The sequence below is a fragment of the Panthera pardus genome, unplaced genomic scaffold (assembly GCF_024362965.1).
Source record: "Panthera pardus isolate Hobbes unplaced genomic scaffold, ASM2436296v1 HiC_scaffold_9, whole genome shotgun sequence".
In the NCBI taxonomy this organism is placed as follows: domain Eukaryota; kingdom Metazoa; phylum Chordata; class Mammalia; order Carnivora; family Felidae; genus Panthera; species Panthera pardus.
Window position 1 is genome coordinate 3370737 of NW_026527024.1, and position 287100 is coordinate 3657836.

The 287100-nt window shown below is 48.2% G+C and overlaps 1 protein-coding gene, 2 long non-coding RNA genes and 1 pseudogene across 8 annotated transcripts; 3 read left to right on the forward strand and 1 right to left on the reverse strand.

Annotated features, from left to right (window-relative positions):
* Nucleotides 1–4580: 4580 nt before the first annotated feature.
* On the reverse strand, nucleotides 4581–5720 carry LOC128775865 (uncharacterized). The gene is made up of 2 exons (XR_008420801.1): nucleotides 5641–5720; nucleotides 4581–4756 (listed from the first exon to the last, which is right to left on the reverse strand). It is a non-coding gene; the product is annotated as an uncharacterized LOC128775865 (long non-coding RNA).
* Nucleotides 5721–48032: 42312 nt separating this feature from the next.
* On the forward strand, nucleotides 48033–138971 carry ACTR3B (actin related protein 3B). 6 transcript variants are annotated; one of them, XM_019424874.2, is made up of 12 exons: nucleotides 48054–48209; nucleotides 67857–67912; nucleotides 81911–82035; nucleotides 82905–83015; nucleotides 93879–93974; nucleotides 95688–95795; nucleotides 98441–98584; nucleotides 101370–101543; nucleotides 103105–103197; nucleotides 136505–136630; nucleotides 137530–137613; nucleotides 138114–138971. In XM_019424874.2, exons 1-12 carry the CDS (start codon nucleotides 48166–48168, stop codon nucleotides 138207–138209), a joined length of 1257 nt encoding a protein of 418 aa, XP_019280419.2. In that variant the 5' UTR covers nucleotides 48054–48165; the 3' UTR covers nucleotides 138210–138971. The 6 variants fall into 6 exon arrangements, with proteins under 6 accessions (XP_019280424.2, XP_019280419.2, XP_019280420.2 ...); XM_019424875.2 differs by lacking the exon at nucleotides 48054–48209 and adding an exon at nucleotides 49119–49725; XM_019424879.2 differs by lacking the exon at nucleotides 67857–67912 and having other exon boundaries at nucleotides 48033–48209.
* LOC128775879 (U6 spliceosomal RNA) lies at nucleotides 86264–86364 on the forward strand (annotated as a pseudogene).
* A 21720-nt stretch (nucleotides 138972–160691) lies between the features above and the next one.
* LOC109252410 (uncharacterized) lies at nucleotides 160692–164334 on the forward strand. Its single transcript, XR_002073985.2, has 2 exons — nucleotides 160692–161075; nucleotides 163781–164334. It is a non-coding gene; the product is annotated as an uncharacterized LOC109252410 (long non-coding RNA).
* The last annotated feature ends 122766 nt before the right edge of the window (nucleotides 164335–287100 follow it).

The window sequence follows — 287100 nt, forward strand, 5'->3', positions numbered from 1 at the left end:
CAAGGACGTTGAGGCTCGGAGAAGTTTAACCATCATACAGTCCTCCGGTCAGTAAACCCAGGTTTACCTGACTATAAAGCCTACAGTCTTCCTAACGCACTAAGTGGCTTCAGAAGATGCAAAAGCTTTGAGGCCTTTCACAACTCCATATTCTGTGATTCTCTACAATTAAGGGAATCAACATGTCCACCAAAGTGCTAATAGTTCATAACCTCAGCATTCATTCCTTTCTCCCTGGGAATTAGCCAGCAGTCAACCGAGTATCATGTTCACTTACCCTAAAGTCATCGTCACCTCGACCTCTTCTTGCCTTGCGTACCTCAAGGTAGTTCATTGTCCTTGCTTCTTCCTCTTTATCTCACCCCTGCCTAGGCAGTTACTCCGTGCTCTATCCGTGTACTTGAGTTTGTAGGCTCCTTACCGGATAAGTGGTTTTGTTGGAGCGTGGATGTACTTGTAATTCACATAGATCACTGTGCTCATTCTTTGTCCTGGCTGGGATCTGAGATTCTCAAATCCATCTCTGTTCTTTCCCCGCTCTGTTTTGCAAAGCAAAAGCACCGGGGGGAGATAGGAGGATGGAAGAGGGGAGAAGGGAGAAGCTGGTGGTGCGCCTTCTCTGTCTTTTTTAGGATCTCCTACAGCAAGCGTGTCTTCTCCAGAGCTCCAGTCTCCGCTGAACAACCCTGCCGTAGTTCCGGCTTCTGCAGAGTGACCTCAGCCCCTGGACTTAGGTCACATCACTTTCTCCCCTTGTCCCTCTCACCTCCCTGGGTGGAGACGACTTCCTGCCATTAGAAAGCCTGAGCCTCACCTATCCCGTTTGGTTTCTTAACTGTTTCATCGCCTGTGTAACGAATTCCTCATGTTAAATTCTCTCGGGGGGTCTGGGGGGCCCAGCTGGTAAAGCATCCAACTCTTGGCTTTGGCTCAGGTCATGATCCCACGGTCATGGGATTGAGCCCGGAGCTGGGCTCCGCTCTAACAGCGTGGAGCCCGCTTAAGACTCTCTCTCCCTCTGCCTCTCTCCCCTATTCGTGCTCTTTCTCTCTAAAATAAATTTTTAAAAAATCTCTCTGTTTTAAACTACTTAACGTGTTATCTCTTTTCCTAGTTAATTCTCAGCGGATACACTCAGTTTTTCCCTTTTTTAAACGTCTGTCTCTATTCCTATTTGTCTGTGTTACTGTCTAACTGCTGCAAGGTGGTCTACACTGTGTACCCAACACCTTGTGCTTGTCCGTGTCCTCCATAAGTGTCTCCAATTCTTGCCCCCACACACAGCACTTTGACGAATATTCTCTGTGTATGTCCCCTCATAGATCTTCTATGAGAGTTTTTCTGCAATATATCCTTGGAATGGGGTGACTGGGTCACGAACACATTAACTCGCCTAAATTCTGTTAGGTTGGTGGACAAAATTTCTTTCTCCATTTCCTCAACTCTTGACATCATTCAACTTTCCAATTTTTGCCTTACTTTATTAAATTTCACAATAGTATCATTCAACAGAAGGATTGACGAACAATTGTTGAATGTTATACTATATGCCAGCCACTTTACATAGTTTCTCCTTTAGTCCTTACTCCAGTTCTATGGGTAAGTGCCAGGTGAAGGAACAAAGGATCAGAGAGGTTAAGCAACTGGCCCAAGGCCACGTAGCTAAGAAATTGCAGGACTGGATCACAATCCAGGCCGATCTGCTCTAAAGCTTGTGTCTCTGACCCTTATGGCATATTGCTTTTACATCAATGGGGACGTCCCTGCTTTATACTTGAACAACTGAGACTGGAGAGATGAGATCAATTACATAATAGTGTTTGCATAGCTGGGAAGAATTGGGGATCATTTTGACCTTGGGTCTCACCTAAAGCCGGTGCTCTTGACTTTGCACAGCACCACCCAACAGACACCACGTCTGGGACAACAGAGAGCCCAGGGCGGTGACCTTGTGACTGCCAGTGACGTTTTTGAATTCTCTAAGCCACACCGACAGATAATCGGGTTCACCAGAAGACCTACGGAAATAAAATTGCCCTAAATTTAATTTAATTGCTTTAGGAGGTGAAAAGATTGAGGTCGGCATCCACGTTGGAATAAGCACTTTGAGGAGTCTGGCCATCTAAAGCCCAAGGTACTAGAACTCACCAGTTGACAACATTCATTTCCCAATTAAAAGACTTCCCGCAAATCAAACCATAATGAGATGCCACTTCACACCCACCAGGATGGCTAGAAAAATATAAACAAATAAATAACAAGCGTTGGTAAAGGCATAGAGAAATTGGATTATTCGTGTATAGCTGGAGGGAATGTAAAATGTCTCAGCCCCCGTGGAAAACATTCTGGCCACCCTCAAAATCTTAAATGGAGAGTTACCCTATGACCCAGCACACCCACTCCTGGGTCTATACCCCCGAGAGGTAAAAACCATCGTACACACAAAAGCTTGTACATAAACGTTCATAGCAACATTTTTCACGACAGCCGTGAAATAGAAACCACCCAAATACCCATCGACTGATGGACGAATAACTAAAATGTGGTATACCCACATAACGAAACGTTATTTGGCAAGAAAAAGAAATGAAGTGCTGACTTGTGCTATGACCTGTACGAACCTCAAAAACATTATGTTAAGTGGAAGGAGCCAGTCACGAAGGACACATGCTGTATGATTCCACGTGCATGAAACGTCCAGAATAGGAGAACGTAGAGACAGAAAGCAGATTCGTGGTCGCCTAGGGCTGGAGGGTGTGTGTGTGTGTGGGGGTGTTGGCTGGGGAGGGCTAATGGGTACAGGGTTTCTTTTAGGAGCAATGAAAATGCTCTAAAACCGATGGTGTGATGGACGCACAACTCGTGAATAAGCTAAAAGCTGTTTAACTGTCCACTTTAATAGGTGACCTGTATGCATGTTGAGTTTTTCAGGAAAGCTGTAGAAAAAGGCTATGAGGTTAAGACTTTTGGAGAAATGGATGCTGGGAATGGACAAGGATGACATTATCTTCTTTATTTTATTACTTTTACACACAGTTATAATTGTGTAATTATACACAATTACACTCAGCTTGTGCCAGAAGAAATTTTTACTTCTCAGAGACTGCTTTTTTTTTTTTTAGCCATCTGTATGTTTCTTTTGGGTCTTATGAGATAGGGTTTCCAATTCCTTTTTTCTTTTTCCTTTTTATTTATATTTATAGACATACATGAGGAGAGTTGTTAGAATAAAAACCTGTTATATAGTTGAGGATGGAAATAGTAGATAGAATTCTCCCACCATTAAAGGTAAAAAAAAAAAAAAAAAATTCAAAGGAAGTTCCAATAAAACTATGCAGACTGAATTTAAATAATCATTTTTGAGCAGCAACTCTCAGAATTTTGGGACTCGGGAGCACTTTCCACTCTTAAAAATTACTAAGGACCCCAAAGAACTTTTGTTTATGTAGGTTATATCGAATATTATTTACTATATTGCAAATTAAATTGAGGAATTAAAAACATATGTCTTTATTCAATCTATTACATGTCAACATATTTTAAAAAGGATTTTCTAAAATAAAAAGTTGGTGGGGTGCCTGGGTGGTGCAGTCAGTGGAGTATCTGATTCTTGATCTCAGCTCAGGTCATAATCTCACATTATGTTTGAGCCCTACATCACGCTCTATGCTGATGGTGTGAACCTACTTGGGATTCTGTCTCTTCTTCTCTCTGCCTCTTCCCTGCTTGTGCTCTCTCTCTCTCTCTCTCAAAATAAATGAATAAACTTAAAATATAAAAAAGATGGAACTGGAGGGTATTATGCTAAGTGAAATTAGTCAGAGAAAGACAATTATCATATGACTTCACTCATATGAGGACATTAAGAGACAAAACAGATGAACATAAGGGAAGGGAAACAAAAATAATATAAAAACAGGGAGGGGGACAAAGCATAAGAGACTCATAAATATGGAGAACAGAGGGTTTCTGGAGGGGTTGTGGGTGGGGGATGGGCTAAAGGGGTAAGGGGCATTAAGGAATCTACATCGTTGCACTATTTGCTAACTAATTTGGATGTAAATTAAAAATAAAATTTAAGAAAACTAAAATAAATAAAGAAAAAAGGAATAAAAGAAATAAAAGAAATAAAAAATTGGTGAGGGGCTCCTGGCTGGCTCAATTGGTAGAGCATGAGATTCTTAGCCTCAGAGTTCTGAGTTCAAACCCCAAGTTGGGTGTGGAGATTACTGAAAAAAATAAAATCTTTAATAAAATAAAATTAAATTAAAACTTGGTGAAAGGAATAGCATTGTTTTACATTTTTTCGCAAATTTCTTTTATGGTTGCTTTAATCAAACGACTGCTAGGATCTCCTATCCACTTCTGAATTTAATCTGTTGTAATGTGAGCACGGTGCGAATACCAACATAAAGAGAAAGGAAAATAACATCTTAGTATTTTTTATGAACATGGTTTTGATTTCATGAACCCCCCGAAAGGTCTTGGCAATCCCCAGGAGTCTTAGATCGTGGTGTGCCAACCACTGGTTTAGTGTTTGCTAAAATTCCTGATAAGAGTTCCGTTGACTACCTTTCACATTTCATTTTAATTCAATCATTATTGAATAATTACATTTCAAAATATGTGCACGTGGGGCACCTGGGTGGCTCAGTCGGTTAAGCGTCCGACTCTTAGCTGCGGCCTGGGTCATGAGCTCACGCTTCCGGAGATGAGCCCCCCTGTCAGAGGCGCCTGCTTCGGATTCTCTCTCTCTCTGAAAATAAATAAATAGAGACTTTAAACAACAACAGCAAAATATGTGCACAGATGTCTAGGTATATGTACAAAAACTCCATAATAAAGCGTGTGCCTCAACAACTAAACATTTACTTTTGCTCCATGAAAACATGGAAACCATCTTAACACCGGAAGAGGAATGGCAAGCAGTAAAAGGAAATCCCTCGCAGTGAAGTAACGGGGCTACGGTTGATGATGTCAAACGCAGAGTGTGTTGCTCTTCTCCTCAACTTTAGGTGCACTTTTTGGTAATCACAATTACTGGAAAGCCCAAAAGGAAGCTAAGAAGGTGTCACCAGTGGTTTTGAAGCCTTGTGTGAGGAACTGACAGGACAGCAGAAAAGAAGCAAGTTTCAGGCCGGCCCAGCTCAGATGTCGATAATACAGGAGCAAGAACATTGGTAACAGGGGTCCCAGTAATCGTGGGGGTGATACAACAGGGTCTGAACAAATCCGTTTTGCTACAATAGTTCCCATGGCCACGAACAGAGCCTGGGCACTAAACAAAGTGAACTCTGAAATGGGGGACATGGAGGTTGACCTTATCATAAAAGCCACTGAGAATCAGGGAAATAAAACTTGGGGTACGAATAAGGAAATACAGGCATACGCTCTGCTTCAAGGACCCACATACAGTAAAACCTTGGTTTGTAAGCATAAATCGTCCCCGAAACATGTTCGTAATCTAAAGCACTTGTATATCAAAGCCCGAATTTCCCCATAAGAAATAATGGAAATTCAGACGATTTGTTCCACAACCCCAAACATTCATATAAGAATGATCACAATCCTGTAATATAATATAAAATGAAAAGCAAATACAAAATATAAAGAACAATAAACAAATTAACCTGCACTTACCTTTGAAAGCCTTCGTGGCTAGTGTGAGGGAGACGAGAGAGGGGAGGGCTATTGTGTAGGACAACTTTCAGTATCACTAATGGAATTACTGCTATCTTTTGGCTCAATGGAATCTTTTTCTGCACGGGGACCATTTGTATATGCTCACACGGATGTTGACTACAGTAAAGTATTCATAAACTCTTGTCAGAGACTGTATTTAATGTAACTGGCAATAAGGCAGCAGAGGAAAGAGTCTATTATCTGCAGGCGGCCTGACCTAGAATGAAGCAAAGGACCGTCCATAGGTGCTTGGAAGTGACAAAAAATACTCTAGTGCCAGTTGTGGGCACCTTCCAACATTCTGAAAAATCACTCATTTCTGCCGAACACCACGGCCCGAGACTGAGCATCCGAGCATGGGAGACGATCACCCACAATCCTGCAGGGAGCGAGAACGAGAGCAAGAGCGACAGCAAGAGAGAGAGAGGGAGGGAGGGAGGGAGAGAAGAACCATTGGTTCAGTTGTGATCACGTGGCTTTTGGAATCACGTACTGCTCGTATTGCAAGACATCGCTCGTTTTATCAAGCTAAAATTTATTAGCAATGCTTGCTCGTCTTGCGGAACACTCGCAGAACAAGTCGCTTGCAATCCAAGGTTGTACTGCCTAAAAACAGAGAAGTGAACTGGAACTCTCTCCAAAACGTGCACGCCTACTGTGGAAATACCCACAGCAGCGGGGGGAAGACGGCGGGAAGCATTCGGCAAAGCAGAAACGGGGGCAGGGCGATGGAGGTTTGTTGGAGGGACGGCAGACCACAGACCGCCAGGCCACACTGAGAAAATGAGTCATGTTTTCCCAAAACGAGATGCAAACCCGCACAGGAAACATAGAGAGGTTTGGACTGTCTGTTCGCTGATGGAAGCCTCATTCTGTTGAAAGCCGAGCTTCAGATATGTCCTTTGCCTCCTTTGGTGGAGATTAAAGTGCTCAAATTTAGATATTTAATGAGAGCAGCTGCTGCATAAAATTTAACTCTGACCATGTGAAAAGGCAGTAGCAGAAAATGACCGCGTTATCTTAGAGGAAACATGGGTGCAGTCAGATATGTCTTAGACCTAAGAATAGCAGAATTTCAGAGCAGGAAAAAAAAAAAAAAAGATATAACCCTGTGGGTAGACAATTTAAAAGTGAACAGGGCTGAAGGAGGGTGTCTATAAAAATGAGTAAGTCTCTTAAAGCATGGAATTATCATAAATATGATACATATTTTTAAAAATTTATTTAATGTTTATTTTTGAGAGAGAGAGAGAAAGAAAGCGGGGGAGGGCCAGAAAGAGAGGGAAACAGACGATCTGCACAGAGCCCAACATGCGGCTTGAACTCAACAAACTGCAAGATCATGACCTGAGCTGAAGTTGGATGCTTAACCGGCTGAGCCACCCGGACGCCCCATAAATATGATATCTTTTGATTAAGCCAAGCGTTTAATAGTTTGTGAATAAGATGGGAAAACGAGTGGACAGATAAAACACTCACTACTGTGAAATCCTGATTTCTTAAAGGTCTAAAAGGGCACAGCCCATACCCTTGGACCCACCGATTCCCCTCTGAGGATCCATCCCTCGGAAATACCAGCCCAGGTACAGAAAGAAATATATGGCAAGATTAGGTACTGCAGCTTTGTTTGGAGAATAATACAAATGACTGGGATTGGCGTAATAATTACGGTACTCCTCGTCATGGGATATCTCACAGCACTCCTCGCAGGAGGGAGCTGCCTACAGGGTTATGGAGGAGAGGGGAGCCCAGCGTTGTTTGGGTGAAAAGCAAGAGGTGTGGTCAGAGGCAAGCACAGAGTGCCACGGGGAGGGCCCCGGGTGTGGAGCCCGAGGCAGAACCCGGCACCACTGAAGGCAGAGAGAGGAGGGTAAGAAAGCAAATGACAAATGGAAAACAAGAGGCGAGTGATAATATTGGCTAGTTAAGTGTAACAAATACACCATAGCAATGGAAGATGCTAATCGTTGCTAAACCTGGGGCCAGGTACGTTTAGCTTGTCAATTTTCCTGTAAATGTGACAGCATTTTCAAAAAAAATAAAGCCTATTTAAAACTGTACGCGCACAAGGATGAGACGTTTCCGGACAAAAAGATGGCAATTTAGTGTGTGTGTTTTTTTTTTAATCACCTTTTGTAGTAAAACCAAAATGAAGGGTAAAGGGTGACAAATATCACAATATGTTTACTAGTTACATCAGAAAAATCCCAGTAACTCGAAGACTGCAACATTTCGTGTAAATTACAAGTTCCTCAGAATTTACGAATTAATTTTTAACTACTGGCAACAAAGGAATATTCTTTGCCTTGTAGACAAAGCATAACTGAATCGGGAAACTCATTTTTACCCACTGTGGACTCAAAAGTGTTTTGTTCCTGCCGGTCTCCCAAAACCTCCTGTCAAGCTTGGGTACATAACTTTTCTTCATATTTGATCTTAGCATTTGTAAGGGATAAATAATTGATCAGCACAGGAATTCTGGGAATATATTCAGCTTACGCTCAGCACTAAACTCTTTCTAAATGTCCTTAGGCGGCAACCCAAAATGTGCATCACCGAGATGTCAGTCGGAACGGGAAGCGCAGTGACACCATGGATTAGAGTCAAGAAATGTGAAATGCAAACAGGGGACTAGGAGACGTCAGTCTCACTGCTAGTTAAGTAGTCGGTGGACCCGGCTACTTAAAAAAAAAAAAAAAAAAAGCCCTTTAATGTCTCTCGAGTAAGACTATAACCTCTTTGAGGGTAGAATCTCCCCCCTTCTAATTTTAATAAAAGATGGTTGCAAGTGGAAACTTCAAAGTGCGCCGAAGAAAAAGTATAATTTAAACGTTTTTTATCGTATTACGATAACACACCATGAGGTCTACTCTCTGAAATGGCTAAGTGTACAATGTTGTACAGCCTAGCTCTAGAATTTACTCATCTTGCATAACTGACCCCTGATGCCATTGATTAACAACTCACCTTTCCCCCCTCCCTCTAGCCTCTGGCAACCCCCGTTCTCTCTGTTTTTATGAGTTTGGCTATTTTAGGTACCTCCTATAAATGGAATCATGCAGTATTTGCTTTTCTGTGACTGGCTTTTTTCACTCAGCATAATATGTCCTCAAGTTTCACCCATGCCGTCACGTATGCAGAATTTCCTTCTTTTTTAAGGCGGAATAATAAAAATCCCGTTGTGTGGGGGCGCCTGGCTGGCTCAGTCAGTAGAGCATGTGACTCTTTTATTTTTTTAAGTTTATTTTTTTAGTAATCTCTATACCCAACATGGGGCTCGAACTCACAACCTCAAGACCAAGAGTCACATGCATGCAGCTCTTGATCCCACAGTTGTGAATTTGAGCCCCACTTGGGTGTAGAAATTACTTAAAAATAAAGTCCTAAAAAAAATATTCCACTGTGTGTACGTACCACATTTCTTTATCCATTCATCCATCTCTGGGCATTTAGGTTGTTTCCACATGTTGACTATTGTGAATAATGCTTCAGTGAACATTGGAGGCCTAATACCTGTTTGAATTCCTGATTTCATTTCTTTCATATAAATACCCAGAAGTGGGGGCACCTGGTGGCTCAGTCGGTTAAGCATCTGACTTGGGCTCAGGTCAGGATCTTGCAGTTTATGAGTTCGCGCCCTGCATTGAGCTCTGTTGACAGGTCAGAGACTGGAACCTGCTTTGGATTCTGTGTCTCCTTCTCTCTCTGCCCCTCCTCTGCTCATGCTCTGTCTGTCTCTTTCAAAAATAAATAAACATTAAAAACCATTAGATACCCAGAAGTGGGATTGCCAGATCAGGTGGTGGTTCCTTTTCTAATTTTTTTGAGGAATCTCCATGCTGTTTTCCATAGTGGCTGCACTGTTTTGCATTCCCACCACCAGTGTATAAGAGTTCCCTTTCCCCACATCCCTGCCAACATTTATTATCTTTTGGGTTTGGTTGTTGCTGTGCTTTTTTTTTTTTTTTTTTAAGTTTATTTATTTATTTTGAGAGAGAGCTTGAGCATGGGGGTGGGAAGGAGCAGAGAGAGCAGAGAGAGAGAATCCTAAGCTGACTCTGTGCTGTGAGTGCAGAGCCTGATGCCGGGGCTCAATCTCATGAACCGTGAGATCATGACCTGAGTGGAAATCAAGAGTGGGACGCTTAACCAACTGAGCCACCAAGGCACCCCTATTTTTTTTTTTTTTTTGATAATAGATGCTCTGACAGGTGTGAGGTAATGTCTCATTGTGATTTTGATTTGCATTTCCCTGATGATTAGTGATGCTGATCTTTTTGTGAACCTATTGGCCTTTTGTGTGTCTTCTTTGAAGAAATGTCTATTCAAGTCTTTAGCCCATTGTTTTAAAAGCTTCATGACATTGGTCTTGGCAGTGATTTCTTGGATATGACACCAAAAACATAGGAAACAAAACCAAAAATAGACAAGTAGGATTACCTCAAACTAAAAACTTTCTGCACAACAAAGAAAGCAATGAAATGAAAAGTCAACCTGAAGAATGGAAGAAAATATTTGCAAACCATCAAGCAACTGGTAAATTTCCAAAATATATTTTAAAAACTCATAAAAGCAAGAGCAAAAAAGTTAATAACCCAATTTAAAAGGGGTACTTTTTTTTTTTTTTTTAAACATTTATTTATTTTTGAGACAGAGAGAGACAGAGCATGAACGGGGGAGGGTCACAGAGAGAGGGAGACACAGAATCGGAAACAGGCTCCAGGCTCCGAGCCATCAGCCCAGAGCCTGACGCGGGGCTCGAACTCACGGACCGCGAGATCGTGACCTGGCTGAAGTCGGACGCTTAACCGACTGCGCCACCCAGGCGCCCCAAAGGGGTACTTTTTTTACACTTGATGTTGTATATGTGTGTAAAAGAGTAACCTTTGTCTGAAACATTTTCATTCCAAAAAATTATTATTTTTAATGTCGTGCCAAAGTTCCCAGGCTCCACTCAGGGTGTAACTGAGGAACACTATGAATGCCATAATAGGATGAGCTTCCATTTTCACATGCTCATAAAATCCCTGCCCCCCCCTTTACCCCTCCCCCCCCCCCCCACCGCTTTTCCCCAAGGCATTTCTGGGATCCACTGGTGTGTGTCATATCGTCAGAAATGGGTCCAGTTAGGCTCTTCCCGCCCAGATTTCTTGTGGAGGATCTTGCCCTGGCCTGCTACTTGTGCCCTCATTGCGTGACAACGTGACTGGATCCACCTGTCCTCTGCGGGGGCCACACTGAACCCTCGCAGGGCAACAGTGCAGACTGGTGGATGGGCCTCTCACCAGTATTGTGCTTTAGTCTCTCACCTGGCCCTCAGAGCCCCATAGCTGTCAGTCAGACTTCCACCAGCCAGAGCCTTTGGGGAGTACATCTCTGCCACGTTGAGACCTTACCCCTCAGTCAACAGCAGCTGGGAACGGATGCCTGGCCGTCCTCCTTCTGTGTCTCATTTCACCCATTCTCTCCAGGTATCCGTGCACGTTGTACCGTATCCCCCTACCAGCCCCAAGACCTCTGTTCATACCAATTCATGCCTATAGGGCATCTGGAGGAATTCTCCAGACGACCAGCCCCCATACTTTAAATTCTAGTTTGAGCTTATCGGAGGTCTGTTATGTACTCCTAAAACGAAGTCTTACTTTCCAGATGTGCTGGGGAAAGGGAAGCTTGACTAGCTCATATCATTGACCTGCATTCTTCCATTACTAAGAATATGCTAAGCCTACCATAGGCAGGATTTAATTGAAGGCATAGGAAAGAACATGAAAAAGACTATATTATTATTTTTATCCAATCATGTTTCTATTACCTGGCTTCATCTCTTGCCCCAAATGAATCATGTCATACATGAGTGTCTGTCTCAATCAGGAATTTTAGAAGTGGCATCTGTAAGACTGTCACTTAGTCCCTGTGTATGGTTGGACCACAAACCATACATTCAGGAACTAAGGGGCAGCCACAGTTGGCCTTGTTATTGGAAAAAAGAAATCCAGGCTTTAGAAGGATAGCTGAATGAATGAGGAATGTAGAGAGAAAAGAGGAGAGATAGTGAGTATTTTGTGAGTTTCTAATAATTTTCTTCATTCCATTTGGGTCCTTTACTGTGGTCTTATTGTCCTTAAGTTCCTTGATATATGCCTGTGTCTTTATAAAAATCCCGACTTTTTTTTGCTTAATTGACATAAATTTGGGTTCTGGCCCTTTTAATCAAATAGCCAACATTTATTAGACAGTTACTCAATATGCCAACCACTGTATGGTACTAAATGTTTTCCATATATTCCCTTTATCTTTACAGCAAGATTGTGAGACAGAGAGGGGTTATACAGTCTGATTTCAGAGATCACACTCCCTCTATTCTGCCTCCCAAAGAATATTAAACCATAAACACTGTATTGTAATTACTGATTTCTCTTGGCTGTCTCTCCCATTGACTACAAGCATCTTGAGGTCAAAAAATAGAGGACTTACTTATCTTTGTACTCATAGCACGACGTTAAACGAATGGGTAAGTTGATTGATTATGGCTTTACTATATTACAGTGCAGATGTTTGCACCTTGTCTCCCAATGCATCAGTAATTCTCGAGCCCTTCGGGGGATTAAGGGAGGGAGTATATCATTTGGGAGGTTCTTTTAAAATGACACACACCTTCAAGTTCTGATGTGTACCCTTGAATCCCACCTTCTTCAGGTTACTCCATAAGGAAACCACTCTTACTGATGGGAGTATGTCATACAGCTTGAGTCAGGTAGGCCTTTGAGTAAAGGGTTGAGTACCATTATTGATTTTCTTGAGGCGACCACTGTACCTTTACATTGCTGTACGCCCACAGTCTAACAGTGCCTGACACACAATCCATGCACAATACGAACCTGCTGAGTGAATTAATAAATGTTGATTTTTATCAGGTGGTTTCTAATTTTTTTTTTTTTTTTTTTTTTTACCACTTCAAAGGTCTTTCATGTCTTCTGGATTCCATTGTTTCTGTTGAGAATTCTGCTGCCAGGCTTAGTGCTGTCCTTTCGAAAGTTTTTTTCCTCTGACTGTGCTTAATATTTTTCCCTTTGGTTTTGGTTTCTAGATGTTCTACTGTGATGGACCTAAGCGGGAAGGTTTCTTTGTATTCATCTTGCTTGGGGCTCACGAGGATGGTTCTATCTGTAGCTTGATACCTTTCATCAGTTTTGGGAAATTCTCTACCATTATCTCTTCAAACATTGCTTCATCTTCATTCCCATTCTCTATTTTCTCTCCCTCATCCTCCAATTAACATATATTCTAGTCCTTCTGCCTCTACCTCTTACTTTCTCTTCTATGGTTTCTATCCTTTTGTCCTTCAGTGCTTCATGCTAGACATTTTTTCCTGACCTAACTTCTGATTTCTTAATTCTCTCATTAGCTGTGTCTAATATGAGGTTACACCTATATATTGGGTTATTAACTTTGGTTACTGATTTTTAAATGTTTATTTATTTATTTTGAGAGAGAGAGAGAGAGAGAGAGAGGAGAGTGAGAGAAAGCAGGGGGAGGGCAGAGAGAGAGAGAGAATCCCAAGCAGACTCCGTGTTGTCCGTGAAGAACCCGATGCAGGACTTGATCTCACAAACCGTGAGATTATGACCTGACCCGAAACCAAGAGTCAGATGCTCAACCAACTGAACCACCCAGGTGCCCCGGTTACTATTTTTTTAATCCTATAAGTTTCATTTGGTTCTGACTTACAGTTTCCAATTATCTTCTGAGCTGTCCCTTAATCAGAACGTATTCAGCATAGTTATGTTAACACCTTAGAGTAAGAAGAACTCCGTTGTTTTGATCCCTCATGGGTATCTTTCTATTGCCTTTGGTTTCTTTAGGTTTCAACTGACCTGACTCCTCCTAAACCTATTTACTTTTTATTGTGTGCAAGACACTGTATATTAATTATCACAGAAATTATTTGACTCTAACCTAACATTACCTTTTGATAGGGAAGATTTGTATTTGCTTTTGGCAGGTGGGTAGGGACACCAGCAACTGCAGATCAGATGAATCCAATAAAGGCCTTAGATAATTGGAGCTGAGCTTCAGTCCATCCTTACTCCTAGGGTCTAACCCTTGCATTTCCCAACGCAGAGTGTGTGTGTGTGTGTGTGTGTGTGCGTGGTGTTTTCTCTACAGGTCTCCCTCACAGTCTCAAAAAATACATGCTCAGCTTTTCAATCTTTCGGTTACTTTTCAAGGAATTGACAGGTGCCCTGGGAGAATAGTAGACCTGATGTTGGATGTCACTCGTTGCATTTAATTCTTCCCTAGATCCCAGCCCTGTACTTTTTTACTGTGCTGTTACTTCCTCTAGTGACTTCAAACAATTTTTTTTCTCCGTTTGAGCAGCTTTTCTAATAGCTCTCAGTGAAAGACTTGTTCCCCATTAGCCAGTCTGCCATTTTCAGAAGATACCTAATTCGATCTTTGTTCACATTTTATCCTTACCAGATTAGCTAATAGTAAAAACAAAACAAAAGCTTTTATTTTTTAAAACGTCATTTACTGCTTCTTTACTCATTGCTGTTAAAGCACTTTCTAAATAACTGGGAAACAAGGGAGGTGCGAAACAGGATAAAGGAAAAGATCTGGTTGATTCCCAAACTGTAGAGTCAGTCTAAACAATGCAGATAAAAGAAACATTCCCCAAATTAGGTTGAGCAGACATTCTCCTTCGTAAAAGGCAATCTCGTTCTCAGCATTTACGTGTCATGCGTTACCCGAAGCACACTTCTCTTTACGCAAAGCCTAAAGTGATCAGGTATTGCGTCAAATAAGACCAAACTTGTTTTTTCTTCCCCGATGACCTGGGGTTGTACACAACCATATGTCCCACCAGCGGTACAGGGAGCACTGGTTTAGAGGTGCAGGCAAGGTGGTGACCTCTCAAGTCAGGGATCAATACTAAATATGTCAGTGGAAGCCTGGGCCAGCATGAACGTCAGCAGAGGAGGCAAAATGGCGGTGGCCGTCAGTAGGCCACAGTGCCCCAGGGAGGTCAGCAGGACTGGATAGGCAGTGGCAGCTGGAAAGATCTGGGGAGACATCATAGCTGGGGCAATCTGCTTTCCTTTCCTTGTTGTTGAGAGCCAGACTCATTCTCAACGGGACTAGCCCAGAGGAATGCTGGGGAAGAGAATTTCACTCCGGTTTCTGCGGCAGAGGGAAGTGGAATGCTATACCTCTCCCGACAGAGGTAATTACGGCCTCTAGGAGCAAAGCCCAGGTGGTATTTCCCCAGAGTTGATTCTATTTCTCTCCTGGGTTGACAACTACCTCAGGACAGGGATAATGGTTGTTGATGCTATCTGCCACTGTGGTGATTTCAAACTAAAAGAGAGATTAAATATGCAAGCAGCAAAGCATGAGGAAAAGAAAAATCAAGACTGGGTTGCAAGCTTCCCTCTGCTTCTGATAACCACTGCCGGTTCTGCACTGCTGGGCACCTGAGAGGCCAGCACCCCTTCTATCCTGGAACCTGGAAGGGAAATGCAGTGGGATGAGGACCACCGCCCCATCCCCCCCCCCCCCCCCCCCCCCCGGCCCCACTTTCCCTGGCTCTCCTGCCTCATCTGCCTCTACCATACGAACCTGTTCCTACATCTCTAAGTCAGAAGGGAACTTGGGATTCTGTCGTGAACTGGTCTTCACCCAAAGCAGGAATTCTTTTTTAAAGCATTCTTGTCAACTGGTTGACAAGATTCTGCTGAGGCTCTATCGAGATGAGAAAAATGACTAAGGCGTTTCCCGTATTTTCATTGTGGTGTATATGAAAACACAAGCAGAACAAAAAAAGTATGCTGAGCGGGTTAATTCTCCATCCATTCAGTTCCCCTCCCTGTGACGACGGTTACGAAGTTTCTAGGTATTGTACCTGGAGGGTTTTGTATACATGTATATTTTCTAAGTTCATGCATTTATTTTGAGAGAAAGGGAGACAGAGTGGGGGAGGGGGCAGAGAGAGAGGCAAGGAGAGGATCCCAAGCAGGCTCAGCACTGTCAGTGCAGAGCCCAACACGGTGCTTGAACCCACAAACCTTGAGATGGTGATGAAACCAAGAGTCAGACGCTTCACCGCCGGAGCGACCGAAGGCGCCCCACGTACACATATTCATACGATTGTAGTACCCTTCCTTCAACCAGGACCAGACATGCTTTTTATTTAATACAAATGACAACATAATTTCAAATCCATTTTGAGCACTCTAATTGACAGGAAGTTGTACCTAAAATTGAACTGGAATTTCTGTCATTTCAGAAGTGGTTAAATCTTGGTTTTGGCTTCTAGAACTTCACAGAATGCGCGAAACTCTTCCCTGCAGGGACGGTTCTGTGAAGGTTTAAAACAGCGGTCTTTCTACTTATTTTCCTCCACCCTCTCTGTCCCCCACCACCCGCCCCTCTGCCCAAGGTGCATTCCCAGCCAAAATGTTTTGAGTTTCTTTATTCCTCCTGTGGTGTTGTAGAACCAAAAGAATTATACATATTTCTTGCCAAAGAAAAATATTCAGAGTCGTAAGCTTGCTTTGAGTTAAATAAAACGAGTTCATCACTGCTGGTGGAAGGTTGGTTGGTTTGCTCTTGCCCTCCTAGCATTATTATGCCATTATATGGCATATATTATTGCCATTATAGCATTAGCTTATACATGCTTAGCTCCTGAAGACTTTATGTATCTCGATTATCTGAATTTCACTTGCGTAAATAAGATCTTCGTGTGATTTTTTTTGTAGCTGCCAAAGTAAACTTTAAAAATCAAGATAGCTTTAAATATATATATATATATATGTATACGTATGTATATATATATATACATATATATATATAGACTGTGTCTCCCAAAGTGGAAAAAAATTTAAATACATTTTATTGTGTTGCATGTGTACAGATACTATCAAATTTACTTATTGAAATGAAAATAATGGGTTCAACTGAAAGGCAGTTGAAATCGCAGCTAAATAAAATCTTTTTAAAAATTTTTATTATAATTGTTTTAATGTTTATTCATTTTGAGAGAGAGAGAGAGAGAGAGAGTTAGGCAGAGGCAGAGGGAGAGGAGAGAGAGAATCCCAAGCAGGCAGCATTCTGTCAGCGGGGAGCCTGACGCAGGGCTCCGTCCCAGGAACCATGAGATCACGACCCGAGCCGCAACCAAGAGTCAGTCACTTAACCGCCTGAGCCACTCAGGTGCCCCTAAAATCTTTATTAATTGGAAACTGGTTAACTATTTTCATGACTCTGAAAACGGAGTTACTATATTTACGAACGAACTCGTGCTTTAACATAAAGTTCAAAATACAAGATTGCGGGAAATATTTTAGGACTTCAAATGTTTACAGGGTATGTGCAAGAGGGAAGAACCCCAGGTCGGAGCCAGGAGACCACGCGGCTCATTCAGATTGGCCCCGGGTTAGTTTTTGATCTGCGTGGCCTACCATTTCTTCACAACGCCCTCACCTTCACCAGGGACTGGTAAGTAGTTCGGCCCCCGTACAAGTGCCTTCGAGAGATGATCTGTGTAATCTGTATATTAACCCTGTGTTACGGATGAACAACGGGCTCCCCAGGGTTAACTAGCTGGTCCAAGGTCACACAGCCCAGAGCGAGGGAGGGGGAATTCACAGGCAAACAGCGCTTCGTCTTCTGTATTTCTGGGCAACTTTCTCACAAAGTGCTTCCTTGCTTCTATTTTGTTCATTCTCTTCTACAGACCTTCCCACAAGACACTTCTCAGTTCTTTTAGAAACATCGTGACTGGCTTGCCACCTGGCACGTTAACCTCCACATCTCGTAACCCACTCATCTTTCTAGACGCATCCTCTAGACACGTACCTACTGCTCTTGAGCCCGAACTGCACTTTTCTCTCCCTGTTCTGAGAAAGGCCTCTCCCAAGTGCCACCCTTTTGTGAAGCCAGATTGTCCCTGTCTGAAGGCATCTCTCCCTGCCCCAGCTGGAAAGCCTTTGTCATGGGCTGTCCTGTGCATATCATTTCCTCGAATACAGCATCACACATAGCTATTTCTGCACAGGAGTTCTCGTCTTCAAGAGCCTATAAGAAGAGAGAAACTAACAGAGCTCTAAGCCCATCCTGGGGACTCAATGAGCATTTCTAGAAGATTTGGGCTGTGGGCTTCTTCTGGAAGTCGGATTGGAGGGATCTGTAGCCTTGGAGAGGGTGGAATCGTCCAAGGCCTGTGTCAAGTGTCTGTGAACCGCTGGGCCATTGCTCGCTTCTGTGGTATCGCTTTGGACTTTGTTTTGCCAACCGAGGAAAGCTGGTGAGCCTCAGGCCGTAGGAATCAAATGGAAAATTCCCTCTGGTCAAAGCCAGTGCCTGGGGCTTTACTGCATAGCAAGCTTACCTGGAGAAAAACATCCGAGCTCCTCTCTAGTTGCAGGACGGTTATTCACGGTCATCTCTTTCAGATTCTCTCTCTTTCAGATTCTCGAAACCAGAATTTGACCCGGTGGGTTGACATTGAACGGTTTCTGTAACCCGGGTAAAAACGGCACCCTGCTGTGAAAACTACCTTTCCTTTTTTTCTTTTGCGGTCCCCCTCCCCCCCCCCCCAAAACTAATACATTTCAATTGCTGTGAAGGAGACAATTAAGGGCGTCCCTTCACTTCTGGAAGATAAAAGTTCAAAGTCCTCCGCAAGTGAACTGAGATAGGGGGAAAAAAAAAAAAGTCCTCGTATTGTGGCCTCACGAACAGCCAACTAGACAACGCTGCCTCCTAGTGGCGAGTATAGACACTGCTTAGCGTGTGGACACGCTGTCGGTCCTGGTCAGTTTGGAGAGGGGGCTTTCCGAGTAGGAGTGTGTGTTTACTGTTCAGCATACACATACACTGTGGATGTACAAGCTTAGTCACAAAACGGATCCCGAACAGGGACTTTTGGCTTTTCACGATCAGGATTCAAACCAAGTCCACAAACTCCCGCGCCGTCCTGAGCCCGGCAGGTAAGACTCATGATCACAGCAGCGGTGGCCAAGGCACGTCCCTTATAAAGGAATTCTCTGTCCTTGATTTTTAACACGTCGTGGGAGCCCCCGGACACTCCTGAGGACCCCTTCAGGCTCCAAGTCACCAGTTTGCATTTACAGGATTCTAACTGGGGCGTCCCTGGGACGTTGCCAGAGCTGTGAACTGAGCTACAAAGTCTGCAAATACGGGCCGCTTGTTTTCCCAGGGTGAGGGTACCAGGGTGCGAGGGTGCTAACCCGGCTGGCTCCACGGGTGGGTGACCTGGGCAAACAGGGCTCCGTGACGACGGTGGGCCCGCTCTCGGAGCGTCACTGCTGACACCCGCTTGACGTTCTTCATACATTTCCATTTTGCACAGGGACCTGCAAATTCTGTAGCTGGTCCTGCCTTTGAGAGAACTGACTGCCTTTGCCTCTTTTTCTCTTCCCCCCATTTCCTGCCCATGCTGTGCTCCTGGGGCCAGGCGGTGCCCCACAGCTTGCCCGAAAAACGGGGAAGGGTCTCTGGACCCATCTTTTGTCTCCCAGCCCCAGCCTCTGAGACCGGGAGCCTGCGTCTTCTGAGGAGGGTCTGTAGTGGTCACGACGGCCCAGGACCCGGATGGCAAGGCTCACGCATCACCGGGGTTCGTTTGATCACCACGAGCTGGATCCCGTCCAGCGACTATGTTTATTCTCGCTCCTCGGCTGTCTCTTGAGACAGTTACCCCCGCTGGCAAAGCGAGGCACCAGGTACAAAAGCACCTGTTTGCTGGTCACTCTTCGGACGGGGGAACTACTCTGCCCCATCTTCTTTGGATCCCAACGTTCCTCGTGCTCCTTGTCATTTCTTCTCTCCCTGCCCACGTCTGGCAGGTTTCTGCTCGCCCACGTGACCGCCTATCCGCCTGCCTATCATCCTACTGACCCACCGTCCAGTCGTCTTCCTACCGACCCGACTGCGGGATCCTACACTGAACACCAGCTACGTGCCAGATGCTCTTAGGAGACTCTTTACACACATGCCCTTTACTCTCCCAGATAAGCAGTTTTTTCCTTCATCTTCCACTCGAGAAAACTGAAGCTTTCAGAGATGCTAGGGGATGTGACTGAGCTGGAAACTGGTCTCATGTCTTTTTTTATTTTAATTTTTTTTTTAACGTTTATTTATTTTTGAGACAGAGAGAGACATGAACAGGGGAGGGGCAGAGAGAGAGGGAGACACAGAATCTGAAACAGGCTCCAGGCTCTGAGCTGTCAGCACAGAGCCCGACGCGGGGCTCGAACTCACGGACCATGAGATCATGACCTGAGCCGAAGTCGGACGCTTAACCGACCGAGCCACCCAGGCGCCCCCTTTTTTTTTTTTAATGTTTATTCATTTTTGAGAGAGAGAGAGTGTGTGTGCATGTGTGAGTGGTGGAGGGGCAGAGAGAGAGAGAGAGAGGGACAGAGGATCCGAAGCCGGCTCTGTGCTGACAGCAGTGAGCCCGACGTGGGGTTGGAACCCATGAGCTGTGAGATCACGACCTGAGCCAAAACTGGACTCTCAACAAACCGAGCCACCCAGGCAACCCTGGTCTCGTGTCTTTCTGGATCCAAAACCTACACTGCCTTCTATACACCAGTGGTTTTCAAAGTGTGGGCCCCAGGCCAGCACGTTAGAACCGATTAGAAGTGCAACTTTTAGGCCCGGGTCCAGACCCACGGAATCAGAGATTCTGAGGTGGAGCCCAGTCCTCTCTGAGGATCAGCCCTTCCCGGGACAAGCTCCTGCTTGGGTGAGACCTGCTGTTCCATACCACCATCACCCCATCCCGGGCCGCCTTCCCCGCTCTCTACATCCTGAAATTGGCAACCCAGACTTGGGACCCTCCCACGGTCCCTTGTTGAATCATGGGCTCTTTACTCCTCCCCCGTCGGGATGTGCCCAGTGGTCCAGGTCAAGGTGCCTTCTCTCTACCTGGGAACTGTGCCACTTCAGGGGGGCACATCCCAAACCCCAGTCATCTTTTCCCACCTCAGACATGCCCTTCTCCTCACTCCTTCATTTGGGCGAATTATTTCCCTTCTCTCCTGCACAAACTGGGAGCCAAAGTTTTAAGTCCCTTTGCTGTGCAGAAGCTCTCTTTCATCCATCCCTGCTCTCCCGGCTCCAACACCAGCCTTCTCAGATTCTCACCACTTCCAGCCCTCCCCCTTCCCTTCTCGGCTCCTTCGAGCTGCCCTCCAAGGGGCTGGAAGAGTCATCTTTCCAAAGGGCGGTTCCTTGAGCCCACCAATCAGGTATACAAAATGTCCTTTCGTCTTCCCTTCCCCCACAGCCCTTTATGCTCCTTTTATGGTCCCTTCTTTGAATTGTAATAATTCGTGTGCTTGTCTGACGTGATGGCCCAGTTAAGAGAAGGAGACTGGTTTCCAGAAGCCATTCAATACAATCAGCTTTAGTTTAGTTTTTTTTTTTTTATAGTCACATCAACCGGCCGAGCAGACACCTGCCATTGGAAGAGAATTTGATGGGCATTACCATCATGTTTGCAGACCAATAATGAACATTCCCAATGACCCAGAACACACTCTCAGTAACCCAGAAACCACTTTTCAGTGACTGCTATAAGAAGAGCTCTACAAGTTGAAAGCAGAAAGCCTTTTAATGACCATAGGATCACCTTTGGAAAAGTTGCCTTCGGGCCAACCTAAGAAGTAGACAGATTCTCAGTATTAAGGCCTTAATGACACAATTACCACCGCCCTCCTTGTTTAGTCTGATTCATTAAGACTTTGGTTTCCATTAACTAAATCCAGTCCCTTTGTTTCTGGTTGAGGTCATAAATAGTGAATGGCACCTTTCTCCAGCCACCCATTTGATTACTTACAATGACCTCATACTAGTTTTACATACTAGCATGACTCAGACTGATGTCATATAATCCCGCTAAATGACTGTTGATTCCCCACGGCAATCAGCACCTTCCCAAAAGCTTCCATGGAGAAGATTCTTAAAAGCCTGCTGTTCCGACTTTCTTTTTTGGATGTTGTAAATAGGCTTTAGCCTTGAGTTGATTGTCTCTGTTGACATATTAAGTCTCCAATTTATAGTGTCTTACGTGCAAACAACTTGTTGAGAATGAGCCACCCCTCCACTTCCAGTTTTAGTAAAAAGTATGGCCTCATACGAATACACGGAATAAAAACAAATTGCAAGAACCAATTTGCTCTCTGGTTAGGGAGTCTATAAGTCAGCGTTCCAGTTCGTGAATTATTAATAATAACACCTGTTGTTTCTATCGCCGTGCTCAATTCACCAGAGCACTTTCACGTCTGTTATCTCACCTGCCCTTCCAATAATCCTTTCAGGTGGAGAAGAGAGGCATTGCTAGCTAGCTGCCCCTGTTGACAGCGAGGATGTGTGAGTTGATCAGGGTCCATCAGCTAATGAGTGGCAGAAAAATTCCAGTCTTCGGGTCTGCTTAAGAAAGAAGTGGATGCTAAGAAGTCTTGCTAATTATCAGTATGTTTTAACACGTTAAAACCTTTTGTAAGTGGACTGGTGGAAACAGAAGAGGTAAGAGGAGGATGGGTGAGGGAAGGAGAGAAAGGAGAGGGGGAGAACAATTTCTATTAACAGGGATCAAATATCAGCTGTGCAAACCTGTGCAAAGCGAAATATATTAGTTTTACAAAAGCAATGGGCATCCGTGTTTCAAATTTATACCCTCCTCTTATGATAGTCAGCTTCTAGATTTTTTTGAATTTTATTAAAAAATTTTTTTCAGATATATTTATTTTGAGAGCGAGAGTGTGTGAGTGGGAGAGAGGGGCAGAGAGAGACAGAAAATCTTTTTTTTTTTTTTTTTTTTGAGAGCGAGAGACAGAGAGAGGGAACAAGTGAGCAATGGGTGGAGAGAGAGGGAGAGAGGGACAATCCCTTGAGAGGTAGAGAGGGAGAGAGAAGAGAAGCAGGGCTCACCCAAAGCAAGGCTCAAGTTCACCCCTTTGGGGCTCAAATTCATGAACCTTGAGATCATGACCTGAGCTGAAGTCCAGTGTTTAACCAACTAAGCCACCTAGGTGCCTGAGAGAGAGAGAAAGAGAGAGAGAGAGAGAGAGAGAGAGAGAGAGAGAATCTTAAGCAGACTCCATGCTCAGTGGAGGTCAGCGTGGATTCTGATGCAGGGCTAGATCCCGTGATCCTGGGATCATGTCCTCAGTTGAAATCAAGAGTCGGAAGCTTAACTGACTGAGCCACCCAGGTGCCCCTAAGATGTTTTAATTTTTAAGTAATCTCTGCACCCAACATGGGGCTTGAACTCACAACCCTGAAATCAAGAGTTGCATGCTCTTTCTTCACAGAGCTAGAACAAACAATCCTAAAATGTGTATGGAACCAGAAAAGACCCCAAATAGCCAAAGCAATCTTGAAAAAGAAAACCAAAGCTGGAGGCATCACAATTCCAGATTTCAAGCTGTATTACAAAGCTGTAATCATCAACAATATGGTATGGCACAAAAACAGACAGATCAATGGAACAGAATAGAGAATCCAGAAGTGGACACACAAATGTATGGCCAACTAATCTTTGACAAAGCAGAAAAGAATGTCCAGTGGAATAAAGACAGTCTCTTCAGCAAATGGTGTTGGGAAAACTGGACAGCAACATGCAGAAGAATGAACCTGGACCACTTTCTTACACCATGCACAAAAATAAACTCAAAATGGCTGAAAGACCTAAACATAAGACAGGAAGCCATCAAAATCCTAGAGGAGAAAGCAGGCAAAAACCTCTTTGACCTCTGCCGCAGCAACTTCTTACTCAACACGTCTCCGGAGGCAAGGGACACAAAAGCAAAAATGAACTACTGGGGCCTCATTAAGATAAAAATCTTCTGCACGGTGAAGGAAACATCAGCAAAACTAAAAGGCAACAGACAGAATGGGAGAAGATATTTGCAAATGACATTGCAGATAAAGGGTTAGGATCCAAAATCTATAGAGAACTTATCAGACTCAACACCTCCCCCCGCAAAACCCCAAATAATCCAGTGAAGAAATGGGCAAAAGACACTTTTCCAAAGAAGACACCCAGATGGTGAACAGACACATGAGAAAATGCTCAACATCACTCATCATCAGGAAAATACAAATTAAAACCACAATGAGATACCGCCTCACATCCTTCAGAATGGCTAACATTAACAACTCAGGCAACAACAGATGTTGGCGAGGATGCGGAGAAAGACGATCTCTTTGGCACTGCTGGTGGGAATGCGAGCTGGTGCAGCCGCTCTGGAAAACAGTGTGGAGGTTCCTCAAAAAACTAAAAATAGAACGACCCTACGACCCAGCAACTGCACTACTAGGTATTTATCCAGGGGATACAGGTGTGCTGTTTCAAAGGGGCACCCGCATCCCAATGTTAATAGCAGTGCTATCAACAATAGCCAAAGGATGGAAAGAGCCCAAATGGCCATCGATGGATGAATGGATAAAGAAGATGTGTAACACACACACACACACGCAGACACACACACACACACTGGAATATTACTTGGCAATCAAAAAGAATGAAATCTTGCCATTTGCAACAACATGGGTGGAACTAGAGGGTATTATGCTAAGAGAAATTAGTCAGAGAGAGACAAATATATGACTTCGCTCATATGTGGAATTTAAGATACAAAACAAATGAACATAGGGAAGGGAAGCAAAAATAATATAAAAACAAGGAGGGAGACAAACCATAAGAGACTCTTAAATACAGAGAATGACTTGAGGGTTACCAGAGGGGTTTGGCGTGGGAAGATTGGCTAATTGGGCAAGGGGCATGAAGGAGGACACTTGTTGGGATGAGCACTGGGTGTTACACGTAGGGGATGAATCATTGGCGTCTACTCCTGAGATCATTACTGCACTATATGCTAAATTTTAAAAAAATTAATGAAAGGGTTGCATGCTCTCCCAACTGAGCCAGCCAGGTGCCCCTCAACCTCTAGATTTTTTAATATTACCATAGAGAACAACTAGAATTTCAATGGTGGGGGTATTTTCAACATTAAGAACTGTGACCTCAAAGAGACAAAAGCATGCACGTGGGAAAAGAGTATCTCTGTGCAGCAGCCAGAGTTGAGCCAACTTTGAGGGAGAGGACCCATCTACTCTATGAGGCTCATCAGAACCCTCTGCGGTCCCCCCGGGGGCCTCCATTTTCTCCTCCAGGCTATCAACCTGCTGTGAGGCGGGGAGAATTGCCTTCCACCCACACCCACCTAACTGCTCAGTTATTTCTCTGACTTCACCCTGGCCACCCTGGCCCATCACCCACTTGAATAGATCAGTCGTGTGTTTGACTCTCATGTGAAAACTCTTTCTAAGGTTGATTTGGAAACATAGCCAGATGGACAATATGGTACTGGTGTTGACAATGAAATGTTTTAAAATAATTTGCGGTCGCTATGTGTCTTTATGGGGATTTCTGAAGCTTCCTGGTTGGCTGGTGAATTCAGCTATGTAGTGAGCTTTTATTTTGTGCCCTAGACTCTGATAGACTCTAATAGACTTACATGAGGCAAGTGCATCACTGGTTTCTAAAGCGGGTTCTTAATCATTTCTTACTTCATCGCATGACCCCTGAGATGGGCCGACGTCGTGGTTATTATATTCTCTCCTTTTGGCACATGAGGATGAAGGGACTTGGCTAAAGCCTCCATTTGTTAGTTGATGACCAAGATGTGCCAAGATGTGACCATTTCTATTGACTTCCACTGTCTGGGTCCTTCATCTAGAAAGGTCGTTTTGGTTTTGGTTTTGATTTGTTCGTCATGGACTCTCTACCCAAGCAGGGTAGGGAGGAGACTGCAGACTTGTTTAGAGTAAAAGATAAGGCAAAATGTAACCAAACTTTAACCCAAGTTGCAGACAAATCTGTAGGGTAAATATGATATGCTAATAAAGAAATGAATAAGAATACCTTAGCGTGGTAAGAATTGGAAATGTGTTTAAGTTTATCATTAAAAAAATTTTTTTTTAATGTTTATTTTTGAGACAGAGAGAAAGAGAGAGAGAGAGAGCACAAGAGGGGGAGGGGCAGAGAGAGAGGGAGACACAGAATCCAAAGCGGGCTCCAGGCTCTGTGCTGACAGCTCAGAGCCCGACACGGGGCTCGAACTCACGAACCGCGAGATCATGACCTGAGCCGAAGTCGGACGCTTCACCGACTGAAACCTGGCAACGTAAGCAACCTAGCAACCTAGACTGAAACCCAGGTGCCCCTAAGTCATTTTTTTATTTATAACTTTCTTATTGGGATATAACATACTTTCAGTATATACATTTCAATGAATTTGTGCGTACGTACAGCGACATAATCGCCACTCAGAACAAGATCTTGACTATTTCCAGCACTTGAGAATGTTCTCCTGTGTTCCTCCCCTGTCCATACCCACCCTCCCCCAGCCAGAGCTAGGAGCTATTCTGAATTCTATAGCCGTTGGTTCTGCCTACGGAAGCCCACAGTTTGTACCTCCGTGTCCGGCTTCTTTTGCTTAGCAAGTCTGTGAGATTCATCCACGTTCTTGTGTGGTAATTAGTGAGTTGAATAAAATATTTGACAGGCGTTCATGTTACATTTACACACCAGTCGTGATTTCATCTTTTGGAAAATCGCACTTTAGTCGACTTACACGCGTGACTGGGTAAGTGGCTCCGGTGACGAGGTAGAGAGTGATACTTTCCCACAGAGAAAAGACTACGTTTGTTGGTGAAGACAGTGATTCATCTCTTTGTATGTGCTGGAACTGGAGGTGCCCCTGGGACATCCAGACAGGAGAGGAGGGAACTTAGGGAGTGAGGCTGCGACAGTTTTGGAAACTTGGGGGCTCTAAACAAGCCACTGAGCAAGGTTGGCTATACACCGAGGCAGGACGAAACTATGCCAATTGCTAATTGAAAATTTTTCCCCACCCTGGAATGGATTGCCCCTCAGGCTTCACACACCTGAGATGGAGAGTCTTCCAGGTAATTTTAAAATCAAATTACACAGCAGAATAATTGCTTTCCACCTACAGATATTTGGGGGGTTGCACTTAACCAAATGAATACAACTTCTCTGCTGCAACCGTGTAATCATCCGACTAAAGGGGACCAGGCTTTGCTTCTTATCCAAAAATGACCTGCAGGGGTTGTCTTCACAAAGGCAGGGAGACTATTTAAAAAATTATCCCAAACTTGGAAATCGCGTCAAAAGGTGAGTGGTATGGCCTTGCAAAGGTGCAGAGGGGTGAGAGTTCACCCAGGGTCTATCGGGGGAAATGCAGTCGGGCTCAGGCTTCTCTCTTGGGTACGCTCAAGGGTAAGGCACTAGAATCATGCTGGCACTTTTCAGGAATAGGCACTGTACATTTTTCTTTAAGTATATGGGTTTTTTTTTTCTTCTCATTCATTCAATTTCCTAAACACTATTTAAGGCAGTTTCCCGCTCCCCCCCCATAAAAAGCTGTTGTCAATTGAGGGTGCACCTTGTGATTAAGGAAATATTGTACTATTTCAGTGGAATTTTACTTATATCCTTGTAAGTAATCATATTAACTAATTCCATGTTGTAATTTTCCATTTATCCATCTAAGACATTGACCGACAGTAGAGTGATATCAATGGCTGACAGCAATCAATCAATCAATTATAAAGCACAATTATGAGAACAAGACTTGTCAGTGGATTTTAATTTTCTTCTTCAATGGAGTGACTGTTTTGATTGCTAGATATCAGGAAGCAACAGATACGTAATAATCGATTTTGATGGAGTGTTTAAATTTCATATATTTTTAAGTTTATTTATTTTGACAGAGAGCAAGAGAGAGAGAGAGCGCACACATGAGTGGGGGAGGAGCAGAGAGAGAGAGAGAGAGAGAGAGAGAGACTCCTAAGCAGGCTCTGCACTGTCAGCTCGGGGCCTCACGCGGGGCTTGAACTCACAAACCGCGAGATGGAACCAGAAACTATGGGAAGGCTTCCTTCAGCAGAAGAGGATAGGACACTTCTTGAATATCTTTGTCCACATTTTCTCCCGACTGTTTTCATTCCATCGGGGTGAGGTGCCCGTATCTCCTGTTGACATGTTGAATGTCTGGTGGCACCTCTGGATTAACTCCCTGCCAGGAACCTGAGGGATATAAGATCACGAAGGGCATCAGTTGTTGGGAATCCAAAGGGGGCAGAGCTGGTGCCCGTAGACAAATGCAGCGCCTGAATTTAGAAAAGGAGGAGAGAGGGGAGCCTGGGGGGCTCAGCTGGTTCAACTCAGTTGACCTGGTCCGACTTCGGCTCAGGTCACGGATCTCACGGTTCACGAGTTCAAGCCCCGAATCAGGCTCTCTGCTGTCAGTGCCGAGCCCATTTCGGAGCCACTGTCCCCCTCTCTCTCCGCCCCTCCCCCTGCTCTCTCAAAAATAAAGAAAATAAACATTAAAAAGAGAAAAAAAGGAGGAGACAGAGTACAACCACAGATTACAGTCCAGTCCATTTAATTTCAGTTCTGAAAATGTTCCTAAAGCCACTTGCGAAAATCTCAAATGTTGCGGAACGACAAATGTGGGCGAGGGTGTGGAGGAGAAGGAGCCCTTGTGCGCTGTTGGTGGGAACAAAAATTGGTGCAGCCACCGTGGAGGACAGTATGGAGGTTCCTTCAAAAATCACCAGATGATCCACTGATTCGTCTACTGGGTATTTGCCCAAACAATGTGAAAACACGAATTCAAAAAGATACACGCATCGTTTTATGTTTATCACAGCACTGTTTGCAATAGCCAAATCCTGGAAGCAGCCCAAGTGTCCATCGATAGATGAGTGGATGAAGAACATGTGGTATATATGCATACAATGGAATGTTATTCAGCCATAAAAAAAAGAATGAAATCTTGCCATTTGCAACAAGATGGATGGAGCTAGAGAGCATTATGCTGAGTGAAATAAGTCAGTCAGAGGAAAGAAAATACCATATGACTTCACTCATAGGTGGAATTTAAGAAGCACAACAAATGAACAAAGGAAAAAAAGACAAACCAAAAAAAAAAGGACTCTTTTTGAAACTCATCTCTACTCCCAATGTGGGGCTTGAGCTTATGACTCTGAGATCAGGAGTCATATGCTCTAAAGACTGAGCCAGCCAGGTGTCCCAACAGACTCTTTAAAAATTTTTTTTTTAAATGTTTATTTATTTTTGAGACAGAGAAAGAGAGCCAGAGTGTGAGCAGGGGAGGGGCAGAGAGGGAGGGAGACACAGAATCTGAAGCAGGCCCCAGGCTCTGAGCTGTCAGCACAGAGCGCGACGCGGGGCTCGAACCCACGGACCGTGAGATCATGACCTGAGCCGAACTTGGACGCTCAGCCAACTGAGCCACCCAGGCACCCCTCCAACAGACTCTTAACTATGGAGAATAAATCGAAGGTAACCAGAGCGGCGGGGGGTAGGGCAAAGGGTGAAATAGATAATGGGAATTAAGACTACGTATATCATGATGAGCACTGAGTAATGCAGAGAATTGTTGAATCGCTCTGTCACACACCTGAAACTAATATAACACTGTGTATTAACTGTATGGGGATTAGACAAAATTTTCAAATGTTGGTTTTGTAAAGGACCTAGTTCCTCATACCAGTCATAATTTTCTACTACGATGGTGATTGCTAGAAGGACTTGGAACAGGTATGAGGCATTTCATTACGGTGAAGTTTTGCCTTCAAACTCTGAATAATACAAGTAGTGGCAGGTTGTGAAGTATTTGGAAGTTATTAACTATTCGGCTGATTTACAGCACGAAAAAGGTTTACCTAGGAGTTAGCATGAGTCGGGACATGCCTTGGGTCTGCAATCCACTGCAGCAAATCTGAAGGCCACGGTGGGTCTGAAAACAGGTGGTTTTTTGTTAAATATGTGGGAAAGTTTTTGGCCGTAAAATTTGACCAGAACTGATGTGAGACTACTTTTAGTCTGTATCCTCGTTAGTGTGGAAACTCCTCTATTTCACTGCAGAAACGTTAGTGTGGGGGCGCCTGGGTGGCTCAGTCGGTTAAGCGGCCGACTTCGGCTCAGGTCATGATCTCGCGGTCCGTGAGTTCGAGCCCCGCGTCAGGCTCTGTGCTGATGGCTCGGAGCCTGGAGCCTGCTTCGGATTCTGTGTCTCCCTCTCTCTCTGCCCCTCCCCCACTCATGCTCTGTCTCTCTCTGTCTCAAAAATACATAAACGTTAAAAAAAAAATAAAAAAAACCCAAAAGACACAAATAAAAAAAAAAAAATCACACATTAGTGTGATTGATGACAGGGTCCTGCTTCAGGCCCGAGTGCTCTTACGTCATGGTCTATCTGTACATCATTTCCTTTCTAAAGTGCAAACAGTTCTGAATTCTGAACGCACCTAGAACTACAGGGTGTGGACAAAGGATTGTAGAAAAGAATTAGATTTTCCTCTTTGCTTTGTTTTGAACAAAGGGTTACAAAAGCACAGATAACATTTATGAGTGGAACTAAATTTCCAGAGGTACTTAGCATGGGCTATCTTTTTCTTTTGTAGAATTAAAGGGATTTGAGAAGGATCACATCTTCCAACCCCATATATATATTTAACATTTATTTATTTTTGAGAGACAGAGAGACAGAGCACGAGCAGGGGAGGGGCAGACAGAGAAGGAGACAGAATCCAAAGCAGGCTCCAGGCTCTGAGCTGTCAGCACAGAGCCCGACGGGGGTGGGGCTCGAACCCACAGACTGGGAGATCATGACCTGAGCTGAGGTCGGATACTTAACCAACTGAGCCACCCAGGCGCCCCCTCTGACCCTTTTACTTTGCAAACAAGGAAGCTAAGACCAGGGGAGGCTACGTGCTTTGCTTAAGGTCCCATATTTTGAATCTGATAAAGGACGTTCAAAATGGTTTTCTCAGTGACTGAGTATTGTAAGTCCCTGCTTATAAACAGCTCTGTCCAACTGCAGCATTGAACATCTGTAGGCATTAAGTTTGGTCCCGCCTAATCCCTGAGTTAATGAGAAAAAAAAACCCTAAAAAACGATTAGGGTTCCATTCCTCTCTGGTGGTTGAGGGAAGAATTTCTTCAGTTGCCCTCACTCCTGGGACCTGGCGTACTGCCTTTCCTGCTCTAGGTTTGTCAGCCTGCCAGGCAACTTCTCGGAGTGACCCTTACGGCTACCATATTGGGTGACAGGCCTGAGGCTTGGTGCACGAAGTCTTTGCAACCTGTTGAGCTCTTGAGCCCTTCCTTTGCCTGGAGCAGTGGTGTCCAACTGGGGTATATGTAAGTCAATCATGAGGTTGCAGGGAACCTAGTTGTACCTAGTTTACATAAGCAGACACAAAACACAGTTTTGCTAATTTCTAATAGCTTGGTGGACACAGGTCCAAGTCTTAGCTGGTCGTGGGTCCTGGAGGGAAGTGAAAAAGCTCCTCCCAGGGGCTGACGGGGGCCCCATCTTGCTTCCTGGTTTTTAGCATGTCGTCTTGAAGTCCGCTGTTTACATGCACGGGGTTTATGGATTGTACTATCTTTTATTTTTTTGTTAAAAATTTTTTTCTTAATGTTTATTTATTTTTGAGAGAGACAGAGACAGAGTGTGAACAGGGGAGGGGCAGAGAGAGGGAAACATAGAATCCGACAGGCTCCAGGCTCTGAGCTGTCAGCACAGAGCCCGACGTGGGGCTCGAACTCACAAGCCGTGAGATGATGACCTGAGCCAAAGTCAGATGCTCAACCGACTGAGCCACCCAGGCAGCCCAATGGATTGTACTATCTTAAATTGTGTGATCCTCACAAAAGTTTTGAAATGCCATGGGGAAAGATCCTGAAAGTATTTTGTACCGCACCTAGGTCCCGTGGCTATTTCATTGCAGAGTACTTCAAAGAATCTTAGAGGTTAAAGACAAGCCATTCACTTCTCCGTTTTTGTGAAATATCTTTTTCAGCAACGCAGGCAAGTTTCAGTAATGAAAACAAGCACAGAAGGAAACCGAATTTGACACCAGACTTCGAATAATTGTCATGGTGTTAAATAAAGATCTTGTGAAGTGAAATCACACAGTGAAGCATAATCGATGACAAAGTAAAATGCTTTTTGTTCCATTAATACATGAAATTAAATGAGAATTATTTAAAAATATTATTTCATTCTTTTACATTAAAATTTGTTTTAATGTTTATTTATTTTTGAGAGAGAGCGAGAGAGAGTGGGGGAGGGGCAGAGAGAGAGGGAGACACAGAATCCGAAGCAGGCTCCAGGCTCCGAGCTGTCAGCACAGAGCCCAACGCGGGGCTCGAACCCACGGACCGTGAGATCATGACCTGAGCCGAAGTCGGCCGCTTAACCGACTGAGCCACCCACGCGCCCCTCAAAAATTTTTAATAGCAGTATGCAGTCAAACCTTTGGAGACTGTGCCCCAGCTCTGTCCCCTTCGCTGGTGTCCCTGGTTCTTACTCATCTTGCCTGGCAATGATGATATCTGACCTCGAGTCCCTACAGGTGGATTCAACATTTGGTTATGATACCAAAATACCAGGCTGGGAGGCAGAAAAAAAAAAAGAGCAAAGATATTCCTTGAGGTAGTCCTTCTTGACAGTTTAAACAACTTACATTTGCCCCATGCGTTGTGTTCAGAAGCGTGGAATAGGAGGGACCTTGTCAAATTCCTGTTCTGTTGCTTAGCGAGCCTCGTGCTCTGGGGCGATATCGTAACCTCTCTGGCACTTGGGTCCATCGTGTATAAAATGATGACAATGCCACCCTCAGAGGGTTCTAGAGTCAAACAAGACAGACCTCATGAAGCGGAAACATGAGTGTCACCGGCACCCTTGGTACCCTCACACCCTCCACGGATCCCACTTCCAGGAAAGGTCCTTCCCAACTTTTCATGCATGTGTGCAACCCTCCCAGGCACACCCAGAGAGGCAAAAGAGAGCTTGCGGGGGTACAGCCCCATCTGGAAACCCAGCTTTGTATCGCTAGTGTGGGTGACGGCGAAACCTGTATTCTTCTGAAGACGTAACACCAGTTTTCTGGAATAGTTTTTAGGCTTGTGTATTTTTGCCTCTGTAGCCCAGTACCTTCCATTCCTTGGACAAAATAGCAAAACGAAATAAAAGGAGAGGCTGTTTTTTGTTTTTGTTTTTGTTTTCTTTACCTAGCCATTGATCCCGGCGACCCACCAGTTGAGCTGGAGAACTGGGGCTGTGTTTGCCCTTGGTCAGCTGTGGGTAATCCCAGCGAAGGCTGTAAATGCACCTGCATTACCGTGACCGTGGCTGTTGCTGTCGGCTGGGTGAATTGTGTCAGCCTGTGCACTGCTGGTGGGGAAATCCTACGTAACATCTCACGACAAGGTTCCCGAGAATCGAGGGAAGAACAAGAAGGCATTTTCCGACCGGGGTTTTGGTGGAATCTTTGGTCCTCAACTCAGAGCTCACACTCTGCGGAGCCAGATGCTCTAATGTCCCCCTTACCTTCCTATCTTGTTTATACGGTTGGCATCGTCCCCCTGTTTTACAGGCGAGTGTATTCAAGTTCAGAGACCACGAGAAACTTGTCCAGGGTAACTTGGCCGATCGGTGACAGAGTCAGAACTTGAACCCGCGTCTGTTTGGTTCAAGGCCCCTATCCTACTCACTTCTCACACCACCTCCTGTGAAGACAGCGTCCAGAGTTGCCTTGCGGGTTGACAATCTTTTCCCCTTCCCGGAACGAAAGCACGTGACTGTAACTGAACACAAGGGGCGCATGCGAGGAACGTGCTGTTTGGAGTCTGATCACTGCATTTGAGTCCGGGATCCCCCACTTGCTTTCTAACCCTGCCTCCGTGTCTATGAAATGAGCGTAGCAGAAATGCGCCAATCTCACAGAGCTGTGGTGCCGATGAAATGGAACTACCCATGTAGGGCCTTTAGCACAGTGATTAGGAAGTGTTTAAAAACTTAGCCATTTTTATTGCTAGACATCTCCCGACTTACACATGGATGGCGTCCCAAAGATTCACTTTACATTCAGGGGCGGCTCAGTCGGTTCAGCCTCCAACTCTTGGTTTCTGTTCAGGTCATGATCTCACAGTTTGTGAGTTCAAGCCCCATGTCAGGCTCTGAGCTGACACCCTGGAGCCTGCTTGGGATTCTCTCTCTCCTCTCTCTCCACCCCTCCCCTGCTTGTGCTCTCTCTCTCTCACTCACAAACAAACAAACAAGCAACAAAAAACCCAAAAAACCAGGGGCACCTGGGTGGCTCGGTCTGTTGAGCGTCCAACTTTGGCTCTGGTCACGATCTCGAGGTTCGTGAGTTCGAGCCCCGCGTCGGGCTCTGCGCGGACAGCTCGGAGCCCGGAGCCTGCTTCGGATTCTGGGTCTCCCTCTCTCTCTGCCCCTCCCCCACTCTGCTCTGTCTCTCTCTTTCAAAACTAAACACTAAAAAAATTTTTTTTTAAATTTAAAAAGTATTAAAGACAGTTCATTTTACATTCTGTTGTTTGAACTAAGAACATATTTGCCCATGTGAATAACATTAGACATTCGGAGCGCTTGGGTGGCTCAGTCGGTTAAGCATCTGATCCTTGATTGCCTCTCAGGTCATGGTCTTGAGGTTTGGTTTGTGAGACGGAACCCCACATTGGGCTCTGTGGTGACTCTCCTCTCTCTGTCCCTCCCCCACTCGTCCTCCCCCCCAAAATAAATAAAATAAACATTAAAAACAAAGAATACTCGACATTCTCGTTGATTACCCATAAATAGGACCTGGTGTCACTGACGGGAGTGTGGGCCTGGATTTGCATCCCAGAAGGGGGGTGGGGGGGAGAGGGGGGCTCTGAAGCATGGGGGGGCAGGGCCCCCTCTATTGCACCTCAGGGATGTTCTCCTTAGGGTGCTGAGCCCAAGAGCCCGCAAACTGCCTTCAGCCCCTGTTGTACGGCCGGCCGGGCTCTTGCTTGAGTAATTCTCTTTCTGCAGCACTAATTAAATATTCAGTGCCTCTGGCAGTTGTCCAAACCTTAAAAAAATAAACAGCCCTCTTCTCCCGGCCACCTTTGCCCTCTGCGCCCTGCATCAAATATCCCATTTCCTCGGTAGCTGGCTCGGGAAAGCGACCACTAATTTATGATGATATGTGAATGCCCCAGTCCCTTAACCTTCCCAAAGTTGTTTACGTTTTTAAAGAAATGGAATCTAGAATTTCAGGCGGTGACATAGAGAGCGAGCCCAGTATCTGCAGCCCCGGGATATTGATGGTGCCCTTTCTACAACACGGTTTTGAGAGTCTGGCGCTCCCCAGACGGGGTTAGCTGTCCACGCCTCTGTTTTCTGACACAACCCCTTTGCTGGAGGTATTTGGAAGCAGACCAGCTGTGCCCAGAAGTTTCACTGGGGGTTCTGTCCGGGGGGCCGGCCTCGCCCTCTCCATCACCTCCTCCCTTCTCCGAATCCCTAAAGCAGTTCTTCGAGAGAGCCCGGGGAGGTTTCCAGATGGTTGCAAGGTGGAGGGACCCGGGAAAAATCGGGCCCTTTTGAGGGGGAGTGTGTGTTGTTCAGTGGCTATACCAGGGGTCGCCCATGACATGTGGTCCCCGCGGAATGTATTGCAGCCAGTGACAGGACGTGCGGGTTAGGGATAACTGATGACTAGGGTTCTCGTACAGTTCAGGCCAAAAATCGGGACACCTAATCTGACAAGTACAGATAAATTTACGGGGAAAGTGGGACCGAATAACTGGAACTGGGATCCATGCCAGAGATCTGGCGGCTAAAAAGCCAGGCAGGTGCCTGGCGGGGGGAGACGGGCAGGGCTGAGATCATAACCTGAGCCAAAATCAAGAGTCTGATGCTCGATTGTTTGAGCCACCCAGGTGCCCCGCATCTTTTTTTTTTTTTTTTAATGTTTATTTATTTTGAGAGAGTGAGAGAGAGCACGGGGGAGGGACAGAGAGAGAGAGGGAGAGAGAGACTCTCAAGCAGGCTCCATGCTGTCAGCACAGAGCCCAACATGGGGCTTGATCCCACAACCATGAGATCACGACCCAAGCGGAAATCAAGAGTCGGTCGCTTAACCGACTGAGCCGCCCAGGCACCCCTCATTATTTTATTTTTAAATGTTTCTCCCTCGGTGGAACTCGTGCAAGCTCTCCTACTCGGAATTAATTGTTCTCTCCCTGGCGCTCCCTAAAATGCCCCCACTCTGTCCAGCCTGTTCACACACTGACGTGTGCACACCTCCTTCTCCCCACACACTTGCCGGTGTTCATTCTTGGACCCCAACCCCTCGGCTGGCTGCCAGCATCTCAAAGGGACTTGATAAAAGTTTATAAAATGTGTTGAAAATCTTTTATTTTGGCGGAGGGCGGCTGTGTGTTGGGGGAATCTTCGTTCCTATCTCTGATGTTGGACCGGAATCTACCACCCCAGGAGACGCCCCTCTGGCATGGGATTGTTTTGAGCCGAAGCCAATGGCGACACGGCAGATGCGGGAGGAACTCTCTGCTCCCTCTTTCTGCTTCAAAGCAGGGCATAACTTCCCTTTCGCGCAGGTGCATGCCCTCCCTTGCCCCGCGCCCTCTCCCGAGCCAGGAGGAAGGGAAAAACCATCCTGAGAGACAGAAAGTTAGCGCCGAAGGTGCCGGTGGCTCAGTCGGTTCAGCATGTGACTTCGGCTCAGGTCATGATCTCTCGGTTCGTGAGTTCGAGCCCCTCGTCAGGCTCTGTGCTGACAGCTCGGAGCCCGGAACTGCTTCGGATTCTGTGTCTCCCTCTCTCTCTGCCCCTCCCCCCCATTTGCCCCTCCCCCCCATTTGCCCCTCCCCCCCATTTGCCCCTCCCCCCCATCTGTCTCTCAAAAAATAAACAAACATTAAAAAACAAAAGTCAGCGCCGAGATGAGTCTGCATAAACAAACCTTACCGAATAAGCCTGCTTTTCCATTAATTTCCCCCATTTATTTACCTTCCCATCAGTTACTGCCCATAGGGGCGCAAACCTCTTTTCGTTGTCTTGTCACGTTTCTACCACCGTCTCTTGCCCTCTGTTGAAACGATATACAAACTCCCGGGCCTAACTGCTTTCTAGGGTTTCTTCCCTCTTTTCTGTGAGGCCCCCTGTGTGAATATGAGGCTCTCTCCTGTCCACCTGTCTTTTGCCGGTTTAATGTGCCTGTGCTGCCGCTAACCTAAGAGGACTGAGGGACGTTGTCATCCTCTCCTCCGCCTCCAACCGGGCAAAGGTTGACGTTCACGGCTCTCACGTCCCTCAGTGTACAATCCTCCCTTCTAGACACATGGCCCTTTGTGCTGCCTCGTGGGCAACTCCTCGCCTGCCCCAAGCTCCCAGCGTGGGGCCCAGCCTTGTCCCCCCCACTGTGCTGCCTCCACTTGCTCTCCAAAGGGAGTCTGGGGCGCCTGGGTGGCTCTTAGTGACTCTTGGTTTCAGCCCAAGTCATGATGATCTCACGGCTTGTGAATCCGAGCCCTGAGTCGGGCTCTGTGCTGATGGCGTGGAGCCTGCTTGGGATTTTGTCTCTCCTTCTCTCTGCCCCTCCCCAGCTTGTTCTCTCTCTCTCTCTCTCTCTCTCAAAATAAATCAATACAAAAATGAAGAGAAAGTGATGCACCTCATTCTAATTCCTATTCAATAGTCAGGGTGGATAACAGGTTAATGTGACAGCCGTCTCAAGATAATCCCACAGCAGTAGGGGGCTACGGGCTACACCTGAAGGGAACGGTGACAAGTTAGCCCCGGGGCCAGGCCACGTGAGCACTCTGGCTGCGGCAGAGGAGACAGAAGGGTCGGCACGGGGGCCAGAGAGCTGAGGGGCGGCATGCCGGTCCTCCCGGAGGCCGCGGGCCGGGAAAGCAGCAGCCACTCCACCAACGGCAGAGGGAGCCCCGGTGGCCTGGAGAGCCGAGAGGCCAGTGACGTCAGGGCAGGGCCGGAGGAGGGGCAGGGAGAGGTCGGGAAGCTTCCGCAAGTGAGTCTGGAAGGCGGGAGCTGGGGAGGGACGTTCGGAGCCGAAGCTCAGGGGGCTCTGGGTGGCCGGAGAGGGTACTTTCCATCGAGCAGGTGCGTGTGGCCTGTGCGGACCGCGGCGGGCCTGCAGGGGGCCCATCCCCAACGTGTGCCGCGGCCTTCATACCAGTTGCTACAAAAATCCACTCAGTGGCCAAATACCCGCCACTTACATGGACTTGTTAAGGGAGGATTCACCTCGAACGGCTGAGGGGGTGACTGGAAGCTGAGTGTGCGCTCTCAGGGGTAGGTGGTGCTTCTCCTTGTCCCCTCACTCAACAGAGGGGCTCGGGAAGCGGGAAGCGTAAGTAATTCTTTTCATTTAGGGAGGGTTCAGTGGAAATGGTGCTTGAGTGAATCCTATAGCCCTTTTCTTCTCTCCCCTCCCCTCCCCTCTGCTGTCCCTCTCTTCCCCTCTCCCTGTCCCCCCTCCCCTCCCCTCTGCCCCCTCCTTTCCCTCTCCTCCTCTCCCTTCCCTCTCCTCCCCTCCCCTCTCCCTTTCCTCCCCCCACTCCCTTCCCCTCTCCCTGTCCTCCCCTTCTCTCTCCCTCCCCTCCCCTCCCCTTCCCTCCACAGTGTGCCAGGCCCCTGCTGGGTGCTGGGGATTGATTTGGGGATGGGCAGGGTAGGATCCCTGTGTCCAGGAGCCTGATCTCCTACTTCTCCCATGCCGACTAGGGGTGTACATCAGGATGACCATCCTGGTAGGTCACCTCCCTAGACCAGGTGTTAGGACCAGCTATGTAACTGGCAGCACCCAGTGCAGCATGGAAATGCCAGGCCCCTTGTTAAAAAGATGACGAGGAATTTCAGGATGGGGGCGCCTGGGTGGCTCAGTCAGTTAAGCGTCCGATTTGGGCTCAGGTCATGATCTCAGGTCCATGGGTTCGAGCCCTGTGTCGGGCTCTGTGCTGACAGCTCGGAGCCTGGAGCCTGCTTCAGATTCTGTGTCTCCCTCTCTCTCTCTGCCCCTCCCCTGCCCACTCTCTGTCTTTCTCTCTCAAAAATAAATAAACACTAAAAAAAAACAAAAAAAACAATTGCAGGGTGGCTGCAGCAGTGGGGCATTAAACCAGGCACGGGGCTGTCTTGGGCAGCCAGCAAAGCCAGCCCTGCCATGCACTAGGTTCCTGCCCAGTGACCCAGGGGCAGAACAAGTGGGGAAGGCAGAGGGAGGCTGTAACAAAAGGAAGGGGAGAAGACGAGAGAGAAACTGAGGCTTACGTTCACACTAATCACCCACAAAAGGCCCATTGTCTGTTTTCCTATAGGAAGTCTCCTGATCCCTTGATTCAAGCTGCAGAATCACATCTCAAAGGGACTTCTGTCATCCTTGCAGGGTTTTATCATTCTCTACAGGGGAGAACACGATCTGATTTCCGGGCACCAAAGCTGGGTCAGGAGAGGGGCTGGGAGGAAGAAGCCTGTGGGGAGGGGGGTGTGGAGAAAGGAGAGAAAGTTCTGATGCTTGAATGAAGACGCCGTTTTCCAGAACCAGCCAGCAAGAATCCCATTGGCCATGATTCCGTGAGCCAGCCGAGTTCCGAATGCAGCTGTACATGCGAGTGTGAGACGTCCGTGCATCGGCAACGGGGTCACGGTTACTAAATCACAGGTGACCGGCTCCAGGCAGGTTTGTGGGCACCGGGACCTCTTGTGAAATTAAATATCCTGCCATTTCCAAAGTGTGAAAGTTCACTTATGCTAACTGCTGAGTGCTAGAGAAACCTGTATCATGGTGGCATAAATATCCGCGTTTGCAAATGAACTGTGGGGTGGAGGAAACACTGGCAACCTCCTCTTTGCCCCACAAGGGGAGCGTTGGGAACACACTACTGCTGTCACCAACCATTTCCTTCTAGGCGCGACGGGAACAGCAAAGACAAAGCTCTTGTTGCAGTCTCTGTCTTCAAGTCTCTGGGGTGCCTGGCTGGCTCAGTCAGAAGTGCATGGGACTCTAGATCACGGGGGTCTTGAGTTCAAGCCCCACGCTGGGCGCAGAGCCTACTAATAAAAAAAGTAGTCCATTTTGTCCAATTAAGTATTGCTGCCCCGACTTTCTTGTGACACCCACGTTCATGAGAAGCGTTTTTCCACCTCCTCACTTCCAATCTGCAGGTGTCTTTAGGTCTAAAATGAGTCTCTTGTATGCAGCATATAGATGGGTCTTATTATTATTATTTTTTTTAATCTCTTCTAGTCACCCTATGTCTTTGTATTGGGATGTTCGGTCTGTGCACATTCAAAGTCATTATTGATGGGTATGTACTTGTTGCCATTTCATTACTTGTTCTGTGGAGAAAAGACAAAACTCAAGAGCTAGATGGGTATTTTTTTGCAAGGGTTTTGAAAGACATGGGTAATGGTAGGAGGAATGGGTCTGTGTGGGCTGAATTGGAGTTTTGGGCCGTCAGACTGAGAAAGTGAGCCAGTAGAAGGGGTTTTGGGTCAGTCTGCAGGGTGGGGTCATGCAAGGCACTCCCTCCCCCACCCCAGTCCCCTCTTCCATGTGTGATTGGAAGACTGCTGAATGATTTAGTGTTTACATGATTTTAAAGTTTATTTATTTATTTTTGAGAGAGAGGGAGACAGACAGACACACAGACCACAAGCCAGGGAGGAACAGAGAGAGGAGACACAGAATCCAAAGCAGGCTCCAGGCTCTAGGCTCTGAGCTGTCAGTGCAGAGCCCGATGTGGGGCTAGACACGGGGCTCGAACCCACGAACCGTGAGATCATGATCCAAACTGAAGTTGGATGCTTAACCGACTGAGCCAGCCAGACACCGAAGTACTAAGTGCTTTTAAATAGAGCTTACTTTGTTCTTTAAGGCAGAGATGAGGTATTCAGCTTAGAATGACTGGAAAATTTCCCAGTGGTAGTTTTCCTCTAGCTGGATGGGTTAAAAACTAAGTTCTACTGAAGCCCACCTGGAATATGTTGATTCCCACACAGCAATAATAATTAAAAAATTATAATGATAATAACTATCATTTACTTAATACTTCCTAGGTATCAGGCACCATTGGAAGGGTTTCTACATAAATCATCTCTTCATTCTTCGCACCAGCCCTCATGAAGCAGGTCATATTATTTCCTTAATTTTACTGAGATGGAGATTGAGGAATAGGGAGGTTCAATAAGTCGCCTAAGGTCACAAACTCGTCAAGTCAGCGCTGAAATTCATACTCAGTCCATTTGGCTTTAAAGCCTATACCTTTTACCAGTCTAGACTATTTAGCTCTGAATTAGAAAAGCTTTATCATCGTAAGAATTAAGTGTCCCTGGGGTCACAGCTGGCGAGAGAGCAGGAACGATTCAACACAGGTCACCTCCACGGATGGAAAAATGTCTCAAATCTTAAGTAATAGTGAGGATCAGTCTATTTCAACCCTTTTTTATACCTTAGTTATCATCCAAATAGCCAGATTAGAGCTGCGTGATTGTGGCCACACAAATCTGAGTATATGAGAATTACCAACCAGAAGGAGAAGCAGGTGCCGGGAACCAGGGCAGCGAGGACATTGAACGCTTTCCATGTTACAGTGCCTGGCATTTTTATAAACTGACTGTACAGCTCAGAAAAACCCTTCCTCACGGATAAGGAAACTAAAGCTCATAAATATGTAGAAACATATTTAAGTTTCTGAAATGGCATTTGAACACATTCGGAAAGACTTCAAAATTTGGGCTCCTTCCATACTCTAATAAAGTCAAATTAATTTTATACATTTTTTTTTATTGGTATAAACTGATACAACATTTTCAGTCTGGATTAAGAGCACAGCGTGATTTTCACCTTGACTGATAAGCTATTTGTTATCAGCTATATGTATCAGGAACCCAGTGACTCCGGGTTTTTTTTTTTTTGTTTTTTGTTTTTTTTGCAAACCGCTCTTGCTTAGAATTCATCTTGCACCTTGGTAAGTAAGGTAAGCACGAGAAAAAGTAAGTGATGACATGGTTCAGATACACATGGTTGCAACCAGAGTTCCGGCTGGATGAAAAGTCTCAAACTCTGGGCCACCTGGGTGGCTCAGTCAGTCGAGCGTCTGACTCTTGCTTTCCGCTCAGGTCATGATCCCAGGCTCGTGGGATGGATCCCCAGGTCGGGCTCCGTGCTCAGCGAGGAGCCTGCTTAAGATTCTTTCTCTCTCTCTCTCTCCTCTGTCCCTCCCCTGCCCTCTCTGTGTCTCTCTCAGCCTCCCTCTCTAAAATAAAAGAGAAAAGAAAAGACTCAAACTCAGCTGGCCTGGATTCTCACTCCGTGGCTTTCCACCCACCACCGTTCGGTTTCTCCACATCATTCGCTATGAACTCTCATTTTGCCCGCACCCCTTCTCGGGCCCAGAGGGACCGGGTCAACACCCGGGGAGGATGTTTTGAAGCGGCACAGTCTTGCTTCGCTCATTCTAGTTCCATAAGAGTTCCTGTCGTGTTGCTTCTAAAAAACGTTCTAGAGCGAGCATCAGTAAGGAAAGGGGAGGCCCCTGGGAAGCCAACTCCTCCGAAACCTGTTGCTTGTGAGATTGCACAATGGCAAGAGACGTTTGCACCTCGCTGCTGGCAGTACACTCTGTCCAGAGTGCTTGGCATCCAAGTCTGCCACTCAGCAGTTTCCTTCCTTTCGGTGAAACAATGAGAGTTTTATTGGATGCTACTCAGTCCCTAGGACATATAGTGATTGCCTGATGGAAGTTCGTGGGCATTTGTTGCTGGAAATAGAAAACATTCTGGGTGAAGAGCTCACCATTTTCAAAGTGTGGGACCGGGTCGGTCCGAAGGGCAGGCTGTCGGGATCCCTCCTGGCTCCGACCGGGACCCACAGGATCTCCGTGCTTCCCACATACTGGTGTTGTGACACGTTAGCATTTCCCCGTTTTCTTAAGAGGGCCTAAAGAAGGTACCCAAACAGAGCTGAGTTTTCAATATATCCTAATTTGAAAAGTATGAGCCCCAGTGTTCTTATTTGATTAAAGGAGGTATTTATAATATCCACCTTGTGGGATGTTATGGAGAGTAAATGTGATGATGTACTGAATATGCTTTATAAACGAAGACATTCTTGTAGTTCGAATAAAGTTATAGTGCTTTTCGGTAGAACGGGGAACCTAATTAATATGTGCACCTGTAGATTTAACTCTAGATTCTGACTGGTAGACCCAGACCTAGTGACCGATCTCAGGGGCGCCCGGGCGGCTCAGTCGGTTCAGCGTCAGACTCTTGATTTGTGCTCAGGTCAGGATCTCACGGTTTGTGAAATCCAGCCCTGCATCAGGCTCTGAGCGGACAGCATGGAGCCTGCTTGGGATTCTCTCTCTCTGTCTCACTCTGCCCCTCACCCTCCTCTCTCTCAAAAATAAATAAATAGGGGCACTTGGGTGGCTCAGTCGGTTGAGCCTCCGACTTCGGCTCAGGTCACGATCTCACGGTTTGTGGGTTTGAGACCCGCATCAGGCTCTGTGCTGATGGCTCGGAGCCTGGAGCCTGTTTCCGATTCTGTGTCTCCCTCTCTCTGCCCCTCCCCCGCTCATGCTCTGTCTCTCTGTCTCTCTCTCTCTCTCTGTCAAAAATAAATAAACATTTAAAAAAATAAACATTAAAAAAAACAACTATGATTGATCTGATTAGAGACATAAAGGAGCATTCGCCCTATTTTGTCCAACAAATAAAGGAAGTGCTTTTGAATTGAACTCGAAGGATGAGTGGAATGGAATCTTGAAGGAGGAAGAGGATGGGGGTAGGTGAAGAAGAATGTTCTAGGCTGACCTGACAATGCAGAGTGTCTGGCATGTGGTCGGCGTGCCCTGATGTGTGAAGGGCGTAATGTGAGATGAGATTAGAGAGGTAATTCAGGAGTAGCTTGTGGAGGACCCTGAATGCCACAGTCAGGGTTTGGATCGAATTCCATAGTCATTCCTAGGGATTTGTTGAAGGCTGTGGGGAAGGAAGCTGGCGTGACGTACAAACCCTCTGTGTTTTGCCACGATGCCTCTCACGGCGGTGCCGCTTGGCCCAAAGAGGTCTTGGACAGGCAAAGCATGGAGACAGGCTGGCTAGTGTGAAGGCACCGGGTGGTTCAGCAAGAGGGACAGTGGGATCAAAAGCCGGGCTGCAGACTCAGGCTGAGTGAGCGGACTGAACGAGCAGGCCCTGGAAAAGGAGCAGCACCGGAGAGCAGCCGAGGACGGTTTCCGGGCTGAGCGGGTGCCTGGGCAGACGCAGAAGCACAGCAGAGTTGATCTGAACATGTTCACGTTCTCGGTGATCTCCTTACCGGGCCTGTGGTTTGGGGTCTGTTACCGACTCTCTGACATGCTCAACACGCTCTGGCCGATCAGCTCTGGTTTGGACCAGTTTCTCCAGCTGTTGCCAAGACCTCCGGGAAGTCCATTGAGTGTGGTGACAGGCCCTTCCTCTTGAGGGAGAATGCCAGCTAATTTCAAAGGAATGGGCACTAATTTTTTGGTACCCTTCTCTATTTGCGATCTCATGGCAACGGAGAACACACAGATCGCTCCTGCCTACAGCTCTACCATTTAAGATTCACAGCGCGGCTGGATGGGCATTTTTGAAGACAGCCCTTTTTTTGTGTTCTTTTTCCTTCTTGGCCCAGCATAACTAGTTAAACACAGGAAATTAAGATCCCATTGTCTGGGTGCTCACTGACTAAATTGCATTAGATCGACACCCTCTAAGCCCTGATTATTTTGTTTTAAAGTTGTCTCCATATGCATAAATATGCATCATTCCCAGCCTCAAAAGATGTTTGTTACAAGTTCTTTTGAAGGTGGTCTTGAGTTATTCAGGACTCAGGATAGCAGCCGTGAACAGTCACATCGTGGGCCATGGAGGAAATGCTGAACTCTATACAGGAAGTGTTCTGCCTTCCCCATTTCTGGGGAGAAGCGCAATAAAGAGATATCTCTTCCTGCTTAGGAAAGCCAACTACAAATAGAAGCATATCGGAGGAAACAAGCCTCTTTGGCAGTATGATCAATAGAGATTGTACCTGAAGAGCTTCTTACAGAACACGAAATTTATTTCTCCGTGGGCGTTTTGTCCTAACACCGTCAAAAGCGATGCCGTCAGTCTCTGATGTATGGTTTACGGCCTGAGAAGAATAACACGGGACATGTTGTGATATATGGAAAAAACGGAGACCGCGCGGACACAGAAACTATGCCTCATTGTTGGCTTTCATTTGCTTCTGACGACAACAAAAAAGTAAACGCAAACCAATGTTATGTGCACCTGAGAGCTCTAAGCATTTTCCGATGACTTCTATCTACTCAACGCTCATTCGTTGAAAGTGGCTACAAGATGCTAGGTAGGGTCCGATGAGCTGGAGATGGAAATATAAAGAAGACATAATTCTACTGTCAGGGAACTCCTGGTATACGGGCCTGAGGGAAGCATCACCGTTACCTTGCCATCAAATAAGTGCAAAGGTGGGAGGAAGCATGGAGGAGAGAATGATGGAGCGGAAGGAGGGCTTCACAGAGGGGGTGTCGCGCCAGCCGGGTCGACAAAAATAACTTGCTTCAGCGCCAGTTCCAAGCAGAGGCTGAGGAGTGGAAAGGCACAGAATGAGGGAGCAGATCTGGTTTAATTAGAAAAATTATGAGCAGGGCAGCCACTATGGGTTGCCTTTCCCCTTCTTGTTGCTCAGACCCAACTTCAGCCAGGAATTGGCAGCCACGTGCTTCAGAGGACACAGGGTCCCTTTCCAGGCCAAGGGGTTCATCTTTAACTGTGGAGGCCAATCAGAGTGCGTCAGTTCCCCTCGCCAATGACTGCTTTCAGCGCAGGCTGGTGTCATGAGTTGAACTGTGTTTCCTAAAAGGACATGTTGAAGTCCTAACCCCTGGGACCTGTGAATATGATCTTATTTGGAAAGAGGGCCTTGGCAGCTGTCATCAAGTTAAGATGGGATCATTAGAGTGGGCCTTAATCCAATATGACTGGTGTCCTTATAGGAAGAGGGGAATGCTGTGTGGTGATGTAGATGTGCATGGGGAGAACACCGTGTGACAGTAGACAGAGGCAGAGATTGGAGTGATGCATCTATAAGCTGAGGAATGCCAAGAATTTCTGGCAACACCAGAAGCGGAGAGAGATGCACGGAACAGATTGTCCTCTGGAGTCTTCAGAGAGGACACAGTGTTGCCAACACCTGATTTTGGCCCTCTTTTCTCCAGAACTGTGAGATAATAAATGTTCGTTGCTTTGAGCACCCCAGTTTGCGGGCTTTGTTACGGTAGCCCTAGGAAACAAATTGAGTCAGGTTAATGAAACATGAGGGGAAGCTGCTAGGGACTTCTGGGAAAGTGCTTCCTTCCTCTCGCTCTTAGAAAGGAATGAAGATGGGGACATTTCCCCCTGTCCCTGTCCATTACCGTTATGTGGAGTGGCTGTAGCCATCTTGTAACGGTAAGGTGGTAAGTCTGAAGACAAAGCCCGGTGTGCAGAGCCTGGTAGAAAGGGATGTACAGGCCTCCAATATGTCATCGAGTGGTTGAATTATCCTGGAGTTTCTGGATTTGTTTTCTTTTTGTAATTTTTAAAAATATTTTTTAGTGTTTATGTTTGAGACAGAGAAAGACAGAGCATGAACGAGGGAGGGTCAGAGAGAGGGAGACACAGAATCCGAAGCAGGCTCCAGGCTCTGAGCTGTCAGCACAGAGCCCGACGTGGGGCTTGAACTCACGGAGTGTGAGATCATGACCTGAGCCGAAGTCAGACGTTTAACCGACTGAGCCACCCAGGCACCCCTGGGGTTTCTGGATTTCTTATCATAAGAAATAAAATTTGCTCGTTCTTTGTGCCACCTTAAGTTTTCTGTTATCTGCATATGAAAACATCTTAGCTGATCCACCAAGGGGTATCAAGAGGGAATATTGAGGTCAGGAAATCTTTTACTTCCTACCAGCTGCTGATCATGGCCACCATTCCCAACTAGTCTTATGCAGAGGGGGCACCCCCACGAAGGCACATGCTTTATCATTAGCTAGTCCCAATTCCATTAAGGCGTCTTCTCTGGTGAAGCAAACTGGGCCATATGTAACATAAAACCTCTCAGTAGGCACTATACTAAGTGAATGAAAATAAGAGACACGGCAGTGACAAATTGCAATCTGTAGTTTACCTACAACATTCTGACGAGGGCCTTGAAAAAGTGGGAGCTGGGCCGGCCCTTGGCAAAATGCAAAGTGGGCAAGTCAGTCTTTGTCCCTGGCTTTGGGGTCCTATACTGGGCTTCTTCCATTCTCCTGACCTTTCATTTCCCTCTCATCTTCTATTTCTCTCTCTAGTTCCCTTGGTGGGGGTGAGGGTAGGGTGGGGGTAGGGGATGATCATGGGTTACCTAGAATGACCAACTAATCTATTACTTCTTCTAGGGAAAAAAGCACATTGCTTTAAAACTAAACTGTATGGAACTATGTCTCCAGAAAGCTCCTAAAAATTAATGTCACAAATTTATGATAGGGCAGGAGCCGGAAGCAAATGGGACTTTCAGCACCTTCATAACATAGTAGGTAGGTGCTTGCCTGCTTTGGTCCCCCCCACTTTTTAAAAAAAGTTTGTTTGTTTGTTTGTTTGTTTATTTATTTATTTATTTATTTATTTAAGTAATCTCTACATGCTCTACCCGCTGAGCCAGCCAGGCACCCTCCCCGCCCGTCCCTAGTTTCAGTAAGAACTTTGGGGGTCATCTCATGTTTGATGCTTAAAAACATTTTCCCATGAGGATCTTGCTGTAGCGTTAACTCCATCTAAGGTCATTGATCGTTTTGTCTTTATGGTGAAGGTTATACACTCACTCAACAAAGAGTTGGGTGCTTCCCATGTACGCACAAATACCGTGCTAAGCACCAGGTCATCAATCGTAAGACAGACACGAGCCCTATCCTAGTGGACCCTACAGTCCAATGGGGTGGGGCTGGGGGGGAACTACAAATAAATTAACGTTAAAAATTTGCTCCAAGCTTTGTCAAAGAGAGCAGTAGGCTGTTGAGATAGAGTAAGGTGCAGGGAGGAGACCGAGTTAGGATGATTAGGGACAACTTCCTGAGAAGGTGACATTCCAGCCGAGATTTACGGGATGAGAAGGCGACAGGCCCCGGCAACGAGGTCACGTTCACCGTAAGTCAGATAAAAATAACTCCCAATCTCTCCAGCAGCGGCATCCGACGTCCGCGCGAGCAGGCCTCGCCGCCAGCACTAAAGATGGCGGGCGGGCGGCAGGGCGGGGCGGGGCGTGCCCGCGGCCTGATTGGCCGGCCGGGCAGCGTCACGTGGGCGGCCGCCGAGCATCCGGGCCCCCCGGAGGCGGCGGCGGCGGCGGCGGCGGCGGCGCTGCGGAGGCTCCCGGGAGCGGGCGGCGCGGCGAGCGGACGGCGGCGGCGCCTCCCGGGCCGCCCGCGTGGGCCGAGCGGCACGCGTGCCGAGCATGGCGGGCTCCCTGCCTCCCTGCGTGGTGGACTGCGGCACCGGGTAAGAGCCGCCGGCGCCCGCCCCGCTCCCGCGCGGCCCGCCCCCGCCCCGGCGCCGAGCACCTGCTCCGCGGCCCGCCCTGTCTCACCTGGCGGCCGCACGGCGCCCCGCCGCGGGGCCCGGGCCCGGCTCCCGGCCGCCCACCTGTGCGCCCCGCCCCCTCCTCCCGGCCCGCGGAGGCCGCGCGCCGGTCACCTGCTCACCGTGCCGGGCGCCGCCCGCCTCGCCTCCCACTCCTCCCGGGCGCCGGGCCGCTGCGGCCCCTCCTGACGTTACCTGCCCCCTCCACCCGCCGGCCCGTGCCCCTGCCCGAGAGCGGCCCTGGTCCTGTGCCCCCCCAAGTGCATGTCCCTTCTTGTTAATAATTCTTTAGCACTTACTCGCGGAGGTTTTTACGTCGCTCTACCAACTTGACACCTTTTGTGCAGCCCGCTTTGCTCCCTCCTGGTGTCGAACGGTTCACTCAGCCTCAGCTCTTGCTTCGCTTGGCCGGTTCACTTGCCTTTTCGCTTAAAAAAAAAAAAAAAAAAAAAAAAGAATGATGTTAAAAAGCCTCCATTTTGGAAAACAATGTCTAAATTGGGGGAAAGCCTTTTTTTTGTGATCTAGTTTTTTTTTTTCTTTCTTTTTTTTCCCTTCTTTACTTTTCGGTTGAGATAGTTTCTTCTGATGTTGTTAACGACGTGCGAGAGAGACCTTAGGAAATTTCCCGTACTTTCAGTGTCCCAAGCTTCGCTGATTTTAGTTAGGAAGGTGAATCCATCCAGCTGGTGCTTTGGAAATTCAAGCATGCCTGCTTTGCGTTACAGAGGATGTACTTGGTAAAATAGCCTGGAACTAAAATTGAGTCTCGTAAAGATTTTTCGACACGGGATTTTAAGGATTTTTGCCATAAAATCTTCTGGTGGCGTGTTCACCTTAACCTTGATTCTTTTCTGTAGAAAACTGCACTTGGTTTGGTTTCCTTGACAACCTTGTGGGGGTGTCTTTAATTTGTTACAGTCCATCTCCTACTGATCGTGCTTTCCTTTTCCTGCTGAAGCCACTAGCATGGGTTACAGGCTGGGAAAAAGTGCCTCTTGGCTTGTGCTAATTCCTTTTGAAATAAGCATTCGTATCAGAAGTCACATGGCCTTTTATTTTAGAAGTTGTTTTGCTACCCCAAACAGAAGCCAAAATCAGAATTGATGTGAACACCTGCCCCTTAATTGTTGGCGTCTGACGCATTCGTTCCCCCTGCAACATCTGTTTGCATCCCATGCCCAGCCGAGCTGTGGTCGTGTCAAAGAGTGAAGGCCACAGGGAGATGTATTTTTCATTCCCACACGTGCATGTGAAACCCTTGCTTTTGTATTTTTGGTCTTGTAAACCTGGTGAAATCTAAAGCAGTTCTTGGTAGCTGGCGCTAAGATAATGCCCACGGGGTTCGTCATACCTTTGTTAGTGACACGGGAACCTTACTCATCGTTCTTGCTATAAATGCCTGCAACATGGTGCTCAGTTTTGACCTTTGGAGGTAAGTGATAAATGTAACTTAGCTCGCTTGGAGATAAAACTTCAGTTATGTCACTGTTTTGTGACCCCACTTCCTTGCAGTTTTTTTTTTTTTTTTTTTTTTTTTTTTTTGGTCTGTCGTAGGCTTTGGCAGTCTGTTGTAGACAGTGGCAGGGAATCTTCCCAGTGGGTTCTGCACGGACATTCTGTTATGGAAGTGACTGATTTATCAGGAATTCCCAGGGCCCGGTATGTGGTCAGAAGGAGCAGCCTGGGAAGGCTTAAGTTCACTTAGGTGTATCAGTAGTAGTCTCCCAGAGAGTGAAAACTATTTGTGGACTGACTTTAGCCTCAAAATGGGATTAAATAAAAATGCACCTAAAATGAACCAGGACCAAGGGGAGTCCTCCTACGCTGTAGACCAGCGGCTGCCGTAGTTGGGCCTCGCATTTGGCCTTAGTCTCCCTGCCTGACAGTTACGAGAGAGTCATTGTCAATTATGTAATTGTTGTCATTAGGAAGGCAGAGGCATACCTGCTTCTCAGGTGAAAAAGCTTTTTTTCTTTAAAAAAATGTTTTTTTTTAATGTGTATACTTAGAGCGCGAGAGAGTGCGCACCAGCGGGGGAGGGGCAGAGGGAGAAAGAAACACAGAATCCGAAGCAGGCTCCAGTCTCCGAGCTATAAGCACAGAGACAGACATGGGGCTCGAACTCCCAAACCGCGAGATCCTAACCAGAGCCGAAGTCCAACACTCAACCTACTGAGTCACCCAGGTGCCCCTGAAAAAGCTTTTTATCTAGTATTAAATTCTAAAAAATTCACGTGGAACTGTACAGAGTGAACAGTAGTGATTTAGCAGGGTACCGAATAGTGTATATATACATATTTTTTTCTTTTCATAGCAAATAAATTTCATCTCTGTGACCGCACATCCTCCTCTAATAGTCCCTGAGATCACCTTAGCGAGCACAAGTGTGCTGGGGGCCAGGAGAATATGGACCGAGGTACCCGTTTGATCCGAAGATAAAGCTTTGTTTATTTAAAGGGACTAGTGGGTTACAGAGTTTTAAGAGAATATTCCACAAATTCCAGTCTTGCTTCTCTTAACTTTTTTTGCATTAAAAAAAAAAAGACCTTAAGTAATCTCTACATCCAGCATGGGGCGCTTGAAACCACAACCCTGAGATCAAGAGTTGCACGCTCCACTGACTGAGCCAGCCAGGTGTCCCTTTCTTGCATTTCTAAACTTATTTTGAAAAACAAATTCAGAAGTATTGGAAAGCTACAAGAAGAGCACCCAACTACTGTGTATCCTTCACCTAGCTTCACCAGCTGTTAACATCACTTCCATCATTCTGGGTATTAACTGTACATAGTATTTTTCTGAACCATTTGAGAGTAAGTTGCAGATCTTGTGCCCTTTTATACCAAAATACTTCAATGCATACAGGGACTGTCTCTCCTGTAATCACAGACCGATGACTAATGTGAAAGAGTCTAAGATGTATGCAGTGGTGTTGTCCACACAGCCTGGATCCCCAGGGCCTGTCCCATGATGACTTGTGGCCTCTTCTTCCATCCTTTGTCCAGCTCTGCACGTTGTGTTTTGTCACCAGCCTGCCTTTCAGATCTCGTCCAACCGGACAAGTCCCGGAGCCGTTTTCTGTTTTTCAGGACATTGACATTTTTGGAAGCCAGTTGCTGCGTATATGGTCCCTCGGTGTAGGCTTGTCTGGTGTTTCCGCAGGATAGATTCAGGACACGTGTGCATTTTGGTCAGGAATACCACACGAGGCGCCATTCTATCCAAGTGCATCCTACCAGAATCTCCCCACCCCCAGCGTGATTGAGATATAGTTGACAGAGACCCTTGTAGAAGTTCAAGTTGTGCAACATTTCGATTCATTTTATCTGTTGCAAAATGATTACCACCTTAGCTTCAGCCAACACCTCCCTCACATCACATAGTTGCCATTTCTTCTTTGTGGTGACAACATTTAAGGTCTCTTCTCTTAGCAACTTGCAAGTACATGATACAGTATTATCGACTGTAATCACCACGCTGTACGTTAGATCCTCAGAACCTCTGCCTCTAGTCAGAAGGCTTAAAATAGTGAGTGATCTGTCTCCTCTTGGATGAAGCTCACTTGGGTTATTTATTTTTTTATTTTTTTTAACGTTTATTTATTTTTGAGACAGAGAGAGACAGAGCATGAACGGGGGAGGGTCAGAGAGAGAGGGAGACACAGAATCTGAAACAGGCTCCAGGCTCTGAGCAGTCAGCACAGAGCCCGACGCGGGGCTTGAACTCACAGACCTCGAGATCATGACCTGAGCCGAAGTCGGACGCTCGACCGACTGAGCCACCCAGACGCCCCTCGCTTGGGTTATTTGGATAGAGTGATGTCCGCTAGATTTCTCCACTGCAGTTTTCCCCTTTGTAATTAATAGCATTTAGAGAGAGAGATTTGAGATTATGCAAATAAATACCTGTTCTTTCCTTAAACTTTCACCCGTTAGTTTTAGTGTCCACTGGTGATTTTTGCCTTAATTGATGATTGCAGTGGGGTTGCCAAATTGTGATTTAAGTTTAAACTCTAGCATCGTTTCTACTTTTATTAATGTTTTAGTCTAAGAGCACACTTTTCCATCGTTGTCATCTATTTATCCGATTCAGTATGTAGGGGCTGTTGTTTTGTTCAAAAGGTAATAATCTGTTATAATCAAAAGGTTTTTGTCTGTTATTGCCATTATTTGTTTTGATGCTTAAACTGTTCCAGATTTGGCCAATGAAGGCCCATGCAAACTGTTTCTGGTGTTCTTTAGACCTGTCCCCCTCTTTTTTTGAGCATGTTGCTGTTATCTGAAGACTTCAGCAATAGCCTTGTGCATGCATACATCTTTTTGTGTGTTTTCCTGGGTTTCCCTGGGATAGATTTCTAGAAGTGGGATTTCTGGGTCAGAGGGTAACTGCATATGCAGGTTTGCCCATCAGTGCGAAATCCCGCTCAGCAGTGTGTATCCTTACCAGCAATGTGTGAAAGGGCTTGTGTCTTCTTAATAGACTCACCAACAGAGTGCATTGTCAAAGATTTTGATTTTTATCAGTCTAGAAGGTAAGAAGTGATATTACAGGTTTTTTTTAAAGCTTATTTATTTATTTTGAGAGGGAGAGAGAGAGTGATCGAGGGGAGGGGCAGAGAGGGAGAGACAGAATCCCAAGCAGGCTCCATGCTGTCAGTGCAGAGCCCGGTGCGGGGCTTGAGCTCACAAACTGTGAGATCATGAACTGAGCCGAGATCAAGTGTCAGAATCCTAACTGACTGAGTCACCTAGGCACCCCAGTGACATTAGAGTTTTGAGTTTCTTCTCATGTGGGAAGATGAGTATCTCTTCATGTGGTTAAGAGGCGTTACATTTCTGTCTCATCATTTCTCTAGCCCATTTTTCTGTGTGTTTTTGGTCTCGTGCTTCTTTGATTTGGGAAGCTCTTCGTGTGTTAGGATGTGTTGGACGTCACACAGACCGCTCCTGGCTTCAGTGATTTTCTAGGAGCAATACAGGGCTGTAGTGAAAAAGTACAAAGCAAAAACAGCCAAGGGAAGAGGCGGGAGGAAACCAGGAGCAAGTTTCCAGAGTCGTCAGTGGAGTGACACGGACGTGCTTAGCACCCAGTCTGACAGCACACCAAGGAAGCTCATTAAAGATGGTGCCCGGTGTTACTGGGCCTGGCCCTTTCACCCCTGCCTAGCACATGCCGAAGTTCCAGAACCCCCTAAGGGAAGCAGATGTTCAGCATCAACTGCTGTTTGCGCGGCTTAGGCACAGTGAATACCGTTTAGGGAATGGGGGGAACCCTCCTGAAACCCGAGTTCCCAGATGCCAGTCAGAGGCCCGGCTGGCAAGCAGGACTTGTCTCAAGAGAGCCATCTTGAGCCTGTTGACTCTTTTCTGCACGTGAGGGTGTTAGCTCTTCATGGTGTCAGTTGCAAAGGCATTTTCTTCCCTATGTATCATTTGTCTTTTGCTCTGCAAAGATTTTTTTTTAAGCAATCACATTTATCTTTTCCTTATTGTTTATAGAGTTTGAGTCAAAGTTTTTTCCCCCCTGTTCCCAGGTTATTTGGTGTTTTGTTTTCTGATGGTTTCATTCCTCTCTTCTCCCCCCAGCCCCCATTTAAATCCTTAATCTATTTGGAATGTATCCTGGGATATGTAGTATGAGGAAAGGACCCAGTTGGAACGATTCCTGTCTTTTTTTCCTTTTGGCTATGTCGTTTATCTCAACATCATTTATGAAAAAACCCCTGTGCTTAGAGATGCTGTCTTTATCATGTACTAAATTTGTGCAGTTGTTTTTATTTCTAGATTTTGTTTTGAGTTGCATTAATTGGTCTATTCATACACCACCGCCACGGGGTTTTAATTACTGAGGCTTTAGGATGATTTAATACCTGGGGAGGCCGGCCTCTCCTACACATCCCATTCTTTTTTTAGGTCTTTCTGATAGATTTTTGCTTGTTGTTCCTCCAAATGAGCTTATAATCAGCTTCTCTAGTTGGGCGTGGGGTGGGGGGGAGAATGCCTCCTGGCATTTTTATTTGGATTCTATTAAATTTATAACTTAATTTAATGAGGACCAACGTCTTTTTTTTTAATTTAGTTTTTTATTTTTAAAAATTTACATCCAAATTACTTAGCACATAGTGCAACAATGATTTCAGGAGTAGATTCCTTAGTGCCCCTTACCCGTTTAGCCCATCCCCCCTCCAACAATCCCTCTACTAACCCTGTTTGTTCTCTGTATTTAAAAGTCTCTTGTTTTGTCCCCCTCCCTGTTTTTTATATTATTTTTGTTTCTCTTCCCTTAAATTGATCTGTTTTGTCTCTTAAAGTCCTCATATGAGTGAAGTCGTACGATATCTGTCTTTCTCTGACTAATTTCACTTAGCATCATCCCCTCCAGTTCCATCCACATAGTTGCAAATGGCAAGATTTCATTCTTTCTGATTGCCGAGTGATACTCCAATGTATATATATATACACCACATCTTCTTTATCCATTCATCCATCGATGGACATTTGGGCTCTTTCCATACTTTGGCTATTGTCGATAGTGCTGCTAGAAACATGGGGATGCATGTGTCCCTTTGAAACAGCACACCTGTATCCTGTGGATAAATGCCTAATAGTGCAGTTGCTGGGTCCTAGGATAGTTCTATTTTTAGTTTTTTGAGGAACCTCCATACTGTTTTCCGGAGTGGCTACACCAGCTTGCATTCCCACTGAGGGCCAACATCTTTATGATGGTGAGTCCTCCTATGGAAGAACATGGCGTAGCTTTCCATTAGTTCAAGTCTGTTTGTGTCTTTTAGGAATAGTGTTTCCCTTAGGTAGATTTCTTGTTAAGTTTACACATAGGTATGGAATTTCTGTTTTGCTGTCATAAATGGTGGCCTTCCTTCCTTCCTTCCTTTCGCAGGACTTTAACTCACAACCTTGAGATCAAGATCTGAGCTGAGTTCAAAAGTCTGACACTTAACCAACTGAGCCACCCAGGCACCCCAATGTGTTTTCTTTTTCATTATGTTTTCTGTTTTTCTTGAACACATTAAGGGTATTAGTTTTCTGTGCGTGTTAATTTTGTAATTTGTTACTTTAAAAGATACTGTTGTGTTTGTATGAGTTTTTTCCTTGATCTTGAGGGTTTTCCAGATACAAAATCTTTGGCAAATAGAGTGTTTTTCCCTTTTCTTTCTATTGGTAAGGACTCTGGTTTTTTTTGACACTTCAATGACCATTGCCTCTAAAATGTTAAATAGGAATGGAGTTAGTGGGCAGCATTCTTTTGTTCTTTACTTTAGTGGGGCAGCTTCTGATGTTTCCAAAATAATATGCTGGCTTTTGGGCTACTTTGTGTGTGTGTGTGTGTATGTGCCTACATACACACATGCATATACAAGTATACAAATATATGTATGTACGCACACGCACGCACAAGCATTCAAATACATGCATGTACATGCACGCACATATACGAACACACGCATGCATGCGCATGCACACACAAGCACACAAACATGCACGTATGCGCATGATAGATACACGCGTGTGCATGCACGCATGCACACATAAGCATACAGAGACACACGTGTACACACCATCCATACACATGCATACAGAGACACGTGTATGCGCATGCACGCACAAGCACGCAGAGACCCGCGTGTACGCGCATGCACGCAAAGCACGCAGAGACACGTGTACGCACATGCATGCACAAGTATACAGATATACGCATGTACGCGCATGCACGCACATGTATACAAATACACGTAGGTACACATATGCATACATGTATCATGTTATTAATCAGTTTCTGTTTTTTGGAATGTTTACAACAGGAATGGGTGTTGGATGTCAGGTATCTTTTTTTTTTTTTTTTTAACGTTTATTTATTTTTGAGACAGAGAGAGACAGATCGTGAACGGGGGAGGGTCAGGGAGAGAGGGAGACACAGAATCTGAAACAGGCTCCAGGCTCTGAGCCATCAGCACAGAGCCTGACGTGGGGCTTGAACTCACGAATGGTGAGATCATGACCTGAGCCGAAGTCGGACGCTTAACCGACTGAGCCACCCAGGCGCCCCTGTCGGGTATCTTTATTGTAAATGGAACAGGTAGTTTTCTTCCTTAGCCAGTTAGTATGATGGGTTATATTAACAGATTGCCTAATATTGAATCTCTCTTGCATTCTGGGATAACCCCCATTTGATCATGATGCATTATTTTTTGATGTGTAGGTAGATTGTTAACATTTTATTTAGATTTTTGCTTCAATGTAAGTGTGACTGATTAATGGCTTGGTGTTTTGGTGCAATCATTGTCAGATTTTGGAGTCAGCATTACGCTCTCTTCATAAAACAAATTAAGAGGTTTTCCTTTTCCTTCTATGCTCTGGGACAGTCTGGGATAGTATTGGGATTACCTGAGTTTTAAGGTTTTGGTAGAATTCCCCCGTGAAACTGTCTGAGCCTAGTGCTTTCTTGTGGGGAGAGTTTTGTTGCTCACCCTATTAGAACCCTGTGGGACTTTCCATCTAGTGGAATCAGTTGTGTTGTGTTGTGTTTGTCTAAAAACAATTCTTTTCATCCAGATTTTTCAAATGTATGTATATAGTAGCCTCATGATATAAAAAAGTGTCCTCTGCTTTTATGGTTATTTTTCCTTTTGTCACTCAAATTTATGTGTTTTGTTTTCATCCTTTTTTTCTTGGCTTACCTAGTGACTTGTCTTGTGGATCTTTTTTCAAACAATGAGCTTTGGGGTTTACTTCTTAGTTGTTAGTTTTGTGTATTTTGACTCATTCTGCTTTTGTCTTTCCTTTTTTTTTTTTTTTTTTTTGCTTTCCTTTATTTTATCTTTTTATTTTTGAGCTGGTTGTTAAACTTATTTTTATTTTTTCCTTTACTTGAAAAGGCATTTATTACCATAAAATTTTGACTGATATATTTTAGGCTGTATGTATCCCTTAGACTTGGATTTATTTTTTGCATTATAATTTTCGAGAAATTTCTGTATTTGTGTTTTGAGTTTCCCCCATAACTCAGTATTTCTCTACTACCATGTTTTAAAATTTTCAGGTATAAAGGCCTGTTTGGTTTTTTATTTTGCTTTTAATTTCTGGTGTTGTTGCAGTATGTCCATAGAGAATGCTGTTTGCTTTATTTTTGTTCTTTGGACTTCATGGGGTCTAAGACCTGGTCAGTTTTGTGAATGTTCTGCACGGACGTGCAGATGTGTTTTCTGCTAGTGTGTCCAGAGTTTGAAGCGAAGCTGCCTGTGTGAGCTACTTACATGATGTTCCCCGGGCCTTCGGGTCTCCCCCGCTTACTCTGTGTCGGCCCGAGAATGGTGTCTTACGTCTTGCGCCCTTAATTCCCTGGCCTTCTGGAAGGGGGTGCTGCCCTATCGGGTACCTCTGTGTCAGCAGTTTGTGTCTCCCCAAGCTGTGACTGTAGTGCTGTGAGGGTGTCCTGTTTTTAGGGGGTTTTGCAGTCCCCTGGGAGTCCCAGTTCTACTTTGTCAGAGAGTAAAAAGGATGGTCAAAAACATGCCAGACTAACAGCAGGAGTGTTATTTAAGCTTTAAAGGAAGCAAGTGGTTCATTTAATCATTTATTTTGGGGCTTATGTAAAAATTTTTCATTTTATCAGAGTAATATGCATACTGATTAAAGGTCAGATAGAGCTCAGGGGCTTATGTGAAGACACATGGGTGCTGTCCTGCCTGCTTTTCTCTTTCTTCAGAAACAGCTGCTTTCAGCTCTTAATTCTGTATCTTTCAGCATTTATGGATTTCAGTGTTTCTAAATAATATGCACATCAGTCTGTCTTTTGATTATCAAATTTTCACATTATCTCTTTAATTCTCTCATCCTGGGGCACCTGGGGGGCTCAGTCGGTTAAAGGACAGACTCTTGATTTCGGCTCAGGTCACGATCTCATGGTTCGTGAGTTCGAGCCCTGCGTCGGGCTACACGCTGACAGTGCGGAGCCTGCTGGGGATTCTCTCTCTGTGTGTCTCTCTCTGCCTCTCCCCCACTTGTGCTCTCTCTGTCTCTCTCAAAACACATAAATAAACTTAAAACAAGAAAAGGGTTAAACTCTCTCATTTTGCCTTTGCCCTCTGTTTCTCCTTCCCTCTTCTCCCAAAAGGGGTTATTACATTTCCCAGCTAGTTTGTGACGCGTGTTTGTGTTACCACGCGTGTGCAGATGTACTTGCTCATGGAGTAAAAGTGTGCCATGATTGTTTTTTCTCTTAAATTTGGTTTTTATGGAAGCTCATGGTTGCCGCCTTTATTTGGGTTTCTTTGTATCCACTGCTAATGACTTTCCATATTTTCGAGTAGCCAGCTTCTCACTACAGTTTTCTACAAGGTTAATTACGTTATAGATCCCACCAGTCAGTTTGTTTTTGGAGATGTTCCTTCTGCAGACTTTGGCCCTTCTCTCTGGGGCGGTTGCTTCCCACGCCTGCCCGCCGCACAGCCTGGGACTTTGCTTATAACCTTCTAGGCATTTCCTTTGCCTTTCTCCTGGATTGAGTCCGTTTCCTGAATCCTGCCTTCTGGCTGCTTGCTTTCCTCTCTGCTGGTGGCCCTCCAATAGCCAGCTTTGTGAGGCTGGGAGGCACCTGTGGGTGCAGGGATTCACAGTGAGTGCTTTTGACATGCCCGTGTCCCTCGTCCTGTCCCTCCTCTCCAGTGGGTGCACCTTTGTCATCCTGGCGTCTCCTGCCATCATTCTGGGGGCGCACGAACCTCTCTCCTGTGTGTTCTCTGTTCCACATCGTCGTCTTTTTTGGTTTTCTCCTTTGTGTTGGCAGAGGGCGTCCTCTGGTAGCTTTCTGAGAAAGGGTGTGCGGGAGGGAGATGTTTACCTTTCCTGCTTGTCCGAAACGTGTTCGTTCTAACCCTTCACTTGGTTGATCGTTGGACGTAGTATTCAGTGTTGGGGAAGTAATTTTCCCTCAGTTTTTCAGACACTGATTCTTTGTGTTCTTGCTTCTGCTTTGCTGCTAAGAAGTCTGAAGACTTCGTAAATGACTTTGATTCCCCTACTCCGCTTCCTGGAAGCTTTTAGGGTTTCCTTTTTGTCTCTGGTTTCTGAAGTTTCACAACAACGTGCCTTGAAGTGAGTGTGTTTTCCTCTGTTGTGCTGGACTTTGTGTGAGCTCCTGCAGTCTGAAGACTGGCATCTTTGAATTCTGGGTAAAACTTTAAAAATGTTTCTTCCTTTGCTGTGTGTGTGTGTGTGTGTGTGTGTGTGTGTGTGTGTGAGTGCACGTGCTCATGTGCACGCTCTTTCTGGAACACCTGTTCACGTGTTGAATTCTTAGGGTGTTTCTCTGATTTTCTTACTCTTTCTCTCTTGTTCTCCATCATTCTGTCTCTTTTCCTTCTAGGATATGCCTTGCCTTATTTTCTAGTCCTTCTCTTCAGTTTTTTCCATTTTTGCTCTTATTTAAATTTCCAAGAATTCTTTTTGTTCTCTAAATGTTCTTTTACTAATAGTATCTCGTTTTATTTTTTGAATGTAGTATCTTCTTGTAGGGTATTGATGATGGTGTTTTTATGGTGGTGTTGGTGCTGTATCTCCCTATATAGGTTTTGTTTTTTCTCCTTTTTAAAACATTTTTTAATGTTTTATTTATTTTTTGAGAGAGAGCATAAGCAGGGGAGGGGCAGAGAGAGAGGGGGACAGAGGATCCAAAGTGGGATCTGCACTGACAGGCTGACAGCAGCGAGTCCGATGTGGGGCTCCAAGTCACGAACTGTGAGATCATGACCTGAGCTCAGGTCGGATGCTCAACCGACCGAACCACCCAGGTGCCCCTGTCTTGTTTCTTCTGAGTTTTCATCTTTTTCTGCGGTAGAAAGGGTTTCCTCAGATGTTGGTAATTTCTGGCTGCCTGCTTATGATTAAAAGTCAGAAAATGGAAAAGCTCATTGGACTTTCTGAATGTGTAGATTTGCGTATTGATTTTGAATGTCACCAGGGGTGATGTAGGCAGGTTGTTTGTTGGGGAATGTTCTGGCGTCTGCGTCTTTAGATTCTTCCTTTTGGACTGGTCAGTTTCCCCAGAGGCTACACTTCGGGTCCTCCGCGTGGAGGCCAGGCCTGGGTGCTGGGCTTCTGAGAGCGGAGCGGGGAGAAAGCAGTGGTGGGACAGGGTGTCTGAGCCCTCAGCTTTTGCCGTGTACATGGTCAGGCGACCCTTTGTTTTCTGATTGGTGCTGGTGTCCCCCATGCCGAGTGACTGCCGGTGGAGGCCCTTTGCCTTACAGTCTCCAGAGAGTCCACGTGCAGAGTGCGCTGGGGTCACGGGGGAGCCGTGGCCCAGCTGTGGACAGAGGGGAGTCTCGCTCGGACCCCCTGGTTTGGGCCCTCGGGTCTCAGTTCCCCAGAGCCCGTGCAGCTCCCAGGTCTGGAGCCTTTCAGGACACACGCGTGCGTGCCGGGCTGGTCCTCAGCTCTTGCCTCTGCTGGTTTTCTTCTCCCCAGGCCGGTCACCACTGGTCCTCAGCTCTCCGGAGCCAGACTCTTGCTGTTGTGTCCCCTTCTTTTCTTCCCGTCATTGGGGATCGATATACCTTTAAAAAGTCATTTTGCTTTGAGTTTTGTGGGGCTTTGGGACCAGGTGAAATAATGAAATCATACGTTTAGTCCACCATTTTAATCTGGAAGTTAAAGTTCCCTTTAGAGAGATCAAAATCCACAGAGAGACCATACCTCATGATGTTCTGTTTCCCCAAACTAGGGCAAAAAATGCCGCTGATAGAAGGACAAATGGACAAGTGTATGTGGTCAGGTTCACAGGTCAACAGACAAAAGAAGGATATTGGATTTAGATGAAATAATACATTTGAACTTGTCTATTGAACTCTTTGTCCTATAAACAGAGACTCCCCTTTTCTATTCAGTAGCCCAAGGAGTGTTTGAAGACCTTAGACCTCGATCATGTGCCAATTTACAGTATCGAGAGGGTGTGTATTACTTAGAAACTATAATTAAGACATGAGGATAATTTTAGTGTCCTGAGAACCATATTCTAAGGCAGTTGTGGTCCCTCCCCCTTTTTTTTAAACTGAAGACCTTACGAAGGAGGGGAGCTATTTTGGCTGAAGTTTGGGGTTTGAGACTGGACCTCATAAGGGGTCTTAATCAAAAGAACCTCCCTATAGGATATGGTTTGAAAAACACTGTTCTAGGATGTGACATTTCCACTTTTAAACATAGATTAATTGAGCTTAAATTGTCACCTTCTGCTCTAGACACATGGTTGTAGGAGGAATTTTAACTATATATAAATATGTTGAGTTGACAGATTAATTCTCTTGACTGCAGAATTGAAAAGTCTGTGTTACTGCCGTGGAAAAATAGTGGCGCTTAACGGAAGAGTGAAAGAGGCTCTGCCCAAGAGCTGTTTAAAATGTTTGGGGCAAATGAGGATATTTTGTATTGACAGAAAGAGACTGTGGAAGGATACGTAAGAATGGGAGGTGGTAGAAGGCAGGGGTGGGGTGGGCAGTGTCGGCCTGGGAGTGAGATTTGGTGTTGGGAAGTTTGAGCTAAGAGAACATATTTGTTTAAAAGGCAGAGTGGTATTGGTATTGCTTCATGCAGCTTTTCATTCTGTTTCCACGTGAGAAAGGGTCTCTGGTCAGGGGATGCATGGATGTGGCATTGAGTTTGAGAATGTGGCCCAGTTTATGCATTTTTGGAAGCAATGCCTACCTCAGCTATGCTGGCTGTCCTTTCGGAAGATCGTGTTCAAACAGAAAACCAAGGGCTTTTAATGTAAAAGTTGTTGGTCTTGATTCCTTATGTACACATATTTGGGACAAGTTGATTGACATAGCTCTCTCCATTTGGATGAAAAGACATACATAGCACTGGAAGAGGAGTAATATGAAATTTTAGTAAAGTGAGGGACTTTTCAAAGTAGAAACTACACAGGAAGTTGTTCAGGAAGATAGATAAATGGTAGATTTGATCATCTAAACTGTCGACAGTTATATTCCAGGAAATGTATAACTGGGAAAAATGGGTGACGTATGTGAGCAAGCATTCACATCCTCAATATGTAAGGGCTCGCACAAATTGATAAGGTAGTAAAGCTGTAGCAGAAAATTATTGAAGGGTCATATGTGGAAAAACATAGAGGGCTACTATGCCTCAGATAGCATTTAATAGTAACAAAGTTATCAAATAATGGGATCCTTTTACTTTTTGAATTAGGAAATATTTTCTGGAAATGGTAGTATTTCACACTGGGGGGGATTATTATCATTTGCCTCTTACGGATGAAGAAATTAAAGTATGGAGGGGTTAACTTACTTGCCTGAAGTAACATAGTGCTGTGTTTTGAGCCCAGCATTGTGAGTCCAATTAAACTCCCTTACATCACAAACATACACTGTTTTGCAGCTTCTTTCAAACCGCATTGCCTATCTGTGTATGGCAGTAACATAAATCTTCATTTTTGATGGCTGTATAGCATTTTTATGGAATTATTATAATTTACTTCATACATCAAATTGATGGCATTTGAGTGTTTCCAGTGTTTTGTTGTTTTGCTATTATATTGCTGTAGTGAATATTTTTTTGTTCCTGTCTTTTTGCATACATCTAAAAGTGCTTCATTGGGGTAAATTCCCAGAAATGTGCCATTTGGACAGTAGGGTATATGCATTTAAAGTTCTGATAGATAATGTGAAACGTGTGTATAATGACTCTTCAACCTTTTACTGTCACCCATGTATAACTTACTACCACTATCTTCAGTATTGGCCCAGATTTTGAATGGTCTTGCAATCAGTTTGTAGCTGGATTTAATATTTGATGTTTCTTTCTTTCTTTCTTTTTTTTAACATTTATTTATTTTTGAGAGAGAGAGAGAGAGAGAGAGAGAGAGAGAGTGAAACAGAATCCGAAGCAGGCTCTACGCTCTGAGCTGTCAGCACAGAGCCTGACGCAGGGCTCGAACTCACAGACTGTGAGATCATGACCTGAGCTGAAGTCGGACACTTAACCGACTGAGTCACCCAGGCTCCCCAATGATATTTGATGTTTCTTAAAAGAATATTACTCTTCCCATGTAAGAGTAAGACTTTTCTCAATTTATTTGCCTGCTTGTATATTGAGAGTTCTTCACACACATTTACCTATCTCTGTGTCTCTATCCATTTATCTGTATAGTTTAGTCCTAAAGGTAATATTATTGCCTTTAGTAATAGTAAAAGTAAATAGTAAAGGTAAATTGTTGCCATTGCAACTAGGATCTCTTCATACAGCATAGATTCTCACTTGTTCTTGTTAGGTAGGAAAGTTGTTGATTTTTGTCTGTTTATTTAATAACTGGCCATCCTACTGAATTTCCTATTTCCTTTAATTTTCTACTTAATTTCTTTAGATATTCCAGGTCTGCGATTACCGTTTACAAGTAAATTTTTGTCTTCTCCTTCCCAGCGTCATTCCTTTTCTTTAGTTCTTTGTGATTTGTATTATCTAGTGATTTCTAAGCATGTTGACCATCCGAACCATGGGGTTGGGACAAGGAATGTTAAAAATATAGGTGTCCAGGCTCCTTCTCTGCAGATTCCCATTAATGGTTCTGGGACAGGCACTGGGAATTTGTATTTTAGAAATTTCTCCGCGATCTGTTCAGCAGGTTTGTTACATTTTTTCTGGAAGCCTACCCAGATGATGTTAAACTGGCCTGCCGGAGAAAGTAGGCCATGCTGCAAGAAAAAACTCAATTTGAAATCCTGTTTCTAAAAGGTAAACATTTTGAGGAAGTCTTCGAGGGTGGGCTCATGCTTTCTGCCTCCCTCTTCATTATCCTTAGAGTGTGGCTGCTACATGCATGGTTTCTGGCTAGTAAACTGATGGGAATAAAATAATGCTGCTTTGTTTTCGTAAATGGTGTCTGGGACGTGGTCCATATTTAAGAGTTGTGTTTTACTTGCTGATCTTTTTTTTTTGGTCCTGCTGTTTATGTAGTTGAGCTGTTCTAACATCATCTCTAACGGGGCATACCAGTCCAGTACTGGATTGTCCTAGGAGGGAGTTTTAGAATGAGCACTTGCCAGCTTACATGTACTGGGTTCTAGATAATAGGTTCTCACTGAAGTTTGGTATGAGCCTGGCTTGATGAAAATTTTATTAACACTTGAAATTTGAATGTTTCTTTAAAAAAATCTTGTTAGACATTGGTTACATTGTGGTTATTCAAAGAAACTAAACCTCAAGTGTGTTTGATGCTGTATAAGGGGTAGCACAGAAAAACTAAAGGCATTAAGTTACCATAAGTGATCTGAATGGTTTGTACTTTTGCCTTTGTTTTTAATGGTTTCAGTTTTGGTAGGAGGGTAAGGGAGGATCTCATAGTAATTTATTTATACATAAGAATATTAATATGTCTTAAAAATTTTTTTTTGATGTTTATTAGAGAGAGAGAGTGAGACAGAGAGATGAGTGGGGAGGGGCAGAGAGAGAGGGAGACACAGAATCGAAAGCAGGCTCCAGGCTCTGAGCTGTCAGCACAGAGCTCGATGCAGGCCTCAAACCCACGAACCGTGAGATCATGATCTGAGCTGAAGTCGGACGCTCAACCAACTGAGCCACCCAGGCGCCCCTGATTATTAGTATATCTTAATGTTAGTTTGCCTCAGTCATGAAAATCGTCGTTCACTTACTGTTACCGATGCTGCGTTACCTGCGTGACTCCATGACAGAGGCCTCCCTTGAGGGCCGTGCTGTCTGAGAGACCACGGTGGCCTCAGGGTCTCTGCATACCCGCAGCTGCTGTCGAGGGGCACGTCGTGCTGGTGGCATCATCAGTATTCAGTTGAATTTTGGTCTAAACGTGCACCAGCCCATCTCTGCAGCCTGACCTTTTGCTTCTCGGGGCCATGGCTCACGATTTCAGGGTACAAGACACAATTGTGGAAGGATGTCTTCTATCTGCTGGGTTTACCATTTGTGCATTTTATTTCCACCACAATGCAAAGTGGGGTGTCTGTGCTGTAGAGTCACGTACGGCAGAGGGACTGAACGAGGCCACAGAACATGCTGTGTGCATGTTGTGAACTTTTCAAAACTTTCAAGTTAGGAAATATTTCAAACACACAGAAAAATAACAGTCAAAAAACTTACTATTATTTTTTAATGTTCATTTGTTTTTGAGAGACAGCAAGAGAGAGAGAAGCTGAGCAAGCAGGGGAGGGGCAGAGAGAGGGAGACACAATCTGAAGCAGGCTCCAGGATCCAAGCTGTTCGTACCATGCAGGCACTCCCCCTCAAAAATGTAACTTGTATAGGTAGCACTGTTCTAGGGCTTTCTCTGCTTCCTTATTTATATGTAAAACTCACTAAGCCTAGGAAACAGGTTGTATTATTATGCCCATTTTACAGATGGAGAAACTGAGATACAGACAGGTAGAGCAACGTGCCCAAAGTCACACATTTGGCAAATAACAGAGCTGGGACTTGAATCCAAGCAGTCTGGTGCCGGAGTGCATGGTCTTGACCAATACAATGCACTCTGTTGACTTTCAGAAATACAAAATATAATGGAACAGATAGAAATGATACCTTCACCTCATTTTAATAAAGGTTAACATTTCACTGTGTTTGTTTGTTTGTTTGTCTTAATAACTTCATCACACAAACAAGTGTTTTCTCACATGTAGATGACAGATTGTGCTTAGACGATGGCCCTGGTCTTTATGTGGCCCATCACATTGTGTTTCTGACCTTCAGCATCCCCCTTTCTAACACTGCCCCTTTCCCCCGCAGTTTGGCAGTAAATCCCTTTCCTTACAAGGGTAAGAACTCATTCAGCAGATATTTATGGGGTGCCTGCCACATGCCAGGAACTGTGCTGGGGGTGGAGGTACAGTCAAGAAAAAGAACTGCGTTCTGTCATCATACAAGCTATAATCTCACCACGCGGGCAGGCAGATAATCTGAGTGCAAGCTGCATGATTTTGGGGGGATGGGTGAGTGATGTGGCCTTTAAAAAAAACCACAGTCTTAAATTTGAGGGTTTTAGTGATTTCTGACCTGCTTGTTAGGTTTCTTTAGCCTTGGGTCAGCAATTCAGTTCATTTGTATTTATTGTCTGGAATATACTTCCAGAATGATGGTCGAATTGGGAATTTTTAAAGTTCAGTATATGTTGCTTTCCTTCTGGAAAGTCCCCAGGTCTGGGTCAGCTTTGAAACCTTCCTCTGGGTCTGGTGAGCCCTACAGTGGGGTCCACTTGGTTTGTGCATCTGGTAATTTGTGGAACCTGGAGGGCCCACAGATGGCTCCCAGAAACTTCTGGCATGGCCTGATGGTTTTCAGAGCCCAGCCTCACCCGAGTTCCTGTGGCACCAAGAACTTGGAGACTGAGCAGTAAGGCGTGATTTAAATGGAGCGAACTTGCCGTTTTGGGCTCCCCACGCCTTATTCATTCACTATGTGTTCAAAAATAGTGAAATTAGCATATGGTAAAAATACATTTACAAATCATAAAATTAATTTATTAGAATTTGGAATGTAGTACCACATCAAAAAATTTTAGTATCAAGCATCTTGAAATAATTTATAAAAATGGAATGAATTAACAAAGTGATTTTCAACACTGCTGGGAAGTGTTTTTCTTCATTATGAGCGTTACTGCAGGATGATGGCTCAGTTGTCCAGACTTTACTGTTCATTACAGTCGGCTAATAAGGAAGGAAGGGCTCATGAGTCTTTTCGATTTTCAGTTTTTTATTTCCAGCAGATGGTTCTCCGTGGTGGTCCCCCCCTGCCACTTTTTAAAAAAAAAATTTTTTTTTATTTAAGGGATTAGCAAATGCTTTTGGAACAGATAGTAGTATTTTGGCATTTGTTTTAGTTAAGACTTTTGGAACCCATCACACAGAGTATCTTGACAGAAAATGGGCTCGTTCTGAAATGAGATGAAAAAGAGATGCTCCTGTCAGATATTCTCAGGAGGTGGCAGTGGCTGTTTCTAGACATATGCCATGACATTTTAAGAAAATTATATAATCATTTTTTAAGCGCGTCCCCCCCCCCCCCCCTTTCAAAAGTTCATGAAGTTTGAGAAGTAAGTGTGCTTCTCTGAGAGCCAGCTCTGGAGTTTAGCCTGCTCATTCAGATTCAGGTTCTTTCTCTGTTCACCAGCTGCTTGGCTCGGGGCAGCCAAACGAACATCCCAATGCCTCAGTTTTCTCATCTGCAAAATAGGGACAAGGGCTACTCCCTTTGCAGGACTTTTGTGAAAAGGAAAAGAGTGTAAAAGCACGTTTAAAGCCGTGAGGGACACACAAATGTAATTTATGTGTTAATGCATGTGTGCAAAATTTTTTGCCAGTAGAAAGAAGCTTCACATTTTATGTTTTAATAACAGCTCGCTTATCTGAAATTAGTGTTTGATTCTCAGTCATCATAAGCTTTTTTTTTTTTTTTCCAAGTGAATATTTTGAGGCTTGATGTTGTAGGACTTGGAGAGCTTATGATAAAAGACACTAATGGGATCCAGAGGACAGTATTATTATCTAAACCTGTGTTGATGACTTTGTGCTTTTAGGTATACCAAGCTTGGCTACGCAGGCAACACTGAGCCACAGTTCATTATTCCTTCATGTAAGTACAGCCCCACCCTCAACGTGTGTGAAGGACCGGGGTTCTCGGCATTGTGATTCTGTTTTCCAAAGCATATTCATTGACTTGCCATCTGCTTTTAGAAGATTGTCCTGGTTACTGGGGAGGGTTATTGATTTTGACACCTAGTCCTGAATATTGCTATAGACCGTAGCTGTGGCCTAAAATCCCCCAACTTTCTGGCCCTTTGGTTCTCTTCTGAGAAAGCCCCTTGTCACCATCGTTGGAGTTTCGGCCTGGGTGGTTGGCTGGGGCTTTTCCTTCAGTCATAAATGTCTGAGCTGCCTTGAAGAAATCTGGTCCTTTAAGGTTCATTTGTAATTTTAAGTAAGTACAGTTTTATTAACTTAGCGACTCCGTGGACTGAGCATCCATTGTGCTGCACTGTTCACTCTATTGAATGCCCTTTAAAAAAACCCCAAAAAATACGAGAGGCCTGATGACTGTTTTATTGTGTTCAGAGTGTCTGCTTTTGTTTAAATTTTGGTCAGTAGAGAGTGATGGACGTAAAAGAAGAAATGTTCTCACATCTTGGCAAGAGTACGTCCTACCCACTCTTTGTTTCCCACAGGAGCCTCCAAGGTCAGGTCAGTTGTTTTTAGGGTAGAATTTTTCTCTGAAATTGTTTAAATTCCGGGTTATTATTTGGAGACCGTTTACAGACTAACTTGTATCAGTCCAGGGGGAAGGGAAACACTGCCTCCTAAGTGTAGATCTTGTGCGATGAATTGTGATCTTAGAAGTTGTAAGGTGGTGCGGGGCCAGGGACCCAGTGAGGGTAGGCCCTTGTCAGCAGTATGGAACATTGTGGAGCATGGGCAGCTTGGGAGAGCTGGGGAGAGGAGGCTTAGCGTTTATTCCAGGGAAGGCGCAGGCCTTTTTGGTGTATATGGGTACTCACCTCACTAGGAAGTGTACCCCAGATTCCTCGAGCACATGTTATTTACCTCATTCTCCTTCCTTCCTTGCTTGCTGTATAATTGATCACGAATCTGATTTCTAGGTCTGAACACCCTGGTACCATGGCGGGGTGTCCTTAATAACAGGCACAATTTGTCTGCTGTGTTCTTTATTTAGGATTCATAATTTGGTGTGTTAGTTTGCTGGGGGCTGCCGTTATAAAATACCACAGAGTGATGTCTTAAATAACAGAAATGTATTGGATCCCAGAATGGAGGCTCGAAGTCCCCGATCAAGGGGCCATCAGGATTGGTTCACAGTGAGGCCTCCTTCCCTGGTTTTCAGACAGCACCTCCTCACTGTGTCCCCACATGGCCTTTTCTCTGCACACAACCGAAAGAGAGATCTCTGTGGTCTCTTCCTCTTCTTATGAGGACAACAGTTCTCTTCGATTAAGTCCCACCTTACGACCTCATTTAACTTTTATTACCTCCTTACGGTCCCCACGTCCGAACGCAGTCACACAGGGGGCAAGGGCTTCAACGTATGAATTTTTAGGAGACGCAGTTAGGTCCATCACGCTTGGCGCTTTGTAGGCTAGGTCAGTCCTTTGAGAATTTTATTATTGCGAATGCCCCGGAACTTGATCGTTCCATGTTGGATTGATAAATCGGACGTTCTGACTTTTCAAAGCAGATTGGATTTTAACCTTGCTAAGTGCCACGGCTCTGAAAGGCTGACCTTGCACCTCCTGCTTTACTGCGTTGCCGTTTCAAACTGTCGGCAGCGTTCAGCCGGCTGGCCCGTTCAACCCGTCATCATCAACAGGGAGGAGAACTGAAGTCAGTTATTAGCGGGATTTCATGCGCCGCCAGACAGCAAGGCGGCTCTCAGATTGGTGCTTTCAGAACGTTCACAGTAGCAGAAGCTAGACAGAGCATAAAAAGTCGGAGAAGTGGGAGGAAAGCCACAGCTGTATCGTCGGCTGAGTCGGTTGCAAGGGATGGAGAAGCCCCGGGAGGCGGGGTGAGAAGATTTGGGGGCCCCGGTGAGGATGCTGGGTTGGGTGGAGGGCCTCGGTCGCCCGGGGCTGTCGGCTTTCCTGCTCGTCTTAGTTAGATGCCGGAGCTGAATCATTTTTCTGGCTCTAGAGGCTCCGTCCACAAGGTGAAGTTCGAGGCGCACGTGCCGACGTGGCGCCCGCAGAGAAGAGGTGGGGCTCGTGCGGATGTGCGTCAGCTCGCCGACGACGCTGGCGGACATGGGCGGGGCCCGCTGGGTGGGCGCGGCGCGTGCGGGCGGGCCCTCGTCGTGCGGGAGGTCACGGCCCTCGGGGGACAGTGGCCGGGAGCGTGGGGGAGGGCCGGATGACGACAGACTGTGTCCTCTCGAGGGGTTTTACTTTCATCTCGCACCCGGGAATTTCCACGTTGTTCCCCGAACGGCTGCCTCAGGCCTGAGCCAGCGGACGGGCGAGGTGCCGCGCGCCCCGTCCGGCCCTTCCCGGGCGGCTCTGCCCGTGTCCGGCGTGCGCTTCAATGTTGAGAGTCATTGAAAAGTTTCCGGCAGAGGAGTGAGGATGTGTGTGCTGACCGTGTCCGCGGAAGGCGCGCGAGGGAGGGGCGGGGAGGGGTCGGGAGGAAGTAAGGACGTGTTCGACCTTCGGCGTCGGAGGAGTTCGGTGTAAAGGTCCCGTTGGCATCAGGTGAAGGGCTTCCTGCTCGGAGGAGCGTCTCCACGGGAGGTGGGGACGGAGCCCAGAGATGTTTTTGGCTTTTCTTTTAATGGAATAGTTACAAAGCAGTTTGTGGAAGTTTATTTATTTTTGAGAGAGAGAGAGAGAGGCAGAGAGAGTGAGCTGGGGAGGGGCGGAGAGAGAGGGAGAGAGAGAGAGAACCCCCAGCAGGCTCCGTGTTGTGAGCGCAGGGCTGGATGTGGGCCTCGAACTCACGAACCGTGAGAGAATGACCTGAGCCGAAATCAAGAGTGGGACGGACGCTTAACTGACTGAGCCACCCAGGCGCCCCTGTTGCATAGAGTTTTTAAAAATTTTTTATTTCAGCTAAAAACTGTTGCAAAAGATAGTATAGCACAGACCTGCGTACCCACCCACCACTCAGAAGGAGCAAACGCTGACATGATTTCAGCCTGTAAATCTGTGAACCCCTGCATCAGCGTGGGCAAGGTCCTCCCTTTTCCTCCAGCCCATCCCCCCCCTTGCTCTCCCTCCTCTGCCGGGAACTTCCTGTGGTCCTGACCTTATGGGAACAGGGTTCCTTGCCTGTAAGTGGCCTTGTTCTGCCGGTTTAGACCTTCCTAAATGACACCGTGCTGTAAATCACTTTCAGCATTGTCCTTTTATAAAGAACCCCGCCCCCCGGAAATAGGTTTTTAAGATTTAGCAATGTTGATATATACAGTTCTTGATCAGAGTTCTAGCATTTGAATCTCAATTTTTTTTTTTTTTTCGTTTGGGCATTTTCCAGTTTTCTCTGTTATACAAAATGGTGCAGTAAACCCCTCCTTACGCACAAGTGCTAGTTTCCCAAGAGAAAATGAGGAGAAATGGGGTTGTTTCGTCGTGCAGGTGCGCACCTCTCTTCTCAGCTGCTGTCAGGCTGCTCTTCTGAGTGCTTGTGCACAGTGAAGCTCCCGTAGGTGCTGGTGAAGGGTTTTTGTTTCCACACAGCCTTGACAAAAGTTGACATTGGTAGACTTAAATTTTCGCCAGTCTGACGAATGTGAAACGATGCGTCATTTTGTAAGTTTGCATTTCTCTGATGACTGGTAAGGTGGGGCACCTTTCATTGCCTGTTCGTATCTTTGCCCATTTTTTCTACTGCATATTTTTTTAATCTTTTTTACGGAGTTTTATGCAGTTGTCTTTGTATACTCTGAATATTAATATGTTGCAAATATTGTCTTTTATGGCATCTTTTTAAATGATTTTTTTAAATCTAGACACGTAAAATTTTGATATAGTTAAAATATTCAGTACGCATTTTCCACTTATAATTTGTTTCTATCTTGAAAAATGCATTTCTACTCCAAAGTCATAAGGACTTTCTGCATTTTCTTCTGTGACAATTTTGAGTTTACTTTTTGAATATGGTGTGAGATAGTTATTTTACTTATTTTCTGAATGGAAGGACACTTGTCCCAGCACCATTTATTGAAGAGTACATTCCGATTTGTTATGCCTTTTAAATCATATTGAGGTACCATATATGCTTGGGAATATTTCTGGTGTTTTTATTTGGTTTCATTTATGCGTTTGTTTATCTTCACTCCAAATTCATGCTGTCTTAAATGTTATTACTTTAGCCAGTGTCTTGATATCTGGTAGGTGTGGTTCCTCTTCCCTTTTTTCTCAGAATAACCTCGGCTATTCTTAGGCCTTACTTTTTATTACAGATTTGATTTTATTTTATTAAAAAAATGTTTATTTATTTATTTTGAGAGAGAGAGAGAGAGAGAGAGATCGTGACCTGAGCTGAAATCAAGAGTAGGACGCTTAACTGACGGAGCCACCCAGGTGCCCCTTTACTACAGATTTTAAAATTAGTTAAGGTCTATGAAAAATTGTAATGGGGTTTTGATTAGAGACACATTCAGTTTATAGATTAATTGGGGAAGAATTTGACATCTTTATGAATTGAGTTTTTCTATCCATGAATATGGTATATATGATCTTTATTAATGGCTGTTGTGTTTTTCAGTAATGTTTTTGTAATAGACTTCATAAAGCTCATACACCTTTTACTAGATTTAACTGTAGGTACCCTTATGTGTTTGTTGCTGTTGTGAATTTTCTGAAATTACATTTTCTAACTAGTAATTGCTATCATGTAGAAATGCTATTGAGTTTTTTGTTTTTTAATCCAGCAACCTTACGTGCTTCTCTTATTTGTTCTATTAGCTTGCAGATTCTTGTAAGTTTTCTATTCAGACTATTAACTGCAAGTAATGGTTGTCCCTTTCAATCTCAATATTTTATATATATTTTTTGGTCTTTTGTACTGGCTAGAACTTCTCCTGCCGGAGTGACGAGAGCTGGAGGTAGTGGGTGCTTTTGTCAGTCTGATTTTAAAGACGGTGATTTTAGTGTGCCACTAGTCATTGCTCTTGGTTTTTGTGGAAATGCTTTTTTCAGGTTAATACAGTGCCCTTTCTATTTCTAGTTTACTGAGAGCTGATCATATGGTTTTGGACAGTTAAGGTCCTATAATACAATGAATTACATTAATATATTTTCAAGTATTAAATAGTCATTTATTTCATTCTTGAGATAATCCCTACTTGGTTATGAAATACCAACTACATGTTGAATTGTATTTGCAAATATTTATTTGGGTTTTTGCATCAGTGTTTAAAAGTGCAATTACTCTATAATTTACCTTTCTTGTACATTTTTGTCTGGTTTGAATATCAAAATTAGACTGGCTTTTGGAGATGAGTTTTTCAGCTTTCTTTTCTGTTCTTTAGAACAGTAAGTAAGATAGGAATTATTATTTCTTGAAGGTTTCATCAAATATATGACATTCTTTTGGGAAATATACTGGATGTATTAATTAAGAAATTACTGTTGTCTGGTAATTACTGTAGTAAATGTTCCTAAGATCTAGAATTTATATGTAAGTTTTGAGCACCTTTCTGATAATCTTCCCTAGATTACCCTCAGATGACCTTTTAACATTTGGAAAATAGTCTGTTTCTTCTGGTTACCCACATTCTATACTCCTACAGTTTTTTTAATCTGCAGAACTTTTACATTTTTCTTTATTAAGTTTAATCGTATGAGTTTTGGTTCGTCATTAAGCTAACTGAGGGGTTTTATTTTTTAATTTGTTTAAATAATTTACAAACTATATTTTATTTGTCTTCAAATATGTTATTTTGAGATAATTGTAGATTCATAGGCAGTGTAAGAGATAGCTTGGAGAGACCTGTGTACCCTTCTCCCTGTTTCGTCCAGGGCTACATCTTACATGGTTATACTATAGCATTGAAGCCAGGAAATGGAAATTGGTGCAGTGTGTGTCTGTGTGTGTCTGTGTGTGTCTGTGTGTGTGTAGTTCCGTGTCCTTTTATCCCATGTGTAGATTCCTGTGATTACCACTACAGTCAAGATGTAGAACCATCATTATCACCACAACAGTCTCTCCTGAGCTGTTTCTTTATAACTACACTTGACTCTCCTCCCCACCATTCCTAACCTTTGGCAACTACTAATCTGTTTCTGTCTCCATAATTTTGTGGGTTTTTTTTTTTGAGGATGTTTTATAACCGGAACCATACAGGATATGTCCTTTGTGATTGGCTTTTTCACTTGGCATAATGCCCTTCAGATCCATCTGAGTTGTTGTATGTATTGACAGATAGTTTCTTTTTTTATTTGAGTCGTATTTCAATGTATGCATGTACCAGTTTGTTTAAACATTCGTGTACTGAAGGACTTCTTGATTATTTCTGCTTTGTGGCTATTATAAATAGAGCTGCTATGAAAATTGTGTACAGGTTTTTGTGCGGACATAATTTTTCATTTCTCTAGATAAATACTGCATAGTGCAATTGCTGCATTGTATGGCAAGTTTATGTTTAGTATTATTAAGAAATTGCCAAAGTATTTCCCATAGTGGCTGTACCATTTTACATTTCTACCAGCTGTGTATGAGAGAGCCGGTGTCACTGCATCCTTGCCAGCATTTGGTGTTGTCACAGTTTTTTTATTTTAGCTCTTCTCATAAGTGTGTAGTTGTATCTCGTCATGGTCTGAATCTTCATTTCTGTAATGGCCAGTGGTGTTGAACATCTTTTCACGTGCTTATTTTCCATCTGAGAATCCTCTTCTATTAAATGTCTCTTTGTGTATTTTGCTCATTTTCTAATTGTTACATTTTTACTGTGAGGTTTTGAGAGTTCTTTATATATACTAGATAACGAGTCCTTTGTCAAATATATGGTTTGCAAACAATTTCTCCCGTTGTGAGCTTCTCTTTCCATCTTCTTCATAGGGTCTTCTGCGGAGCAAAAGGTTTAACTTTTGATACACCAGCTTTTAGATTCATTGGTTTTCTCTGTTTTTCTGTTTTAAATTTCATTGATTTCTGCTCTCATCCTTCTTTCTTGCTTTGGGTTTTGTTTTGCTCTTCTTTTTCTAGGTTCTTAAGGTGGGAACATAGATTATTGATTTGAGACTCTCTCTCTTTTTTTTTTTTAATTAAAATTTTTTTTCTAATGTTTATTTTTGGGAGAGAGACAGGCAGACAGACAGACATGGAGGCTGAACCAACTGAGCCACCCAAGGCATCCCAGAGAGTTTTTCTGTTTTCTAATGTAAACTTTTAGTGTTAAAATTTTCCCAGTTATCACTGCTTTTGCAGTGTCCAACACATTTTGATATTTTGTATTTTTGTTTCCATTCCATTCATGTATTTTAAAAACTTCCCTGAGATTTCCTCTTTGACACATTTAGAACTGCATTGTTTAACTTCCAGATGTTTGTGGGATTTTCCTGGTAACCTTTCTGTCATTGATTTTTGGGTTTATTCTATTGTAGTCAAAAAGCATACTCTGTGTAACTCTTATAAAATTATTTATTCTTTACAGTTTATTTTGAGAGAGTGAGAGGGTACGTGTGTACAAGTGGGTGAGTGGCAGAGAGAGAGAGAGAGAGAGAGAGAGAGAGACAGAGGATCCCAAGCAGGCTCCTTGCTCAGTGTGGACCCTGATGTGGGGCTCGATCTCAATGACTGAGTGATCATGACCTGAGCAGAAATGAAGAGTCGGACACTTAACTGACTGAGCCACTGACTGAGCCAACCTGTACGACCAACCGACTGTATGGTTTTACAATGATTATAAAATTATTAAGGTCTCTTTTATGGCCCCGTATAAGGTTTATTTTGGTTCCACGGGTACTTGTAAACAGTATATACTCTATTCTCTTTGGGTAGAGTATTCTGTATATGTTGGTTGGCTCCCGTAGGTTGATGGTATTGTTGAGCTCTTTTGTCCTTTTATCAGTTGTTGAGAGAGGCATTGAGGTCTGCAGCTCTAATTGTGGGTTCGTCTGTTTTTCTCATCAGTTTTTGTCTCCAGTACTTTGCGCTTCCATTCTTTGTTACGTGCACATTTAGGATTGCGGTGTCTTCTTGATGGACTGACCCTTTATCTTTTTTAATGTTCTTTTCAATTTTTTCTTTCTTTGTTATAAAATTTACTTTTTCTGTTGGCAATATAGTCAATCATGCTTTCTTTGATTAACATTTGTGTGGATATCTTTTTCCGTCTTTTTACTTTCAACCTACATATATCCTTATATTTGAAGAATCAGGTTCTTTCCCTTTTTCTTTTTTTTTTTTTTTAACGTTTTTATTCACTTTTGAGAGAGGGAGAGAGACAGTGCAAGCAGGGGAAGGGCAGAGAGAGAGGGAGACGCAGAATCTGAAGCAGACTGTAAGCTCTGATCTGTCAGCACAGAGCCCGATGTGGGGCTCAAACTCACAAGCTCTGAGATCATGACCTGAGCCGAAGTCAGACGCTTGATGGACTGAGCCACCCAGGTGCCCTGTGAAGAGTCAGGTTCTTTTAATCCACTCTGCCAATCTCTGTCTTTTCATTAATGTATTTAGGTCACATAATTTATTGTAATTATTGATTAGTGGTTTTTCTGCTTGTTCTTTTTTTTTTATTCCTTTGTTTTGTTTTACCTGAGTTCCTGGGGATTATTTGAGCATTTTTTTAGAATTTTGTTTTGATTTATGTATTGTGTTTTTGAGTGCATCTCTTTTTATTTTTTATTTTTTAACATTTATTCATTTTTGTGAGTGAGAGAGACAGAGCACAAGCAGGGGAGGGGCAGAGAGAGGGGGACACACAGTATCCGAAGCAGGCTCCAGGCTCCAAGCTGTCAGCACAGGGCCTGACGCGGGGCTTGAACTCACGGACTGTGAGATCATGACCTGAGCCGAAGTCAGACACTCAACCGACTGAGCCATCCAGGTGCCCCAAGTGCATCTCTTTATGTAGCATCTCAGTGGTTGGTCTATTACATTTCCTGTACGTAACTTTTCTTAGTCTCCTGTGTTAACACCTTACCAGTCTGAGTGAAAGGCTCCACATTTCTGATATAATTGTCTTGAATATTTCTTCTACGTACATTGAGAAGGACATCAGTGTTACAATTTTTGCTATAACTGCCAAACATAATTTAGAAAACTCAAGAGGAGAAGGAAAGTAATTATGCTTATTTTTGCTCTTTCTGTGTTTCTTCCCTCCTGATGTTCCAAGATTCCTTCTTCTTTTTTGTCTTTAGTTTTTTTTTAATGTTTATTTATTTTTGAGAGAGGGAGAGACAGAGCACAGGTCGGGGAGAGGCAGAGAGAGAGAGAGAGGGAGACAGAATCTGAAACAGGCTCCAGGCTCTGAGCTGTCAGCACAGAGCCCGACGAGGGACTCGAACTTGGGAACGGCAAGATCGTGACCTGAGCCGAAGTCAGAGGCTTAACCGGCTGAGCCACCCAGGCACCTCCCAAGACTCCTACTTTTATAATTTCCTCTCCGTTTAGAAAACTTTCCGAGCCATTTTTTAAGAGTTGGTATGCTGATGACAAATTCTGTTAGCTTTTGTTTACGAATGTCTTGATTTGCTCTGCATTTTTGGGGATATTTGGGCTGAATTTAGAATTCCGAGTGGACAGTTCTCAACACTTGAAAAATGTACCATTTCTTTCTGGGTGCCCTGATTTCTGATGAGAAATTTGTTGGAGGCTTTTAGAATTTTTTCTTTGGTCTTCAGTTTTTAGAAGTTTGGCTGTAATGTATCTTGGCATGGATTTCTTTGGGTTTATCCTGTTTGGGGTTTGTTCAGTGTTGAATCTGTAGGCTTATTTCTTTTTTAGTCAAATTTGGCAGATTTTTAGCCATTATTTCTTTGAATACTTTTTCCTTTTTCCTCTCCTTCTGGGACTTGGAATGCATGAATGTTAGCGCTTTTATTATATATCCTACATGTCCCTGAGGCCCAGTTCATTTGCTTTCCAATCTGTTTTCTTTGTTGTTCAGGCTGGGTAACTTCTATTGTTATATCTTCAAGATCAGTGATTCTTTTCTCTGTCCTTTCCTGCTGTTGAACTAATCCACCGAGATTTTTATTTCAGGTACTGTATATTTTTAGTTCCAAAATTTCCATGCAGTTTTGTCTCTGTCTTCTATCCTTGCTTTCACTTTGTGCTTCTTTGCTGAGACTTTCTTGTATTTTCCATTGTTTCAAGTGTGTTTGTAGATTGACGCATCGTATGATCGCTCCTAAAATCTTGCTTACTAATTCTGTTATCTGTGTCGTCTTGGGGTGGGCATCTGTTGATTGTCTTTTCTCATTTCGGTTGAGATATTTCTGGTTCTTGCTGTGGTGAGGGATTGTTTTTATTGAAACCTGGACATTTAAAAATTTTTTTTAAAAATGTTTATTTTTTTTGGTGGGGGGAGGGGCAGAGAGATTAGAAGGAGACACAGAATCCGAAGCAGTCTCCATGCTTTGAGCTGTCAGCACAGAGCCCGACGTGGGGCTCGAACTCATGAACCATATGAACCGTGAGATCATGACCTGAGCTGAAGTCGGAAGCTTAGCCAACTGAGTCACCCAGGCGCCCCTAAACCTGGACATTTTAGATAGTCTGAGATTCTGGATCTTGTTTAAATCTGATGTTTCAGCAGGTTATTTCTGATACAGCTCCAGTAAGGAAAGGGGGATGCCCCTTGTTAATGCCAGTTTGGGGTTGAAGTTCAAGGTCTCCTCTTGGCCTTTGTTGACACTGGGTGGGGGAAGGCTCCATGTTACTGCTCATTGTGGGTGGGAGTTCAGCCTCCGCATTAGGCCTAAGCAAGTAGCCTTCTGGCCGGGAGGGACAGGGGTGCCTTGTTACTGCTGGTGGTGGTGGCAGTCCTGACTTGTCACTCGGCCTCCTGTGACGAAAGCCCAGTGTGAGAGCAGAGGGGACAGATTGATGCCGCTGGGTGGGGTGGACGTTCAGCTTTCGCACTGAGGAGGAGGGGTGGTTTTCCTGAGGTGTTTGACTGGAGTTCAGCAGGTATTGTTTAGACTGCCCCTTTTATCTTCTTTGGTTGCAGGTAGCAGGCTTTTGGGGGTACACCCTTTTTGTTTTGAGCTCATCGGTGTTTCTAGGGTAACCAGTATGGGCTACAGGAGACAAAAAGAAGACCCAGGAGACTCACGGCTGTGTTGTTCCCGGGGTCCTGTGGTCCCCAGCCAGTCTGTCCGCTCTTTACCTTCTGGCCTCTGTGTTTTTTTCTTCTAGAAAGTCCCCGGGTTCTGGCTGTACTTAGAGCAGCAGGAAAACTAGGTTAACTCTGTCCTTGCAGAAGCGGAAGCCCAAATTTAATTAACTCTGAGTGGAAAATATATTCGTCTGCCATAGAAGTTAAATGGTATAATAGGACGCAGTGAAAATTAACTCTTTCCCACCCACTTCCCCTCTCCCTGGTTCCTTGTGTTTCCTTCCTGAGATGCTCCGCAAATCCCAGCAGATACACACAGGCATCTGTTTTCACACAGTGGTGGCATCTCACGTACACTGCTCTGCACCTTGTGTTTTTGTCAAGGCGCTACACGTACTCAGTCATCCTTCTAGATTGGCATATGAACACCTGCTGGCTTCTTTTACGTGGCCTCCTGATTTTCCATCGCGTGGAGATGCCACCTGTGTGTAACCAGTTGGAACGTTTCGCCGTTGGCTCCATTATCTGTTCTATTCATTGTCCTTCCCATCTCAGTGTCACCTCTGTTGACACCTGTTACTGTGTGTGGCGGCGGTGGGTTGGAGATCGCTGCAGGGGTGGCACGGACCCTTTCTCTGTGAGGAGTCCTGTAGTCTGTGAAAGCTCATAGATGGTCTTTGATAGCTGCTCTCTTAGGTGCCTTTCTCCATCACCTTCATAAGGACCGTGTGGACCACTTCTTGCTTTTCGTAGGCTTACGCAAAAGAGTTTGAAGATAAGCTCTCTGTGCCTTTACTCTGTTTCGTGGATTCAGTTGCTTCATGTATGATAGGTAGTAATAGTTAAAAGAAGTATACTTCGTTTTTGTTTTGTTTTGTGTTTTTCTTATTTCTCATGGCCACTAAAACATACACCTACCATGATTTGGGGCCAGAGTACTTTGATTACCTTTTTGGGAGGGATAGGATTAACTTGGTTTTCATTTGTATTTCTGAGTGTGGTAGTGTCACCTCACTAAGTTTAGTATTTTTTCTTCAAGGTGGTGATTTTTCTTTTCTTTCTTTTTTTTTTGAATTAAGTTTATTTGTTTCGAGAGAGTGCATGCATGCAAGTGAGTGGGGAGGAGCAGAGAGACAGAGACAGAGATTCCACACAGGCTCTGTACTAACAGTGCAGAGCCTGATGCAGGGACTCGAGCACACACACCGTGAAATCATGACCTGAGCCGAAGTCGGATGCTTAACTGACCAAGCCACCCAGGCACCCCAGGGTGGTGATTTTTCTTCTGGTTAATATGTTGCCCCCAAATTCTTGGCAAAGTTGAATGATGGAATGAATCGCAGAATTTTTTTGCCCTGTGTCTTCACAATCTTTTATTTTGACTTGGCAGTTTAATTATAAATTCATGCATAATTAAGTTTGATCTTGCCCAGAGGATAGAATCTGTCACTCACACTGGCACCCTGTGCGAGGACCTTGCGGTCTGCTGCGAGCCGTGCTGCCAGGGGCCTCTGCGTGCATGACGTGTGCGTCAGATGATCCTGTGTGATGCTTGTCAGTGTGCCATTGAGTGGCCTGCTCAGTTTTCAGAGGTGGTTTTATTTGTTTCTGTAGATTGCTTCAGTTGTTTAGGGCCCAGCAGACTTTTCTGCCCTGTGACCAGCTTCAGGGCTCTGGACATGCTCACCACCTCTGACTGCTTGCTGGGCTTTGTCTCCAGCATTTCCACGCCATACCTGCTCCTTGAGTCCTGCAGAAATCCCGTCCCCTAGATTTGTGCCACCTTTTGTAACTGGAAGGCTTTGAGTCTAAGTGTGGCAGTGAGCTGGATGGAGTGAGAAGAGGTGGACAGAGTGAGTGACTTCTACTCCGGACTCCTCCTTTTTACCTCTTGCCCCTGTCGCTGCAAAACACCTTTCTCACAAACAGGGTTCACATTCACTCGTGTGACTGTTGCGACCCTTCATTCGTAATGATTTGGGGGTTTCAGATGATCTGCTCTAAAAAATACGTTCATGTGTCTGCTAATTTGTTTTGGGATAAATTTGATGAAGGTGAGTTTATGGGAGCTCGGAGTATGACCAAGGGTTAGGAGTGTAAATGGAAAATTTTATCTTTGTCAAGCTTCCACATTTCATTAAATATTAAATTCTGTAGTGAAGTTCTATGTGATTTTTACTAAGTATATTCTCAAATGTCACGGTTAACCCCTTATTAAAATGATGTATCAGAAAGCCATTGGCATTTTTACGTAATGCAGTTGTTTGATTATTGTACTTTTCTTTTTTGTGATGGATATTAGCCATCAGCCTCCTAGTTGTTTCTTTGAGTGAAGTCAGTTTTTTTCCTATAACAAGATTAAAAGAATATATTTTAAATCTATCTGATGCAGAGTTTTATTTAAAAAAAGGACTGGAGAGTGTATAGGTGTTATTTTTCAGTTTACTCTTCTTTTTTGTATTATATTTTTAATTTGTCTCCTATATTGTATTTTAAAATTTGGAACCTATTGATACATACCCCAAGGGCGTTTCATTTATTGTCTTGTGGGATTTTTCCAGATGAAATCGAGAAATATAGTGATATAGCTTCTGTCAGCATTAAAAGCAGATCAGCTAAGTTCCTTTGTACCATTGAAAATAATACTGCAACATAAAAGCTGTTTCTGTATTTTATGTACTCGTTGATAGTGTCTTTTCTGTGAACACCCCACCCCATATAAAACCCTAACATTGAAAATGTAATTGTACATACATGGGGATTATATGATCCTTTCTTGATCATTCAGATAAATATGAATAGTGATGGAAATCTTTGTGCTTTTTTTTTTTTTTTTTTAAGGTATTGCCATCAGGGAGTCGGCAAAGGTAGTTGACCAAGCCCAGAGGAGGGTGTTGAGAGGAGTCGATGACCTGGACTTTTTCATAGGGGACGAGGCCATCGATAAGCCCACGTATGCCACAAAGGTGAGCTCCCCTTAGGGATTTGCTGCCTTAGTGTGGAGCCGAGAACAGAACAGTAGAAGGGAGAGTGCAGAATGGCAGATGGTCTAGAAACTGTACTTAGGAGTTAAGGGATGTATTTTTATTTTTATGTTTAAAAAGTTTCTTTCTTAACTTTATTTAAAACAAATTTGTCTTAAAGTTTATTTTTGAGAGAGTACGCATGTGCGTGCACAGGCACGCGCGCAAGTGCGGGGGAGGGACAGAGAGTGAGGGAGAGAGAGAATTCCAAGCAGGCTCTGCGCTGACGGAGCCTGGTGTGGGGCTTGAGCTCACAAAATGTGAGATTGTGACCTGATCAGAAACCAAGAGTCAGACACTTAACTGACTGAGACACCCAGGTGCCCCAGTTTTGTTGTTTTTGAAGGGGGTATTTAAAATTTTTGTTTACATTTTATTTATTCTTGAGAGAGAGAGAGAGAGACAGAGCACAAGTGGGGGAGGGGCAGAGAGCGAGGGAGACACAGAATCCAAAGCAGGCTCCAGGCTCCGAGCTGTCAGCACAGAGCCCAATGTGGGGCTTGAACCCACGAACCGTGAGATCATGACCTGAGCCGAAGTGGGGCTCTCAACCGACTGAGCACCCCCAGGTGCCCCATCTGTTACACATTGTTAACGCACTTCCTTGTACCTGGAAGTAAGGGCTGCAGAGTGGAAACAGGAGCATGGCTTAATCTTTCTGCCCACGTGCCTGTTTCCTTTGGTGAGTGAGGTCCGTCCCTGTGCTGGCAGCCCTCCTCTCTAACCCAGTCCGTCCTGGGCTGGCGTCGTTGGACTCTTACTCTTACTGTTGTGACCTGAAGGCTGACGTATTTTGGTTTCTCTTGCTGTAGTGGCCAATAAGACATGGAATAATTGAAGACTGGGATCTAATGGAAAGGTTCATGGAACAAGTGATTTTTAAATACCTTCGAGCTGAACCTGAGGATCATTACTTTTTAATGGTGAGTAACTAGACCTGAGAGGAACATATCCTCAAAATCCCGAATTACTTAGATTTTTCTTTTTCCAGATTACTTAGATTAAAAAAATTTTTTTTCTAAATGTTTGTTTATTTTTGAGAGAAAGAGAGACAGAGTGTGAGTGGGAGAGGGGCAGAGAGAGAGGTAGACACAGAATCCGAAGCGGTCTCCAGGCTCCCAGCTGTCAGCACAGAGCCCGACGTGGGTCTCGAACCCACGAACCGTGAGATCATGACCTGAGCCGAAGTCAGATGCTTGACCAACTGAGCCACCCAGGTGCCCCCGGATTACTTAGATTGTAAACTCAAGATATTCTTCCCTGGAGAGTTTTAAATTCCTGTAAAGCCGTTTGTATGAATCCGGTGCTTTTTTGGCACATAACAGAAGGCTCATCAAAAATGTCTGAAGTCAACAGGGGCTCATCAGCCATCAGAACAGCAAGGCCCGAGCTGGGCGGTTGCAGGGCTCACCACTCGAGGGCACTAGAGCGGCCTTGGTTCCCCGCAGGCCCCAGGATGGCACCACCTCATGCTTTAGACGCTCTTAGAGGTAGAAACGCTTTGTAAGAATGAAGAGTCCCTTTCCCGGGAATGTTCCCAGCCTGTGTGTCCCATCTGTCCCTGCCTGGCCTGGTCACTAGCAGGGGGAATGAAATTACATTGATGGGTTTAGACTAATCCGATTTCCTCCTGGGGGCTGGGGAGGGGACGGTGTCTGATGGCCTGGCCCCAGGAGGGTGAGTACCTAAACAGACTCCGTCAGCAAGGAAGACTGGGGCGCGGGGACCGTGTGTGGGTAGCGATGCCCTCCTGATGGAGCTGGAGGGCTAGGATTTTTGCTTTGTAGCAGAGGAAACCAGTGAAGCCACTATTTTGCCGGGCTTTAAGTCTTATAAAATAAGACTGAGCTTAGTTATGGGTCCTGATTATGGCACTTAATTGATCTTGTTCAAATAGAATAAAACATTACAGAGAAATGAGGAGAAATGTCTCTTGGTTATGGAATCTTTTCTACTTGTTCTACTCAACATTATGTATTTCCTTCCATGAAATGTTCTTTTTAAGTTAAAATTAATTACATGTTCAAAACGCTTGCTTTATAGAGAGCAATTGCATGTAACATAAGCTGCATATTAAAACGTACATAATTTAGCTTTGGATTTTCTCCATGCAAGGATATTGTCAAATGGTCCCAGATCCAATTATATAATTCTTTCTAATGTTAAATATGGAGTGTGCTTTAGAATTATCTGACTTAAAATATGTTAACTGCAAGGCTATTGTGGTAGTTTGTGGAATCTATATATTTGATATCTATTAAGGCAAGTCCTTGAAAGTGCTCTGATCGTTTTTCTGGCTGTATCTTTGCAACTGGGAATTGCCAAGTATGGGTAATGTGTTTTACAGGCCACTGTGTATTTTCTATCCTGTGTACCTACAGTGGTTTATGTAAAATAAATGAAGCCAGGAAACTGACAGTGTGTCTGAGTGGCTTTGTCTTTATAGCCAAAACAAATCACAGGCTCCCACCTGTCACATTTGGCATGTTTCCTTCTCTAGCACATCACATAACTACCTGTTGGATGGGGTTGTAGGACCAGGCACCGTGCCCAGCTGCTTCCTTCTGTCTGCCTCAGCTCTCTGCGCCAGGATTCCTCCCTTTCACTCCACACAGAGCAGGCCTGTGGAGCAAACGCTACCACCAGGACGCAGCCTGCAGGAAGTTTTCCCTAAAATCATTTTTTTTTTGGCATGTTTAGAGGCTAGTGAGGTAAAGCCACTTGCCAGGAAGGAATCGGAGGTGTTTGCTTTGACTATGGAAAAGCTGAAGTCCATTTGCCAAAAACGAGTATCTGTAACGAATGTTAAAAAAAATCAAGTTTATTAAAGATAGGAAAATATTATATTATGTACATTGTGCTTTGAATTCTGTAAGTCACTTCATTGCAGGCGGTGGCTGAGAAAGTGATGAGAATGGTAAGTTTCCTTCAGGTTTATACCCTTAATCATCAGTTAATGGAATAGTTAAAGCGGAGGAAAGCAAGGGTAGAGATTTACGGCCAAGTCATAGAAGTTAATTGAAGACATTTGCTCAACTGCTACATCACATGAGAGCTTCTTGGTGTTAGAGAGTCTCAGAGGTCTAAATTATAGGTCCCTTGGTAGCTCACAGAATTGTTCTTTCTTTCTGCTGCGAGCAGACATCTGAACATACAGGGTGAGAATGAGCTCGTGACGGCTCCTGTTTTTCAAGAAGTTTCAGAGTCTCAAGTCGTACTGGTCATCTGGACCGAGGAGACAGTAAATGAGAATTGTCCTCCGTTCAGTACCAAGTTGCCCGGGGTTCAAAATAGAGTCATGTGTTTTAGAGGGTTGCAGTGCCCTTGAGTGGAAGTGGAGTTATAACTTCAGGAGAGGTGTGCACATATTTTGAACACGAATCAAGCCAGAACAAGCAAGCAGCACGTGCTGCTCACAAAGGCCTGAGAGCGGAGAGCTGCGGTGTCCAGGAGCAGGGATGACGGACACCCCGGCTCGAGTGGGGCGGGGCAGGGGAGAGAGGAGGATATGCCGCCCGTCCTCCGCCTTTCCCACGCACATCGGTGAGGGCAGATCTCTTTACTCGATGCTAATCTCCTGCAGAAACAGCCTCGTGACACGCCCAGAAATAATGCTCAGCCAGCTCTCTGGGCATCCCTGAGAATTAGTCGTCACATGCAGTATGTCCTGTCTCGCTGCCGTAGTTTCCTTCCTATTCTTGAGAATGACTAGGACCCGCTCTGCCCAGTACGGTGGCTGGCGGCCAGTGCACAGGTTGGCTTCCTTGGGTTCGCCGAGCTATAGTTACCACTGGCCGTGCGCTTTCCAGCTTCCGGTATCTTGTCATCTGCTGTCCCGCTCTCCCTGCCTTGAGGATTTGTGTTTTTGAGGTTCCTCTACTGCAGTTACAGAGGCATGTGGGAGTGGAGCGATGTAGGTACGTGTGTTCATTTTGCTGTCTTTTTCCAGAAATAGGGATTGATTTTTGTGGTACTGATTAATTATTCATATCTGAATCAATACCAGATGATATTTTACCATTGTTATGAATAAGCATGTTTACGTTGCTTGCATTTATGTGCTGTTTCAATCATATGCTTCAGTATTTAAAAAAAGTAAGAAAAACTCAATACTGCCATTTTAGATATTGTTATACGTACTGGTTCGGGAAGGTTTTATTTCAGTTGATCTGTGTTCGTTGCGCACACACTAACATTGGAACGATACGAAGAAGATCAGCACGGCCCCTGCGTGAGGGTGACACGCAGACTCGTGAAGTGTTCCTTGTTGGAAAAAAAGATAAATTGCTCTCCCAGAGGAACAACTGTGGCTAGGAAGCACAGAAGAAATGAAGGACGGAGGAAGACGGATTTATGTTACGTTTCTCCGAATCCTTGAGGATATTGCCCTTAATGCTGAACCAGATTCAAGAGCCAGGAGAGCCTAATTATACCATAAACGTTCCCTTAAATGGAAATACATAGATTTTAGTGTAAATTCTTCACAGATGGTGAATTGTTTGGCAGTGAATAATAAAAGTGTAAAAAACAGTCACTTAAACAAATTAGGGGTTTTATCTTTCTTTAATAGAAGTAGTAGGGGGGGCAATGCTGGTGTGGTGGTTCTCTAGTGTCATTAGGGACCTCTGGGCTCCACTATGTTTAGCATATGACTTCCATTCTAAGGATACCTCAGGATCACAAGTTGGCTACTGCCGCTCCAGTCATCATGTCTGTGTTCCAGGAGAGGAGGGGATAAGGGCAAGAGAGAGACTACTACTTAAGTCCTAACCTTATACAGAGCTTTTCTAGAAGCCATGCTCCCCAGCTTTTGCTTCTGATTGGCCGGAATGTACCCACTTGGTGAGCCCTGTCCACAAGGTGAAGTCTGGGAAATGCTTTTCCTCTGGCCTGTTGCCACCTCCTGTGACTGATCAGTGCTCTGTCAGCGTGGCAGAAGGCAGAATGGATGCTGGGTATGACGTGACCGCAGGCATGAGGACAGTGGCAGAACAAGAACTGAGCCGATTTCAGAACCGTGGCTGGGTCCTGCCTGTGCGGAGCGTGTCATCCTCCGGGGAGCCAGCAGGCAGGGCAGAGCCCTGTCACGGTGTGCTGTTCCCCCTCCTGTGCTGTGTGTCTGCGGATGCGTTAAGTCAGGAGGCTGTGATAGCAGTTCCTGTGGCGCTTCCCCTACAGGCCGTGACCCGGGGCTTCAGGCCTCTGGTGGCGATGTTTTTCCATTCCAGAACTGCAAGTATGGCAGAACATTGGGAGGACATCTCTGGGACTCTCCACTGTCCGGTTGTAGCAACTTAATTATTCACATTGGGCATAGTTTCATCTGATCTTTCCATTCCTGTTTCTAGATGGTTTGCACTCACTGTTGCGTGCCCCACCCCCTCATTTTCTCGCACAGCTGCCATCACTTGTTTCAGTGGCCGTGTGGTCCTCTATCCAGTGGGTACTTCCTGTCTGCTTAGCAGTTCGGCTCTTTTTAGACGTTGACTGTGTTTCCAGTTTCTTGATTTTATAAGAAACAATACAGTCTTTGCTCATACGGTTTCGCCCTCTATTTAGAGCATTTTTTTCTATAAAAAGAACTACCAGGGGCACCTGGGTGGCTCAGTCGGTTGAGTGTCCCACTCTTGGTTTTGCCTCAGGTCGTGATCTCACAGTTCATGAGTTCGAGCCCTGCGTCCGACTGTGCTGGCAGCGTGGACCCTGCTTTGGATTCTCTCTCCCTCTCTCTCTGCATCTCCCCTCTCAAAATAAATAAGCCCTATAAAAAGAACTAGCAGCGTTTGATTTTGGGGTGCAGAAGTATGACTAGCCTTCTGAGCCTTTAGCCCCTTGTTCGTGCTCTGTCTGCATTTATACAGAGGCCACCGTGTGGACTCCCGTCAGCATTCATTGAGACCCTTTTTGATTAGTTGATGGAATAAAAAATCACCTTGTTTTTATTTGCATTTCTTGACAACTTTGACCTTAAACATTTTTTCACACGTGTCTTAGTTTTCTTTCCTGTTGTGAATTTCCTGTTCATGTCCCGTGCTCTTGTGGATATCAGTGTTTTATTGCTTGCATTTTTTCTGGGATCTTTCTTTCTTTCTTTCTTTCTTTCTTTCTTTCTTTCTTTCTTTCTTTCTTTCTTTCTTTCTTCTTTGCCCAAATAGACTCCTTTATTGAACTTATCAGGTGGTCTTGAGAAGCCACTGAAGAATCTTGTGGGTTTTTTTTTATTTTTAATTTTTTAAAATTTACATCCAAATTAGTTAGCGTGTAGTGCAACAATGATTTCAGGAGTAGATTCCTTAATGCCCCTCCCCCATTTAGCCCATCCCCCCTCCCACACCCCCTCCAGTAACCTCTGTTTGTTCTCCATATTTATGAGTCTCCTCTGTTTTGTCCCCCTATTGCTGGGATTTCAATGAACTTTTTTCTGAATTAGAAATTTTTTCTGATCGAATTTATCATTGTAACCATTTTTGAATGTACAGTTTGGTGGCATTAACAGTAAGTACATTTACCTTGTTGTGCAGCCGCGAACCCCATCGTCTCCAGAACTGAAGCTCTGTCCCCGTTAAACACTTAACCCCCAGCCCCTCCCCTGGCCCCTGACACCCCCCCCCCCCCCCGCCACTTTCTGTGTGTGTGAATCTGACCCTTCCCGGAACCTCGTACACGTGGAATCACCCAGTATTTGTCCTTCTGTGACCGGTTTCCTTCACTCAGCATGGTGTGGCAGCTGTCAGAGCATCCTTCCTTCTTGGGGCGAGGAGACCGCGTTTTATACACGTACTGCATTCTGTCTATATAGTGATCTCTTTCACGTAATTGGGAGGAGACTTTTGTCAGCACATGTTTTTTTTATTCTGTTGTGTTTTTTTTGCCTATGTTTTTTGAACATCTATAGCTCGAAATTTTTATGTAGTGACTCTTTTTCCATTTGATGTTTATACTTAATCTTCATCCATTTGGGGTTTATTTGGAACATATTTGACACTGAACTTAAACTCCAGAAAAGTCCAGGGAGCCAGGGTTACTGTAATTTTTTTTTCTTTAAGATTTATTTATTTTTGAGAGAGAGAGGGAGCACAAGCTGGGAAGGGGCAGATGAGAGAGGGGGACAGAAGATCTGAAGTGGGCTCTGTGCCGACAGCAGCGAGCCCGACGGAGGGCTTGAACTCAAGAGAACCACGAGATCGTGACCTGAGCCGAAGTTGGACACTTCACCGACTGAGCCACCCAGGCGCCCCGGGTTACCGTAATTCCTGTTGGTGATGTTTTCCTATAGGCTTGGTGTTTGCTCCGGACCAAACACTGCCCGACTATGCTCGTACTTTCCAGAACCTCTACACCTTTCTCTCTTGATGCTGACCCACTTCTATGCAGCGTAAATACTTTATTATTATTTATTTTTATAAATTTAAGTTATTATTCAAGTATGTGGGTTCCCGTTCAAGGTGAGAGAGAACTATAGCTCCCTTTAGTTAACGTATGTGATTTCTGCTGCTTTGCAGTGCATGTATTGATAATTACTTGCTCTGTGCCCAGGCTCCCCCCACCCTCCCCGAGTGTTTACCTATATTTCTTTAATTCCGCCAACAACCTTGAGGTGGGTGGTTATTAGGCCCATTTTTCAGGTTGATCGGATTGATAGGTTCTCTGAGAGAGAGATTGTGGCCAATCCTGTTGGAATCTGCAGGCCTTGTTTGTGTGCTTTAACCAAAAGAAGTCTTTAACGGTAATCAGCCACATTTATAGCATTAACTATAGGCTGGGCGCTTTGCAGGTATTAGCAAATTTAACCTCAACCCTTTGAGGTAGGGACTTTAAAATATGTAATATGTTGTTGAGTGACTTTTAGATCCCTTATGTATGATCTGCTTTTGTGTATGACTTCATTATTTTTCTCCTGTGTTTTAAGATTGCTCTCTGTCTCTCCCATCCAGGGAATATATTGATTCCGATTGCGGTGATTAAAACTTTCTCGTGGCCCTGTGTTTGAGCTTTGCATCAGTTGCTGCACAAGAGTTTAAACCAAAGCCTGCAGCTGGTTGATAGCTAGATTGTTTGTGTGTTTGACGAGGTAATATACGCAGACAGCACAGGATTCAGAAGGTGCCGAAGGGCTTCCAGGGCTAAGTGTGTTTCCTTCTCACCTCTGTTCCGGTTCCCAGACCTTCTAAGGGGGAGGGAGAGGAAACCACCTTTATCAGTTCTTAACCAGTTAATGGTGTATCTTTCCAGAGGTAATGGTGTGCAGACATGTAAATTATACATAAACTTTTGTATAAGTGGCATCAAAATACCCACCTTGTTTTCTTTTTATTAAAGAAAATAAAAATGTTGTGATCAAAATGTAATATGAAATTTACCCTCCTAATTGTTATTTTAAATGCATAGTTCAGCAGGGTTAACTGTGTTCACATTGTTGTCAGAGCTCTGGTCATTTCCCCTGGAACAATTCTTCGTTTGCTAAAAAGTTTTCGTTAGAAGTTACTGGCACAGAGGAATATTTAAGAATGTAGATGGGCGGGGGTGGGGGCATCTGGGTGGCTCAGTCGGTTAAGCATCTGACTTCACCTCAGGTCATGATTTCACGGTTCGTGAGTTCGAGCGCCGCATCGGGCTCTGTGCTGATGGCTCGGAGTTTGGAGCCTGCTTTGGATTCTGTGTCTACTTTTCTCTCTGCCCCTCCCCTGCTTGCACTCTGTCTTTCTCTGTCTCTCAAAAATAAATATTGAAACAAAAAACAGAATGTAGAGGTTCTGGAGACCCCTTTCCCTTTTCATGTAACAGTTTGTCATGATGGTTTCATGGCAGCACATATGGATCTCATTCTTTGTCATTGGGGCAGGTGCTCTCCTTTATGGATATGGCGTCAGTCACTTAATCGTGTCCTTCACGATGGCATTTAGGTGGTTTCTCCTCTTCTGATACAGACAGTGCTGACATTTGACCTGTCTGGAGCATCTTGCTCTAGATGGGTCTCTTGTCTCCACAATGTAATTTTATTTTGTTTCATGGTTTTCGCTGAGAGACTTTTTTTTTTTTTTTTTTTTTTTTTTTTAGTAAGTGAGTTTCTCACTTGTGTTTGCTGAAGATTTTAGTTGTAATAATTCACTCTCATCAAGCACATTCCGCGTGCCAGGTGCTGCTACTGTAAGCACTTCCACTCCGTCCATCTTTCCACCTCTGTGAGGTCAGTGCTCATTTCCCAGAGAGAGAAAATCACTTTCCATCGACAGTAGAGTCAAAGGCTGGGATTTAACCCAACCACTGGGACTTCAGAACTCTCCTTTGGACCATGCTGGTCTAGTATGTTGCTATGGGACAGGCACATTTGCTCTTCGATGAGCTATTTTGCACTGTGTTATGCTTTCTGGTTTTAATGTGTTTTATTTATGTGTTAATTTTTTAAATCTCAGGCTTAGTTTTCTCTTTGCTTTGTAGTGAGTGTGTATTCTTTCTAATTTGGTATTAAAACATAATTTAATACAACTAATTGCATATATTTACTCTGTGTTTGGAGGTGATTGACTATTTCCTACTGTGATTAGTGAGCAAGTCGGTACATTTCCACATTTTCTTACTTCCTTTTCCTTTCATCTGCCTCCTGCTTTTGATTGATTGTTACTGAACTTGTTCTGATGTCAGCATTCATAACGTTGTATGTACTAATGCCTCTAATACCTGATCAGTTTAAAGTGATGTATTTGAGTCCATGGTAAGAGGATATCATTGTCTTTGTATTCTCTCCTTTTCCTTTATACCTTTCAGCTTGATGTTATTTCTGCTGTTTTAATTTATGACATTTACATTCTGTTCTGTAAATCCCAGAAAAGAGCAATCTTCGGTGCTGCGTCGTGAAAGGATTAAGTGCTCACTGTAAGGCTTTGGCTGAACGTTATCTTCTAATAGAGTTCATCCACAAAGGGCTTCTCTGCGTTCTTGTATGTTAAAGAAATTTTGTTTTCGCAACATGCTCGACTGGCAGTGTGACCAGATGTAGAATTCTTGGGCCACACCTTCCTGCCTGGAAGACTGTAAGGCCCAGGAGTCCCCGCGTGTCCCAGTGTTAAATGGAGCTATGTTGATGGCTGGGGCTGGCTGAACTTTTCCCGCTGGAAAGGTAGCGAGGTCTGCACCAAGTGCTGTAACAAAAGACCACAGGCTGGGCGTCTTCAACCACAGGCCTCTGTGTTCTCACAGTTCTGGAGGCTTTAGGTCCAAGATCCTGGTGGGGTAAGGCTTGTTTCTGGTGAGAGCCCTCTTCCTGGCTTGTAGGTGGCCCCTTTTCGCCATGTCCTCACATGGCCTCTCCTCTGTGGTCACATGTGGAGAGACAGGGAGAGCTCTCAGGTGTCTGTTCCTTTTCTTACAGAGACGTTAGTGCTGTTGAATTAGGGCCCAGTCCTATGCTACTGCACCTGAATTACCTCCCCGGAGGCCCCATCTCCAAAGGCGGTGACTTTGGGGGTTGGGCTTCAACATACGAATTTTGGGGACACAGTTCAGTCTATAACAAAGGGTATTGTGGACTCTCTTTTTGCCGAAAGGCCCAGAGAATTTTTATTTATTCTTTTTTTTTTTTCTTTTTGCAGCTTTAAATATGTGATGTATGACCATATTTATTGGCATGGAAAAATGTTCACAACATATTGCTGAATGACCAAGAGCAGGTTTATTTATTCTTTTTATCTTTCTCTAATCTTCCAATTTGATAATGGTGATGATTTTAAAATAGACATTTGAGTTTTTTTGAGATGATTTTGGTCTTGATTTGTATATGTGTTTGTTTTTCTATTTTTCTGGGCATGGGTTTTCCTGTTCTCTCTCCCCTCTCCTCTTGTTCTCCTCTTAGTATTTTTATATGGTCTCTGGCTGGTTTCTGTGCACTTTTCCCTCGTCTTTTGAATGGAGGGTGTTCTTCCTGGACCTGTGTAAGCGGGGGCTGGGGCTGGGGGTGGGGGCAGGGCAGTGTCTGGGGGAAGCCGCTTCTTCTCCCCTGGATTTTTCTCCCTCGCGGCCGACAGCAGAGATGCTGCTTCTGACCTTGTGTCCTGTGCTCTGGCGGCAGGTGGGGCTTGGGTGGCTCCTCGGCTCATCTGCTCAGACCGATACTCTTGTTCCAAACAAGGGCTCCCTGCTTCTGTTCTCCTGGGGAGAGCTCTGTACTTCGCCTGGGGTCCAAAGTCGCTGCTGTCCTCTTTCAGAGTCTTCGCTTGAGTTTTTACTGCCCTTGGCAACTAACTTGCGGCAGACCCGTTCAGTTTCAGGTGTTACGTTATTGAAGAAAGAATCTTATTTGCTGTAACTTGTTCCTGTTTTGGGGGTGGTGGTAATAAGAACAGAAATGTTTTGAGAAGTCTTTGCCATCTTTTTTTTAATTTTTTTTTAAATGTTTTTATTTATTGCTGAGACAGAGAGAGACAGAGCATGAGTGGGGGAAGGGCAGAGAGAGGCGGAGACACAGAATCCCAAGCAGGCTCTAGGCTCCGAGCTGTGAGCACAGAGCCCGACGCGGGGCTCGAACTCACGGACTGTGAGATCATGACCTGACCCAAAGTCGGATGTTCAACCAACTGAGCCACCTAGGCTCCCCAAGTCTTTGCCATCTTAAAGCTTTTACGACTCACAGCCAGATTTCTTTAATTAATCACTGTAAATGTACTCTATCTGTAAAATTAGGGAGTTATACGCATTCTCATTAACATGCTTTTGGGTTAATTTTTTTATGGTTCTGATGTAATTACAGGAAATTTGGGTGATCACTAAATATAGCAAATGTTTTCCTACAGACAGAGCCTCCACTGAATACACCAGAAAATAGAGAATATCTTGCAGAAATTATGTTTGAATCATTTAACGTGCCAGGACTCTACATTGCAGTTCAGGTAAGGGCAAAGTTATTTTTACAGTTCCCAACAGACCTTAGCTGCGTAACCGTGGAGGAAATGGTGAATCCAAAGGCTCTCTGCTGTAGGAGTGTGCTGTGTGTTCTCATTTTCCCACTCCCTGAACACAACTCCCCCACCCCATTCAGACACTGTAAAGAACGCGTTCCATGATTTATGTTTTTATATGTACACTGTTGATCTAGAACGTATCTGGCTCTTTTTACGTGCCTTACAATCTAACGTGTTTTCTTTGGGTGACAAGATTGAGATATAGATATGGTTCTCTTTTTGGCCTTTCTCCCTTTTGATCATAGCAGAGGAAAGATACTATGGAGTCTGTTAAAAAAGAAAACAAACACCTTTAGAGGGTCGCCCCTATGGATCTGGGCTCCTGTGTTTCCACAGACTTCCAGAACTTCTCTTGAAACTTCTTCTTCACGGTGTGGGGAGTTTTGTTGGTTTTGGCAGTTGTTTGTCTGTGATCCTGTATAAAGAACTTGGCTGAAATTTGGGGGAATATTGAGATAGGTGTTTCCCAAAATGTTTCCTGCATGATACCTGGTCCCTTATTTTTAAGGAAAAGGAAGAGGAGTTGCATGGGAGAATAATTTGGGAGATCCTATGTGCTGTAGCCTGCATGTGGTGACTTACGGTGGGTAGCAGAGTAAAGGCCCTGAGAATGCCTGCGTTGAAGAGGTCTGTTCATCCCAACACTTCCACATCTATTCAACCAGAAATCTGCTCTTCTCATAGGTTATTTACGTTGCATGGATTAGGGAGACTTTTTAGAAAACCCTGAACCACAGCCAAGTGCATCAAGGCTGCCTGGAGGGCATTTTATATAAGATTCTCAGGCTTCATCTCAGACCAAGGTTTTCAGCCCCGGAGCTTTGGAATGGGCTGTTCTCTGTGGTGGGGGCCGCCCTGTGTGTTGCAGGATGTTTGTCAGCCTTTGTGGCCTCTACCCACTAGAAGCAGCACCACCACCTGTCTCTCCTTCCCTGAGTGACAATCCCAAGTGGTTCTGAACGTTGCCAGAGATTCTCTGGGGGCGACATTGCCCCTGGTTGAGAGCCACTGCCCTGGTCCTGCCAGATGAGAGTTCCTGGGTGTGAGGCTTGGTAACCGGTGTTTTCTTCTTTTATAAACTCCACAACTGGGGCGCCTGGGTGGCTCAGTCGGTTGAGCATCCGACTTCGGCTCAGGTCATGATCTCACAGTTCATGAGTTCGAGCCCTGCGTCCGGCTCTGTGCCGACAGCTCAGAGCCTGGAGCCTGCTTCGGATTCTGTGTCCCTCTCTGCCCCTCCCCTGCTCATGTGCTCTCGCTCTCTCTCTCTCTGTCAAAAATAAATAAACGTTAAAAAATTTTTTATAAACTCCACAAGTGATCCCTTACTGCAGCCCATTGGGAACTAGTGGCTTAGAGATTAAAATCTTCTTACTCCTTTATAAAGTTCCTTTCTCATGGGCTTTCCTTTGTACAGATTTGATTTATTTTATTGGAAACTTGGCTCACTCAGCTTAAGTGTGTTCAATACCTCATACTCAGTCCTTAAGTTCAATTTGGAATTTGAATTTTCGGGGAGGGTGGCGGACAGGGGAGGTGGAGAGTTACGTGGACTAAGTAAAAAGAGCGTATTGATAGGCCTGACGGCAAGCGACTTGAGAAACATTCCTGTGTGCTGACGATTCCGCGTCTCGTATCCAGGCGGTGCTGGCCTTGGCTGCATCTTGGACGTCTCGGCAAGTTGGCGAACGCACGCTAACGGGGATCGTCATCGACAGCGGGGACGGGGTCACTCACGCCATCCCAGTGGTAAGCAGGATGTTCAGTGCTTCACTCTCTGTAGGCCTCACCTGATTTCGAGGTAAGGGAAGAAATGAAAGAAGACACGCTTTCTGTAATCAAAACACCACGTTAAAAGTCACGGCTGTGCTTAGGAAAGGTAGCAAGAGCTTTTACACCCGGTAGATGAGAAAGGACAGCGCCCCTGGGCCGTGGCGTCAGCACTTGTGAGCTGGTCCTTGTGAGCACTTGTGAGTGGCAAGGTCCTGCAGTGGGGACGACGGCCGTGGTCTGGTCCCGTGGCCCCCGCTTGCTCCTCCAGGCGTTTGCGTCACCAGGGAGGTTTTCCTGGCCCACGTGCGGGGCTGCTGGGATAGACGTCCTCTTGGATTCCAGACTGTAGGCATGGTGCCTGGCCACCCGAGGGGTTACCGCCGTTCCGTGACAGGGTTGTATTCCTCTGAGCGGCTCATGCTTTAGAGGAATGACTTCCTGTCTTCAAATGTATTCAGGAGTGAGCAGCAGAGAAGGCACATTCTGACTTGCAGAATGCTCTGTGATGTCGCTTGTTGGTTTTAATTTTCAAAACGTTAGAGAAGTGATTCCTAGTTCAGGCTTCAGGAGACACCTGCAGTCAGGAAGAAGCAAAGCCAGATCTGCCCCGTGCTGTCTCCTCGGGCCCCTGCCGGGCCGGGGCAGCTGGTCCCTGCAGGTCCGGTGCGGGTTGCACCCTTGGGCTGGTCTCTGCACACTCACTCCTCTTGTGGGTCCCCGAGGAGGCCTGGTGTGTGACGCTGACTGGCAGGTTCCAGCGCTGGCTTCTCCCTGAGGTTATGCCCTCGACCTTGAGTACAGACTGAGCCCCTGGGGAGAGGCGGCAGAGGACCTTGTGGCCTGGCCTGGCCCGTGTCTCAGGTGAGGAGAAGAGAAGGAAACATTTCATGCCGAGTGCAGGCCCACAGAGAAAGTGGTCGTAGAAGTTTTTATCTCTGTCTGTTTATCCTTTTTTTTCTGATTATAAAAATTCCATTTGTTGTACGAGTTGTACTAAACTAACAGAAATGTGGAGAAGAAAATAACATGACCCAGAAACATGCCCAGAGAACTGCATTATGCTTTTTGTCTGGAGAGCTTTCCACGTTCTTTTGCTTAGGTGCACACATATGTATGTTTTAAGCAAAACTGGAATATTCTATGTCTGGTTCTGTATTCTAACTGTATCATAGGATTCTAAACTTATGTTTTACATGTTGATCTCTGCCTAGTGTTTTTTCTTGTGTTTAAATATTCTGTGAAGAAATATTTAATAATTGCCTAGTAGCCCATCACGTGGGTTTGGGATAATTCATTCGTTGGCTTTCCTGTTGTTGGACGTCTAGGGTTTTTCTTTATTTACTTTTATTTTTTAAAGTCTTTAATGCTATGATGGAGCTGATACTTATTTAACACTGGTTGACTTCCTGGTAGAAAATGTTACGAGTGAGGCATGCAGTATGATAATTATGAGTGGTTTGTGTCAGCTAGTATTCTTATGAGTTTAGATTGATCTTTAATTTATACATGACTTTTATTTCCATACTAAGATATTTTATAAATAGCTTGGACTCTGTGGAGGGGCCAAATCTTTTCTTACTTCTAGAGTTCAGGTACATGAGAAAAACCACGCCAGGAACTCAGTCACGTGCCCTTACAGCTTAGTGCTGACTGTGCAGTGCTGGTAACCACTAGCCTCGATCAACTGTAGGCGAGGTGGACTGTCCCCTCCACCCCATGTCACACGGGCATGTGGCGCAGACTCTTTTCCTGCAGGGACCGTGGCGGGAAGCCATCCCTTCTGGCCGCCAGCCCCCAGAGAGTGAGCGGGGCGCGTGTGTCCCGGGAAGGCTGGCGAGGGACCTGGGCCACACTGCACGCTGTGGGTGTGTGAGCTCTGGGCACGGCCCCAGTTTCTTTCTGGGCACGGGTGGGCAGGCTTCACCTGCTGGGAAAGCAGCTGAGTGAGAGGGGTCCCTGTCCTGACCAGCACTGGCCTCCAAATGCGCAGGCTGGGGGGTAACTCGCCAGAATTACTCCCAGCGAGTGTAGCTCTTCGTGCAATAAATGGGGTTATTTACTGAGTCCTGAGTACGTGCCAGAAACAGTGCTATGTGCTTGCCTTCCTCAAGTCTCTATTGTAAACCCCCGTGGGGTCTTGTTCACCCCATGCTGTGGGGCTGAAACGTGGTGACAGACTGGTCCGTGGTCACCCAGCTGACAGATGTGGAACCAGGATTCGAATGCAGGTTGTCTGAGCCCCGTGTATTTAACCAAATTGTTGACTCTTAAATATAAGTAGGTTTATAGTTGGTTTAATAGTTTATAGGTAAAACTTTTTCCTTTTTGTTAGACGAACATAAAACAGTTTCCTCTTCTGACAACATGACTTATTGGAAATGAACCGGCTTTTCCTTTCACATTCCTGACACAGTCATCATTTTGCTTGCTTACAGAGAGTCTCAGGTTATATTCATGGAACTGTGCATGCAGTCACTGTAAAAGACCTCCAGTCTTGGGCTTTGTGCACAGTGGGGACTCTAAACGCTTGGTGTGCCGTGAGGGGGTGGGACACGGGGTCCGGGGAGCTCTGCCCTACTGGAGTTACTCATTCTGGTCCTTCTGCCTCTTTTCTTCCTTAGGCAGAAGGTTATGTAATTGGAAGCTGCATCAAACACATCCCGATTGCAGGTAGAGATATTACCTATTTCATTCAGCAGCTGCTAAGGGAGAGGGAGGTGGGAATCCCTCCCGAGCAGTCATTGGAGACCGCAAAAGCCATCAAGGTAAAAACAGATGGGAAATGGGCTGGTTTGGGCGGAGGGGGGTGGGGGGGAATGGGAGGGGGAGAAATGGTGTTTCCGACCCTTCCCCTTGCTACCATCCCCCTGCTCCCGCTTTCCTTCCTCTCCCCAAGGACGTGGGTCTCTGGTCCTGTTTACCACTTGAGTTGCGGGGCAGGAAGCCTCAAAAGCTTAGCCTTTTCCTCTGAGCATAAATGCTGTGGAAGCTCCAGCTGTAAGTGAGAACAGCTTGATAACGGGTATTGAGCACAGGCGCACGTAGTACAGCATCATTTAATTGGAGCCTAATTAGATGGAACCCTCAATTAACTGCATGTGCTTCACGTCTGGAATGAGCAGCAAACAGCAGCCACAGCGGTGTTAGGAAGTCTGCGAAGCCAGCCAGGGCTCGGACTCCTGTCGGGTATTGCCGTGCGAGGTTCCTTGCCCTGAGAATAACCGTGGAGACTGAGGCCTTTCTAGGGTCCAGAATCGTTAAAACCCATCTGTATTTTCTGGCCTCTAGTTACCACGCTGGAGAAGTTACGGGGGGTTTTAAAGCTTGGAAGAAACATGGCTCATGGGTCCTCACTTAAGGTGTCCGCTGGGCCCAACCCTTCGGTTCGTCTGTGTTCCTTCTAAAAAAAGATCCTTTTAGAAGGAACTTCCCTTACTACGTTTCAGAATCAGGACAAATTATTGTTTGAGTCAAATGCAAGAGATTTCAGTGATGCAAGGATAGTTACCACATGGATTAAGAGGGAAGGGTTTGTTTTTGGAGAGGAGCGAGGTTGTGAGGTGGGATGTGTGACCTTGAGCATCTCTTTCCTCACGGGACACACACTTTCTGAACCACAGAGGCGTTTGAGGGGAACGAGCGACCGGGATTCGGTGCTCTTGGTGCCAGAACAGGACAGCTCTGGGCAGACCTGGGGGCAGAATTGACAGAAGTCTCACAAGACTCTTTTTTAAGCTAAAGTATTTTCCAAGGCTTTCCCTCTTTCCCTGCCTGTCTTCAATGAAGGAAATTTGGGTATTTGATTCATGCTTCCTCACCATCCCAGGTCTGTTGCTAATGTGAATCAGAATCGAACTTCTTGTCCCTGACACTTAGGGGTCCCTCTGGGGAGTGTGAGCGTTCCCTTTCTCGTAAAGATTATTGAGTGTGGTGACTGGTGCCTTCCCGGTCCTTGTGGTGGTGTTTGCTTTACTCACAGGCTATGCGGGGTCCAGACCCTGAGATTGGAGGGGGCCATTCAGGTTATGATGATGTCCTGCTCAGCTGTGAGGGCCAGAGTAGGAGACTCCTCCCTGACCCTCCAGATGAGCCGTGCTGGCCCTGCGTGTGGGTTACCTGCTGCCTGTTGCCTCCTCTCTGCTTATGTAGAGGAAGAGATCCTGGAAAGATCCTGGTTGAGAGGTACCCCAAGAGATCCTGGTTGAGAGGTGCCCCAGTGTCGTGGTGCTACTGTGGCCATCTCCCGTGGCCATGAGCAGGCCTGAGGCTGCATAGATCGTGGCACACAGCGTCCTTGCAGCCTGGGTCCAGAATTTAAGACGAAGACTGCTGCACTCCGCCCAGCTTTATGAGGCATTTCACGCCATCAGTTAAGCCAGGGCAGATGCCGCGAGAAACGGACCAGGCTCTGAGGACAGCTCGGTGTCTCTGTCCGCAGCCCGGTGGATTTAAAGTCGTGTTGCCTGACGCCCCCTCCCTCTGTCATCAGGGAACAGGGATGTGTAGCAGATCTTGCCGTCCGTCTGAAAATTCTGCTAGGGCAGATCAAGGATGGCATTAGAATACGTTTCAGGGATTCTGAGAAACTTTGATCTTAATGTCATGGAAACACCTGCACAGGTCCTTCCGGAATCCGTGATGAGCGCCAGCTGCGTGCCTGACGCAGCGCCCACTTGGCTCTTGCCCACAGAAAGCTTCCTTTCGGCAGCTGGTACCCAAGTGCCACCTGCTGGTGTGCTGAGGTCGGCTCTGAGGACCGATGGTCCACCCGGCGGTTCCCCGTCAGGCCTTACCAGATGCCGAGGGAACGACTGCTGTGCGCGTCTCCGGTTGGCTGCCGATGCCGGGGGAAGGCCGCTCGCGGTTCTCTCTTGCGGCGGCGCATAGGACCCCCGTCCCCCTATCCGCGTCTGCCTTTTTTTCGGCGGCACCTTTTGTTCGGCCACCACACAACATACTGTGTCATTGACCTCTTTGTTGTGGTCGTGGCGAACTGTGCGGCGCTCAGCCAGCGCGTGTGCTCTGGCGGCCAGGGATCCCTTGCACGTCCTGCACGCCTCGGCACTCGGGAAGTACTCGTCCGGGGCCCGTGACTGCGCCGTGTCCGACTGCACGGCAGGTCAACGACCAACGGATCGATCATGGCAGGCGTCAGGATCAGTCTCCTGCACTCGGCGCGGGCCTGCTGGTCCAGAGGCCGAAGGCAGGAGCGCCCGGGCCAGGGCCATGTGGGGGCCTCAGAGGCATGAGGGAGGAGGAGACGGGAGACAGGACGCATAGTAGACACGTGTGGACGTGGTTCCAGACAGAATGGCGACAAAATCTGTTGGAGTGAGACTGGTTCATAGCTGAGTTGCAAAGAGAGCGGATTTACACGTCCGACATAGGAGCGTAGTCGTGTCTGCGGTGGAAGGTGACCGAGTGTGAGGCCCGATGGCACGTCCACACTGGCGTCCTGCTGTGTTCAGTGCTTGGGTTCACTGGGCATTTGCTGGAGGGACGAGACTGCGCGGTTAATGCCTCGTGACGTCTTTGTGCTCGTGTCTCCAGGAGAAATACTGTTACATTTGCCCGGACATAGTCAAGGAATTTGCCAAGTATGACGTGGATCCCCGGAAGTGGATCAAGCAGTACACGGGCATTAATGCGATCAACCAGAAGAAGTTCATTATAGACGTTGGCTACGAAAGATTCCTGGGGCCTGAAATTTTCTTTCACCCAGAGGTAAGAGGTTTGCTCCCAGAGAGTGCACGAGCGAGGCGTGTGTGGCAGGACTGCCACGTCGTGTGGGTGGAGGCCGCCCCGTCTGCGTGGCTGCTGCCCTCTGCCTCCGCACAGACCTCGTGGTCGAAAAGCCGGTGACCAGTTGGCCTGCAGGTGGTTGGGGAGAGCAGAGAAGGTGATGGAATTCAAAGCGAGCTCACGCTGCTGCGGAAAGTAGTTTCTCTCAGGGACCGAGTGAAAGTTGCCTCTTTTTAAAAGTGGGGTGACACGTGGCCTTTCCCTCTTTCGTGACCATCCTTCCTAATCCCAGGTTTTAGCCCAGGACAGTCCATCCTGCAGGGCAGGTTAAGCTTCCCGAGGGCTGGCCTTGTCCGTCGTTACGTAGTGCTTGAGAATTACACACGTCATCAGTTTAACTGTTAGTCACAAAGAATTACTAGTTTTGCAGGAGCAGTGATTATGAGGCAGCACTTTAAGGTTTAAATGAAAGGCATTTTACTCGTATTTTGGTCTGTTTTCCTGCCTAATTCAGCTTATGTTCCCTAGGTTACAAACTGCTGCCTGTTTTTAGTTGTGTATATGACTGTTGTGTAGGGGGATGTCACACACATACGAGTTCCTACAATCTAGTCACATCGTGCTCATTCCCTCCTGCCTCTGACGACACCAACTTACAACAGCCATAAAGGTGACAGTGTCGGGTGAGCCGCTGAGCACCTGGGTCCCTGAGACTGTTGTACATTCGGGCTTTCCTTGATTCTAAAACATGCTTAAAATGCAATGTAACCGAGTTATTTATACTTCACCTTATGTAAGTTGTAGAATTAAATCTAAGGCTGTTCACTCAGCTTGCTTGTTACCGTGTTGATTGTGTCATTTTAAAGCCACCGTCATCACAGATGTACCCCTCCCCCCATCTTCTAGCCCGCTGCAGTGATCTTTCATTGACTCTGCTCTTTGTGTTTTTTTTTGTTATATCTTGGCTGATTTTTTCATACTATGAATATTCGTAAGTGTTACTATGTACTCACCGTGTCCCTTGTTACATATCCCACACATCACGCGTGTGCTCCTAATGCAAAGCTGGTCTCTTTGTCAGCCTGATCACTTTCCCTCACTAAACCCACGTGTCTCATCTTTTTTTTTTAACGTTTATTTATTTTTGAGACCGAGAGAGACAGAGCATGAACAGGGGAGGGTCAGAGAGAGACGGGGACACGGAGAATCCGAAACGGGCTCCAGGCTCCGAGCTGTCAGCACAGACCCCGACGTGGGTCTCGAACTCACAGACCGTGAGATCATGACCTGAGCTGAAGTCGGATGCTCAACCGACTGAGCCACCCAGGTGCCCCATCACACGTCTCATCTCTTAAGGGGACATATGTCATCATCACTACACACAGTCACATGGGATTCATTTGACACATTGAACATTCCAAAGTGAAGTTTTTAAAGGAATGGTGAATTCTGTATTTGTTAAAGTTACTTTTTGAGAAGAGTTTTTCTTTTGTCCTGTTGACAGAAATGTATAATGTTTCTTTTACATTTGTATGAAATTTAGTTTGCCAACCCAGACTTTATGGAGTCCATCTCGGATGTCGTTGATGAAGTAATACAGAACTGCCCCATCGACGTGCGCCGCCCGCTGTATAAGGTATAAGCCGCTTGGGTAAGGTGCTTTGACCTCGTTTCAGCACACATCCCCATTTCACTCTTGTTCGATAGGCTTTGTTCAAGGCCACTATGGCAGTAAAATATTTTTCTTAGAGGAGTGGGGATGACCTAAATGTCTGGAAATAGTCTCATTAACCAGAAATAGTTAATGTGAATACTCTAGTATCTTCTTATCTGGCAAGCTGTGTTAAGTTGGACAGTCTTAACCACATGTACTGATGGGAAGATAAAAGCGATACTTCCCCTCATGCTTTTCGTGAATTCCACTCGTCTTGTTTCATGCATATTTAGTTCGGTGTCAAATGAGGTGTTGTCGGGAGAAGGTAGAGCCTGAGACGAAACAAAGAGAAAATGCTCATGTAATATTTTCTCCAAAGTTCTGTTTTATAAGGAGTTTTGAAACTTGAAATGACAAAAAGCTAGCCCGTGTGATTATGGGATAAAGAAATATGGCTGACAGCCACGTGCTGGGAGCAGAAGGTGGTGGTCGGGTGGCCTTCAGTGTCAGTTAGCATCTGCCTGAGTGTGTCACCCCGTCACTGCCTCACACTTTATCCCGCCTTCCTCAGACTCTGGTACTTCACGCGAGAGAGGAGGGAATCAGGCTCAGCACTGCACGTGAGAGAGGAGGGAATCAGGCTCAGTACTACACGCGAGAGAGGAGGGAATCAGGCTCAGTACTGCATGCGAGAGAGGAGGGAATCAGGCTCAGTCGAGGGGGCTCATTGCTAAATTTTGTTTCATCTGCAGTCTTTGAAGAGAGTGAGGTAAATCAATGTCAGTTCAAATGAAAAGATGTCAACAGTGTGTATTGTTTAGTGAGAAAGCAAGTTATAAAATTTACATATGGTATTATGTCATTTTATGTAAAAACGGAGTTCTTAGTTGCATATGAGAAAAGGATTTGAATGATTACACAATACTGGGGGTGAGGAATGGATTGTACTTTCTACTTTTTGTGTTTAAAATTATTAGAAATTTTATGGTTAACAAATTTTTTTTAAGTCTATTTATTTTGAGAGAGCACACAGTGGAGGAGGGGCAGAGAGAGAGAATCCCAAGCAGGCTCTGTGCTATCAGCACGGAGCCCGACGCGGGGCTCAGACTCATGAACCGTGAGATCAGGACCTGAGCCAAAGTCGGACGCATAATCGACTGAGCCACCAAGGTGGCCCAACAGATGTTATCTTTATTATTTGGAAAAATTCACTATGTAGACAACTTTTTATGGGTAAAAACAAGTTACAATTCTATTTTTATTTGTCGCATATTCTTTGCATCTCTCTCCTCCAGTAAAGTGTGCAAGAAAAGGGAAACAAGACAGATGGCAGTATCGAGGCTTCATGTTTTTATTGTTGGAGTAGCACGCGGCGTTCTTCCCACTTGTTACTCTCCCCCCACACTAGCTGTGTCTTCTCGTCCGTGAAAGTGAGGAGCAGGTGTCCGCTGTTTAGTCTTCGTTGCACCGTAACGGGAATGCGAGTCGAGCGGCAGTTACGGATCGCTCGAGATACGGGGCGGGATTTTTCTCTGCACAGTTTAGTTCACATTCGGTGGATTGAGAGGATTCTCGGAGAAGAAACGGCCTTTGGAGAGCGTGTGGACTGAGCCCCGGACGTGGGAGAAGGAGGTACCTGGGCGAACTGGAGCAAATGGGTCTCAGGCTTTCTTTGGTCCTGCTTTGTGCGTCTTGTCCCAGGACGGGTTCCTTAATCTCTGTGACTTGAACTGGCGAGGTTGGGCAGGAGTGACAGAAGAGATGAGACGGTCTTTCCTTTTACCACGCTAACCTGCTCGGGGTCACCCGAAGGGGTTGGCCTCTTGTCTCTTCCCTTGTAGGGTGCCTGGTCCTTCTCTTCCGACCAGTAATTGCACTGGGATGCCACTTCCAGGCGTGGAAGTTTTAAGTGGCTAATAACAGTCATCGGAGCGAAGGAGGATTAGAAGCGGGAGAGGATATCACTTCCAAAGTGGAGGAGGGAAAACAGGTTTTGGGGGCTGGGAACGAGAGAGTGTGCAGACGTGGCTCAGCTCCCGGCACTTTGCCTCCTCACCACTAGGGGGATCTAGCCTCCACTTCCGATGCTTTCTGGACGCTTCCAGGTGACTTTCCTGTAGCCATCACAGTAGCTACACATGCAAGTCGCTGCTTACGTTTTGTCTCCTGAATTGAGGGTCCTTCTGCTGTCACCAGTAGCTGCGGGCCGGTCGGGCCTGGGGACACAGAGTGAGAGGAGGTACTGGCTAGTTTCATCGCTTCAGGGTCATCGTGGTGGGTGAGGGCCGTGGGGAGAGCTTCCCTTGGTGCTGGTAGCCGTGCACACCCACTCCCTGGGCCGCAGCCTGGAGGAGGTGAGCACAGAGCCCGGGGTCGAGGGGTCGGCAGGTGATGGGATGTGGAGGGTGCAGTGCGGCCCGGGGAGGGTCAGGACCGGCAGCGGGACAAAAGCAGGGCCTTTCCCAGTTACTTGTGTTTTCCAACATTTGTTTTAAAATAAAATTTTTTTTATTGATGTTTATTTATTTTTGAGAGAGACAGAGACAGAATGCGAGTGGGTTAGGGGCAGAGAGAGAGGGAGACACAGAATCCGAAACAGGCTCCGGGCTCTGAGCTGTCAGTACAGAGCCCAACACGGGGCTCAAACCCACAAACCGTGAGGTCAGGACCTGAGCCGAAGTCGGACGCTTAACGGACCGAGCCACCTGGGCGCCCCTCCCAACATCGTTTTAAAATCTCAGATTTCTGTCAGCACTGTACTCGGGAAGTTGGAGAAAGTGATTGAGCTTCTCAGTGAAATTTTTTAAATGATAGGAAATCTCAGATTTCCTTTTTTTGGTTAATTTGTTCTCCAGGTGCCCCTTACCTTGTTCAGAAACAGCCTGGGGCGTCTCCATCTCTGAACAGGTTTCTCTCGAAGAAATCGTGTTATTTGCAGACTTTAAATGATCATTTAATAAATAGCCACGGCTCCTTTGTTGAGCGCTGATACGCGTTGAGAACTGGGTTAAGCATGTTCCTCACAGCCGTGGCCTGGGGCGGCTGCGGTTTCTCTCCCCATTCCGCAGACGGACCCGAGGTGGCCGCCGGCTCCAGGCAGCCCTGCTGTGTCCGGTGGGGCCCGTCACGCGCAGGCTGTTGGTCTTTCCCTCCTCACACACATCCCTGGAGGACGACGATATCCTCCTTTACAGATCAGAAGACTGAGCTCTGAGAGCAGTTGGCACGTGAGGTCACGAGCTGCTACGTGGTGCAGTTGGGTTTGGAGTCCAGGCCGTGTCCCACATCTTGGAAAACCCACGTGTGTTTCATCACGTGACGCAGGATGATCCTCCAAAGAGAAATTGCGTCCCTGACCACGTCACCTTTGGGCTTGTCGTTTCTCCCCTGCGGTTTTGGGAAGGGTTTAGTCGGCCGTGGTTGTCACATTTGTGCCGAGTGCGTCTTGCGCTCTGTGAGCCACACGAGTTTTTCCGTGGCCTCTGCAGTGTCATCGCGGCCTCGCAGTTGGCTTAGGATTCGGGTAAGGTTGAGAGGGGGAGGCTCCATGCCCTGTGGGGAGAAGAGGGACACAGATGGGACCGCACCCCCTTGTCCCTTTGTAAGATATCAGGGTGGACTAGAATATGTTACCGGAAAACTTAACCCTGATATCTATGTCTGCTCAGGGGACACGTCCGGTGGGGGGTGGCAGGCCACGGGCAGCACAGTGACGCGGCTAGCTGTACCGCCAGGCACTGGGGGTGGGCAGGGCGATGGAGGGTCTGTGGGCACCAGTGCTTCTGCCACGGCCACCGTGAAAGGAACTTGTTTCTAGAACACAGGGCTCGATGGGCATTGAAGCTCCGTGTAGAGGCCTGGGGGTACCTGCCAGGCACTGGCTGTCGTAGCGCTTCTCCCTCATGGAGACTTTTCTGCAAAGGGCCAGACGGTGAATACTTGTGGCTTTTCAGGCCATTCGGTCTGTGTCGCGTTTCCTCGGTCCTGCCCCAGCAGCCGTAGGCGACGCGAGCGACTGGAGGTGCTGTGTCCTGGGAGCTGGGTCCGTTGCAGGCACGAGAGGGCCAGGAGCCCGGCCCCGACAGCGTCCCGATGGGCCCTCTGGCCTGCGTGTTTGCTTACCGGCGGCCGCTGCTGCCCTCGGGAAGCTGACTGTCAGGCCCTTTTCACTTCCGGGTTGCTCGGCCGGTGCTTGCTGAGCTTTCCCCCGCTGTCACCCCTTGTGGGGCCGTGAAGGGCTCTCCTGGGGCTTTGTGGTTCAGATTCACCCTGTTCTTTTGGTCCCCCTCCACTGCCCCTCCTCCTCGTCAGGGTGGCCGTGGCCTTGTCACGGAGAGAGCCGCCAGCCGGCGTCTGTGTTGGGGAAGCACGCACACGTGTGGGCTTGTAGGTTTACGAAAGTTGCCTGAAATCTCTCAGTTGGAAGATACGCTGCGAAAACTTGAGGGGAGCACGCGGTGGCCTCGCTCCAGGGAGCTGCCGGGTCAGTGTCTGGGGCCGCACGCGCTTCCCTGCTCTCTTGCTCCTCTGCCTCCCCGCCCGGCCGGCTCCGGCGGCCCCTGCACCTGCCCCGGCTCCAGCAGGACGGAGAGACCCGGACACAAGTAGGAGACACGGTCCGGACCGCGGAACTCAGGACTGGGAAGGAGGTGGTGCGTGTGCCGAGCCCTGGAGGATTAGCCGCGTGAGTGCGCTGCCCCTCCGGGGTGTGGGCGCTGGGCTCCTGAGCACGTGGCCGCCGCGCGTCGTCCCTGCAGACCCCACAGCCTCACACGGGCGGCTGTGGGACCCTGGAGACCCAGCAGGACTCTGGGTGCCCTGAGGGTCTGCCCTCGGCTTCAGGGGAGGCCGTCTTCCCCTCACCCAGCTCGCTCCTCACGGGGCTGTCTAGACCGGCCAGGCCAGGACTTGATGTTTACCAGGCCCAGCCTCGGTCACTGCCGGTGGTCTCTGGGGAGGAGGAGAGCAGGAAGAGGCTTACTTTGGGCTCTGTTGGAAGCACCTGAGACAGTGCTGGCCATTCATTGAGCTAGCACCTTGCTCGGGCTAGTAGACAAGAAAGCAGAGATGGTGGAAGAATGAGAATGATAGGTGGCTTTGACAATTTAGAATCTTTAAAAAGGCAAAACGATTTTTTAGACAAAAGTAGTCGTAATCTAAGTTTTTTTTTTTTAAATTTTTTTTTTTTTTAACGTTTATTTATTTTTGAGACAGAGAGAGACAGAGCATGAACAGGGGAGGGTCACAGAGAGAGGGAGACACAGAATCTGAAACAGGCTCCAGGCTCTGAGCCGTCAGCACAGAGCCTGATGCGGGGCTCGAACCCACCGACCGCGAGATTGTGACCTGAGCCGAAGTCGGACGCTCAACCGACCAAGCCACCCAGGCGCCCCTAAGTTTTTATTTCATTCTGGCCTGTAGAGTAGAAGGGTAGGTATTTACGTGCCTCCCTTTTTAGTTCAGCTGCTACGTTATGGAGGCGGGAGGCTGGAGGGGTGCTCGTGTGAGGGTCCAGTCTTGGTAGTCCCATGGTTTCCCCCAAAGACCAGGTTATGACAAGGAGCAGGTGCTTCTGGAAACAAGGTTTCATCCCTGGCCACCACACCAACACCTCCAGAGCGTTACAGTATACACATGCCTGGGTCTCTGTCCGGAGATTCTGATATAATTGGCCTGGGCATCTGGATTGTAAAAGCTTCCCAGATGATTCTAAGGCTCAGCGAAATGAGAACCACTGTTAGCAACTAGTTCTCTTCTGGATTAGTCAGTGTTTTGTGACTTTTATGCTTTACTTGAGGGCAAAGCCACTTTGAGTTGCTTTGTAGTGCAATTAAGTGTCTTCTACGTCTGAATTCTGTGTATCTGGTATCTGGGTACCTGCTAACTGCAGGACTCCATTGTCGTTCAGTTAGAGGATGTGGGTGTGTATGAGAGGTGGTTCTTGTCTTCAAGAGCTTCCAAAAGCCACAGATAACACCGAGACAATTCGAATGGAACCCCTGCAAGCTAAATGTCATTCAAGTGAGTCATGCAAATTCTGGTAATTGAGGGAAGGGGCAGATTGCATTTAATGAGATGGGATCATGAAAGCCTTCAGAGGTGGCAGTTGAGCAGAGTCTGAGGTTCGGCTTGTGGAGATGAGCGGGGAGGCCGGCGGGGGAGGGCACTTCACAGGTTGCGGTGGGAGAGCAGGGCACGTATTTCGGAAATCTGTTTTGCGGGGCACCTGGGTGGCTCAGTCGGTTAAGCGTCTGACTTCGGCTCAGGTCATAATCTCACGGGGTTTGAGTTCAAGCCCTGTATTGGGCTTTGTGCTGATAGCGTGGAGTTGGCCTGGGATTCTCTCTCTCTCTCCCTCTCTCTGTCCCTCCCTCACTCATGGGTGCGTACGCTCATGCACTCTCTCCCCCCCCCCAAAATAAATAAATAAACTTAAAAAAAGAAATCTGTTTTGGGTGGATTCTCAGGTGGTATTGAAGGCAGTCAGAAACCAATCTAGGAGGGAGGGCAGGCAGGGCTAGTGACAAGATATTGTTAAACGTGCCTTAGCGGTGGGTTGGGAGTTGTTAAGAAGTCTTATTACGTTTGTCAGGCAGGTGCGAATACATCTTGAAACGGTTCAAGGAATGATTTTTCTGTAACAAACTGTTTGAATTGGGTATACGTATTTTAATTATGGTACGGCCTTTTAAATCAGGAGGCACGTTGCAGAGTAAATGAATTATATTTATTATATTCGTTCTTAATGTTGAATCAGTTCAAATATCTTTAGTATTTGAGAGAGAGAAAAATACATATTTTAGGATACTGTTTTTTTCCAGCCCTTTTCAAAATAAGCCTCTTATTCAGATGAAGTCCTGATTCAAGTCTGACACGTGAACAGAGAAAAGGCAGCTGCTGTGTTTGGGGCAGGGCGGTGGGCAGAGAAGTTTCCAGAGCTCTGCTGGTTCAGCCCTGACTCTGTGCCTGTATCCCCCATAACCCTCAGCGGTGTCTCCTGCGGACGTCTCCGGAAGTGCACGGTTGTGGTGTCACCCGGGAGAGACCGCGACTCCCACCCCCGGACTTTGAGTAGCTCGCTGTGACCGGAGTGGGGGAGAAATGGGTGACGGTGTCCCCCGGACAGCGCTGAGTGCGTGTTCACCCAGCACCCGCACAAGGCCAGGCCACTGGCGACACAGATGGGCAGACCGCCATCGCGGGGTGCGGTGGGCTGTGAGGGCACAAGGGGCGCTCCCCCTGACGGGGTGCGAGGGAGGCTCCCGGTGGGCAGCGTCTGAGCCCGTGTTCTCGGCACACTTTTCTGCCGTGGTGGACACGTTCTGTATCTGTGCCCTTTAGCGCAGCTGCCACTGGCTGTAGTGGCTGCTGAGCCCTTGGAACGTGACTGGTGCGACCGAGGAACAGCATCTAGAATTTGTTCACTTAAAATTTAAGCACAAACGGCCACGCGTGGCTGTTGGCTGCTGGGACTTTCTCAGTGTCCCGAAGGCTGGTATGGCGTCCTGGTCAGCAGGCGGGAAGGGTGTTCGGCTGGTGGACGTAGTCTGTTCGCGGGGCCAGGGGAGAAGGACAGCAGGGCATTTGTGTGTCCGGAGGGCCTCCCGCATCTCGACCTGACACTGGAGGGTGGGGGCTGCGCGCGCGGGGCCCACAGGAGGGGGCGCTGCGGGCGGCTGGTACCGAGCGGGGTTGGAGGGTGGTGTGGTGGGTCTGGAGGGAGGGGCCTCGTGTGGAGTCAGCTTACCCTAAGGGCATTGACGGTTTTACGAGGGGGGAGACACAATCCAGTTCAGGTTTTAGAAGTGCTGAAGAAGTGATGGGGCCAGAAAGGCCGCGGGCCGGGTGGGACGGTACCCAGGCTGGGGAAGCAAGCGGTGGCAGACAGGGCAGAGGGCGGGCGGGTGGAGAGAGAGGAGACGGGCTCCGCGGTGTCTGATGATGTTCCGATGAGGCCGGTTTCTTGCACATCTGGGACGACGGGGATGTCATTACCAGGGTAGCAAATGCAGGAGAAGGGGAGCCCACTGAGGGATCACAAGACGAGTTCCAGCTTCCAGTGACGTGGACTTGGATCATGGGCTGTGGAGGATCAAGAAGACCTGAGATTTTCGGGGATCATCAGTGTCACCAAGGGAGAGAGTGCCGGTGACAAGACAGGAAGGTCAGATTGTAAGGGGCGGGCAGAGGAGGGGGGCCAATGAGGCCATCAGTCAGGGTCTCCTGAGGGACAGTCAATAGGATATCCCCCCTCCGTCTCTATCTGTATGTCTGTGTCTGTATATATCTCTATATCTGTGTCTATACCTGTCTGTGTGTCTAGACGTGTTTATATCTATCTGTATTTATATCTACATATCTATCTTTGTGTATCTATATATATCTGTGTATCTATAGCTATATATCTATGCTTATATATCTATAACTATACCTCTATATCTCTATATATTTCTGTATCTGTAATCTATATATCTCAATATTTCTACCTCTAGATCTCTATCTAATCATCTGTATATGTATATGTCTGTATTTATATATCTCTATATATCTATATTTCCGTATGTCTATATCTCTGTGTCTATGTATCTATATCTCTATCCCTGTATGTCTATATCTATATCTACCTAATCATCTATCTAATCTTGCTTTAGTTCTCTGTAAGATTTATTGTGAAGAACCGTCCTGCTTTCAGACTGGCAGGTCCGGAATCCACAGGGCAGGCCAGCAGGCTGGAAACCCAGGCAAGAGTTGACGCCGTAGCCTTAGTGACAGGCTTCCGTCCACTCCAGCAACCTCAGTGTTTGCTCTTAAGGCGGGTCTTCATCCGTGCGAGTGAGGCCCATGCACGTCACCGACGGTGCTCGTTACGTTAACCGCATCGACGAAATACCTTCACAGCGGCACTTGGGCTAGTGCTGATGAAGTCGCCAGTGCTGTAGCCAGGCCGGGCCGACTCATAAAATTAACCATCACAGAAGCGTAGAGGGAGTAGCTGAAGAAAGAACGAAAACTCTGGGGGTGCCTGAGCGGCTCAGGTCATGATCTCACGGTTGGTGGGATCCAGCCCCGTGTCAGGCTGTGTGCTGCCAGTGTGGAGCCTGCTGGGGATTCCCTCTCTCTCTCTGTCTCTCTCTCTCTGTGCGTGCACATGTGCGTTCTCTCTCTTTCTCTCAAAAAAGAAAACTGTGGAAGGCAAGGGAAGACAGCTGTTATCAGCCTGGTCAGGTGACGCTGATGAAGGTGGAGAGGTGGCCGTTGGGCTCTCAGAGAAGAGGCCGGGAGGAGCTGGGCAGAGGCCAGATGACAGCATCTGCAGGGAATAGAGGGCTCACAAGGGGGAGGGAGGATGTGCAGACACTCTTGTGAGACATTTGTCATTAGTTGTTTCGTCCCCCAGATCAGGCAGCTGTTTAGAGCCAACCCCGGAGAGGCACTTGGATTTTCTTGAGGACACTGGGGGGCATCCTGCAGCCCTTATTTCCATATTTCACAAACAGGCTTGTTTAGACTTTGCTGGGATTGCAGTCTCTGGGTTCCATCTGAGTCCAGAAGCTCTTGTCCCTAAAGAGGGCCAGCCTTTCAAGAGTGCAGTGTAGGGGTCGTTCCCAGGAGCTTCTGATGGAGTTTTCTCACCTGCAGTGAGTGGCCGGGCAGAGACTCCCCTGGGAGCATTTTACTTTGTGCTGCAGCAAACCCAATGAACTGGGAACGTGGGTTAAAGTTACACAGGATGGTGGGTAGGTGGCAGTGTATGTCTGTCAAACTGAGTTAAGATGAGATTAGAGTCTCTAGCACGGAATCTGCTAGTATGACAGAAATGGGAGTTTTTGTCATGCTTTATTTTTTATTTTTATTTTATTTTATTTTATTTTATTTTATTTTATTTTATGTTATGTTATCTTATTTTATTTTATTATTTTTTTATTTATTTTATTAAAAAAATTTTTTTTTAACGTTTATTTATTTTTGAGACAGAGAGAGACAGAGCATGAACGGGGGAGGGGCAGAGAGAGAGGGAGACACAGAATCGGAAGCAGGCTCCAGGCTCTGAGTCATCAGCCCAGAGCCCGACGCGGGGCTCGAACTCACGGACCGCGAGATCGTGACCTGAGCCGAAGTCGGATGCTCAACCGACTGAGCCACCCAGGCACCCCAATTTTATTATTTTTTTAAGCATTCATTTTTGACAGACACAGAGCGTGAGAGGGGAGGGGCAGAGAGAGAGAGGGAGACACAGACTCTGAAGCAGGCTCCAGGCTCTGAGCTGTCCGCACAAAGCCCGACGTGGGGCTCAAACCTGTGAACCACGAGATCATGACCTGAGCCAGAGTTGGATGCTCAACCGACTGAGCCTCCCAGGAGCCCCATAACTTTGTCATTGTTAATGCCATATTAGGTATTAATTAATGGAACTTACTGGTAATACATACCGTATTTCCATCTTTCTGACTGAGGCTTCAGGTGGCTAACCGGTTACGTGCAGTGTTACAAGGCATGTGCTGCAGTGGCCTTTCCTAGCATAAAGACAGGGCCTTTCTGTTTTTAGAGGTATTGTGTAATCGAGACTTCTGTTTGACATCATGAAACAAACATTTGTGCGGCCAGGTAAGTAAGGCATTATTATGATTGCTGAGGGCTCCTGAAAAATCCAGGCAACACAGTGAGCTGAATAAATGGATCGTGCGGTCACGTTGAGTGAGAGGCGTGCTGTGCAGCTAGGATTCGTGGCCATTTAGCAAGTCGAGCCTGCGTCGTGCATACAACTTCAGTCTAGAAAATTTACACTCTGTAGATGAGCAGAGATTATGATTTCCAACTTAACATGCATTTAGAAAGTTTGAAAAATACCAAAATCTTCAATAAGGAAAACAAGTCAACACAATAGGGATGCCCACTATCACCACTGTTGTTTACCATAGTGTTGGAAATCCTAGCATCAGCAATCACACGATAAAATGAAAGAAAAGGCATCAAAATTGGCAAAGAAGTCAAACTTCCACTTTTTGCAGATGACATTATACTCTGCATGGAAAACCCAACAGACTCCACCAAAAGTCTTCTAGAACTGATACATGAATTCAGCAAAGTTGCAGGGTACAAAATCAATGTACAGAAATCGGTTGCATTTTTATATACCAATAATGAAGCAACAGAAAGAGAAATAAACTGATCTCATTTACAGTAGTACCAAGAACCATAAAATACCTAGGAATAAACCTAACCAAAGGTGTAAAAGATCTGTATGCTGCAAACTATAGAAAGCTTATGAAGGAAATTGAAGAAGATACAAAGAAATGGAAAAACATTCCGTGCTCATGGATTGGAAGAATAAATATTGTTAAAACGTCAATACTACCCAAAGCTATCTACACATTCAGTGCCATCCCAATCAAAATTGCACCAGCATTCTTCTTGAAGCTAGAACAAGCAATCCTAAAATTTGTATGGAACCACAAAAGGCCCCGAATAGCCAGAGTAATTTTGAAGAAGAAAACCAAAGCAGGAGGCATCACAATCCCAGACTTTAGCCTCTACTACAAAGCTGTAATCATCAAGACAGTATGGTATTGGCACAAAACCAGACACATAGACCAATGGAATAGAGACTCCAGAATTGGGCCCACAAATGTACAGCCATCTAATCTTTGACAAAGCAGGAAAGAGGATCCAATGGAAAAAAGACAGCCTCTTTAACACATGGTGCTGGGAGAACTGGACAGCAACCTGCAGAAGAATGAAACTAGACCACTTTCTTACATTATACACAAAAATAAACTCAAAATGGATAAAGGACCTGAATGTGAGACAGAAAACCATTAAAACCCTAGAGGAGAAAGCAGGAAAAAAACCTCTCTGACCTCGGCTGCAGCAATTTCTTACTCAACACATCTCCAAAGGCAAGGGAATTAAAAGCAAAAATGAACTATTGGGACCTCATGAAGATAAAAAGCTTCTGCACCACAAAGGAAACAATCAGCAAAACTGAAAGGCAACTGACAGAATGGGAAAAGATATTTGGAAATGACATAATGGATAAAGGACTAGTATCCAAAATCTGTAAAGAACTCACCAAACTCCACAACCGAAAAACAAATAATCCAGAAAGAATTGGGCAGAAGACATGATTAGACACTTTTCCAGAGAAGACATCTAGATGGCCAACAGGCACATGAAAAGATGCTCAACGTCATTCCTCATCAGGGAAATGCAAATCAAAACCACACTGAGATAGCACCTCACGCCAGTCAGAGTGGCTAAAATGAACAAATTGGGAGACTAGAGATGCTGGTGAGGATGTGGAGGAACGGGAACCCTCTTGCACTGTTGGTGGGAATGCAAACCAGTGCAGCTGCTGTGGAAAACAGTGTGGAGGTTCCTCAAAAAATTAAAAATAGATCTACCCTATGACCCAGCAATAGCACTGCTAGGAATTTACCCAGGGGATACAGGAGTGCTGATGCATAGGGGCACTTGTACCCCAATGTTTATAGCAGCACTTTCAACAATAGCCTAATTATGGAAAGCGTAAATGTCCATCAACTGAGGAATGGATAAAGAACATGTGGTTTATATATATAATGGAATACTACTTGGTAATGAGAAAGAATGAAATCTGGCCATTTGTAGCAACGTGGATGGAACTGCTGGAGGGTATTAATGCTAAGTGAAATAAGTCAGAGAAAGACAGATATTATATGTTTTCACTCATACGTGGATCTTGAGAAACTTAACCGAAGACCATGGGAGAGGGGAAGGGAAAAAAAGCTACAAACTTTTTTTGTAGGGAGGGAGGGAGGCAAACCATGAGAGGCTCTTAAATACAGAGAACAAACAGGGTTGATGGGGGGTGAGGGAGAGGGGAAAATGGGTGATGGGCATTGAGGAGGGCACCTGCTGGGGTGAGCACTGGGTGTTGTATGGAAACCAATTTGACAATAAATTATATTAAAAAAATAAAACGAGTCAGTTCTCTGTAATCATTGCTTATTGCTTTGACTACCTTTCCTTTTTATATCTTTGAAATGTGAATAGGTAGATATATTATGCTGCCTTTATATTTTGTATTCTGTGCATTATGTTGTGAACATTTTCTTAAGTTAACATTCTTTAAAAACATTATTATTATTATTATTATTATATTTTTAGAGCACGCGTGAGTGAGGGAGGGGCAGAGAGAGAAGGAGAGAGAGAGAATCCCAAGCCCAGACACAGGGCTCGATCCCACAACCGTGAGATCATGACCTGAGCTGAAAGCAAGAGTCTGACACTCAATGACAGGGCCACCCCGGCGCCCCCCAAAACATTTTTAATGTGACCTAATGCTCCATCCTTTGTTTTTGTCAGTATCCGACTCTTTTCTTGCATTAAGCTTTTGATACCTTTGTGGCTTAGGTCAAGATCTTTCTTTCCAGGACGTAGTCTGACATTCCGGGTGGTGGGTCGCCGGTGATGCTTTCTGAGCAGGCCGGTTCTGACGGGAGGGTTTGTGCTGCCTGGCGGCAGTGCCTGTCTGGGTCACTGGGTCTGGGATCACTCCTGGATTTTCAGTTGAAATCCTGTGTGGGCCTGCAGGAGGCCCTGGTTGGGAAGGTGTCCCCAGAGCGGAGCTGACTGTGGGGGCTCTGACCCAGGACCCATTCGTTGAGCAGTGCTTACCGGCAGCTGCTATGTGCTGGTCATTGTTCTGGGCGCTGTGGGGTCAGCTGTGACCGAAACAGGAAGAAATTCCCTGCCGTCATGCTGGTTACACTCTTGTGGGGCATTCGACAAAAATAAACAAATGGGTAGGGGCGCCTGGGTGGCTCAGTCGGTTAAGCGTCCGACTTCGGCTCAGGTCATGATCTCATGGTCCGTGAGTTCGAGCCCCGCGTCGGGCTCTGTGCTGACAGCTCAGAGCCTGGAGCCTGTTTCGGATTCTGTGTCTCCCTCTCTCTCTGACCCTCCCCCGTTCACGATCTGTCGCTCTCTGTCTCAGAAATAAAAATAAACATTAAAAAAAAAACCAAACGGGTAAAATGCATACGTGCTAAGGAGGAAGGCGTAGCAATAGTTGGGGAATGAGGATTTAGTCTCCACTAGGGGGTGGGTGCCATGGGGGCCCTGACTTGCGATTTCCATGTGTTGTGAAGTATTGCTCTTTTGTTTTCTTCCCCCCCAACCTTTTAGGGATGTGAAGGCGATTCTCCCCTCATAGGTTGTACCAGAAGAGTCGGTGGCCCAGTCTTGGCCCCAGAAGGAGTTGCCAACCCCTGGTCTCAGTCAGTGGCCGCCCTGGAATTATGCAGCGTGCAACCTGCGTAGCAGCCTGGGTCTTGCGAAGTGTAGGGAGGGCTTTGTCTTAGGCCCTGAGAGAGCTGAGAAGCCATCGGAGGGGTTTGGGCATGGCAGTGACCCGACAGGACATGTTGTAACTTGACGGTCGTGACTGCCATGTTGGAAGCGGGGGACGGGGGTCCGGACTGAAGTCAGGAACCAGCTGGGAGGTTCACCCAGCTGGACACAGTCATGGGGGTCGTGGGGAGTGGTCGGGTTTCGGCCATACTTCGGGGGCGGAGCCATCGGGGTTTTGGGAAGTAGAAGTGCAATGTGAGAGGAAGAGCAGTGAAGGCGTGACTCAGCAACCAGAAGGAGACGCTGTCATGAACCAGGTGGAGTGCCCGTGGCGTCATCGCCAGTCACATCCAGGAGGGCTTCCTGCCACGTTCCAGTGGTGGTGGTGGGTTCCGTGACCTGTTTTATGCACACCTTCCAAAGACCTGCGGCTCTGGTTGCGCAGTGGGAGACAGGAGTTACTGCCACAGGTTGCAGAGTTCTCTTGGTAGTTTTGAGGTTTTTTTTTTTTTTAATTTTTTAATGTTTGTTTATTTTTGAAGGAGAGAGAGAGACAGAGGGTGAGTGGGGGAGGGGCAGAGAGAGGGAGACACAGAATCCGAAACAGGCTCCAGGCTCCGAGCTGTCCGCACAGAGCCCGACGCGGGGCTCGAACTCACGGACCGCGAGATCATGACCTGAGCTGAAGTCGGATGCTTCACCGACTGAGCCACCCAGGTGCCCCAGATAGTTTTGAGTTTTGATAATTGTGTTTCAGCCCAATTGGTTTCCTTTGTAATCCTGCACATTTTATGCCTTTAAGAATATTATCGTGGGGGCACCTGGGTGGCTCAGTCGGTTGAGCGTACGACTCTCGGTTTCGGCTCAGGTCATGATCCCAGGGTCGTGGGATCAAACCCTGTGTTGGACCCCGAGCTGAGTGTGGAACCTGCTGGGGATTCTCCGTCTCCCTTTGCCCTTCTCCCCTGCTCACGCTCTCTCTTACTCTCTCTCCCTGTAAAGAACAAACGACACAACAACATTATTGTGGGCAGGGGTGCGTGGCTCACCGAGATCCAGACCTCCTGCCCTAGCAGCCCCTCCCACTCTTACCTGCAGCCGCCCTCCCTGGACACCTGAGGACGCCTCCGCCTGAACGTCACTCTTGCCGTCCCCCCTCGCTATGGCGTCCAGTAACAGTGAGCCTGGAACAGGCCGTTCCTTCTCAAAGCTGCCTTAAGAGGCCCTCTGCACCCCGCTTCTGTCTGCCCAGCCTTCCTTTCTCCGCTCTCCTTGACAGAAGTCCTGTGCAGCTTTTCTGTGCACTTGTCCTCACCTTCTCGCTTTGGTACCTCCGGACAGAACCTCACCCTCATGGCTTTCCCCGAGCTGACCCTGTGCAGGGGGCGGGGGGGGGGGGTCCTGGACCCTCCCCTTCTGTGGCCCACCCCCTTCTGCCTCGCCACCCACCGCTTCCTGTGCGGGGTAGGATGGGGGGGTGGTCCTGGACCCTCCCCTTCTGTGTCTGTCGGCTGCCTTCCTCACTGCCTATTCTCCGATGACTCCACGCTCGGTGCCTGCAGCCCAGACCAGGTCCTCTCCCATGTCCACGGGCGTCTGGCAGACCCTCGGACTCCAGGTCCCCTGAGCAGAGCGCCCCATCTGGCCCTGCAGACCTGTTCCACCATAGTTAGCGGCAGCTCCAGCCTTTCAGTTGGAGTTTAGGCCAGAAACTTTGGAAATCGGCTTCTTGGTTCCTTTTTTCTCTCAACTGCACATTCACCCCGTCATCAGGTTCCGCTGGTTTTGTTCTCAAAAGGTACGTGGAAGCGTCTCTCACTGCCGCGTCCGCTGCTGCCCCAGGTCAAGCCACCGTCGTTTCTCGCCAGTGCAACGAGAATAGTATCCTTAACTGGTCTCCCTTCTGACTTCAGTGTCAACGCAGTGGCCAGAGTGATACTGTTGACGTCTCAGATCAGGCCCTGCGAGAAAAACCCTCCAGAGCCTTCCCAGCTCACTCGGGGTCCAAGCTGCTGGCCCTGGAAGGGCTGCACGGCTCCAGGTGACCTGGCCCGTTAACTTAGGAGCTCACATCACGCTCCTCCTGTCTGCCTTGCCTCACTCTGGACTCCTCCTTTCCTTCCTTGCTGTTTCACAAACACGCCAAGCACACTTCTACCACAGGGCCTTTGTACCTGCTGCCCCTTCTGCCTGGGAAATTCTTCCAGGTATCTACTTGACTCACTTCTTTGGTGCCTTCAAGTCCTCTCTTAAATGTTCTCTTCTAACGAGACTTCCTGACCAGCCTGCTAAAAATCACGTCTCCGCCCTGTCCCTTAAACCCCATCTCACACTCCCTTGCCTTAATGTGTCCTGCGCACCACCTACCTCTGCCGCGCCTGTTACTTTCCTCCGTGTGATGGCCGGTGTCTTCTCCGTTTTGACCTGTCAGGTTCAGCACTGACCATGGCGGGCTCTCAGTAAATGTTGCCGGGCGAAGCACAAGAGTATGTCGAGCTTGGGGAGCTCTGAGGCAGGGAAGGGGGTGCTGCCGGACCCGGAGGGAGGCGCGTTGGTGTTCTGGCACAGGTCCCGCTGTGTGGAGGCAGGGAAGATCACAGAGCTGCGGAGGCTGTGCTGGCGTGACCACGAGGAGGCAGGGCAGACACTGGGGTGAGATCAGAGGGGTTTGGTGTGCACTCCTAAGGAGTTTGGGCTCAATTAAGACCAAATCTAGAATCTTAGTGAAAAAAGTACTCAGAGAAGTAGGCTCAGTAAATATTTAACTGTTAAAGGAAACATTAAGTTCAAAATCGTATTTGTGGCTCAGTCAGTTGAGCGTCCGGCTTTGGCTCAGGTCATGATCTCATGGTTCATGGGTTCGAGCCCCGCGTCGGGCTCTGTGCTGGCAGCTCGGAGCCTGGAGCCTGCTTCAGGTTCTGTGTCTCCCTCCCGCTCTGCCCCTCCCCTGCTCGCACTCTGTCTCTGTCTCTCTCTCAAAAATAAATAAACGTCAAAAAAACGCTTATACTAAATTCAAAATTGTATTTTAAGAGGTCCTGTTGACTGCTTTACAGTGAGAGTAGTGGTCTACACTGTTTCTATTGTAACTTCGAATACGATATTAGATAATTAGGGCACATTAAGATGCTTTCTCTGTGTTTGGTGCTCGGCTGTGAGCCTTCTGTCCCTGCTCGTGTGTTACGATAATTTGTTCCATGGGTCTGTTTCTTTTCTGTAAGGGGTTTGACTTTAGAATATTAAAGTTTTATTATTTTTGGTGCCCTTAGAACAGTGTTTACTCACTCTTCCAAGTGGGAATTGGTTTCTGATCCTTGAGGTAAATGTTGGTGTTTCTGAGGCACAGATTCATCGTAATGGGTGCTGTTGCTTCACTCTGAAATGAGATGGCGAGACTATTTATCGGTCATTTCACCGATTTCTCTTTTTCTGTCTCTGTTTTTCTCTCACTCTGAAAGCGAAAGAAGTAGTAAACCAAACAGATGATGCCTGTGAGCGAGACATAAATGTCAGGATGGCTCTCTGGGCACTCACTTGGGTTGAAAATAGGAAGTCTGGGTAACACTGTACCTCTCTCGTAACGCCAGTTAGGAGACGGGTCCTGTTTGCGCCCGGCCGGCCGGCGGCTCCCCGCCTCCCCCGGCCAGCATCTCGCATCTGGCCTGTCGTCAGGAGTCCTGCCCGACACGTGTCGGGAGCCACTTCTCAGAGCAGAGTGGGTGATATGTCGGTAAGCAGGATGCGGTCCCGCGGAGGAATGGTGGGGGGGGGCGGGGGGAGGCCTGGCCGAGGGGCCGAGGACCAGCCTTGCGGTGGCACCTTGTGGCTCCTCGTGTGGTTCATCTCTGGCATCTTCGGGGCGACACAGGCCCCGCCTGTGGACAGTGCGGACGGCCCAGGGGCTGCTGGTGCGGCGGGTGGGCCTTCTGGTCTCTTTATAAAAGAGCTTTTTCCATTCGAATTGTGCCTGGGGTGACGGGAAGGGTGTATTTTTGTAGTTGAATGTTGAGAAAGGTTTTCCTGGGTTAGTTAGGGAAATACTGGATTTTTGATTTCCTCTTTGTAACGTACAACCTGGTTGGTGATTGTAAGAATCTGCCAACTCCCGAGGGGCCGGAAAAGTGCCAGAGCTTTCCTCTAGTTCCTGCTGCCGTGGGTGTGGTGCTTTTCCTGCCACCATTGTTCTCTGCTGTTAGGAGATGCTGTTGGTTGAACTTGGTTGCCCGCCCCTCCCGCCCCTCCCGCCCCTCCCGCCCCTCCTGCCATGCCCCGGGCAGGACTCCATTTCCCCTTCAGAGTTTCTTTACCCTGCTTCGATGGGGTGGTCCTCTGCTGTGTGTGGTGGGCACGTTGTTAGAGGCTTGATATCAAGTCTTGCGGCCTCTCCGGAGCAGGGTCGCCGGGTCCTGGGGAGCCCCGTGTGCCGGAAGGCTGGGGCAGTGGTGCTGTGTGACCTGAGAGGGAAGACCCAGTAGGGAGCTCCGTTCGCGCTTTTGTGCAGAGGGGTGCCAGGGCTGGAGCAGGCCCAGTGGGGGGTGTGGGGCACTGGGGACCGTCCCGCCGGGCCCGGGAGGAAGGGATGGCCCGTGCGCTCCCTGGGTCTGAGCCCTCCCCGCGGGGGCTGCTCCACCTCTCGGGGCCTCAGGGTCCTCTCGGGCTGGGCCAGCGGGGCGGTAGTGTCCCCGAGTGACGCTGCTGCGGGCCGGGTGCGGGGCCTGCAACTCGGCGGACGCCCCTCCCGTGACTGCCGGCAGTGTTCCAGGTGCCGCTCCACGTCGTGCCCCGTGGACAGCACGTCGTGCCCCGTGGACAGCGCCTCGTGCCCCGGTGGGCTCCCGCTGATGGCCTCTTCTCGTCTTCAAGTTAAAGTTCCCAGGGGTCTTGCCCAGTTTTCTGTGCTTTCTCGTTGCAGCGGCTGCTGTTTTGGGGGTCGAGAGGGGCACACGTCTCTCTGGGTTTCTTAACACGGGAGCGGGGCTCTTAGTCTCGGTGCCGGGGATGCTGGGCCAGAGAGTCCCGTCCTGCGGGGACCGCGGGAGTCTACCGCTGGGTGCCGGGGGCATCCCACCCTCCCGTTCCTGACCCCGGCAGACGTCTCCGGACAGTCCCGGGTGCCCCCTGCGTGCGCATCGTCCCTGGTCGAGAACCTGTGCGCTGGGGGGACGTGAGAGGACCGCCGTGCAGGAAGTCCGTGGAAGTGGTGACTCCTGTTTGTGGCTCCTGAATTACTTGCTGGAGTCTTTTCCTCCCCTTTCCCCCTTTGTTCCAGAGCCGAGGAAAGCGACATCCTTCACTGTTGCCCCCACGGCCCCAGATGTTCGCCGGGGAGCCGCCGCTGGCCGTGCGCTGTGCCAGTGACGCGGCGCAGAGTGTGGGCGGGCCTGCCCTGCTCAGTCCCCAGTGTGTGTGTGTGTGTGGGGGGGGGGGGACGGGGGGGGCGGGACGGTCCCACTGGTGTCGTGAGGCCTCCGCGAGAGAGTGCCCGTGCCTGGGTCCAGCCCCGGGCCACGTGCTGCCCGTGTGTTACCTTCCTGATTTCCTTACAGACTTCAGGAGAAGATGATTTGCCTGTTGGTCTCAAAACCAGCAGAGAAGAGTGTGAGCCCCACTGGGGCTGTCACTCTGGCTCCAGTGGAGGGGCACGGGCCAGCGCTCAGACCGGGAAGGGCCTGGACTGCCTGCTCCAGAAACAGGGTCGCTCACACGAGTGTGTGTTTACTTCTGGATGCTGTTTTCGTGCTCTTGCCTCCTGTTCCTGTGGGGCGGGGGGGCCATGCAGAGCCCGGCTTTCTGCGTTGTGTAGTGTAAGCGGCTGGTGTGTCTTCCTTTGAAAGCTGTGCCCTCCGTCCCACCCGGCAGCAGGCAGTGTGGCCGGGGAAGGCGTTGCAGCGGGGTCGGCATGGGGGGCTGTGGGTGGGCGTTAGGCTGCGGCCATCTAGGGGCAGCGGAGGCTGCATCAGTGGGACGCCCCTGCCGGGCAGCTCTGTTCTCAGCAGCCTTCGCACGTCTACACGGCAGCCTTCCCATGTCTACACGGCAGCCTTCCCAGGTCCACACGGGGCCTTCGCACGTCTACACGGCAGCCTTCCCATGTCTACACGGCAGCCTTCCCAGGTCCACACGGGGCCTTCGCACGTCTACACGGCAGCCTTCCCATGTCTACACGGCAGCCTTCCCAGGTCCACACGGGGCCTTCGCACGTCTACACGGCAGGCTTCCCATGTCTACACGGCAGCCTTCCCATGTCCACACGGGGCCTTCCCAGGTCTACACGGCAGGCTTCCCAAGTCTACACAGCAGCCTTACCAGGTCCACACGGGGCCTTTGCACATCTACACGGCAGGCTTCCCATGTCTACACGGCAGCCTTCCCATGTCCACATGGGGCCTTCCCATGTCTACATGGCAGCCTTCCCATGTCCACGTGGGGGCCTTCCCATGACCACTCGGCAGCCTTCCCATGTCCACGCGGTGCCTTCCCATGTCCACGCGGTGCCTTCCCATGTCCACGAGGTGCCTTCCCGTGTCCACGTGGTGCCTTCCCGTGTCCACGCGGTGCCTTCCCGTGTCCATGTGACGCCTCTCTAGCCTGGAGGTAGAGTTCATGTCCCAGGGAAACCCGTAGTCATAGGCAGAAGTGCAGCCTGCTAGAATGAGAGAGTCGAGAACAGCAGGTTAGAAGTGTCGCCAGGCAGAGTAAAGGCTCCAGTTTGGGCCTGCAGCTTCTGGTTAGGGGTGTGCAGTGTTACCGAGCCCAAGTCGTTGCCGGGCTCCGGGACTCGCCGATCCCGTCACGTGTGCGTGGAGCATACGTGTGGACGTGCCCCCGATAGCTCGGTGCTCAGAAGCCTAGGAGGAGCCGAACATGAGAGAGAGACCAGTGCCTTGGCCGGGGCACTGCACACTTCCCCCTGCGGCCCGGCCCCTCTGTCGTGGGTCTCCGTGAAGGAAGGTGCTTGCTAGTGGGGGGCATCCAAGCGGGGGTTGAGGACGACAGGTGTGTGTTCAGAGGCAGAAGGATAGGGTGGGCAGTTACTTGCAGGCGAGCGGGTTGAGATCCAGGGTTGGTCCTCTGTAAGTCTCTTGAGATTACTGGGTCACATTAGAATTTCTCGATTCCGAGCACGGCGTGGAACCGGGGTGAGGCCTGGAGCTTGCTCGGGGCCTGGGCCACAGAGCCCGTGTTTCTGCCGTCCACAGCAGCGCCTGGGAGTTACATGTTCAATAAACTTGGATTTGGCTCTACGCCTCCTTCCTCATGTGGGTGGAGTACATTAGGGCAGTGAGGGGTTAGAGACACCGGGCCTCCTGAGTGGGATCGCCCCCCTCTGGCTTCCTTGCTCCGTGCATCTAGGGGGCTGCCCGTTCAGTGGGTCCTCAGTTCACCGTAGCCCTTCCTCTATCACGTGCTGTTGCCCTGTTTTTAAAAATTCAACTTGGAGGTCTAATTTACTTACAGTAAAATAAACCCATTTTAAGTATGGTTTGAAGAGATTCGACATGTTTACCTACCCGTATAGTCAACACCACAGTTAAAATACAGAACATGACCGTCACCTGTACAAGGTCTCCTGTCCTCTCCCCGGCCGTCCCTGTCCCTCCCCAGCTGCTGGAGAGCATGGAGAGCACGGACCTTTCTGTCACTGCAGATCCGATTGGACTTCCCAGGGACGAGTGTGAGTGGACTCCTACTGGCGTGTCCTCTGTTTCTGGCTCCTTTTACTCGGTTCGTGCTTTTAAGTTGCAGGTTAATGTAGTTCATAACTTTTGTCCCAATTAGCACCTGCTGTATGATACACTACAATGTGTCTCCCTCCCCCCCCGATATAATTTGGGTTGTTTCTAGTTTCTGGCTGCCACAAAACCTTCTGCACATTTGGGTACAAGTCTGTGTGGATATATGTTTTCTTTCCCTTGGGTAATTACCCAGGAGTGTGATTGCTTTATCATATGATAAATGTATGTTTAACTTTATTTATTTATTTATTGAGAGGGTGGCAAGTGAGCGAGGGGCAGAGAGAGAGAGAGGGAGAGAGAGAGAGAGAGAGAGAGAGAGAGAGAGAGAGAGAGAGAGAGAAGTGGGGCTCACCTGGGCTCATGGTCACCCGCAGCCGGACTCGAGCCCACCTGCTGTGGGACTCGAACTCAGGAACTGTGAGATCATGACCTGAGCCGAAGTCAGATGCTTAACAACTGAGCCACCCAGGCACTGTGTTTAACTTTATAAAGACTGCCAGATGGTCCCCAAAGTGGTTGTGCCGTCGTTTACACTTCCACTGACAATGTAGAAGTTTCATTCGTTCATATCTTAATCTGAACTTGGTGTGTAATGTATTTAAGTATGATTTCGTATGATTCTAGTACAAGTGCTGTTGATTATCTTTTCATGGACTTATTGGTCGTTTGTAGATCTTCTTTTGTGAAATGTGTGAATTTTTTGACTTTTTTTTTTATTGGTTTATCTTATTGAGTTGTAAGAGTTCTTTTTATATTCTGGATACAAGTCCTTTGTCAGATATATGTATTGCAAATGTTTTTTCCTACTCTGTGGCTTGTCTTTTTGTTTTCTTAGTTGTATTATTAATTTAATTTATTTTTTTTAAGTAACCTGTACCCCTGTGTGGGGCTCAAACTCACGACCCCAAGATCAGGAGACTCCACTGACTGAGGCGGCCACGTGCCTCTCTTAGTGGTATCCTTGAAGAACAAAAGTTTTTCATTTTATGAAGTCCAGCCCATTTTTATCATGCTTTTTTTATGTGCTATGAAAGAAATGTTTGCCTACCTCAAAGCCATGAAGATTGAAAAAGCCAGAATTCTTCTGGAGGTTCTACATAGTTCTAGCTCTTACGTTTAAGTCTGATCCATTGTGAGTTCTGTGCACGTGAAGTTCGGTAATGAGCAAGTGCTCACGTCCTCCTATGGGCGTCAGTTTTTCTAACATCATTTCTTGCTTGAAAAAGACCATCCTCTCCCTCTTGAAGTCCTTGGCAACTTGGTCTAAAATCATTTGACCGCGTATATTCAGTGCCGTTTTTATTATTGTGTGAATGAAAAATGGATCTTACGTATTATTTCTCTGAAGGCAACTCAAGACCTCGCAGTGCTTCTAAAGTATCATAATGAACGTTCATGTTCAAACTCTGGTGAATTATTTTTTAATTAAAAAATCCATTACAGAGATATGACAGATAATCGCAGTAACCCTAGACCAGGTCTGGGACTGGAGGGATAGAAATGCTATAAAGACTATTAATAGGTCAAGTGACAAAATTGGAATAGGAATAATAGATTAGATAGAAGTTTTGCATTCATGCAAGTTTATGAAGTTGACAGTAGTACTGTGGTAACGTAAGAGAATATTCCGGTTTTTAATAGACACATTCCTAAGTGTTTAGGAGTAAAGGACCATGATATACGTAATTTACTCTCAAATGATTAAAAAAGTGTGTGTGTGTAGAGAGAGAGTTTTTGAGTGCAAATGATAGAGCAGATGTGGTAAAGTGTTAGGTAAATCTGAATGAAGGTGTCCCACTTTTGCTACCTTGAAATTACTTATTTTCAAATAAGTTTTTTCTTTTCAAATAAAAAATCCATTACGTCAACTTGTTGGATTAATATTTGCCTTTTCTAAAAAAGTAGGATTAAATGTGTTAAAATAGCCATTAACTGATTTTTAAAAATTTTTTTAAAACTAGGTTACTGTGCTCATCTGGGTTGAAATGTAAATAGAAATGTATTTGAAAAATAAATGGTCATTCTAGAGGTAATCTACCAAATTTTTTATGTATTTAAAAATCTTTTTTAATATTTATTTATTTTTGAGAGAGAGACAGTGTGAGTGGGAAAGGGGCAGAGAGAGGGAGACACAGAGTCTGAAACAGGCTCCAGGCTCTGAGCTGTCAGCACAGAGCCTGACATGGGGCCTGAACTCAAGGACCATGAGATCATGACCTGAGCCGAAGTTGGACACTTAACCGACTGAGCCACCCAGGCGCCCCATAAATTTTTTATGTATTTTATAATGATGGCTTATGTTACAAATTCTGTCTCTGAAATCCAGCTTCGAGTTCTGTTGGGTAAACTGGCCTATTTGAAATTTTCTGATGATAGTTTCTATTTCCTTACAGTACCTTTAAGTACCTAGTTTGATTGACATGTTTTAACATTATTACAGAGCCCTGTGCACCAGATCCCTTTGTATGTCTTAGGAAGATGGAATCACTGTTAAGTTCAGGCATCACTCCAGGGATTTAATGTCAATCCAACTTTGTTTTACCAAGTACTGTTTTGTATTTAATCTCTTTTCTGCCACAACAAAATCAACAGAAGAAGCCTTATAATCTGCAAGATAGAGATGATCTGTTCTAGGGAAGTAATGGGAAAGGATTCAGGGCGAAATCAGTATAGCCAGTACATTCTCATAAAGTGATGCTTAGTTCACCTTATCAATGAGAGCCATCCTGTCCATTGACTGTGGTCTTTGAGACCCATTTTGTCCACTTGCAATGGACAGTGAGAGCTATCTTGTCCACTCAGTGATGGTCAGTACGAACCATCTTGTCCACTTACCATCGTCAATGAGAACCATCTTGTCCACTTGGCTTGGTCAATGTGAACCATCTTGTCTGTTTGCCATGGCCAACGAGAGCCATCTTGTCCACTTAACTGCGATCAGTGAGAACCATCTATCCATTTGCCATGGTCGACGAGAGCCATCTTGTCCACTTAACTGCAATCAGTGAGAACCATCTATCCATTTGCCATGGTCAACGAGAGCCATCTTGTCCACTTAACTGTGGTCAGTGAGAGCCATCTATCCATTTGCCATGGCCAGCGAGAGCCATCTTGTCCACTTAACTGTGATCAGTGAGAACCATCTATCCATTTGCCATGGTCAACGAGGGCCATCTTGTCCACGTAACTGCGATCAGTGAGAACCATCTATCCATTTGCCATGGTCAACGAGGGCCACCTTGTCCACTTAACTGCGGTCAGTGAGAGCCATCTATCCATTTGCCATGGTCAACGAGAACCATCTTGTCCACTTAACTGCAGTCAGTGGGAGCCATCTATCCATTTGCCATGGTCAGCGAGGGCCATCTTGTCCACTTAACTGCGATCAGTGAGAGCCATCTATCCATTTGCCATGGTCAACGAGAACCATCTTGTCCACTTAACTGCGGTCAGTGGGAGCCATCTATCCACTTGCCATGGTCAGCGAGGGCCATCTTGTCCACTTAACTGCGGTCAGTGGGAGCCATCTATCCATTTGCCATGGTCAACGAGAGCCATCTTGTCCACTTAACTGCGATCAGTGAGAACTGTCTATCCATTTGCCATGGTCAGCGAGGGCCATCTTGTCCACTTAACTGCGGTCAGTGAGAGCCATCTATCCATTTGCCATGGTCAACGAGAACCATCTTGTCCACTTAACTGTGGTCAGTGGGAGCCATCTATCCATTTGCCATGGTCAACGAGGGCCATCTTGTCCACTTAACTGTGGTCAGTGAGAGCCATCTATCCATTTGCCATGGCCAACGAGAGCCATCTTGTCCACTTAACTGCGATCAGTGAGAACCATCTATCCATTTGCCATGGTCAACGAGGGCCATCTTGTCCACGTAACTGCGATCAGTGAGAACCATCTATCCATTTGCCATGGTCAACGAGGGCCACCTTGTCCACTTAACTGCGGTCAGTGAGAGCCATCTATCCATTTGCCATGGTCAACGAGAACCATCTTGTCCACTTAACTGCGGTCAGTGAGAGCCATCTATCCACTTGCCATGGTCAGCGAGGGCCATCTTGTCCACTTAACTGCAGTCAGTGGGAGCCATCTATCCATTTGCCATGGTCAGCGAGGGCCATCTTGTCCACTTAACTGCAATCAGTGAGAACCATCTATCCATTTGCCATGGTCAACGAGGGCCATCTTGTCCACTTAATTGCGGTCAGTGAGAGCCATCTATCCATTTGCCATGGTCAACGAGAACCATCTTGTCCACTTAACTGCGGTCAGTGGGAGCCATCTATCCATTTGCCATGGTCAACGAGAGCCATCTTGTCCACTTAACTGCGATCAGTGAGAACTGTCTATCCATTTGCCATGGTCAGCGAGGGCCATCTTGTCCACTTAACTGCGGTCAGTGAGAGCCATCTATCCATTTGCCATGGTCAACGAGAACCATCTTGTCCACTTAACTGTGGTCAGTGGGAGCCATCTATCCATTTGCCATGGTCAACGAGGGCCATCTTGTCCACTTAACTGTGGTCAGTGAGAGCCATCTATCCATTTGCCATGGCCAACGAGAGCCATCTTGTCCACTTAACTGCGATCAGTGAGAACCATCTATCCATTTGCCATGGTCATCGAGGGCCATCTTGTCCACGTAACTGCGATCAGTGAGAACCATCTATCCATTTGCCATGGTCAACGAGGGCCACCTTGTCCACTTAACTGCGGTCAGTGAGAGCCATCTATCCATTTGCCATGGTCAACGAGAACCATCTTGTCCACTTAACTGCGGTCAGTGAGAGCCATCTATCCATTTGCCATGGTCAACGAGAACCATCTTGTCCACTTAACTGTGGTCAGTGAGAGCCATCTATCCATTTGCCATGGTCAACGAGGGCCATCTTGTCCACGTAACTGTGGTCAGTGAGAGCCATCTATCCATTTGCCATGGTCAACGAGGGCCATCTTGTCCACGTAACTGTGGTCAGTGAGAGCCATCTATCCATTTGCCATGGTCAATGAGGGCCATCTTGTCCACGTAACTGTGGTCAGTGAGAGCCATCTATCCATTTGCCATGGTCAACGAGAGCCATCTTGTCCACTTAACTGTGGTCAGTGAGAGCCTCTATCCATTTGCCATGGTCAACGAGAACCATCTTGTCCACTTAATTGCAGTCAGTGAGAGCCATCTATCCATTTGCCATGGTCAACGAGAGCCATCTTGTCACTTACCATGGTCAATGAGAGCCATATTGTGTCCGTTTACTGTTGTCAGTGAGACCCAGGTCGTCCACTTGCCATGGTCAGTGAGAGCCATCTTGTCCACAGGGGGGACCCATTGGTGGTTTATCTCACCACTTGTCACTTTTAGTGTCTTAATTGACTTAGTTCAGGGACTTGCTTTTCTTCATTTCTAGTCCTACAGTGAAGTTAAATACACATTTACACACAGTATATTCTACTTCAGTAAATCTCATTACAACCTGGATCCAGACCACCCCTAATTTAGTCTTTTCAGTTCTGCTTTTTTATTATCTGTCTTGTTGCACATTGCTGTCATTTGCTGATTACTTTTGAGCTTATGCATTTGAAAATATGAATTTTCTGACTTCTCCAGAATGTTCTTGATGGATAGAACTATCTTAAATCTTGCCATTATTCGTGCGGTATTTTCTTCAAGATTCCCTCTGGAGCATAGTTTTAAAGTTCACTGTTCTTGACCATATTAACTGTGGTTGATCTAGACAGAACATAATGACTATGTGGATGGAGCTCCAAACCGTGATTTTGAGCTCATGTTTATTTCCCAGTGAGGACATCCTAATTCCAGATAATAAGCAAAGCTATGGAAAAGAGGGTTGTCTTGTCTTTTACCTGTCATTGGGTTGTGACCTTGCCTCATAGATTCTCCTGATATGGATGCTTGCTCCTGAAAGGACTCAACTCTTTTTCAGGGGCCTGTTACGTAGCTCTCATTAACGGTGGTGAGTGGGCACCTCGGAGGTGGGGGGTCCACCAGGGGTCCAGGGACCCTGCTTCCGGAGCCAAATCACTGCCACTTCAGTGCACCTTCAGCTTCCCTGCGCAGTGACCTTGCTGGGCATCTCTCAATGATAACAAAGTTTCAGTCACAGAATGTTTTGTTTTGTTTTTTAATGGAAGAAACAAACAGCTCCTTTTAGAGGAAAAATACGAAATTAATAACTTTAAAATGCTTTTAGAAGGTTCAAAACATTAAGTTCTTAAAATGTCAGTCTCCACAATGACAGAAATTTGCATTTTAAAGTTTCACTTTTTTACATTTTCTAACTTTTTTTGAGATCACAGGCCCCTTTGAGAATCTCTGGATTCCTGGGATTCAGACAGCTTCTTCAAGCCTGTGAATGAACTTCCAGCACCCAGGTTATGATTTCTGCTCTTTGGTGCTCCGCAAGGTCTTTGCATTAGCGCCTGTCACAACAAGTGCACGAAAGGGAATAGGAAGTTGACTGTTGGTTACAGCAGACTTCAGGCTGTCGAGGTCTGCTGTGCGACGAAGGAGTGAAGGAAGGAAGGAAGTCCAAAGTAAGACGAAGCATTCTTTCATAAGCTCCAGTCTCATTGAGCTATTTTGTCTGAAGCTGGTTCTTACGCGTTCAGCTTTCCTGTTTGTCGGCTCCTAGAAACTTCCGCTATCTACCTGCCCAACCTTAGTGTGCGGAGTTTGAGGCGGTTGGGAAAATACGTCTAATGTAAAAGGCATCTGGGCAGGGAAAACAGGGTAGCAGACTAACATGGCAGGGCAGGACGAGGACAGAGCAGAGCCCGCCATTCACGAAAGGCCCATTAACCAGAGGAACGAGGGAGGCCTCAATCTGTCGTGGAAGTCACAGGGCCTCTGAGACGTGCGATCACAACCAGTGAGTTTTCCTGAGAGGTGCAGCCTTTCCTGACACAGAGACCTAAGAGAAGCTGCCGCTTCAGACCTTCGCCAAGAGTACGTTCTCCAGCCGTCTCTATGAGAGCGGCCTGTGCCGAGAGTGTGGAGCCCAGACGCACAGTCCCTTGGGTGGATCCCAAGAGAACACCGAACACACGGGTAGCCTTCCGACCATCTGTTGTGACGTAGTAATAAAATTTAGATCACTCAGAAGCATGAATATACACTATATACCCGTTAGGTTATCTTTCAAAATAACAAGCATCCAGTTTTGAGATTCGGCAGCGGAAGATTGTTGGTTGATCGTGTTGGGTGTTCAATTAAAAGCAGTTCATATCTTTTGACAGCCATTTAAGGGGAGAATAGGCTCACAGGGGCTTCGTGGGACTTTCAAGGAGCTGGCCACTGTAACATGTTGGCCACGCTGAGGTGGGCCGAGGGGAGCCATGGATAGACCCGGGCTTCCTCGGGAACCCTCAGGGCATGCCATGACACAGCCGTGGAGCAAGGCTGTGTGGTGGTCTTAGCCTGGAAGGGTTTTAAAAGAGTTGTGTGTGGTGGGATTTAAGAAATAAAAGTAAGTGAAAAACAATAGCAAAAAACAAAGCACCTCGTTAAAAGCACACTTCAAAGTGTCAGAGTTCACACAGGCGTGGTCCTTGTCCCTCCCCCAGCTCCTGCTTAATTCTTCCTCAGTATAAGCTGAGTTCTTTCCAGGAAATAGTCGGTTGGTCTGACCTGCATTTATATTTATTTTTTTAGTTTAAACTTAAATTAGTTTACATACAGTGTGGTCTTGGCTTCAGGAGTAGAACCCAGGGATTCATCGCTCCCATATAACACCCAGGGCTCAGGCCAACAAGCGTCCTTCCGCATGCCCGACACCCATCTTCCCCACCTCCCAACCCCCTACCTCCAGCAACCCTCAGTTTGTTCTCTGTATTGGAGAGTCTCTTACGGTCTGCCTCTCTCTCTGTATCTTATTTTTCTTTCCCTTGCCCTGTGTTCATCTGTTGGCTTTCTCAAGTTCCACATATGACATCTGTCTTCTCTGACCGACTTACTTCGCTTAGCATAATACGCTCCAATTCCATCCACATTGTTGCAAGTGACAAGGTTTCGTTCTTTTTAATTGCCGAGTAATACTCCATTCACGTCTTCTTTGTGCATTCATTTGTTGACGGACAGTTGGGCTCTCTCCATACTTTGGCTGTTGTCAATAGCGCTGCTGTAAACATTGGGGTGCATGTGCCTCTTTGAGTCAGCATTTTTGTATCCTTTCTGACCAGCATTTAGAAAGTGGGATCAGTTGCCATTTGAGGCTTGTTCTAGGATACGATGACCAAAATCTCAAGAATACTTTTGAGTCATAATTCATCCATTCATTCATTCATTCATTCATTCAGAGACGGCATGAGCAGGGGAAGAGGGGAGAGAGAATCCCCAAGCAGGCCTCACACTGTCAACACAGACCCTGATGTGGGGCTCGAACTCAAGAACCATGAGATCATGACCTGAGCCAAAATCAGGAGTCAGCCGCTTAACCAAGACTGAGCCACCCAGGGGCCCCATTGAGTTGTGATTTTTTTCTAAATGTTTATTTTTGAGAGAGACCGAGTGCGAGCAGGGGAGGGGCAGAGAGAGGGAGACACAGAATCCGAAGCGGGCTCCAGGCTCTGAGCTGTCAGCACAGAGCCCGACGTGGGGCTCGAACTCGCCACCTGCGAGATCGTGGCCTGAGCTAAAGTCCGCGCTTACCTGACTGAGCCGCCCAGGCCTCCTGTGTTGTGATATGTAACAGCAAACAGATGCGCAGTTTGTGTGTGTCACCAGGTGATGACACCTCTCTGAAAGGACATGGAGTCAGAACCCCTCGTTTTGCTTCATTTAGGATTTCCCTGTGGTCTGTCCAGGACTGGTTCCTGCAGGTCTCACCCTTGGGTGTTGTCGTGCATGAGCGTCAGACCCAGGGCGACCCCGAGCTCTGTGTTTCCGAAGCTGCAGCTGTGGGGGATGCCCCTCCTCCCTGCCTCTGACAGGAGCCAGACTCTCTCTTGTTGTTTCTGGGAGATTTCTCCCCAAGGTGATGGAGCATAACAGTGATTATTCATGACGCTGGTTCTGGGACAAGATGTTGCTTGAAAGATCTAGGTTTGCAGCTTGCCCCACAGTCTCCGTGTGTGGGCGGGGGTGTCCGTAGAGGGTTCTCTGTGTGCGGGCAGGAGGGCCCCTAGAAGGCTCACCGTGTGGGCAGGGGTGCCCCCAGAAGGTTCTCTGTGTGTGGTGAGGGGCGCCCCAAGAAGGTTCTCTGTGTGTGGGCAGGGGCACCCCGAGAATGTTCACCATGAGGGCAGGGGTGCCCCCAGAAGGTTCTCTGTGTGTGGGCAGGGGGGCTCCTAGAAGGTTCACCGTGCGGGCAGGGGTGCCCCAAGAAGGTTCTCTGTGTGTGGTGAGGGGCGTTCCTAGAAGGTTCTCTGTGTGGGGGCAGGGGGGCCCTTAGAAGGTTCACCATGTGGGCAGGGGCGCCCCGAGAAGGTTCTCTGCGTGTGGGCAGGGGCGCCCTGAGAAGGTTCTTGCGGGGGCGTCCATAGAGGCGGAAGGGGCCGCGGTCTGGGCTCCCTGGGGACAGTGGCCACAGTGCTCAGGGAACACTGAAGCGCACAGGTGAGGACCGGCCGTGAGGGGTGCTTCTGGCGGCAGAAGGCCTTCCGGTTCCTTGTGTCTGGTGTGTATTCGCAGATTCTGGCCGAGGGGGGTCCCCCCGGGGTCTGCGGTACTCAGCGTTGCTTTCCTTCCAGCAGAAAGGGGCCGCCGCAGGGCGGGGGGCAGCCCCGCGGTTGCTCAGGGCTCTGGGCTGCACGGCGCTTCTCCCCACAGGGAGGCCGTGGGCGTCTCAGCCCAGAGTCAGCCCCAGTTCCCGGCCTCGCCAGCCCCGATCGGCCGGCATCAGTGGGCCGGACGGAGACTTCTGACGGTGACAGAAACGTTAGCTGGACTGCTGGCTGCTTACTGATGCTTACCCCGCCCGCCCCCGCCCCCCGGCCATGGCCTGCTCAGAGACCCCCCTCTGGCAGTGTGTCCAGCCCGGCGACCCCAGGCCGCGTTGGGGTGGTGGGCAGTCGCGAATGTGGCATTTCCCTCTGCGGACGCTCGGGTGGAGATGGCGTACATCCCCAGGAAGGGGACAGGATCACTGGTGGCCTCTCGTGCACCTGCTCCTTCTCCTCCAGTCTCTGAGCTCACCTGTGTGTCTCTCCCGGAGGCTAAGCGGGTGCTGGTGGCTGTTGTGGGCGTTGACGAGAAGGGGCGGCCTCTCTGTTCAGCACGAGGGCGGCAGGTGTCAGGAAGGGCATGTTCTACCGTCATGTCAGCTGACCTGTAACCCGGGTCACCGGCGACAGGAAGGCCTGCTTCCCCGTTCTGTTCCGTGTGGTGAGGGATTTACGTTCAGACAGGACTTGGGTGGGGGTGGGGGGATCCTGCAGTTACTCAGGGCGTTCGGGGAGAGCGGGGTTAGGTCTAATGTTTAGTGTCGCCAGATGGTCTTGAAGCGGGGCTTCTGGCTCCGGGAAGGATTACTTTATTTTCTTGCACACAGTTTTCTCAAGCGATACTTTCTGTAAAAAAGTTGTCAGGCTATCCTGATTCTTGCTTCATTGTCGTAAATACTATCCTGTGTCCTGAGAGAACACAGTATTTGTCTTTCATCAACATCCGATAAGAGATTTAATACAGCTCCCCTCCCTCCCCCTCCCTCCCCCTCCCACACAGGCTTCTGTCTGGCCCCTTAGGGACATCTGAGAGTGATGGGGGGAGTGGGCAGCAGGGTGTCATTTCTCCGCATAATCTCCTAGGGAACCCTTTCTCCCCAGCCTCACCCTTCCAGGAAGCTTCAAGTATTAATCGAAAGACTCCCCCACCCCAGTAATTATTAAGGCAAGATAGCTAAAGATCCAGTGTTAATTTGGCTTTAGATTATTCTAGCAAGTCAGTGTGGGGGTTTATAGATTGTTTGAGCCTCTTGGTCCTTGTGAAGCTCTCTCGTTGTCGAGGGAGCTTGTGGAGCAGAATTGCTTTACGGCTTTGCTTGGTTATGATTAAGGAAAAGTGCGGAGAGAAGGAGTTTATGACACGGGAGCCAAACGCCACGAATGTACACCGTGGGGTAGCACGGGCTCTGCTTCGGTTCTTACCTTCTTAGATAGGTCGAAGGGTGTTACTCACAGAAGCGGCGAGGCGGGTTACGGAACAGTGTGGGCGGGTGATTTCATCAAAGGAAACCCTCTGCTTTGTGTCTTCTAGAACGTCGTTCTCTCAGGAGGCTCCACAATGTTCAGGGACTTCGGGCGTCGACTGCAGAGAGATTTAAAACGAGTGGTCGATGCCAGGCTGAGACTCAGCGAAGAGCTCAGCGGTGGCCGGATCAAGGTAGGAGGCGTCTCCGGGCCCCGAGCGCGCCTGGCTGTGCTCCCTCCCACAGAGCCCGAGGAGCCGGCCGGCCAGCTGGGGAGCCCGCACCAGGGTTCAAGTCCCTTCCCCAGCCGCACTGTGAGATCACACTCGAGGGTCGCTGCTGCCGAACTCATCCCAAGAGTGTCGTTAAGGCTGGTGTCCCTACTGGGGTGGCACCAACCACTTCGTGACCCACCCCTGCCGGCGCTTTCTTTGTGATGACCAGGATCTACCGGGTTGGGACCAGTTGACAGTGAAGGTCTTTTATGTTTTTTTGGAGGTGTTCTCACGAAACTAAAGTAAGCACCCTTAGCGGGGAGTCTCGGTGTGTTACCCGAAGGTAATCATTGACGAGCTGCAGAGTTTCCCTGGGCTTCCGGGCCGGGCTGGGCCTCGGTGTAGACGGGAGCAAATGCACACCCGCTGGCCTGGTGGAGTGACTGGTGGCAGCTTTCTCACGGTGTTTTCGGGACACTTGGCATTAGTTCTGTGACGCTGAAACATCTAATTGGATTAGTAAAAAAAAAAATCAACTGGGTTAGTTGCTTGGATTTCTTACTGTTTCAAACGCCTTTAGTTTCGTGAAAGATAACCCTTCCTTGATGTGGGTGCTTTGTTCTCTGCACCATCCCCGCTGGGGGCTGGGGGCTGGGGGCTGGGGGCGTTTGGCCGAGACCCTTCCTGTCAGAGGCTGTGTGTGGCCGATGCCACCACCGAGGCACTAGAACATCGGGGATGGGCCTCGAGCTGTCAGCTGGGAGGAGGCCCCTCGACGGTCAGCACTCAGGGCGGAGCTGTCCTCTTGCCTGCTGAGCGGTTGCTGGGTGACCAGTCGACCGCCCTGGCGACTCAATGTCCCTTACTCTCTTTTGCAGCCTAAGCCCGTGGAGGTTCAGGTGATAACGCATCATATGCAGCGCTATGCGGTGTGGTTTGGAGGCTCGATGCTGGCCTCGACTGTAAGTCCTTTTCTAGATTGTTGTCTGTTTTCATTTCTGCGTTCTCTGTCGAGTTGGGATGAACGTTGCCCTGTGAAGGTTAAATAGTGCGTGGCTCTCAACAGTTGCACTTTTAATTCTGTGACGTTAAGAACCGTCTTAATGGTAACGCCCATCGCACGGCTAATCCTTCCTAATTAGGGCTTGCAGACAGTGTGGGTAAGCGGGATCCCAAAATAACCTCACACACCTTGCGTCAGTCATTGATTCCCATGACTGCCCCAAGTAGTTTTTACTCTTCTCCTCACTCGGTGACGAGCTAGTGAGTCGCCATTGTAGGGTGAGCGTGTGGTTGGTTCGAGCGGAGGGTGAACACGTCCAAGAACCGAAGTGACCTCCGTCCGTAGTCGGGCCTCAGAGGGCGAGAACCTCACCACCGGGGTCTCCTTTGCGTGACGGTTTACTAGTCCTGTTCCTTTCCGGAAGGTGTCTGTACCGCTCCTAACTGCTGCCTCCCCTAGCCCGAGTTCTTTCAGGTGTGCCACACCAAGAAGGACTACGAGGAGTATGGCCCCAGCATCTGCCGCCACAACCCCGTCTTCGGAGTCATGTCCTAGTGTTCGCGTCGACGGCGTCTCCCGGTCACGCGGCGCCGGGCTGAGATCGCAGCTCCTGTACATAGTGGCGTCCAGTGTCGATGTCGAGAAGCGTGCTTGCGTCGCCGAATGCATGAGGCGGTTCCGTGCACGCCCCCCGTGTGCCTGCCGTCCGACGGCCGCCCTCCCTCCCCGCGCCCTCCCCGCCTCCCCGCCTCCGAGCTTCTAGTCCGCGGAGAATTCTGAAGGAATTCACCTGCGACTTTAAAAATGGTGAGGAAATCCCCCAGAAGATGGCGCAAACTGGTCCCCGCGGGAAAGAATATGGGGCTGCACCCCCTTTCCCTCCCGGCCTATTTTTGTAAATAAAACGTTATAAACTTGAAATACAAATTGATGTTTATATTTCCTATTATTTTGTATTTCCTGGTATTTGGTACAACTGGCCGAGCCTAAGCACGAATAGATTTTGGTGTCTTGGAGTTGCTGTAAAAACGTTTCTACTTGTGAGGCATGTTCTGATGTGTCTGTAGGCAAACAAAACAAAACAGCAAACTTTTTTGCCACATGTTTGCTAGAAAATGATCACGCTTTATTGGCGTCACATGAAGTTTCAACACTAAACGCTGTTGTACGAGAATCATTACAGATAATGTATCTCTTCATTTTCCTGTTTGACCTTTCTGGAACTGTTTTATAGAAGACGCTGGTTTGCCGTTGGAGTGTTGGATGAAATGCTACCGTGCACCGTTGTAATAAAAGCGGTTAGACTCTTTATACAGATTCCCTGTCGTGCTGTGCTGGTCTTTCCGTCTCCCCTTTGGCTCATGCTGGTTCCAAAGGGTGTTGCGGTTTGTCTCCCGTCACCGGAGGATTTGGTGATCGGTACCAAGTCCGCGGAAGGACGTTTCCCAAAACGACGGGGACCGCCTGCCATCAGTGTCCACTCGGTCACCAGCGGCGCCCCGGATGCTCACGTGAGGGGCTCTGGATGCGGGGCGGGGAGGGTGCTTCTGCGGATTTCCAGCATCCCTTCCTTGGAACCCAGAACTCATCGCTGAGCTTTGAGTGGTTGCTCTGACGTTTGCTGAGTAGGTTGCTGGCTTAAAAGGTACTTGGCGAAAGTAAGAGATGTAGTGTTGCCACGTTCTTCATGTAATGCGTTCCGTTTGACACTGTTACGGCACTTCTTCCAAGTCACGAAGTAGGTTTTATTCTCTGAAGCTTAGCCTTCATAAAGAAACATTTAGTTTTATTATTTAAGTTTAGAAACGAGGTTGAGAACAGCAGTAAGTTCCCAGCGTGGTGAAATCTGAGTTTCCTCTGCCCGAGGCCGTCCCTGCCTGGTTCCTCCCATCCAAGTACTAACCAGGCCCGACCCTGCTTAGCTTCCGAGATCAGACGAGATCGGGCGCGTTCAGGGTGGTATGGCCGTAGGCCGTCCCTGCCTGGTTCCTCCCATCCAAGTACTAACCAGGCCCGACCCTGCTTAGCTTCCGAGATCAGACGAGATCGGGCGCGTTCAGGGTGGTATGGCCGTAGGCCGTCCCTGCCTGGTTCCTGATTAACTGTCAGCGACCCCAGACCCTTGTCTCCTCACTGGGGACTTTCAGACCACTCAGTTCTTACTTTGTCCAAACAAACAGCTTCTCTGCTTTCCCTCGGGGCCTGCTGCTTCTCAGGACCTCTGGTCTGTTCTGGTTTCGTGTGGTTTCTCCAGCCACTCTGTCGCATTGAGTTACGGGCCGGTCTGTCTGCCTTCACGCACACCCATGCGTCCGACACGTGGCAGCAGGAGCGCCACATGTCCTTCCACGTGGAACTTTGCTAAGTGGGGACCGTGCGTGACCTTCCTTAATCTTAACAACAGCTCTTGGAAATTGGCATCACTGTTCTCCCCATTTTCCAGATAGGAAACCGTGGCTGAAAAGAATTCAGTGCGTGCCTACCAGCAGGTAGGAAGCAGAGAAGGCATTACTGATGTAAAGTGTGCTTTCCTGATTCTTGTAAAAGGAGGAGGAGAACTGCGACCAGCCGGGGGAGCGGGGGTCCAACCCGATGGCGTGAGCCCGGGCAGTGATTTCATGAGATGCTGGAATAAAAAGAGTTTGGAGACAGCCGCAGGAGCTAGAAAACATTCCCCCTCTCATCCACATCCCTTGGTATGGAATGTGTTCTAGGAAGCTACTGACACAGGATTTATAGCATGTTTTGATGTTGCATTATTTTCATTTTTGTTCATAACGTTTTGCTCATGTTTCTTTTTTTTTTTTTTTTTAATGTTTATTTATTTTTGAGACAGAGACAGAGCATGGATGGGGGAGGGGCAGAGAGAGAGAGACACACACAGAATCCGAAGCAGGCTCCAGGCTCCGAGCTGTGAGCACAGAGCCCGACGCGGGGCTCAAACTCACGGACCGTGAGATCATGACCTGAGCTGAAGTCGGCCGCTTAACTGACGGAGCCACCCAGGCGCCCCGCTAATACTGTTTCATCATGTGCGTGGACTTTGTTGTATTTCACAAGGCAAGTAAAAGAGTTTGAGCACTTAGAGCCATAATGGGCCCACAGTAAGTGTTCAATAAGTTTTAGCCATTGTTATTCTGTTTATAAAGCAATTATCGTAGGGGCGCCTGGGTGGCTCTGTCGGCTAAGCGTCCGAATTCAGCTCAGGTCACGATCTTGCAGTTTGTGAGCTCGAGCCCCGGGTCGGGCTCTGTGCTGACAGGTCAGAGCCTGGAGCCTGCTTCGGATTCTGTGTCTCCCCCTCTGTCTGCCCCTTCCATGCTCATGCTCTGTCTCTCTCTGTCTCTCAATCATAAGTTTTAAAAAAACATTAACAAAATTTAAAGCAGTTATTGTGTCCTGAGAGCCCTACTCGTCACAATTGCATTAAAAAATAGTTTTGGTGGGGGAAGGGAATTTTCGGTTCATGCATTCAATGGCCTTCAGAACTTTCAGTAAGATATATATTTTTTTTAACGTTTATTTATTTTTGAGACAGAGAGAGACAGAGCATGAACGGGGGAGGGTCACAGAGAGAGGGAGACACAGAATCTGAAACAGGCTCCAGGCTCTGAGCAGTCAGCACAGAGCCCGACGCGGGGCTTGAACCCACGGACCGTGAGATCATGACCTGAGCCAAAGTCGGACGCTTAACCTACTGAGCCATCCAGGCCCCCCTTGACCTTAGGACTTGTAACGATAGAAAATCTCGTTCCGGACGGAGACTCTGGTAGATGTGCCATGTGCCGAAAGGTGGGTATGTCATGTTGTCACATGTCTCGGAAGGTGGGCTTCCCTGAACGGTGGTTACCGCCTGCACTGGAATCGACAAGGGTCCAGTGGAGGAAATTGCCCCGCACAGATCTTGAAGACCTCAGTATATTGTACGGTAGTAATACTTCCTTCTCCAACTTAACCAATGTGAATAACGAGCTCTTGTGTGACCGAACTCCTGATCGTTTCGTGATTAATTCATTCTTTACGATCCCTCCATTCTATCTCATTTGTAAAAATTACACTAGTGCAGACAAGCTTGTGGGGTTTAATCAGGTGCACAGCTCATTTACAACCACGAGAGAGCCCCATTAAGAATATTTATCTGTTAAATAATTCTTTACTTAATTGGAGAATATTTCATAACGTTTCGTTTAAAAGTAGCTGTCAGGCTTGTTAAGGAGCAATGTAAATTGGCAAAATAATTGCGTGGGGCTCTAATTGGCGATTACGTCAGTTTCACACGGTCAGATGGAAATAAATCTTTTTAAAAAGGAGAAAAGAAACTATAGCTTGATATTGGTATCATGGAAGATTTTTCTCATGTTAAGATGTTAGTTCCTTCTGCCCTGTGTTACGTCTCAAAAGTAAGCGGCTATTTATTCCCTGGTTGACTTTTACCCTTTTTTTTAGCTCGGCGGGGGGTGCCATGGATGATTTCTAATTACGTGTGTATGCACAAATATATATTAGTTTAATGGTATTTGCTACTGAAAACTTCAGAACTTTCTAATTGATAAAAATGAATATAACTTTAAATTATGAAAAAATTAATAATTAAAAACTTAAGGGGTTTATGGTGTCAAAATAGAAATGACATGTCCTGGCTGTATTTTCAGTATTAAGGGGTCAGATCAGCCGTCACAGTTGATCAGAGCTCCATTTAACTCACTCTTGGCCACGTTAACACTTACTGCAGATGTATTCTGAGTAGTTTCCCACCAGATACCCTTTGGCCTCGAGTGATCTTTCTTCGCGCTTCTGGTGTGCGCTCGGCAGTGACACCAGGTGATGGAGTGTTTCGGCGAGGTGCCCTTTGTGTCATTTGCTCATCGTAGTGCGGCGGGGCTGAGAATAAGGTGGAGAGCAGGTCGTCTGAGATCCCCAGTTCACGCCCTGGCACGGCGCCTGGCTGGCGGCTGGGCCACTTGGGACATGCTCACCTCCCTCTCTGCCTCCATGAGCTGTGAGCCAATGGCAACGCGGCCAGGAGCCCGTGGTCGGGGCGCCCTGCGGTGCAGAACATCCCAGAAGAGATGCTTGCTGGAAAGAGGAGAAGCGAGAGGCCGTGGGGGACACTGTCGTGTGAAGGAAGTGACACGAGAGTGTGGGGCTGCTCTCTCACAACTCCAGGGGGACCCCTTCAGGCTGCCGGCTATAGAAACCGCAGCACCCTCTGTTTGTGCGGCCCATCCTTTGTGCCTCAAGTTTTTATGTTTTTTAAGTTATGTATTTATTTCGAAAGAGAGAGACAGAGAGCAAGCAGGGAAGGGGCAGAGAGAGAGAGGGAGAGAGAGAATCCCAAGCAGGCTCTGCACTGTAAGTGAGGAGTCTGACACGGGGCTTGAACTCACGAACGACGAGACCATGACCTGAGCTGAAGTCGGACACTTAACCGACTGAGCCACCCAGACGCCCCCTCAAGGTGTTTTTTAAAACGGGAAAAGCCATCATCTGTTGATGGTTGCTGGGTTCCGGGTGCTCCGCTAAGGTCCCCACTTTGTGACTGCACATTGTCTAGGGGCCTGTGAGCCACGGTGAGAAGGGGTCCGGGAACAGGTCACAAGGGCAGTTTTCAGTGCAGCACTAACGCCTGGTGTGGAAGGCAGGGGGGACGTAAGGGTGTCCAGGATGGGGCTGGGGTGAGAGTTTTGGTCTTTCTCTTAACATATTTCAGTATATGTGCTGCCGAAGCGAGCACAGGTCTTTCTCTTAAGAATAAAGCCCTTAAGCAAGTGAAGAGGGATGATGGGATTCGCACAGACACGCCTGGGAGGTTGTGCCCAGAGCCGTAGCTTTTCTGGAGTCACTGAGCGAACCTGGAACAGGAGAGGTGAAGTCGGCTGGACGTGAACGCTCGTCTGGAGCTTGGCTAACGTATGCATGAAGGTCAGAGTCTGATGTCTTACTCTGTAAAACAGCGGGCAAAGTCGATGAGGTGTGTCAGAGGGGAATCAAATCAGAACAATCGGATACTATGATCTCGATGAAGGTAGGGAATAGACGTTTTGAAATTGAGGATGCAGCTTTCAGCGTAAAAACTGAAAGATAATTTCTCTTGCTGTATTTAGAAATAGTCGGTCTTTTGCATTCTTAGCACGGTGCTTTATTTCTTTTGCAGAAAAAGAGCGACGGTGATTTGCCCGTTACCAGTGACACTTGAGAACTGTCAAAGAATTTAGGATAACAGCATGATGTAAAGTACTCCTCATAATAATTAGAAATAAGCCATCTAGGGAAATAAGTAGTGAGCTGTAAAAGTACAAACGACTAAGTGATATTTTCCACTGATGTTTCCCATCTCAGCTGGGCTAGTCTATGTGCTTGCATTTCTGATTATGTAGCCATTTTCTTGAACGAAATTAGTAGGTTTTCACATGTATTATTAGGTCTTATGTCTGCAGTAAATTAAACTTTATAGGTAATCGAAACATCATTGCATGATATAATTACAGCTCTCTGAATTAGAGTTTAAGAAGGTTATTGCAGTAGGACGTACAACTTAAATGTCCCCTGATGGCAAAGATTAACAGCATTATAAACTTTCTAGAAATACGCGGCTCATGGTCCTGGTTGACTGTTGAGTAACTTTTTTTAATTAAGTCTTTTTTTAAGATTCTTTAAAAAAAATTTTTTTTTTAACGTTTATTTTTGAGACAGAGAGAGAGCATGAACGGGGGAGGGTCAGAGAGAGGGAGACACAGAATCCGAAACAGGCTCCAGGCTCTGAGCCGTCAGCACAGAGCCCGACACGGGGCTCAAACTCACGGACCGCGAGATCATGACCTGAGCCGAAGTCGGCCGCTTAACCGACTGAGCCACCCAGGCGCCCGAAGATTCTTTTTTTAAACGTAATTTCTACACCCAGCGTGAGGCTCCCACGTACAACCCCGAGATCAAGAGTCACACGCTCTCCCAACCGAGTGAGCCAGGCTCCCCTTTTTAATTAAGTTTTTAATTTTGATTCCAGTGTAGTTAACGTGCGGTGTTACATTAGATTCACGTGCACGGTCTGGTGATTCAGCAGTTCTGCACTTTACTCCCTGCTCATTATCACGAGTGTCCTCGGTCCCTGCCACCTGTTTCATCCCGTGCCCCACCCTTGTCCCCTCCCGTAACCACCAGTTGTTCTCCGTAGTTAAGAGTCTGTTTCTTGGCTTGTCTCTCTTTTCTCCTTTGTTCCTTCATTTCTTAATTTCCACATACGAGTGAAATCGCATGGCATTTCTCTGACTCATTTCGACAATTGAGTAACTTTTAATGTTTATTTTTGAGAGGGACAGAGAGAGACAGAGCATGAGTGGGGATGGGGCAGAGAGAGAGAGAGGGAGAGAGAATCCGAAGCAGGCTCCAGGCTCCGAGCCCTCAGCACAGAGGCCGATGCGGGGGTCGAACTCACAAACCGAGAGATCATGACCTGAGCTGAAGTCGGACGCCTAACCGACTGAGCCACCAGGTGCCCCCAGATCATTAACTTCTAAAAGGGCCGACAAGCTCTTGCGTGCAGACTCAACGGACAGCCTTGTTTCCAGGTGGGGTCGTGCCCTGTAACATAGCGTGGTCACCCAACCCCGCGTGGTGACCTGTGTAATGAATTTGGGTGCCAGGGTCCTGAAAAGTTACATTCACAACGCAGTTAAGTGTGGGTGCCTGATCTTGCGGTGACACCTTAGGAAATTCACCTCATGACGTGGGGTAACAATATTGATAGGGCTTAATAACCACAACCCACAACAGTTTTTCAGGGTTTTTGTTTTTTGCTTTTCCTTAAAAAAAAAAAAAAAAAAAAAAAAAAAGTCGCTGATACATTCACACAAAAGGCTATCCGTTTTTTTTTTTTTTATTTTTATTTTTTAAACGTTTATTTATTTTTGAGACAGAGAGAGACACAGCATGAGCAGGGGAGGGGCAGAGAGAGAGGGAGACACAGAATCGGAAGCAGGCTCCAGGCTCTGAGCCGTCAGCACAGAGCCCGACGCGGGGCTCGAACTCACGGACCGCGAGATCGTGACCTGAGCTGAAGTCGGCCGCTTAACGGACTGAGCCACCCAGGCGCCCCAAGGCTATCCGTTTTTAAGCGTATAGTTTTCTCTTGAAATCTTAAACTGCTCTGTTCACCATAGATGGTTCTGGAAAGCCTCCAGCTGTGAATCCTGGAATTCTGTCTACTCATTTCCTGCCCAGAAGTGAATGCTCGTGGCCAGTTTGAACAGAGCAGGAAAGGGGCTTGGTGTTCGCACCCCGGTGCCAGAGATGGTTTGTGGGACGCCGGTGACCTCGTCCCCTTGAGGACCTGCGCTGCCTGACTCACGGGCGTGAGGGTTCCAGTCTGTGCGTGAGACAGTGCCAGGCCTGCTGGGCTACACGGGAATCCCACCCGCGACCCCTGGAGGAGACCAGCGACTTACGCAGTCCTGCTCGCAGTGAGCCGTGCATGGCGTGCTAGGAAACGATTGCTTCTGAGCGTGTTCGGTGCAGCAGAGGAAGGAGCAAGTTCCAGGGCCAGACACGTTCGGGAAGCTCGTGCGAAGGTGCAGGGTGTCTCTTTACTCAAGGGCCGAGAGCTCTTAATCACTTGGGAAGCCTACAGGGGTGATGGCTCTCGGCCCCAGGCTCCGGAGGCCAGAGCTGGGGACACCTGTCTATGTGGGGTCCCCCCGGGAGAGAGGGAGCACCAAATCCTAACCACTAGACCACCGGGGAACTTGGGGTCCCCCGGAAGAGCTGCCTTCACGAGGGGGTGTCGGAGGGACGCCTGTGTTTCCGCCCCTGGTAGACTGTTCTGTGAGAGAGAAGATGAGGTTTCTAAAAAGGACTTTGTTTAGGGGGAAAAAAAAAAGTCTCTCTCTTCCCCTCCCCCGCTCTGTCGCACTCTCAAAACAAATAAATAAAGTTAAAAAAATTAAAACCTTTTTTCTTCGGAATATTACTTGTATCGTGAGCTGAAGAGAACTCATAATGGTGCTTCTGGTGGTCACTGGTGGTAAGTGAGGGACATTAAGTTCCAGCGGCTATTTTGGTGCTTTGCAGAAAGACGGACAGATGGCTGTCTCGTGTTTCTTTTTGTGGTCGCTCATTTCTTAGGCTCATACTCATCCGAGGTAACGCAGATGTTCAGTCTGTTACTCTCCTCAGACTGCGTTTAGGCAGACATTTGTTCCTTAAGGGCACAATTTTCATTTACTGGAATTTCAAATATAAACAAAATGCCCCAAAGGGAAGGGATTTTGGGGGGGGGGGGCGGTGATTCCTACAGTGTTATCCGCGTGGCAGTTGACGGTGTGGTCATCGCTGTGATGTCTAATTTCTAGTTTTTAGTGAAAACAACCCCTTTTGATGAGTAGGATAAAAATAAAAATGATGTGATGCTATGTCGATTCATCTTTTGTTTTCAAGTGAGAACGCCAAGTGTTCTATAAGTTCTGTGCTTTGGGGAATATTCTTTTTTTTTTTTTGTTTAATGTTTTATTTATTTTTGAGAGAGAGACAGAGTGCGAGAGGGGGAGGCACAGACATTGAGGGAGACACAGAATCCGAAGCAGGCTCCAGGCTCCGAGCTGCCAGCACAGAGCCCGATGTGGGGCTCGAACTCACAAACCATGAGATCATGACCTGAGCCGAAGTCGGATGCTTAACCACCCAGGCGCCCCACTTTGGGGAATATTCTTAAAGAGGAAAATAATTTCTGTTCATTTTAGTAGTTTTGGTGGGCATCATGTTTGTGGTCAGGGCAAAGAGTTTCTAGATGTCACTTACGTTCAGAAGTTTTCTTGATTCATACCTTTGGAGGTTGGGGTCGGTTCTCGACGACGGAGGCTCTCTCAGCCCGGGAGAACTCTGGTGGTTGGCTGCCTGCCCTCTGGCCATGTGATGTGGTGGCATCTCTCGTGGAGAATGTAGAGGAAAATATAAAATGAAATCTGCTTTCCTTTTGGTCCTGGAAGAAAAAATTCGTGGTAAAGAAGGCAAAGCTTTGCTGTGTGGAAATAAATGAAGAACTAAATGAGAACAGTCATGGCTGTTTTCTTCAGAGGGGCTCAGCCGCCATCGCCCGTGCCGGGTGGGGACTCCGAGCTGGCAGAGGGGAGCCGCACCGTGGAAAAGGGGGTCAGGTGCGTCCTGCTGGGGGCCGTGGGCGTGGGGAAGTCAGGAGGGCTGACCAGAAGCAGGATCCTACGCGGTTGGTTGGGGGGACGTATTTGGCTTTCCCCGTCTGTCCTAAGTTGGAGGTGGGGGCGAGAGCGAGGGAAGCTGGCGGGTGTTGATCAAGGCCTGGCCGTTTGGGGCTGGTTGCCGCAGGCCGCGGCTTGGCTTCCCCGGCCGGTGGCCGCGGGTTGGGGGTCAGAGCTGTGGTCACATACAGTCTGGCTATTGTCTGTTCATATATTTAGTCCCCCAGGTGGAAAAGTGAGATGTTGAAAAACGTGTGGATGGTTGGGCCAGTCTACAGTCTTCATCACTCAAAACACCAAGGTTGGTGTCCCAGCCCTGCGTCCGTGCTGTGATGCTGCTGTTACTTATGAAACATTTGAGGCGCTTCTAATATAGATCTCTAATATATGTTTTCCCGAAAACACTTTGGGTTCCCGACTCTGGCCTCGTGAGACCGTGAAAGAGCCTCAGAGAAGACGAGGTCCCCGGGTTCTAGTCCCCCGCTCCGCTCCTGGCGCGCAGCATGGTCTCGGGGAACCGTTTCACTTCCTCGGGCCTCAGGTGCGGTTGGAATGGATACGATGAGGGCCACCCCGTGACTCTCCTGGAATATTGTGATGATGACGCGGAAACCCGGGACAACGGCTGGGAGACCTGGGTTAGCTTCCCGCGACTGCCGGGGCAAAGGCGCTCGAACAGGGCGGCTTAACCGAAGTTCATTGTCTCTCAGTCTGGCGCCAGACGTCTGAGATCCAGGTGGGGCAGGGCCGGGTCCACCGCAGGTGCTGGGGAAGGATGTGCTCAAGTCCTCTCCCTTCCCCTCCCCTCGCCCACGTGGTATTTCCCTGCACCTGTCGGTGTCCACATTCCCCTTCTTATGAGGACACCAGTCACATTGGATTAGGGCCACCCTGCTCCAGCGTGACCTCATCTTAACCTGCCGAATCCCATCTGCGATGGCCCCGTTTCCAAATAAGGTCACGTGTGGAGGCCCTGGGGGTTAGGAGTCCAACATACAAATTTTGGGGAAAGGCGGTCCGACCCACAGCAAGATCCGGAAACACATGTGGTTGATCCCGGCCACACAAGCCCCCTGGGCTCCTCGACCTGATGGTGTGGTGGGCAGGTCTTGCCCCGTCACCCTGTCCTGTAAAAGGAGGGCGCTGGGGCCCACCTCACGCGGGTGGGACTGCACGGACGGGGCTTAGCACGATACCTGGGACGCAACGACCCTACGATTGTAGGCTGCTGGGAATGCAGCCAGGGCCCCCTGGGGTAGACGTGGGGAGACCGGGGTGTGCGTGTCTGAGAAAGGGGTGTGGGTGTCTAGGTTCAGGGCAGACTTGCTTCCGCCTCCTCCGCTGATCTCCCTGGAGGGCGCAGACCACGTGTCCTGGCCTCTCGGAAGCCACGGACACGGCAGGTCAGGGCAGGCCACGCTTGACCAGGCAGTTTGCAGCCTTCATGCGTTCTCTCGGGCCTGCGGGCTGACGGCCGTGGGGCGGCCTCTTGGTGCCTCTGCTGCCCCAGAGGGACTGTCCCCTCCCCGGGTCCGTGCCTGAGGGCGGGGCCTTGTACGAGTCTTCTCCACGCACTCAACACCGTGACCCTTCGCCAGGCCCCCTTGGCATCCGTTGACCGATTGCTTGGCCCCTGGTGCGGAAATTATTCAGAATTTCCAGACGGCAAGAGCGGATGGTTTGGCCTGAGTGTGGAGTCCTGTGTCATCACATGGCCGCCTCGTGCACCTTCCGGCTGGTGTCGCCTAACGCCCGAGCCCCCCAGAAACAAACACACAAAGTTCCGTGACCTCCCTCCCAGGTCGCAGAAGTATGCACGAAGGACGGAGACGCTGGCCTGGTGCCGCCCGCCCAGGTCTCTCACCTTGGGCGGGGGGGGGGGGGGGGGCAGCACAAAAGGCAGTCCCGCCCCAGATGAAGGTGACTTTGCTCTGACGCTCTGTTTTCCTTTCCTTCTTGATGATGCCTGTTGTTAAAAGTGCTGTGACCCCTCGGAGGAGCAGAGGCAGTGAGACCAACAGCTTGTGGATGAATACTATTTATCGATTTCACGAGTCTTCCCGTAAAGCAGAGGAGAAGAGAAACAATTACGTGCTGAAAAACACGTTTTAATTTCTTAAGTGGGTCCATCGCACTTTCACACTTGAGTAGTAAGTGAGAGTGGCCGCGGGGCTGCCTGGGAGATTTTTCCTGCCTGGGTTGCTCAGATGTCCTCAAGTTCAGGGGCAGCGTTTCGCTGGACCCACCTGCACGACAACGTGGGGCACGCCGTGTTCGTGTCCTGTCTAGCAGCAGAGGATCAACCCTCCGGCGGGTCTCCGGCCGCTGGAATGTCGTGCCCGGTGGGATGCTTTGTGGCTTTGGGCCACGCCAGATGGTCTTTGCTGACAGTGGGATCGGGTGGGGGCCTTGGGTCACACAGTGTCAGCCTGACCTCCAGGGTGGCTGGTGACTGAAGGTCAGTGCTCGACTGGAGGTCACGGCCACGTCCCCTGAGCCCCAGGGCTTTGGACACCAGGGCTTGGGTGAGCGGGTTGGCAGTGCTGTGTGCACGTGGGTGCCAGGAGGAGTGGGCACCGCCCACGGCTCCCCCAGGAGAGGACGACTTGGAACATTCTCGGACCCACGTGTGAGCCTCTTCCCGTGGCTGATGTTCCCTCTGGTGAACCCCAGCCACGAACATAACAGATTCCAGCGAGTTCTGGGAGTCCTTCCAGTGAATGATCAAGCCCGAGGCTGGTCGTGGGGACCCCCCAAACCCTGCAAGCACTCACTGTGGACTGAGCTGTTGGGTCAAAATTCCAAGAGTTCCCGGGAATCTGTTGGGCCCTGTGTCAGAATCACACACGGGGCGGGTAAGGATGAAGCACTTACCCCCCCGCTCCTGGCCCCGCTGGTGAAGTTTGTCCCTCAGGGTGTCTGATTTCGCACATTTCTGGAACGAGGTAGGGGAGTCCCTGAGCCCGAGCAGATGAGCCACGCTGTGGGCAGTGAGGGGTGCGCGGCGGGGGCGTTGCCGGGCTGCCGCTGGGGAAACAGGTCACCGTGTCTGCCGTGGCGCCCGGAGGGGTCCCGTGGGGGAGTCCGGAGGGCGGAGCCGGGCAGCCCAGGCTTGCGGACGATGGCGCCCTCCGCTGTGATGGGCTCCTGAGCTGCCCTGGGCCAGGAAAGGAAGCGGTCACGCTCTGGACGTTGTCATTGTTGGTCACTGGGGGGCTTAGTTCGATTTTTATTTACTTATTTATTAAAAAGAATTTTTTTTTAAATGTTGATTTATTATTGAGAGAGAGAGAGAGTATGAGGAGGGGCGGGGAAGAGAAAGGGAGCCACAGAACCCGAAGCAGGCTCCAGGCTCCGAGCTGTGAGCACAGAGCCTGACGCGGGGATCGAACTCACGAACCGTGAGATCATGGCCTGAGCCGAAGTCGGACGCTTAACCGACTGAGCCACCCAGGTGTCCCATGATTTTTATTTACTTCTTATATTTATATTCAAAAGTTTTTAAGACATTTAAAACATGTCTACTTTTTGAGAGAGAGACAGGGTGTGAGTGGGGGAGGGGCTGAGAGAGGGAGACACAGAATCTGAAACAGGCTCCAGGCGCCCCTGAGTTTTAAGCTAAATAAAGCCACTGCCTCTGTGAGCGGCCCCTACGTGCAGATATAACGGGCAAACAGTTGTCTCTTCGCTTCCCACACACATCCTGGGTTTCCTTTTGCCCCTAGCTGGACTTAGACCTTGGTACGCACACATCAGGGGCGATGTCAGCCCTCAGCAATGACTTCACTTCTGTCAGGATTTGCTTTTGATGCAGGGGGCCAGGAGGCACGTCACGGCTTGCTTTTTTGTCAAATGCAAATTATCACCGCCTGCGGGTGACTCTTTCTGGAATCATTCATTTAGGACAACATATTTAGTGTTAGTTCATGATGGGCAAATTCCCGTGGCCTCTGGAGAGGTGGATGGTACACAGTCCCTGTTCTCTGGAATCGTCATCTTTTTTTGCAAGTTTTTATCTAAATTCCAGTTAGCTAACATACAGTGTAATATTAGTTCTGGGTGTATATTAGGGTGATTCAACACCTCTCTATAGCACCCTGTGCTCATCACCCAATCCCCGTCACCTGTTTCTACCCCCCCTCCCCACCTCCCCTCTGGTAACCATCAGTGTGTTTTCTGTGGTTAAGAGTCCGCTAGAATCATTCTCAGCCAAAGGGGAGATTAAAGGGGAGGGCAGACCATGCAGCTTATGGACCAGTCGATGGCGTCGAACTGAGGGGCAGAGGCCGCATCGGGCATGGAGCCACTCCCAGCGATGGATGGACCCAACCGGTTCTTCACTCAAGTTCATTTTCCTTTTGGTCAAGTACAAGTCGGTTATCCAGCGGAAACCCGCAGTTGTATCAGACAAGCGAGAAAGTGCAGAATTTAAACAACTCCGTGAAAATGAGTATATAAAAATGGCATTGGCAGTGCACCCCGTGGTCATGGAACGTGGCTCTCATTTACAAGGGGAGACTTGTCTCCGTAAAACGAAGCAAGGACAGGATTTCAACAACCGTGTCCACAGATTTCAGGCAAGAGTTCGTGCAAACATCGATCAATTCATTTTTTTTAAATTTTTTTTTAACGTTTATTTATTTTTGAGACACAGAGCGAGCATGAATGGGGGAGGGTTGAGAGAGAGGGAGACACAGAATCCGAAACAGGCTCCAGGCTCTGAGCGGTCAGCACAGAGCCTGACGCGGGGCTCGAACTCATGGACCGCGAGATCATGACCTGAGCCGAAGTCGGCCGCTTAACCGACTGAGCCACCCAGGCGCCCCATACATCGATCAATTCAAACATTTACGGACCTTTTGCTTCCACAAGGTTGTCTTTTTATCCCCAGAGAGCCTTCTGTTAATTAATTCATGTTGGAGTTGTGCCACAGTGCATTGGTACACGCTGAGGTTGTCCTCCAGAGCCGATCATTTCTAAGTTTCGGTTGGCCACAGATAGAACAGAATACACTGAAAGCACAAAGTCCATTCAACAGAGTGAGGCTGGCAGGGGATTTTAAGAAATACCTGCCCCGAGGCTTTCTTCTGCTGTCGATACTGTCAGGTTTAAGTAAGATCCAACTGCAGAAAGGTTTAGCATGGAGTTCCTGAAGGAGCTGGGCAGAGATTTGCATACAAGACTCTGCATTCCGAGCGCCGCTTTCCCGCGTATCGGGGGTTCCACGTCAGCTTTTTAAAGGAGCAAGTGCTAGGTGGCTTCACAATCCCAGGACAGCCGGGGATGTGCTTGCCAGGAGCAGGGTCAGGGATCCAGCCGGAAACGCCCCGGCCCCCTCCCCCACGTGGCTCTCGGGCCAAAACCCACAGCTGCCATCCGAGAGCTGCCCGGGGCCAGATTTCCTGGTGTGAGCCTTGCCCACCGCTGACTCCTGCCCTGATGGACCCTGGTCCCCGCTGCAAGGCCAGCTGGGGAAACGGGCTTTAGCTTTCCCGTCCCGATTGTGCGGGGACACCACAGAGATGTGCTTGGCACGGAGTCGAGTGTGTCCCCTGCGGTGATTTCCACAAGCACACCTCTGAAGTCTCTCCTGTCTGTCACATGCCCCCCATTCTGCCTCCCCCTCCCCCCCCCACCACATGTATGTGTTCAATAGTGGTCCTACGTGCTGTTGCTTACCTCCTGGAGGTGCAGCCCCAGTGCCCACACCATCTTGCTGTTATGGGGAGACGCTCCCTGCCATTCTGGGGAATAAAACTTTCCATCTCTAGGTATCTCTATTGTTGCCAAAAATATTTGGTTGTGTCCTGGACTTGAGGCTTCAGTGTCAGCCTGGGTGATGAAGTGTGTCAGGAAGAAGCTTCCTCTACCTGCCCTCCTGGGTAGGTGGTGTCCCCTGGGTAGGTGGTAACTCCTAGGCGGTGATGTCCCTTGTGTGGTGATGTCTCCTGGGTAGGTGATGTCTCCTGGGTAGGTGATGTCCCCCGTGTGGTGATGTCCCCTGGGTGGTGATGTCTCCTGGGTGGGTAGTGTCCTTTGGGTGGGTGGTGTCTCCTGGGTGGTGATGTCTCCTGGGTGGTGATGTATCCTGGGTAGGTGATGTCCACTGGGTGGTGATGTCCCCCACGTGGTGATGTCTCCTGGGTAGGTGATGTCTCTTGGGTGGGTAGTGTCTCTTGGGTGGGTGATGTCTCCTGGGTAGGTGATGTCCCCGTGTGGTGATGTCCCTGGGTGGTGATGTCTCCTGGGTGGTGATGTCTCTTGGGTAGGTAGTGTCTCTTGGGTGGGTGATGTCTCCTGGGTGGTGATGTCTCCTGGGTGGGTAGTGTCTCTTGGGTGGGTGGTGTCTCCTGGGTGGTGATGTCTCCTGGGTGGTGATGTCTCCTGGGTGGTGATGTCTCCTGGGTGGGTAGTGTCTCTTGGGTGGGTGGTGTCTCCTGGGTGGTGATGTCTCCTGGGTAGGTGATGTCCCCTGGGTGGTGATGTCTCCTGGGTAGGTGATGTCCCCCGTGTGGTGATGTCCCCTGGGTGGTGATGTCTCCTGGGTGGTGATGTCTCCTGGGTGGGTAGTGTCTCTTGGGTGGGTGGTGTCTCCTGGGTGGTGATGTCTCCTGGGTAGGTGATGTCCCCTGGGTGGTGATGTCTCCTGGGTAGGTGATGTCCCCCGTGTGGTGATGTCCCCTGGGTGGTGATGTCTCCTGGGTGGGTAGTGTCTCCTGGGTGGGTGGTGTCTCCTGGGTGGTGATGTCTCCTGAGTGGTGATGTATCCTGGGTGGTGATGTCTCCTGGGTAGGTGATGTCCACTGGGTGGTGATGTCCCCACGTGGTGATGTCTCCTGGGTAGGTGATGTCTCTTGGGTAGGTAGTGTCTCTTGGGTGGGTGATGTCTCCTGGGTGGTGATGTCTCCTGGGTGGGTAGTGTCTCTTGGGTGGTGGTGTCTCCTGGGTGGTGATGTCTCCTGGGTGGTGATGTCTCCTGGGTAGGTGATGTCCCCTGGGTGGTGATGTCCCCTGGGTGGTGATGTCCCCGTGTGGTGATGTCTCCTGGGCGGTGATGTCTCCTGGGCGGTGATGTCCCCTGGGTGGTGATGTCTCCTGGGTGGTGATGTCCCCTGGGTAGGTGATGTCCCTTGGGTGGTGATGTCCCCCTGGGTGGTGATGTCTCCTGGGTGGTGATGTCTCCTGGGTGGTGATGTCCCCTGGGTAGGTGATGTCCCTTGGGTGTGATGTCCCCTGGGTGGTGATGTCCCCTGGGTAGGTGATGTCCCTTCGGTGGTGATGTCTCCTGGGTGGTGATGTCCCTTGGGTAGGTAATGTCCCTTGGGTGGTGATGTCTCTGGGTGGTGATGTCTCCTGGGTGGTGATGTCTCATGGGGGGTGATGTCTCTTGGTAGGTGATGTCCCTTGAGTGGGATGTCTCCTGGGTGGTGATGTCCCCTGGGTAGGTGATGTCCCTTGGGTGGTGATGGTCTCCTGGGTGGTGACGTCCCCTGGTGGTGATGTCCTCTGTGTGGTGATGTCTTCTGGGTAGGTAGTGTCTCCTGGGTGGTGATGTCTCCTGGGTGGTGATGTCTCCTGGGTAGGTCGTGTCTCTTGGGTGGGTGGTGTCTCTTGGGTGGGTGGTGTCCCCTGGGTGGTGATGTCCCCCACGTGGTGGTATCTCCTGGGTAGGTTGCCACTTCCCCCTTTGAAGAAGGCATCTGAAATGCCAGTGTGCTTCAGGCTTTCTCAGACCCTTGCTATTTTTTTTTTAACCTTCATTTGTCACCGGTCTAATTCCAGACATGTTGCTTACTTTCCTGTGTGAGTGCATCTGAACCTCGGAAGCAGTGAAAAGCAAATCGAGTTCCTCCAGGAAGGAGCACATGAGGCAGGGTCTAAAGGCAGGGACGAGAGAACTGGAAGGACAGGAGACAGGTAGTAGCTGGCCCACCTGTCCCCTTTGTCAGGAGCGACACACGGTTGAATGCTAGTTCCGACTTTAGTTAAACTGTATTTTTTGTAGGATCAGATTCTTTGAATAATTTTGGAAATCAAAATGTTATCCAGTGACTACGAGTTTGGAGGGGAGACTACCTAGGTCAGCGGAAGACAGAGTCCCAAGTTCACGGTCAGACTGAAGTGTAAGTCGATCCAAGGATCAGAGCAGTAAAAAGACAAAAAAGGAATAATTTAAACAGTTCTTGTTATGGAAACTCTGCACCCTCTCCTTGAGGGTGAGTAATGTTTCTGTCAGGCAAGTAGGAAAATATTCTCTTTTATGAAGCTAATTATTTTCAAAGAAGCTTTCCATGGATAGAGGGATAGTTAATTGGCCTAAATTCTTCCCCTCCATGTATTTATTGGGCTGATGTAAGAGTGGAATTTTCATTGTGAATGAAAGAACCTTCTTACTTTGCACATGACAGAAAACCATCGATAGTAGTTTTAATACACAGGGCTTTCGGTCTTTTTTGTTTTTTCATGCGGCTATCTGTGGCTGCGCTCACAGTCTCTGTGAAGACATCAGGGGCCCATGTTTCCTCCAATGTTCTGGCCTTCCAGCCCGAGACTGTGGCCCCCGTTCTCATGGCCCAAAGTAGGTGGCTGGAGCTCCAGCTGACACACCTGCATTCCGGCCAGCTGGTGAAGGAAGTGGCAAACAGAGCATGCTTGTCCCTTTTCAGGTTACCTCACAGACACACCCTCTAGCACCTTCTGGAACTTGGTCACATGGGATGGCGGTAATGTAGTCACTTAGCCCGGTGGCCCTGGGCCCAGCTAAGAACCCGTGTTTTATTATTAATGGAATACGAGATGTGGACGTCGGGCAGTCATGAGCAGTCTCTGGCCACAGCTCAGTTGAAGGATCAATGTTTATAGGTTTCCTTCTAAAAAGGGTGGGCTGAGCCTCCTTCCTGGGCCTTGCGCTTCAGGCCGCCCGCCCTGCGGTCTCACAGGTGCTGACGTTCGAGTCCATTACCCAGGAGTCGGTCCAGGCAGCCTCGAGGGGCACGGATGCGTTTCCAAGGCGCTTTCCTTTGACCTTAAGGAAATAGAACACTTAGATGGTGCTCACGGCTGGCTCTTCGTTCCCTGAGAACACAGCCAATTCTGTCTTCCTCGGCTCACCGAGGGTAGGCACGAGGCCGTAGAAAGAAAGAAGGGGAAGAATCCTTCATTTCAACCTCATAGTTTCAGTCTCCTTCCTTAGCCCCCCTCTCCCTCTGACTGCTGTTTAAGCAAACCAAACAAAATAACCCACCTGGAGCATTTCCCGGGCTGCTGGCACAACCTGGCACGTCGGGGATGGGGACGTGGCGGGGAGGGTCTAAACAGCAGGAGTGGAGGCTGGAAGTCTGAAATCGAGGGTCTGCAGGGCCACGCTCCCTGTGCCAGCGTCTGGGGGGGGGGCTGGCGCTCCTTGGGGTGCCCTGGGGTGCGGCTGTGTCCCTCCAGTCCCGCCGTTTTCCCTCTGCGTGTCTGCACGTTCTCCTGTCTGCGTCGCGGCTGTGTCCTCCAGTCCCGCCGTTTTCCCTCTGCGTGTCTGCACGTTTCTCCTGTCTGCGTCTCCTCTCGTGAGGACACCTGTCATATTGGGTTAGGGGCTCACCCCACTCCAGTGTGACCTCATCCTAACTTATATCTTAACGTCATCGGCAAAGACCCGTTTGCAAATGAGGTCCTGTTCTTAGGTTCTGGGAGGTAAGGCTTCCAGCACAGCTTCTTGGGGACCACAGTTCAGCCAGTAACGGCCAAGTCCACGCTGGAGGCAGGGGTTCAGTGCCCTCGCTAGTCCGCACGGTGGCTGGTGGACAGCTTCTTTTCCGACCGACCCAGTTGCTGCGCTAGCTAGGTCAATATCATTCCTGTAGGCCCCCGAGCTTTTAAATTCTCCGCTGGTTCTAGTAGCTCAGGGGTCTTGAAAAATGGGTAAGGAGAAGAAAGGGATAGGTTGTGAGGCCTGGAAGAAAAGAGTCGGCCCTCAGCGTGATTGTCCAGAGAAGACTGGGTCCTTGCTACTGGCAGGGTGCTCCGTGGCCCGGAGGGTCGACGTGTCCCGGAGATGTGGGGGTCGCAGGTCCTGCCCCAGACCCACTGAGTCTGAGCCTGCATTGAACAGGCTCCCGCGTGATTTGTGCGCACAGTCAAGCGTGGGAGACAGGCCTGGAGGGGTAGAGCGGAGGAGGCAGGAAGGGAGAGCCTGAATCTAAGATGCCGTGATAATTCTAGCAAAGTCCGGTCCCTGGTTAAACCCGGAAAGGCTGTTGGTTCACTGGTTGAGAAGTTCATGGTGACTGACGGGAAGAAGGCTGCATCGGGGCAGCGCGGTGAGGGGCAGGGCAGGGTGCTTCCTTCCTCCTGACCCGAGGGTGTCAGCCAAAGAGGAGCAGAGCGGTCGTGATCGCTGGTGGCGCTTTCAGGGCCCTCCAGCCTGGGGAAGAGCGATGGACAGGTGTGGGGGGCTGAGGGTCCAGGAGGGGCCCGGGAGGCGCCCCACGATTCCGTACCCCCACAGACTGGCACCCCGCAAATCGACTCCTTATTTGTTGTTGTTTCTCCCCGGGGTTACTGAGCATAATTGACGTAATGCACCGTGTAAGCTTAAGGGGTGCACACTACCCACATTCTGGATGAACGTCTAATAGACCAAAGTTTTAGGTTTTACGATTAGAAACAACTGACGTAAAGTGCAAACGTTTTGGTGAAGCAGTCAGCTTGAGGTTATGGACTCAGGTGACAAATGACCAACGCCCTCCCTCCAGGCGGACGGGGACAGTGAGGTGCCTGTGGCGAGAGGGGCCGAGGAAGCCGGGGGCCCATCTTGGCCGGCTTCTGGTTACTTGTGGTTGTGCCGCGTGGGGGTTTTGTGCTCGCCCCTCCCCACCCACTCAGGAGCTGGAAGGGAACCACGTTCCCGCGGCTTCCTTGCGAGAGCGGAGCTCAGATTCTGCAGGTTGAAGCCCCACGCGGGCGTTCGCAATCTGTGTGACTCATGGCCTCATCTCCGTCCCCCGGTCGACGGCGCGAGACTCTGGCAGCTTCCCTCGCAGGGAGGTTGGAGAATCAGCCCGGATGACGTGTGAGAGGCCTTTGTGGGCCATCTGCCAAGTCGCATTGTCCCAGTGGTGCTTCCGTTTGGCAGACGTCTGCGTAAGGGGAGGGAGGCTCACTCTTGGAGCGTGTGTTGGCCGTGAGGACGGGACGTGTGGCCGAGTCTTCTAAACGTCTGCCGTTCTGACTCGGAGACGGGACGTCCGCGCCCCACGCCAGACCCGGAAGCGCTGAATGATGCCACGGGCCGCGGGCCCCGGGGGTCACCACGGCGTGCGGTTGCGTGGGCTCCGTGGCTGAAGAAGGGGAAGAGACTTCAAGCAGCCTCTGTAACTTGGAGCCACAGAGCCACGCCATCGGAGCTGCGCCCGGGCCGGGTCCTCACTGCCAGTCAGTCGGGGCCGAGAATCTGTGGTTACTTCCCTGGTGGAGGGGTGTGCTGGGGAGGCCGCGGGGAGGCCGCGGGGAGCCTGGGCGCATAAATTGGATCCAGAAGATTGGGAAGTGACCGGGGAAGAGGGTGATCTGTTTTCACAATGGAGCTTTCCGAAAGTCTCATTAGCGTTAGCAGTTGGGTTGGGTGATTTCTTTCTTCCGCGCAGTCTCGAGGAAACCAATTAAGTCTCGCTGCATCTATATGTTACCGGGTTGCGCCGGCCGTAAGCAAGGGGAGGAGGCCTATTTAGCCTGACTGTTGCCTCTTGGCTTATAATGGAGAATCAATTTATTTCAGCTTATTAAACTATTAGTGCCCATTGGATGTTAACGCCGCTTTTTCTTGAGGCCCCCCCTCCCCCTTCCCCTTTCCCAGGCGTCGGGGAGGAGATTCTAGGACTTCAGAAATGGTGAGCGGGACCTTCCGGGAGGCAGGGGAGCGAGCCGGGTGCCTCCTGGGCCCTCAGGGAACTTACGATGGAATTAGGAAGTTCCTCGGGGCTTCCACGTTCTGTGACCGCGCATCAACTTTAAAACCCGTGTTCTGCTAGGAAGTGATGCTGTTGAGAACCTGTTCGGTGCGTGGCCTCCGTGCCTTGTTTCAAGGGTTCCGCGGAGGTATTGGAGGTCCGGGTGGTGTTGGATTGGCCCGTCTGGGCTGTGGTGCCCAGCTGTTGGCCAAGCACTCGTCTGGATGCTATCTGGAAGCTGTTTGGTAGATGTGATTAGCGTTTACAACATCAGTTACTTTGCGCTTTCTATTTATTTATTTAAAAAAATTTTTAAATGTGACTACAGCTGGCACACAGTTACGTTCGTCTCAGACGTACGACACGGTGACTCCACACGATCGATACGACGCCATCGACTGTATTCTCTGTGTTGTGACTGCTATGCCCGTGACCCATTCATTCCACAGCTGGGAGCCCGTGCCTCCCCGTCCCCTCCCCCATCTTGCCCATCCCCCCACATCTCCCGTCTGGCAGCCACCAGTTTTTCTCTGTATGTATAGGTCTGTACAATTTAAGTGGAGGAGATTACCCTCCATAAATGAGGGTGGGCCTCATCGGATCAGGCCGGTGGCTTAAGAAAAGACTGAGGTTCCTAAAGAAGAAATCCCGCCTTAAGAACTCCTGCCCGAGTTTCCAGCCTGCATCCTGCCGCCATATGTATTTCAGATTCAACACTGCAGGACCAAGTTTATCTGGGTTTTGAGACTGCCGGCCAGCCCCATGGGCTCCACACCTGCCAGTTCCTACACCTGTGAGGGCCGTTTTCCTAAAATAAGTCTCTGTCTGGCCCCTGCCCCCCCCGCCACGTGTGTATGTCCTGTTCAGTCTGTTCTCTCCTGGACACGCCTGAACTACCCACCCTCTCTCTCCAGCCCGGGTGTCCCGGGCGACTGCGGCAGTGGTCTTTCCTCCATTCCTAAATGCGGTCTCAGAATCTTCTGGAAGAGTCCATGAACACAGTTGTTCGGAGCTGGCGCCAGAGAGAAAATCTGTTTGCTGTTCTAATTTTAGGGGATACTCTTTGTGGCTGTTGGCTGATAAAACCATCGATTGTTCTCATATTAAGTACCATCTAATTAATTTTTCAACTAACATTTGTGGGTCTCTGATGCCAAAGTACCAAGCATTTCTTGGCACACGCCTGGCCGGGAGCTCACTGCCGGCAGAGCCGAGGAAGGGGCCGAGGAGGGGATGGCTTCACTGGTGCCCGTGGCCTCCACCACTCGCTGCATTTGGTGAGCTGCGCTGATGGGGGCTGGACGGCACCGCCGATGGGCCAGTGGGAGGGGGCCACACAGGCCCCCGTGAGCTTGGACCCCGGGCAGCCTGGGTTCACCATGTAAGAGCACTGCCCACTCCAACAGTTTTCAATTCTAGCATTTATCAAATGGCCCCTTCAAGCCCCCCAGATATAACGGAGACAATGGTTCACCGGGCGGATGGAAAATCAAGTTTTTATTTTATTAAAAAAAATTTTTTTAATGTTTATTTATTTTGGGGGGGAGGGGGCAGAGAGAGAGAGAGAGAGAGAGACAGAGAGACACAGAATCCCAAGCAGGCTCCAGGCTCTTAGCTGTCAACACAGAGCCCAACATGGGACTCGAACCCATGAACCGTGAGATCATCACCTGAGTCAAAGTCAGAAACTTAACCTCTGGAGCTACCCAGGTGCCCCGAAAATCGAGTTTGTAAATTTTTTATTTGAGAGTGAGAGAGAGAGAGAGAATATGAATCTCTCCCCGATGTGGGGCTCAATCCCATGACCCTGGGATCATGACCTGAACTGTAATCAAGAGTCAGATGCTCGGCCAACTGAGCCACCAAGGCGCCCTGGAAAATCGAGTGTTTCACCAGGAAGGGGAGACAGCGAAGGAAGGACTTGGAGTCAGCAGGACGTGTGCTCACATGCGCTGCCGTGTGGGGTGGTGGTTGTGGGATGTGATCGAAGTGACGGACGATGCCATTAATAAATGAGGAGGAGCTTTTAAATTAACAGCAGCCCCAGATTGGAGATTAATTTTTTAAATGTTTCCTAACAAGAAAAATGAAGCAAATAAATCCCGACGATGAGGAAGTAATGAAGCCCTTGCGAGAATAGCTTGTTGCCACAGGCAGATGAGGGAATTCGTGGGACGTCTGAGGCCAGCGCAAACCAGCAGGCTCGGGTCCCCGCATCTCGGGCCCTAGGGGACTTGGCGGGCTCGCCCTTTGAGCCCAACTGGTCATCTTTGACTAGAGAGCTTAGAGAGCGTGCGGAGAAAGACAATGGCCGTGAGCGGGCTGGATCCCCGTCCCCCACCGCCCTCACCCGCGTCACCCTCTGGCTGCCGCTGACGGGGCATCCGGGGGCCGTGGCAGCCAGCTGGCTCTGCGTGGACGTGCTGGCCTCCCGGACGGCGGCCGGCGACCGCTGGGGACGTGAGCGGGGACACTGTCAGCTTGTGCAGGCCGCAAAGGGCTCAGGAGCCTGGACGCGGGGCAGTTCCTGGCCCTGGAAGAAGGGGCGGGGGGTCTCGGATGCGTCATCCCTCACAGATCAGGACCATTCTGGGTTGTGGGCTGTCAGCGTCTGTGGTCTTTTGTACCTAAAGCACAGACTCCTGAAGATGTCCGTCTTAATCTTAATTTGCTCGGGCATGCCGTTTATTTTATTTTATTTAAAAAAAAATTTTTTTACGTTTATTTATTTTTGAGACAGAGAGAGACAGAGCATGAACGGGGGAGGGTCAGAGAGAGGGAGACACAGAATCTGAAACAGGCTCCAGGCTCTGAGCCGTCAGCACAGAGCCTGATGCGGGGCTTGAACCCATGAACCGCGAGATCATGACCTGAGCCCAAGTCGGCCGCTTAACCGACTGAGCCACCCGGGCGCCCCTCGGGCATGCCGTTTAAACAGTGGCAACTGACCATGGCTTCTAGCATCCTGACGTCCTCAGACGCCTTTGTCTTCAGCGTGATCCTGCCTGGGCTGCTGGACGCCCAGGGCTGGTTATGGCACCTCTCTGAGCTCAGCCTTCTGCTCTCTGAGGATTCCACCTGCCTGGCCTTTCCTGCAGCCCCCCACCCCTCCCCGCTGCATTACACGCCGAGACTTGTGATGGTGTTGAACTCTCCTTTGTGAGAGCCAACAACAGCGGCAGCGATAGTCGTGGGTGACACTTACACAGCATTCACAGTGAACCGGGTCCACACACGTCCATTCGTCCTCTTGACGAGTGGGGGACAGGCCTGCGCCCAGCGGGTGTGAGGCGCGCCAGGCACTGCGCCCGCCGATTCGCGGGCCGGGGGCGGGTGAGCGTCTCATTCTCGGATCCACCCAGGGCCTCGCGCTCTCGCTCTCGTTGTAGACGGGGGAACCGAGGGGCTGACTGGCGCATCATCAAGTGGGCGAAAGAGGAGGGTGTGAACGCAGCAGGCCCCTGTGGGCAGGGCCACAGGCACCCCCACCCACCCCACCCCACCCCACCCCACCCCACCCCACCCCATGTGCGTGGTGGGGCTGCAAATGCCAGCGCCTGGGGGGTCGAAAGGTGTGAGCGGTGGGCGTCTGGGAGGAGGGGTGCGGTGACCTGTAAAAGCATCCGTTAGGGGCTACATTGTGTCCCCCCAATTCACGTGTAGGGGGGCCCGAACACCCGTCCTTCGGAATGTGACTTTATTTGGAAATCGGGTTCGCGTGTCACTGGCAGATGTGCTCAGTCAGGCCCAGAGTGAGATGGGCCGCGCTCCGATGTGACCGTGTCCCGATGAGCGGGGGGGGGGGGGGGGGGGGGCCCGCTCAGGACACGCACACGGCGGGGAGGGGAGCACCTGGCGAAGACGAGGGCGGGTGGCCCTTCCACGCACCTGGGGACGAGGGGCGCTGCGGGTTCGCCGCCCGCGGAAGGAGCCGGCCCCGTCCGCACCTGGATCCGTGACCCGGGACGTTTCCGTCCTTCAGCTGCCGGCCTGAGTACTTCGTGGACAGACCTAGCAAACTAGTAGTGTTCGTGTTTGAAGTCCTCGGAAGGGCCGGCGCCCCCCAAACCACATCTCTGTCACAGCGGCCCGTGACGCGCATGGGCCGTGACCTTTCTCCCTGAGTTGACCTCCGCTCGGTCTTTGGCCAGCCAGCTTGGAAGAGAGGGGCCTTCGAGCAACATCTTGCCCGGGGTGTCCTCCAGCACATGTGACATGACCATAATGACGCTGGCTGGCCGAAGCGCAAACAACGCCAGGCAAGCTTCTAATGCTTCCGTGAATCAGTGCCTCCGATTCCCCCAAACTCGTCGATCGCTATCGCCCTGCCCTGCTCTCGACTTGGAAACGGGAGGCGCGGAATGGTACTTGCTGGCGGCGGATGCTTCATCAACAGTGTCGATTTTATTTTCTGTCCCCCCAAAGCCCTGAGGATTAGCATTTTGTTTGTTTTTGTTGGTTCCCCCCGCTACTATTCAAATAAAATAATTCCAGCCCTCCTCTCCAATATTGGTGGGGGGCCTGGCATCTCGTTGAGATTTTGATGATTTTGTGGGTGAGGAGGAGATCTCATATTCTTCCCTGCATGAAAGTTGGGAACTCCCACCTATTATTTTATTTTATTTTATTTTATTTTATTTTATTTTATTTTATTTTATTATTTATTTATTTTTGAGAGAGAGAGAGAGCGTGGGGGTGGGGGCAGAGAGAGGGGGAGACACAGAATCCCAAGCGGGCTCCAGGCTCCGAGCTGTCAGCACAGAGCCCGACGCGGGGCTCGAACCCACAGACCGCGAGATCATGACCTGAGGCGAAGTTGGATGCTTAACCGACTGCCACCCAGGTGCCCCTCCCACTTATTTTTAAATTAGGGAAGGTGACAGAAAGGGAAGTGGGTGGAGACACGGCGGCAGAGAAACTGGAAAGCCAGCTCCAGCCGTGTGCCACGTTCATATTCTTGAACACCTTGCCCAGCAAAGATGGGGGCCACGCTGCCCGAACGAGGTGCTGTTCACATCTGGGTTAAGGGCTGGGTTTGCCAGGAAGCTGCCTGAGGCACTGATCGGTCATATGTATTTAGACAACATTTGAATAACCCAGACACACGGTACCAGTTTTCTCCATGTCCGACATGACAAACGAGGTGTACGTTTTTAGCCCCGTTGATGCAAAAGTAGATCCATAAGAATTTCATCACCATCAATTCCAAATACGGTAAAATAGGATATGCCATTCAGGGCCTTTAATGAATGCCTTATTTTGAATATAAAGAGGTATAAAATATTTATGAATAGAAAAGTCATTTCTTCCCACCTCCACTGAAAATATGGTAGTCACATATGAAAGACTATTGCTCAGAAGGGAGCCCATAGGAGTAATTTTCCCGGCATAACTTCATTTGTCCGTATAGCTGTTTCACTCACGAGCCAGGCTGGCCCCGAGGTATGTGTGTGTTGATGTTTCCTCTTGCCTCTTTTTCTGCACACCTCCTGCGTTCTGGGACCCCCACCCATCTCTCTGCCTCACATGCCCCGCCCCAGCCAGCTCTCAAATAGGGCTGCCAGATAAAATACAGGATGTCAAGTTAAGCAGAAATTTCTGGTAAATAACAAATAATTTTTAAGCATAAGTATTCCCGTGCAGTATTTATGACACATTCCAAACATTACATGGGACATACTTATGCTAAACATTATTCATTTTTATGTGAAATTCAAACTTGCCTGGATGTCCTGTATTTTTATTTGCTAAATCTGGCAACCATACTGGCTAGTGGTTTGGGGTCGTTTCTTAGAAGACACGTGTGCGGTGTATGTGTGTGTGTGTGTGGGGGGGGGGGGTTGTGGAATTGTCTGAACTATCAGTTGATTGGGTAGGTTAATCTTTGGTTTATAATTTAACATTAAAACCATCACGGGGCACCTGGGTGGCTCAGTTGGCTGAGTATCTGACTTTGGCTCAGGTTATGATCTCACAGTTCAAGGGTTCGAGCCCCACATCGAACTCTGTGCTGACAGCTCGGAGCCTGGAGCTGCTTCGGATTCTGTGTCTCCCTCTCTCTCTCCCCCTCCCCTGCTCACACTCTGTCTCCGTCTCTCTCAAAAATAAATAAAATATTAAAAACAATCTTAAAACCATCTATTTCACTAGTGAAAACAGAAATATGACCAGTAATTCCACTGTATGGAATGCCTTCCTTGTGCACGACATCATCTAATACTTTGGCTGTGCTTATGAGGTGGTGTGTTCCTTTCCTTTGGTTAGTGAGCACCCTGCGAGGTCCAGTGCCTGCTCCCGCACATTCTGCGTCTCCAAACCACTGGGATCTTACTTTTGGGTCAACCCCTAACGACTTCCATCCTGTCTCCTACACTCATTAGTACATAATGATGTTTATAAGCCCTGGCCCGAGAATCTGGAGGCCAGGGTTTTACTCCTGGGTCCTGTTTATTAATTGTGTGAACCTCTGTGTATTTCTTCACCTCTTTGACCCTCAGTTTCCTGGTCTCCAAATCAGAGGATGTAAACGGGGCTCTCCGGGGTGCTGGGAGGGGAAAGGTGGCAGGGATGCAGGGACGCAAAAGGACCGGGATGGGCCGATGCTGGGAATGAGCGCTTTGCTCTCCCTCCTCCCTTTGTTCTCCGACTCCTTAGATTCCAGGGAGGGGAGCCGCACCTGTCACAGTGCGCGTTTCCTGGCCCCATCAGGGCTCACGGTGGGGCTGGCCCTTGAAGGGATTTGCGGGCCGGCTATCCCAGAGGAGGACACCAGAGGGCGCCCCGCACCGCCGCCCGCCTGCTTGGCTGCGTGTGCAGAGCAGTTACCGTCGGTCGGCGTGGCACCCACGCCCAGTTGAGGTCGGTTCTGAGTTGAAATCAGGAGTTCCGCGTGCTTGAAAGTCTCGTCACCGCTTGGGGCGGTAAAGAACCGAGCAGGATTTAGGTGGCAGGGCAAACTGTCTGCCTTCAGAGCGCGTGTGCCTGTAAGACCCTCTAGCTCCTTGGAAACAAGAACCCAGAGGCAAGTGCAGAGGCTGGGTCCGGGGCCCCTGCTCCTCCCTGCTGCTCCGGTACCCGAAGCCCCAGCGGTGTGGGGCCCTCCTGGGAAGTGGGCCCTGAACTCAGGAGGGCCGGCGCGTCTCAGGCACAAACTGCCCGGCCCTGGCCTCTTAGCACACGGGAGGCCACACATCGGAAGGGACCAGAGGGCTGCCTCCAGCTGTGGCCATGACCTTGCCAATACAGAGGAGGAAGCCAGCTCAGCACCGCGGTCCGTATGCACAGGGATGGTTCCCAGGGATGGGCAGGAGCGCGGTCGCGGCTCCCGGCCGAAGAAGGCGTGAAGACACAGCGTAAATTTGGGAAAGCTTTTTAGGTTAACGTGGCTACCATAAGGCCGATGAACAGGCGGGCCTGACCGGGTCATCTAGAAATGTCACTTAAGCAGCATCTTATTCACTGATGACGCCCGGAACCCTGAGAATGTGTTGGTTTGTGATGACAAGGGTCGCGTGAAGGTCTTCTGTGCCTTACAGGCTTTAATGGGTGATCATGGTTTTTAAACACTCCCCCAACGCCTCCTGGTTGTTGGTGAGTGTTGGGATGGGGACGGGGAGGGGATGCTGCGGTGAAGCCTGGTGTGTGCGGGGGCCACAGCTGTGACCGTTCACACTCGCGGGCGCGTGGTGATGGAGGTCACGGCTGCGGCCACCAGACCTTCCTGAGATTCCCCCCGTGAGGAAAGGCGGCAGATGGGACACCTGGGAGCCTCTTGTGGCTGCTCGGTTTTTCCAAACCCCGGAGGAAGAGTCCGACCGGTGTAGGATGGCCTGGCGAGGGTCGAACCGTGGCTCTTCCTGGACCCGCTCCCTCTTGGCCGCATTTCTGATTTCTCCCCACAGCCCTGGGCTCCCCCACGCATAGCCACACCTCTGTGTCACACAAGAACAGAGGTGGGAGAGCCAGCATCTGGGGACTCCAAGGGGACTGCCTCCGGGCCACGTGACAGGCACAGCGTGCCGGAAGCCAAGCGTGGCAGGTGGCACAGCAGACAGACCGTCGAATGCTGACGATGGCGGGACTCCCCCAGCTGCCGGGCCCAGCCCCTTACCTCACAGAGGCATTCATTGCTTTGCAGCCTCCGTGTCTGCACGCTTACGCTCTGCAGGGTGCCCACGACGAGGTATTGCTCCCGGATCCCACCCCGTCTCTGTCGCTTTGCCTTCACGCGAGGCTGAGATTGACCAGCAGCTCGAACCGCAGCTGTTTGGAAGAACATGCAATCTGCACCAGGTTCGAAACACGAAACCCAGCAAACTTGCCGGGAGATGTTCTTGGGCCTCGTATGTCATGCGCGCATTTTAGGCACGGAGCTGTGGCTTTTGAAATAGATGCGGTAATGCCTGATTTGTGCCCCTGGGTGGCGCAGTCTTACCCTTGGAGGTCGGAATAGATTTGACTGTTCGCTGCCCGCAGGCTCCAAAGCGGGGGGGCTGTGGGCAGCTCGGCGTTTGGAGATTAGAGGTCTGCAGAACTCATCGCCAGCCCCGGGGGACACCCAGCGTGGCAGAGGAACGTTCTGTTTTCCTAAAGATAATGGGAGATGAGGAGATCCTTTAATAGTAGGATATTTCATTCAAGGCGATGAAAATTTGTTAGGTGCCATTCTTTATTGCTATTGTGACGAGTGATGGGTGGGTGTCGGGACATGCCCTCAGGGTTGTGCCACCTGCATCGCCCCCAGTGACAGTCAACCCTAGGCTGAAGCCCCCACAGGGATGCCTGTGCTGCAGAGAGCCCCCCCCCCAAAAGGCCACCCCCGCTTCCTGGACCTCCTGTCTCACCCTTGCTCCTCCTCCAATGCCTTGTCCCTGCCTCGGACCCTCACCCAGGGTCAGCCGAGGCCTCTGTTCAGATTGCACCCCAGCCCAACTTCTCCTTTGGTTTCATGCCTTCCTCCCCTCCCTGCCCTTCCCCACCTGTGCATCCTCAGAAACCCCTGTGTGCTAATCACCATCTGAGTCGGCTTCCCCGGAGCTCTCCTGACAAGGCAGCTTATGATGTCACAAAGAGACAGACTTGAGGTCAGGTGAGGGCCGCGTGGCCCCTGGTGCACAGGTGTGCACTCCAGAGAGGAGGGTGGAGGGAGGAACCTCCTTGGCCTTGGAAGGATCACTGGGAGGGGGTCACATTGACTTGAAGCTTTAGGGACTTTTAAGGACGTAGGAGTTTCCCAGATGGACTCGTATGAACAGGCAAGGTCACAGAGATTGTGCAAAGGGAAGTGAGCCCCGTAGCCAGAGACTGGCAGTGACTCGGCACGAGGGAGGGAGTGAGGAGACCGGGCCCGGCATGTGGAGGTGTTGAGATTTTACCCTGTAGCCAGTGGAGGCCACGAGCATATTCTTCCGTAAGAAAGACCATTATCGTGAGCACAGTGCATGAACGGGGAGCATGGGAGACAAGCTATCCACCAGCTGGGCGTCCCACGTTTTCCCCTCTGTCGAGTCAAATGCCTCCCCTTTATGATACAACTGGGATCCCATCTCCTTTGAGGGGATTTCTCTCCCTTAATGCCACCAGCCCCCGTGGTGTGTCCCACAACTCCGCTCGGTACTTGCGGGCAGGTTTGTAAATCCCCCGGGGCTGTCTCTGCTCTCTGGACCAGATCAGACTTTGACTTTTTTTTTTTTTTAATTTTTATTTATTTTTTAAATTTACATCCAAGTTAGTTGGCACATAGTGCAACAATGATTTGGGGAGGAGATTCCTTACCCCTTTAGCCCATCCCCCCTCCCACAACCCCTCCACTAACCCTCTGTTTGTTCTCCATATTTAAAAGTCTCTTATGTTTTGTTCCCTCCCTGTTGTTATATTATTTTTGCTTCTCTTTCCTTGTGTTCATATGTCCTGTGTTTTAAAAGTCCTTATATGAGTGAAGTCATATGATGTTTGTCTTTCTCTAATTTCATTTAGCATAATACTCTCTAGTTCCATCCACATGGTTGCAAATGGCAAGATTTCATTCTTTTTGATTGCCGAGTGATACTCCATTGTATATATATCTCACGTCTTCTTTATCCATTCATCCATCGATGGACATTTGGGCTCTTTCCATACTTTGGCTCTTGTCGATAGTGCTGCTAGAAACATGGGGGTGCCTGTGTCCCTTCGAAACAGCACACCTGTATCCTGTGGATAAATGCCTAGTAGTGCAATTGCTGGGTCGTAGGGTCGTTCTATTTTTACTTTTTTGAGGAACCTCCATACTGTTTTCCAGAGTGGCTGCACCAGTTTGCATTCCCACCAGCAGTGCCAAAGAGATCGTCTTTCTCCGCATCCTCGCCTACATCTGTTGTTGCCTGAGTTGTTAATGTTAGCCATTCTGACAAGTGTGAGGTGGTATCTCATCGTGGTTTTGATTTGTATTTCCCTGATGATGAGTGATATTGAGCATTTTTTTCATGTGTCAGGTGGCTATCTGGATGTCTTTTGGAGAAGTGTCCATTCATGTCTTTTGCCCATTTCTTCACTGGGTTATTTGTTTTTTGGGTGTTGAGTTCGATAAGTTCTTTATAGATTTTGGGCACTAACCCTTTATCTGATATGTCCTTTGCAAATACCTTCTCCCATTCTGTCGGTTGCCTTTTAGTTTTGCTTATTGTTTCCTTTGCTGTGCAGAAGCTTTTTATTTTGATGTGGTCCCAATAGCTCATTTTTGCTTTTGTTTCCCTTGCCTCCAGAGATGTGTTGAGTAAGAAGTTGCTGTGGCCAACATCAGAGAGGTTTTTGCCTGCTTTCTCCTTGAGGATTCTGATGGCTTCCTGTCTTACATTTGGGTCTTTCATCCATTTTGAGTTTATTTTAGTGTGTGGTGTAAGAAAGTGGTCCAGGTTCATTCTTCTGCATGTCGCTGTCTAGTTTTCCCAGCACCACTTGCTGAAGAAGCTGTCTTTATTCCACTGGATATTCTTTCCTGCTTTGTCAAAGATGAGTTGGCCATATGTTTGTGGGTCCATTTCTGGGTTCTCTGTTCTGTTCCATCGAGCTGAGTGTCTGTTTTTGTGCCAGTACCATACTGTCATGGTGATTACAGCTTTGTAATACAGCTTGAAGTCCGGGATTGTGCTGCTTCCTGCTTTGGTTTTCTTTTTCAAGATTGCTTTTTTTATTTGGGGTCCTTTCTGGTTCCATAGAAATTTTAGGATTGTTTGTTCTAGCTCTATGAAGAATGCTGGTGTTGTTTTGATAGGGATTGCACTGAATATGTAGATCGCTTTGGGTAATATTAACATTTTAACAATATTTGTTCTTCCTATCCAGGAGCATAGAATCTTTTTCCATTTTTTTGTGTGTCTTTTTCAGTTTCTTTCATAAGCTTTCTATAGTTTTCAGTGTGTAGATTTTTCATCTCTTTGGTTAGATTTATTCCTAGGTATTTTATGGTTTTTGGTGCAGTTGTACATGGGATCAATTCCTTGATTTCTCTTTCTGTTGCTTCATTGTTGGTGTATAGGAATGCAACTGATTTCTGTGCATTGATCTTATATCCTGCAACTTTGCTGACTTCATATATCAGTTCTAGCAGTTTTTTTTGGTGGAATCTTTTGGGTTTTCCATATAAAGTATCATGTCATCTGCAAAGAGTGAATGTTTGACCTCCTCCTAGCTGATTTGGATGCCTTTTATTTCTTTGTGTTGTCTGATTGCTGAGGCTAAGACTTCCAATACTATGTTGAAAAACAGTGGCGAGAGTGGCCATCCCTGTCTTGTTCCTGACCTTAGGGGGAAAGCTGTCAGTTTTTCCCCATTGAGGATGATATTAGCGTTGGGACTTTCATATATGGCTTTTATGATCTTGAAGTATGATCTTCTGTCCCTACTTTCTTGAGGGTTTTTATCAAGAAAGGATGCTGTATTTTGTCAAATGCTTTCTCTGCAGCTATTGAGAAGACGATATGGTTCCTGTTCTTTCTTTTATTGATGTGATGAATCACATTGATTGTTTTGCAGATATTGAACCAGCCCTGCATCCCAGGTATAAATCCCACTTGGTCATGGTGAATTTTTTTAAATGTATTGTTGGATCCGGTTGGCTAATATCTTGTTGAGGACTTTTGCATCCATGTCCATCAGGGAAATTGGTCTGTAGTTCTCCTTTTTAGTGGGGTCTTTGTCTGGTTTTGGAATCAAGGTAATGCTGGCTTCATAGAAAGAATTTGGAAGTTTTCCTTTCATTTATATTTTTTGGAACAGCTTCAAGAGAATAGGTGTTGAAAGCCATCTGGCCCTGGACTCTTGTTTTGGGGAGATTTTTGATTACTAATTCGATTTCTTTACTGATTATGGGTCTGTTTAAATTTTCTATTTCTTCCCGTTTCAGTTTTGGTAGTGTATACGTCTCTAGGAATTTATCCATTTCTTCCAGATTGCCCATTTTATTGGTGTATAATTGCTCATAATAGTCTCTTATTATTGTTTTAATTTCTGCTGTGTTGGTTGTGATCTCTCCTCTTTCATTCTTGATTTTATTTATTTGGGTCCTTTCCTTTTTCTTCTTGATTAAACTGGCTAGTGGTTTATCAATTTTGTTAATTCTTTCAAAGAACCAGCTTCTGGTTTCATTGATCTGTTCTACTGTTTTTTTTTTTTTTTTTTTTTGTTGTTGTTGTTGTTGTTTTTTTTTTTGGTTTTGATAGCATTAATTTCTGCTCTAATCGTTATTATTTCCCGTCTTCTGCTGCTTTTGGGTTTTATTTGCTGTTCTTTTTCCAGCTCCTTAAGGTGTTAGGTTAGGTTGTGTATGTGAGATCTTTCTTCCTTCTTTAGGAAGGCCTGGATTGCTATATACTTTCCTCTTATAACCGCCTTTGCTGCGTTCCAGAGGTTTTGGGTTGTGGTGTTATCATTTTCATTGGCTTTCACATACTTTTTAATTTCCTCTTTAACTTCTTGGTTAGCCCATTCATTCTTTAGTAGGATGTTCTTCAGTCTCCATTTGTTATCTTTCCAAATATTTTCTCGTGGTTGATTTCGAGTTTCATAGTGTTGGGGTCTGAATATATGCACGGTATGATCTCGATTTTTTTGTACTTACTTAGGGCTGATTTGTGTCCCAGTATATGGTCTATCCTGGACAACGTTCCATGCACACTGAAGAAGAATGTATATTCTGCTGCTTTAGGATGAAATGTTCTGAATATATCTGTTAAGTCCATCTGGTCCAGTGTGTCATTCAAAGCCATTGTTTCCTTGTTGATTTTTTGATTAGATGATCTGTCCATTGCTGGGAGTGGGATGTTGAAGTTTCCTACTATTATGGTATTACTATTGATGAGTTTATGTTTGTGATTAATTGATTTATGTATTTGGGTGCTCTCACATTTGGCGCATAAATGTTTACAATTGTTAGGTCTTCTTGGTGGATAGACCCCTATGATATAATACCCTTCTGCATCTCTTGATACAGTCTTTATTTTAAAGTCTAGATTGTCTGATATAAGTATGGCTACTCCGGCTTTCTTTTGTTGACCGTTAGCATGATAGATGGTTCTCCATCCCCTTACTTTCAATCTGAAGGTGCCTTTAGGTCTAAAGTGGATCTCTTGTAAACAGCATATGGTTGGATCTTGTTTTTGTATCCATTCTGTTACCCTATGTCTTTTGATTGGAACATTTAGTCCACTGATGTTTAGAGTGAGTACTGAAAGATATGAATTTATTGCCATTATGTTGCTTGTAGAGTTGGAGCTTCTGGTGGTGTTCTCTGTTCCTTTGTTGTCTTTGTTGCTTTTGGTTTTATTTATTTATTTATTTATTTAATCTTTTCTCCCCTCAGAGAGTCCCCCTTAAAATTTTTTGCAGGGCTGGTTTAGTGGTCACAAACTCCTTTAATTTTTGTTTGTCTGGGAAACTTTTAATCTCTCCTTCTATTATGAATGACAGCCTTGCTGGATAAAGAATTCTTGGCTGCATATTTTTCCGATTCCACCCATTGAATATATCCTGCCCCTCCTTTCTGGCCTGCCAAGTTTCTGTGGATAGATCGGCTGCAAACATGATCTGTCTTGCCTTGTAGGTTAAGGACTTTTTTCCCTTTGCTGCTTTCACAATTCTTTCCTTGCCTGAGTATTTTGTGAATTTGACTATGGTATGTCTTGTTGATGGTTGGTTTTTGTTGAATTGAATGGGAGTCCTCTGTGCTTCCTGGATTTTGATGTCTGTGTCTTTCCCCAGGTTAGGAAAGTTTTCTGCTATGATTTGCTCACATAACCCTTCTACCCCTTTTTCTCTCTATCTTCTGGGACCCCTGTGATTCTGATTTTTTTTCCCTTTTTAATGAGCCACTGATTTCTCTAATTCCTAAATTGTGCTCTTTTGCCTTGGTCTCCCTCTTTTCTTCTGCTTCATTATTCTCCATAGGTTTGTCCTCTATATCACTGATTCTCTGCTGTGCCTCACCCATCCTTGCCACCGTGGCATCCATTGAAGATTGCAGCTCAGTGACAGCATTTTTAATTTCATCCTGACTAGCTTTTACTTCTTTTATCTCCACAGAAAGGGATTCTAATCTATTTTCGGCTCCAGCTAGTATTCTTATTATTGTGATTCTAAATTCTGGTTCAGACATCTTGTTTGTATCTGTGTTAGTTAAGTCCCTGGCTGTCGTTTCTTCCTGCTCTTTCTTTTGGGCTGAATTCCTTTGTTTCATCATTTTGAAGGGAGAAAAGGAATTAATGAGGTAAAAAAAATTTAAAAAATTAAAATTAAAAAATGAAAAACAACAAACATACACAAAAAAAATAAAATAAATGATGCTAGATCTAGGTGTGTTTTGGTCTGGGTGTTGAAAGGGGCTTGATGGATTAGAGAAAAAAGGGGAAAGGGAAAAAAAGGAAAAAATCTTTTGAAAATTTGAAAAAATGAATACACTGAAATAGAATAAAATGAAATAATGGAAGTAAAATAGAATTTGAAAAGTTGACACAAATGTAAAAAATATAGTAGAAAAAAATTAAAAATATTTTTAATAAAAATTGAAAACAAAAATAATTTTTTTCTCTTTCTGTATTCAAGAAAAAGAAACGAAAAAGAGAAAAAAAGAAAAGAAAAAAAAGAAAATTGAATAGATGGAGCAGCGAACAATCTGAAATATGATAGAAATTACCTCGTTTTCCCCTAGAAGTCAAAGTGTGAAGAGCTTTACAGTTTGTATATGTGCTGCGGAAGAGCACGAGCTTTACAGTTTGTAAACTAAGCCAGCGCAGAGACTTGTGTTCCTGAAGAGGGAGGTTGGCCCAGCTGGGCGGGGCTTAGTGGAATGGCTCCGTTTTCCACTAGATGGCGCTGCTAGCCAACTGCGGTAGAGTATTGCGGCGCTCGTAGGTGCGTATGCGCATGCGCGGGAGCGGTAAAAATGGCGTCACCCAGCCGCCCGGTCTCTGCTATGGGAATTCTGGTCTCCCGGACCAGCAGTCGCGCACCCGTCCTTCGTCTCCGGCTTCCGTCCGCTCCCGGCTTTTACAGTGCCCGCGACCCAGCCCCAGGCGGCGCCTCCCTCCTGAGTTTCATCTCCGACGCGGCTGTGGTTCCCGACCCCTCACTTCTGAGGGACTGAGCTCTGACCCGCTCACATCCTCTGCGGAGGGTCTCACGGAGCCGAGGCCGGTGCCCGCCGCCCCCCGGAGCGGTCGCGGGACCGTGCTGCTGCCGACGCCCGGGGCCTGCGGCCGGGTGCCAGCCCGCCCCAGAAAAAGTTCAGGCGGTCGTGCGGCAGCAGCAGCGTTTCAGGGATGGTGGCAAAGCGCAACGAGCACCTGGCCCCGGGCTTCACCCCCAACGACCCCGTCCCAGCACCGGCGAGCGTGGCCGTTCTCCGGGGGCTGCTGGCACCTTTGCCCGTGGGGGGCCGCGCCGCCTCTGCCAGATGTCCTCCCGGCAGGGGAACCGCCTCTCCCGTGGGGCCCGAAGACCCACCGGACTTGACTCTGCTCCCGAGGATCCGCCCCTCCCGCCAGAGCCCCGCCAGGTACCGAGCCGCTCCCCTGTTTATAGAGTCTTGATGGCATTTAAACCCTGTCCTTTCTCCCTTTTCAGTTCGGTCCCTGCGGCTGTTTCCACTTTTCCTCTTTCTCTCCAGCTGCTTTTGGGGGGCTGCTTTTCCCGGGTTCAGCCCCCCGCCTCTCCATCCTCTCTCCGCCTGCAAAAACGGCTCCCGGCCCTCCGCCGCTTTCTGTCCCCCGTTCCCCTCTCCCTGCCGGGTACCTGCTGAATTCTGTGGTTCGGGTTGTGCGGATTGTCGTGTTAATCCTCAGATCAGCGTTCTAGGTGTGCGGGATGGTGCAGTGTTGATCGGGCTGCATTTCACGGTCGCGAGACACAAAAAAGCTCCCGTGCTGTTCCGCCATCTTGGCTCCTCCCCTGACTTTGACTTCTCTTAATCACAAGAACAAAAATTGTAAGACACCCCAGGTGCGGAAACCGGCTAAGGGGTTTGGAGTGCCCCCTCTGCGCTGTCATGGGCAGCGCTCACAACTTCTGGCTCCTTCTGCCTCTCGGCCCTGCATCCAGGCGGGGACCTAGGGCGACCGGGAGGGTGCACGCAGAAACACGTGGAGCAGAAATAGGCTTTGTCGCAGGCTGTGGGCAGACAGAAGCCCAGCCACCTCCGGGCAACAGCACATGGCGGTCCCCTCCATTTCTGTGTTATTTCAGGCAGTGGAAGACTTTAGTGAGAACCGGTGACGACTCCCGTTTGCTTATTCAGAATACAGCCTGCCCAGTCTCAGGGCAGAGATTGTCCATCCCCGAGAAGTTCAGCTGCAGGCCTTTCCGTTCTTGTAACTGTGCATTGTCAGAAAGAACACGCGTGGTTTCCGAGACAGTGATCGGGAGACAAGCGGGTGTTCGGTACTTCTCCTTGGACGACGTTGGGCCCGCCCTACAGGAATATGGTTGACTTTTGGTGCGCCTCGGTTAGGAACACTGGTCACTCTGTTAGTCTCACTTGTTCCTGGAGGAAGAAAAAAGGATGACAGAGAAGTCTGTGGGCTTCTGTTCATTTTGGGGGTTTTCAAAGGAGCTTCTGTTATGTATATTTAATCTTCAGATTTTATTTTATTTATTTAAAAAAATTTTTTTAAATGTTTATTATTTTTGAGAGAGAGAGAGAGAGAGAGAGAGAGAGAGACAGAGACCAGGCAGGAAAGGGGCAGAGAGAGAGGGAGGCACAGGATTGGAAGCAGGCTCCAGGCTCCGAGCTGTCCGCGCAGAGCCCGATGTGGGACTCGAACTCACGGACGTGAGATCATGACCTGAGCTGTAGTCGGCCGCCTGACCGACTGAACCACACAGGTGCCCCAAATCTTCAGATTTTATTGGGGACCTACTGTATGCCAGTGTATTAATTTGCTAGGGTTGCCACACAAATCTGCCACAGACTGGGTGGTTTGCACGGCAGAGATTTACTGGCTTGTGGTTCTGCAGGCGGAAGTCTGAGATCAAGGTGCCGGCCAGCCTGGTTCCTCACGAGGCCTCTCTCCATGGCCTCTAGATGGCCATTTCACCTTCCCGTGAATGCACGTCGTCATGCCCTACATGCACGTCTATCTCTGTGTCCAACTTTTCCCCCTTTGTAAGGACACCAGTCAGGGCCACCCTACTGACTCTGTTTTAATGCAATTAGTTCTGCAGAGCTGGTGAGATCACATTGCGAGGTAGTGGGGTTAGGCCTCCGGCATTTTGGGGACGACGTAGGTCAAACCATAACAACTGCCAAGGGGGCGTTGTCCTTTTTCCTTTTCCCCTGTCTGTGTGTGTGCATATGTGTCTATGGTTATATCTATGGCTCTCTCTGTACTTCGCGACAGGTGCACAATGCTTCCTGAGACCCTGTAGGTGAGGTGTGGTATTTCATTAATGTAACCAGGTTGGTGCGGTGAAGCCCAATGTTTGGCAAAAAGACCCTGAGCCAGCACTCCCGGGCGCCCCTCCGTCCGCACTCTGGGGTGCCCCTCTGTCCACGGACGCACACTTGCCTGCAGCTTCCCTCACAAGAACGGCCTTTCTTTGGACCTCGGTTTCTCTTGGAGCTGGAGGCCCTGTGCTCAACGACTCTGTTCCTGGTCCTTCAGCACGATTCGGGCCACTCTTTTGTGTGCTTTCCTCAATAAAAAAAAAAAACCTTCTCGGTCGTGCCCAAGTTAATGGTATCCCTTCTGGTGGCAAAAAGTAAAACATTCCAGAAATTTGCAATCGTAACAACGCTCCCTGGGTGCAAGCCAGCCCCCAGCGCATCTCCTGTAGGGCGCCAGGGTCGGGGCTGCTGGACTGGCACTGTCTTGGGCGACTTCTCCACAGGGGGCTGGGCTGCTGGTGCCAGAGGGAGGGGACCACCTGACTTTAGGAATATGTTTGCAGGGCACCTGGGTGGCTCCGTCGGTTAAGCGTCCAACTTCAGCTCAGGCCATGATCTCATGGTTTGTGAGTTTGAGCCCCAAATCAGGCTCTGTGCTGACACTGCAGAGCCTGCCTGGGATTCTCTTTCCCTCTCTCTCTACCCCACCTCCCCCTCTCTCAAAATAAATAAATCAACTTTAAAAAAAAGAATATGTTTGCAAATTTTCTGTCGTCATTTTGGAAACCATCTGGCAGTGTTTTCTACGCTGTTTTTAAAAATTGAATTACCCGTCCACATTTTCTGGTGTAGGGCCACGGTTTCAAGCTGTTTTTCAGGATGATTTATTTAGGACTGGGTCTGTAAGAACCAGCCTGGGTGCCCCTGGAGAGCCCCGAGCCACGCACGGGACTAAATCAACTGTGTTCTTGGCTCTCCCCTCCAGACTCCCTGCCGCTGCCCCGGGACTCTGGGGATCCTCTGCACCATCAGAGAAGCTCCTGGTGTCTGAGTTTCTGACCAGACCATGCATCTTCTTGGCCAGCTCTCAAACAAGACAACTTGGCAGCTCCCTCATAGAATACATGCTTCTAGAGTTTTCTGTTGGGAATCTCTGAAGAGATTCTGAGAACTAAGTTTCCCAGAGCAGAGATTCTCATCAGACTGTATTTTCCCTCTCCAACGGTGAAGTGTGTTGAAATAAAATGAAGGATAATCCTGTGACTGGCTACAGCCACCTGGTGTAGACACCGTGTCATTGGGTGGCATCTCAGAAGGTAGCTTCAGAGGCTGCCCTAAAGCCACGTCTTCTCCGCTGTTCCCTCTCCTGTGTTTGTTATTTACATCCCTAAAAATGGCCACCAGGCTCTGTGACTCTCGATATCTGGGTTCACTCATCTTGGGGAGTGATAGAGAGGGACAATGTGACTGTGGGAGTAGAGGTTGGGGGGGTGGGGAGCAGGGGACCTGAACGTGGGGGCAGGGATTGGAGAAGGTGTGAGTGACTCCTGGTGGCTGGGGGTTAGTCCTAGGCAGCTGAGTGAGGCTACAGGTGCAGGCTGGGGGAGGGGAGAGCAGGTGCTCAGAGGAGGTCCATGCAAAGCCCAGGTGTGTCCCTCCCCGCTCCCCCCACCCCAGGATGGCAGGGAGACCCTGGGAGAGCCGCGCCCACCCTCTTGGTGGGTCTCTGAAAGCCTGTGAACTGATCAAGGGGATGGCAGGACAATCGAGGGGACTGTGGCAGCGTGGTAAGGAAGGGCAAGGGTTTCCCAAGCCCTGGAATCAGTGCGGGGGGCAGGGCATGGCCGGTGCTCCCTCAGCTCGGAATAGGCTGCAGGGCACATCAGTGTGTCTCACATGGGGTCCGGGACCTGCCTTCAGGGGCCTGTATGCCAGGAGATCCCGTTCACGGGAGGCGTGGGCCTCCATCCTGAGAATATAGCTCACGGGTACCCTCACCTTTGGGGAGCAGTTGCGCCCTAAAGAGTGAGTTTCTGGCCTATTTTGCTCGTAGCTACTGTGACGTGTCCACAGCGGGCCCCACGCTGGCTCCCCAGCCCCAGTGTGGCCTGGCTCCCATTCCTTTCCTTCCTGTTGCTTTTTCTCCAAAACCCTCCGTCACCTGTTCACGTCAGGATGTTGCTGGCCGGGTGCTGAGCCCGTCTGACACACCGTGAGCAGCACTGACCTTATGAGGCTGGCATGATGACACGCAGGGCAGGTGACCTTTGAACATCAGCCCGACCGCGACTTTGCCTTGGTTACTCTATTTCCATGGCCACGTGCTGTGCCAGCAGACATGAGGCCGTTCGGACAACCCGTGTTGCTACGGCCTGTCGCCGTAACAAGAACTCCAACGTCGTTGAGACCTCTGGCTGGTCCCGTCCTGCAGCTTGGTGGTAGGACAAACACAGTTCCTGCTTCCCGTGGCAGGTGTGTTCCTGGAAACCCACACATTACAGTAGAGTTTCCCATGGACAGTCATGGCAGATGAGGCAGCCATCCACGTGTCCCTCTATATCTTTTTACCGTTACAGAGTTTTCTTTTGAAGCAAGTTTTTATGTAAATTCCAGTTAGTTAACATACAGTGTAGTGTTAGTTTCAGGTGTACAATATAGTGATTCAACAGTTTCACACATCACCTGGTGCTCATCACAAGTGCATCCTTAATCCCCCCACCCACCTCCCTTCTGGTAAGTTCTCTATAGTTAAGATTCTGTTCTCTAGTTTGCCTCTTTCCCTCTCTCTTTTCTTCCCTATGCTCATGTGTTTGGTTTCTGAAATTCCACACATGAAATCATATGGTATTTGTCTTTCTCTGACGACTTATTTCACTCAGCATTAAACTCTCTAGCTCCATCCGTGTTGCAAATGGCAAGATTTCATTGTTTTTTATGGCTGAGTAATAGTCCATTGTATGTATACCCCACATCTTCCTCATCCATTCATCTGTGGGTGGACGCTTGGGCGGCTTCCACATCTTGGCTATTGCAAATAATGCTGCAATAAACATAGGGGTGCCTGCACCCCTTTGAATGAATGTTTTCATATTTTTTGGGTAAATAGCTCATAGTGCGGTTGCTAGATCATAGTGTAGTTCCGTTTTTAACTTCTTGAGGAACCTCCGTACTGTTTTTCAGTGGCAGCACCGGTTTGGATTCCCACCGGCAGTGCAAGAAAGTTTCTTTTTGTCCACATCCTCGCCAACACCTGTTGTTGCTTGTGTTTTTGATTTTAGCCATTCTGACAGATGTAAGGTGATATGTCATGGTGGTTTTGATTTGTATTTCCCTGATCATCAGGGATGTTGAGCATCTTTTCATGGGTCTGTTGGCCATCTGGATGTCTTCTTTGGAGAAATGTCTGTTCATGTCTTCTGTCCATTTGTTAATTGGATTATTTGTTTCCCCGTGTTGAGTTGTATCAGTTCTTTAGATATTTTGGATACTAGCCCTTTATCAGATATGTCATTTGTAAATATCTTCTCCCATTCCATAGGCTGTCCTTTAGTTTTGTTGGTTGTTTCCTTCACTGTGCAGAAAGTTTTTATTTTGATGTAGTCCCAATAGTTTATTTTTGCTTTTATTTCCCTTGCCTCCGGAGACATATTTAGAAAAAGTTGCTACGGCCAATGTCAGAGAAATTACTGCCTGTGCTCTCCTCAAGGATTTTTATGATTTCCTGTCTCACATTTAGGTCTTTAGTCCATTTTGAGTTTATTTTTGTGTATAGTGTAAGAATGTGGTCCTTAACATAGTATTTTCAACAACTATGTATAATAATCACATATACTAAATGACTGAAAATATATAATCCACAGTGTAGGGACTAAGAGTGCAGGTTCTGGAACAGGACCAGGATCTGGTTTTCTTACTACTCAAGAGGTCTCTGGCAAGCTACTTCACCTCCTCTGTGCCTGTTTCTTCACCTGTCATGTCAGGTAATAATAGCATCTACTTGTTTGAGAATTAAATGAGTTGGCACGCTCAACAGTGCCTGGCTCTTTGGAAATGCTCGATGACTTCCGGTTTCAGATGTTCCCTAAAAATGAAAGGTGTAGAGAAATACACGTACAGCTTCCTTTAGATTTATAGTCTGTGGGCTTTGCCGGAAAGACACGTATGACGCTGGTGCTGAAGACTGGTGGTGGGTGAAGGGGAAAGGCCCAGAGAAAGGAAGGAGGAATAGGAGAGAAGGTTCGTGTGGCAGCACGAACACGTGGTGATGACGTCATCAAGACGGTGGTGTTGGAGAAGGAGGTGGCGCTGTGCCTTCTCGAAGCTCAAACGTGCCCACAGAGCACAGATGAGGGCAAGTCTGTCTCTCCTGTGAGCCCCTTGCCCTCTCGGGGCTAGCAAAGCCTGCCCGATCTCCTATCGCCCATAGCTCTTGATAACATCAAATTTCATGGCAAAAAGAAAGCCTTTTGTGGTTTCTTGGCACCAAAGCTTCTGGAAGAAGATTTTCAGTCTTCTCATCAGGCAAGCAGCATGATAGGAGCCCCCGGGTGCAGCATGGAGAATTCCAGCAGAACCTGGACAGCAAGAGAACAGGGGGGCCTTGGCAGGGGTGCTGGGCACGCGGGGAGGGGTGCTACCACAGCCAAAGCATTGCGCCCCCCTGCCCGTGCACACGCATGGACCTCAGAGGATTCTGAAGCTGAATCAAAACCACCTAAGGAGCGGAGGACTGATGTCACCATCTGATTGAGACATTTTCCTGGGTGCCTGTTTGCGAGGTACATGCCGTCAGGAATGAGATTTCCCATTCTGTTCTGGAACGAGTGCTCAAACTTCCACTTTAAGGTTAAATTTGGTTGGCAGAAGAAAGATCTAGATCTGTAGTCTGAGATATTTTGCAAGCTAGCAAGACAATTTATTCAGTGTATTCAGAGGCAATTTTGCTCGTAAGAGAATGGCCAGGTCAGAGTTACCGCGTTAATTATAACGGGTTGGTAACTGCATTCAGTTTTCTGTGGCAAACATTGTTCACGACTTGAAGAGAGTAAGCACGATTTTCTGTGACAAACATATTCTAACATAGGGTTTCCTGTAGCACACATTTAAGGGGATCTGGAGGTAATCTAGATTTAAGGTGGAGGCCGCGTGGGGTAGAGTTCAGACCTATTCCATTTGATCTTAAAGCAGACTTCGTTCCCCTGCAGGGTGGGGTTATTCGTTCTGCTGTGGTACACGTTGCGGTGACCTGAACGAACCCTGTGCAAGCAGCAAACAGGGCAGTGTTTTCGGTGTAAGGAAGAGTCACATTTTCATCAGTGGTCTCCCCTCGCACACGAACTAGCAAACAAAGAGCAAATGAAACTTGAATTAAGCAGAAGAACGAGGACAATCAAGATAAGAACAGAAATCAATGAACTGGATGGTAGATAAACAATAGAAAAAACCGATGACACCAAAAGTTGGTTCTCAGGGAAGATCAACCACACTGATAAGTCGCTAGCAAGACCGGTGGGAAATGACAAGGTGAGGTCCAGCATGCTGACATCAGGAGTGAGACAAAAATCCAACAGGTTCGGCACACGTTAAAGGGATAAGAGCATATTATGAACAATTTATGCCAAAAAATTCTACCACTTAGATAAAAGGAACAAATTCCTTGAAAGCCAGCCTGTCGAGCCCATGCAGGAAGGAGCAGGTGTGTTTCATGTTCCTACATCTATGAAAAAAATGGATTTGTATAATTAAAAGCCTTCACATAAAGAAAACTATAGCTGTATTGGTGAAATCTACCCAAATTTAAGGAAGACCTAATACCAGTTCTACAGAAACTTCCAGAAAACTGAAGAGGAGAGAATACTTTCCAATTCATTGTCTAAGGCCAGTGTTGCAGTGATACCTGCACTAGAAAGACAATACAAGACAATAAAACCACAGGCCAATATGTATCAAGAACTTGGATGCACATATTCTTTTTTGGTTTCAAATATTTATTTATTTATTTAGAGAGAGGGACAGAGAGCAGGAATGGGGGAGAGGCAGAGAGAGAAAGGGGCGGGGAGAGAGGGAGAGAGAGAATCCCCAGCAAGCTCCATGGTGTCAGTGCAGGGCTTCACATAGGGCTCAAACCCACGAACCATGAGATCCTGACCTGAGCTGAGATCAAGAGTCAGATGCTTAACTGACTGAGTCGCCCAGTCGCCCAGTGCTTAACTGACTGAGTTGCCCAGGTGCAACTTGAAATATATATATTTATAAATATATAATTCATTGTGGCCAAGAGGGATTTATCCCAGGAACGTGAGGTTGATCTGACATTACTTGGCATAATCCATCATGTTTACAAATTACAAACAAAAAGCCATATGATGATCTCAACAGATGCAGAAAGAGCATTTGACAAAATCCAGCACCTGTTTCTGACAAGAACTTCCAGTGACTATTAATAGAAGGGTTTCCACAACCTGATAAAGAGAATGTACAAAGTATAGCTAATGTTCTACTTAACAGTGAAAGAAACTTAACGCCAACACACTTGAATACAGATTCATGAAACAAACGAGTTCCCAGAATAACTCACCAAAACTGACAAAAGGGATAAACAGAAACCAACACATCTCTACTATGAAAGGATTTGTGAAAGTTAATGTTAAGCCTTTCCAGCATAGACCCAGGTGGTGCCACATTGAAATCCGCAAAACATTTAGTGAAGAAATAACTCCAGCCTACACTTTTGATTTCCCTGAATTAATTGTCTTTTCATTAAACTCTTCTTCAATCATGCCCTTTGAGTATGCTATTCATTTCCTCCTGGGACTCTAACTGATACAGTTTATCTTGAGACGACTCATAAAATCAGAAATATATACAGCCTTTGGGAATGTATATAGTGCATCTGTATTTTATAAATCATAATAGCATCACATTTTCCCCAAATTGTATGCACAATCAGTACTATTTATTTGGTGTTCAACCAGTGCTTGGTTAGTACAGATTTGTGGGTCCCTTGTAATAATTTCCCACGTTCTCAGCAAGGTCCCAAAGCCCTGAGTTTGGGAACCCCTGTCACAGATCATTGCAAATCAGGAGCATCAGTCACCATTGCCTTGAGAATAACCGGTGACGTAAGCCACGAACCCCAACCTGGCTGGTTAACAGAATCACCCGAACCTTTCAAAATGCTGATTCCTATGCCCCACCCACTACCTTCTGTGTTTCACTCCCGGGGCCTCTGATGATCAGCCGTGTTTGAGAACAACGATTTAAGTAACTGAGAGCGCCTACAGGGCCTGGGGACTTTGACTCTTAGAAGTCTGGCTTTTAAAAGAAAGGTCAGCCATGAGGGTGAACAATTCACTTTCGGTAAATCCAATATACGTTACCTACTGTCAGGGCTCACGGTATTTCCTGTGAGCTTCCTCCCTTCCTGGATACACGGAAAATGTTTATCAGCCCCATGGCAGTGACTGACTGCCATTGGTCTGGGAGCAGAAGTGGCACGTGTCACTCGGGGAGCAGGTAAAAGCCGCCGTGTGGTTCTCCACGTGCTCTCGCCCCTCTGCAGTGGCCCCGGCATCACACTCGGGGCAGGGGAGGGCACACTGCGCCTGAGTGAGCCGTCCATCGGGGGGCCAGCTGCCCGCACGGACTGCAGACCCACAGTGCAATTTGAGTGAGCACAAAATAAACCTCGTCAAGATGGTTTGGAATTGATTGTAATCCCAGCAACATCTAGCTTATCTGATTTAGCATGGTTGAGACATTGCTCAGCTCTTATAGATTATAATTCTAAAAGTACATAGGGACGCCTGGGCGCCTCAGTTGGTTGAGCATCTAACTCTTGGTTTCAGCTCAGTTGATAATCTCAGGGTTTGTGGGCTCGAGCCCTGTGTTGGGCTCTGTGCTGACAGAGTGGAGCCTGCTTGGGATTCTCTCTCTCTTCCTCTGCCCCTCTTCTGTTCTCTCTCTCGCTCTCCCTCTTTAAATAAGTAAATAAACAAACAACTAAATAAACATTAAAAAAAAGCTACATAGCATCATGGGAAAATGCTCAGGCAGGGGAGGAGGGGTGCTTAAACCTGCCTCACCCACCACGAGTCTGCTTGACCTTGACCTAAATCCTACCCCCTAGGAGAGTATTCGTAGCATTCTTTATAGACGATGAAGGTCCAAGAAGTGGGACTGCTGGAGAACTTCCTGGAGAGAGCCTCCTCAGAAGGACAGATGGCGTGTGTTCTGTGTACTTTGTAGGGGGGCATGGAGATGGCCACCCCATCCCCCTTCAAGGAGGGGACCAGCTGCCCCAGATGCTGGCAGGCCCCCCAGGACTTGTCTTGGGGGCAGAGTTGTCTGGCCGCACAGGCTCACTTTCTTCCTAGATGGCACACCTCTGACCACCAGGGTGTGGGGGCCTGGCCCGTGGGCCCCCTGTCTGATGGCTGTCCAGCACTGCGGTGTTCTGGGACCCCTGTGGGGCTGCCCCGGCCCCTGTGGAGCTCTGGTACCCACCTGCACAGGTGTGTGTGCCTCGCAGGTGCCCCTGGCCTAGATGCCCCTGCAGCATCGGCTTCTGGGGACCCGGCCTGTGATGGGCGAGGGGTGTATGTTGGACGTCCAGCACCACGAGAGCTCCAGGCCTCCCAGAGGGGCTGGGGCGTGAGGCGTACCGACAGAAAGAAGCCACCCAGGAATGAAAACGTCAAAGCCATTTGACACAAAGGCGCGGAAACTGCTGAGATGGCATTTGGTTAGAGCTCCTTCCTGCGGCGGTTACGCACATCAGGCAGTATATTTTCCCAGCCGCGCTGCCCCCGACAAGATGGAGTGCGTTCCTGACACACAGAATTTTCCAATAAAGATTTCATTGTCTCGTTCCCCCGTGAGAAGTGAGAAGTGAACTTGATATCTCTCTGTTCAACCTTCATCAATAAAAAATTTTTCTGGTTGGGTTATTCCTGTTGATTCTTAATGAAGTGGCGTTTTATGAGGTGCCATTCAGTTCCAAACTTCAGAAAGAGTCAAGGATATATGGCCTGGCAGAGTGGATGCATTAAACATCGAAATGTATATTAATGGCTGTGTGCATACATAACGCGGTGAAATAAATACACAGTTATCGGGGATTTAATACACCTCATCCAGAAAAGGATATATCACACATTAAAACATAATTACTGGCTGGGAATGGAAATAGATCACCTGCTAAACCAGATTCATCAAGCTGACTCCCATATATCAGCCGCTGAACCAGATATAGGACCTATTGAGTCTGACATATCACCGCCTCGCCCAGACACGCAGCAACTGATTTAGATCCATAGCACTAATATACTAAATCGGTGACCACCCCTTGACTGAAATATATTGTCACTTAGTGAAAAATATCTTTGTGACGGAGCACATTGACTGAAAATTGCATCCACTATACGGTCTGGTAAACTCAGCCGGGCTGCCTGGCACAGGCAGTAACTGAGGGTGGGCCTGGGGCCCCGGGGGGGGGGGGAGGCTGGTCATGCTGGGGGAGGGGGGCAGTTCTCCATCTGTGAGTCAGCTAGTGATGGAGGCCAGCACGAGCCGAGGGCCCCGCCCCGAGCAGGGGTCTCTGGGGACGAAGGAGGAGGCAGCTCCAGAGCCAGGCTCGCTCCCTGCGGGCAGGAGGCTGGCTGAAGTGGGGGAGCGAGTGTCACTGTGGATTTTCTTTATCAGTTCAGCTTTTTGGGGGCCCTTGGGTGGCTCAGTCGGTTAAGCGTCTGACTTCGGCTCAGGTCGTGACCTCATAGTTCATGAGTTCAAGCCCCGCGTCAGGCTCTGTGTTTGGAACCTGCTTCGAATTCTGTGCCTCCCTCTCTCTCTGCCCCTCCCCAACTCGCACTCTGTCTCTCGAAAATAAACAAACATTTAAGAAATTTAAATTCAGCTTACGTTACCCCCTTTTCTTAATCTCCAAACACCATTTTGTGTGTGGGGTGTATGTGTGTGTGTGTGGGGGGGGGGGGTGGTGGTGGAAAACCCTTTCTAGGCACTTTTTACATTTATTTAAATTCAAGTTAGTTAACATACAGCATAGTACTGGTTTCAGGAGTAGAAGCCAGAGATTCATCCCTTACATATGACACCCAGTGCTCATCCCAACATGTGTCCTCAGTGCTCGTCACCCGTTTAGCCCATCCCCCAACCCCATCCCCTGCAGCAACCCTCAGGCTGTTCTCTGTATTTAAGGGTCTCTTATGGCTTGCCTCCCTCTCTGTTTTTATCTTCTTTTATTTTTCCTTCTCTTCTCCTGTGTTCATCTGTTTTTGTTTCTTAAATTCCATATAAGTGAAATCATGTATCTGTCTTTCTCTGACTGATTTCACTTAGCGTAATACATTCTAGTTCCATCCACGTTGTGGCAAATGGTAACATTTCATTCTTCTTGATCACTGAGTAGTATTCTATCGTATGTACACACATCTTCTCTATCCATTCATCATCCATCGATGGCCATTTGGGCTCTTTCCATACTTTGGCTCTTGTCGATAGTGCTGCTAGAAACATGGGGGTGCATGTGTCCTTTGAAACAGCACACCTGTATCCTGTGGATAAATGCCTAGCAGTGCAATTGCTGGGTCGTAGGGTCGTTCTATTTTTAATCTTTTGAGGAACCTCATACTAGGCATTTCCTTAGAATATCTCCTTAAAGATCTTCCTTCTCCTAGACCACTTGTGGTGTTCACCTCTTAGCCAGTTTAACTCCCAGAGGGGTCCGCATGTGCGTGCGCGTCCCCCGGGTGGGATCCTGGGTGGGGTCCGCTCCAGGCTGCAGACCTGTGCACCCCTGCTCAGCCTGGCTGGGGGCTGGGGATCCTGGAGGCGACAGGGAGAGGGGACTGTGGAAATCAGCTGGCCGGGCCTGTGTTTTAGGTGAGGACCCCGCTCTGCAGACAGCAGTGACACAGCCTTGGTCCCACTCTCTGTGAGGCCAGGCTGTCTGAGTCTCAGGCTGCGGGAGGGATCGTGTCTCCACAGGCATCGGCTGAGCCTCAGGCGGCGGCGGTGACCCAACATGGTGCGGAGCGGCGCGATTCCGGGACTGCGTGATGAGCACCTTTGGGTTTGTGGGAAACCACTGAGCTGTCACGTGTCGCACCCCCACCAGCACAGAAAGGCCGCGATCGCCGTTGCCCTGCATGCTCCCAGCGTCTGGTGCCTCACTGTTCCGGATTGTGCCATTCTACTAGGTGCCTGGTGGGATTCTGTAATTGCCAAGGGCAGTTTTTAAGACCTCTAGATGAGGCTCTCCTTCTGATCCTTCCCCCTCTTTCCTTGCACCCCATCCCACCCCCCAGGCCACGTTCCTTCTACCCACACGGTCCACTGGCCCCGAGATTCTGCATCAGGCTGGCCGCCGTGAGAAGCGCCTTGTGCTCCAGGCAGCCACCCCCACCCCCCGGACCCTCTGACCATGCAGTCGCTTCAGTCCTGTTAGACCAGAGGTGCTCAGTTTACTCAACTCACAAAACATGTAATTGACTAAGAACCCTGGAATTCTCTATGTATTTCCAGTCTGGAAATACCACTCTCGTATTTGTTCAGCCTGAATTTTGTTGCTAAAGACCCAAATTTATTTTATTTTTATTAAAATTTTTTAAAAAGTTTATTCATTCTGAGAGAGAGAGTGAGCAAAAGAGAGAGAGAGAGAAAGCACAAGTAGGAGAGGGGCTGAGAGAGAGAGAGAGAGAGAGAGAGAGAATCCCAAGCAGGTTCTGCTCTATCAGCATAGAGTCCGACGTGGGCTTGAACCCACGAACCACAAGATCATGACCTGAGCCGAGATCGAGAGACACTTAACCAACTGAGCCACCCAGGAGCCCCCCAAATTAATTTTAAACTAGAATTCCTAGATCTCTCCGTCTGTTTCCTCACCTGTACAAAGGGCCTATTGGACCCTGTTCATCCTATAGGATGAATTTCTACAGTCTGACCAAAATGATTAAAAGAAAAAATTGAGGAAGTCTGGCAGAGTCTTGGCAGTCATAGGGTGATGGGTGTCTGCACGAGGCAGGCTGGAGGTGCCTTCTGCTGTCTGGGAGCTGGCTCTCTAAACTGCTCTTGCTTTTTGATTTCTTCCCATGTTTCTCCTCTGAAACTACAAGGTCTCTAAAAGCTCCCGGTGACTTACTCTCAAGCCCACAGAGGCCCCCCCTGCAGCAGCCGAGGAGGCCCAGGTTAGAAGAGGGGACAGAGAAGATGCCCCATCATACACCTGCTGCTGATACACTGGGGTCTTACAAGGGACCCTTCAGCAATTCAGTCCTCACAAAGGGTTCCCCTGCCATCGGAGGGGACAAGGCAGTCCCAGCCCACCTACAACGTGCCCAGCAGTTCTGAAAATGAAACCGTGCAGTGTGGTGACCTGGCAGGGGCGCGAAGGGGGGTCAGGTGGAGAAAACTTGTTAAAAATTCACCTTCTGGTGTTCCACCTCCAGGGGCTTGGATTCTGTAGGCCCGGGATGGGGCCCTGCAATCTGTATTTTTAATAAGTGCTTGCTGTGGATTGTATTGTGTTCCTTCCAAATTCGTATGTTGAACCCCTAACCCCCCAGGTTGTGACTGTTTGCAGATGGGGCATTTACAGAAGCAGTCAAGGATAAATGAGATAAAAAGGTGGAGCCCTGATCTGATAGGATTAGTGTCCACAGGAGGCCACAGGGTGGCTGTCTATACACCAGGAGGAGAGCTCTCCCCAGAAACCAAATCAGCAGGCACCTTGATCTGGGACTCTGAGCCTCCAGGACTGTGAGAAAATCAATTACTGCTTTTCTTTAAACAGGCTTTAATTTACTTTATTTTTCTTGTACAAAACTGTGTGGTGGCTGGAGTCTGGTGTGGGTCTTTACAAGACAGTGAATCCCTGATAGGGAGACTTGGGGAACTCGGTCTCTCCCCAGAGGTCAGAGGTGAGATAGCCGTACACCTTGGAAATGGCATCAAAGTGGCCTTGGTGAAGTTGCCCCAGGTGGGGTGCAGTCCCCGGCCGAGGGGCAGCCGTCGTCAGCACCGGCCATTGTCAGTAGCTTCTTGGGCACAGGGGCTGAGATGATGCCAGTGCCTCTGGGGGCAGGGATGAGGCACACCAGCGCAGAGCCATGGTGGCCGGTTACCTTTGGTGGGACAATGTGAGGCTTGCTGGTCCAGTTACCCCAGTAGCCTCGCCGTACTGGACAGTGGAAAGCTTAGTCAGGGTGATGGCCCCACGGATGGCAGTGGCTACCTCCTCGGAGCACTTGACACCCAGACCGACATATCCAACATATCCATGGTCATCTCTGATGGCAACAAGTGCCCTGAACCTGGTCCTGTGGCCAGCCTGGGTCTGCTTTTGCACAGGCGTAATCTCTGAAGCCTTGTCTTTGAGGGACAGATCAATGATCTCAGATTCCCTGATGGGCAGGGAGAAGAGGAGATCTCCTCCAGGGACTTGATCTTCCTGTCCTTGACCAGGTGGCCCCGCTTGGTGGTGGGGATCCCCTTCTTGCCCTCCGCCTTGCCTCTGTGAGCTGTGTGGCCTTGGCCTTGGCCACAACCATCACCATGAGCATGACCACAGCCCCAGATGCTGTGGAAAGCCTTTCGGAAAGCTTTCTTTCGGAAGCTAAAAGCCTTTCGGAAGCTCCTGCAGCCCCAGCATCGTCTGCTATTTGCTGTTTTCTTGGAGAAGAGGCCAGTTTCTGACATTTAAACCACCTTGTTCGTGGTATTCTTTTATGGCAGCCAGAGCAGACTAATGCCGCTCTACAAGTGATTCTGATGCAGGGTTGTTTCACAGACAAAGAAACAAAGACATCACAGTTGGGTATGTTGTCAGAATCAATATTTGAACCTTGGTCTGTGGGGTTCTATTGCCACGGAGTCATCCTGCCCTTTGATGAACTGGCACTGGATTTGCCTTTATAACTAGAGGTCACAGGAAGTGAGGGACGTGCCCTGTGCCCACAGGTGCATGGGGCCATGTGCATCTTCTGCACCTGCTGTTTCACATCAGCCTCGCGTCATTTTCCACAGTTGTCTTGTGCAATAGGTCCTATTACTTCTAACAGATTAGCACACCGAGGGGCAGAGAAGGAAGGGTCGCCCAACTAGAAAATGGCGGAGTCAGGATGATTTGGACCCAAGACAGTCTTACCCTTTTCATCACGTTGGGAGACTCCGTAACGGCTCTTCCCCTGTGATTTTGTGGTAGGAGCCCGGGGCACGTGTGGGCACACAGTGGCTTGTCTTTTCTGAAGCTCCCAGGCTCATCCGCAGGTGACATCCCTGAATTTACGGGATCCCTTTCCTGGGTCTCCTTCCTCATTTCCTTCCGGCTTCAGAGACCAGAAAGTGTCATCCCAGGGCCTTGGGTTTGGTCATATTTTACCAAGGCTGCTCCTTGGATCTTCCTCTCTGCCTGTTAGATTGTTCTTTTACCTTAAGATGGAGAGCCCATTCCGGGAAGGTCCATATATTTTTTTCCAATTGATTTCTTGTCAAGACTAACAAGATCAATCAAATCATATGGCCAATAAAACTGATTTAGCACTCATAAAGCCCCATGACATCTCATATGCGCTGAAAATGAATGACGTGGAGGCAAAGCTGCTCGGTGCCTCTTCCCTCTGGGTCACAGGAGGATGGCATATCCACGTGCCCACCTTCCAGGACTCTCTTCCCACACAGCACACAGGTGCCAGGGATGGCCCAGGGCAGGGAGGCCCTTACTGTGCTGGTAGGAAGCAAAGCTACGAAGAGGGCAGCAGGGTAGATTTTACCCATAAACTAACAGGAGGTGGTGTTAGGGAAATATCTGAAATGTTCGGGAGAAAAGATAATTGGGAAAATCAATACTTTCCGTTTTGACCTTGTGCTGGGACTTCTGTGGCTCACTCCCTTCCACTGTCTCACAAAGAGCACTGCTTACAGAGCCGTGATTGAACCGTGTGACCCCGTCCTTCTTGGCCGTGGCTTCTTGGTCAAGGCTGGGTACTGTTTTGAAAGAGGTCCAAAGAATCCTCCCTTCAGAATTTGAAAGTGGGCACTTAGAGACTGAGCGAAGAGTCAAGGGACAGACAAGAAGCCAACACTTGTAAGGTCGCTCGTCCCCGAAGTGGTGAGGCATGAAGCTGGAGGTTCACAGAACCCTTTTCCTGAGGTCTCTGTAGGGGCCCCGGCCCCATGTCTTCCGCTTCTCTTGGGATCCCTGAAGCCTAGTACCCTGTAATAAATCCTCCTTTCCTGGAGACAGCTGTGTGGATTTATATTTCGGACAACCAGAGTATATCCCGATTGAAACATATCTTTGTGGAAAAATCTACCCTACCTCATCCAGATCTTAGAGAAATTTTATATATGGTGAACTTCTGAGACCATAAGGCTCTGGGATGGCTGATGTGGATAGCCTGCAGAAGTGTTACTTGTGGAGTGCATTAACATTTACAAAAAGTGTTTTGAGATGCTCACGTAGGCTCTCCTGTTTACCCCAGGCCCCTCCATTCCTTTTTGTCTTACACTTTGCCTTCTTCGCACAGTATCATTCCTTTCCAGCCCCTGAGGACATTCAGCTTGCGACTCCTACTCCAGCCCAATCCTTGAACTTTGCAGAGAGGTGAAGCAACTTTCCTAAGGCCACACAGTTAGGTGTTATCATGACTGGGGCCAGGATCAAGTGGTTTCGGACTTCCAAGAAAAATGGAGATTGAATGCTAGCTGTCATGTCTAATTTTCCCCCCTCAACTTTATTGAGGTGAAATTGGCACAAACTGTGCAAGTTTAAGGTGTATGATGTGATGATTTGATGCACATATATATTGTAAATTGATTGTCACGATAAGGTTAGTTAGCACATTGTGATGGTTAATTTTGTGTGTCAACCTGACTTGGTTGTGGTTGCCCACATCGCTGGTAGAATAGAATTTCTGGGTGTGTCTGGGAGGATGTTTCCAGAAGAGATTAGCATTTGATTCAGTAGGACTGACTTCAGAGTCCTCACTGACATGGAAGAGTATCAAAATGGAGCAAACCGGCGAAGGAAGAGTAAATTCTCTCTCTGTTCCTGAGCTAGGATAGCCATCTTCTCTGGCCCTTGGATATGGCAGCTCCTGGGTCTTGGGTCTTCAGACTCAGACTGAATCATCCCAACCACTGGCTTTGCTTGTTCTTAGGCAGATTGTGGGACTTCTCAGCCTCCCTAACCCGTGTGAGCCAATTCCTAGAATGCATTTCCCCTTCCCTCTCTCTCCCCTTCCCTCTCCCTCTCTGTCTCATTGGTTCTGTTTTTCTGGAGAATACTGACTGCTAACTAGCCCCGTGAAAGAATCAAGTGTATGTTTTTGAGTCCCTCACGCGTGCATTGGTATCTACCATTGGTTTTGTTTTATTTTGTTTTATTTTATTTTATTTTATTTTATTTTATTTTATTTTATTTTATTTTATTTTTTTATTTTATTTTATTTTGTTTTATTTTGTTTTATTTTACTTTATTTCATTTCATTTCATTTTATGTTATTTTATTTTATTTATTTTTGATAGAGACAGAGAACAAATCGGGGAGGGGCAGAGAGAGGAGACACAGAATCCAAAGCAGGCTCCAGGCTCCGAGCTATCAGCGCAGAGCCCGGCGCGGGGCTCAAACTCATGAACCATGAGATCATGACCTGAGCTGAAGTTGGACGCTCAACCGACTGAGCCACCCAGGCGCCCCTCTACCGTCGGTTAATTTGGGTCCTGGTGGTCTTCCTCTTACTGTGCCCCTGGCCCCACGCCTCCTGGGCAGCACTATCCAGAGAACCTCATGAGGTGGAGAGCCATTCATTTCCCCTTCCTCCAATAGTTGGCTTGTAAACTATCCTAGGATACCCTATGTGGACTTCCAAGTTTCACGGATGTTTTCTGGTGTCTGCGACGTTTTCTCACTGCGACACCACACTGGGCACGATTAGCGGTTCTGGTTTTAGCGCTTTGGGGCCAACAAAGTCAGAGCAGTTCCTGGTGCCCTAAGGACATGGGGGGAGACTTGGTTCTAACACCTATGGAGGCAGAAGGCAGCTAAAGTGGTTTCAGGGCATCCTCGATGTTCTGAGGCTTCAGGGGAGCTGGCATTGAGTCCCTCCTGCTGTCCCTGGGTAGGTACCTGCTTTTCACCAGCAGCCTTAGGTCAAAGCCTACGTTCACAGGCTTTGACAAAAGGATCCCACCGGGCACCCGGGAAAGTACGCCCAGTGCCTGGCTCCTCCACTCCGCTGGTGTTCCTGGCAGGGATTTCCCCTTCTGGGCCTCAGCTCCCTCTTTGCGGTGTCCCACCGTTGACAGTCTCCGTCTTGTGTGCCCGGCTTATTCTGAATCTTCACCTGTTCCTGGAAGTGGGCATTTGGGGGGTAACGAGTCGTGTCCTTCTGTGGTGGCTGCCTCCCCTCGATCCATGGCTGGGGGTGAGGCCAGCGACCTGTCACAGAAACTTGTCCACAGAATGCCGCATCTGGACGATGTGTTGTGGCCATTCCTTAGGGGGTGCCACCCGGAGCTAGTGTTCCGTTAAGCCCGAGTGCGTGTGTGTGTATTTTCACTCCCCTTTGCCCAAGGCTCAGCCAAAATGCAGAGGTGGTCAGGAGGGAATGTACCCCACACCTGGGCCCGGGATTACAGAATCATGAATCCGTGGAAGCGGGAGAAGTCTCAGAAGCTTGAAAGCTGCCCTCCCCTCACCATGACAAATGAGAGCAACACACACGGGCAAGTGATTTTGACTGATAAATGACCCCGATGCATTTTTGAGGACCGACAGTGCAAATGATGTATTGCAACACTGCCCAAGCAACCCCTGTAAACAAACAGCTATTTTCTTGGTGCATCCACAAAGTAGTAACTGTGTGATCTCCATCCTGGGTTCAGCTCTGTGTCCTCAGCTGGCCCCGTGCAGGCAGCATCTGCTTCCGTGGGGCACCTCCAGGTGCCAGCACCCACCCCCCAACGGGGTTTCCATCCTGGGGTGGGTGAGCCCCTCCCCCAGACGAGGACTCTCCCTTCTGCTCCATGACTGTCTAGGGTCAAGTCAAGACGTTCTCCCCTGCGCATAACCCTGGGCAGGGCACGTGGAACTTGGGAGCCGGTGGTATCCCTCAGGGCACACACCCATCTGTGGTGTTGTTAGATCTGCCACATTAAAGCAAAGCCCAGAGGAAAGATGACCACAGGGCAGAGGGCGGGGCTCACACACGCACACTGGGTGCGACTCAGACGCTGGGGACCTTAGCTTTTCAGCACACAGATACGCCGCACACGAGGTCCCGTCAGACACTAACGTTTAATTTCCGAGAGGGCTAGAGGTGAGATTAAATTCCAGGCGAGCGTTTTCCAGAGTGAGAGTCTGGGTGCCCCCAACCCTGAAATGACGGCCGTTCAGAGCACGAGGGAAGCAGAAGAGCTGTCACGAGGGTCCCACGACCCCGGGGCTGGGGGTCCTGGCAGGGGCTGCACCGGAGGGACTGGTGGGGGGGGGTTGTTTCCTCCCCAGCACGAGTGCCCACGGGTGCCAGGTACATCTGGGGCCAGACATCTTAGTTCCCGCCGCCTCTTGCGACGTGAGGTCCCCAGCGAGTGGGGGTCCGGAACCTGTCCACACATCTGGTGCGCTGTTGAGGGCAGCCGACTCGCCCACTGCTTTTCACGGAAGACGCCTCGTCCTGGCCCAGCAGAGGACAGGGGCTGTGTCTCATTTTGTGCAAGATGATATGTTGATGTTGAACATGCTGCTGCTTTAAGCAGTTTTAGAGGGTTATTTGGCAATTGGGGATTTTCTTTAAAAAAATTTTTTTTTTAATGTTTACTTTTGAGAGAGAGAGCACAGGAGAGAGGGCAGAGTGAGCTGACAGAGGATCCGAAGCAGGCTCTGCACTGACAGCAGAGAGCCTGACGCGGGGCTCGAACCCACCAATTCTGAGATCAGGACCCGAACCAGTCGGACGCTTAACCAAATGAGCCACCCAGGTGCCTGGCATTTGGGGTTTTCCATAAACTGTGCTTGCTGTGCAAACTGACTCTAATGAAGTTCTTCTGCTGTACAAGACCCAGTCCCCTCCCTGTCTGGCTGGTAGGCAGACACTCTTGGCCAAAGACATCCCACTGTCCTGTTTTCCACTTCTCTTGTTCTGGGGGTGGGGGAAAGGGGGGTCTGGGGGGGAGGGGACGCGGGAGAAGCTGGGCCAGCTCTCCCTATCCCCTGGATGCCTGGATCCTCTCCCTGTAGTGAGAGGTGAGGAGCCTCCGTGTCTCAGGGAGAGGGGACAAGGTGGCTTCCATTCTGAGAAGAAAATGATGGGATTGGGTGTTTTCCCGAAAGCAGGTTGTGTTGAGGGGAGACCATGAGGGCACTGAACACCCTACAGAGGAGTAAGGTGGGTGCTCTTGACAATGATTGTGTCCCCTCCCCCCAAATTTGTATGTTGAAATCTAATCCCTAAGGTGATGGCGTTTGGAGGTAGGGCTTTGGGGGTGATTAGGTCATGAGAGTGGGGCCCCCTGAAGGGAGGGTTCGGTGCCCTTATGAAAGAGACCCCCGAGCACTCTCTGCCTCTTCTGCTCCATGAAGACACAGCAAGAAGACGCCATCCATCTTGGTGGTGCCTCGGTCTTGAACTTCCAGTCTCCAGGGGCGAGAAATGAACGTCTGTGCTTCATAAACCACCCAGACCGCGGTGTTTTGTTGCAGTGGCTCTGGACGGACTGAGCCGGGGGTGGGGAGCAGGGCCCGCCGGGGAAGACACAGCAAAGGCCGGGGTGGGGAGCGCTGGAAAGGCAGGCAGGTGTCTCTGGAACTGGGGAGGGGGCTGGCCGCTCTGCACACACAGAGAAGGAGCCCGTAAATGCTTCCCGTTTGCCTGAATGGTTTCACCGCTTTCTGACCCCCTTGGCGAAGTGTTACGAAACAGGGCGACGCGGAGACGTTGGAGGCGCTGGTGGTAAAGGCTCCGGGGAGATTCACTGGGAAGGCGAGGGTGGTTAGCAATGCAAAGTGCAAGCAGAGCAGAGAAGAGCAGGCTGATAGATGAGGAATAAAAATAAAGTACAGGAATGGATGTGATTTCAGCGGAACAGGAGGTTTATGAGGAGTTATTGCCCGGAGCCAAAGGCTCAGAGGCGCGCCCGGGAAGCCCCCCAGCAAGCCTGCAGCGGAGCCCGGGTTTATGATCCGGGGAGGGGAGAGCGAAGAGAGCTCCGGAGCCAAAAGGGGCAGCCCTCTCCTTCCTGGGCTCGGTGGTGGTAAGATCTCGGCCAGATCGTAAGCAGTTCAGGGAGGGGGTCACATCATGTCCCTTGTATTGCCTCTCGTCCCAACGCCGTTTTCCCTGTAGCCCCCGTACGTGGTGGTTTTCACGTAATCATCACAAATCCAGAAATACTGAGGCCAGCGGACAGAGCCTGGCCTCCTGCCTCCTCCCCAGCAGCTGGGTCGGGCCAGAATCGTGTGAGTGACCCAACAGCTGCCGGCAGAGACCGCAGAGGGCCAGCGGTACGGGGAGCAGAGCAGCACTGAGACCAGGCTGCACGTGGGCCCCGGGCCAGGACGACTCGGGGGAAGGAAGGATGAGCCGGAGGGGCAGTGCTGTCCACATGGGGCCGGTCTTCCATGATGACAGTCACTGGGAGGAGGGGGAGGAGCCAGGGCAGCCCTCTTGGCCCGGCTTCCGGCCACCCTGCCATCCTGATTTCTTTACATTTATAGTATTTTCATGGTGTCAGGAGACTCACAGCTAAGGTTTGCATCTAATGTTAATGGAATTCCGAGGCCTCAGTTAATCTGGTAAAATGATTTTCCTCTTCTGTGTTCACTGGGTAGATTTTGTCTTCTTACCCTATTTTCATCTTACCTGATTTTCATTGTGTTCACATCTTTTGTTAAAAGGCAACTCGAAAATTATTTTGGGTGAAGGTGATGTTGCGTGAATACTCGATCCAGCCAATTCCTTTGTCCCATCACTGCCCCGAAGATGCCTTCTTTATCTCCTCCCCTGTTGGTTCCCCTCCCCTTCTCTCACATCGAAGCCCCCCCATTTTCCTGAAACTCTTTGTCTGTGCAAAGGTTGCACCTTGTGTGGTGGACTCGACTGACTGGTCCAGTCTCTGAAACCAGAAGCACTTACCCTCTGACCCTCTCGTTTGCGCCACGGCCGCACACAGCTGTGTGGTAGCTTTGGTTCCCTGAACCAGTAAACGTCCTCAACTTGTCCTGAGTGCGTGCGCATCTGAGCTAAGTTAATAGTTCCCGGAGGAGCATCATCCTTTAGATAGATGCATTTGTAAATGTGGCTGAGACCCATTAGTCAACGGATTGGGGTGAGGCCAGAAGGCACCTTGCAGTCTGAGTTACAATATTCCGTTGAAACAGTTGTACTGTACCACGTTCAAGTGTATACAACTGGTGAGATGTGCAAAGTATGGTCTGTTCCTCGTGCAAACGCCAAGGCTCTGTTTTAATAGATGAATGAGTGATTAACAGTGAGTTGCATTTGATTTTGGCCTATTGTACGTTAACTGGCTCTTCTCTGCATTCAAAAATAATTTGTTCTATGAAATTAGATGAATATGCATCCTGCAAGCTTGTTCACGCTATCTCTTAGCAAACATTTCTTTTGCATTAATTTATATTATCCTGAAAAGTTCCAGAAAGCACAAAGCCAAGTTTTACATTTAAAAATTAATGTTAGTGGGGCACCTGGGTGGCTCAGTCGGCTGAGCGTCGGACATGATCTCGTGGTTCTTGAGTTCGAACCCCACGTGGGGCTCGCTGCTGTCAGCCTGTCAGCTCAGAGCTTGCTTTAGGTCCTCTGTTTCCCTCTCTCTGCCCCTCCCCTCCTTGTGCTCTCCCCCCTCCTAAAAAACATTAAGAGAAATCAATGTTACTATTTTTGTAGCCCAGACCAAGGTCAATGGACGCAAATTCTGAGTGAGGAGTGTCTGAGAAATAATAGCTTCATTTCCAGCTCGAGCTTGAGGAAAAGGGGCCTGTTTAGCTCCTGTTTGTGTCCTGTCATCACTGTGCTGGGCGGATTCCTCCTTCCTACACTGAGCAGGTCTGATGACCGTGAAGCTGCCTCCGGGCTTAGGAGTTCAAGTGGGAATGGGTCAAACGGACCTTCCGGGAAACGGGCACCCAACCCGAGTGGCGCCTGCGGATTGCATGTGGTAAGCCTGGGGTCGTGGCTTGTTCCGCCCCCGTGGATGCCCTCAGTTTGGGCGTCCTAACTGTGGCCCGCCGAGGAAAATCATCAGTGGTCTTCATGAAACACCTTTGTTGCTCTCCCTGGTCTTTTCCGCCATGCTGCGGAGATAACAGGAGCTGCTGAAGGGAGCGTGTGATTGGGAGGCAACGACGAGCCTCTGCTGCTAACACGTGGGGGACACAGGGCCCAAGTGACTCCCGCGGAAGCCGGCCGGCTGGGCCATTTCCGAATAGCTATGCTCACCTCGCCCCTCCTCCCGAAGACTGTTCTGTGGTTGAGATGAGATAGAAGCAGTTAAACAATATATACGAATCACTGGCTCTTCTGGAGATCCCCGGGTGTCGATTCGAGTCCCACAAGAATAAATCGTCATCCTCCTTGACTTATCTGGGATTGTATTTCACCACTAATTAAAGTTCACCCAGGGAGTGTTCCCTGGAACACGCAGACTCTGGAAGCAGTCGCTTTGCTGGAAGGGAGTGAGGACGTACGTCTTGCAGCTGAAGCCCTCTGGGCCGCGTGTCGCCAGCACGCTGCGGGTCGGGAGCAGTGCGCTAGACGTGGCCCTTTGCTGCTTGATTTAGAATTCTCCCCGCCCCCCAAAATACATCATCTCACAACATGGGCGCAGGGTCCTTAAAGCAAAGGGAATTTCCTTGGCCCACTGTTGCTGGAGGCTGACTGCACTGTTGATAGGAAGCTGTACTGCCGGATGTATTTTCGTCAGTGGTGTTCCTGTGCTGTCTAAAGGGCAAATACAATAAAGTCAGCTATAATATGTGTTGGCCACAGACTGTCTCGTTATTTGGAGGATAGATGGCTTCAGAAACCCTGAGATAGACTTGCCCTCGGTTTTGTAATATCAGGGATGGCGCCTTGATGAATTTTAATACCGTTTGGTTTAAATGCAAATGGTAAAATAAATAATTGCTCTGCCGTTGGCCGTAGCCGAACAGGCTGAGTGTGTCTCACCAATAAGCACATGGGCAAGATGAATGTTTTAAAGGGGAAGCTTGACGTGTGATCAATTATTTCATGTAGAAGAATTAACAGAAAAAAATGCTTGTTGTAGCAATTTCCTCTTCTCCGATCACTCACTAAGAGGCCATTGTTCATCCGACTGGCAAAGCACTGTGACCTCTCATATGGATGGTGTTAATAGCGTTCTCATATTTAATACAGTTTCTTCGGCAAAATGTTAGTCCTAGGCTCAGTACGTGTTAGCTGATGAGCAAAGACCTTCCCTTATGTAGAAGTGTGTGTGTGTGTGTGTGTGTGTGTGTGTGTGTGTGTGTTCTTACTCCTTATGCTGCACCACCTTCTAGGCAAATCTAATTTCTATTTTCCTGTTGTGTCTTTGACCTATGGGCTACATATTCACACAGACAAGGGGGTGAGGCCCCTGAGCCTGTCCCGTGGGGGTGGGACAGAACACTCCAGATGGAGAAGTAGCAGAGTCTTGCAACAATCGGGCTCAGTAGGGAGAAGACTGAGCACCCCTTGCTTGTCCCCTGTCCTCGGGGTTCCCCACATCTCTCCAGCCTCCTGTTTGCTTTGCCACACTCAGCTTCAGCACGTTTTCCCCTGTCCCTGTGGAGTTTATCAGTCCCCGCTGAGTCAGACACCTGCTGTGAGCGACCCCATCCTCCTCCAGGCCAGGTCTGCAGGTCTGGCCCACCAGGGCAGATGGCTGGGGCCCCGCAGGATTTTGGGCTCCCCTGAAGTGTCAGCTGCACCCTAGCTTCCTGCCTGGGGAGGGTGCTCTCACTGTCCAGAGTGGAAGGACTCAGTTCTGCACAAATAGGGGAGGGGAGTGACGCCCCTGGCACCCAGAGCCCAGGGTGGGGGCGCTCCAGATGGATGCTTCCCTCTCGCCTCTCAGGTGGAGAACCCTGTGATGTGTGTCCCTTTCCGGAAGAATAGTCATGAGAAGTAATGAGGGGAGGGAAAAGAACAGCTTAAATTCAGAGCAGAGCAAAAACGGTCGGCAGGAATCACAGTTGGGAGTGTGCCTGTGAGGAAGACACTAACGTGGGAGGAATGGTCACTTCCCAGTCTTCCAGGAATGGAGGCAGACCGCAGGGAAAATGGGCCAGGAAAGACCCCTGGGTGGGGGGTTGGGGGGAGGGGAAGCACCTGCTGGCTCCCAAACCCTTTCTCACGACACCGGCTGTGCTGGCAAATATGAGATCAGATTGACAAAGACTGGGGTGCCCAGCAGTCACCCTTACCCTCTGCCCTGTCCTCCCAGGGGTAGGGGGTCCCGTGGGGAAAGCATGGGAGACCCTGCCTCTCAGACAGCTCCCCCTGCTTGCCGGCCCCGCCTGCCTCTTCCTAGAGCACTGACGAGACACTTATAAACACTTTCTCTGCCCATCTGAGACAAAGATCTTTTCAAAGCCTTTTGCTGGTTTTACAACCCAGACCCGTCTTTCTCAGGGACCTGCAGCCACCTGGTTGAACTGTAACTGTCCAGCGAGAAGGCACCCCATCTTTGGTTCCCAGGGGAGCGCAGAGCCTGACGGCTTTGGGTGCTTTGCTCCATGCTGTAGACCTAACTTCTGCCCTGAAATGACAAGTCTCCTTTCCTTTTGGGTCAAGGCAATTAGGGATCAGACAGACAATGACATCCTTCTTACTCCTAAAAACCCTCCTGCCCTTTATTCCGGCTGAGTGGAGCTCAGACTCAGTTCTGGCCTCTCTCCCCTGTTGCAATAGGTGTGAATAAAGTCTTCCCCTCCTGTTTGACTTCCGTGCAATTTTTGCTTTGACAGAAGGGTGGGCAACACCTGAGGGAAGATAGCAGATCACTTCCTTTTGGGAAACGGAGAGACGGAAGCTGAGTCCCTGTGTCCCAGTATTTTTGTGGCTCATTTTCTTTCTTTCTTTCTTTCTTTCTTTCTTTCTTTCTTTCTTTCTTTCTTTCTTTCTTTCTTTTTTCCTTTCTTCTTTCCTTCCTTCCTTCCTTCCATCTTCTCCCCCCCCCCCTTTTTTTGTGGCTCATTTTCTTTTTCTTTCTTTCTTTCTTTCTTTCTTTCTTTCTTTCTTTCTTTCTTTCTTTCTTCTTTCCTTTTTTCCTTCCTTCCTTCCTTCCTTCCTTCCTTCCTTCCTTCCTTCCTTCCTTCCTTCTTCTCCCCCCCCCCCCCTTTTTTTTGTGGCTCATTTTCTACAGATTGGGCAGTGAAAATGCAAAGGTTGTTGGAATTATTGCTGCCGTTCTGGAAAAAGTGCCTGCCAGCTACAGGAACCAAGACCATTCCTATTGATATGGAGTCCAAAAGGGCAATGGTTGCTACATGATGCCCAATTGTAGCTGGGGACAAGACCCATTTGGACCCCATGGCTTTATCTCCACCTCCTGGGATATTTCTACAGGCTTCCCGCACAAATTTCATCATCCTGTGTTTGGTGTCATTGGATTTCCTCAGTGAGCTACTGAATTTAGCCTCTCCTGACTTTCTCTCTGTGTCTGGGGTGAGGACACTTTCAGAGCCAACATGGTGGGAATGGGGTGCCGATACCGACCAGTCATCACAGGGTGGTGCTGTGGGACATTTCTCTCAAGAACAAGAAACACTGGATGACTTTGGCTTTGATTTGGAACCGAAGCCCAAGATTCAACTCAGCAGAGGCAGTTAAATGGCTCTCCAACAAAATCATTATGTTTTTTTCTGTTTCAATGGCCTTTTGTGGTGTCATATGCATGTAGCCTATTTAAAATAAATCTTTTTCCCTCTGTGTGTGATAGCCTCTTAGCACCCTATTAAATGCATACCCTTTTCACTTCAAAAAATATTTCCACTGGGATTTGAAATTAAGCCTAGGTTTTTTCTGTTTTTCTTCCCAGGCTACCTGCGTTACAGGGAGCATTCAGCACTCCTGCTGAGTGGCATTCATTAGCAGATGGGAGGCAGAAAGTCCAGAGATCTGGTCGACCCGGAGAATTCAGTACAATTTCATTCCCTTATTGGTGTTTGCTCGTGGGTACAGTTGTGTGCATTTTTATCCCATGAGTAGATTTGTGTAACTTCTGTCAAAATCAATATTCCATCCATACAAAGGACGCCCCTGGTAGATCCTCCTCCACACACCCTACCCTCCCCATGCCCTTGAGACCAGTAATCGACTCCTTGTCTTTTGAATTTTGGCGTTTTGAGAGTTGAACCAATGGAATTGTATCGGTGTGTAACCTGTGGAGATAGACTTTCCCACTAAACCCTTGAGATCTGTCCAGGCTGTTGTGCAAACAAGTTTGCTCCTGTTTATTGTTGAGTGGGTGACCCAGCTTGTCTCATGTCTCACCGTTCATGCGTTGACAGACATTTCATTTTTTTGCTGTTGTGACTATAACTGCTCTGAATATGTGTGTACGTGTGTATGTGTGTGTGAACGTGTTTTCATTTCTCTGGGATAAATGACCCAGACTGTAATTGTTGGGTTATATGGTAAGTGCATGTTTCTTTTTGTAAGCAATGGCCTAACTGGTTTCCAGAGGGGAGTGGGTTTTCTGCTTCCACAGGATGGGAAGAAGGTTCCATCCCCCTCCCCCAATTTCTAGAGATGGAGGCTAGAGAGAAAGGGTTAAAAAGCTCATCTGCAAATACAGTTAACAAAATTCAAACAGTACTGAAATAACTATATTTTGTACATAAACTGCGTTACTGTTCTCCTTAATCACGGTGGTGGTGGGGAGCGTTGTCTATACTGCTGAGTGAACACTACTTCTCACCTTCTGTGCACACTTTCCACCAACTTGAGGGCTGGCCTTTGCTAAAGGGCTCGCCTTAACCTTGTGGGGGCGATGGAAGGGTCTCAGGGAAGTTACTACCCTCTCTCCTCCCCACCATGAGCACTGCTACCGTTACCCCATCACTACCATTGCCACTGCCCCCACCCCCACCATCCCTCCTTGTACCGCCATAGCCACCACCAGCTCTTACCATGAGTCAAGCACTCTGGAAACATTCAAGATATATCACTGCATGTACTCCTCATCGCAAACCCCGTTGTGAGTTACTGTTTCCTTGTGGACACTGAAGAATCCTGGGTCTCCAGAGTTGCTCTTGTGCTCAGCAGCAAATGGACTGTGGTCGCCCCCTGGACCCTGACATGCAGTAAGCTGGCTTCTCGTCTCACTTGCTTGGCCGGTTTCTTTCCCGCTTTGGTTTGCAGACTCATTTCTCCATCCGTCCGCTGCCCCGTCCCTCACCCTTCATCTGCCACGTGCAGGCTGTTGACACGTGTCAGCTCCTGACGCACCTCCGTCTGGAGGGAAAGTCTAGCGGGAAGAACGAGTCAGGACGATGACCGTGGAGCATGACAAGTCACAGCAAAACACGAACAAGTCTGTCCACCCTGCTCCCTGGTGACCGCCTGCCCTGCCTTGTACCCTGGTCTTTTGGGGAAACTGATTTGTCTAAATGCCCAACCTTGCAATCAGCTTTAGGATTTCTGAATCCTTACTGACTTTCTATCTTTGTCTCTGCCGTTGCCTTGCTGGTTGAACCATCTCTTAGCTCTGCAGCTAGAACAGAATACACGTTAACAAGTGTAATTTCTAACGAATGAGTGAAGCTGTCCTGAGCACTTGTTCCCATCTGGTTGTTAGAGACACTCTGCACATTACACTGGCGGCTTGGACTAAGGGTCCTGGGTTCCTGCCTGTCCTTCCTCTCGACCTGCTCCTCTTGTACTGCATGCTCCCCACGTCCCTGGCCCCTTGGCTCCCGTGTTGTTTTCCTGGACAGATCTATCCTTAGGATGTCTGTGTGTGAATCCCAGGAGCAATCAACGTGCGGCCTTTCGCGTGTGCTCCCGAAATGTCCTTCTGTCCAATTCTTCACGACGCCTGACCTGGACGTCGGGTGTCTAGACACCCTGTCCGTATTCTGATTTAGCATGGCCATGGAAGAGACTGCTTTTCTGGAAAACGTAGATGGAAGAAACACTGATCTTGTAATGCAGTTAGATTCACAACGGTGAGACATTTGAAATGATTTTCTTGTAGGTCTTTGGTTGTTTTCCTTTGAACAGATTGAAAAATAATGGGACAAGTGAGGACACTTTTAAGTTTTGCCACAGTCTGGAGGGAATTAATTTCTTCCTTTGTAATTGAAGATTAGATACAAAGATTATTTTTAGCTGGAGGCTTTCTTAAGCCATGTAGAGTTCTTGGCAATCAAACATTTTAAGTGTTTTCCCCTTCTTTTGAATTTCTTTTTGTTATTTCCTGACTAGATTGAGGCACAAACAGATGGAGTGTTTTCTAACGGTCTGGCTGATGCCTGAAAATAATAAGCTATTTTCCCCCCTCCTGAGTCATAAAAACAAAATCGAAATGTCTTCTGTGTGCAGGCTAACCTAGCAATCAGATCAGTTGAAGCAAATGACAGAAATCGCTGAAAAAGTTGAGGAGACAGTAGTTAAGAGCAGATTGTGGCCAGACTGTGTGGGTTTTCATCTTAGTTACTTACTAGCTGTGTGACCTTGAGGAAATTATTTAATTTCTCTGTTCTCAGCTTTCTTCGTCTGTAAAATGAGGGTAACAGTGAGACTTATCTCTTACGGTTGTTTTGAAGATTAAAAATAATATTTGTAACTCACTTAAGATAGCGTCCGGGTACATTAGAAACATAACATTTATTTCGAGCATGGTGTTTCTTTTCAAGAAATCGTGTGATTTTTTTTTTTAATTTTTTTTTTAACGTTTATTTATTTTTGAGACAGAGAGACAGAGCATGAACGGGGGAGGGTCAGAGAGAGGGAGACACAGAATCTGAAACAGGCTCCAGGCTCTGAGCTGTGAGCACAGAGCCCGACGCGGGGCTCGAACTCAGGGACCGCGAGATCATGACCTGAGCCGAAGTCGGCCGCTTAACCGACTGAGCCACCCAGGCGCCCCAAGAAATCGTGTGATTACTTGGAGGAAGAGTCAACCCTGATGCCTGAGGTCACGTGGGAGAGCAGCTAGCTCGCCCAAAAACTTGCCCCTTGCAGATAGGAGCTGACACGCGTTCAGAATTTTCTGCGTGCCTCCCGTGTACAGTGCGTACTGTCCTCACACCTGCCTGGCGAGTTTACTTTCTGCGGACGGGGAAACTGAGGCCTAATGATCTTTTTTTTAAACTCTGATGTATTTATGTATTTATTTAAATTTAAAAAATTTAAGCTTAAATTCAAGTGAGTTCACCTGTGGTGCAACAGTGATTTCAGGAATACAATTCAGTGATTCATCGCTTACATATAACACCCTGTGCTCATCACAGTAGGTGGCTTCCCTAATGCCCCTTGCTCCTTTAGCCCACCCCCCACCCAACACCCCTCCAGCAATCCTCAGCTTGTTCTTTATATCTAAGAGTCTCTTATGGTTTGTCTCTCTCTCTGTTTTCTTCTTATTTTTCCTTCCCTTCCCCTATGTTCATCTGTTGTGTTTCTTAAATTCCACATAGGAGTGAAGTCATACAATATTTGTCTTTCTCTGACTGACTCATTTCGCTTAGCATAATACCCTCTAGTTCCATCCGTGTTGTTGCAAATGGCAAGATTTCATTCCTTTTGATCGCTGAGTAATATTCCATTGTGTGTGTGTGTGTGTGTGTGACACACACACACACACACACCGCATTGTCTTTTTTTTTTTTTTTAAACGTTTTATTTATTTTTGAGACAGAGAGAGACAGAGCATGAACGGGGGAAGGGCAGAGAGAGAGGGAGACCCAGAATCGGAAGCAGGCTCCAGGCTCCGAGCCATCAGCCCAGAGCCCGACGCGGGGCTCAAACTCACAGACCGCAAGATCGTGACCTGAGCCGAAGTCAGCCGCCTAACCGACTGAGCCACCCAGGCGCCCCACACACCGCATCGTCTTTATCCACTCATCAGCCGATGGACATTTGGGCTCTTTCCATACTTTGGTTATTGTCGATAATACATTAGGGTGCATGTGCCCCTTCGAATCAGCTCTCCTGTGTCCTCTGGGTAAATACCTAGTAGTGCAATTGCTGGGTCGTAGGGTAGTGCTATTTTTTCATTTTTTGAGGAGACTCCCCTCCTTTTTCCAGAGCAGCTGCACAAGTTTGCCTTCCCATGAGGCCTGATGATTTAAGTGAACCTCCCAAGGTTTACAGATAGAGCTGAGGTCAAACTGGGACTGGACCTGACTCGCCCTCCAAGCTATGCCCTGTTGAATTTAGGCTTAATTAAGGAAACCATCACAAGGGGACCACATTATTTTTCATTAGACTACCGAGTAGTACAATCTGTGAGAAAACGGTGGCATATTTTGGAGCATTCATTTGCTCCCGTATTTGGTAAACATTTACTCCACACCTGTGGCCTGTGAGCTCTGGCCTGGGGTCTGTGGGAGCAGGCAGAGGGGATGGGAATCGTCCATCATGGGAACTGTCACACGTACAAACGCATCTGCGGCAGGGGCCAGATTCTGCTGCACTTGAGAAACTTCTGAGGAACCACAGCCAAAGCCAAGTTTCCCCGGAACTGCGCTCCATGTAGCGAGCTAACCTGTTTCCTAACGGGCCTGTGAGTACTGAATTTCCTTTCTTGAGAGTTTTAGGTTTGGGACTGAACCGCATTTCCCGAGGTTGGTTGTGCTCCTTAAAGCACAACTGTTTAAGGCTGGCTGAGGTCACTTACGCTTAAATACGCCACACAAGAACCTTTTCCTCCTCTGAGAGAAGGTGTCACTCTAGGCCCCTAAGTCCGTAAGCTAAGACTGTAGAGAAAGATTCCCTCGTGCTTTCACTGTGGGGTTTAGGGCAGAACGTCAGCTTCTTGAAGCACTAGAGGTCCTGGCCGGCTCCCGCCTCAGGGCAGGAAAACCGGGGTGTCTGATCGCCCTGACAAATGCTCCACACTTTGCTCCTAAGTGAGGGCTGGCCACATGTGTCATATTTCACACCAAGCCAGAGTTAACCTTCAGCCCTCAGGCTTCCTTTAAAAATATTCTGTTTAGAGTTTTCTTACCAAGGCTAATCATTTCATAAAGTGTTAGGAAGGATCTTGGATCATCCGTTTGGGGAAAATGTCAGGACCGAGCTCCCAGAGGGAACCTGTCTTGTAAAATTCATGTAAATTCAATGAACGCAAGATGTGACTCAGACATCTTCAAGTTAATAAAAAGATGTTTTGATTTGACGGCAAGGGTAAAGGTGGCCCTAAGTCATGGATTTGCCGAGTTGCCCCGAGTGAAGGGACCCCAGCTTGATTCCGACGTGGGAGAGCCTCCTGTATCTGATACTCTGTATCAGAGATTCTGGAAAGTAAACACACAGAAGAAGATCCCAAGCCTGCAGCATGAAAACATCCCCATCAGATCTCATTTCCTTTCTCTCTTCCCTACGTTCTTCCTAATCCCACCCAAGCGTACTCCTCTGGGATTTCAGTCTGGTTCTCGTTCATTCAACAGCAAGAGGGCAGATTTTATTTTCTGGGTTGGTTCTGACTGAGTCCTGGATTCCACCTCGGGCGATGTTAACGGATGCGACATCAGAAAGGGACCTGTGGTCATATAGGCTTCAGAACCTGCAGGTTAATTACAGTTGGACGTGTTTCTGTGCTGGAGGACTTCCCCGAGCCTCTAACGTGCGGATGGGTGCTGTCGGTCTCTAAGAGGAGGGTCTCAAACACCATATTTCAAACCCATACAGAGTTTCCCAGAGTCACAGAGCTGACATGATACACGCCCTGGGGGCACCAGCCACGCTGCAGTCTGCATGGTCCATGTTTTCTGGAGGTTCTGCTCCGTTGTCCCTTATTTGTCAGCTTTTGGGGGCTTGTGTGTCATTTGGCCCATATAACATGGGCCTTGTCTGATAAAAAGTGAGCCATCTGTTCACCCCACACCTCCAGTTCATTCCCACAATCCATACAGTCAGTGCTGCTGCCCTGGGACACGTGCACCCCTGGAAATTACCGTGCTACGCAGAGTCAGGCGCTAGAAGCCAAGGTTAATATGAAAAAGGGGTTAAAGAAATAACACCCCGAGTTTCACCAGTGACACACCAACACAAATATCAGCATCTAATAAACACAGTGGTTCAGTTGTACCCATGTGAAGTGGTTAATAAATACATAAATAGCTCAATAACTATGGCATTTGAAAAGCTCTGGGTCTTACTTGTGGATGTACGTGTCAGAAGGACTGCAGCTGGGGAATCGTTGCGCAGGAGGCCTCATCAAGTGTGGATGGCGGAGCTCACGACACGGGGTGAACTGGAGTGGATTATCGAAGGGTGTGTGCATGTGTGTGTGCATGTTCTACGTGTTCCTACGGTGCTCTGCTAAGCTGGGGTCAGATTTCTGCACTCACTTGGGGTTTCTCGTGGGCAAATGACAAATAAATGCAAAATTCTCATGATGCTCAAATTGTTCCCTCATCTATGAAATACATTGGAGCAAGTATGGTTTTTTCTTTTTAAACATTTTTTAAAAGTTTATTTATTTTGATGTATATAGAGAGCCAGCAGGGGAGGGGCAGAGAGAGAGAGAGAGACAGACAAAAAATCCAGAGTGAATTCTGTGCTGGCAGCAGAGAGCCCGAAGCAGGGCTCAAACTCTCGAACTGTGAGATCATGACCTGAGCCGAAGTCAGACGCTTAACCCACGCCCCCTCCCCTCCCCCCCCCCCAGGCCTCCCAGACCTGATTTCTTAAAGAGGTCCTTATAGACGGAATGTTTGTGTCTCCCACAAATTCATGTGCTGCAGTCCTAACCCCCAATGTGATGGTGTTGGGAGGTGAGGCCTGAGGGAGGGGACTGGGTCATGAGAATGAGGCCCTCGGGAACAGTATTGGTGCCCCTCTGAGAAGAGACAGGAGAGGGTTTGCCTCCCCTCTCTGCTCTGTGCCACCTGAGGACACGGTCAGAAGACAGCCGTCTGCAACACAGAAGAGGGACCTCACCAAACCTGTCTGCACTGGTCCCCGATCTCAGACGTTCAGCCTCCGGAACTGTGAGAAGGACGTTTCTGTCACTGAAGGCACCCGGTGTGTGGCGTTTTGTTACAGCAGCCTGAACGGACCAAGACAGAGGTGGAATACTGATGCCAAAGTTTTATCAACCTCACAGACTCCAGGCCCTGTGGGGATAACGACAATCATGATTTTTTTCTTAATTTATTTATGAATTCAATTTTTCTTGGGGCGCCTGGGTGGCTCCGTTGGTTAGGTGTCTGCCTCTTGGTTTTGGCTCAGGTCATGATCTCTCAGTTTGTGAGTTCAAGCCCCATATGGAGCTCACTGCTGTCATCAAGGAGCCTGCTTTGGATCCTCTGTCCCCCCTCTCTCTGCCCCTCCCCTGCTCCCGCTCTGTCTCTCTCTCTCTCTCTCTCTCTCAAAAATAAACATTTAGAAGAGAATTTAATTTTTCTTAATTTGTTCATGATTTTTATTATTGAAGTGGAGTGGGCATACAGTGTTATGCTAGTTTTAGGTGTACAACATAGAGATCCAACAATTCTGTATGTTACTTAGTGCTTATCACAATAACAGTGATGATTTTATTGCCCTGAGGAATCTTCTTTCTGAAAAGACATTGGCTCATTTTTCCATTGTGGACAGTGTCCAGAACTGAGGGAGGGAAGGGTCAAGGCTGACATCCCTTCTTTCACATTGAGAAGCAAAAGCCCAGAGGGCAAGAGTTTTCCTACAAGGCCGACAAGGTCTGGGAAGTTTTGAGCCCATTGGACCAGGAGCAGTCAGCCGGGTCAGAGGGTGAATGGAATGAAAAAGACAATGCATCTGTTCCTTATGTAATTTTTTTTAAGGTTTATTTATTCTGAGAGAGACAGAGACAACATGAGTTGGGGAGGGGCAGAGAGAGAGAGGGAGAGAGAGAGAGAGAGAATCCCAAGCAGGCTCCACACTGTCAGCACAGAGCTTGATGAGGGGCTTGAACCCATGAAACTGTGACATCAGGACCTGAGCTGATCAGGACCTGTTGGGCACTTAACATACAGAGCCACCCAGGTGCCCCTTATTTATGTATGTATGTATGTATGTATGTATGTATGTATTTAATTATTATGTATTTATTGACACTGCCTTTGAAAAATTTTTTTAATGTTTATTTTTATTTTTGAGAGAGAGAGAGCGAGCGAGCACCGGTGGGGGAGGGGCAGAGAGAGAGGGAGACAGAATCCAAAGGACACTTATTCCCGGTGACTCCTGAAATGTGACAAAGGGAACAGTTGCACAGGTTGGTGCAGTTGGCTGGGTAGTGGCCCTGACAACTCAGTAGTGTCTTCTGCAGTGAGAGTCCCTGGCCCCCTTTCCTGCCACTGTCCCCATTCGGTAAATGATGCTCATCGATGCTGACATGTGGGCCCTCATCACCCTGTCCACGGCTCTCCCTGCCACGTGGAAGAGCCCTCCAAAGAAGTGCAGACTCAGAGCACGAGCCCCCGTGGGACAACCTCTGTGAACTTGCATAAAGGGAGCCGTTTTTGTTATGCTTGGAAAGATGGAAGGCAAGTAAAATCTCAGCCTCTGAAGACCGCTGGGGGGTTTGGAGGAATGTTTTGTTGTCTGAAAGGGGCTCGTGACAGGAAAGGTTTCTGAGGAGTCATTTTGTTTACCTCCTGCTCCCATTTCGATTCTGTTCGAAGTCATCAGCCACGTAGTAGGCTTTGCTGTGACGGCTGTTGCTGCTTTGGCATTACGGGGGTGAGCGAGCTCCTTCTCAGTACTCTCCCTGCTGTGTATGAGGCCACCAGGAGCCATATAATTGGATCTTGTGTTTTCTTAATGCATCCAGCCAATCTGTGTCTTTTGATTAGAGAATTAATCCATTTACATTTAAAGTAATTATCTATAGGGAAGGCCTTGCTGTCGCCCTTTTGTTAGTTGTTTTCTGATTGCTGTATAGCTCCTTATTCCTTTCTTTCTCTCTTGCTGTCTACCTTTGTGATTGGATGATGGTCTTTTTTTTTGTAGTGGTGTGCTGTGATCCTTTTTCCTTTAACTGTTGTGTCTGCTAATTTTGTGATTACCATGGGGCTTATGGAGAACATCTTATAGTTGTGACAGTTGCAGAGGTAAGAAATTGAGCTCATCCTTATGCAGTGAATTTAAGGTACCTGTGGGTCAAGCAACTGGAGATCTCATCTGGAGCTTAGGAGCAGGAACTGTGGTACACGGATGGCCTAATATTGTAATCCTGGCCGGGGCGCCTGGGTGGCTTCATTGGTTGAGTGTCCGACTTCGGCTCAGGTCATGATCTCACGGTCCGTGAGTTCGAGCCCCACGTCGGGCTCTGTGCTGATGGCTCAGAGCCTGGAGCCTCTTCGGATTCTGTGTCTTTCTCTCTCTCTCTGCCCCTCTGCCACTCACACTCTGTCTCTCAAAAATAAATAAACATTAGAAAAATATATTGTAATCCTGGCCTTAGGAATAACCTGTTTAATACTTTTTAAAGTAAGAACTTAAGTTTGGAGACTCACACTATTCTTTAAGACAATTTTTTTTATGTTTATTTATTTTAGAGAGAGAGAGAGAGAGAGAAAGCAAGCAGGGGAGGGGCAGAGAGAGAGGGAGACACAGAATCTGAAGAGGCTCCAGGCTCTGAGCTGTCAGCACACAGCCGGACGCGGGGCTTGAACCCATGAACTGTGGGATCATGACCTGAGCTGAAGTCGGACGCTCAACCGACTGAGCCACCCAGGCGCCCCAATATTCTTAATCACGGTAGAGGCAGCCATTGATTGTGAACACAGATTTCTAACATGAAAATGATTTTTCCTACAGCTGGAGAAATACAAGAATGTCCTTGAGCTAATGACCTTTCAGAATTGGTGTTGGTTGGCTTTAGCACTCTGCTTCCCAGCTGTTTTGCCTGCCAGCTTGTTCTCTGGGGTCCCTTGGTCCTGCCCTCTGTGTAATTTTGAGCAGTCTTGGTCTCCAGCCTCCATATTGTTTCATTTACTCTGGCCATCTAACAAACTGCTGCAAAACTTGGTGGCTTAAAAGAAATGAACGTATATTTTGTTGTGGATCTGTAATAGGTGCAGGGTTTGGTTTACTCCATTCAGTATCAATTGAGGTGGCTTGGAGACTAGGAGCTGGAATCTTCTGAAGTCTCACTCGGTCACTCAGTTACTCAGTCACTCAGTCATGTGTCTGGTGGTTGATGCTGGATTTTGGCTGAAACCCTGACCGGGACTCTGGGCTGGAACACTCTCCATGTGGCCTCTCCATGTGGTCTAGGCTTCCCAAAAATATGGTGGCTGGGTTCCAAGGGCAAGGAGAGAGAGAGAGAGAGAGAGAGAGAGAGAGAGAGAGAGAGAGGTGGAAGAAGGGAAACGGTGGAAGGTGATGGAGGGAGGGAGAGAAAGAGAGGAAGAAAGAGAGGGATAGAGGGAGGGAGAGAAAGAGGAGCAGAGTGATGGGGGTAAGAAGGGAGGGAGAGAATTGTCCTATGACCTAGTCCTGGAAAGCCCATAGCTTGACCTCCCCTGGGTTCTATTCATTGAGGTGGTCCCAGACTCCCTCCCAGGCTCAGTGTAAATAGACCTCCCCTCTTGTTGGGAGAGGCAAGGTTCAGAAGGATCCTGTGGGACCGAAGTATTGCTATGGGTAGCATTGGAGGATGCAGTCTGCCACACGTGTCCTGGTGGTCCACACCATTCCCTCAGCCTCCTCCCGATACTTTATCTCACCTCTCCAGGCTCTGGCTGTGCGCTTTGCTGCTGGCTGAGGCCCAGACTCCTCGGATGGATGGGGCATAGGTTATCTTTTTCACATTCTCATGTCCCAACAAACAAAGCGATCAAGGGTGACAACATCAGCTTGACAGCCACTGGTGGAGAATGCCAAAGCCGAGAAAGATGTCTGTAAAGTCTGGGGCTTCCAGATTTTCTTCTCTTGTCAGCAAAAACAGTTAGATTTAGGGACTTGTAGTTAGCAGTGAGATTTAAGATGTTTGGTCACACAAATCAAAAACTACAGGTCTTCTTGGGTTAACAAGGACAAATTTATGATGGAGAAATTATGTTAAAAAAAAAAAAAGAGAGGGAGGGAGGGAGACTGCGAGGTGAGCTAGGATTCTTCTGCCTGCAGGGCAATTTTTCCTTCTGAAATTCTGAATTTCTCATCAAGGTGAAAGGTGCGGTTGGTGACCTTGTTTATGACTGAGAAAGCAGTAAATTTGCAAAGTGAAGTTCTTCCCAGGAAGTTAGTCTGTCCCTGACTTTTGTTGCAGAGCTTTGATTTATCCACAAGCCAAACTTTCCTGACAGAGGCGATGATTAAACTGGCTAGCAGGTGAAATATGACAGGGTACTCCTGGTGGGGCGGAGCCGCACCCATATTTTCCCCCGGCGCCTGGCTAACGTGGGGCAGGTGTCCCGAGAAAACAAAGAAGAGTGATGGAGATGGAAAAAAGGAAATTCGCGTTGTGAAATCCGTGAAAGCCAGAGTTTGAAGGAAGCGGATGAAAATGAGGGCTTCACCAACATTTTTTGCGGGATTTGCAAAACATGCTTTAAAGCAGGTAATACGTATGTATAAACACATGATCAGGCACCAGTCCTGGAAGCTGAGAGCAGAGGTCATTCATTCAGCGAGAGCACATTTTGCTGGGCTTGTTTACATTGCTAGTCGTCACTGCACAAGGCTCGTGAAAACACAGAGTCCAAGAGGCATTTCTGGGGTGCCCGCCTGGCTCAGTCGGTTGGACGTCTGACTCTTGCTTTCGGCTCAGGTCACGATCTCATGGCTTGTGAGTCTGAGCCCCGAGTTGGGCTTTGCGCTGACAGTGCGGAGCCTGCTTGGGATTCTCTTTCTCTTCCTCTCTCTCAAAATAAATAAACAATAAAACAAAACAAAATAAAATAAAAGACACTTCTTGCCCCTGAGAAGTTCATAGTCTTATAGGGGAGACTGGTTAGCTGAATAAGGGCCCCCAAATATCCTGATCCTGTACATGTTACCTTATATCGCAAAGAGGCTTTGCAGATGTGATTAGGTTAAGGATGTAGAGTTGGGGAGATTATCCATTATCCTGGGTTATCTGGATGGGCTGTCACTGTGATCAGTGTCCTTATAATTTTTTTTTTTTTAACGTTTATTGATTTTTGAGACAGAGAGAGACAGAGCCTGAATGGGGGGAGGGTCAGAGAGAGAGGGAGACACAGAATCTGAAACAGGCTCCAGGCATCTGAGCTGTCGGCAAAGAGCCCGACACGGGGCTCGAACCCACGGAGTGCGAGATCATGACCTGAGCTGAAGTTGGATGCTTAACCGACTGAGCCACCCAGCCACCCCTGTGTCCTTGTAAAACGGAGGCAGCGAGAGATGTGGCCGGAGAAGAACACGGCCTTGGGAACATAAGCCACGCGTGAGGTTGCTGGCTCTGCAGATGGACGGAGGGGCTGGGAGCTGGACAGTGCACATCTGGAAGCCAGAAAAGAGAGCGTGGCCTTGCCGGCACTTTGGTTTGGCCCAGTGAAACCTAGTTTACATTTCTTACATCCAGAACCATCAGAGAAGAAATCTGTGTCGTTTTAAGCCTCTACCTTTGTGATAATCAGAGCAGCCATGGGAAACTCATCCAGGGAATGACAGGGTCTCTATCTACACATTATCATCTTAAGGAATGTCCTGCTGCTTTTCAGAAAGTGTTTATCATCTAACTGATGATAAATACAACATTTCCACTGTTTATATCTTTGGCTTTAGTTAACAATTATTGGCCAACAATCCAAATGCCCTCAGCTGGGGATGGGGAGGGTAGGGATTACGATTACAGATAACAGCCCCCTGGTCAGTGCTTTTGTTAGAAGATTTTAGTAAAGGAGTGAGGAGGGGGAAAGGGTGGGAGACTCATCAGGACCGGCCTCCATTCTGGGAGATGTATGACATCACCAGACTGGTTTTTAAAGAAACAAACGGGGCGGGGGCACACGGGTGGCTTGGTCAGTTAAGCATCTGACTTTGGCTCAGGTCATGATCTCACAGTTCATGGGTTCGAGGCCCACGTCGGGCTCTGTGCTGACAGCTCAGAGCCTGGATCCTGCTTGGGATTCTGTGTCTCCCTCTCTCTCTGCCCTCCCCCACTTGTGCTCTGTCTCTCTCTCTCTACGAATAAATAAACATTAAAAAAGTTAAATCTTAAAAAAAAAAGTAAAGAAACAAATAGATGGAAACTTATGCATGCCATCAAATTCTGTCCCTATCAGATGTCCACTTGGGGTGTTATATAGTAACTCTCCCAGTATTGCCATTGCTTAGAAATGAGTTACTTCCTTCCCCCTCACAGCCTTCCAACCTCAATGGCAGCAACTCTGTCACCCAATGAAGAATCTGACTTTTGGTGGTAACTCCAAATGGTCTCTGAAGTTCAGTGATTAGGTGGGAGTACAAAGCTGTCTATTACTATTTGCGTTAAAATTTGGGTAAAGACAAACTCGTTCCATATGCAGACAGACCCCACCTAGAGCATGACTCCACCGAAATACCGAGTCTCACTTCTGCGTGTGTATCTGTGTTTACCTGTGACGTTTTGTTGGACTCAAGTCCCCGTCCACTGTGTGAAGCCTGTTATTTTCTGCCTCACCAAGAAAGAAAGTTACCTGCCAATTAAACAGTAACACGATTACTTTCTAGAATTTTTACCTTATGTTTAGTTGTTGAAAGAGATATTTTAGCCTATATGGACAGATTGTTGTTTTTGGTTTTTTTTCCACTTCTCACTCTGTGCCTGTCTGGAAAAGGAAATCTAGGTAGATTTGGTGGACATGGTCCTGGAGCATGTTCTCACTCAGAGTCTGACTCCTGTGAGTCCTTTGTGGCTCAAAGTCACAACAGCCCAGAGTGCTGCGGGCCTTTGAGGCCGTTCATGAAGGCGTGTTCTAGAAAAGAGTCCTCCTACGGGCTTTTCTTCAAGCCTTGAACATCTATGCATGTTTTGATGCTGGTGATCCTTCCTCTGATGATGAATCTTTGTTCTGCTGACATCACACGTACTTTGGCTGTTCTGTTTCCATGCCTTTCTGTGTCCCCAATAATGTTCTGTTTTATGCAGAATCATAATGTCATGAATGGACTTAACATTTTTTTTTAATGTTTAATTAGTTTTGAAAGAGAGAAAGACAGAGCGTGAGCAAGGATGGGGCAGAGAGATGGGGAGACCCAGAATCCGAAGCAGGCTCCAGGCTCTGAGCTGTCAGCACAGAGCCTGACGTGGGGCTCGAACTCACCAACTGTGAGATCATGACCTGAGCTGAAGTCGGACGCTCAACTGACTGTGCTACCCAGGCACCCCAAAAGGACTTTTTTTTTTTTTTTTTTTTTTTTTTTAAAGAGACCTGTTTCCAGGTTTGCAGAAAAATTGGACCAAAGGTACAGAGTTCCCATGAATTCCCTGTCCTCCTGCATGTTATCTTTTTGAAGACATTGAAACTAGTATCTTTTTGGGGACATTTAAGTGACGTGTGTAAGACACAGATGGTGCTACTCAGAGGAAGAAAGCACAGGTGGATGGGTTCTGCACATGGCAGGCAGTGGTAACTGCGTTGTGACCAGAGCTTGGCTGATTGTAGGATGATAAGAAATCCCAATTTCAGGGGGGTTAAGATGTGAAAAAATGGTGCCTGTTGGAATCGCTAGGATTTATTACCTGTGCTTACAATTGTATGGTTTTAAATCTGTGGATAGCAGCTCTGTGAGCTTACCACAGCTCTTACTATTTACCAAGTTATGAATAGATGACAGCTTAGAAAGGAAAGGGATTTGTTCAAGGTCAGGCACATTCAAGGATATTGACCTGCGGCCAGAGTCAGTAGGGCCATCACTTTAATTTTTTTTTCTTCTCATGGAGATAGGATGCTTCCCAGTAAGCTATTTACAACAGTTTTAAATTTGCACACAAATTTAGTATAGGAAGACACACCCTCTTCCTCTTCCATGTTGACTCCTGCATGGTTGGTGATGGAGAAAGTGTTCACCTAAAAAAGTTCAGTGGGATAGAAAAGGGTCTTTATATATTCCGGTTAGCATTTTCAAATGGTAATTGACTTTTCAGACCACTGAGGATGGCTCTGTTTCCCTCCTCTACTCTCTTCTACTTGCTAATTTGTCCTCAAATGTTATCCCCAGTAGGAAGGAATCTGAGTTTTTTTTTTTTTAAAGGTCTTTAAAACACTTTCATTTAAAAACCTAATTTGCAAGGACTATTGATTTAATTAGCCTGAGGTCATTTGTGGGATTACTAATGTCTCTGTGCTCTCTCCTGGAAGCAGACAAGAGGGAATTATGGCGGAAGGAGGGCTTTATTAGTTTAGCTCCTGTGAACAGTTCAGCTAAGGTCTCCCAGTGACGTCTACCCAGCTTTTCTGTCTGTACTCAACTACTATGGACCTTGATTTGCCTGACTCCTACGGAAAGCCTAGAAGTTATTGGCAAACAATGAGATATATGAAGTTCAGAAGAGATGGTGTCATAGGATCGTGTTTAGTCAGTGAGTTGATTATTTTCAGCTTCCATAGCTAAAATGGAGAAGTCACAACGATGTGATTTTCATGGTGGCATATACCTTGGTGGGGTTCTCCATGATCACATATATGTGGCATGATTGGTTTTGCTGATCTGGCTCATTCATTATTAAGCACTAACCAAAAATCAAGGCTGAGATCTTTTTCTTATTGACTTAACTCCCTGTGGCACTGATGGTGTGGTGTCTTTCAAGTGCATTCATTTATGATTTAAACCCTGCTTTGGATTCTGTGACACTACTCTTAGCTGAATCTTACCCTAGGCTCTCTATTTTTAAAATCAGGTTTCTTTTCCTTAGTGAGGATCCCTGTGGTCCTTCCTTATTCTTACTGATCCTTTCTCTGTATGACTGTGTCCTTTTCATGACTCCACCTAATATTTTCATCTTGATCACACACACACACACACACACAGAGAGAGAGAGAGAGAGAGAGAGAGAGAGAGAGAGAGAGAGAGAGAGAGAAAGAAATCTACATACTCCCACTCAGTCTATTTCCTGATCTCTAAACCTGCATATATATAACCTCTCTTGAACGTTGCAGAAACTCAACCTGTTGAACTGAGCTCATCATCATCCCCCTGCCCCCACAAAATGTAGGCTTGATTATAGTACAATTAGGAGTATTCAAAGTTACAAACATACTGAAGAAGTATTATTTAATGGATCTGTACCAGTACAGAGGGCTGTCCCCAAAGATATGCAATAGAGTTCTTCCTTTATCTTGTCTTTTATTGGTAATTTGGGTAGAGATATTGATGGCCGGTTGACCAAATAATTTGGGTGATTGGTTGATCAAATATTTGGGTGAAGTTTCTTGGGGGGCAGTGAATATGGTAGGTCCCAGAATTAAGACCCCAAGTGACCTTATTTGGCTTTAGTGATTGGCCAGTCTTAACAAAATAAAGTTTAATGGGGACAAATATAAAGTTTTGTTTTTGTGTCCAAAAAATCCAACTGTACAAGTAGAGAATAGGAGAGATATGACTGAACCAATGTCAGATATGAAAAACACGTAGTTTTTGTGTTTTGTTGGCTATGAGTTCAACATGAGTTGGTAGAGTGATGTGTCTGCTTTTAGAGCTAATCTGTTCTGGGGTTGCATCCCATCTATCACTTAAAAGGAAAATTGACACAGTGGGTTATTATCAGGAAGAAGGGATTTGACAACATATCCCATGAGGCCTGGCTAAAAGAACAGAAGCTACTGAGCTTCTCAGAGAGCCTTTCTTGAATCAAAAAGAATGGCAGAGGTAATACCTTGTTATTCATGTGTCTGGGCTCGGAGGCTGTGGTGGGGGTGGGGGGCAGGTAGGGGTGTTGAGAAGGTGTCACTGCTCAGCCCATCATTGTTTTGCAAAGAGCCTTTTCATCGGCTAAGTGGCTGGTTGATCCCTGCCAACTACCTTCCTCCATCACCTCTGAGCACCATACTGATTTAAATACAATTGGTTTTTACAACTGATTAAATATAATAAGTCCCCAAAGGGAGGAAACACCTGGGTGGATGCTTCAGCAGAGGAAGGAAGCAAGAGGTGGAATCAAAACACAGGTATGGGCTGAAAATCACTTTCTTCGTTAGGGAGCAGATCCATGATTTATCTGGCATCATCTCTGATTGCACTTCTTTCCCACCTTCTAGAACCTTCTAGAATAGATATTTGTAAGTCAAATAACCAATGCCTGTAAAAATAGCACTACCGTTTGATTTTTATAACAAGCCTATATGTAGACAGGCTATAGTCGAGGAAACCCAGGAGAGAAGTTAAAAAATGTGTCCAAGGCTACTAGTTGGTGACAAAATGTGGATCATTTAACCCTCAACTCCAGGAGTGTAGCCTATTTTGGTTTGTCAAGATGGCAGTGGATCAGGATGAGGTTGGGGAGGTTGGAGAGAATAACCGTCAGCTGGGTCTCAGCATCGTGAAGCTCCTTTCCTATGAATTATTGCTCTAAACTAAGAAGATTGATTTCCTGATCGGGCAGGTATTTTCCAGATGGACGTAGCAGGACTATGCAGTCCGGATGCCTCTTCTTGGCCTCCAGGGTGGCTTGGCACTCGGACAGCGGTTGGTGCCGCTGCTCTTTCTGCTCACAGCGCACTTGACATTGGAGCCCTCCATGCTGAACTTGCTGCAGCTGGAACAGCTTAAGGGGACTTGCATTCTCTCAAGCTTCCAATTGGTTGCGTGCATGAATTTCCCAGGGCGGCCATAGCAAAGTACCACTCACGGGGTTGGTTTAAAAAAAAACAGATGCTTATTTTCTCACAGTTCTGGAGGCCAGAAGTCTGAGATGAAGGCGCTGGCAGGGCCATGCTCTGAGGACTTCCTGTCTTCGCCCAGCTTCTGGTGGTGCCATCAGTTGTTGGTGTTCCTTGGCTGGCAGCTGCTTCACCCCAATCTCTGACTCTGGTGTCACACGGCCGTCTCCCCTGTGTGTGTCTCTGTCTCCAAATCTCTCCTTCCTTATGAGGTCACCAGTCATTGGATTGAGGGCCCACCCTAATCTCGTGTGATTTCCCCTTGATTACATCTGCAAAGCGCCTTGGCCACACAAGGTGACCTATTCGCAGGTTCTGGGGATTAGGATGTGGACACCTGTGTGGGGACTTTTACTCTGCTTGCTGCACCATCTAACATCAGAGTAGACGGTGTCCATCATGGTGCCTTTCCCACAATGGACCCTGGATATATATATTTGAATTGAATGAGAATGTACGTAGATCTGTCGCTCCCAGGTTCCCCTCAGGAGGAGGAAAGCTTGGTAGGAACACGTTGACCTTCCAGCCTTGGGAACAGCTGGGTGCTGGGCCACTGGGTCTACCCCACGGGCTGGGAGGTGGGAGCTAAGATGCCCAATGGAACAAGGATGGAGGGCTTTGGGGAGAAAACCCAAGTACGGGTATAAAACAGAGGGACAACAGCTAAGGCAGCAACATAGGACAAGAGAGGGCCAGAAGCCAGAGAAAGGTGGAGTCTGGAGAGATTAATTACCACAGTGGTGGTACTAAGAGTAGAATGCATTATATAAAGAGTCATTCTGTGCAAGCACCGTGTTAACTGCTGTAGTTGTACTGAGCTCTTACAAGAGCCTTGTGTGAGGTTGGCACTGTTAATATCCTCCTTATGCAGAGGAGGAAACTGAGGCAGATAGCAAAGAAACAACTTGCCAAAGTTTTGGAGCTAGCGAGTGGCAGAGTCGGGATCAGAACTGAGGTCGGTTCAGCTCCAGAGTCCATAAGATCAACCTGTGTTCATAAGCCTCGGTCACTCTTCTGATGTCCTGAGTCTGTGTGTGTGGTCCCTGCCACTTTCCCTGTGGGGCAGCCTCGGCACAGCAAGCCTTAGGGGACTGGATCCACCATGCTGGTTTTGTTTGAACTAAATTCTACACAGCCGAGCTGCCTACAGTCAGATCGTTGAGAATAATTTGGTGAGCATCATAACAATCCATGCTTTTATTACTATTTTTGTTGTTATTTTCCATTGGCAAAACATCTCCTATAGTGTTTTTTTTTCCTCCAGCTTCATTGAGATACAATTGACATACGTATAATTAAGGTATGCAGCATAATGACTTGGTGTACGTATATTGCAAAATGATCATCTGTGTTAGCACTGATCCCATAGGGTTCCAGAAAACTCTTTTTCCGTGATGTGATTTGCATCCCTGATCAATCAACGGCTTCTAAATTAAGTCCAGGCTTGGTCTGCCTCATAACAATCCGTTCTTTTATAATTATTATTATTTTTCTTGTTGTTGTCATTTTGCACTGGCCCGACTCCTCTTCTAGTGTTATCTGCAGCTCTGATAAATTGATGGCTTCTAAATTAAGTCCAGTTCAGGCTGGCCGTTATGAATTCTTCTGGAACTGCCCATTGCATTTTGGCAAGAGCACCCAACTGGGGTGAGCCCTGTATTAGCATTTTAATTGCTGGCTGATTGCTTTCCTGTTGCAAGACTCAGCCCACAAAGGTATAGCAGGCAAGTTTCAATTAGTTCTTATCCTGTGATTTACTGGCCCTATAAAGAACATCTCCCTGTAGCACTTCGAAAGTAATATCCTTAATGTACTGAAAGCCTTACAGAACATTAAAGAAAAAGAATTGCCTTTACCAAAGTATGGGCATCCAGGGTCTCAAGAAAAAGTCCTGTCTGATTGATAATAAATTTTCTTGGGTGGGTTCTCGCTGGAACGAAACAAAATGAGCTAACCCACCAAGGCTCCTTGAAATCCTGGGCTGGGTAATACCTCCTTAAGCCCAACATGGAGATACCAACTGCTGAGTTCTCCACCTTGACCTGCCTGGTTTTGTAGGGGAGCTAGTTCATCAAAATGGCATTTGTTAAGCTCAGCAAATTTATACACCAGGTTATTAGTTACTTGCATTGTTAGATCTAAGCACTGGGAGGCCGGCACCTTCTGGAAACATTTGGATTGCTTATCGCTTGTTAAAACAGATTCCAGGGCCCCGTCTTCTGCTCAGATCTGAGTCAGGAGGCTGGAGTAGCAACCAAGACTAAACTTCAGCTAAGTTTCCTCCTTACGATGGGCCCCTGACTTCCCTTTTCTTGGCATATTTACTCGAGAAAACTTGTAAATTCTTTCTCTGCCCCTTGAGATGAAATCTTCTTCCAGCCTCTGCCAGTTTTAAAACCCAGGCATTTCTTTCTCGAGGACTTGGGAGGCGTCCCTTTGGAATGTCAGCATCAAGAAACATAGTGGCCTCCGTAAGTGCCCCTCAGCAAACGTGCGGGGCCCAATCGCACTGACCAGCCTCGCCTAACATCCTCCTGTACTTTTTGCTTCAGCGGAATGAGGTCTGCCTCCCCTATTGCATTCGCCTTGACCCGTCCTCTAATAGTCTGGAACAAAGCCTTCCTTGCTCATCTAGCATCTAGTGCGATTTTTCTCTGACAGTTCAGCGTGAGCGTCTGCAGTGGTGGTGATGCCGGTCAATGGGCAGCACTTTAGGCAGCAGGAGGGCAGCGGCAACCCGAATGGGGGGTCGTACTGCATATGTGTCCTGGATCGAAGGCCTCAGTGCACTGGTCCTGCCTTCTGTGCTTGGGTCTGGGGACAACCGCTTCAGCCACTGCGGTTACAGAGAGGATCCGTAGCCTGTGCCGTGATCTCACTGTGGGCACATCTCGGAGCCGAGACCGACCATCCTGGAGATCGCTCAGCACGGCTACGGTGCCTCGTTGGCTAGCTGCCCTTTGCACATCTACCTCTTTGGGCCCTCAGTTTCTTACTCTTGTTGGGGAGACTATAACTGCAGGAGCAACCAGCTCCTCTCTTTATTTTTAAGACTGTGAAGAAACCAGTGTTCCAGGGACTCCTTTCTGCAAACTTCTTAAATCTCAGCACTTCCTGCCACAACCAGACTGTGTCCTAATGGCGTGGCTTTAATGTAAACTTGCATTGCTGCCCTCAGCGTATCTACTGGAGCCTAAAGACCCTATCTTCAGCGCTAGTCCGTGGCTTGACGTTCATGCTAAATGGAAATGGAGAGGGAAGAGAAGATTCTGTATATTCTGGGTTAAACAATGTTTAGATAAATTAATAAGGAATGGTGCTTGAAATGATGTACATCATCAGTTTTGTTGTTGTTTTAGTTCCTACGTGTGTTTGAAGCCACTGAGAGGCTAAGGGACATGGTAAAAAAATGGTGATAGTGATATTGGATGAGTCAGTCTTCTAAACAGAATTTTCTTCAAGTTAATAACAAATTTATAAGGTACTATTGGTGCTTGTGGGTGTTAGGTGACAGATTGGGCCCCACATTCACTCTTGCTTTCCATCGCCGATGGTTAAATTGAAGCTATGCGGTTTTGTAAGGTCTTTCCTTCCAAGATCACCAAGAACCCATTAACTCTTGACATGGCCATGGGACCAGGAGGATAAGGAGTGGGGGTTGGAGTCTGTTTGCAAAAAAAGAAATCATCCTGTTTGAAACTCATTCTTTCTTTCTTTCTTTCTTTCTTTCTTTCTTTCTTTCTTTCTTTCTTTCTTTCTTTCTTTCTATCTATCATCTATCTATATCTATCTATCAATCATTTATCTGGAGAAAGAGGGAAGAGACACAAAGGGGAAGAAAACTGTGCACTCAGCAGAATTTGCTACAGATTTGTGCATCTGTGGTTGTGGTCAGTGGGCCTCCATGACCTGGACGATTGTAATCTGTACCTAAGTTATTGCTAAATCTAAATCATCTTCTCCATAATGGATCTCTGGATTGGTGGTTGAAGACAGCCATGAGCAGTTGACTGAGAATGAGTCAGAAGAGCAAACACTATTAAACTTGCTGGAGAAGTGTAGGAGATGATTTTGTTACATTGAGTCAGGCAAAGATTTCTTCTTTTTTTTTTTTTTTTAAGTTTATTTGTTTATTTTTGAGAGAGAGAGGGATGGGGAGGGACAGAGGGAGAGGGAGAGAGAGAATCCCAAGCAGGCACAGAGCCCCATGCGGGGCTTGAACTCACAAACTGCAAGATCATGAACTGAGTCAAAATCAAGAATTGGGCACTTAACCGACTGAGCCACCCAGGCGCCCTAAAGATTTCTTAAAGAGGACGAAGAAGACCGTAAACCATGAAAGACATTTAATAAGATCCGCTACATTAAAAGGCACAGTTAAAAAAGGTAAATGAAAGGTAAATGAAAGCCTGGAAGAAAACATTTATAAAATATACATTCGATAGGGCTTTTGTGCAGAATATATAAAAAAAACCTCATACAACCCAATAATTTACACACCGCCGTGCGAATGGGTAATGGTGGAGCCACTTAGGAAAACCGTCTGGCAGTTTCTTCTCAAGTTAGAAACACGCTTAGCATATGACCCAACCGTCCCATCTGAAAAACGCATGTCCACACAAAGACTTGTATGTGAGTGTTCATCGTAGCTTTATTGATAATGGCTTGAACTGGGAAGAGCCCAAATGTGTATCAACGGTAGAACACACAAACAAATTTTAATATAGCTGCACTACAGAATGCGCCCCAGCAATAAAGGGAGTGTGCTACTGACCCACACAACAACACGGGTGTATCTATCTCAAAGACATTATAAGTGAAAGAAGGGGGATGGAAGTATTCCACATCTTGAGGGACATGGTGGTCACAGGACTCTATATTGCCTAAGCTAATAAAACTGAATACTCAGGAGGTGCCTGGGTGGCTCAGTCGGTTAAGCATTCAACTTCGGCTCAGGTCATGATCTCACGGTTCACGGGTTATGTTGGGCTCTTTGCTGACAGCTCGAAACCTGGAGTCTGCTTCAGATGCTGTGTCTCCCTCTCTCTCTCTGCCCCTCCCCCATTAGCGCTCTGTATCTCTCTCTCTCTCAAAAATGAATACAAACATTAAAAAAAAAGTTAAAAACCCAACAGAATACTCAGAATGGGTAAATCAGACTTTATATAAATAACATCTGTACAAACATAGGAAAAAAGGGGAGTCTTTGCCTCCTCAATACCAACAAAAGCTGTCAGAAGAATCTCAGCAGTTGGAGCCCAGGCCTGGAAGCCAGACTCTGAGGCCAAGTCCCAGCCCTGCAGCTCTGTGTACATGTGACTCTGGGCAAGTTAGATTCCTAATCTGCAAAACGAAGATAATAGTATATGTCTAGTATATATCTATAGTACATAGCCTCTAGGGTTCCCTTGAGGATTCACTGGAATTATGCACGTAGAGCACTTAGGATACTGCTTGGTTCCTCTGTGCTACATGAGGTATTACCTCTGCTGTTACGTCTTGTGGGCTGCTGGCCAGTCTCTCGAGTCTAGAGGTGAAGGACAGCCTCTGTGGGAGACGAGGAGAGGGAGACACAGTTGAATGGATGTCCTGTCTTAAAAGGATGTCCTGTTGAGTCTAAAAGCAGATTCCCAGCCTAGAGATGAGGGAGAAGCTGCCTGAAATTTCTGGAGAGAGATGCAGCTTTCATAGTATGCCAATTAGCCTCTCTTTTCTAGAGAATCTTTACCGCTTATGTGGGATGCAGATACCCAGGGACGCTGGGGTTTATAAAACCCTGGCCATACTCAGTCTCAAGCAGTTTCCCCCTCCTCTCCATCACCGCCTCACGGGACCCTTTGAGAAAGGATTTATTGTTCAGAAAAATTTGGAGGTCGTTAGAGCAAATGCCATTTAGAAAGGTTTCCTTATTGCTGAATTCTACAATCCTTATTCTGCTGATGTACGTGGGACACCCACAAAAGGAGGATGAGCTAGGCAGCTTGGATGAGCTTTCCAAACTTGTCTGAATCTGGAATCTCTTTTTCGTAGAAAATCTTCCACGGAACAGAGTCTCAGAAAAAGAGGTGCTCTGGAGACATGTAGATTTCCTTCATCCGCGTACCTGCATTAGGTAATGTCAGCAGGGATTCTGGGAAGCCGGAAATGCCCTGGTTCCATCAAGGTGAAACAATTTACCCCACGATTCAGCGAGAACAGACTTCCCTAGAGAAAAGAATCCACTTGGCAAGTGGCCTTCCGGTGAAAGGTTTTCTCATTCACTCGCCAAGGCGCCGGTGAGCACATCCGCGGGAGCGCTCAGGGCAGGTGCATCTGGGTGAACGTACATGTTTGTGGGAGTCCTCTGTCGTTCCAGTCAGCTGCTTTCACCGTCAATACTGTCTCATTTTGCATTTTGTAATAGTTCCGCCATGCTACGCAACTTACCTCTCTGGAGTTTGCAGCCACCAGAGATCTCTCGTTGTTCAAAGCTGTGCTGGAAATATCTTCCAGCAAACTCGCTCTTTTTGAGTGAAGTTACTCCTAAGTTTCCTGAAGATTCGAAGGTTATGGGGAAGGGATGCCATTTTTGCGCTCTGCCCCGAGAGTCCCCTTCCACCAGAGAGTCCTCTCTAGACAAGTGACTCCACCTATACGTCCCCCGCCTCACAACCCCGGTGGTCTCACCCCCAGCTCTAAGGACTTCTTAGGATTTTTCATTTCTCCATCGTGTCACTTAGGATCAGCCAGAAGACAGAAGCAAATTCAGCATCTAATGCCGGAAATGACTTGCTGTGGAGAATTTAGGATGAAGCTGCCGTGATGAGGCTGAGGGAGTGAAGTGTGGGAGGTCATTTTCAGGAAATCTCCAAGTGCAGAGATTGCTGGAAGTCTCGCCTCCTCTAGCATTCAGGCGGGGGGATCCTTGGGAGGATGCCCGGAGATGCCCGCAGGTGCTGGCAGTGATCAGCACCAGTGAGGGATGAGGCCAGACCCCACTGCGGTTTAATGGGCGACGTGCAAGCAAAAAGAACAGCGGCCTCTTTCCATTCTGCTTGCAGATTCTGCATGAGCGCCCCTCCTCGAGGGAGTCAAATTGGAATCTGAGTGGAAAGGGAGTTTGGGAAATGTAGTTTCCTGGCCAGGAGATGGCTTAGCAAAGGAGGAGGTGCTGAGGACCGATAAACAACGTGTAACATACCCACTTGTTTGTATGTGATTTCAGGAGGTCAGGACAGGGCGGGGGGATCCAGGCCGGTAGAGCGAGGCCCCTGCACAGGGACCAGCCTGGTCTGGTAGGGGCAAAGGGGGTCTATCTCACGACAGAGGGCTGGGGATTCCAAAGGTGACCAGGTTATGGGGACCTTGGAGCCAGCAGGTGGTGATTAGGCAAGTAATCAGGAGGCTGTAGCTGGCAGCGGGGAGGGGACGCGGCAGGATTTGCACACCGGGCGAGGACCGGCTGTCTCACCAAACACCACTCCACCCCCTCACTGCTCCTTCTCCAGGATCTGGATTCTAGATTTGGAATGTTCCCCTGTCACCGTCACCGAGGGGGTGATAACTTGAAGGAAACAGTGTCATCTGGGTGGGTGGGAGCAGTCGAGGCAAGTTGGAAAGCCCTATGCTTGAATGTTTGTGGACCCGCCACCAATTTGACAGGGTCCTGAGCAAGGTCGCAAGAGAACATCATCTTCCTCCGATGGACTGCTGATACACGCCATCTGTTGTTGTGGTTGGCAGAATAAATCTGTTTTTATAGGCTGTTTGCTTTTGAAAGTGAAAGCGCTTGGAAATGACATTTGGTTCGATTTTGCTGTCACCTTTTGGACAGTGACATGTGAGTGTTTTGGGGGATTGGAGATTTCCTCATTGGATCCCCATTCGAACCCCATCAATCATCAGTTGACCAGCCCATCCCACCAAGCTCAGAAGCGCAGTTCTGCTATTTGGAAAACCTGGTAGGAATCAAGGTCTAGAAGGTTTTGTATTTCCCACCAATGAGGCTGGTCCCGATGCAGTACCTGGATCACATATAATAATAGTGTCCGCTTGAAGGGTCATTCTTTCTGGCTGTTCAGCATCTGAAATTCCTTCTTGGGTTTGGGAAATTCCCTTAGGATTTCTTAGTATTCTCTTAAGACTTCTCCTAGGAGTCTCATAAAAAGCAGAGCCTGCCTCCTCCTGTAGAAGAAAAATTCCAGCTATTTGCTTTCTAGTCTCTCTGCAGTCAGAGTGTAGGGAAGGGAGTGGGTTTCTGTTAGTGACACATGGCAGCTATCGTGCAGAGAAGGGTGTGTGTGTGTGTGTGTGTGTGTGCACGCATGTCGTGTGTCCATGCATGCTGTGTGTGTGTGTGTGTGTGTGTATTACATTGGTTTGTGTCTGACTGTGTTGTCCATGGGCAAGTCTCCACGATAGGTGCTATCAGACTTCAGCAAGATTGTTCTGAACGCACCTTTCTGTCTAAGAGCACATTGATGAAGGTGTATAAACAATTCGAGACAAAGATGGTCCCTGATCCATGTTCCTTCTGCGTGGCTGTCTCCTTACGTGGCTGTTTGATGCCCAGAATGTTCTATATAGTGGCTGTTCCTACATTGGAGCTTTTTATAAATTATTAAGAGAATTTCTAGTAAATGTAAGAATACATGTACTGAATTTGAGTGAAATCTACTTGATTGTAGGCACATCGAGAAGTGCCCTGAGAACATTTCAATCTCCAAGTGATTTTAGCACACAGGTCTCCCCATAAAATGCACCGGTGACAGCAAATACAGACCCACAGCCGACCCGCCGATGGTGAGATGCAGGTGCTGGGCAGCTGGGCAGGCTCAGCCGAGTGACTGGCCCTCTTTGCTCAGCTTCTTTGTGTGAAAGATCCAAGTTGCTGTGTCGGCAAAAATGCATGTGACTCTTCGTGGATTTCTAGGGCCATTTCTTTAATGTTGGAAACCAGAATGTCCTATCGGTGACAGCCAACGATCTATGGTATGGACATCCTCTGACACGGGTAACTTGTTCCAGAAATGCATGTGCCACTCAACCCTCGTTTAAGCTGAAAACCCCTGGAGATACATACCTACTGCTTTGTATCCTCATAGCACCCCTGCCCTCCCCTCCGTGAAAAGCCAACAACGTTTTGGCAGGGTGACTGCAATACCCTCGACGTCTTGGAACAACTTTTAGCCTCTGTTTGATTCACGGCCTGGTGCTTTAAACAAAGCAACAGATGACACTGAAATTGCACGGGCGGATGCCGGAGGAGGTCCAGTGGAAATAGACACAGTTTAAGAGTGAGAGACCAGTCTTTCTTGCGGTAGCTGCCCCTTCCTTCCTGCTCTTACTGCTCTGTCCCAGTGGCCACTTGGGGCTTGCTCACCAAGCGTAACTCTTTGCGTCTCTAAAACACAGCTGCACACTCGTTCATCTTTCCCACGTGGCTCTAAGGGAGTGTCTGCAGCCAGGGGGGCAGACTGACTCCCCGTGAACCTGAAGGTGAGGAGGTACACAAAGCAGGCTGTCTCCCCAGCAGGGCTCCCCGGTCCCTGGGCCCCCGAGCATCGCCTCCACACCACCCACGGGGCCTTGGGGAGAGACGTGCAGGGAATACGAATTTGTTGAAGGGCCTTTTAAGGCTCTGATGGAAGATGCTCATTGGAAAGACATTTGGTACCTTAGCCTGAAGTCAAAGGGCGGGAACCGAATTCCAGACACTGGTAGCAGGTTACCTGGGGAATAAGGCATCCTGCCTCTCCATCACCCACTGCCTCTGCGGTCCGCCGGGGGAGAGTTCCGACGTCAGAGGCCAGGCTGGGGCAGAGGCGCAGAAGAGTAATCGAGTGGTACGTTCCACCGGGTCGGCTGCGGTGGGTTCGTGCCTGCACGCTGGCCTGGGCTGGGGGGGACGTGTTTGTAATCAGGGTTGGCTGCAGTGGTTCCTGTGCACATACCTTCCTCTCCCTCAGCGTCCTGTGGGTTTGGCGTCCGATATCTTACCACAAGGTGAGGAGCCTGGGGGTTGCTTTTCCCGGTGCAAACGCCAGGGGCGACTGGGGCTCTGAGACCCCAGGCTGGACCCTGCCTCGCAGAGGTGCTTGGGACCACTTTGGGTAATTAGCATAGAGCTTCCAGGAGAGGCCAGCTGCCCTGCTCCCTAGAGAGACTCAGGCCACCTGAGTAAAGGTCCCCTGTTCTAGAGTCAGAACTCTGTTCTTACCTGTCACTATCCTATATAGGATGGGGCCCAGCCCATCCTAGGGTTGACATCAAGGTTGTCAGGGGCACCGTCCCCATAAAGCAATGGGTCTCCACCCACGTCCCGGGTGGACTTTATTGCACGATCGTTTGGTGCCAGGCACTGTGCTGGCCAGACCCGGGCGTTACCGAGTGAAGCCACGCTTCCTGCCCCGGCACCGTCCGCAAACTGGAACACAGATTGGCTCCCAGGCCGGCTGCCTACTGGGGATACCGGAAGAAGTGACAAAAATGGATGTCAGGGTCCCCTTCCCAACCAGTGTAATCAGAGTTTCTGCGGGTGGGGGCGCCCGGGGTTAGTCTGTGGTTAAACAGTTTGGAAATGACTGCATGTATCTGCACGTAGATACGAGGCCAGTTTCCGTATGTGCCCAGCAGAGCCAGGCTGCGAGGGACAGGAGGGGGACAGTTAAGCGTCCACGTGGGTGAGGGAGAGTGGAAGGTCTAGGCCAGGGCAGCACGCAGCAAGAACGTGAGGTGAAGGTCGGGGGGCTGGTGCGGGGAGAAGAGTGGAGGGGGCGGGTGCCTCCCTGGCCGGCTTTATCTGTCTCACGGTTTGGCCCAGGTCAGACGTGGTAGGGAGACGGGACCATGTGAGGGGCCGCACTAGTACCTAAGCTGTGAGGGGTTTCTCTTCCTGCCCCGGAGTGCACTGACTGGGCCGCTGCTCGCTGTGGGACCTGGCTCCGAGTCCGTAAAGGGACAGAAGCTACTGGAAAACCCCATGTTTCCAGAATAGCATGGGGTCATTTTCCCAAGGTACTGTCCAGGGATGGCTTTTCATAGGAGAAGGAAATGCCAACAGGACACCAGGCCGAAATCACCATCCTCCCTTGCCTCTTGATGTAGGAGATTCCTCTAACAGGGGAAGCATCAATTCTTTTCTTTTTTTTTTTTTTTCACTTTTTAAAGTCTATTTATTTATTTTTGAGAGAGACACAGCGTGAGCAGGGCAGGGGCAGAGACAGAGGATCCCAAGCAGGCTCTGCACTGTCAGCACAGAGCCCAACGTGGGGCTCGAACTCATGAAACCGTGAGATTATGACCTGAGCCGAGACCAAGAGCAGGACGCTTAACCGACTGAGCCATCCAGTTGCTCCCATTCCTTTCTTAATGAAAAATAAGGGACAATCTGCAGATGCCCTTGAGAGTGGGGAGAATTTGGGCACCAGTTCACATGTGGAAGAGAACAGCCAGCGTCAGGTCCTTTCTTGACAAGTGGGCTTTGGCGAGACTGTGCCGCGTGCGATGTGTCACCCTCCCCAGAGACATGTCTATAATCAGTAACAGCTCTGTGGGGACCCAGCGGCTTCCCCACAGTTCTGAGGCTCGCAAGAGCCAGGAAACATGGGTAGATCTGGACGTGGCTGTAGCACACTTCTCAGCCCGTATTGATTTAGGATTACAAACTCGATCAATTCTGCAAGTGCTTTGCTACTATTGAGTGAGAGAGAAATGTTAATGACAACGAGTGGGCCCCTGGCGTGGCCTTCTTTACGTCTGGGTGAGAGCGAAAGTAGCTTCAAGTCTGGCCTGGAGAGATGTAGCCCCAATATTTTTTTTTGTAGCCCCAATATTTTTAAGGTGGAAAGAAATGCCAAGGATCAGGTTCTGGGAGGAGAAGGACTCCGAAAGCAATAGCATGTGATGAGTCGTAATTAGCAACTTAAGGAAAATCTCTATAAGTGACATGGAAAAGCAGGGATTAAGAGCAATGCAGTGAGCCAATGACCATTTAGAAGGGAGACTGCTCTGTGAACCCTGAGCTGTCTTTTGAGTAGGACCTTGGGGGAAGTTGGAAGTGTCGGCTTCTCAGACGGAGCCTAAGCAGGCCGTAGCATGGTGTGCAGGCATCGAGGGGCAGGCTGGAGGCCAGAGTGGGGCTGGTTCTGTAGGCAACCACCCATGAGCTCTTCTTTTGTTTGTTTTTGCAGTAACAGTGGAGATTTGGGGCACCTGGTTGGCCCAGTCCATTGGGCATCCAACTCTTGATTTCGGCTCAGGTTCATGGGTTCGATCTTGTGGTTTGTGGGTTCGAGCCCCGCATTGGGCTCTGCACTGACAGTGTGGAGCCTGCTTGGGATTTTGTCTCTCTCTCTGCGCCTCCTCTACTCATGCTCTCCCTCTCTCTCTCTCTCAAAAATAGATAAAAAAAAAAAGAAAATTAAAACAAAACAAACACTGGAGATGTTTATTATCCCGGTGAGGCCACCAGGACAGGGCAGAGGGACCTGGGAGGTGGGAGAGGGGCCAGGCCCTTTCCTGCCCTAGGCCTTCCAGGCTGGTTTGCACTTTGGCAGTGTTTATGTTTATCTGCCTGAGCTTTGCCTTTCCTGCAGGTAAAGCTCCCGCCAGCTCCAGAGAGCCAAGCCTCCTCTTTCCACTGCCCTCTGAGGATGCCAGCCACTTCCTAATGCAGGTGGTTCTGGGCTAATTTATCTTCTTTTTTTGGTTTCTGTCACCCTTGTGGCCAACTTTGGGAATATACCGTCATTAAATTTCTTTTTTTAAAAAAATATAATTTATTGTCAAATTGGCTAACATACAGTGTGTAAAGTGTGCTCTTGGTTTTTTGGGGTAGATTCCCGTGGTTCATTGCTTACATACAACACCCAGTGCTCATCCCCACAAGTGCCCTCCTCAGTGCCCATCACCCATTTTCCCCTCTTCCCCACAAAGTAACATTGAAGAAGAAAATCAAAGCGGGAGGCATCACAATCCTAGACTTTTGCCTGTACTACAAAGTTGTAATCATCAAGACAGTATGGTATTGACACAAAAACAGACACATAGATCAATGGAATAGAATAGAGAACCCAGAAATGGACCCACAAATGTATGGCCAACTAATCTTTGACAAGACAGGAAAGCGTATCCCATGGAAAAAAAGACAGTCTTGTTAGCAAATGGTGCTGGGAAAACTGGACAGCGACATGCAGAAGAATGAACCTGGGCCACTTTCTTGCACCAGACCCAAAAATAAACTCAAAATGGATGAAGGACCTGAATGTGAGACAGGAAACCATCAAAACCCCAGAGGAGAAAGCAGGAAAAAACCTCTCTGACCTCAGCCACAGCAGTTTCTTGCTTGACACATCTCCAAAGGCAAGGAAATTAAAAGCTCATCAAGATATTGGGACCTCATCAAGATAAATTTCTTCATTTACTGTCTTTGGATGTGATGTTCCCCATCAGCATCCTGACTGGCATGATCCCTGGTACCCAAAGTCCCCCTAGTGAGTAGAACCTCAGAATGGTACCCACAGATGGTGTGCTCCCATCTGGGATGAAGGCAGAGAGTGTCCTCACCATGAGAAAATGACTTTGAACAGAAATAGGACACTGGCCAAAGCCATGAGAAGGACATATCAGACACCAGCTGAGGCATCGCATCCCAGGGCTTCATACTGTTTTCAGTATCATGCAGGAATGCAGGAAAGGTGATGAAATGAAGGGATATAGATGGATCTTGTTTCACTCATTCTCCGTGAGCCAAGTTTTAGCAATTCTGCAGGTACATCTGGTCTAGAGGAAGGACCATGGGACTTTGAGTCAGAAAACAAAAAGAGTTCTAGTTTCATATCCTCTGATAACTTACTCTGTGTCCTTCAGAAATTACTTTTCTAGCACTTTGAATGTTACGTGATTCCAGATGAGTGCAAGTTACTTCAGTCCTTGAATTTCTCTTTATAACTACTGTAGCTCTTTCTCTATATTTCCTTAGACATATTTCGAAAGCTTTGCAGGACTTATCAGAAATAATGCTGTTACAGAAGGAGAAGCCACTGGAGATGCCGTTGGCTTTTCTTGCTGGAGATGGTTGCATTGGACACTCTGGTGGTGATGTTTCTAGACCTGGGAAGCCAGCAAGACTCTGTGCTCTCTGAACAAAATCAATTAGGTCCAGTCTCGACCACTTTACTCACTGACACTAAGAGACAGTCCTCATCAGCTCAAAGAGAGAAGTGCCCCAGAGAAGGGGTCACATCCTGGTTGACCGTATGGCATTTTTGGACCCTCTGGGGCTGGGGGAGTGTCTAGAAGACCCATAGTGCGTCTACAGGAAGAGCACATTTATTTTGGAAGGTCCAGACTTACACTACCCATATAGACCAGCCCCTCACCTGTGTTATCCAAGATCATGCTTTCCCCTATTTATAATCATTGTGTGGGGATCAATATGTGTTGTAAGAGTCAAAAATGACTTTGAGTAGAAGGTAGGACTTCAGCTGGGCCTTTGAGTAGAATGTGCCAGATGCCATCTGGGGATGCTGTCCAGCTCCCAGTGGTTACCTTTCTTTGGGTACTCCCCCAGGACAGGTGAGGGGCTTGTGCTTTCTGATCCTTCTCATGCTCTCCACCCTCTTGCTATTGCTGATGGATTTGGGGGGAAAGCATCCTTCCCAAATCAGGCCAATCATATTCGTGTTCCTGGGAACTTAAATCTGCAGTGGTGAGCCGGGACCGTGTTCAGCTGAGGCACATTGGCATAGTGCAGTGGCCTGGGGAGAGGGGCAGGCTACACGGTGGCACTTTCTGAGGTCCTGGAGTACTTGTGGCCCAGTCTTCCTGCAGTCTGTGCTCAGCCTTTCCTCTAAATCTGGAAGACCCCCAGTTTCTCCCTTTCTCTCTCACCTATCTATCTACCTATCATCTATCTATCTATCTATCTATCTATCTATCTATCTATCTATCTATCATCTATTTATCATCTATTTATCATCTGTCTGCCATCTAATCTATCAATCACCTGTCTATCATCTAATCTAGCCAATCCACCACCCATCTTATCTTATCTTATCTTATCTTATCTTATCTTATCTTATCTTATCTTATCCAATCTATCAATTGTCTGTTTATCATCTAATCTATCTAATCCATTCACCCATCCATCTATCTTATGTATCTATCTACTATCTATCTATCATGTATCTATCTAATCTACCTATACATCTCTCTCTTTTTTTAAAATTTATTTCTTTATTTTGAGAGAGACAGAGACAGCATGAGTGGGAGAGGGGCAGAAAGAGAGGGAGAGAATCCCAATACAAACCAAACATACATATTTACTTTATTTTGTGAGAGTCCTTCTCTCTTACTTGTATGGTGGAGAGGAAGTCAGCAGGCTCTGGCTGGTCTGTGAGCCCTCTAGAATGAGGTCATTCTTCTCACTGTCCCCTTAACAACCTAAGGTCACGTGTGGCACCTCTTTGCCTTTGACTCATCAGAATTCCTTCGCATGATTCCATTTCCTCTTGCCCAATCTTACTAAACTTCGTGGTCCAGCTCGATCTCCTCACGCCATGCCCTCCGCCCCTGAGCACTTGCTTGGGCTGTACATGGAGCCTTCTCCCCATCCTGCAACACGGGCTCTGGGTGTGCCATTCTGTCTACTGCTGGGCCTGTTCAATTTCTACACATCTTCCAAATTTCAGCTCCCAGAGCACCATACACCTGTTCTATTGCACTCAGCACAGTTGTGATCCTTATTTATTTATTAAGATTATTGAGTAATGGTTGTCTCCTCACTTCCCTGACACGCCCCCCCCCCCCCCCCCCACACACACACCCATGACTTTAAATGCCATCAGAACACACAGCCGTGCCTACTCTTATTCCCATGTACTTCCACTATTCATCACGGGACCTGGAACTTGGTAGGCACATAACCGACCTGTTGGTGAACAAAAGTTCAAATGAACGTATGTTTGATGAATAAGTGAACGGAGAGTGGACGTGACAAATTTGGCTTAAATATTCAGATCCTTCATAATGGGTCCAAAGGAATGCTGGGAGATACCTGTGTGTACATCCAGGACTCAGAGACCTGAGTCCACCTCCTTGCTCCCTGTCTAAAGCCATGGTAAAATGATCCTATTTGTTATTCCTGCTTCACCCCCCACCACCAATCTGCAGCTGATGCTATCTCTCTTAGTATCTATCTCGCTCTTTTGTTACTTGATTTGTTAACTTTAAATTATATTTTCTGAAGGGCAGCGATTACAGTTGAGGTGATCAGTACGTTTTTTTTCCTATCCCCTTCTTTGTTTCCCTCTAACTTTTTCTGTCCTACACACTGTTTCCACATCGTTGGGCACGTAGCCCCATAAGGTGTTCTGTCTTAATGCTCATGCTTGTTTTAGACTTCATTCAACTGGTGAATGCTCTGGGGGCCTTCATTCTCCTAATCGTTATTAAGGTTGGATGAAATCTATGCTCTCATGGCTTCCTCAAGGAAGAATCAGGAGGGGCACCTGGGTGGCTCAGGCGGTTCAGCGTCCGACTTCGGCTCAGGCCATGATTTCATGGTTTGTGAGTTCGAGCCCCACGTCAGGCTCTGTGCTGACAGCTCAGAGCCTGGAGCCTGCTTTGGATTCTGTGTCTCCCTCTCCCTCTGCCCCTCCCCTGCTCATCCTGCCTCTCTCTCTTTCTCTCTCTCTCTCAAAAATAAATAAACATTTAAAAAATAAAAAAAGAGGAAGACTCAGGAGAAAAATTGGAATTCTTTCCTGTTCACGACTCTGTCATCTTTGTAAAATGAAGGGCTGTTTGGCTGGATGTATAATGCTTGATTTACAGTCTTTACTTGAGGGCCCCATCTTCTGAATTTGAATTTTACTAAGGCAAGTCTGATTTCTTCCCTTATTAGGGCCTTTATATTTTTGTCTGGCAGCCCAGAGCATGCTTTATTTTATCTTTGAAGTTTGATAACTTTAACAGCATATGTCACAGGGTCACCAACTCAGGGATAATTACCTCTGGCACACTGGGCTTCTTTTAAATGTGTATGTATAAATCTTTATTTCTGGAAAGAGTTCTAAAATTATAAATTTATTTTTTCCATCAGTTTCATTTTTTTTAAAATTTTTAATGTTTATTTATTTTTGAGAGAGAGAGAGGTGGGGGAGGGGCAGAGAGAGAGGGTGACACAGAATCTGAAGCAGGCTCCAGACTCTGAGCTGTCAGCCTAGAGCCCGACGCGGGGCTTGGGGCTCGAACTCACAAACTGTGAGGTCATGACCTGAGCCCAAGTTGAACGCTTAGCTGACTGAGCCACCCAGGCACCACAATTTTATTTTCTTTTTAAAAAATGTAATTATGCATCTGTTGGGTCTTCTTTGTTTGTTTTCCACATGTATCCTATTCTCTCTTGACTTTTAAAATCCAGGTTTTGGTTTTATTTTATTTAATGTGCTAATATAATCTTTGTCCCCTACACCACGGAGAGGTTATACCAGTATCTTATTTGCCCTTATTCTTATTCCAATCTCACTGTAATTTCTTTAAAAAAAAAATTTTTTTTTACATGTATTCATTTTTGAGAGAAAGAGAGAGACAGCACAAGCGGGGGAGGGGCAGAGAGAGAGAGGGAGACACAGAATCTGAAACAGGCTCCAGGCTCTGAGCCCGACATGGGGCCTGAACCCACAAACCGCAAGATCATGATCTGAGCCGAAGGCAGACGCCCAACCGACTGAGCCGCCCAAGTGCCCCCAATCTGACTGTAATTTCTACCATGCTTTTATTTTTTTCCTTGATTTATTTCCAGAGTTTGCCCACTGATGATTTATTTTTTCTTACCTTCTAATCATTTTTCCTGCATTATTGTGTGTCCGGTGTTCTTCCTCAGAGACAATTTTTAAGATTAAAAAAAAAAATGTGTGTGAGATATTAGGTCACTGTTTTCAGTCTTTCCATGGCAGAACTTTTCTGGTGCGTGATATTTTTTGAAAACTTTCGACTGCTCTTTTCCTGCCTTTTTCTTACAGCATCTGTGTTTAAATTATTTTGTATGACTTATCCTAGGTGAGAGGCTTTCCTAGAGACACGAGGGTCTTTTAGGCTCCTCTCTGCTGCTTCAGAGGGAAGCTCTTCCTGAAAATAAGACTCGTCTACCTGGCGAGCTTCTGACTTTCGTGGTGGGCATTTGGTACATTGCTGTGGGTTGGATAAATTAGTGGTTCCAGTGAAGCATCTGATCAGTGCATTCATTCTCAGTAGAAAACACCTCTTGTTGATTTGCGGGAGCCGGATCAGAGCCTTCTTTTCTCTCCAGATGATTTGGCCTCAGGGAATAAATAATAAATTAAGAACATTGTCTATGATATATATGGCTTATTTTCTACGCCCAAAATAATGTCAAAAGTGTATTAAAAAGAGATCCATCTAAGACATGTCCTTCTCTGTTTTCAAAATTAAAAATCAGAGATATGAAACTCAGTAAACACAAAGTTAAACTTGGCCCTCAGGTCTATATTGTGACTAATTAATGGGAACAGAAGGACCAGAGGGAAATGAAAGAGAGTAAGGAGGCGGCTCGGTTGCCCAGGGCGGCTAGCAAAGTAGTGCTCACCGAGTGGCTTCAGTGACAGACGCAGACTCACGGCATGGAAGCTGCAGGTAGGGGATCCAGATGCCAGCAGGGTGCTTCCTTCTGAGCGTGGGGTGCCTTGGGGGTGTAGATGCTGTCTTCCTGCCGTGTCCTTACCCGGTTCCCCTTCTGCAAGTCTGTGTCCCAATCTCCCCTGCTTATAAGGAAACCAGCCACGTTGGGCCAGGGTCCGTCTGACTGAGCGCGCTTTACCCCAGTCACCTCTGTACAGACCCTACCTCCAAACGCGGCGGGATTCTGGGTTACCGGGGGCTAGGATGTCAACATACGGATTTTGGGGAGGGCGCAATTCAGCCTGTAATAAGGGAGAAAGAGGCATCAGGAGAGAAAAACAAAGTCTGACGGGAAAGCAAGGGGGCACAGATTCATTTGGTGGACACGGGTGGGAGCATCTGCAGGTGGCTAAGGGGGCCACGCTGACGGAATGTTCCAAGGAGTGCTCTGCAGTAGGACCACCATAGGCTGTTTCTCAATGCTGCCGTGTACAGAACTGAGTGGGTGTGAAGTGTCCGGCGAAGCTGTGATATTAATATCGGTAACGGAGAAATCAGGGCCAAAGCAAGAGCCAGTGACTCATCTACAATCACAGGGACGGGGAAAGGGGCCTGGAGAACTGGCTTGTAGACAGATCTCTGCAATAAAAGCCGGGTGACCTTGGGCAAACTGCTTCTTCTGTCTGGGCCTCCGTCCCTCATTTGTATGACAAGGGGGTGTCTATCTGACCTCTTCCTTCCCACCCGCCTCCAACAATTTCATTATTAAAGTCACCTCTGGAGAGAGGGATGGACAGGATGTCTCCTGGCATCAGTCTGACACTAAGTCATTACTGCTTGATGGTGCCTTTCCAGAAAGACGTTGTCCTCAGGGGGTGGCAGCGTTGCCCAGCTGTCATGCTGAGCGGGGCGGGGACCCTAGGAAGGGGCCAGAAAGGGACAGGGCCCTGCTTCTCAGGGCTCAGGTCTGCTCTTCTGCCTCGAGGACAGGATGGAGGAAGACCCACTCTTCCCACAGCCAGCTCCTCTTGGCAGACCTCCTGGCTTCAGGGACTTCAGCTTGATTACAGGGATAAGATTGTCAAGAATCACAAAAGGAGGCAAATGCTGTGGTCTCCATCCTACACGTTGCCAACCAAATTCTCTTTCTGAAGCAAATCACATCGCCCCTCTGTTGGCAGACCGTGTCTTCGCGTGACGTCTGTATTTGGGGCCACCTAAGGGTAGATGCTGTGTCTTCTTAATCCTCACGTTCTCGGCACTGAGAACAGGAGGGTGCACGGGGCATGGGGGAGGCCTGGCTGTGTCTCCAGCCTTCTCTTCGGGCCCATCTTGCTAACAGCTCTACTAGCCTTGAACCAGGGGCTGAATGGAGGAGCACAGACAGGGTGGGGCAGTACTGAGTGGATGCCCTGGACTCTGCAGGCCCAGGCTGTCTTGGAGGCCGTCAGGGCTTTAAATGGAAACAGAACGTTTTCAAGCCGGGGAGTCACCTTGCCGTACGTTCTAGTGGTCGCCCCATTTCTTGGCACTCGTGCCTCGTGTACTCTGTCCCCTTGAGTCTGTGTGGCACTGTGGCTGCTTCCCACCAACCCAACCGTGGGTGCCACTTCTGACAATATTGCAGAAGACTGTCTTTGGTCTTGTCGGTAGACTCTCTACCCGCTCACGCTCTGCCTGGCTTGGATGGATAGGCGGCCATACAGAGGCCCACACGACGAGGGGCCGATGGTTGCCTCTAGCCCACACCCAGCAAGGAGCTGCAGCCTTGGTCCTGGCTCACAAAGACCTGAATCCTGCCACCGACCAGGTGAACTCGGAAGCAGGGGTGAGCCTCGGAGGAGCCCCAGCCCTGGCTGATACCTTGATTGCAGCCCAGCAGGATCCTGAGTGGAGTTGCCTGCTAAGCTGTGCCTGGACTCCTGACCGACGGAAATGGAGACAGTAAATGTGTGTGGTTTAAGCCACTAAGCTTGTGGTAATTTGTTTTGTAGTAGAGGATGAGTAAAGAAGGTGACTGGGGCTAGCCACACTTGAGGAAGAGGGCACTGTCCTTTAAGACCACCTAGTCTTCCCAAGACTCTGACCCCAGCTGCAAGTTTGGGGGTCCCCAAAGACAACCTCACTTCAGAGACGCTGGCTACAGATTTGGGGGTTCCCACAACCGTGAGGTTCAAAAATTCACTGCAATGACTTAGAACTCAGGAAAGCCCTATACTCACAGTTACAGTAGATTGTAGCCAAAGGACACAAATTAGCGTCCATGACCTCAGGGGACACATTGCCTTCCCAGCACTGTGCGTGGCAGCACAGAGTATTGGCAGCCAGGGAGCTCGTCCGAGTTTCCAGTCCAGAGATTTTCTTGGGGCTTCATTACGTAGGCATGATTGCTTGAATCATTGCTTACTGCTTAGACTTGATCTCCAGCCCCCTCCTGTCCCCACAGCTTGGACTGATGTCATGTGGCTCAAAGCCCCAGCTCTCTAATCACGCTGTGGGTCATTCTGGCGTGGCCAGCCTGCACCCTACGACTATCGGCTGCCCTCACCCTGGGTCCCCTCACCCTGGGTCCCCTCATGGGCCTGAACTATCAGACACGGCCTGAGAGGGCCCCCATGACTCATGAACCCCAGATGTCACTTCAGGTAAAATGAATTCTTGAGTACACAGAAGGGGGGCTGTAAAAGGGTCTTGACTGTTCAGGAAAGCAAAAGACGGGTTCCTGCCTGAGGACGGGGGTCTGATTGAAGTTGCTTTCATTAGGTTCAGTCAAGGCATTAGGATTTTTACTTAGAGGATTTTTAGGAGAAATGGTCTAGAACTTGAAGGTAGACAGACACATGGCTCATGATCTTGACTATCAGACCCAAGCATTTTTTCATAAGTCCACCTGAAAGTCATCCTACATTTTTAGGGAACATAATTGTATTTGACTGACAGTTAAGACCCAGATTGTTTTACAACCCTGGAAAATCAGAGGTTGACTTGTAGAAAAACTGAAGAAGTGTGATATCTTTCTGATGAGTAGCAAGGACAATCTCAAAGGTTATGGTTAATTTGTGGGATATTAGCCAGTTACAAACAATATATAAGTCCACAATCTTATTTCAACATTTCTTTATCCTACAGATGGTATAAACCCCAGTTTTTTCATATCCTCACAGAATCAGCTCTTTGATTCTGGAGGGTTTTTTTTTTTTCTCATTAATGAGTTAAATAAAACTTTGACACTGGCTCACGATGTTTGTGTGAGCTGTGTTTTTACCAGGAGCTTAGGGAAGCCATCGATCGATCTGGTTAGGAAGGGAGCTACACATGCTTTGCAGCCATGCTCACTTAGCAGGTGCACTGGCTGAGCCCAGGTGGCGTGCTCGTAGAGGATCCTGGGAGGGGGCAGTGCACCTACCCCCCTGCACCCCGTTGCCTGGCCCCGGGGCTTCTGCCCTCTTCCTCCCCCTCTTCCTTCCTTCTGCTCTCCTCTTCCCTTCCCCATCCCTTGTTCTCTTTCCCCCTCTCTGTTTCCTCTTTCATTTCTCACCACTTTCCCGCCCCCCTACCCTCACTTTCTCAGATCTCCTTCCTCCCTCGAGTCACCAGTCTGAAACTCTGATTACTCTTCATGATCCACCATGAGGGTGCTGTTTCCAATCCCAGAAAATCAGAGGTGGATGTAAGGGAGTGATAGTCCATTTCTAGAAGTATAGCAAAGAATAATGCCCAATTTAAAATTGGTTCATTCAGTCCTTGTGTATTGTTCCCTGGCAGAGAGTGTGATATATTACGTGTCCTTAACTGTTCCCCCAGATCGGGGCAAAATAGAAGTAGGGCAGGGAAGAATAAATTACAGGGAGAATGAAAATATACACAGGACCTCTGTGATTTTTGTCTGAATCAAATGCTAGATTCTAATCAATATAATGTATTTTTTATTATTAAATAGCCCATTATAATATAACAGAGCAATAAATACTGATAAAAGTGTTCCCAGCGAGCAGTTCCTTTTGGAATAATGACTATTTGATTATAGAATGATTTGGCTTTTAATTTACACCAGCACTTAATGTGTCCCCGTTAAGTTAATATTCTCCCACTGCTAAGTGCAGTCCAGTCGAAGACCATGATGAATGTGTTTCACTGGGGAACTTCATTATGGAGCAGCTCCTGTGTGGGGCACTCTGAGTTCTGTGGCCGGCAGGCTTCTGGATCGATCCACATTGAGCCTTGTTGCTGCTGGGGGTGCTGCTAGGTCAGCGGGGCCCTGGGGTTAGAGGACCCTGGGCTTTGGTACCACCCTCGTCTTTTATCCATGGGCTCTGGATAACACGGATACCTGGGGAATTCTGTTATTCAAAAGAACTTCTTTAAGAGCCTACTATGTGCCAGACATGCATTATTTAAGGGCAACATTGAAAGAAAAAAGTAACCACAAACCAAGAATCCCGGAGGACGGTGGGGTCTTGAGAGGAGACAGCCGTTTCCATTAACATGGGATTGGCTTTGCCTATAGCCCATTCTTCTCTCTTTCTCTCCCCCAGCTGCCCCCAGACACACTTCTTGCCGCCAGGGTGGAGCAGGGTGGATCTCTAGCACCCAGTGTTCCAAACATTGGACCAGGGAAGTCCTTCCATTCTCTAGGGCAGAAAAAAGTGACAACTGTGTAGCTAGAATTCCAGTTTTCCTAAGGGAATTGTAGACTAACTAGTCATCAAACATTGCCCTTCCCAAGTTCAAAATGTCTAAAGCTGGATTCACCACCTTCTCCTAAAACATTTCCTTCTTGTCTTACACATTCCCAGTGATGTCTGTACCCAGATGTGCGTTGGTCAGTGTTTAACAAAGCCTCGCAAAGAAAAGAGCTCTGATTTCCTTGGTGCAGACACTCCCACTCTGTGGCCCCCAGATCCCATGGGGTGTCATGGGGCGGAGACTGGAGAGACAGAGAGACACATACACCTGGGCTCCTGGAGCAGAGCTGGGCTGAGGTCGGCCTCCTGCCGGCTGCCCACGCCATTCAAGCCTGACATGTGACCTGTAGCTTTGACCCTCTTTCCTTCCATACCCAGGAGCAGCACGACAAGGTGGGTTCCCTTTCGCCCAAAGCCCTTTGGACAGGCTGGCACCGTGCAAGCCTGTCACCAGACAGGAGACGCGTGGGTCTTTGGTTTCCATTTGGGTTAGTGGTTGAGAATGGGGCTAATACCACCTGTAGGGTATTTTGGAAATCCTAAATGAAGGCATCAGGGAGATGAGATCCAGGGATGTCCTGTAATGGGCAGGACAGAACTGTCTAAGAAAGAGTCATCTAGCATGGCTTTCAAATTTTATTTAAAAAGCTGGAAAATTTGTTTATAACTTCTGAACCTAGAACTTAATTCCATTTTACTTATTGACACAGAATATGTATATTTTTGGCTTTAACATGTACTGAATGTACTGGTTTTTATTCTGGTGTCCTCTCTCTGGTTTCTCCATGTTTATCAGGGTGGCTTCTGATCATATTTTTCTCTAATCCAACCTTATTCAGTGTATATATGTCCGAGGCAATACGATTCATTTTTCTTGTTGTGGATAGTTGTGTTCAACCATGAAACATGTATCATTGGATTAGAAGTTATTTTCTTTTTGTACCTCTCTTAATAAAGTAAGGCATTCTATTTATTTTTTGGAAGTATGTAGATACCTACTGTAATCTTTCAAATGTTCTTCTGGCCGAAAGCCATGGGACCAGCAGTTAAACGATCACTGGCTCTTCTACGAATGTCACAGTGCTAAAGCCAGTCTGATTCTAGAAGCATAAAGAAAGCTGCATGGGTTTGTTCAAAAAATATATATTTCTGGACCTGATGAATTGACTTTAAAAAAAGTTTATTTATTTCAAGAGAGAGCACGAGCAGGGGAGGGGCAGAGAGAGAGAGGGACAGCGAGAATCCCAAGCAGTCTCCATGCTGTCAGTGTTGAGCCCAATGTGGGGCTTGAACTCATGAACCATGAGATCATGGCCTCAGCCAAAACCAAGGGTCAGACGCTCAACCCACTGAGCCACCCAGGCGCCCCAGATAAATTGACTCTTCTAAGGGGTGCCAAGAAAACTTTTGTGCGGGCCTCCTTATATGTCACAATTAACGTTTTTGCTCCTCTCTACACCTTTTTAGGCTACTTTGCTCTTGGTCGTGAGATTAGATTAAAGCAGCAGGACAGAGATGACCCTGACCCTGGGCGCCCGCCCCCCAGAAAGGAATCCACTGCAGCAGGACAGCTGGTTCCTGGAGCCCCCCTGGGCCAGGGCTTGCCTTCTGTTTGTGGGGTGGTGTGAGGTCTTCCGGGTCATGTATGAGAGGTCACAGGGTGGTGGGGTCATTTGGGAACTTGGCGCTGTGGATATTTGTCATCTGGTGTCTAAGTTCAGGCAACTATAACAAAAAGACCACTGACTAGGGCTCAAACCGCAGACATTTATTCTCACCATTCGGGAGGTTGGAAGTCCCATGTCAAGGGGCTGGCAGATTGGGCATCCGGTGAGGGCCCAATGCCTGGTTTGCAGACAGCTATCTTCCTGTATCCTCGCATGGTGGAGAGGGCACTGTTGTCTCCTCACCCCCTAAAAAGGGCACCGATCCCATTCCCGAGGGCCTTCATCACCACGGGCCTCTGCAGGGACCACCCAAGGGCAGTGTGGGCTCTGCCCATGCTTGGCTCCGCCCTCAGCCGAGAACTTGTCTGGCCTCAGCCGGCTGCCGCTGTCTGTGATGGTCCAAGCTGGCGCCCCAGTGGACAACCTTAACATGGCTTGCCTCCTGCCTCCCTCCTCCCCAGCATCCCCACCTTCTTCTACATTCTTTTTTCTCATTGTGGTAGAATACACATAACATAAAACTTTCACTGTACAATTCAGCAGAATTAAATGTGTTTACATTGTCATGCAGGACGTTTTCATCTTCCCAGACTGAAACTCTGCCTCCCTTTTTAAAGAAGTTTTTTTATGTTTATTTATTTTAGAGAGAGAGAGAGTGAGAGTGGGAAAGGGGTAGAGAGAGAGGGAAACACAGAATCGGAAGCAGGCTCCAGGCTCCGAGCTGTTAGCACAGAGCCCTATGCAGGGCTCAAACCCAAGGACCATGAAATCATGACCTGAGCCAAAGTCAGACGCTTATCCAACTGAGCCACTCAGGAGCCCCTAACACTCTGTCCCCTTAAACGCTAGCTCCTTGTGTCCCCCCCACCCCCACCAACTCCTGGTAACCGCTGTTCCACTTTCGGTAGCATGAATTCGCCTGCTTTCAATGTCTCATGTAAGTGGCATCGCACAATATTTGTCTGTTTGTGTCTGGCTTAATTCACTTAGCATATTGTCCTCAAGGTTCATCCATGTTGTAACAGATGCCGGAACCTCATTTCTTTTAAAGGTTGAGGAGTATTTCATCGCGTGGATAGGTCACGTGTTGTGTATCCATTCACACTTAGGTGAGCGTTTGGGTTGTTTCGCTTTTTGCCTGTAGTGAATGTGAACATTGGTGTATTTCCTATAGTTTTGATCATTGAAAGGTACACCTGCCATATCCAGCCCTTTAAAATGCACCGAGTGTGTCCCATGGATCCAGTATCATATTTGGTTCCTTAGATCTGTACCTCTGAGTAGGTGCCCTCACTGCATTTGCCCCTGCTCAGGCCTCCCCTTCAATCCGCACCCGCTCCTACCCCATCTAGGGTGTGGAACGATGTCCTTCCTACGTCTGCCCTCAATCTAACTCTGTTTCGGTGGCCACCTGGTGTCCAACACTCTGACTTTGTTCCCCGGCCCTAGAACTACACGTAACCCCTTGGTTCCCTCAATAAATCCCGTTTGGATGTTCTGTTTCCGGGCGGTTGTTCCTTTGGTTGCGACTCTGCCCGTTTCAGCCTTCCTCATCCTTGCTGTCACTGCAGCCCTCCGGACGAGGAAGGCTGGGTGCACAGACAGGGCTCAGCATTGGTATCAAAGAGAACTTACAACAAAGCCAATCAAACATGTGATTAATGCCATGCACCACGGTCATCATGCTACTCGGCAATTAGGCATGAATGATAAGTGGCGCGTAGGTCGCTATAATTAGTCTTACTTTGATACTGACCACCCAAACATTTCCAGACTTAGTAGGGCGTGCCTGTGTGTGTGCGTGTGTGTGTGCGCGTGTGTTGATGGAAGAGCAGAAGATGTGAAAGGGTCTTTTGCAGAGGTGAGTGGTCCTCTGTGACCCCTGCCCTGGCCCCGAATCGGACGGGGCAGGAAGCGTTCCTTCTGGGGACTCGGCTGTGGCTTTATTTCCTTTCTCCAGGCTTCTGCTGGCTCCTCCCTGCTTGTGCATCCCCAGAGCAATTTCCTGTTCTTGTTCTTTTTTTCTTCTCATTCCGCTGCTGACTGGAGAGAAGGGCGTGGGGGCTGTAAGTGCTGGCCCTTCCCTGGCGAAGGGCATGATGAAGGAAGGCCTCTCGGCTTAAGGATTGCTCTGTGCCGCTGCCTAAAATTCTAGCCACTGATTTAGCCAACTCCTCCGACAGGGAGCCTCGGGATAGATTCTAAGACATCCGAAGCAGTGTTCCCAACTCGAGGGCTGAGGCGTCATCGCGTGGGGCCCAAGTATTGTCTTACTTTGAATAATTATCTTGCATTTACCCAAATTAAAAAACACGCACAAGGATGTGTGCAGATCAGTAAACTATCAGTTTAAAGCACTTATTAAATCCAGAACCCTCTAACATTAGGTATTCTTGCATCAGTAGAGATGAAAGGCACAGTTACTATACTGAGGTGTTTTTGCAGTTAAAAGGGGGTCTTCGTTTTGAACCTCGTATCTTATTATTTCTCTTGTTGAGGCCCTTTGTTCCTGTCAAACCAGGGTACCCTCTGCTCCCTGAACATCCTGTGCACTCCCCGTCCAGCCCTCTGCTCTCATTGTTTTTCATTTCATCTTTGATCTTCATTTATATTTTATTTTTTATTTCCTATTTTGTTAGTTTGACCTTCTAGGCATTTCCAGGGGTTATATTCCCAGCAGTAGTGAGGTGCCTGTCATCCCCCAAGGAAGCCTTCTGAAGCTTGTCAGCCAGAAACACTGCTCCTTCCCTGCTCCCCTGCAGGATGTAGCTTCTTGTTTTGAGTACTTAATGCATTTTGCCCTTGGGTTTCATTATCCGTGTACCTTATCACCCACGGGTAGCAACCACCTCCTTAGCTTTTTTGGTTGATTTTTTGGAGCCTCGGCAGACCTTGCATCATCTCAATGAATGTTTGTGTTTTTTTTTAAATTTTTTATAACGTTTATTTATTTTTGAGAGAGAGAGAGAGAGAGAGAGAGAGCACAAGCGGGGGAGGGGCAGAGAGAGAGAGAGCACAAGCGGGGGAGGGGCAGAGAGAGAGGGAGACACAGAATCTGAAGCAGCTCTGGGCTCTGAGCTGTCGGCACAGAGCGCGACGCGGGGCTCGAACTCACAAACTGTGAGATCATGACCTGAGCTAAGTCGGATGCTTAACCAACTGAGCCACCCAGGCACCCCCAGGTCTTTTCAAACTAACTCAAAGTCACTATTGAATAAATACAACATATTTACTAAATATGTTTATGATAACTTATATTAATATCACATATTACTAAATGTTATAAATATAACATATATCTTCGAAGCATAGCAATGTGATACTTTATATAATAGAAAGGTAGAATGAGATCCAAATCCATTGTTCTATAAAATATATTAAAAATCAGCAAAACCAAGTTTTTTTTGTTTTGTTTTGTTTTGTTTTTTTACAAATTTATTTATTTTGGGAGAGAGAATCCCAACCAGGCTTCACACTCTCAGCACAGAGCCAGATGTGGTGTTTGAACACACAGACTGTGAAATCATGATCTGAGCCGAAGTCGGACGCCTGACTGACTATGCCACCCACACATCCCTCAGTGAGTGTTTTTGATGTTTAGATAGAAATGTCAGCAACTAAGACTGAAGACGTAGCCAACTGATGTGAAATTTTATTGGGTAAAGCTCTGAAACCCAGTGGTTAAACCAGTCCATTAAGGCAAGTCCTGATTGAAACCTCCAAACATTTCCTACTACCCTTGTTCTAATGAAGGTCTAACCATTTTTGTGTGTCCTATCCCCAGAGATTCCGCTTTTTACTGGTAATAGTGGGTGCTGAATAATTCATCAGAGAGACTTCACGTCAATATGGCAGACTGAGCTGACACAAGAAATGTTCTCTTCCCTTTGACACACATACAAATGGCAGATAAATCAGGGGCACCTGGGTGGCTCAGTCGGTTAAGTGTCTGACTCTTGATTTCGGCTCAGGTCATGATCTCACGGTTCGTGAGACTGAGCCCTGTGTCAGGCTTTGTGCTGACAGCGTGGAACCTGCTTGGGATTCTGTCTCTCCCTCACTCTGTGCTCCTCCTCTGCTCATGCTCTCTCTCTCTCAAAATAAATAAACTTAAAAAAAAAGAAGAAATTGTTGATAAATCAAACAGCAGCAGCGGAATTTTATATATAGTGCTTGGTTTGGCATTAAAAAAGAGAAATCTCTGGGTTCCAGACAAAAAGAGGAAACTCAGCACCAGAATGTTGCCCGTCTACTGGTGACAGGTGGCAACATGTGCACAGACGGGGGCTGGGGGCCGTGTGCACGAGGGCTGCGTGAAGCCCGAGGTCACAAAAAGCTGCCTTTGTGTGAAATCACAAATACTAGTCTACTTGGGGAAGCTGCCTGGAAACCTGCCATTTGGGGTCAAGGGCGGAAAAGAAACTCTGCACTTTTGCTGTGTCCTGGGGTGGGAATCTGGATTCACATTACCTACATGGGTCAGGGATCCTACACTGAGAACCTAACATAAAACTGGTCCTGGATGGGCGAGTCTCTTGGTAGAGGCAGATGTGTTCTCCACATGGGTGTGTCCACATATCGAACAGAGAGAACAGTCAACGTTGAATATGAGGTTAACAGTTAAAAACAAGGAAAAACCATTTTTTAATACAGAAGAATCAGTAGGGATACAGGAAGATTTGCACCCCAGGAACAAGAAGATAGAATCTTTATAAACACATATTTAAAATGATAAGTGAGGGGCGCCTGGGTAGCTCAGTTGGTTGAGCTTCCAACTCCGGCTCAGGTCATGATCTCACAGTCTATGAGTTCAAGCCCCGCGTCGGGCTCTGTGCTGACAGCTCAGAGCCTGGAGCCTGCTTCAGATTCTGTGTCTCCCTCTCTGACCCTCCCCCATTCATGCTCTGTCTCTCTCTGTCTCAGAAATAAATAAACATTAAAAAAATTTAAAAAAAATGATAAGTGAAGTAACTCAGTCAGAGAAAGACAGATATCATATGTTTTCACACATAGGTGGAATTTGAGAAACTTAACAGAAGAGCATTGAGGATGGGAAGGGGAAAAAATAGTTTCAAACAGAGAGGGAGGGAGGCAAACCATAAGAAACTTAAAGACAGAGAACAGACCGAGGGTTGATGGAGGGGGCGGGGGAGAGGGGAAAATGGGTGATGGGCATTGAGGAGGGCATTTGTTGGGATGAGCACTGGGTGTTGTATGGAAGCTATGAACCACGGGAATCTACCCCTGAAACGAAAAGCACACTGTAGACACCGTATGTTAGCTAACTTGACAGTAAATTATATTAAAAAAAATCATGTAAAATTAAAGTGAAAACACCATGGTATGTTATTTGTACCAATTTGTGCATATATAATGTGACTTTCCTCTGAGATGCTAAGTTGTTCATTCGCCGATCTACTAAATATTATTTTTTAGTTATCTAGTTCCATGGTGTTATATCTAGTTCTTTATACTGCAACTGTCCCAAGAGCTCTTTATAAACCAGTGACTTAAAACTATGTACAATATGTTAGGGGTTATAAAAATAAATATGTCCCTTGTGTATAAAAAAATAAAATCATAAATAAAGAGCAAAACTTCAGACAAGAACGTGATACTATAAAGCACAATAGGCTTACCTTAAAGATAACTGAAAAGGAATCCTAGAAACAAAAGTCTTAATGTGAAAAATGTTCAAGGACAGGGGACAGTCACACTGAGCAATGAATAAACAGCTGTAGACGAAAGGGATACGTTACAAGATGGATCCAGGGAAATCATCCCTAATGTCACCCACAGAGACAAAAAGCTACAAAGGTATAGAGAAGAGGAGGTGACAATGCAAATCCAATGTTTAGCTAATAGTAGTTGCACAAAGCATGCAGGGAAAGAAGAGGGAGAAGAAAGATTTGCAAAGATAATTGCTGAGTATTTTCTAGAATGGAAGATACACCTGAGTTATAAATCGACGAAGCATGCTGAGTCCAGAACTAGATAAATAAAAGCAATCCACACCTGAATACATCCTAGTAAAATTGTAGATCATCAGGGGTGCCTGGGTGGTTCAGTCGGTTGAGCATCCGACTTTTGATCTCAGCTCAGGTCTTGACCTCAGGGGTTGTGAGTTCAAACCCCATGTTGGGCTCTGCACTGGGAGTGAAGCCTACTTAAAAAAAAATGTGTGATTCATCAAAGAAAAGAGAAAAAATGGAAAAGCCTTCTACAAAGGAAGAACAATTAGATCCTAAGCAGAGTTCTTATTAGCAACACAAAACGCTGGGAAAAGAATAGAGTATTTTTGGAGTGCCGAATGATAACATCTTTCAATTAGAATTTTATGCTCAGCTAGCCTATCATTTAAGAATGAGACAAATAAAAATAAAGACGTTTTCAGATATGTCAAACAACCATTTGTCTTTCATAAATCCTTGCTGAAAAACCACTACAGGATGTATATCAACAGAAGCAATGATCCAGAAGGAAAGACCGGAGTGCACAAACAGAATCAGTAGAAACAATGTGAAACATGTAAAGATACAGTTAAGTATTTTTAAAAAGAATAATTTGGGAATAAAAAGGTAGTATCAAAATAATGAACAAAATCCATGGTAGGTAACAAGCAGAAGACTGAAACTGATGAGTTCTAAAGCATTTCTATTTGCGGGAATTCTAAAGCATTTATATCTGGGGGAAAGCTGGATTTATTGGTTAGCTTTAGGCCGTGTTATGTGTGTATGTAAACATGTAAAGGGATGGACAAAATGAATTAGAATGTATGCTTTCTAAACGTCTGAACTAGTAGGGGAACAAAAAAAAGTCAGTTAATTCAGAGCAAGGAAAGATAAGATAAGACAAGACAAGACAAGACAAGATAAAAATAAGGCACCAAATATTCGATACTCACCATACAAAAATACTTAATTCACTTATTAAAAACATGCACATGGTGAGTTATCAGGCACCAATTAAAAGGTGTGAACGGAGTCTGCACGTATCAGACTGTGAGGTGGTAATACAGTTGACAAAATTCACATAACTTCAAAAAGCACAGGAAGAAATATCTGTAGTAAAAATAAGAGAAGTGGACTAAGAAAGACACAAATTCATCATGGTAACTACCTCTGGGGAGGGAGTGAGGAGAAAAGGATGAAGATTGGGGAGAAGATAATGTAACAGTTACGCAGTGTTCTGTTTTTACACAAAATATCCTCATGTGAAAATGAAAACATGAATTAGCTTAATTGAGTCTTGCTGTTTTGCTAGTTGTCAGGGCATTACTCTTCCGAGGGCGTATTATGTTTTTATCCAGTTAAATCACATATCTCCAAAGGCCAATGAGTTAGGTGAGCTTAATGATGAGAACTCAGGTATCATGGCGCCCCAGAGAGGGGGGTGGTTTGGGCAGGAAACCTCTCAGCCGCACGGTGGGGAAGTGGATGGGGTCGCGCGGAAGGAACCCTGGGCACAATCCGAATGAGAGCCAGGAATCCCAGCCCACAGCCAAGGGGAAGGAGGAGAAAGGACCGTGGCCAAAAAGGGTGGCATTTGGAGGACACGGCGGGCATCACAGCTATGCTTTGTCACTCTGTCCCCTGTCAGCCACCTCGCTGCCTGCTCCTAGCAAGTGCATTGCACCCGTCTGCCACTGTCCTACCACACGCGTGACGTGCACTGACCTATTCAACGCTCATAGCAACCTTCGAGGATGGAACCGTTATTATCTGCATTTTGCACTCGAGAACACAAATGTAAGGAGGTTTATGTGCTTGGGGTCAAGGTGAGAGGGGGCAGAGGAGGCATTGGAGTCAACGAAACGTGGCTCTAGTGTCCATTTTTTTTTGCTTTAAGTTTATTTATTTATTTATTTCAGAGTGAGGTTGGGGTGGGGGCGGGAGGGAAGAGAATCCCAAGCAGGTTCTGTGCTGTCAGTGCAGAGCCCGTTGCAGGGCTCCGTCCCACAAATGTCAGATCATGCCCTGAGCTGGGATCAAGAGTTGGACGCTTAACCGCCTGAGCCACCTGGGGGGGGCCCAAGATTCCTTTCTATTAACAAGGGTGAGTAAGGCAGTTCCTGGTGGAGGGAAGGAGACTCCGAAGGCACCACATAAGTTAGAACAGAGGGGCACAGAGGACAGGGAGGCACTTAGCTGGGAACTGGCCCTGAGCATCTAGACCGGGTATTTCAGAGATGAAAACATTCATTTCATTTTGTTCTGCTTTGAGCACGTGATGAGCTCTCCCTTGTCCCGGACCTGAGCCCTTGTCTGCCTTTGTCACTGCTCTTCAGGCAAGTTCTTCTCTTTAGATGAAGGTGATTGGAATGATCCAGATGAATGGTGGTAGCCGGTCCCTACAGCGGGAGCCGCTCTTGGCTCCTTCTATCCTTGGAGCAGAAACTGGCTGGAGAGGAGAGGGTGGGAGAGCGGGCTTTGTGGGAGACGCAGCAGCAAGGAACCGTGGTCTGGGCTCACCTTGACCCTGAGCCAGCTCCCAGCTCGCCTCACTCATAAGGGGGGAAGCCCTCCCGCCCTTGCGGTGCTCGGTGAGGGTCACGCGGGAAGTCCCACGGTGCACGGAAGGCCTTCAGGTCATGCTGTGTCCCTTGCCGTCTTGTCGTGTGTCCCGTCTTCTTCTGTCAGCCCCGGGCTCCCCTTCTCCTGAGCTGTGTGGTGCAGCCCGTGTACCCTGAGTCTGTGATCCCCCCAGCCTCGTGGCTTTCCCTTCCGACAGTCTCCTCGTGACGGTCCCTCCCCCTAGCCAGCCGGCCGCCCTCCCTCCCCTTCTCTGCACATGCCTGAGGGAGCACCCCCACTCTCACCTCTTCACGGAGCCCTTGGGCTTCATGGGCTCCGCTCGCCTCCCCCCTGCACGCCGACAGGTCTCCCTTCCTCGCTTGGTCTCGTTTCAGTGCGTTTGCTCCTGCCATTTCCCGTGCAGACTTTGTCCTCTGACTTCTAAGCCTTTTTCAGCTTTTTTCATGAGGGGCCAGACCCTTGATGGTGGTGCCTGAGACCCCATTATTGAAAAACAGTCCCTCTGGTTTATTAGTTATTATAGCTTCCGGAAGTCTCTGTAAACATGCAAATTCTTCTTGGTTAGTTTAAGGTATGTATCGAGGCCATTGACAAATCTTTGCCTGAGTTGCTAATGTAGGGCTTTGAAGGAATAAAATGCAAGACAGGTTGGTCTTGAAAAGGTGATAAGGGGGAGCAGAGGCTGACTGGGGTAAGGTGCCAGAGTGGGCGGAATTGGTCACATGGGAATGTTATGGACGGAATGTGTCCCACCAAATTCATATGTTGAAACCCTAACCCTCAATGTGATGGAATTTGGAGGTTGGGCCTTTGGGAGGTAATTAGGTTTAGATGAGGTCATGAGGGTGGGGCCCCCTTGAAGGCATCAGTGCCCTTAGAAGCAGAGGCAGCAACCAGAGCCCTCTCTCTCCACCATGTGAGGACAGAGAAAAGGTGGTCATCTACAGGCCAGGAAGAGGGTCTCACCAGGAATCAGATCTGCCAGCACCTTGATCTTGGACTCCCAGCCTCCAGAACGGTGAGAAGAACATGCCTGTTGTTTAAGACCCCCCAGTCCGTGGTTCTTTGTTGTAGCAGCCTGAGCTAAGACGGGGAGATATTTCCAAAGCAAACAAAAATGTGCAAAGGGGAAGGGAGGGGGAGGGTCACACCACAGGCTCTGGAGTCAGACCTCTTAGGTTCCTGTATCACCTCCGCCTCCTGCCAGTTCTCTAACTTTGGACAGATTCTTAAACTGTGTTCTTTTCTTTTTTTAAATCTGTGAAATGAAGACCCCAGTATCTTCTTCATAGGTCATTGTGAGTGTCCTGCGTGTGAAGTGCTTACGACAGTGTCTTCACATTAGGATGTGCTTACTAGGATCGCTCCAATCATCTTTATTAGTTTTGGTTGGAATTGTTTCCTATTTACAACTGTAAATGCACAGGAGCTTGGGTACCTTTCCTGGGAAGCTGATATTACCACCCCCACTTTACAGAGGAGGAAACAAGAATTTAGATTTCCCTGAGGCCCCACAGAACGCTCAAAGTTGAAATCCCAGTGAAGGTCTTCCTGCTGGGTTTACTGCACGGCCTTCCTTCCTGTCTGTGGCAGGTGTGTGCTGTTTCCAAGCATCCTTGGGCACTTTCTGGTGGTTCGTCTTAGGACCCAACTTGGCCAGGCTGTGGCACCTGATTGGTTGGCAACGATGTTATCAAACGCTGTTTAGTCATTTCTGTGGAGTATTTTTAGGGGCCATTAACATCTGAAGTCAGTTGACTTGAAGCAAAGATTTTACTTTACCTTAGGAGGCCTCTAATGTGGGTGGGCCTCATCTAATCAGCCGAAGTCCCTAAGAGCACGCTATAGTCTGCTCAGGCTGACATAACACAATACCACAGACTGGTTGTTACACAACAGAAATCTGTTCTCACAGTTCCAGAGGCTGGGAAATCCCAAGATCAAGGTGCGGGCTGATCTACCTTCTGATGAGAGCTCTCCTCCTGGTTTGTAGATGGCTGATTCTTACTTACTTTCACACAGCGGAGAGAGCAAGCTCTCTGGTGTCTGTCTCTCTTATAGGGACACAAATGCCATCATGAGGGCCCCACCTCATGACCTCTTCTAACCTTAGTTACCTTCCAAAGGCCACATCTCCAAAGTCCATCACATTGAGGGCTAGGGCTTCAACATATGAATTTCCAGGGGACACAAACATTTAGTTCACAACAGAGCAAAGACTGACATTCCCCTGCGGGGAAGGGACTCTGCCTCAAGACTACAGTGTCAACTCCTGTCTGGGTTTCCCGCCCTACAGATTTCAGATGTGTCGGCCCCCACAGCTGCTTAAGATCCCCCTTGATTCCCCACTCCTCCAGTTGGCTAACCACTACATACGTCTCTTATTGGTTCTGTTCTCTGGAGACACCTGACGAAGACATGCTTAGAGACAGGTTTTGAGTCCGTAATTTTCCTCCTTTCACGTTCAGGCCAGGAATGACTCACACCAGCCCAAACCTGGAGATTTAAAATATGACTTACCTCTCCAGTTCCATCCATGTTGCTACAAAAGGCCATATTTCATTCTTTCTCATTGCCACATTATGCTAAGTGAAATAAGTCATACAGAGAAAGACAGATACCATATGTTTTCCCTCTTATGTGGATCCTGAGAAACTTAACAGAAGTCCATGGGGGAGGGGAAGAAGAAAAAAAAGAGGTTAGAGAGGGAGGGAGCCAAAGCATAAGAGACTCTTAGAAACTGAGAACAAACTGAGGGTCGATGGGGGGTGGGAGGGAGGGGAGGGTGGGTGATGGGTATTGAGGAGGGCACCTTTTGGGATGAGCATTGGGTGCTGTATGGAAACCAATTTGACAATAAATTTCATATTAAAAAAAAAGAAATGCAAATGTTGTGCAGAATGTCTCCAAAGGCTCTTAATACCGAGTAAATTTTCATTCCCTAAAAAACAAAACAAAACAAAACAAAACAAAAACAAATGACTTACCTTTGGAAAAATATAGTGACCCTAGTTGCCAAAGCTCATTTTCCCACTGTGGGATCAGACTCCAGGTTCACTGCCAACCACTCCTCCTCTTGCATCATGGGACGCTTATCAATTGTTGTAGGCAAGGTTCAGGGAGAACTGTTGTCAATGGTGAGCCATTCATTACTCTAAGGAACAACTTAATTGCTCCTAGTCATCTCTTTGTTAAGCCTATTTCTTTATTCTTAATCCTTGCATTATTTTAGAAATGTAGAAAAAAATGAGTTAGAAGAGAAAGGGGATAAAAGGTAACTGGAGGGTGTATGGGACTCATTATTCTTTTTCATTTTACACAAATGTTATCAGTTCATTTGAACATCGATTCTTTATCAGTCTTCTTCTTTTTCTTCTTCTTTTAATGTTTATTTATTTTTGAGACAGAGAGAGACAGAGCGTGAGCAGGCGAGGGGCAGAGAGAGGGGGAGACACAGAATCGGAAGCAGGCTCCAGGCTCCTAGCTGTCAGCACAGAGCCCGAGGTGGGGCTCAAACCCATGAACCATGAGATTGCGACCTGAGCTGAAGTCAGACGCTTAACCGACTGAGCCACCCAGGCGTGCCACCAGTCTTCCTGATGTTAAGGTGGCTTCTTTGAAGGTCATCTTCCACATACCATTTGTGAAGAGACAAGGGACAAATAATTAGTAATAATATTAATGGTGCATTATAGCCATGCAGCTTTGTACCTTGGGAAGCACATTTGTAGATCTTATTTCGGTTCATGCTTTAAACCTTCCCATACCACAGGGAAGCCTTTCTATAATCAATCCTTAACACTTAGGAGAGATTTTTTTCCCCCTGAAGCCTTCTTGTGTCTTTAGAACCAGTGTGTGTCAATTCCTTTATAAAATAGAATCGAATGTAATTTGAAACGTTTGAAGAATAACATAAGACATGACATGCAGAGAACAGCAGTGCCAGATGGGGAGGAAGGAGCTAGATCCCAGGCACGGAGTTGGGAGTGGTGCCTCCAGCCCCAAGCCCTAGAGTCCTCCTGCCTATGGCCACTCAGCGTCTCAACCCCTCCCAGCCACTGTGTCTGTTCTTTGGCATGTCCTGGGTCACCAATCACCTGTGAGAGTTGACACGGGAAAAGTTGAATTTTCAAGGGTCTGTTGCAGGGCTGGAAAATAGGGAGCATCTTGGCAGCATTTTCCCACCCCAGACCCACTGGCAGATACACCTGATTGTCTATGGGAATCTCTTCCTCTCATCTCTGGACTGGGCTTCAGAACCCTCCCTTGCCACACCTCTCTAAGGAGCCATCAGCCAATCAGAATCAGTGCTAGCCTCAATCCGTCTTTGCTGCTCAGATCCTATATTATTATCCTGCTAGTCTAAAGTAATTGGAAGGATTCCATGTGATTTACTCAGTCTCAGACAATTTCAGAATATCAGAATGGGAAGGGGACTTGGAGATCGATGGCAACGCTTTTACTGAATAGCTAAGAAACTCTAGAGAAGTGGCCAAGGAGATCTACACCATTGGGACAAGAACCCAGCTTTCCCTGCCCAGCGAGGGACTAACATTGTTAACATGCCTTCCAAAGAGCATGGGGAGAATCGCTTCATTCTCCCTATTCTGAGTTAATGAAATAATTACAGGTTCCCTGAGTCAGAAGGACTTAATGTCCACTTGGTCCAGCTTCCCATCCATGGGAGGAAGAAGACCCGAATTCTTCCAGTGACAGAGCTCCTTGTCAAGAACCCTTTCCATTTTGGATTCTAGTTGAATTAAAATCTTCTACTCAAGAGCTCTCAACAGCTGACCCCAGTTTTCCCCCTCTCAATGAGCCTGACAGACTGGTGAATGTATTATCTTTACCAAAGGGGGTAGAAATTTAGCTTAGTTAAGTGCATCTATCTCCAGCTCCCTCTTAAGAGGTCAATCTAATGGTGACCATTTTTTAACAAAGATTTTTGATGTTTGTTTGTTTTTGAGAGAGAGACAGAGAGACAGAGTATGAGCAGGAGAGGGGCAGAGGCAGAGAGAGATACAGAATCCGAAGCAGGATCTAGGCTCTGAGCTGTCATCAGCACAGAGCCCGATGTGGGGCTCGAACTCACGGACCACGAGATCGTGACCTGAGCCAAAGTTGGACACTTAACCAACTGAGCCACCCAGGCATCCCTCTAACGGTGACCATTTTGAGTACCATGTTAGATGGAGGGGAGACACTTTCAGGCGGATGGACCTTCTCTGGGGAGCTTTTGAATAGCTCCATCCAGACACCTGCTTTCTCCTTCACACACCAGGTCAGACCTGAGGCTCCCAAGGAATGGGCCTGAGTGGGGTGTCTTTGGGCAGGGGAGCCACAGTCCAGGCGGTTGTTACTGAGGCTCCAGGAGTCTCTCTGGCCTTTGTCTGGACAGGTGACCTTACAAGTATTTTCTGAGGGTTAAAATGGCTTCCTCTAGGTATGTGAGCTCCTCTCTGTGTGCCATCTTGACTGATAGTCATTTTTTCCACAGTGTAAGCCTTTTTGACATGAAGAGTGTGCTTTTCCAAGGCACTTTTGTACTGATCGTTTGCCATCAGACTTTGACAAAGCTCCATATTATCGGAAATACCAGAGGAGCAGCTCCACTCTTCACTATAATTCAGGAAGCATATTAGGCCCTGAAATTCTAATACCTCATTTTCATGACAAACGATGCAACAAGAGCCCGAAATGGCGGCCATGAATCTCTGTTCCTCACTGCGGTCGCCCTGGGAGAAAGAAAGTGCCGAACACTTAACCTCTCTTCGCCGGCACATGGGTACACGCGGTGTGTGGGGAACACTGACCACAAGTTAGGGCTGCCATTCACGTGGCTTTGGGGCCCTCATAACTTCGAGTAGACTCAGTTCTAAAATATAGGAACATGTCAAGAAACCAGGATTATGATGGTTACACTTGACATTGCCCTGACCACCGAGGCCTTGGCAAAAGGCACTTGAAAGCCACAGGAGTGAAAACATCCCACTGAAGGGGGCACACTAATCACGGTACAAGTTAGCTCTCCAGGGGCTCTGCAAGAGTCACAGAAGGTTGCCAAACAGCATGCCAGCTTTCATTTCACTCACTTTTTTTTAATGTATATTTATTTTTGAGAGAGAGAGAGACAGACAGACAGACTGTGAATGGGGGAAGAGTGGAAAGAGAGGGAGACACCAAATCTGAAGCAGGCTCCAGGTTCTGAGCTGTCAGCACAGAGTCCGACATGGGGCTTGAACTCACGAACCACAAGATGGTGACCTAAGCTGAAGTAGGCACTCAAACGGCTGAGCCACCCAGGCTCCCCTCATTTCATATGCAAATGGAACATGACTCAATGTTTGTATCAACTTGGGAGTCCCCAGACACTCAGTCTTCGTGATGGCAGTTTTCATGATAGAACAGAATTCAGAAGTAGAGAACAGGCACCTTGACCTCCCATAAGAGACTCTAGTAATTAAAACACAAGGGGCTTATGGGTTAGGGTCCTCCAGGAGCCAGGACCGATGGGATGTGTGTGTGTGTATGTTTGTGTGTGCGTGTATCTGTAAACTGAGGAACTGGCTCATGTGGCTGCGGAGGCTGGCAAGTCTCACGATGTGTGGCCAACAAGCTGGGGACTCTGGAGAGCCAGTGGTGCTGTTATTGTTGGACTGAAGGCCAAGAGCCTGGAGCCGATGATGCAGTTCAGCGAGGCTCCACTGCTCCAGGTTCTAAAGCCAGAAAGAAATTGATGTTCCTTCTCTAAGGCAGTCAGATGGGAGGAATTCTCTCGTACTCAGTCTTTTTGTCACATTCAGACCTTCATTTGACTGGGTAAGGCCCATCCACATTAGGGAGAGCAATCTGCTTGCTTTGATTCAAACGTTAATATGATCCAGAAACACTCTCACAGAGACACCCAGAATAATGTCTGGCCAGTTGTCATTGGTCCGTCATTGACCATGACATTGGCCTAGTCAAGTTGACACATAAAATTAACCATCACAAGTCTACCACTTGTCACTTGGCACTCATTCATCTCCACAAGTCCTACTTAATATCCACGTGAAGACAATAACAAGGTCATAACTCTGCCTAAGCGATGCCTGTCCTGAGTGTACCTGACAGCACGCTGATTCAGACTCTGGAAGAGGGGGTGAAGCCCCCCAGTGAGGCTTACTGTTGATTTCCTGTAACAAATACTAGGATGTCATATTAGCAACACTTAAATACTATGGAATAAGGTCAATGCATCTTATGTTACACGATGAGGGAATGACAGGGAAGTAGACAAAGATATTTGCTTAATATATATGTACACACACACACACACACACACACAGACATATTCCTAACAATCTAAGGAGGAAATGCTCATGGCAATTACAATCCTCATTTGTGTAACTGGTCACCTGGCCAGAGGTGGTGTTTATAACTACCTTCTTTCTCTACCCTTTCTGTATCCCCTTTGCCTTCAGCAAAATACCTCAGCTGGTTGTGGTTCTCTACCTGTGGGGTGATCCAGACCTCCATTCCTGAAGAGTCTGGGCAATTAGTAGTCCCACCTGGTTGGGCTGTTGTAGTTTTCCGTTGGCTTTAATCACAGGGCATAGCAATCCTAACACACTCTAAGGGAGCTCCTGTATTGCAGACACATTCTTCCTCGCTTCAGTGTCCAGTCTCCCCATGGTGGTTAGGACCAGTCACCCCCAACAGCACAGAAACTCCTTTGGAACTAGAACCTCTGGGCCAGGAGAGCATAAGGTCATGGGAATAGGAAGCAAACATTTTGCTAGTGGTCACTGGTGTAATAGTGGGTGGTTCCACTTTCCCTTTGACCCCTTGATTGTTGGGTCTGTGAATCCTGACCATGGGAGAAAGAGCGCCATATACCAGACAGCGATGCTCAGCATGTACAGTCTTCTGGAGAGCCTTTCCTCAGCCCTGCAGGGCATTGCCACCTAGCTGGCACTGTACCTGAGTCTTCAGAAGGACATTCCACCATTCTACGAGGCCAGCTGCTTCAGGAGGGTGGGGACATGTATGGCCAGCGAATTCCAAGCGCATGGAGTCATTGCTGCACTTCTCTCGCTGTGAGGTGGGTCGCTTGATCAGGAGCAAAGCCGTGTGGAATGCCATCTTGGTAGATCCGGCATTCTGGAAGCCCAGAGATGATACTTCTGGCAGAAGTACTGCATGTAGGGAAGGAAGATCTGTATCTATAGTAAATGTCCATTCTAGTAAGGACACAATGCTGCCTCCTCCACGACAGAAGTGACCCAATGCAATCAACCTGCCATCAGACAGCTTCCTGGGGCATGGCGCCATATTGGACACTCAGTGGTGGCCATGGCCAGGTCAGCCTTGGTGAGTGGAGGTCTGTGTTGCTGAGCCCATGTATAAGCTCCATCCCTGCCAGCGTGGCCACTTTGTTTATGAACCCATTGAGCAAAGACGGGGGTGGGTGGGGAAAGAGGATGACCAGTATCCACAGAACACATCATGGAACCACTCGGTTTTTAAAATCCTTCTCTGTCCCCTCGCCCACATTCCTGCCTCAGTCCTGATCTCTCTCCCTGGTAGCCAGCCCTGATGTCTGACCTGCCCCTGGGTGGGGTCCTCCTCACTGTCCCCCTCCACCAACCTCTAATCCCCGGTGAGGTCAGCCCTTATCTCGGGAGAGGTGGGAACAGCCTTGTCTGCTAACGTGTTCAAGTGGCTTCCACAACTCGCCTCATGGTACGTATTTGCTTTTCTCCTGGCATCGCACGGGGGTGCGTTCCCAGGGGAGACCATGTGAATCAGTTGGGGTAGACAGAAAACACATCTCTTATTTCCCAGCCCCATTCTGGAGCTTAGCTGAGCTTATTCGATTTGATTAAAGGATTTTATGTCTGGCTTGTTGGAGAGATAGGGATTAAGCAGTAAGGAGCTTTTCCCTTCCTGGGCTCTCTGAACTTATCACCAGAGTATAGCCGTGTTCTGGCTTCTTGGCTGCTTCTCTTAAAATGCCAGATTCTTTTCCTTCGTTTGTATTAATGAGATCAGTCAAAAATTATTGAACCTTGTGTAGTTTTGCAACCTGTAAATTATCAAATATAAAAGCTGGGAGTTTAGAAAGAATCCCACCAGCCCCAAACATCATTTTACAGATATGAGAACTGGAGAGGTTGACTTGCTTGAGATCACACAGCAAGTTCCAGGCAGAGTGATGAGTAGAACCCAGGTCTCCTGTCTCCTGAATTGGCAATGCTTTGTGTCCTCTCTTGGCCCTGGAAATGGAGACTGAACCTCTCAGGGAGCAACAGCGAAGGGAAGTAACAAAGGGAGAGTTCTTTCCCCGTGCCTGTGCCTACTCGGGCTCTCTGCTCCCTCTCTGGCAGATAAGAGCAGCCAGTAAGCCCTGACATTTTACTAGAGAATACCAAGGGAGTGGTGTACCCAGGAAAGTTACAGGATCACGGAACCGGAGAGAAGGGAAAAGGGCAATACGAGAATGTGACAGAGAAAGTGGTCCTTGGCGATCAATCCTCGGCGAGTCAGTGTTCTGTATTTATGGCCACCATACACCCAGGGCCAGGACTGTGAGACTCCCTGCATGAGGGGGCGGCCTCTGCTGGGCTCGCTGAGGAGGAAAGAATTGAGGACTTCCAGAGTCTCACAGCTGAAAGCATGGAAGGCCCGCTTGGCCAAGGTTATGGCAGGTGCAAGTCAAAGCCAGGAACGTAATGCGGGGCTTGACTCCTTCTCCACATCCTTTCTCAAGGCCTTGGCTCCACCATGAACAAAGGGTCCGTCTAGACTGAGGCAGGTGTTAGTGGCCTGGGGTACTTAGGAGTTTAGGAGAGGGCATGTGTGTTGGGTTTATTTCTCGAGAAGGTGGCTGTTTTCCTTCATGTATATTTGTGTGTAAATCGTGGCTATACGGGCATTGACATAAATGGACTCTGTCTGCTTAACTGGAAGCAGGGTTGACTCTTGGAGGTGAGTCTGGGCACACCCGTTGATGGGATGGGTTCCGATGTAAATGAGAAGCATTCCAGCAGGTGGGCGAAGTGCAGGAATCAGAGATGGAGAACATCCACGCAGGGTAGGATGGGCAAGTCCCTGGAAAGAATGGGGTGTCCCGTGGGCAGAAGGATCAGGGACCGCTTGGAAATATAGGCCTGAGCCAGTGGGTAGCAAGAATGCCTGAGAGGCAGCAGGAAACGGCACAGGATGGGGGTCAGGAGGTGTGGAGAAGCATGGGGTGGGGTGTGAGGGCCCAGACTCAATGCAGGAGACTGGGCACGGTCATGGCTAGTCAGCAGAATGGAGGTCTGCCTGTGCCTCACCGGGAGGTGGGAGGGTGCTGGCTCTAACCAGGGCTCCTGCTCCAGGGCCGTGCCCTGTCCCCGAGCCTGACAGCCTCTGCTCTGCTCTGGCCCCGGGTGTCTGGTCCGGTGGCCTCCTGGCCCTGTTCTCCATCCAGGAGCTCTGCCTGGGTGCACTCAGTCTCTTCCAGGCATTTATTCACCCAGCACCTTTCCCGAGTGTGTGTGTTATTGGGATACGAAGAGCAGAATAGTCCAGAGGTGACTCTGGGGCACACTTGGTCCATCAGGAAGCATCAGTGCTCAGTAAGTCTTGTGGAATTGAACTGGATTCCCCAGAGTGCGAGCCTCTGGCCCAGTACTGGCCAGTGGTGGGCCCAAGTCCCTATACCTCAAAAGCTTAGCCACCTATGGTTTCTGGACAAACACTGCCTGAGGCAAGCAGGGTCAAAGGACCCCTGCCTCACTAGCAAGTAGGTGCTGGAATTGTCCTTATTCTCTTGGGGCCATTATCCAATCTGCCTGGGCAATATATTGGCTGGAGTCAAGGCAGACAATCTGAAATTGCACTAAAAGTTCATCTGCATAACCTCAAAATGTTGCCATTAATGGAAATACCCTGATTCTGTGTCCTGTGCATCATATCGGACCCTTGAATACACCTCTGGTCTCACCTGGGTTCTTTGAGGACACTGGACAGCTGGCTGCTCTGTGTGGTGTGGGGAAGAGGTTCAGTCCTACAACCACATAATGGGCCGCACCTTCCACGTCTTTCTCCTTCATTCATTTGCCCACATGGCTAGCATCACAGCATGTGCTGGGGCAGAAGCCTCACGGGACAGGTTAGGTTGCATATAATAGAACATCCAACTGAAACTCATTTAAATACTTTATTTGATTTATTGAGCCATGTAACTGGGGAAAAACCCCGGAAGCAGATTGGATTTTAGGAATGGTTCAGTGAGATTTCTGTCCCTCTCTCTGTGATTGTGTCAGTTTTGTCCCCTCCAAGTTATGTCGCGTCCTTGGATTGGGTTGCCCCGTGGGCACACAATGGCTGCCAGCAGCAGCTACGGCAACATGCTTCCTTAGGCACATTCAGCAGGAGAGGCTGCGGCTTCCTAAACTTGTCAAAGAGCCTGACCTGCACTCTGATGGGATCACACCTGCACCAATGGCTGTGGTAGGGAGATGCTGTATGCTGATAATCCAGGCTGGAGTTGGGTGCTCAGGACTCTGGCAGGGGGAGGCTGGTATCTGACCGGGAGCCTCCCCCCTGCCCCGGAGCTGGGCATGAAGCCACAGACACACAGACAACACGGCAGGAGACAACAGGGGACACCGGGAGGCATGTCGGAAGGCACTCATGACTTCAAGAGCTTGAAGAATAGGTAGGATTTGGAAATTTCAAATTATACGACAAATGCAAACCCACCTGCCATGTTTGCGTAGCAAGATCCCAAGGGTAGACCTATTGCCACCGTATCTGTATTACTGTAATGTCGTTCAGGCCGTGCATAACTGTAAGCACATCAGAGCTGGGTGAAACAGGCGAAGGCCAAGCGGGTAGGGAAGAAGCAGGAGGAAACTCAGGACAAATTGGCCGACTCTTCGGCTGACACGACCCCACGCTTCCCCCCGCCCCCCAGAACATTATTTTGATTGGCCAATTACATGCTGGAAGATCAGATTGAATTCCATGAAGAAACACTTGGATGGAAATAATTGTAGGTAGAGTCATTTTATTAGTATTCCTAAAGACCTCTGATGAGGAATAATGATGGTAAATCATTAATATATATTTTCAGCTGCTTTAAAAATTAAATCTGTTCCACAATGTGTTTCGCCATTTTATGGCCATTATACAGAGCCCTTCGGGATAGTCTCCTAAAAGGCATTCCATAAATTTGATCTGTCCTTGTATTGCATTACATTTTACAGCAATAATCTGGCATTTTAAAAAGCTCCCAGGCATCATCTCTTTCAGAAGCAGCAGTGAAGGAAAGTGCGGGAGAATGGAAAATAGCGGGTTCTGGAGATGGAATCACCATCCTTTTTCAGAGGGGTCTGAGGAAAGGGCTCAGATGCGATCAGTGTTTTGGGGAGAGGTTTATTCCACCATTCCCTGAGGCTTCCTGTTCAACTCTTACTACATAGGTCTCTTCCTTAACTGTCCTTCCAAAAAAAAAAAAAATCCAGGCAGGGATCACCTCTATAAGACATTCTATAGTGGGGATCACTCTTGCCTCGTGGCACAGTGGGGTTGAAGGGATATGGTGCACATGATGTCGGCCCTGGAGGTGGAGGGAGTAATTCATCCCTTCCGTTTCCGCAGCTGTTGACATCACCGTCCAGTCACCACCCACATGCTGTTTCCGTAGTGCCCATGATGCCTGGACAACCTCTCCAGGCATTTGAAGATTCAGATACAGAATTTGCAGAGCATTCCCGAAGGGAAGACAAGGCAAGGGATCTCGTAACCTGCGGGGGCACCGTAGCTTCTCAGTCCTCTAAGACTGTTTGGATTTGGGGTTGGAAAGCCTACAGGGTGTGCATTTCTTGGTATTGAGGTCAACAGCATTATGCGGCTCTAAATGGAGAGGCCCTGATGCTAGCATCTAGAATACTTAGAAATGAAGTGACGTCAATGTGGAGTTGATTTATGGATCTGTTCTTGGGGCCACGGTTGCTGCAGGAGGAACTGATGTGTGACCCAGAGACACGGGCGACCATCTTGTGGCCGAAGCAAATAGAAAAATGAACTAAAGAGAAAGGGAGTGGGAGGGGATTTGTGGGAGGGGAGGATCGTTTTAGGAACCTTAAGTGCTTCGTGGGAACAGGATCTGGGCTTTACAAGGGCAGAGTGCCCCTTTGTCCAATGTCATGGATGTCTTACACCTGCCACGCATTATTTGGGCTCCACCACCGTGGGGTGAGCTCGATGGGGCAACGTGACCTTTGTAGTCAGTACTGCGTATCAATACCCTGTGCTCGCCTCCCTGGGCTCACGCGGGTCTGTGCTCCCCAGACCCTCTGCCATCAGGCAGGACCATGCGGCGTGCGCTCGCCAATGAGCTGTGAGCTGGGGTGACTGTCAGTTTCCAGGGTGATACAGTGACCCTTGAGCTTCTCTGTCTTCTCGTTGTCCAGGAACCCTGAGGTCTTGTGCTGAGTTGGCTGAACAAGACGGGGGCAGCAAGGGTCACTGAGTCACTGGGTGGACGGTGCCCACACTCACAGAGGATTTTATGTGCGAGGCAGATGCTGCACTGATGAGGTTTTGGAATTTTGTTGTTGTTACTTCAGCTTGGCCTAATTTATCCTGAGTAGGATCGGAACTGTATACTTTGAGGCCGAATTAAAAGAGGGTAACTTCTCAACCCACCAGGTTGGAGTAGCCTCATGAAAGCTTAAGTGATATCTGGGTCTTACTCATTTCAAAGGCTTCCGAGGCAACCACAAAGAGACTTTATTTATTTTTTTAAATATTTTTTTGTAAGTTTATTTATTTTGAGAGAGAATGTGAGCAGACAGGCAGGTCAGGGGCAGAGAGAGGGAGGGAGAGAGAATCCCAGGCAGGCCCTGCACTGTCGGCACAGAGCCCCATGTGGGACTTGAACTCACGAGCCAGATCATGACTTGAGCCGAAATCCAGAGTCGGATGCTTAACCGACTGAGCCACCCGGGCGCCCCAACAAAGAGACTTTAAAGCCTTGATGGAGGAATACATCTAGGGGGTCCCTGGTAGTCACGAAGGAGCCCCAGGGGCCTGGTACCTTGTGCTGGAATGTCCTGGAGTGTGCAATGCAGGGCAGTCCTGATTTCCCACCAGACAGGGAACAGCCCGAGTCGAGCCTCGCCTTGGCTCTCAGACTCACCAGTTTAGAGTAAAGAACACCAATTGGGGAATCACTGGCTTGTAAGGTCGGCCCCAGGCACCAGCCACGCGATGCGGCACCTGCCAAGGTGTGTTCGTACGGAGCTCTGAACGCCCTGGGCGCCGGGCCCCCAGTAAGAACTTTTTGGAAGCCTGCCCTCACGGTGGAACCCTCTGCGGCTGTCACCACATTTGTGGATCCAGCGTCTGGCACATGGTGGCATTCAAACAGATGACAAATGCGCCAGACCAGAGGACAGTCTTGGAGGAAGCGTCTGCAGAGTCGCTGGTGGGTAGTGTCATCCGGGCTTCGAGTAGGAGCACGTCCGGGACCGAAGCCGAGAGCTTCTCGCCGTGGCGTCCACGTCAGATCCTGCTGGCCCCACGTCAGGCGCATGGGACTCTCTCCTGCCTTCAAAGCGGTGTTCAGCCTGATTGTCTTTTGCACCTGACAGCTTTTGTTCTTGGGAAGAATCCTGTTCCTTATTTTCTCCCCATGTCCTAAGGTTATGATGGATTTCATTAGAAGCAGCAGACAGTTCTTAGGAAAAAGCAATCCTCTTTGTTTATGGTGATATGAATCAATGCTGGGGACCCAGCGGAAGTCACAGTCAATAGAGCTTTTCCCTGACCGCCACGATTTCTAACGGAGTTGGGGCACCCTGCTTATAGTTCAGTGGAGTGTCCTTGAGTTAAGACTAGTTTCCAGGACATTGTTGGAAGTGTCCCCAGTGAGAAACTTTCTAACTTTGCAGAGAGAGCAGTAAGATAAGAAGCTTGGGGATCTTCCTACAACATGTGTTGATTCCTTGGTATAATATTATGGTTTCAGCTCCCTACCTGCCCTCCGGTATTACAGGCTGTGGGTCCTTAGTCCTCTTGGCTTAGTGGGGCCTGGCAACAGAAAGTAAGCAAAGGATCAGACAGTAGGCCCAGAGTAGTTAACACATGAGTGGGGTGTAGAGATTACCAGCCAGGGTCCTGAAATTTGAAAAATAATGAAAAGATGAACATCCATTTCTTTTTATTATTACCTGCTTTCTTGTACGAACTAAGTCTTAGGGAACGTGTTCTGTACACGTCTTCAGATTGGGATTTAACTAATATAAAGCATGATCTTCTCTCTGATGTGAACATCTGCACAGAGCCAGCAGCCAGTGGATAAAATCAGTGCTTGTTGGGTTTAACGAGGTTGTAATCTTGGAGCATTGCGCTCTCAGGTTTTGTCCTTATTTTTTTTTTTTTTTTTTTTTTTTTTAAATGTGATGCTATTCCAGGCACGATTTAAAGCACTTTTTTTTTTTTTAATTTTTTTTTTCAACGTTTTTTATTTATTTTTGGGACAGAGAGAGACAGAGCATGAACGGGGGAGGGGCAGAGAGAGAGGGAGACACAGAATCGGAAACAGGCTCCAGGCTCTGAGCCATCAGCCCAGAGCCTGACGCGGGGCTCGAACTCATGGACCGCGAGATCGTGACCTGGCTGAAGTCGGACGCTTAACCGACTGCGCCACCCAGGCGCCCCAGGTTTTGTCCTTATTGAATGAGATAGTCTGATATTGATAAGCTTTTCTTTTTTCTTCTCCCCCTTTTCTTTCTTCTCTCCTTCCTTCCTTCCTTCCTTCCTTCCTTCCTTCCTTCCTCCCTCCCTCCCCCCCTTCCTCCCCTCCTCCCCTCCTTCCTTCCTTCCTTCCCTCCTTCCTTCCTTCCTCCCTCCCTCCCCCCCTTCCTCCCCTCCTCCCCTCCTTCCTTCCTTCCTTCCTTCCTTCCTTCCTTCCTTCCTTCCCTCCTTCCTTCCTTCCTCCCTCCCTCCCTTCCTTCCCTTCCCTCCCCCTCTCTTCCTTCTTTCCTTCCTTCCTCCCTCCCTCCCTTCGTTCCTTCCTGTCCCTCCCCCTCTCTTCCTTCTTTCCTTCCTTCCTCTCCCTCCCTCCCTCCCTCCCTCCCTCCCTCCCTTCTCCTTCCTTCCTTCCTTCCTTCCTTCCTTCCTTCCTTCCTTCCTTCCTCTCCCTCCCTTCCTCCCCCTCCCTCCCCCTCTCTTCTTTCTTTCTTTCTTTCTTTCTTTCTTTCTTTCTTTCTTTCTTTCTTCTTTGTGGTCAGCTGCAAAGTTAATGTTTTTCTTTCCCTCAGCTCCTTTTGCTTCTAGATTGAAATGTCCTTATTTGTACGAAACATTTTAGACATGTGGAGACCTTTTAAGATTGAAAGGGAGGCTGCGTCTCCCAGACTATGTGCGGTGAAACCTTCTCCAAGGCGCCCGACTGACCACAAGGACAAAGCTGGCAGTGTTTATGGAAGCCTCACGTACAACTGCCCCGTAACCCAGCACGTCTGCTCCTGGGCGTATACTCGAGAGGGATGGCTGCATGTGTCTCCTGAAAGATGTGTACTCGAATGCTAGCAGCTGTCTCTGTTAACAGCCAAAAAAGAGAAACTTCCTAAGTGCCTCCAACTGCAGAAAGGATAAAGAATCATGGCTACACCAGTCTATTGAAACAAGAAAGAGCTGCTAATAAACAAACACGCAACCTGGATGGGTCTCAAAGAACAGTGATGAGACAAAGAAGGCAGACGCAGGACAGCAGATGCTATGTGATCCCCCTTACGTGACGTTCCAGAACAAGTGGGAGTTCTCTATGGGGGTAGAACCCAGAATAGTTGTTAACTTGACAGGAGGAGGGTCATTGTGCAGGAGCGTGGTGGGGGGCCTTTAGGTGTCAGAAGTGGTTTTCATTTAATTTTTTAAGTGTATTTATGTTTTGAGAGAGAGAGAGAGAGCAGGGAAGGGGCAGAGAGAGAGGGAATCCCAAGTAGGCTCTGCACTGTCAGCACAGAGCCTGATGTGGGGCTCGAACTCACGAACCGTGAGATCATGACCTGAGCCGAAATCAAGAGTCAGACACTTAATCGACTGAGCCAGCCAGGCGCCCCGGAATTGTTTGTACAAATTTTTTTAATGTTTATTTATTTTTGAGAGATAGAGCATAAGCAAGGGAGGGGCTGAAAGAGAGGGAGACACAGAATTCGAAGCGGGCTCCAGGCTCTGAGCCGTCAGCACAGAGCCTGATGTGGGGCTCGAACTCACGAACCGTGAGATCATGACCTGAGCCGAAGTCAGACGCTCAACCGACTGAGCCACCCAGGCACTCCTCTGAGGTGTTTTTGAATCGTGATCTGGGTGGTGGACACGCACACATACACAGACTTACACAGAATTCGTCAGGCTGTCTACTGTAGATAGACACATCCATAATCCTCCTAATGAAAAGACAAAGGCTGATACAAACGACTTGCTTTTTCAACCCAGTTTTATGTCCGCATTCCCTCCCACTGCTCGTTCTTGTTCTTGTCCTGCAATGAAGGGTGATCTGTTTCATTAGAGTGAGCGCGTATGTTTAACTGAATCCGTAGATAAGGTGTGTTAGGTCCACGCATTCAGGGAGGCTGGGAAAAATGAGACAATACATAAGGTGATGGCATTGGGAGTTTGCACTCCAAGGGACGTGTGACCGAATGCAACAGAATCTCCATAGGAGACTCAGCTGTGCAGACCTCGTCCTGGTCACTGCGGTCACTGGGCACCCCCCTACACTCTGAGAATTTGTGGGGACCCGCAACAGTGAGACACTCCTGAGGCTCACGGAGGGGGCGAAATGCCCATCCCCTGGGTCCTGCTTGGACACCGATAAGCAGCAGTAAGGCCTGGGCCAAGCCCTCATTGTCAGAGGAGACGGGAGCGGGGCGGGGTGTGGCGGGAGACCGGGGAGCGCTCACGGAGGGCTCTTGTCCTGCAAGTAACATGACTGCTGTTGGCTTGGGGACTTCGTGGGGCCGTTCTTCTGTTATCACAGCCATACTGAAACGTTTGCAGGTCAGTATCCTGTCACTGGTTCTTCTAGGTGGCCATTCTTGCACAGGGACGGAAGATGGTGTCCATCTTCCTGGTGTGCCTGGAAGAGTGCCCAGTTAGACGCGGGCTGGAGGCGACCACGGCGATGAACAGGTCACACAGTAGAAGCCCAGGGGGCACGGCATCCTGGCCTGTGGCTCGCGGGACCCCTCAGTATTCTGGCCTGTGGCTCCCGAGACCCTGGAGCGGACACAAGAGCCACAGGCACAAAACATGCCTCTCCTCTTCCACCTCTGCCCTGGGCGACCCCAAGCTCGTTATAGTGCATCGCAGTGCGGTTACAGCCCCCCGCGCCCCTCTCACGGGAGAAGGCTGCCATGATGGTTCCAGTACAAACCTTGTGGGGTCAAAACTCCCCCTCCCAACCCATGGGAGGAGCCCCCCAGATGATTGGAAGCAGCCTCCCTTACAGACCACCCTGTCCAGGCCCCAAGACCCTGTTCACACAGAAGGAAAGGACCCTGTAGGCGCAGGTCAGCCGCCGCCTCTGGGCCTGCCCGCTCTCCCCCCTTGAGAGTGTCCTGTCCTTAATCCACTGCTCTGTGCTCGCCACTTTCCCCCTGGCCGTCTTTATTCCGGCGCGGACACTCATGTAAATCTTCGGGTGGAATCCAAAAGCCCAGACCTCCACTCAGACGACACAGACTCTCCCACCGGTAACATACTGACTTTTCGTGGATTGGCTTGAGTTACCAGAAACTGGCAACTTACTCCCTTGGTTGCTTTCCCTCTCTTGCCACCGTCCAGGAGGTCACCTCCTGGGCTCACCCAAAGGGCTCATCCCTCCCGCACACTAGCCACCACGGGAGGGAAGTCTACCTAGAGTCACAGCAATCTAGAATCTGAGAGATACAGCAAGTCTGAGGACCTTTTCATAAAAACACTCCACCACGTATGGAGCTTCCACCGCGTCCTGAGTGTTCTCACACAAGCCCTCCCAGCCTTCCGTATTTTATGCGTGTATTCATCAAAACACAAGACAAAACAAGAAACGATGAAGGATCAGAGGGGTTAAGTGACTTTACCCAACCGGTACCGTAAGGGCACTCAGTCTCTGCTAGAGATGGGACTCCCGGTCGGGTGATGCTTCTGTCATCTGGCAATCATTGATCATCGCTGGAGAGCCATGGGGGGAAGAGGGGGAGGGGGCGGGAGGCAGAGACAGGAGTGGGGAGGGGAGAGTCGGAAGACAGGATGCAGGGCTGGAGGCAGTGTTTGCTTCTCTGCTCCTCCAGGACCAGCCCTGGCTCCTTGGCTGTTTTATTTCCTCCCCTGGCTTTTGTCCTTCCAGCTTCACGGACATGTACTTGACAGGAAATGGGATGTGGGTTGAAGGTGTGCAACAGTGTTGCTCTCACAGTGCAGACAATTTCCACATGAGCTCCTGCCTCTGTCCTGGCACATAATTACTTCTTCCTTCTTGTGGGGAGAACTCTGAGATCTGGCTCTGCAGCTTTGGAGTGTGTAACACAGTATCATTAGCTGTAATCACTCTGCTGGAGTTTAGCTCCAGAACTTGTCCATCTCATAAGTGCCCCAGGCTGCTTCCCATGGCTGGTTGCCCAGGCCGGTGTTGAGGCATCAGGTTTGCTACCCAGTGTGTATCCTCCGCCCGCCCCGCTCACCTCTCAGGTGACCCGACCGTTGAAGCCGCCCCAACACGGCTCTTGCCTTGCAAATCTCTCGTTGCCTCTCAAGTTCATTTTGGATCTTCTTCCGTTAATAATTGCTGGGGGATGTAAGTTTTTGGCTTGTTTTCACACATATCTTAAACATTTTTTTTTTAGCATTTATGCATTTTTGAAAGACAGAGAGAGACAAAGCGCAAACAGGGGAGGGGTAGAGAGAGAGGGAGACACAGACTCTGAAGCAGGCTCCGGGCTCCGAGCTGTCAGCACAGAGCCTGACATGGGGCTTGAACTCATGAACTGTGAGACCAGGACCTGAGCCAAAGTCGGACGCTTAGCCGACTGAGCCACCCAGGTGCCCCTGTTTTCATGCATATCTTTTGTCCCCTCCACTGGACTCTTATTCTCAGGGCAGGGACATGTCTGTTTCACTCCTCCTTTGTGTCCCCAACCATGTACCTCCCAGCTCCCCCCCCCCCCCCCCCCGGTCGCCGCCCTCTGAGGAAGGGCCATTGAGCTGACATGACTGCGAGCGAGACTCTGCAGGGCTCTCGGGGACCTGACTTGCGTGTGACCGGCTGGCACTGGTCACTCAGCCCTGGGCCCCCAGCTCTCGGGTAGAGATCGGGAAGCGCCTCCTCGGTCTGCATCACTAGGGACAGGCTAGGGTGACCCAGACCGCAGAGACGAGGGTGTGCCAGAGAGTGGGCTATTGTGGATGAAACTGTTTCTTTAATGGAAATCAACAGTTTTTGGTCCTGTGAGAGACTGTTAGCGTATGCTTTGAGATCCGAAACGGCTGGATTTGTCTGCTAGCTGGGTCAGGTACTTAATCTTTTATAGACCCGATTCCCTCATTTCTGGAAAGGGGCTAAACACGTGCACCTTCGAGGACAGAGGTCGGGGTCTGCAAGGTATCTGGTGCCGCCCATGGTGCATGGAGGCCGCCTAACCCAAGGCAGAAGGAGGCAGTCGGGAAGACAAAGAGAACGGCTGTGACAGATGTGAACAAGGGCAGAGAGGAGGCCGCCGAGGAGGAAGAGTGTGCAGAGGTCACGTGTCAACAGGGGCCGTCCCTCGAGTGCCGAGCTCCGTCCCCAGTCCCTCAGCCCCGGCTGCGCCCCTCTTTTTGCAGAGATGCGGTGACGTAAGTGCGCGATGAAGGGTCTCGGCCCAAGTGCTGCCTGTGCACAGGCAGGACTCCGGAGTAAAAATAGCACAGAGCTGTGCCACTCACAGTGGGTCGCGTGGGGCCGGGAGCGGCACGGAGCTGGCACGGGGCGATGGCTGCGGTGGGTCACTGCACAGCCGGGGCCCGCCTCTGCCACCCCGCAGCCCTGCGTGTGCCGCTCGCACACCGGTTCCCGTCCGCCGTGTTTGCACGCCTCACCCTGTACGGAACGCTCCCTGCCTGTCAGCAGTTTTAATCAGAGGCACGAGGCCACATGAAGCCTGTTTAAATATGCTGACGGCTGACGGAAGATTAACTAGGCCCCTTAACAAATGGGTCCATCGAGCCCGGGTGTCACCACCCGACACGGCTGCACGTTATTGGCACCGACGGTCGCGCCCCTCCGAGGCACTCCATACATCTCCCGGTCTCCGCTCCTGCTGTCCTCCGTGAGCCCGTGACACCCTGAGAGTTATCACACCCCTCTTTGCACATTATCCCTCTATCTTTCCGTGGCCACCGAGGTGGCTTCGGGAGGCCGCCCTGAGAATTATGGCCTCGCTGATCTATCTGTTCCTGGGCCACTTGCCCGGGCGAGTGACAGATTGCTCTCTACAGGGAAAAGCCACTTAGACCGCTTCTGACAGCAGAGACAAATTTCTCATATCTCAGGTTCCTTTGAAAAGCCACAAGAAGGAAAGTTTCCTGCAAAGGCTTGAAAGGTACGAGAAGTTGAATGTTGAAACTTTTGGGGCGATTCCCCCCCTCACGCCTGATGTCTGGGGACGGGGGCACGTGGGTAACTCAGCCTCGCTTGGCATTAGGTGGCAGGGACGCCCGACGGGCCTCGTGGTCCAGCACGGTGTTCACCCCGCTCTGAGTGCTGAGGGTCTCCTGGGAAGTACCCTCTGCCCCCCACGTGGCCCCCACTCGCTCCCCTGCCTTCCTTTGGCCGGTCAGGGCTCTGCGTGCCCGGGTTTCCTGCTCATTCGCTCGGCCTCCCCTCATTCCCTGAAGCTCGGCCGTGTCGCCTGCTCTGCGTGACCGTCCCGGGTGCTTCTCCTCAGACTCCGCTCCCAGGGAACCCCGGCCGTTCCTACCAGAACAGGGGACGCCCTGCTGCAGGTAACAGCTGTGTGACCGTGGCTGCACCAGACTGCGAGCCCCTGTAGGGAAGCGGTGATTCCTTTGCTCACTTTCATATTCCTAGGGCAGGTGCCTGATGCAGTGCGGCGAAGTCCGGGCCTCAGAGGGTTCTCGATATCAGGTCCGTCTTTCAATTGCGAGGTGCAGAACACACGGTTTGTTACGAAACAGCGTGGAAACGAGTCACAGGAAAACGTAAATGAGGGCGGTGTCTTGTCGGGGCCGGGCAGGAAACAGCACGTTCAAAGTGGGCAAAGGAGGACAATGTAATGGAGGGACTATTTACAGAAGCTGTGGGCAGGGCCTGGGAGGCTGGAGGGAGAGGGCGCCCCGGGCAGGACCCTGCGGGCCAGGGACGGCTTGGGCAGCCGAGCCCGGGGAGCGTGCAGTGGGATGAACACGGATGCCGAAGGCTGTGGTCTTCGGTGGAGGCACGTGGCGGGTCCCTGGTGACCCCGGGAGAGGAAGCCAAGGGCACGAGGACCCCCAGTCTCCCCTCTCTCCGTCTCCAACTCACCAGTGGTGTCCACGACCCGCCTCAAGCCGGGACCCAGAAGGCCGTCCATCCGGGGCAGGGGCTGGAGCACAGGCAGGTGCGGCTAAGTGGACAGGGTCTGGAGGGGCGACAAGATATCCCCTCCTTGGGCCGTCTGGCGCCCGTCCTTGCTCCCATCCAGGCGAACGAGTCGCGTCCCCGACGCAGGGAACACGCAAGCCTGAGGCAGCCGCCCCACCACCAGGTGTGACAAGCCCTGCACCCCCACCTAGAGTCTAACTTTCCCCCACCAGAGTGTCCACGGGAGGCACGCTAGAAACGTGGGAGAGGGGAAGATTTAAGTAACATCAAGAACACAGCTTGTGAAGCGCTGTTCCTGCGGCTGGTGGAAGGCTGATGCCAGTCGTCGTGGTGACTTGGGCCAACGTGGAAGTCACCGTCGATCCCGAGGTTTGGGGGCTGCCAAGCCTCTTGCTTCTCAGCGCATTTTCGTTCGTTCTAGGAATGCTGTCTGTGCCCTGCTCACCGATAACGTCCACCTGACGCTGTGGTTGGTCTCTCTCACTTTGTACCCTCGGGAGCGCCCGGTGCAGGGCCGGGCGCATGGTGCGTTGTCCGTAAATACCCTTGAGGAACATCCAGTTCGCCTGCAGGCTTCTGCGGGGGGCTCCCCTGTGCACAAACCGTCTGCGAACAACCCGCAGGAAAATAAAAGGAGGTAGAAGTTTTCTGTCGGTTTCCTGTTAGCAGCTCTGCTCCCAGGACCGAGGGGAAAGCTGACAGTCTGGGCCAACATGGGGCTTGGGGATTGTCATCCGTGTCAGAAGCAGCCCAGGTGTCTTTAAAGCATCTCTGGATGTGCCCCTCATTAAGGTGGCCCAGCAAACGCTGTGGTCGGTGCGGGCCGCCTGTGAAGTCAATCTGGCTGCTCCACACCGGAATTTGTATCTTGGTGTCGGATAGTTTCCTCCGGCCCCTGACCGGGCTCTGCTCCAGGCACTCATCCTTCCGACTCTCCCAGGACGGCTCTGTGCCCCCGGGAGAGTGACCTTACTCTGTTCTCTGCCCACAGTGCTGATTCCTGGGCAGCACACAAACCCAGACTGGATGCACCCGCCGCCCCTCCCACTTACCCGACGCGGTCTCTCTCCAGGCCCTATTTCCAGCTTCCTAATTCTCACAGGTGACAGCCTGAGCAGCTCGGGCAGGGGTCGGTTGTTTTGTCCTCCTCAGTTCTGCAGCAGGTGGTTACCTGGGGAGGGAAGCCAAGAGTTTCCCTGCCACGCTCGGTCAGGCTCCCCAGGCTCTGTGGTAGGCAGGGTGTGCGGACAGGCCGAGCCAGGTCACCGTGGGAGGCGGAGGGGGGCAGTGCCCAAGGAGCCCGGACTCCCGGCTGAGCCTGGGTGTGTCTGTGCCCCACGACCGAGCTCTTTGCCTGGAGACTAGGCGGTGGTTCACAGTCCCAACGTAACTGCCCCGATTCTTGGGGTCTCTGTGGGTGCAGTGAGGGAGGGGATTCAGGGATCTCCTGGGTCTTTTTCAGCTCTGAGAGCCTACAACTCCCCTGCAGCCCACATCTGCTCTCATCGGATGCAGAAGGCAGGCGCGGGCGCGGAGGAGGCTTGCAAGGGCTCTGTTCCTACGCCCGCGGGAGGAAGAAGATTGTCCCCCAGGAGCTCGACCGCACTTGAGGCATGGTAGAACTTGTCATGTCACCGAGGAATGACAGATGACATTTAGTGACATTCCTGGCGACTAATTCCGTGGTTGAGAACGTACTTGTAAAGAGCTCCCTTAGCCTGGAGCGAGATAATTATTGCCTTCTCACGCATTCAAGAAACTCCAAGAATGAAAGCTTAAAAACGCACGAATGCGCCTTGTTTCTGCCGTGATGTGATGGACAAGAGGGAAAGCCTCCTTGAAATGGATTATTTTTTACCACAAGGTAAGTGAAATCTTGGCGAAAGACAAAAATCTCTCCCCACGCTCCCCCGCGCCTGCCCGCGCCTACACCAGGAGATGCCCTTGAGAGATGGGTTTGCGATTAGCCACGGCAGGGAACTACGTCCAGCGGGGGAGCACAGACAGGCTGGGTTTGAATCCACACTGCCACTTAGAGGCTGTGTGATTTCGAACGTGCCACGTAGCTTGTACGAGCCTCAGTGTCTGCATCTAGAAAGCGGGCCTAAAAACACTCAGCTCGTAGGATTGTTGTTGTCTGGGTTTATTTACTTGGCCACCGTTTCCTGACTGTGTGTGTATTACGTTCGGAGACAGGTACCCAGTGCTTCTATCGACGCTAGTCCACTTAAAGCAATAAGGCTCTATGAGGCTCGCCCACCTGTCCCTCTTTCTGTCCGTCTATCCTACTGGTCTCGGCTTCCTGACCGTCTTTCCTTCCCTCCATCTGCCCTCCCTCCAACCCTCCCTCCCTCCAGCCCTCTTTCCCTCCATCCAAAAGCCTATTCTAAGAGCTGGAGTTACCAAGATTAATGATGGTTGTTATGAGTTTTCTTTTGGTCCTTGGAGTCTTGAAAACATGATGTTTCTCAGAAGTGGTATAAAGATGTTATGAGGAATTTTGGGCATGACTTATCTGGGAGGATGACATACATTCTGAGACCAGCGTTTCTGTTTTGAAGATACAAGTGGTTCCTCAATACATCAGGGCAGTTGTTCACCGTGTCTGAAAGCTGCTTGTATCCTCAGTTGGCCCGAGAAACCCACGGGGCCTGGCACAAGCTTCCAAAAGGCAGTTAGCATTGCGGGAACTCCGTTTTCAAGCCCACATCAACAACTCTGTGGAGAAAACCCTCAGCTCTTTGCTACACATATAGAATGTGAGGCAGCCTGCAAAACTCTATCCCGACCTTTTGAGGAATAAAGTCTGTTTTCAAGTAGGATCTACTTGTCTTCACTCTTTTGTGAGAGTTTAAAAAGGAACCGTATGCTCACCGCTGAGCCCTGAGAGAACATGCCTCCCTTTACGGCTGTGCTTCTCAGACCTTGGTGGACGTGCAAATGTCCTGGGGCTCTTGTTAGATGCGGTTCCTCACTTAGTGGGTCTGGGGTGGGACCTGAGATTCTCCATTTCTCACAAGCTCCCAGGTGATGCTGACACTGCTGGTCTGGGGACCACCCTTCCAGCTGTAAGACAACTGCTCTGTTTGTGTCACTGAAACTTCAAGAATTTGCAGGCCTGGTGTATGTGTGTGTGTGTATATATATATATATATATATACACACACACACATTATATACACATACATGTATACACACACACAGATACACACATTATATACACATACACACACATTATATACACATACACATATACACACACATTATATACATATACATGTATATATATATACTAGCCCAAACTTTGTTCTGAGTGTTTATGTAAATGATTATTAGACACTGTTGTTCTTTCTTGCTCTTGAAAATGTTTAAATCTATTAATCTTTCTTATTTGTATACTCCTCTTAAAGTATTCAATGAAGAATCCCGTCAGGTATTTGGTTGAATTGAGTATTTCTTTATTAATATTAAAATTCCAGGGGCGCCTAGGTGGTGCAGTTGGTTAAGCATCTGACTCTTGATCTCGGGGTTGTAGGTTCAAGCCCCATGATGGGTATATAGATTGCTTAAAAATAAAAATATAAATAAAATCTTTAGGGGCGCCTGGATGGCTCAGTTGGTTAAGCGTTTGACTCTTGATTTCAGCTCAGGTCATGATCTCGCGGTTTGTGAGTTCGAGCCCTGCGTTGGGTTTTGTGCTGACAGTGCAGAGCCTGCTTGGGATTCTGTCTCTCCTTCTCTCTGCCCCTCCCCCACTGCTGCATGCATGTTCTCTCTCTCTCTCTCTCTCTCAAAATAAATAAGAGAAACTTAAAAAGAATAAGATTCATTCCCAGAACAGATGTTCATATTCATAGCATCAGATGTATTGACCAGAGCCACAATCTAGACTACGAAGTCTATTCTTTGTTTTAGGGTACAAGGTTTGCAACCCCCCCCCCCCAAAATCTTAACAGGGATTATATTTTCTGTTTCTTAAAGAATCTTATTCTGTTCACTAAAGGTTGACATTTTATTTCCTGGGTGTGTGCCCTAGGTCTGGAGATCTTAAAGGCATCTCGTCTCCACCCCGTTACCCTCCCCCCTCACACACGCACACACACACACACACACACACACACACACACAGCTGGAAGAGGAAACAACGGTTCTACTTTGTGAAGGTTATTGAGATACGGAGCCTTGGTCAGGAAGGGGTGCTTGGGAGCAGATGGTGGCATCTGACAGGGCAGGGGAAGGAAATCCTCCCCGTATCGCCGTGGACACCGTGATTCCTCGGGACACAGGGGTGCCTGTGTCTGAACCAGGTGTGGCACTGTGGAAGGGGCCACCGAGCTTTGGCCGTGGGCTCACGTGCACGGGAATCAGCAAGGAAGCTCAGGCATCCTGCTGCGAGGGGTTACAGATTGCTTAGAGGGGAGCCATGGTTGGCATGGGGAATGGAGAGTTTGGGGTGAGTATGAGTGAGCACGTGTGCGTGTGTGTGCGTGCGTGTACATAGGTCGGCGGGGAGTTGGACTCTCTTTGGGGTCAACTTGGCCCTTCAGTGGGGTTCAGCCTTGAGCGGGACACTGGGGTGTTTCAGTTCCGGCTGAAAGTGAGGTGTTAATGTGCTGTCGTCTGTAGTGAGTGTGTCTGTTTTTGTTTGTTTCTTTTGTTTTTGTTTTCAGTAGGCTTCACGCCCAGCGCAGAGCCCAGTGCGGGGCTTGAACTCACAACTCTGAGATCAAGACCTGAGCTGAGATCAAGAGTCAGACGCTTCACTGACTGAGCCACCCAGGCGCCCATGGGTGTGTCTGTTTTCTCAGGGAACCATATTCATGGCGTGCTTATAAAATTAGCGGTTCATTAAGAGTGGCCCCACGGTCTCCGGCCACCAGGCAGGACTGGAGAGGGTCAGTGTTAGGAGCACAGGAGCATCCTGAGGTCTGGGGGAGGCCAAAGTGTATGTGGGGAGATTTCGTGGAGGGGGGACGTGTGAGGGAGACCTTCAAAATGAATGGGACTTTCACAAATCTAGAGGGACAAGTGGAGCGTCTCTGGCAGAGAAAGGATGTGAGCAAGTGAAAGGTAAGGTTTAGAAGGATGTGTAGGGAAGAGCGATAGACAGTGTTGAGGACCGTGGGTTGTCATATCATGGACGACCTGGAAGGCCTTTCAGTGTTGTTTCTTCTCTATCTTCAGACAACGAATGGTAAGCACCCTCGCTTTGTCTTTCCTTTGCGTGTATGTGTACGTGTGTGTGAGTAAGGGAGTGTCATAGGTTGAAGACCCTGGCGGATAGATCAGAGTTGCATTCAAGGAGTTTATTAGAGGCTGTGGGGGTGGTGATGCTCTTGGGAGCCATAGCTGTGAGCGTGGGCAGCCAATACACCATCCGGCTAGAGGAGGGACCGCCCTGTCCCGGTGGGGGTGGGGGGGCTGGGTGGCCGGGCAGGCACTACGGGGAGTGGAACAATCAAGCCAGGAGGTAGCTCAGGATGGGCGCTTCTGAGTACCTAGTGTGCAAGTTGTTCCCAGTCCTTGATGGCATCGGGAGCTTGTGTCAAGACGAGGAGCGATGCGACGCTTCCGTGATCAAGAAAGTCCTGCCACGGAAAACAAAGCAGAGCAAAACCAAGGTCAGTCGATCTGAATGCTGCTTCGTGATGTAGTTGACTTGTGCTCTGGCACGAAGTCCTCTCCTCGGGCGCTGAGACAGCTTGCAAGCCGGCAACACTCAGCCGGCCACTTCGAGGGCTCTGCTGTAGACCAGCTCTTCCCGCCATGTGGGAAAGTCACTCTGGGTCATTTCCCCACCGCCTGCACATGTGAAGACTTCCAGAGTCTGGAGAGAGGAGCTTTGCCTACTCACTGCTTTCCTGAAAGGCTTTTCTCCCCCGTTTCCTCCTGGACTGGAGACGCTGAGTCATCTCGGTGGATCTTGTCAGATTGTTTCTGACCACATACATTTCGTCTTCCCAAATGTCCGATCTTTGTCAGTGGCGAAATATCTGAAATGCTGACAAGGCTCTTATGGACCACATACTATCGTTGCAGAGTCTGTAGGATTGATCCTTCCTAATTATGTTAGTGCTGGGCTATCACTCAAGTTTAGCGATGCTGTCTGGTCGCGTCTAGGAGATTTGTAGACACCTGTGTTCATCCCCCGTACGGGACGCCACGAATAACTCCGATACCTTTTCAGCATCTTTCTTGCGTGAGACAATGTTATACAACCATCACAGGAAGCTCTTTAATAAATAATCACTTGTTTCTCTAGGTTCTCTGTCTGGGGCCTTGGAAGGGGCATTTCAAAATTTGGATTGTTTTTTACAATTCCTGTTCCTTTTCCCTGTTGCGGAGTTAGAAACCCACTCTCTCCAACCAGAGTGTTTCATTTCTAGTCCAGGGAATATTCTTCAGAATCATATGCAAGTTCACTAGGCAGAATTTAATCATTTTTATGTATGTGGCCTTTGGCTTCCCTGTCATTGAGTCTGAAATGAGTGGGCTTCAGACAATTGGAAGGAAATAGTGAATCTAGAAACACAGACTCGTGAGGGGTTGGAGCTGAAAGGCTGCTGGGCTAGCTCACGATTTTGTCCTGGCTTCACATCGTCACTTGTGCTGACGGATTCTGAGTCAGGAGTGACTTTCTAGCACCTGTATGTCTTTAAAGCCTGACAGGGGACGCTTATGTTCATCTAGGTCAAAACACCATGCCTGTAATTCTCTCTTAGTCTAGAGAGGGAAAGGAAACTGGGTGGAGAGGCCTTATTTGTACAGTGAATGCAGGTCTCCCCCATTTTCATTGATGGGAATGTGAACCCAAGCCTTGGGAACAGGACAGCAGAGGGAAAGGCGTTGGCCTGTCCAAATATTCCAGCAGTAAACACTTGGATGGAACCTCTGTACCAAGTCCTGTGCTAAGCTCTTAATGCATTGCCTTTTAAAATATCAGCATAATTCCATGCAGTTGATGTAATTATCCTCATTTTTAATATAAGATTAACATGTTTTAAAAATGTCTATTTATTTTTGAGAGAGAGAGACAGAGACAGAGACAGACAGAGAGAGAGAAAGAGAGAGAGAGAGCATGCCCACGCATCAGCAGGGGAGGGACAGAGAGAGAGGGAGACAGGATCCAAAGTGGGTTCCTCACTGTCAGCACAGAGCCCAACGTGGGGCTCGATCCCATGAACTGAGATCATGACCTGAGCCGGAGTTGGATGCTTAACTGAGCCATCCAGGCGTCCCATCCTCATTTTGTATACGAGAAAACTGAGACCTAGAGAGGTTTCCTAACTTGACCAAGGTGCTGTAGATAGCAGGCAGGAGTCGGGCTGAAGCCAGACCTTCTGGCTGAGAACCTCTGTTCTTCTCTCCTTGCCAGAGAAAGACCACTTGGCGACTTGCAGGGGCCACCTGTGGCTTCCATTGGAAGGGACATTGTATAACGTATGCGTGCAAGGTGGTTTGGCAAATTTAATGTAGTTCTTAGTACAAGAGATCTGTAGATGATGAGACAGGGAGGGGAAAGGACGATTCCAGAACAAGAAGGGGAGGGAAGTGATAACTGAGTGATGAGCAAGAAGGAATTGACCAGTGGGGACACGGGACAGACAAGGCCGACAGGGGTTTGTGGTTATGTATACTCACAGCTGGGAGGACACCCCATACCCTGCTGGCCACACGGCAGGGGTGCTTGGGAATAGTGTGAACAGCAGGGGCAGGGGAGGCTGACTTCACTTTCCCCAGGAGGATGAGCTTGGTTTGTCTGAATAATTCCACAGGCTGGTAGGGAATCAGACTCACCACTCATCACTAAGCAGGTGTCATGCCCGGCCCCAGGGCTGAGTCCCTGAGGGAGCAGAGTGGGCAGGGGGACTCAGAGCTGGACCACTGGAGGCCTCCTATGTTTGCCAGATGTCACATCGGCATAGGTTACTGAGCCTGAGTCTCAGGACTTAACTGTGGCCGTTCCTTCCTCAAAAGGTTGCTGTAATGACAGCGATGGGGTCACGATATAGAACCAGAAAGCATTAATCAGCATAGAATTTTCTAGAGCACTACAAACTTGCTAATGGGTAACTTGCTCTCTTTCCGCACCTGCACGGAGTTATTCAAATCTGAAATTTTAATGTTTTATTTTTTTCAAAGGTAAACATAGCATGTTTTATTTATTTATTTATTTATTTATTTATTTATTTATTTATTTATTTAAAATCTAATTTATGGTCGAGTTGGCTAACATACAGTGTGTAAAGTGTGCTCTTGGTTCAGGGGTAGATGCCTGTGGTTCATCACTTATGTAAAACACCCAGTGCTCATCCGAACAAGTGCCCTCCTCAATGCCCGTCACCCATTTTCCCCTCTCTCCCACCCCCTTCCCGTCAACCCTTAGTTCTCTGTATTTAAGAGTCTCTTATGGTTTGCCTCCTTCCCTCTCTGTTTGAAACCACTTGTCCCCCCCCTTCCCTTCCCCATGGTCTTCTGTGAAGTTGCTTTAAAATTATGCATGAATTCATCCAAGCGACCACTATGAGTTTGAGCAAGACAGACCACATCCATCCATTTTCGCTGGTCTGGGATTCAACCCTGCATCCTTCTGCCTATATGCCAGGTGGGAAGAAGACTGGGCCCCCAACCGTATGGAAGAGAATTTCATGCTTACATTGTTTTCTTGCAAAAAAAAAAAAAAAATCTTACCCAAGAACTGGCAGAAAAAGTCATATTAGCACCAGGTAGAAAAAAAAAACAAAAAACAAAGGCCCAAATACAATTTCAGATTTTAATTAAAAGATCATTTCTGTGTTCAGCCGTCACCGCTCTGTCCCTCATTTCAACATTTAAGATGAAAAGGGAAGCGTAACTCTACTTCCCCAGTACGATGGCACTCAGGATCCTGCAGAGGGTAATAGCCGCCCATCGATTACACGGCCGACTTGTTGAGCGTAATGGAAGCCACGTACTCAGGTGGTGAGGCACCGCGAATTTTAATCGGAAGCGCTCGGCGAAGCATTTTATCCCGGCTGAAATTGAAGTGGTCCTGCGCTTTTCGTGGACTCTTTGCTCTTGATTTATAAAGGGAGATTAAAGCGAGAAGCAGTGAAGTAATGGTTTATGGATTCATAGACGAGGGGGGGAGCACAACATGGAACGGAAGGAACAGTCATCCAAAGTCACGAGACCCGGAGCTGAGTCCTGACCGCAGGTGCTAACCCTAACTTTAAGGAGGCGCCATGCCCTCCGTCAGCTCCAGGGTCCCGATTTACGAAACGGATGCGTCACCTCCTGTCCTGTAACCGTGCTGGAAGGGGAGGGTCACACGTTGAAAGGGAAGGACGCATACTGGTTTAGGAA

Excerpts from the sequence above, each read along its gene's own strand:
- ACTR3B (XM_019424874.2), top strand. The coding sequence starts at position 48,166 with ATGGCGGGCTCCCTGCCTCCCTGCGTGGTGGACTGCGGCACCGG. Across the intron at positions 82,036-82,904 it reads AGCCCACGTATGCCACAAAG|TGGCCAATAAGACATGGAAT; the intron begins GTGAGCTCCCCT and ends CTCTTGCTGTAG. Across the intron at positions 101,544-103,104 it reads AAATTTTCTTTCACCCAGAG|TTTGCCAACCCAGACTTTAT; the intron begins GTAAGAGGTTTG and ends TATGAAATTTAG.